The sequence below is a fragment of the Carcharodon carcharias genome, chromosome 5 (assembly GCF_017639515.1).
Source record: "Carcharodon carcharias isolate sCarCar2 chromosome 5, sCarCar2.pri, whole genome shotgun sequence".
Taxonomy (NCBI): domain Eukaryota; kingdom Metazoa; phylum Chordata; class Chondrichthyes; order Lamniformes; family Lamnidae; genus Carcharodon; species Carcharodon carcharias.
In genome coordinates this window covers 20782898-21071255 of record NC_054471.1, presented here as the reverse complement: position 1 = coordinate 21071255, position 288358 = coordinate 20782898, and the positions used below count along the sequence as shown (strand labels likewise).

Sequence of the window (288358 nt, the reverse complement as noted above, 5' to 3'; positions counted from 1 at the left end):
ACCCCAGTGCTGTTAGGGAGTTCCAGGATTTTGACTTGTGATTTGAGAACTTACTTTCCTACCTATCTTGGTGTCAGCAGCAAATTTTAGCTTCCATAAATTAGGTTTCCTTCCTTATCTGTCCCTGCCATTACTCTTTCCATTGTACATCAGTTGAATGGAAATTTCCTCCAGTTACTTATCCCTAAGACTGAAGTCTTTGTCTTAGGACCCACCCACAAACTCCATTCCCTAGCTACTGACTCTCTGGCCATCTAAACTGCATTTTGCTAGACAGTGCAGTGACTAATTTTCAAGTTAGTTTTTAAGAAGCTGCTACTGATTATTGTTTGCCATCAACATGGCATAAATAAACTAGTTGGGACTGAATGTTTTGTTTATGCTTCATACAAGCAAGTCACATTTGCCTTGTTACCATTCCTTCATCTACCTATCCAACTAATCTTTTACACATTGAGAGTATATGCCTGAACTAAGTAAATCTACAATTAGATTATGTAATATCTATGGACCTCTATTTTCATCTATCAACTGTCAGATACAGTTTGTTTCTGTCTACATCCTGCCTATTTTGAACTTTATCCTCTTAACATTTAGGTAGTCTTTAGTCTGTAATTTTTAACGGCAATACTCTAGTCAAATGGGGGTGGGGGCAAAGAAAGGCTGGAAATACTCAGGTCAGATGGAATCTGTGGAGAGAGGCTGTAAATGTTTCAAGTCTTTCATTAGACTGCTGTTGAATCTGCACTATTTTCTAATTTCCCTGACTTGGTGAGGTATGCAACGCTCATTAACTCTCCAAATCTCCCTTGTGTGAATCCCCCTGTCCCAGCTATTCAGTATCTTTGGTGTTCTTTATAGTTTAGTGCCTAGCTGCTCATAATCATTTGGAGATATGGAGAATATAAAAGCTTACAACACAGGAGGCTATTTGGCCATTTTGCCTGTGCCAGCACTTTGAAAAAGCTATCAAGTTATTCCCACCAATAATAGTTTTCCCCATGGTACTGTAATCATAGTTATACAGTGCAGAAACAGGCCTTTCGGCCCACTGTGTCTATGCAGGCTATCTATTCTAATCCTGTTTTCCGGCACTTGGCCTGTCGCCCTGTATGCTATGGTGTTTCAAGTGCTCAGCTAAATATTAGTAAATGTTAAGACGTTTGCTGCTTAAGTATGTAGCCAAATTTATTTCAAAATTACTATTAAACTGCTGTCACTATCCTTTTTAGTCTATTGTGGACCATCAGTCAGTGTTTGAAAAAAATCTCAAACCATAATTGCCAGTCTCTGCCCTGGTTATTGGCCCTCCTGCCAAGTGGATTTTCTTTCTATGTAGCAAAAGCCGTTGAATTCAAACACTTCTTGAATCTCCTCATAATGTTTTTTCTTTCCATATGGGTACCCCTCAAACCCCCAAGGGACCTATTTTTGGACCTCTTATTTCTGTTCTGCACAGTGCCTCACGGTGTCTTCAAAAATATGTACAGTTTCTCATGCATTCTGCTGACACTCAACTCACCACCTCCATTGCCTGTGATCTGGAGTTCTTTATTGTCTGAGTGGAGATGTTCTCCAGCTAAGATATTGGAAAGACTGAAGCTATTGTCTTAACACCTCATGACAAACTTAACATTACTGCTTGCAACTGTGGTGTCTTATTTAACCCTGAGCATTGGACCTCATTCTCTCCATTGCCTACTTTCATCCTCAATGTTGAATGTGTCTCCAGTCCATCTTCAGTCCATTAGCTGTTGAAACCTTTGTCCATGCAGTCACTACAGCTGGGCACAACTATTCTAAAGCTCTAAGATAAAAGCAAAACACTGCATGCTGGGAACCCAAAACAAATATCTGGTAAAACTCAGCAGGTCTGACAGCATCTGCGGAGAGGAACACAGTTAACGTTTCGAATCTGAATGACATTTCTTCAGAACTAAGGAAAATAGAAAAGAGGTAAAATATAAGCTGGTTTAAGGGGGTGGAGGTAGAGCTGGATAGAGGGCTAGTGAAAGGTGGAGATTGTCTAAGACATCTTTTGGCAAAAGGACAAAGGTGTTGATGGTGATATTAGCTAAGATATGTGCTAATGATGACATTAAGGGTAGAAAGCAGGATGAGCAAGGTACAGATAGCCCTAGTGGGGTTGGGGTAGGGGAAGGGATTGAAATAGGCCCCCCACCCCACCCCCACTAGGGCTATCTGTACCTTGCTCGGCCTGCTTTCTACCCTTAATTAGCACGTTCCTTAGATAATATCACCACCTTCAACACCTCTTTGCCAAAAGATGTCAGAGAGACAATCTCCACCTATCACTGGCTCTCTATCCAGCACTACCTGTCTCTTTCTCCCACACCCCCCCCCCCCCCCCCCCCCCCCCCCCCCAAAACCAGCTTATATTTTACCTCTTTTCTATTTTTCCTTAGTTCTGATGAAGAGTCATTCGGACTCGAAATGTTAACTGTGTTCCTCTCCATAGATGCTGTCAGACCTGCTGATTTTTTGTTTTTATTCTAAAGCTGTTGTTGGCTGGCCTCCCAAATTACACTGAATAAACTTGGGCTAATCAAATTATTTCAGAATTGTTGCAGTACAAGAGGGTGTCTGCACCAGTACCCTGATTGAGCAGCTCACTTAGTACCATACCCTGTAACCCTGGACATACTTCCTTTTCAGATAAGTAATTCCATTTTGCTTCAATTGAACCTGCCTCTGCCATGTTCTCGAGCAGTGCATTCCAAACCCTAACCACCTGTGTTGTTTAAAAAAAAGTTTATACTAATTACTTAAAATTTATGCCCTCTTGTTCTCTATCCTTTCATGAGTAGGAACAATTTCTCCCTATCTACTGTGTCCAGACCCTCATGGTTTTGAATACCATCAAATCTCTTCTTGGCCTCCTTTTCTCAAAGTAAAATAATCCTAACTTCTCCAATTTATCTTCATAACTGAAATTCCTTGTCCCTGGAACCATTTTTTGTGAATCTTTTCTGCACCCTCTAATTTCCCATCCTAAAGTGTCCAGAACTGGATGCAGTACTCAAGTAGAGGTCAAATCAGTGACTTATACAAATTCAACATGACCACCTTGTTCTTGTACTCTCTGCCCTTATTCATCAAGCCTAATACGCTATGCCTTAACTGCTCTCTTAACCTGTCCTGTGACCTTCAATGATTTTATACACATATATGTTCCTCTGCTCCTACACCCCCTTTAGAGTGTACCCTTTATTTCTATTGTGTCTCCATGTTCTTATCAAAATGAATCACTTCACATTTCTTGGCATTGAATTTCATTTGCCACCCATTCCAAGGGTTCCAACATTTGACTCCTGGGGAACTCCACTACAAACCTTCCTCCAGTATAAAAAACATCTGTTACTGTTGCTCAGCCAATTTTGTATTGCCTGTTTCATTCTGTGCATTGCAACTTTGATCAAGTCTGTGTAGCACTCAATCACCATTGGAAGTCCATGTAGATCACAACAGCATTGTTGTCATCAACCCTGTTACCTCTTAATCATTTTCCCTTGATCATGATTTTCCCTTAAGTAATTCATGCTGGCTTTCCTTAACTAATTTGCATTTGTCCATGTGACAATTTTGTCCTGAATTATGTTTCTAAAAGTTTCCCCACCAAGTTGAACCGGCCTGTAGTTGCTAGGCTTATCTTTACACCCTTGTTCAAAACGAAGGGTATAATGTTAGCAGTCCTCAGGCACCACCCTTGAGTCTAAGGAAGAGAGAAATTATTACAAGTGCATCTGCAATTTCCACTCATTTCTCTCAGTCTCCTTGGATGCATCTTTTTTCATTCATGGGATGTGGGCTTTGCTGGCTGGGCCAGCATTTATTTGCCTATCCCTGGTTGCCCTTGAGAAGGTGGTGGTGAGCTGCCTTCCCTAACAGCACTGGGTGTACCTACACCATATGGACTGCAGTGGTTCAAGATAGTTCTGGGATTTTGACGCAGTGACAGTGAAGGAACTGACATATTTCCAAGTCAGGATGGTGAGTTTCTTGGAGGGTAACATCCAGGTGGTGTTCCCATCTATTTGCTGCCCTTGTCCTTCAAGATGGTGGTGGTTGTGGGTTTGGGAGGTGCTCTCTGAAGAGCCTGGTGAATTCCTGCAGTACATCTTATAGATGGTTCACATTGCTGTCACTGTCGGTGGTGGAGGGAGTGAATGTGGATTTGGTGCCAGTCAAGGAGGCTGCTTTGTCCTGGACAGTGTCAAGCTGCTTGTGTTGTGGGAGCTGCACTCATCCAGGCAAGTGGAGTAATCTATCACACTTGATTTGTACCTTGTAAATGGCAGGCAGGCTTTGGAGAGTTGGGAGGTGTTACTTGCCACAGGATTCCTAGTCTCTTACTGGCTCTTGTAGACACAGTATTTATATGGCTAGTTCAGTTTCTGGTTGGTGGTAACCCCCAGGATGTTAGTGGAGGATTCAGTGATGGTATAATGCCATTGAACATAAAGGGGTAGTGGTTGGATTCACTTGTTGAAGATGGTCATTGCCTGACACACTTGTGTGGTGTGAATGTTACTAGCCACGTGTCAGCCTGGATATTGTCCAGGTCTTGCTACATTTGGACAGACTGCTTCAGCATCTGAGTCGTCATGAATGGTGTTGAACATTGTGCAATCATCAGTGAACGCTCCCACTTCTGACCTTGACAAAGGAAGGTGATTGAAGCAGCTGAAGATGGTTGGGCCTAGGACAGTACCCTGAGGAACCCTTGTGGTGATGTCCTGGAGCTGAGATTACTGACCTCCAACAACCACAATCATAATCTTTTGTGCTAGGTATGACTCCAACCAGCAGAGTGATACCCATTGACTGATTTTGCTTGATGCCACAGTCAAATGCTACCTTGATGTAATCACACTCACCTTACCTTGGGAGTTCAACTCTTTTGGACCAAGGATGTAATGAGGTCAGGAGCTGCGTGGCTCTGGTGGAACCCAAACTGTCAGTGAATAGGTTATTGCTAAGCAAGTGCCACTTGATAGCATTGATGACCCCTTCATCACTTTACTGATTTAAGAATAGACTGATGGGGTGGTAATGGGCCAGGTTGGATTTGACCTGCATTGTGTACAGGACATACCTGAGCAATTTTCCACTTAGCTGGCAGTAGATGCCAGTGTTGTACCTGTACTGGGACAGCTTGGCTAGGGGTTCAGCAAGTTCTGTAGCACCTGCCTTCAGTACTATTTCTGGAATATTGTTGGGGCCTATAGTCTTGCAGTATCCAGTGCATTTGGCTGTTTCTTGATATCACTGAATTAAATTGGCTGAAGTCTGGCATTTGATACTGGGGACCTCCTGGAGGAGGCTGAGATGGATCATCATCCTGGCACATCTGGTTGAAGATTGTAGTAAATGCTTCAGTCTTTTGCACTGATGTGCTGGGCTCCATTATTGAGGATGGGGATATTTGTGTAGTTGCCTCCAGTAAGTTTAATTGTCCACCACCATTCACAGCTGGAATTGGTGGGACTGCAGAGCTTAGATCTGATCTGTTGGTTGTGGTTACCAATCTTTTCCCTACCCCCTCTGCTCCTATTTGCTGCTTCATCTCTCCTCTGAGCCTTGTATATTTGGTTTTTAATTACATTTGTTACCAGACACCTTTATTGTAATTTCTATCTCATCCAGGGTACTCAAAATTTGTTTACCCTACCTTTCCCTTTGAAGGTAGCCCACTGATTGGCTACTGTTTTTCTGCCAACCTTTGACTTCAGTTTATTCAACCCAGATCTGTTGTTATCCTGTTGAAGTTGGCTTTTCCCTGGTTAATGTTTCTTCCTCTGGACTGTTCTTTGCCTTTTCTATAGTCAGCCTAAAACATATACAATCATCACCCCCCTATAAAATGTTTGCCTGCTGGCATTTGGATCTACTTGGCCCACCTCATTTCCCAGAAGCAGGTCCAGCAGTGCCCCTTTCTTCATTGGACTGGAAACAAACTGCTGTAGAAAATTTTCTTCAACACTCTAGGAGCTCTTGCCCCACTCTGCCCTTTTACACTACTATCCCAGTCACTATTCAGATAATTGGAGTCTGCCATTATTACTATATAACATTTTGCACCTCTTGTCCTTTCTTTGGCAATTTGTTCCTCGACATCCTTCCACCAGTTGGTGGCCTATAGACTACACTGTGATGTAATTGAGCCCATTTTTTTTGATCTGGAGCTCTAGTCAAATAGATTCTGTTCTTGATCCCTCTGGGACATCCTCCTCCTCCTCCAGCATTGTAAAGCGCTCCTTTATTAATACCACCACCCCTCCCCTTTGCTCTTGTTTCTTTCCTGGAAACATTATATTCAGTATATTGAACACCCAGTCCTTTTTGTTGAGCCAGGCCCCTGTTATGGCCACATCATATTTCCATGTGGCAGTCTGCACCTGTAACTCATGAATCATCTTTACCACAGAGTATCCACATTCTTGTGCAGTGGCCCTCATTTTAGACTTCATTCACCTTTACTCTGGCCCGAACTATTAACTTATTTCCTACTCTGCTTTCTATCTCCCAGTATTCTGTGTACCTTGGTACTCAATGTTATCTCCTGGTTCTCCCATCCCTGTCGAGTTAGTTTAAAATCTCCCCAACTGCACTAGCAAATAACCCCACAAAGAGCTGTTTGGGTGCACCCTGTCCAGCTATACAAGTCCCATCTTTCCCACTGCCAGCCCGAGTTCCAAGAATCAAAAGCCCTCCCTCAACCATCTTTCCAGCCACAGTCATCTGTCTCAACCTTCTATTTCTCTACTCACTTGCGTGTGGCAGATTACTAATTTTGGGGTCCTGCTTGCTAATTTCTACCCAGTTCTAAATTCAGATTGCAGGACCGCATCACTCTTTCTACTTATGTCCTTGGTACCACTGTGGACCACAACTGCTGGCTGTAACTTACTAAGCCCCATCACCTTATTCATTTATCTCCATGAACTCCCAGTACAGCAATACCTCAGTTTTAAAATTCTCATTCTTATTTTCAAATCCCTCTGACTTTCCTTTGACACTGCTGTAACCTTTCTAGCCCTTTGTGCATCCTTGATTTCTTTTACTCCACCATTGACAGCCTTGACATCCTTATTAAATTGAGGTCCCCTGTATTACTCAATATGAGGTCCAACCCATAGCAAACTGACCACCTCACTGGTGAGGGGGGAAATAATTAAAAGGAAGGTAGTTGTAATAGGAGACAGTATAATTACAGGAATAGATAGAGTTCTCTGCAGCTGTGAGTGTGACTCCCAAAGGCAGTGTTGCCTCTGGTGTCAGGGTTAAGGATATTTCTGGGCTTGAACGACTTTAGTATGAAAGGATCCAGTTGTGGTCCATGTTGGTATCAATGACACATGTCGGACCAAGTTTCTGCTGAAATGAGCAGCTGGGAGCTAAATTTAAAGTGCACCACAAAGGTAATGACCTCTGGATTACTACCTGAGCCATGAGAAAACTGACAGTATTGGATTTCTAGCATGTGCAGTTTTTTGCTTTTATCTTAGACAGTAAGATTAGTGTTGAATGTGTGGCTGACAGTGATATGGAAGAAATGGGTTTCAATTCATGGGGCCAGTCTTGTGAATTGTAGAACTAGGTCTGTAGTGAGGGCTTTAAAATAGTGGAGGTTGAGCATTCATGTGAGAGGACAGGCAGTAGTACACAGTAATAACCAGAGTGGCAGGAAGGAACAGAGTATCACTGGCAAATAAGGTTAGGGGATGCAAATGGTAAGAAGACAGAACTAAATACTTTATTTTAATGGATCCTCTGAGCATTCATATGAGTGAACTGTTAGCATAAATAGAAATGAAATGCTAGCCATTAGAGATATGGTTGCAATGTGCCCAAGGCTGGGACCTGAAAATTGCAAGGTTTTTTCCATTTTGGGGAAGAAAGTGGAAGGAGATGGGGGCAGCTCTTAATAAAGGATGATCAGTACAACAGTGAAATGATCTTTGCTCAGAAGATCAAGATGTCGAGTCAATTTGGGTAGAAATGAAAAATAGCAAATGGAAGAGGTCATAGAGCATTTTCAACAGAATCCCTTAACAGTAGCTACACAGTAGGATAGTATATAACAATGAGTAATGGGGGCTTGCAGGAAAGATGCTGTAATAATCATGGGTCATTTTAATCTTCACATCGATTGGACAAATCAAATTGACAAAGGTGGTCTGGAGGATAAGTTCATGGTGTTTTCAGAATGTTTTCTTCAAACCATAAGCTTGGAACCTACTGGGGAACAGATTATTTTGGACCTATTAATGTGTAATGAGACTGGATTAATTAAGGATCCTCTAAGCAAGCATTGATCCTAACACAAATTTGCTTTCAGTTTCAAACTGAGTCATATGGGTCCAGATCTAGTGTCTTAACCCTTGTAAGTTACTTATTTAAGTTTATGAAGACATTTGGATAAAGTGGACTAGGTAAATAGGTTAAAAGGGAAGATGGTGAAGTAGTGCAGACATTTATGGTGATATTGCATAACTTGTCAAAAATATATTCCATAGAGACTCTACCAGAAGGATGTAGCATCTGTGGCTGACTGAGGAAGCTACTGATGGTGTCAAATTGAAAGTAAAGATATGCTACAAGATTATTGGTAGGTCAGAAGATTGGGAAAGATTTTAAGGCATCTTTTGGTTTCTAAAAAAATAAATTGGAATACATGTATTCAAGATACATCCAAGATAAAGATTCTACAAGTATTAAGGAGGAAAAGAGTACTTAGTGGGTGTTGGTCCCTTAGAGGGTGAGGCTGGGGAATTAATGGAAATGAGGAAATGGCAGAGACTTTGAACAAGTGTTTGTATCTGTCTTCACAGCAGAAGAGACAAAGCATCCCAAGAATGGCAGAAAACCATGGCAAAAGGAGGGAGGAATTTGAAATTCACTCGTGGGGAAAAGTACTAGGCAAGCTGGTGCCTAAGGCTAACAAGTCCCCTGCATCCTAAAGTTTTGAAAGAAATGGCTGCAGTGATAGATGCAGTGGTTGTAATCTCCTGAAACTAGATTCTGGAAAAGTCCAAGCAGATTGAGAAAACTGCAAATGTAACACCTATTAAAGGAGGGAGACAAAGCAGAAAACTAGGCCAGTTAGTCTAATGTCTTATTGAGAAAATGTTAGAATCCATTGTTAAGGAGGTTGTAGCAGGATTGTTGTGCAGGAGCTGGCATGGACTTTTGATGAGCTGAATGGCCTCCAGTGCTGGAAAAAACGGACATTTGGAAAATCATAATGCAATTGGGCTGAGTTAGCATAGTTTTGTGAAGTAGTGTTTGTCAAATTTGAGAATGTAATGAGCAGGGTGGATAAAGGGGTATAAGTAGTGTTTTTGGGTTTTCATAGGTGATAAGGTGCCTCCTAAAAGATTACTATTAAGTTTTTAATTATTGGGGGTGGCTTTAGGTAACTAGCTAACAGGAAACTGAGTTGGGATAAATGGGTCGTTTTCAGCATGGCAGACGAGCTGAGTGCCACAGGGATCCATCCATGCTGGGGCCTTGATGTTTTTGCAATTTATATTAATAACTTGGATGAAGGGACTGACTGAATTGTAGCCAAATTTTCTGAAACAAAAACGGGTTGAAAAGCAAGTTGATACAAAGGGTCTGTAAAGGGAGATAGGTTGAGGGGCAAAAATTTGGCAACTGGAGTATATTGTGGTAAAATGTGAAGTCTATTTTGGCAGGAAGAATAGAAAAGCAGGCTTATTTAAATAGAAGACTTAAAGTTGGTAAGTCATGCTGCAACTGTGCAGGGCATTGGTGAGACCACCTGGAGTATTGTGTATACTTTGCCCAGATGGGACATACTTGCATCAGAAGCAGTTCAGAGAAGGTTCACTTGGCTGATTCCTGAGGTGAAGCAGTTGTTTATGAGCACAGGTTGGGCCTATACTTGTGGAGTTTAGAAAAATGCGATCTTATAGAAACATAAGATTCTGAGGGGACTTGACAGAGTAGATGCTGAGAGCATGTTGCCCCTTGTGGGAAAATTTAGAACTGGGGCAGGGCATAGTTTAAAAATGAGCCTCCCATTTAAGTAGGGAATGAGGAATTTCTTCAGTCAGAGGGTCATTGATCTTGGGAATTCTTTTCCCCAGCGAGCAGTGAGGCTGAGTCATTGAATTTATTGTCAGGAAGATATAATTTTCATAATGTTATTGGAATTTATTGTAGAGTAATAGTGGGATCTGTGTGTGGGGGTCTTAGTTGAATTAAAGGCAGCTGGTCTGAAGGCTTTGCATCAGAAGATAAACTAGGTTGGAAAACTCCAGAATCAAAAGACATAACAAAATCCTGGACCGCTTACAGCAGTTTATCGCCAAATACGGCTGGACCTCGCACCTGGAACCGAGGCTCTTCGGAAAGGACGGGACCCTTTGGAAGCCCGATCTGGCCCTCGTCAAGGACGGAGTAGTAGCGGTGGTAACAGTACGTTTCGAGGATAATAAGTCTCTGGAGAACGCTTGGGCCGAAAAAGAACACAAATACCAACACCTGGAGGATGAGATACTGCAACTGACTGGCGGCAAGTCAGTAAAATACTTTGGATTCGTCATGGGAGCTAGAGGGAAGTGGTTCAACAAGAATAACAGCTTCATGCGTTTCCTGAAGATCGATAAATAGAAATCCTTTGCCCAGCTAACTTCAAGACTGATGATCTCTCTGACATTGGAACTTTTACAGATCTTCGGAGACCAGTAGTCAGAGAATCGTCTGAGACCACCCGTAGAGATGTCACAAGACCCAAGATAAAGAACGGAGAGGCTGCACGAGATGGGTCTTGTATATCTCCAGGGTGGTCCCCAGTCCCGTCTTTTGGCAGAAGTCCTGTACAATTGCCAAGTTCTTAGTCATGCCGGCATAGGAGTCGCTGAGCAGAGCAATGTCGTCAGCGAACGGCAGAGTTGAACAACACATCTTTGTTCCCCGAAAGGGCAAGTGGACGCCCAACTGTGCCTCTTGTAGGGTACAGATAAGAGGATCCATAGCGATATTAAATAGTATTGGTGATAGCGGGTCTCCCTGTTTGACCCCTCATGTTAATGGGTTGTTTTTCCGTCTTTGCTCTCTATGTATATGTCTGTGTACAGATCTGTTATCATGTTTATGAAAGATTTGGGCAGCCCCACTCTTTACAGTGCTTCTATGAGCATTTTATGCCCTATGGAGTCAAAAGCCTTCGCCAGGTCTACAAAGACAACGGCCAGCTCTCTCCTGTTGCGTTTCGCCCCTTTCATGATATTACTGAGAATCATTATATTCTTGTTGCAACCAAATGTTAAGTAGGTAAACATGGGTGTAAAGGAATATTTGCATTTTTAAATAAACCAGACTAGCTTGAATTCAAAAGAGGGGGTGAAATGTTGCACCTAGCCAGGTCAAGTTAGGAAGATTACTGGTAAAATTGGTACTTTAATCGATTTTGAGGTCAAGTCTAAAGACATAGTGAAACAATGGGAATTTGCATTCAAAGGGGAAAATGTATAAAGGAGAGGAGATTGTGTAAGGGCTGGCATTCTAAGGTCTAACACAAGTATGAGAAACCTCCATTTAAGCCTCAAACTGCTGGTTACAAGGAACTGAAGCTGAGAAAAACTCACTTTGAATTCAACTGTTCAGGATATTGTGCTATTTCACCTGGGTCTTTTAAAATGTGTCACTGTTGCCTTAACGGACGTGTAGCTGGGGCTTAGATTGATTAGGGGATTTAGAAGTTATCATAGTAGTAACTTGTAGATCTGTGCTTAAAATATTTTCTTCTATTCAGAAAAGGTTTAATTTGGTTTTGTAAGGAACCTATAAGACTTGCCTTCATTTTATTGAATTCGAAGCCTGCATCTCGAAATAAGTACAAATTGCAATTAGTTGTGGCAGTTGCTTCAAGTTTCCCCCTGAGATTTGGGCAGCTTGGTATTTACCATCTGCCTGCCATAACAAATCAAGGCTGAGTTGAGACAGATTTTTGATTGACAAGGGAGTCTATCCAGGGTCATAGGTGACAGGCAGGCAGAAGGCCACAATCCAATCAGCCATGATAATCTTGAATGGTGGAGCAGGCTTGAGAGGCCGAATGGCCGTCTTTCTTATGCTTCAGAGTTTTATTATAAATACACTCCTGTTTATAATTCAAGTGATTTTATAAACTTTTGCAAACTAATGTATGTGATAACCTTAGATTAAAACCTATAATTTTATAAAAGTTACTCAACCTGTGACCTTGTACTCCTAAAATCTCAGGGCAAAATTTCACATCATGGGGCTTTCCCATTGGGTTCCTGCCATTTTATACTGGGTTAGCTGGCCTGGCTACCCTCAATTGAATCCTTAAGTGGCCAATTGTTGACCACTTAAGGCAGTTTCCCACAACAGTGGGAGGCAGTGGTTTTGTCATTGGATTGGTAATCTAGAGACGCAGGGTAACGACCTGGGTTTGGATCCCACCACAGCAGATGGTGGAATTTGAATTAAATAAAAATCCGGAATTAAAAGCTTGATGATGACCATGAAACCATTGCTGTAAAAACTCATCTGGTTCATGAATGCCTTTTAGGGAAGGAAATCTGCCGTCCTTGCCTGGCCTACATGTGACTCCAGACCCACAGCAATGTGGGTGACTCTTAAATGCCCTCTGAACAAGGGCATTTATGGATGGGCAATAAATGCTGGCCTAGCCAGTGACACCCACATCCCATGAATGAATATAATTTATAGGCTGGGTGTGAGCAGTTCAGCGGCAGGGGGAAGACCAAAAATTAACCCTGTTCAGGCCTTGGGCAGGGAGTTGGGGAGGGGTAGGGGGAAGGAGAAAGAGTGTATCCATCAGCAGCCTTGTTTTAACATGGGTGTCCCCTCAAAAGTCTGACTCCTGTAGGGGGTGGCTGTCTCTCCTCCCTGACACCCCAAACCCCCCTTTGCCCAACCCCCTGGGCCTCACCTATCTTCCCTGCCCTGAGACCCCCAAAACTTACCTGCCCCTGGGCTCCTGAGACTTCAGGCTGTAGGACTGCTTGCAGTCTCAATCCTGTTCAGTGCAACTTCTGGCACTGCAGGGGCTATAGAGTTACCAGCCAATCTGAATGGCCAGCAGCTTTGAGGTTGGAATTTCCTTAATGAGGGGTGGAAGTCCTGTTTCCAGTCAATTAACATTCATAGGTGGGTGAAATGGCTGTGGGGCTGGGATGTATTTGCTACTGATTCCTTGGATGGCAGAAGGGAACACATGAATTTGGAGCAGGCAGATCACTTGGACCCTTGCCTGCTCTGCCATTCAATAAGGTCATGGCTGATTTGATTGTAACTTTGATTTCACATTCCTACCTACCCCTGATAACCTTAAACACCGTTGCTTATCAATAATCTATCTCTGCCTTTAAAACATTCAGACTTTGCTTCTACTGCCTTTTGAGGAAGGATTCCAAAAACACTCAACCCTCTGAGGAAGTTTGTCATCTCTATCTTAATGGGGAAACTCCTTATTTTTACACAGTGACCCCCTAGTTCTGGATTTTCCCACAAGAGGAAACTTCTCCATGTCTGCCCTGTCAAGATCCCTCTGTTTCAATCAAGTTGCCTCTTACTCTTAAATTCTGGTGGATACAAGCCTAGCTTGTCCAATCTTTCCTTATAAGACAACCCATCGTTCCAGGTATTAATCTAGTAAATTTTCTTTGAACTGCCTCCAATGCATTTCCAACACAATGAAACTCTACCATCTGAAATACCCTGGCTATAGAGCACTAGGCGTCCTTCCATTCAGAATACAATTACTGCAGCATAGTATTGACATTTGTTCCACCTTTCACTTTTTTTGGCTAATTCCTCTATATTATCAATATCCATCTTTGAAGCTTCCTTTGGCCTTCTAATTAATTGGATTCTTTCTCCTGTTTTGGTATCTGCTGAAAAATTTGACGTTGGCCCCTTCCAGAAGTAGCCTCAGAACAGAATCTTGCAGCATTCAACTACCCATTCCCAACCACTGAATTTTCACTGTATAGCACAACTTTGGTCACCCTTATGTTTCACACTAGGAAATATCTTTAAAAAGTGACCTTTTGTAATGGAGGGAAAGACATCACTTGGCTGAAATGCTATTGTGAATGCCTTCCCAGTATATTGACTCTGGAACAGCAGGGGGCTTGGATAACCCATTTCCCATTGAACAATGTAACTTACTCTGACTTTGGAATTGACTTGTGTTTGTCTAATTGTGCTAAATTCTAGATTTGGTGAATACAATTTCCAGTCCAGTAACATTGCTATACTGTAAGTTGATAAGTTGCTGTTGAAATTTTGACTGCTACAAGGATTAAATTGGCGGCTTCTTTTGAGATCCCAACAAAAACTTGTATTTAAACAGTGCTTTTAATGTTGTAAAACATTCCAAGTATCTTCATGGCATTATAAAGCAAGATAGTAGGACAAATGACTAAAAGCTTGATCAGAAGTTTTAGGGAGAAGGGAGATGGAGAGGTTGAGGGAGGGAATTCCAGAACTTATGGCCTTTGCAGATGAAGGCATCACCACCAGTGCTGGAGTGATTTTAAACTAGTTTGTTTCTGCTGAGTTACCATGTTAATATTCCAGGTGTTCTACTGTTGGGATCCTTTCTGGAAGTTTTTTCTTCTCTGATGAGTAATTCTTTTATGCCCAGGCTTGACTATTCCAACACATTCCTGCCTGGTGTCTCATTCTAACCCCACCCCTAAAACTTGAGGACTTCACTCTTAGCAAATCCTGTTCATTTATCACTGCTGTGCTCACTAACCTACATTGGCTCCCAGTCAAGCAATGCCATGGTGTTAAAATTCTTGGACTCATTTTCTAATCCCTCCATTGCCTGACCCCTCTCCAGCTTGTGTTTCTGCCCATCTAATTCTGTCCTCTTGAGCATCCTTGATTTTAATTGTTCCACCATTGATGGTGATGCTTTCAGTTACCTCAGCTCTATAATTCCTTCCCTCAACTTCTGTGCCTCTACCCCTCTTCTCTCCTTTTAAGATGCTCCTTTAAAACATGACTGACTAAGCTTTTTACGATCTGTCCAAATATTGCCATGTGGTCGTCTAATTTTGCTTTATAGTGCTCTTGTAAAGCACCTTGTGTGTTATGTTAAAGATGCCAAATCAATATTTATATAACCTGTATTGGGACATTGAAGCAATTACACTTGAGCACACTACCCAGTTGTACATGGTGTTTGAAAAATTGTAACAATAAAGGCTTGCCAGCAAATTTGAAGCCCATGGAATAAAGGGTTAGTGGCAGCATACATATGAAGTTTCCTGACTGGCAGGAAACAGTAGTGGTGATTGGTTGCTGGAGGGAGGTTTTCAGTGCAGCCTGTACTAGGACTACTTTTCTTGATCTATATTAATGACTTGGACTTGTGTATGCAAGGCACAATTTTGACATTTGCAGACAGTTTGCAGATAAAACTTGGAAGCATTGTGAACTGTTGAGGACAACAGATGGACATAAAGAAGTCCATGAATGGGTAGACACGTTTCTCTGCATTAAATTTCATGTCAAGTGATTGAATTTGGTAGGAAGAATGAGGGGAAATATTAATGGATTCATCTCTAAAGTAGGTTTAGGAGCAGACACTGGTATATGTGCAAATTGTTGAAGGTGGCAGGACAGGTCAAGGAAGTGAATATGGAATTTATAAACACAGCACAAAGCTGGCTCAGCTTCAACAGACATTTTTGGAAAGGATGTGAAAACTAAATGGGGATTTTTTAAAATCATGGGATGTGGGCATCATTGGCTAGGCCAGCATTTATTGCCTTTGTTCAGAGGCTACATTATGGGTCTGGAGTCACACGTAGGACATTAATGAACCAGATGGGTTTTGACGACATTGGTTTCATGACTATCATTAGACTTTTAATCCCAGATTTTTTTTAAATTGATGGGATTTAAACTCAAGCCCCCAGAGCATTACAAGTTTAGCAACAATATCGCTACACCACTGCCCCCCTGGGCAAGCATGAGGGGCTTCAGATGTGATGAGATTGGAGATGCTTAGCTTGTTCTTGCAGAGAAGGTTGAGATTTTTTGGAGGCGTTCAAAATCTAGATAGTTGATAGTCCCATAGGCAGAAGTGTCAAGATACAGGACAGATTTAAGGCAATTGGCAAAGGAGCCAATGGCAACGTGAGGAAAACCTTTTTTTTATGTCATGAGTGGTTATGATTTGGGGATTTACTGCCTGAGTAAGGGAATTGGATAAGCACATGAGAAAACTAGCAGGGCTACAGAGAGAGAAAAGGTGCAGGGAGTGAGAGTAGCTAAATTAAATAGAACACTGGCGTATTCTTTGGCCCCTTGAACTTGCTCTGCCATTTAATAAGTTCATGGCTGATTTGTTATAGCCTCCACTTCACTTTCCTGCCAGCCCCCATAAGCTTTATATATAAAAATCCATTGAACTCAGCCGTGAGTATTTACATTACCCAGGAGAGCAGCAGAAGTTGGGTCGAGAATTCCAAAGGTTTACAACCCTGATCTTCATCTCAAATGGGAGACACCTTTATTTAAAATTGTTCCTCCTAGTTCTAGGCTCCCCCATGAAAGGATGAATTTTCTCAGCATCTACCCTGTCAGATCCCCCTCAATCTTGTATGTTTCAATAAGATCAAATATCTTCTGAACTCCAATAAGTATAGGCCCGTCCTGCTTAAATTTCTCTCAAGATGATCCCTTCAACCCAGGATCCAAGTGAACTTCCTCTGAACTGCCTCCATAAGTATCCCTCTAAGTAAAGAGACCAAAATGCTATGCAGTACTCTAGGTGTGGTTTCACCAGTGCCCTGTACAGTTGTCACAAGACCTTCCTGCTTTTATTCTCCATTCCATTTGTTTTCCTAATTACTCATTGTACCTGCATGCTGACTGATTCATGTATAGGGACACCAAGAATTCCCCTCCCTTATTGTTTTTTGGATGTGGGCATTACTGGCTAGGTCAGCATTTATCGCATATCCCTAATTGACCTGCAGAAGGTGGTGGTGAGCTGCCATCTTGAACTGGTGCTTTCCATGTGGTGTAGGTACACCCATAATGCTGTTAAGGACGGAGTTCCAGGATTTTGACCCAATGACAGAAATGCTGATATATTTCTAAGTCAAATGGTGTGTAGCTTGGAGGGGAACTAGCAGGTGGTGTTCCCATACATCTGCTCTTGTCCTTCTAAGTGATAGAGGTTGTGGGTTTGGAAGATGCAGTCTAAGGAGCCGTGGTGAGTTGCTGCAGTGTTTCTGGTAGATAGATGATGCACACTTGCCACTTTCAATAGTGGAGAGAGTGAATATTTAAGGTGGTGGGTGAGGTACCAATCAAGCAGGCTGCTTTGTCCTGGATGTTGTTGAGCTTCTTGAGTATTGTTAAAGCTCCATTCATCCAGAGAGTATTCCATCACACTCCTGACTTATGCCTTGTAGATGGTGGACTGGCTTTTGGGAGTCAGGAGGGGAGTTACTTTCTGCAGAATTCCCAGCCTCTGACCAGCTCTTGTAGCTATAGTATTTACATGGCTGGTTCAGTTCAGTTTCTGGTCAATGGTAGCCCCTAGGATGTTAGTGGAGGGGGTGGGATTCAGCAATGATAATGCCACTGTGTGTCAATGGGAGATGATTAGATTCTTGTTAGAGGTGGGCATTGGCCTGGCACTTGTGTGGCGTGAATGTTACTTGCCACTTGTCAGCCCAAGCCTGGATATTGTCCAGGTCTTGCTGCATTTGGACATGGGCTACTTCAGTATCTGAGGAGTCTTGAATGGCGCTGAACACTGCAATTGCCAGCAAACATCCCCACTTCTGACCTAATGATGGAAGGAAGGTCATTGAAGCAGCTGAAAATGCTAGGGCCTAGGACACTACCCTGAGGAATTCCTGCAGTGATGTCCCAGGGCTGAGATTTCTTAACAACCACAACCACCTTCCTTTGTGCTAAATATGACTCCAACCAGTGGCGAGTTTTCCCCTGATTCCAGTTGACTCGTTTTGTTGGGGGCCCTTTCAGGCCACACTTGGTCAAATGCTGCTTTGATGTCAAGGGCAGTCACTCATGTCTCACCTTTGAAGTTTAGCTCTTTTGTCCATGTTTGGACCAAGGTCAGGAGCCGAGTGGCCCTGGTAGAACCCCAACTGAGTATTAGTGACCAGGTTATTGCTGTAAGTGCTGTTTGATAGACCTGTCGACAATACTTTCCATCAATTTGATCGAGAATAGACTGAGGCCAAATCCAACTTGGCCAGCTTTTTATGGAACTCATTATAGTCTCCATTTAAAGAATTTTTTTTTTTAAGATAACCTTCCATTTTTCCACATTATACTCCATCTGCCAATGTTTTTGCCCACTCACTTAACCTATCTATAATCCCTTTACAGACTTAGGGTCCTCCTCATACTTACTTTCCTACTCATCGTCCTGCTAGCAAATTTGGCTGCTGTCCCTTCACCCTGTCATTAATGTAGATTGTAAATAGTTCAGACCCTAGCACTGATCCCAGTAGCGCTCCACTAGTTTGCCATGCTGAAAATGACCCATTTATGGTGACTGTTAGTCATTACTCTCTTTATGTTAATAAAATGCCCCTCAATGCCATGAGCTCTTAGCTTGTAACATTTTGAGGCACTTTATTGAATGCCTTTGGTTTGGAAATTCAAATGCACTACACCTGCTTGTTACATTCTTAAGAGGTCTAAGACATTTATCAAGCACTTTGATAAAACCATGTAGACCATTGCACTTGCAGGGCTCTGGCATGGACGAACAGCCTCCGATTATTCAGTCAGCTTTAACACAGTACTGGCAGGTTTCACTTGCTAGGAGTGGAGGTGCACAGAGACCAGTTTAAATTGCTTCAACAGGGGCAGGCTGTGGCCAGTTATTGTATCCCCTTAGTATTGCTGTACTGTAGCTGAGATTAGCTTAATATAAATCAATTATGAATCCAGGCAGCTACTCTGCCTGAGAGCTGTCTAATGGAGTGCTTTCTGTGGAATATTTAGGACCAGAAATTACAAAACAAGTCACAGCACAGGAGGCCCCTCGTGTCTGCAAGGTCAGAAGGCAATCCAGCCAAATCTTATTTTGTAGCCCTGTAAGATATGGCATTCCAGGTATTTTTAAAATGTGTTTTTGCCTTCCACTTTTCAGGCAGAGTTCCAGGCCCCCAATGCCCTTTGGATGAAACCATTTCTTCTAAATGCTCTTCTAATCTCTACCAATTACTTCAACTCATGCACCTCAGCTAGGAGAAATAGCTCCTTCCCATCCACTCAGTATAGGTACTTCAATTCTGCACATCTCTCCCCAGCTCTTCTATTCCATAGAGAACAAATACAATTTTCTCCCTCATAGCTGGAACTCTATTCCTGGCATCATTGTCTCTGCTGTACCCTTGAGTGACCACAATCTCCCTGTGATGCAGTGAATAGAACTGTATGCAGCACTCTAGCTGTGGCTCAGCTATTGTTTTGTACAGCTCTTGCATAAGCTCTGCTTGGCTAATAAAGGAAATTACATCAGTGCTGCACTTCCCACCCTATCGTACCTCCCCTGCTATTTTCTGAGATTGTGGACTTACACTCCAAGACCCCTTAATCCTCAGCTTCTCAGAATCCTGCCACTTATTGTATATTCCCTTGCCTCTCCCAAATGTGTTATGTCACACTTCTCAGATTGAATTCCATTTTTCCACCATTGATACCTCCCTGCATCTAGTCTTAAGTGCAAATGGGCCATTTGGCCCATCAGGTCTAACCTGGCATTTATGCTTCATAGAATATTCCTCCCACCATCTTCACTTAACTCAGTCAGCTTTCTCTTCTATTCTTCTTTCCCTTTAAGTACATCTATACTATTCGCCTGAACTACTCATTGTAGTGAGTTTCACTTTCTCATCACTGTTTAGGCAAAGAATCTTTTCCTCAATTTCCTATTGGATTCATTGGTGAAGATTCATAAGCTTAAACATAAACTTATGTTTATGGCCCTTAGTTTTGGTCTCATAAATAGAAATATTTTTCTCCTACCTTATCAGGGCTCTTTGTAATTTTAACTCCCTCTATTGCTTAGAAAAAAAATAGAAGAAAAATCTGGAATTTCAGCAAGTCAAATCCTTAGTTTTAGTTTCTTATTCAGAGTGGAAATCAATCTACCAAGAACTTGGCTGGGGCATGAGCAGCTTGTCTTTGGAGTGGTCTATATGCTAAAAGACTTAATCAAATAATTTCTTTTTAAGTCTTAACTTTACCCCACTGGTTGCAGTCATACAGTCACACCTAGCACAGAAGATGGTTGTGTTTGTTGGATGCCTAACATCTCAGCTGCAGGAGTCCCTCAGGGCCTATGACCTTCTGATCATCATAAGGTTAGGAGTGGGAATGATTGCTCCATATTCGGTGCACTATAAGTGACTCTTCAGGTACTGATCTGTGTTGTTATGCAAAAAGACCTGGACAACATTCAGTTCAGCTGATGTGGCAAGTAACATTGATTGGTACTTATGTGACATGAATGGTCATCTTTGAGAATCTAACCATATCCACTTAGCTTTCAATGGCATTACCACAAAATCATAGAAAAGTTACATTGCAGAAAGAGGCCTTTCAGCCCATGTCTGCTGGCCATAAAAAGATGAAAAAGAAATTAGCTGCTCATTTTAACCCCACTTTCCAGCACCTGGTCCATAGCCTTGCTGGTTACAGCATTTCAGATACAGATCCAATACCTTTTTTAAATGAGTTGTATTTCAGTCTTAACCACTGATTTAGGCAGTGAATTTGAGATGCTTACCACCCGCTGGGTGAAAGTTTTTCCTCGTCCCCTCTAATCCTTTTACCAATTGCCTTAAATCCATGCCCCCTGGTAATTGACCTTTCAGCTAGGGGAAACAAGTATTTACTGTCTACCCTATCTAGGCCCCTCCATAATTTTGTACAATTAGGTCACCCCTCAGCCACCTCTTTTCTTAGAAAAACAACAATAGCCTATGCAATCTCTCATTGCTACAATTTTCAAGCCCTGGGAACATTCTTGTAAATCTTCTCTACACACTCCAGAGGAATTATGTCCTCCCTGTAATGTGACCAGAACTCTACACAAAATTCTGCCGTGAGTAACTCACCTCCTGACTCCCCAAAGCCTGCTCACCATCTACAAGGCACATCAGGAATCTGATGGAATACTCCACTTGCTTGGATGAGTGCAGCTCTAATAACACTCGGAGCTCGATACCATCCAGGACAAAGCAGCCCGCTTGGTCACCCATCTATCACCTTAAATATCACTCCTTCCACCATTGATGCAGTGGCAGCAGTGTGTACTACCTACAAGATGCACTGCAGCAGCTCACTAAGGCTCCTTTGACAGCACCTTCCAAACCCATGACCGTTTCCACCCAGAAGGACAAGGGCAGCAGATGAATGGGCACACCACCTCCAAGTTCCCCTCCGAGCCACTCTACTTTCTCGGAAGGAGATCGCTGTTCCTTCACTGTTGCTGAGTCAAAATCCTGGAACTCCCTCCCTACACCATGTGGACTGCAGCGGTTCAAGAAGGTGGCTCAACATCACCTCTAAGGGCAATTAGGGTTGGGCAACAAATGCTGACCTTGCCAGTGCCACCTACATCCATGAAATAATTATATATTTTTTAAAAACAGAAACCCCTCTGACTGGTCTCTTGTGCGTCCCCACCACTTACCCCAACATTGATGGCAACTCTCTGGCCTCCTTCCCAAAGCCCTTTTGCCTTTCTACCTTCCCTGCCTTTTTTATTCTTTCATGGGATGGATGTGGGTGTCATGAACTTATTTTAAAACCTTTTGAAAGCTCCTGCATTTTGTTACCTATTCTTTTTCTCCACATCTTAGTGTGGTGCTTTATCTTTACACACTTGTAAAGTGACTTGAAATATTTGTTTTTATTAAAAGTGCAAGTTCTTGGCTCGTAACTTCTGTTCCCAAAGATTGGCTGGGGTGCCCTCTGGAAGTCACTGGCAAGGACTGCATGGCAATTGCCTGGGAAGTTCAAAGCTCATTTGGACAATTGCCCTGTGCTGGAAACCATCTGATACTCTGATTCAAGTTGCGAACTTCGGATGGCTCTGACTGTCTTACAGCAATAATTGCCCAATAGAATTATTTATAACTCCTGGGTAATGATAGTACTGACCCACCTAACACCCCAATGGACTGCCCAACCACCCTCCACAGCTCCCCCCACACTGACCAATATCCCATCCCACCATGGACCCTCTCCCTGACCTATCCTACCTCCCCACTGCCCCCCACCCTTCCGGACGATCCTCCTTACTTACCTTCTCCCTGGCTTCCCAAAGTGGCTGGATGTTTAAACATGCCTGCTTTATAGCAGCTAATACTATGTGTATATGTATATACATTTTTTTAATGGGTGTGTCTTCCTTTCTCTTAATTCTCCTACACTCTAACCTGCTGAATTGCACTTTTCTCACCCAGCTCAAGTTGGAAGGTTGGGCAAGAAAGAAGCAGCTGCTTTTCAGGGTAAGTAACTAGGAGCAGAGTAATAACCTGACTGTGATTGCCACTCTGGATGTTATGGCCCTTTGAGTCAGCTTAACAGCAACATTAAGCAGCTCTGGTTCAGCCAGGAACACCTGTAGGGGAGTTTATATTAGTTTGATGATTGCTATGGAATCTTGCATGTTATGTGAAGTTTAAATCAAGGTTCCTATTTATTTGTCTCTATCCCTAGGGACTAGTGATAACTGCTTTTAATTGTCTAGTTTGGAAACAGTGCTACATGTAACAGTTAATATATTTATAGGCCTGCAAATTTTAAACAGGGCAACTGATCAATGCAAACGAGTCGGGAACTGTCAATTAGACAACTCTAGTAACTCGGATTGATGAAGAATATAAGAAATGGGAGCTGGAGTACCCCAGGTTCAGCCCTTTGAACCTCCTCTGCCATTGAATAAGATCGTGACTGAACTTCAGCTCCACTTTCTGCGCTATCTCCATGTCCCTTGATTCCATTAGTGCCCAAAAATCTCAGCCTTGAATGTAATCAAAAACTGAGCACCCACAACCTGCCAGGATGGAGAATTCCAAAGAGTCAAATAGAGTGAAGAAATTTCTCTTGATCAGTTTTGAATGGCTAATTCCTTATCCTGAGACTGTGTCCCATAGTTCTAGACCAGCAGTATTGTGTGTGGCACCTGTCTCCTGCTTGCTGCTTTCCTCCCTGACCCTCCCATTCACAGTCCTTCTCACTCCCTCCTGAAAGCACTGTTGGTGTACTTGTACCAGACGGGCTAAGGCAGTTTATGATTCACCACCACCTAGCTCGCTCTTGCTGATCTCTCGAGTGCTTGCTTTCAGCTCTGGACACCAAAATTTAATAGGTTTGCACCATTTAAAAATATTTGTTTATTCTTACTATGGATAACTTCACATTTCCCCATGCACTTGCCATCCTTATGCCCACTTATCTAATTTATCCATATCTCTTGACTGACGTGTCCATCTTGTAGCTTAATTTCCACTTGGCTTAGTTTTGTATTTGGTGAATGGATACATTGTATTTGTCCCATCATCTAATTGATTGATACGTAGATTGTAGATAGTTGAGGCTCCAGCATTGATTTCTGTGACACTCCCCTAGTGACAGCCTGCCAACTTGAAAATGAGCTGTATATTCCTACCGTTTGTCCTTGAACAAATCCTCTGTCCATGCTGATAAATTATTACCAACCCCATGAACTCTGAGCTTGTGAAGCAATTTTCATGTGTCACCATATTGAATGTGTTCTGGAAATCCAGATATACATCCACTAGTACCTTAGTGAGGCTACAGCTGGAGTACTGTGTGCAGTTCTGGTCACCACAATATAGGAAGGATGTGATTGCACTGGAGGGGGTGCAGAGGAGATTCACCAGGGTGTTGCCTGGGATGAAACATTTAAGTTATGAAGAGAGGTTGGATAGACTTGGGTTGTTTTTGTTGGAGCAGAGAAGACTGAGGGGGTGACCTGATCGAGGTGAACAAGATTGAGGGGCATGGACAGGGTGTATAGGGAGCTGCTGTTCCCCTTAGCTAAAGGGTCAGTCACGAGGGGACATAACCTCAAGGTGAGGGGCAAGGGGTTTAGCGGTATGTGAGGAAAACCTTTTTTACCCAGAGGGTGGGAAGGGTCTAGAATGCACTGCCTGGGAGGGTGGTGGAGGTGGGTTGCCTCATATCCTTTTAAAAGTACCTGGATGGGTACTTGACCCATAATCTTGAATGTTATGACATGCCAAGTGCTGGTAAATGGGATTAAGTAGGTAGGTCAGGTGTTTCTCATGTATTGGTGCAGACTCAATGGGCCTCTTCTGCACTGATTCTGAGTTTCCCTTTACTTACCTTGATAATTATACCCTTAACACAAAAACTGGAAATATCTTTGTAAATGTTCTGTGAAATGAGTTTGGCCAATCTGATTCCTAGTAAGCATAGGCCTAATTCAACACTAATTGGTAATGTTAAATGCAGAGGAGAGAATAACCCAAACGGCTGGCATACATGGAGGAAGTACTGAATGAAGTTGGGGGGGGTGGGTGGCCTCTTGCTTTTGTAGCCACCATATATATATGACTGGTCCAGTACAATTTCTGGCCAATTGAGACCCCCCCCCCCCCCCCCCCCCCCCCCCCAACCCGGATGCTGTTGGTTGGGGATTCAGCGATGGTAATGTCATTGAATGTCAAGGGCCGATGGTCTTGTTGCATAGGGACAGGGGCTCCTTTAGTTGTCTGAGGAGTCCAGAATATTGGTGCACATCCCCACTCCCGACTATGATGGAGAGAAGGTCACTGATGAAGCAGCTAAAGATCGTTGGGCCGAAGACACTACCGTGAGGAACTCCTGCAGTCATGTCCCAGGACTGACTCAAACACTATTTACCTTTTAACAGATCTGTGTTGGCTATTGTTTATTAACCAATGTTTTTCTGAATGAAAATTAATTTTACATACATCCCTGTTATTTTCTTCATGATGTGGGTGTGCTCTAGACTGCAGTCTTTTTGAGGTGCTGTCACTTGTTTCAGCAGCACAAAACGGGTTTGTGAATGCCACCAATTCCATATGTATTGAAGTGCACAAACCTCTTGTTCAAACAACTAGAGGCACTTTATATAGAATGTACAGCACAAATGCAGGCCATTTAGCCTTCTCGGATCATAGCAGAGGTGGCCATTTGGCCCTATCATGCCTGCACTGGCAATTTCAAAAGCAGTCCAGTTGGTCCCACTCCTTTTCCCATATCTCTGCAAAATGTTCTCCTTTTTCCTTTTGAAAGCTAAGATTGGATTACCCCTCAGGCAGTGTTTATCACATCCTATAAAAACTAATCACATAAAGAAGTTTTTCCTTGTGTTGCTTCTAGCTCTTTCAATTGTCTTAAAAGTGTACCCTCTGGTTAAAAGCCCTTTAACCATTGGAAACAGTTTGTCTATTTCCTCTATTTAAACCCTTCATGATTTTAAACAACTCTTATCAAATCTTCTCTACTGTACAGAGTGCTCGATTGGCCTTGAATGGCCTCCTACAGTGGCTAAGGAGAACACCCGAACTTCTCCAGTCAGTTGCATAACTCTAAACCCCCTCCCAACTCTCAATCCATTCCAGTAAATCTCTGTTCCCTCCCCAAAACTCCCTTCTTTCTAAAGTGTTGTGCTGTGAATTGGGCACAGTTTCCAATCAGGGCCAAACTAGTATTTTAGAAAGATTCTACACATCTATTTGTAAAGCCCAATATCCCATCTGTGGTCCTACAACCTTAAAGGATTTGTGCACAAGCATCCCCAGGTCGGGTTCTCACACTCCTTTAAAATGGAACCATTTAGTATGTATTGTGTCGCCTCTTTCTCCCTACCGAAGTATATCACCTCACATTTCATCTGCCGTTTGCCCACTTTTTCTACCAGTCAGTCCTTTTAATTTTTAAAAAAATCATTATCTGGATGTTGGACCTTTTGGTCTTTGTCCTTGTGAAGCCTATTACTAGCCACCTTGCTGTTCACACCTCCAAATTTCATTTTCTCTACAAATTTTGAAATTCTGCCATTAACCCCCAAGTCATTAATATATCTAAAACAACAGTTATCCTATTACTGAACCTGGGGGAGCTCCACATTCTCTCTCCCCACCCAGCCTTGAAGACAGCCATTCACCACCTTTTTCTATCCCTTATCCAATTTTCTCTCCATGCTGTTACTGTCCCTTTTATCCCATGGGCTTCAATTCTGTTAACTAACCTAATATTTACAAGCCAAAACTTTATCAAACTCCTTGAAATTTAAAAAGGCCCATTGAGCCGATCAAACAAGTACCGAACTATTCTAATCCCATTTTCAGCACTAGGCCCATGGCCTTGTATGCCATGGCATTGTAAGTGCACATCTAAATACTACTAAAATGTTGAGGGTTTCTGCCTCTACCACCCTGTCAGGCAGTGAGTTCCAGATTCCCACCACCCTCTGGGTGAAAAAATTCTTCCTTGCATCCCCTCTAAACCTCCTACCCCTTAGCTTAAATCTATGCCTGCTGGTTATTGATCCCTCCACCAAAGGGAAAATTCTTCTGTCTACCCTATCTATGCCCCTCATAATTTTATACACCTCAAACCTATCTCTCCCCCACCCCCCACCACCCTCAATCTCCTCTGCTGCAGGGAAAATAACCCCAGTCTATCCAATCTCTCCTCTTTATTAAAATTCTCCAGCCCAGGCAACATCCTAGTAAATCTCCTCTGCACCCTTTCTAGTGCAATCACATCCTTCCTATAATGCGGATTTACGAACTGCATGCAATACTCTAACTGTGGCCTAACCAGCATTTTATACAGTTCCAGCATAACCTCCCTGCTCTTATATTCTATGCCTCAGCTAATAAAGGCAATTTCCCATATGCCTACTTAACCACCTTATCTACCTGTCTTGCCACCTTAACAGTGTACGTGCACACCAAGGTCCCTCTGATCCTTGGCACTTCCCAGGGTCCTACCATTCATCGTGTATTCCTGTGCCTTTTTTGTCCTGCCCAAGTGCATCACCACATACTTATCCGGATTAAATTCCATTTGCCACTGATCAGTCCATCTGACTAGCCTGTCTATATCTTCCTGTAATCTAAGGCTATCCTCCTCACTATTTACCACCCCACCAATTTTCATGTCATCCGCGAACTTACTGATCAACCCTCCTACATTCAAATCTAAAGTATATACCTATATCAAAGGACCCAACACCAATCCTTGTGGAACCCCACTGGACACAAGCATCCAGTCACAAAAAAACCCTTGACCATCACCTGCTGCTTCCTGCCACTCAGCCAATTCTGGATCCATGGGATCTTACCTTCGATGTCAGTCTCCCATGCAGGACCTTATCAAAAGCCTTGCTGAAGTCCAAGTAGACTACGTCAAATGCATTGCCCTCAGCTGCACTCTTGGTCACCTTTGAAAAATTCAATCAATTGGTCAGACATGCCTCTCCTTAACTAAACTGTGCTGACTGTCCTTGATTAATCCCTGCCTCTTCAAGTGTAGGTTAATTCTGTCCTTCAGAATTGCTTCCAATAATATCCACACCACTGAGGTTAGACTGACTGGTCTGTAGTTCCTTGGTTTATCCCTTCCTCCCTTGAATAATGGTACCACATTGGCTGTCCTCCAGTCCCTAGCACCTCTCCTGTGGCCAGAAAGGTATTGAAAATTGCCAGTGACCCTGCTATCTCCTCTCATGCCTCACTCAACAGCCTGGGATACATTTCATCCAGGCCTGGAGATTTATCTACTTTTAAGCCTTATGTTATAAAGGATGTAATAGCAGGGCATTTAGAATTACATAATCTAATCAAGCAGAGTCATGAAGGGAAAATCATGCCTGACAAATTTATTAGAATTGTTTGAAGAGGTAACTAGCAGGATAAGGAGGAACCAGCAGATGTAGTTTATTTGGATTTCCAAAAGGTGTTTGACAAGGTACTGCACACAGCTACTTAGATAAGGATCTATGGTGTTGGGGATAGTATATTAGCATAGTTAGAGAATTGGCTAACTAATAGATGACAGGAATGGAAACAAAAATACCTGGAAAAACTCAGCAGGTCTGACAGCATCTGCGGAGAGGGATACAGTTGACATTTCAAGTCTGTATAACCCTTCAGAACTAAAAAAAATATAGAAATGAGATTAAATATAAGCTGGTAGAGGGGGTGGGACAGGAGGAGCTCGATAGGAGGCCAGTGATAGGTGGAGGCCAATAAGAGACTGCCAAACATGTCATAGATAAAAGGACAAAGGGGTGTTGACAGTGGTGATATTATCTAAAGGATATGCTAATGGGGACATTAAGGGTAACAAGCAGGACAAGCTATTGGCAGATGGCACTAGGGGTGGGATGGGGGAAGGGATCGAAATGGGCTAAAAGGTGGAGATGAAACAATAGATCGAAATAAATATTCAAAAAATAGGTGGGAAAAGAAAAATTTATTAGTAAAAAAAATTATAAATTATTGGAAAAAGGGATCTTTTCCCACCTATTTAAATTTATTTTGGTCCATTGTTTCATCTCCACATTTTAGCCCATTTCGATCCCTTTCCCCCATCCCACCCCACTAGGGCCATCTGCCACTAGCTTGTCCTGCTTGCTACCCTTAATGTCCCCATTAGCACATCCTTTAGATAATATCACCACCGTCAACACCTTTTTGTCTGTGACATCTTTGGCAGTCTCTTCTTGGCCTCCACCTAACACTGACCCCCTACTGAGCTCCTCCTGTCCCATCCCCCTCTACCAGTTTATATTTCATCTCATTTCTGTATTTTTTTAGTTCTGATGAAGAGTCATACAGACTCGAAACGTTAACTGTATCCCTCTCCACAGATGCTGTCAGACCTACTGAGTTTTTCCAGGTACTTATGTTTTTGTTCTAGATTTCCAACATCTGCAGTATTTTGCTTTTATAATATATGACAGGGTTTGGATAAGGGGGTCATTTTCAGGATGGCAATCTAACTAGTGGAGTGCCACGGATCAATGCTGGGGCCTCAATTATGAACAATGTATAGGAATAATTTGAGGGAAGTGAATGTACCATTGCCGGATTTGCAGATGATACAAAAATAGGTGGGAAGGCAAGTGATGAGGATGACACGAGTCTACAGAGGGATATAGACAGGTTAAGTGAGTGGCCAAAAAAAGTGACAGATGGAAATAATGTGGGAAAATGTGAGGTTATGCACCTTGGCAGGAACTGAATATTATTTAAATGGAGAAAGACTGCAGCACAGAGGGATTTGGGAGTCATTGTGCACAAATCCCAAATAGCTAACATACAAGTTCACCAGGTAATAGGGAAGGCAAATGGAATGTTGGCCTTTATTTCAAAGGGAATGGAGTATAAAAATAGAGAAGTCTTGCTAAAACTATACAAGGCACTAGTTAGGCCACACCTAGAATACTGTGAACAGTGTGGTCCTCTTATCTAAGGAAAGACATACTGGCATTGGAGGCAGTCCAGAGAAGATTTACTAAGTTGATCCTGGGTATGGAGGGATTTTCTTATGAGGAAAGGCTGAGTAAGTTGGGCCTGTACTCATTGGAGTTTAGAAGATTGAGAGACAGCCTTGTTGAAACATGTAAGATTCTTAGGAGGCTGAGAGGTTGTTTCCCCTTGTAGAAGAGTATGCCCCAGAGGGCATAATCTGAGTAAGGGATCGCCCATTTAAAAAAAAGATGAGGAATTTCTTTTGAGGGTAGTTAATCTGTGGAATTCTTTACTGTAGAGACTGGGTCATTAAGTATATTCAAGGCTAAGATAGACAGATTTTTAATCAGTAAGGTAGTCAAGGATTATGTGGAAAAGGCAGGAAAGTTGAGTTGAGAATTATCAGATCAGCCATGATCTCTTTGAATGGTGGAGCAGACTCGATGGGCCGAATGGCCTACTTCTATGTCTTATGGATATGAAATTGGCTAAGTGACAGGAAACAGTACTGGTTAATGAAATAAAAACAAAATGCTGGAAAAACTCAGGTTAGCAGCATCACTGGAGAGAGAAACAGAATTAACGTTTTAAGTCTGGTATTACTCTTCTTCGGAACTGAAGTGGTTAATGGACGTTTTTGGACGGGAGGAAGGTTTGTAGTAGTGTTCTGTAGTCGTCGGTATGGTGAGCTGAAGGGTCAGGGAATGAGAGGGAGGGTCAGGGAGCGGGATGTGTGGCGAGCCAGAGGGTCAGGGAGTGGGTTGCCCGGTGAGGGGGCCGGACCGTCAGGGAGCTGAAGAGACAAAGAGGAAGGGGCGAGGAGCGTGATGTGCGGTAAGCCCCTGCATGTAAAATTGTAGTTGCGTTCCTGAGAAGAACAACTTAAAGCGAAGCAAATTTTCACAATCAATGTAAAAGCTGCGGTAAGGTTCTGTCGGAGCTTTCTCATCAAGAAAAAAACATGAAAACATTATACCTTGTAAGTCAAAATTCTTTATATTGCTAAATTCCTACATTGGTAAATGAAATAACTTTTAAAATAAAATAAATTAAAAATATAAAAGAAATATTCTAACTCTTTCTACTTAGCTGTTGCTCACAGCTGATCCTGCTTGTTACCCTCCGGCTTGTTGCCTCTCCCGCTCCCTGACCCTTCCAATCCCTCCTACTCCTGCTGGCTGACCCTCCTGAGTTGCTCTACATCCTGCTCCGTCGCACTAACTCTCCCACTCTTTGACCCTCCAACTTGTCTTACGTTCTGTTCCCCGATCTTCCCTCTTGCCAACCCTCCCACTCTGACTTGTCACACATTTGTAAATGACTATGAAATCTTGCTCCTGATCCGCTTGCCAGCCCTCCCTCCCTGTTGTCAAGCCACACACTTCCCACCTCTCTCGCTGGGCTGTGAGCTAATGCTCTGGAGATGAGCAGCAAGAGTGACTTTGACTTGCAGGTGTAAGCCACAAGCTGGACAGGTGGCGAGAGGGAGGGTCAACGACTGGGAACATCAGGGAGCTGGAGAGGCTGCGAGTCAGCAAGTTGGCAGTGACCCAGAAGTTTGACATGAGGGAGGGTCAGGGGACAAGAGAGACCATGAACTGGAATGTTAGTAAAAGGAAAGGTCTTGGAGGCCATCACCTAGAGGGTTTGGCAGTGACCGGGTCAGGGTGCAGGATAGGCCATGAGCCAAAGTGTTGGCAATAACCCAGAGGGTCAGCGAGAGGGCGGGACAGGTAGTGGGAGAGTCCATTCCAAATGGTGCCAATCAGGTCTCACGACCCTATGTCAGATCTAGCATAAAATGATTTTAAACCAAAACTGATGGTAAATGTGAATATAGGCCCCATTAATTGATTGCTGTTAAAGTGGAATGACTTAAAACAACAGGGACTCACTGTCTGTATAAAGTTTACACAACAGCTCATGTTTCTCATTCCATCCTACACTGCTCCATGGTTTTGCTAATGGGGTAGCCTTATGGGTATCCTGGAGCAGCTCCTTTGAAACTGTTGCGATTATCTAGTTCATGGTTCATGTTAATATTTTGGAGGTAATGTTTAGTTCTGGAAATTTTATTGTTGTACAGCTAAAGTAATTAAAATGCTGGGCTCTAGTGATTGCCAAAACACCCAAAGAAATGGCAGTTCAGAAGGTTACCCATGTTTGTTTAGTAGAGTAAGAATAGAAGAGATAGAGCTATAAAACTTAGGTGGAGAAATTGAAAATTGGGGATAATTTGCTTAAAGGACAGTTTGAGGATAGCCCAGAGCAGGCTATGTCATCATGGAGATGGGTGGATCGTAGGAAGGCTCTTTGATTTCAATTTTACCTTGGTTTTTGATGGGAGATATTTTTGTTGCAGTTTGGACCTTGTGTGGCTTGCACCTCACTGAGAGAAGATAACCAAAATAAATGATTCAGATGGACCTGCCATCGGAAGCAGAGTAAAACCTATTTTTATCCCTGACCGTGTGGAATAGTGATGTGACTTAATCTCAGTTTGAATTTTGTGATGGAACGGAAACTGGAAGATTGTCTACTTCGAAGCTAGTGGAAGAATATACAGTGGGCCTCAGTGTCTTATTGCAAAAGAAAGGAACCAGCTGAATTGTTTGTAAGTATTGAACAAGTATCCAGAGCAAGGGACTGAGGCTTCCTGGAGCTGACGAATATTCTCCAGAGGACTGTGGCACACTTATGGGTGGTCCCTACAAAATTAAGTAACTAAGATTGGTGTGTCTTATAAGAATTTTGGGGGGGAAGTAGGAAATAAACCTGAGTGCATAACATATATAGTTATAAACCATATTGTTAAGTCAGTAGTGCTTGTTTTAACTCCTTTATATATAATAAAGTTTGTTTTGCTTAAAATGTGAAATCTTGTGGCGTAGTTCTATTGGTTAAAATGAGGTACACAATTCAGATTTCTTTTTAAATGTTAACAGTCCCTAACTGATCATAACAAAAGCAATAGGGGACTGTGAATTCACACTGGTTTCAGAGGTAATCTAGAGCATCTTTCCTCTGGAAAATTCTCTATTGGTCGCAAATGATAACACTTGCCAACTATTCCAGCTAAACTTGCCCATTCCTTGAAAGAAGTGGTGAAAGGATACAAGTGCAGGCTCAAGGACTACATTTTAGAATAGTGTACATGAGTTGAGAGTTCATAACTTGACTTGAACTCCATAATTCAGGTCACTGATTCCTATATGAAAGAAGCAATGCCTTACTGTGAGATCTATAGACCCTCTTATCAGAATTGTGTTGCTCAGGTGTGGAGTGGAACTTGCATTTTCAGAATATTTTCTCCATACAAGTAATCACAGCAAAGTGTTTTCTTTTTCCAAGAGATTTTGTACATCCTGTTGTGTATGTTCAGCATTTGCGGTTTGTTCATTTTCACCGTGGTTTCATTTGGATTTTGGTGTTGGGCTTGTAGTTGAAATCTAAGAAGAAATAATTTAGAATAAACTTTGTTATTGATCATATCCTGAGGCATTCCAGAATGCTTCACAACTAAATAATTCCTTCTTGGAGAAGGGATTCTACAAGGTAAGAAAAAGGCAATGACTTGGGGTTGAGACAATCGTCCTCCAACAATTGCAACCATCTTCCTTTTGGGCTAGGTATTATTCCCCATAATTCTTGTTGACTTTTGCTAGGACTTCTTGATGCCACACTAGGTCAAATGCTGCCTTGATGTAGAAGAGCAGTCACTCTCACCTCACCTCTGGAACTCAGCACTTTTGTCTGTTTTTTGACTAAAACTGCATTGCGGTCTGGAGCCAAGTGGCCTTGGCAAAACCCAAAATGAGCATCAGTGACTTGCTGAGTAAGTGCTGTTACCGTACTGTCAGTGACACCTTCCATCATTTTGTTGTTGATTGAGAGTAGACTGATGGAGCAGTAATTGACTGCATTGGATTTGTCCTGATTTTTGTGGGCAGGACATACATACTTGGGCAATTTTCCACATTGCCAGGTAGATACCAGTATTGAAGCTGCACTGGAACAGCTTGGCTGGGGTTGTGGCTAGTCCTCGATCACGCCTTCAGAACAATAGCTGGGATGTTATCAAGGCCCAAGCCTTTGCTAAATCCAGTTATTTTGGCCTTAAATCATGTGGAGTGAATTCATTTGGTTGAAGCCTGGCATCTGTGATGCTGTGGACCTGAGGATGGATCATCCACTCTGCCTGAAGATTGTTGCAAATGCTTCAGCCTTGACTTTTGCAGACACAGCGGGCTCCTCCATCATTTAGGAGCCTTCTGGAGCCTCCTCCTCCACTTTCTATGCATGCTGTTTCCGCTGTGTAGCATGTATGTAAAGTCCTATGTTGTAGCTTCACCAGGTTGGCATTTCATTTTTAGGTATGCCCAGTGCTGCTCTCTGCACTCCTATTGAAATAGGATTAGTCCATGGCTTTAGGTTAAGTGAGGCATATACTGGGCCATGAAATTAGATTGTGGTTGGATACAAGTCTGCTGCTGCTAATGATCCACAGCACCTCATGGATCCCACTTGAGTTGCTAGGTCTGTTCTGAATCTATCCCATTTAGCACAGTGGTAGTGCTTCACAACATAATGGAGGGTATACTCAGTGTGAAGACCAAGACTTTGTCTCCACAAGGACTGTATGGTAGTCACTCCTATCAATGCTGTCATGGACATACATCTGTGAGTTGGATTAATGAGGGTGAGTAGATTTTTCACTTGTTGGTTCCCTCACCACTTGCCATAACCCTAGTCTGGCAGATATGTCCTTCAGGACTCAGCCAGCAGTGATGTTACTGAGCCACTCTTGGTGATGGGCATTGAACCCAGAGTCCATTCTGAATTTAGAAATCTAAAGAGAAAACATCAAGGTAGTAGAGCAGTGCAGCAAATTGTTAAAATCCTGAGATAAGAAGGGACTAAATTTAAGAGTAAGTGTATCAGTGAATAAGGTCAAAGCAGAGGAATAATAGTAAGAAATTAAAATTATCTGAATACACAAAGCATCTGTTGCCCAGATAGACAAACCAGTAGCACAAAATGAGAGAATGGGGTTGTTAGGCCATTAAATTGGTTATTACAATCCAGTAGTTTCATGATTATTATTCAGACTAGCACTTTATTTGATATTTAAATGTAAATTCCTCTGTTGGAATTTGAACTTACATTTCAACTTTAATGAATGGAAAAGGAGATGGGGAGGGGGCAGTTCTGATTATTGCACATAAGGGGTCATGGGGGTAAGAGATTGTTACTATCACAACTTTTAGTGAGGCAAATAAACGTACTGGGGTGTGGTGTGTCGTGTCCCCTTACCTGTAGCCCACACATTGCTTTCATCTGCCCATTTGTAGTTAGTAACATCTGTCAAGACTGAATTTTAAACCTAGCATCAAAATGTGTGATGTATCCAAGTGGGACCAAACCAACAACCTAGGACTGCATTATCTTTAGGATGATAGTATCAATTTATAAAAGTCAACAGTGCATATACTGGAAATCAAAGAAAGATAGAAAATGCTGGAAAGGCAGTATCTGTTTTGTTTCTCTGAATAGTTGCTGAGTATTTCCAATACTTTGTAAAAAAAAAAAATTGGAACTGTTAAGCTTAACAAACTATATAAAATGCTGATGAATCACTCCCAATTTTGGATCGTGAATCAGTGCAATAGGGTACTCAGATGTAAAGAGAAGTCAATTATGTTTTTATCGAGCTTCCCAAAAAAGGTACATATCATGGGATTTGGATTCCAAAACTGAAAACCTGCCCTTACAATATAGCAGAAACCGACTGTCATAAATTTGGGCATCAATGTAAAACGTGAAATACTTTTAAGCCTGCAAGACCTAATTTTAAAGATTTCGTGGCATTAAAAGGCAAATACTGCAGTGCCACACCGCTTCACTCCAGGCCTAGCACTCGGAAGTCATACGTTGGCAATCTTATGGCAAAAGATTGTAAGCCGTCCCATCGCTGAATATGCTAATTTTATTTTTACTCAAAACCGATCAGCCACGATCGTACCAAGTCAGGCATTCTAGTGAATACGGGTTTATGTTACACACAGGCACTCAGTATCAAGTAAAAAAAAAACCCCACTGCATTATGATTTATAAACGATCGTTATCTAGATTAGGATGTGACTAAAATGAAAAACATTTAATCTAATATTGCGTACCTATCTCTAGCAAGCCGACGGAACAAAGGAATGTAATTTGATCCATGTTGCCAAATATTGTACTAGTGGTAAGGGCAGCCGATCGAACCAGGCTCTGCAAAGTGTCATCTGCCGTTGAGCGTGTTTTTTGGCGGTAGGGCAGAAGCGCGAATCATTACAATGACGTAGGAAATGAAGTTAACCCCTTTGTCATACCAGTCGGGTTTTAAAGATATTCACAATATACCGTGAATCCAAACTTTGGGGGGCTACGAGAAAATGGCGGGGACTAAGATGAACTCCAAGTGTCCATCGACTTTGTAAGCCGGGGGTGGTGGTAGAGAGCCTCACCCACGAGGGGAGCGCGCCTCAGCCACGAGGGGAGGGGGCGGGTGGGGAAGGAAGCCTGGGGGAGGGAGGGGGGGGAGAAAAGTAAAGAGCCGCTGGTCCGACACCCGCTCCACGTGGCGACCAACGTGGGACTGAAAGCATCAAGTCTCCGCCCAACGCGTTCCTTCCGCCGCTGTAAAAAAAAATTCTCTGGTCTTTGTGGAAGATCCTCACCTTGTGTGTGCGCAGCAACCTATTGAGAAACGGGAATGAGAGACCGCAGTGCCGGAATTTGCCGCCATGTTCATTCCCGCTTCAGCGAAACCGGCTCCTGACTCATCTTTTTAAAACAAAACCATTTTCCAGACATTTCCGTTTGTAATTTTTAATGTTTCGTACAAAAAACGTGTTATTAACTTCCCATCAATACAGCTTTTCACAAAAATAAAATGAATTCTCCGCGCCTGAGGGGCGGGATTTTTAAGTTTGCTTACATAAAGGTCCATTTTTATTTCGAAAAAACCAACGAAAAGCGACTCTGCACTGTGATTATTGGAATGGTGGACGCTTAATGACCACCCAGCTAATATACATTCCTACACCATTTCCTTCAAATTGATACGAAGAAAATAAGTCTTAAAAAAAATACAATCTAAGTGATTTGGTTTTATTAGTCACAATAGATTAAACTCTGGGCCGAACAATAGCGGTGGGGTTTCTGGCGGGGGAGGGGAGGGAAGCCGCCGCCGCCGCCGGGTATAACGGGGCCTGGGACAAGCGGAGATGGATCAGCAGCCACCAGCCTCTCACTCCGGAACATGGACGGGGGAAAATTGGCCAACAATTATATTCTAGCTGGGAAAACACGAGGCTGGGAAATTAACGGATCTCCATCTCTTCCCTAAACAAAAAAAGGAAAGCAACCGAACGGGAGGAGGTTGGACCTCGGAACAAGACTCATGTCACTGGTTGTACGAGCTGCGTCCTCCGTAGCTGCTGCCTCCTCGGCCCCGGGAATAGCCGTCTCCCCGGTAGTAGCCATCGCCCCGAGAATCGTACTGCCGAGAGCCGTAGCCGCCGCCGCCGCCGCCTCGCCCGCGTCCGTAGCCACCGCCTCGGCCTCCACCATAGCCGCCGCCACCTCCCGACTTTTTCTCGGCGTGGTCCACTCGGATCTGCCGCCCGTCGATGGATTTTCCGTTCATCGCCTGCAGCGCGTCCCTGGCGTCCTCCGGGTTCTCGAAAGTGATGAAGCCGAAACCGCGGGACGTCATGGTGTCTCTGTCCTTAATCACTCTCACCTCAGAGATCTGCCCGTACTTGGAGAAAACCTCTTCCAGGGACTGCTCGTCTGTCTCGAAGTTGAGGCCGCCGACGAACAACTTTCCTTCTTCAGACATGGTGTTTGGCTGTAGTTTCTCCGCTCCTGTTAACCGCTCAGCTCCTTCTTAAAGGTCTCTCTCTTCTTCCACACGCTGTCTGCCGCATCCCGCCTGTCGTCTCTTTAAATACTATCTCCGCACCCACTCTTCCTCAACAAGCCACACCATTGGTCGGACGTTAACTTTTGACGTTAACCAATAGGGTGGTTGCAGGGTCGGCCATTCTATTCCTCTAGCTTGCGCCGCCATTTTAGGAGCTGCAGTCTGATTGGAACCTCATTATTTCAATGCTAGAAGCCTTACACATTTCAGTTCATCAAAGCCTTTACAGCGAGAGAATTACACATTTCCACCAACCTTTGTGCTCCCAGATTTCACTCCTATACGACTCGACTTAAATTCTAGGATTTTCCTTATTCTGGATCATGCTAAGTCTTTTTTCCGTACCTACAATATTAAGTCAAGTTTATACAATCTCAGAATTTGTGGTACAGTGTCAGTACTTAAAATTCCCATGCTTATGTCAGGCAACCCACAGCATTGGGCAATTAACAAAGCTCTTTCCGTCACTGCAGAATTGTGTTATTATGGTACAAAAGCAAAATAATGCAAATGCTGGAATCTGAAATAAAAACAAAATGCTGGAAATACTCAGCAGGTCAGGCAACATCTGTGGAGAGAAACAAAGTTAAGATTTCAGATCTATGACCTTTCATCAAAACATTAATATGTGATTTGCTTAATTGTTCTTCTGTACTCAATGTTTAATAGTTCTGTGTCTTCAGTGCACTTTACAGTGTTGATAGCTGGACAACATACGTTAAGCAGGAGAAAAAGCTGAACAGTTTGCATCTTCGCTGTCACAGACGTATCCTCAGGATCTCTTGCTTGTCAAGACAAGGTCATCAGCTCAGAGGTCCTGGAGCGTGCAAATTCCATCAGCATACAATCATTGCTAAGCCAACGAATTTTGCGCTGGCTTGGCCACATTCACCAGATGGATGACAGCCATGTACTTAAAGACCTTCTGTATGGTGAACTGACCAGTGGGTCACGAGGTCCTGGATGTCCATATCTCCATTACGTGGACACCTGGAAGCAAGACATGAAGATGGTGGATGGACATTAACATTGACAACTGAAAGACAGTTGCTGATGGCCGTGACCTCTAAAACACAGAATTGTTACAGAAAGATGTCATTCAGCTCATTGTGTCTGCACCGGCTCTCTGAATGTTCTATTCACCTAGTGCCATTCCCCCGCCTTCTCCCCATAACTCTGCATTTCTTCCTTTTCAGATAAATGCCTTCATTGAACCTGCCTCCACCACACTCTCAGGCAGTGCATTCAAGACCTTAAGCACTCGCTGCATGAAAAAGTTTTTCTACATGTCACATTTGCTTCTTTTGCCACTTACTTTAAATTTCGTTTTCGTTTTCTATCCTTTCACAAGTAGGAAGTTTTTCCCTATCTGCTCATGATAGGAGTAGGAGTAGGCCATTCAGTCCTTCAGGCCTGCTCCACCATTCAATAAGATCATGGCTGGTCTGGTTGTAGTCTCAACTCCACTTTGCTGTCTGCACCCCCATAACCCTTGATTCCCTTGTCTATCAAAAATCTGTCAAACTCTGCCTTGAATAAATTCAATGACCCAGCCTCCAATGCTTTCTGGGAAGAGAATTTAACTTACTAATGACCCTTTGAGAGAAAAAACTTCTCATAATCGCCATCTTAAACAGTAGACCTCTTATACTTAAACTATGTCCCCTGGTTCTAGTCTCTCCCACAAGTCGCTCCTAATATCCATCCTATCAAATCCCCTCAGGATCTTATATGTTTCAGTAAGATCACTTTTCATTTTTCTAAACTCCAGTGGATACAGGCCCAACTTGTTCAACCTTTTTGCATTAGATAAGCCCCTAAACCTAGTCAAGTAAACCTTTTATGAACGGCTTCTAAAACAATTATATCTTTTTTTCAAATGAGGAAACCAAACTGTATACAGTATTCCACATATGCTCATCAAGGCCCTGTACAGCTGCATTAAAACTTCCCTACTTTTATATTCCATTTCCCTTGCAATAAATGCCAACATTCTATTTGCCTTCCTGATCAATTGCTGTACCTGCATACTAACTTTTGGTGATTCATGTACCAGGACACCCAAGTCCCTCTGTATCAGAGTTCTGCTGTCTCTACATTTAAATAGTATACTGATTTTCTATTCTTCTTATCAAAGTGGACAAGTTCACACTTTGCCACATTATGCTCCATCTACCAAATTTTTTCCCACTCACTTACGACCCCATCCCTTTACTGTCTACCTCCTCTTGACAACTTCCTACCCATCTTGGTGTCATCGGCAAATTTAGCTCCCATACATTCAGTCCCTTCATCAAAAACATTGATGTACGTTGTAAATAGTTGAAGCCCCAGCACTGATCTCTGTGGCACTCCACTTGTTGCAGCTTACCAACTGGAAAAAGACCCATTCATCCCTACTCTCTGCTTCCTGCTAGCTAACCAAACCGAGCTAATATGTTACCCGCTACACCATGTAATCTTATCTTGTGGCATGTTATCAAATGCCTCCTGGAAATCCAAGTACACCACATCTACAGGTTCCCTTTTATCCACCTTGTTTGTTACTTCTTCAAAAATCTTTAATAAATTAGTTAAGCATGATTTCCCTTTCACAAACCTATGCTGACTCTGATCAAATTATGATTTTCTCAGTATCCCACTATAATCTCCTTAATAATGGATTCTAGCAATTTTCCTATGACAAATGTTAGGCTAACTGACCTGTAGTTTCCTGCTTTCTGCGTACGAGTAGGGGAGAGACCTCATCATGAGTGATACACAGCCAGAGTGAGTGTGGGTATTGGCAATTTGGTGCACAGCGGGAATTCTGTGCATAGGTGCATTTTTCTTTGCTATCCAACTTCTTAAATCTTCAGAGAGTGGTCTTGCCCTGTTGCAGCAGTGTGGGTACAAGTGAAAGGAATCACTGCTAAGTATTGGGTAAAGTCGGGTAATTATTTACTGCTTTTATCGCTTATAGTTTCAGGTGTTTTTGTAGTTTATAGTTTGTATATTCTGTAGTAACGAGGATCAGGAAAGAAGGGCCCTAGAGTAATTGATTTAAAAGGTTTAATTTAAAGGGATAAGTCATGGCAGGAGAGCTCAAAGCCGTGGTGTGTGCCTCCTGCTCCGTGTGGGAAGCTGGGAACATTTCCAGTGCCCGGGACCAGCATGTGTGCAGGAAGTGTGTCCAGCTGCAGCTCCTGGAAGCTCAGGTTTCAGAGCTGGAACAGCGGCTGGGGACACTGTGGATCATCCACAAGTCTGAAAGCATAGTGGATAGCACATTTAGAGAGGTGGTCACACTGCAGCTGAAGAGATTTGAGGAAGGAAGGGAATGGGTGACCATCAGGCAGTCCAAGAGAAACAGGAAGGTAGTTCAGGAGTCCTCTGGGGTCCCGCTCACAAATCGGTATTCCATTTTGGAGGCTGATGAGGGCGCTGGTTCCTCCAGGGAGTGCAGACAGAGCCAAGCTTCTGCCACCATAAGCAGCCTGTCTGCACAGGAGGGGAGGAAGAACAATAGTAATAAGGGATTCTATAGCCAGGGGAACAGATAGGTGCTACTGTAGCCATCAACATGACTCTAGGATGGTGTTTTGCCTCCCTGGTGCCAGGGTCTGGGATGTCACTGAATGGCTGCAGGGCATCCTGAAGGGGGAGGGTGATAAGGCACAGGTCATGGTACATGTTGTTACCAATGACATAGGTAGAAAGAGGGATGAGGTCTTGCATCAAGAGTTCAGGGAGTTAGGCAAGAGACTAAAAGGGAAGACCTCTCGGGTTGTAATCTCTGGATTACTCCCAGTGCTATGTGCTAGTGAGCTCAGAAATAGGAGAATACACAGATGAATACGTGGCTTAAGAGTTGGTGCAGGAGGGAGGGTTTTAGATTCCTGGATCATTGGGACTGTTTCTGGGGAAGGTAGGACCTGTACAAGCGGGATGGTCTACATCTGAACCAGAGTGGGACTAACATCCTTGCGGGTGGGTTTGTTAATACTGTTGGGAGGAGTTTAAACTAATTCAGCATGGGGAGGGTACACAGAATGTTAGCAGAAAAGGGACACATCATAATACAGTAAAGCAATCAAGTCAGAGGGAGTACAGCTGTGTTAAGTTTCGAGGGAGTAAGGCAAGGCTAGATGGCCTCTACTTTAATGCCAGGAGTATTACAGGCAAAATGGATGAGTTAAGGGTGAGGATTGACGTGTGGAATTGTGATATTGTAGCTATCACAGAGACGTGGTTGAGGGAGGAACAGAATTGGCAGCTCAACATTCCGGGATATAGAATCTTCAGGTGAGACAGGGGAGGGGGTAAAAGAGGAGGAGGCATTGCATTATTAGTTAAGGAGTCAGTTACTGCAGTAAGGAGAGATGGTATCAGGGAGGGGGCATTGAATGAATCTTTGCAGGGAGAGCATAGGAATAAAAAAGGGGCAGCCACATTGTTAGGTGTTTATTATAGACCCCCAGATAGTCAGCAGGAAATTGAGGAGCAAATATGTGCACAATTTGTGGAAGTGTGTAAAAACAGTAACAATAGGGTAAGTATATTAGGTGATTTCAACTTTCCCAACATTATTTGGGAGAGACATAGGGCAGAATTTTGCCGTCGGCGAGCAGGGGGTGGGGCCCGCTCACTGACGCGTAAAATGACATCGGGCGGAACCCCTGATGTCATCCCGCTTCATTTAAATTTTCAGGAAGGCGGGGGCGCAGCAAAATCAGCGGCTTCAATTGGCCATTGACAGGATCATTTAACCAATTGAAGGACCTGCCCATCCAACTTTAAGGTTGGTGGGCAGGCCAGGAGCCCCGGCGGCAAATAGAGAAAACATGAAACCTCGTCCAGTGGTGGGATGAGGTTTCATGCAGGGTTTTAAACATTTTAATGAAGTTATTCTGTAAATTTTGAACTTGTTCCAACTCATGTGACATTATCACATGAGGGGGACATGTGATGGATTTTTTTTTTCTAATTTTAATATTTTTCAAAGTCCAGGCGATCTCCCTGAGGCTGTACTTAGCCTTAGGGAGATGTGCGCTCTTTCGTGTGCATGCGGGAAAGAGCGCACTCTCGCTTTTAGGGAATCCCCCCCATCCACATAGGGAGCGCATAGTGCTTCCTGCCACACTGGGCGGGCCTTAATTGGACTGCCCACATAAAACGGCAGTGCGGCCCGCTTGCTGGCGGGGATTAGCTCCGCACCCGCCGGAGATTGGGTTGGGGCCGCTCGCCTGACAGGCAGAAAATTCTGCTCATAGTGTTAAGGGCTTGGATGGAGTGGATTTCTTGAAATGTGTGCTGGAGAACTTTTTAGGTCAATATGTAGAGGGTCCAACAAGGGACGGCGCATTGCTGAACCTAATTCTGGGGAATGAAGCCGGATAGGTCGCTGAGGTGGTGGTGGGGAAGTATTTTAGTGATAGCGACCACAACATGGTACTATTTAAGCTTGTTATGGACAAAGGAATAGACAAATTGCAAAAAAATGTTTTGGATTGGGGGGAAGAGCAGATTTTAGTAAAACAAGGCAGGATCTGGCCAAGGTAGACTGGGAACAGCTATTTGTGGGGAAATCTACAAATGAGCAGTGGGGGGTGTTCAAAAAGGAAATGGGGAGGGTACAGACTCAACATGTTCCCTCTAGGGTAACAGGAAGGAGTAACAAGCCCAGAGAACCATGGCTGACCAGGGATATTCAAGATAAGATGAGAAAGAAAAGAGAGGCTTTTAGCAGGTACAATGGAAGCAAATCAGGGGAAGCATTAGTGGAGTACAGAAAGTGCAGGCTGGAGCTTAAGAAAGCAATTAAGAGAGCAAAGAGGGGATATGAGAAAGCTCTGGCTGGTAAAAGTAGGGAAAATCCCAAGATATTCTATAAGTATATCAATGGGAAGAGGATAACCAGGGAAAGAGTAGGGCCCATTAGGGACCAAGGGGGCAATCTATGGGTGGAGCCAGAGGACATCGGTAGAGTGTTGAACGAATACGTCTCATCCGTCTTCACCAAAGGGAATGAGGATGAAAGTATTGAACTCGGGGAGAGAGACAGCGAGGTTCTTGAGCAAATTGATATAGGGAGTGACAAGGTATTGGAGGTGTTGGCAGGCTTAAAAGTGGACAAATCTCCAGGTCCAGATGATTTGTGTTCCAGACTGCTGAGGGAGGCAAGGGAGGAGATCGCAGGGGCTCTGACCCAAATTTTTAATTCCTCTATGGCCACTGAGGAGGTGCCAGAGGACTGGAGAACAGCTAATGTGGTTCCGCTATTTAAGAAGGGTTGTAGAGATAAGCCAGGGAACTACAGACCAGAGTCTCATGTCAATGGTAGGGAAACTATTGGAGAAAATTCTAAAGGAGAGAATCTATCTCCACTGGGAGAGGCAAGGTTTGATCAGAGATAGTCAGCATGGCTTTGTCAGAGGGAGGTCATGCCTAACAAATTTGGTGGAATTTTTTGAGGAGATGACCAGGTGTGTAGATGAGGGTAGTGCAGTTGATGTAGTTTATATGGATTTCAGCAAAGCCTTTGACAAGGTCCCACATGGGAGACTTACAAAGAAGGCAAATGCACATGGGATACGGGGTAATTTGATAAGGTGGATTCAAAATTGGCTTAGTTGTAGGAGACAGAGTGTGATGACAGAAGGATGCTTTAGTGACTGGAAGCCCGTGTCCAGTGGTGTACCACAGGGATCTGTGCTGGGTCCCCTATTATTCGTCATTTATATAAATGACATAGATGACTATGTGGGGGGCAGGATTAGTAAGTTTGCGGATGACACAAAGATTGGCCAGGTGGTTAACTGTGAGGCTGAGTGTCTTGGGCTACAGGAAGATGGTCAAATGGGTAGATAAGTGGCAGATGGAATTTAACCCTGAAAAGTGTGAGGTGATACACTTTGGAAGAAGCAATTTGACAAGGAAGTATTCAATGAATGGCATGACACTAGGAAGTTCTGAGGAACAAACGGACCTTGGCGTGTGTCCATAGATCTCTGAAGGCGGAGGGGCATGTTAGTGGGGTGGTGAAAAAGGCATATGGGATACTTGCCTTTGTCAATTGAGACATAGATTACAAAAGAAGCGAGGTCATGTTGGAGTTGTATAGAACCTTGGTGAGGCCACAGCTGGATTACTGTGTGCAGTTCTGGTCGCCACATCATAGGAAGGATGTGATTGCACTGCAGGGGTTGCAGAGGAGATTCACCAGGATATTGCCTGGGATGAAACATTTAAGTTATGAAGAGAGGTTGGATAGAGTTGGGTTGTTTTCACTGGAGCAGAGAAAACTGAGGGGTGACCTGATCGAGGTGTACAAGATTATGAGGGGCACGGACAGGCTGGATAGGGAGCAGCTGTTCCCCTTAGTTGAAGGGTCAGTCACGAGGAGACACAGGTTTAAGGTGAGGGGAAGGAGGTTTAGGGGGGACGTGAGGAAAAACTTTTTTACCCAGAGAGTGGTTACGGTCTGGAATGCGCTGCCTGGGAGGGTGGTGGAGGTAGATTGCCTCACATCCTTTAAAAAGTACCTGGATGAGCACTTGGCATGTCATAACATTCAAGGCTATGGGCCAACTGTTGGTAAATGGGGTTAGGTAGGTAGGTCAGGTGTTTCTCGTGTCAGTGCAGAATCGATAGTCCGAAGGGCCTCTTCTGCACTGTGTGATTCTGTGATTTCTGTCTCCCTCCTTTCATGAACAAATTAGCAATTTTCCAATCTGCTGGGACCCTTCCAGAATTTAAGGGATTTTGGAAGATTATAACTGTTGCATCTATTATCTCTGCAGCCATTTCTTTTAAGACACTAGAATGCAAGCCATAAAAACAAAAAACTGCGGATGCTGGAAATCCAAAACAAAAACAGAATTACCTGGAAAAACTCAACTGAGGACTCGAAACATCAACACATTTCTTCTCCGCCAATGCTGCCAGAATGCAAGTTATCTGGTCATGGGGACTTGTCAGCCTTTAGATTTAATAGTTTTCCCAGCATCTTTTGCTTAGTGATGGTGATTGTTTTAAGTTCCTTCGTCCTGTTCATGTCTTGATTTTCAAATATCTTTGGGAAGTTTTCTTAGTCTTCTACAGTGAAGACAGACACAAAATACCTGTTCATTGCCCCTACCATTTCTTTGTTTTCCATTATCAATTCCCCAGTCTCACTCTCTAGTGGACCAACGTTAGCTTTAGTTACTCTTTTCCTATTTAAATACTTGTAGAAATAATTATTGTTCTTAATTTACTGGCTAGCTTATTCTCATTCTATTCTTTCTCCCTCTTTGGGCTGAATTTTATGGCTGATGCGTGGGTGGCGGAACCTGCACATCAGCGTTTAAAATGCCACACACTGACATCGCGTGAGTGTCCCGACGTCAGCGCGGGGCATCGTGATATTTAGGTGGGTGGGCGCACCATGCAGCGCAATGCGTGCCCGCTATTAATTAAAGGCCTTGTTAAGGCCCTTAACTCGGCAATTGAAGCCGATTTTGAGGAACCCATGTGAACTTCGGCTCGGCAGGGTTGTTCATGTTTTTTCTGAAGTATTTAATGCAGAAAGTGTTTTAAACTTGCCTGTGTGATTGTTAGCAGTTCAGATCAATTTCCAATAGCTTACTCTGTACTTTGAAACTTCAGCTCACCAGTCTGCAGATAGGAAGCTTAATCAGGCCTGCAGCTTTCCGGAGGCCTCCATTTAGCCTGGGTATGGGTTCTGACATCTCCACTGGAGGCAGCTCCTCTGAGAAAGGAAGGGATAGAATAAGGAGGAGGCCAGGACTGGACAATCAGCCTCCAGGGGAGCCACTTTTGGGAGGCCAGGTGCAGGCACAAGGGGCGCAGGGCCAAGAGGTTGTCCAAGGTGGAAGGGGCCGCAGAAGACACCAAATATCCTGCTGCCAGGGTATACAGGCGGCGAAGCAGCTACCTCAATATAACTGAGGTGCAGTGTGAAGGAGGCTCCATCTTTGAAGGGAGATAGTCAACTATATCTGTCAGATGATTGGCCCTAAGACCTCCCCTGACTGTGTGGGTGGACACCCCATGCCAGCGACTCTGAAGGTCACAGTTGCCCTCCTTTTCTATGCCTCAGGCTCCTTCCAGGGCTTGGTGGGTGATCTTTGTGGTGTCTCCCAATCAGCTGTCCACATTTGTACCAAGCAGGTTACAGATGCTCTGCTCAGACGGGCATTGACCTTCATCCACTTCCGCTGCGAACAGGCAAATCAGGCACAGCGAGCCCGAGGCTTCGCAGCCATTGCTGGCTTCCCCCGTGTCCAGGGTGCAATAGACTGTACACAAGTGGCCATCTGGGTTCCAGCAGGTGAGCCCAGTGCATTTGTCAACAGGAAGGGCTTCCACTCCATGAACGTGCGGATAGTGTGTGATCACAGGATGCTGATTCTACAAGTCTGTGCTAGGTACCCATGCAGTTCCCACGATGCCTACATCCTCAGACACTCCCAGGTGCCGGCGCTCTTCAGTACTCCGGCTCGGCTGGATGGTTGGCTGCTGGGTGAGAAGGGCTATTCTGTCAGAAGGTGGCTCGTGACGCCTCTCCGCCATCCAAGAACAGAAGCTGAGGAGCACTTCTATAGGAGCCACGGCACCACAAGTGCTGTGGTGGAGGGAGCCATCGGTCTTCTCAAGATGTGCTTCCGTTGCCTGGACCGCTCAGTGGGTGCACTCCAGTACCCCCCAGATCGCATCGCTGTGATAATGGTAGCGTGCTGTGCTCTGCACAATCTTGTGCTGGAAAGGTGGGATGCAGTTGACGATGAAGACCTTGACGCACTGGATGAGGATGCACATGATGAATCCAGCAATGGCTCAGAGGATGAGAAAGCACAGGGCAATGATAAGGGGCAGCACGCTGACCCGCTACTACACCAACGTGGCAGGGACACCCGGGACACTTTAATCCAATGAACCTTCAGCTAGCTCCACACATATGGTTCAGCAGCAGCAGCATTGCCTGGCACTTCAGTGCTACAACTTCCACCTCATCAGCTGCAACTAAGGGCTTAGTACAGAAACATCAATGTTCACTCAAACACTCATGAGATGTCTGTGAAACATACAAATGCAGCACAAAGGAAACACCCTCAGCCATGGTCAAAAAAATGGACTTTATTCGGTCCAAAATAAAACACAAACGTCACTCTGACATACATAAGTATTTTTTCCCTAATCTAGGGCCAACACAAAATCACCAGTGACATACCCATGGAGTGCCTTAAGCTTTCATTTGCGGGTGCTACGTCTAGGTGCCGTGCCATCGCTCAGAGTGGCTTGTGAAACAGCCTGCTGACTCTGCTGTCCTGTTGGCATTGATGACCTTGGCGGGCGTCCTCTGGCCCGTGAAGCCTGTGATGGCCCCGCCTGGGAGGGAGTGGCCAGTTCCAGAACTGGGACCTCCCCAGTTGTCGCAGCCTCAACGGATGCAACGGTCACTAGCAGAGGGGCGGAGGAGCTGCTGCCCTCATCCAGAGTGCCCTGAGAGGAGCTCGCAGTGACGACAGGCAGCTGCTGCACCAACGTGAGGTCACATTGGACCTCGCTGCTCACTGCAGATGGATGGGCACCGAGAGGCGATACTTGGTGCCCAGAACATCTCCCACTTTGCCAATGACCATCTGTGGCCATTATGGCTGTGAGGGCTTGCAGGTCAGAGTGTAACCCAATCAGAAGAGCCTCAATCCGATCGAAGCCCCTCTCCATGAGAGTCGCCAATCTCTCAGTGGAGGAAGCCTGAAGCTGTGTCCTGAGGTTCAAGCCTTCACTGACACTCTGCCTGGACTCCTCCACCACAGAGACCAACTGAAGCACACCCTCAAGCAACCCTGCCAGATGCTCCCGCGCATCCTGCTGCTTGTCCTGTAGCTGCTGCATTGGTGACATTTCCAGAGGCACATCATCACTGCTGGACTCAGCTTGTGCCTGGTCCCCTACAGTCCTCCTGGCGCCATCGGCACTCTCTGTCCGTGCCATCTCCTCCAGCGATTGTGAACTGCCCTCTCCACTGTGCCCCGGGACACTAGCCAATGTTAGATTCCCCACCGATTCCCCACGTTTGTCGCTGCGCTGGTGCCTGGCTGGCTGAAATGATGTGCCACAAGTTGCAAGTCTTGGCCCTCAGGTGTGGAGGGGGTGCTCTGGACGTGTTGGGGTGGCCATACAGTGGGGATGCTGAAATTGACAACAAGGACAGTGCATCAGTTAGCATTCAGTCAGTAAGTAACACCTTTCATCCTTTTCCCCCCCAGCCTCATAACTCGCTCACCCTTCAAGAACCTAAGGAGAAGAACATTGGTGGGGTGGTAAATAGTCAAGAGGAGACCCAAACATTACACGCGCATACAGACAGTCTGGTCAGATGGCCTAAGGAATGCCACATGGAATGTTATGTGGATAAGTGTGAGGTTAAGCACTTGGGCAAGACAAGCAAGGTATGGGAATATATGAGTAATGGTAGGACCTTGGGAAGTCATGACGATTACAGGGACCTTGCTGGGCAGACCCGTTAGGGTAGCAGAACGGGAACATAAGGCTGTTAACAAGGTCAAAGCCAGACTTGCCTTTATTAGCTGAAAAATAGAATTTGGAAAAGGGAGGTCATGTTGCAAGTGCAGAAAACGCTGTCAAGGCCATATCTACACTTCTGCGTCCAGTTGTGACCTGCACTTCATGGGAGGGATGCCATTGGAGTGGGGAGAGTGCAGAGGTTCCTGACCAGGATGCATACTGGCCTGGAGAGTTGCAGTGATGAGGAAACATTGCATACTTGCGACATTTGCTGTGGAGCACAGGAGATTGACAGGTCACATTATTGACCTTCATACCGTCATGAGGGGCATAGAACGGGTGGACACAAGACAACATTTCTCCTTGGTGCAGGGATGACTAACGTGGTGCCATTCATTTAAATTGAGTGCCATGAGGTTGACAGGTGAGGTGCTGAGGACCTTTTGGACAGAGTAATGTGGGACGCACTGGCTGAAAGGGTAGTGGAGGTACAAACCCTCCTAAGATGCAATAAGTCTTTGGATGTGCAGCAGCGATGCCATGGCATGTTAGGCCATGGGGATAGTGGTCACAAATGGGATAAGGCGACTTTGGAATGTGCTAGAGATGCACATCCTCAAGGGGCCGAGGGACCTTTGTGTATGACTGACAAGTCTGACTGTATCAGTCTGTGAATGAGCAGTGTTGCAGTATTAACGATTGCAGCAACCATCAGTGCTTTGAGTGATGGGGAGACAGAGTGGATGGGACTGTGGCCCTCAAGTACCTGGCTGCTGCACCCCAGCCTCGCCAACACCTGCCGCCCTGGCTACCTGCCTCCTTCCCAGCTCCATGACCTGCTCCTCATAGGCGGTGAGGCGCTACAACACGGCGTGCCCACCACCAGTCCACTGCCGCTCCCTCATATTGTTCTCTGTTTTTGTCTGCAGGACAGAAAAGAGCATTTATTGGGGCTGATCGCTCATGTACTCTGCACGTGCATGCTGCACCCCAACCACAGTGGCCCATCTGAGGCCTCCAGCGGTTCCTGTCCACACTACTGGTGTTCAGTCCCCAGAAGATAGTACAGCTGGTTCCAACCCCCTCCCCCAATGGATACGTTGGACACATGTGGCGTCCATCACTTTGAATAACACATGGGTCTTAGCGCCCATGGCAAGGAGGCACAACTAGGTGCAGAGCCGAGGCCAGCAGATGGCTCTTGGCCATGACACCTTGAGGCTCCCCTTCTACCATCTCATCACCATCAATAAGTCATGTGTTGGAGTTCTGAGTATGTGTCTAGCTGCCTTTCCTGCAGGTTGCCCCCAGACTATTTAAATGCGACAAACACCAACATATGCTGTGGGGAGAACCCATCTTCTCCTCAACCACTAAGGCTGATGTAAGCATGGTCACTATCTGTTTGCCCACCCAGCGTGCGCCAAATTGGGCATGCAGTAACGGCACTAAGACGTGGCGGGGGGGGGGGGGGGGCCTCAAAGGTTAAGGCTATCTGCTGGGTCAAATGGCCAAGGCTGACATGGTACTCAACCTTCCAGAGCGCAACAAATCATTGAAGCGCTTGTGGCACTGTGTTCCGGTGCGCCGCACATCATCATGGGAGCTTACAGCCACCACCACCTCCTGCCACACCTGCCTAGTGATGTGGGAGGCCCTCCTCCTCCTCCCATCCTCTGGAAACAAAACATCTCGATGGTTGGACACCTCCTGGAGGAGGACAGCAAGGCAGGCATCTGAGAACCGAGGGGCACAGTGGCCCCCCCGCTGGCCTATCTGCAGCCTGTTCCCCTCCTCCTCCTCTGCCCTCAAACCATGTCCTTCCATATGAGTGGCCATGGTGAACTGCCTCAAGGAGGCTGCCTGGCCTCTCTTTATACAGACTGCCACTTCCCCATTGGAACTGGCAGTCTGAACATGCCCGCCACCGATTCAATTTTCCCATTGTCCACGGGAGTCGCAAACCCGCTGGGCGGGCCTTAATTGGCCCGCCCGCGCAAAATGGTGGCGCGGCCTGTTTCGGCGGCGGTGATCGGCTGCCCACCCGCCGCCGAGTTGGTTGGGCCTGCCTGTCTATCAAGGGCAAAATTCAGCCCTTTGTTTTAGTCATTCTTTGCTAGTTCTGAAAATTTGACCAATCTTCTGTCCGACCATGAATCTTTGCACATTTGTGCAGTGTTTCTTTCAATTTGATACAATCCTTGATCTTGAATACCTCTATCAAATCTCTTCTCAACCTTCTCTTCTCCGAGGTAAACAGTCCCAACTTCTACAATCAATCTTCATAACTGAAGTTCCTCATCCCTTGAACAAATTTCATGAATCTTTTCTGCACTCCCTCCATTGCTTCACACCTTTCCTAAAGTGCAGTGCCCAGAACTGGATACAATACTCCAGCTAAGGCCGAACTAGTGTCTTATACAAGTTCAACATAATCTCCTTGTTCTTGTACTCTATGCCTCTATTAATAAAGCCTAGAATACTGCATGCTTTATTAACCACTCTCTCAATCTGCCCTGCCATTTTCAATGCCTTATGCACATAAACACCCGGGTCCCTCTTTTCCTGCACCCCCTTTAGAGTTGTACCTTTTATTTTATATTGTCTTGCTGTGTTCTTCCTACTAAAATGAATCACTTCATGCTTTTCTGCATCAAACATCATACCACTTGTCTACCAATTCCAGCAACTTGTCTATGTCTGCAGGCTGACTGAAGGGGCATTGAAAGAGATGAGCAGAAACAAAAAGCTCAGCTGACGGAGAAGAGGACCCAGAGGTAACAGAGGCAAGCAAATCCTGCACCTTTTCAGTCCACTGTCTGCCTCTGTAGCAAATGCAGCAGAGACCTGCCATGCCAGCCCTGAGGCTCCTGAGCCACACCAGACGATGTTGAACAGAGTTGACCATCACAGTGCAAACCCTCGTCTTATAAAACAGAAGGCTGTTTTAAGTTCTGCATTTATCTATTATAATGGTGCTGCTCACAATGTATTTAAAGCTTTTTGCGTTACGTTAATGTGTGATTACCTTTATTATTCTTCTGTACCCAATGTTTAAGGGTTCTGAATGTTAAAGTTGTAGATTTAAAGGAATAAATTAACTTTGAATAGAAAATGCTGGAAAACTCAGCAGGTCTGACAGCACCTGTGGGGAGAGAAACAGAGTTAATGTTTCGAGTCCGTATGACCCTTCTTCAGATGCACTGCAGGAATTCACCAAGGCTCCTTAGACAGCACCTTCCAAACCCATGACCACTACCATCCAGAAGGACAAGGGCAGCAGATAAGTGGGAACACCACCACCTGGAAGTTTCCCTCCAAGTCATTCTGACTTGGAAATATATCACTGTTCCTTCACTGTCGCTGGGTCAAAATCCCTAACACCACATGGACTGCAGTGGTTCAAGAAGCCAGCTCACCACCGCCTTCTCAAGGGCAACTAGGGATGGACAATAAGTGCTGGCCCAGCCAGCGAAGCCCACATCCTGTGAATGAAAAAAAGATGCTGTCAGACCTGCTGAATTTTTCCAGCCTTTTCTGTTTTTGTTTCAGATTTCCAGCATCTGCATTTAGAATAACTTTGAAGACATGTTTGCTAGTCATTTGAAAGAGGTTGACACTGCATGTGTCACAGAATGTTGCTCTTTTGAATTGTGAACTGGTCAACATCTGTTGCCACTGTAACTTTAAACATAATAGTTATGTTATTCCAATTTGATGATCAGAAAATAGGGTCATTATTCAAATGAATAACTGTTGCCTGCGGGGACAGAATACTTGCAGGGTGGTTGGTAATTTTACCATCCAGTGCTTATGGTACATAAGAACATAAGAACTAGGAGCAGGAGTAGGCAATTCAGCCCCTTGAGCCTGCCCCGCCATTCAATACGATCATGGCTGATCTAATTTTGGCCTCAACTCCAATTTCCCGCCCTCTCCCCATAACCTTTTAAAAATCTGTCTATCTCCTCCTTAAATTTATTCAGCATCCCAGCATCCACTGTACTGAGGTAGTGAATTCCACAGATTCATGATCCTTTGAAAAAAGTAATTCTTCCTCATCCCTGATTTAAATCTACCACCCCTATGACCTCTCTTTCTAGAATGCCCCACAAGGGGAAACATCCGCTCCACGTCTACTTTGTCTATCCCCTTTAGCATCTCATATACCTCAATTAGATCTCCTCTCATCCTTCTAAACTCTAATGAGTATAGGTCTAAACTGCTCAATCTCACCTCATAAGACAAGCCCCGCATCTCTGGAATCAATCTAGTGAACCTCTTCTGAACTGCCTCCAATGCAACTACATCCTTCCTCAAGTAAGGGGACCAAAACTGTGCACAGGCTCCAGGTGCAGTCTCACCAATACCTTGTAGAGTTGCAACAACACATCCCTATTTTTATACTCTATTCCTTTTGCAATAAATGCCAAAATTCCATTTGCTTTCCTTATTACCTGCTGTACCCGTATACTAGCTTTCAGTGATTCATGCTCAAGGACACCCAGATCCCTCTGCACTGAAGCATTCTGAAGTTTCTCTCCATTTAAATAATAAATCGCCTTTTTATTCTTCAGACCAAAATGGATAACCTCACACTTATCCATGTTAAACTCCATCTACCAAATTTTGGCCCATTCACCTAACCTGTCCAAATCCATTTGTAAATTTCTTATTTCTTCATTACAATTTACTGCCACCTATTTTGGTGTCATCTGCAAATTTAGCTATAGTACCTTCTATCCCCGAATCCAAGTCACTAATATAGATTGTAAATAGTTGGGACCCAAGGACTGAACCCTGTGGCACCCTACTAGTTACAGCTTGCCATCCAGCAAAAGACCCATTTATCCTGACTCTCTGCTTTTTGTTGGTTAGCCAATCCTCTATCCAAGCTAATATATTACCTTTAACTCCGTATGATCTTATCTTGTGTATTAATCTTTTGTGCGGCACCTTATCAAAGGCCTTCTGGAAGTCTAGATAGATACTACATCTACAGGATCCCCATTACCACTTTGCTTGTCACATCTTCAAAGAACTCTAGCAAATTGGTCAAACATGATTTATTCTTCATAAAACCATGCTGACTCTGATGGATTGCATTTTGACTTTCCAAATGCCCCATTACTACTTCCTTGATAATGGATTTCAACAATTTCCCAACAACAGACATTAAACTAACTGGTCTATAGCTTCTTACTTTCTGCCTCCCCCCAACCTTTTTGAATAAGGGCGTTATATTAGCATTTTTCCAATCCACTGGAACCTTTCTAGAATCCAGGGAATTTTGGAATATTATAGCCACTATCTCCACTGCCACTTCCTTTAAGACCCTGTGTGAATTGCATTGACACCAATGTGCTGTAACTGTGCAGACTAATTCTGGTGAATCTATGATGCTCAAATCCAAGGCAAATATATAATTCTTGAAGTTCAATGCCTAAAACTAAATTAAGTACTCCAAATTGCAGAACAAAAACAGAATTACCTGGAAAAACTCAGCAGGTCTGGCAGCATCGGTGGAGAAGAAAAGAGTTGACGTTTCGAGTCCTCATGACCCTTCAAAATTGCAGAGTCTGGCCAAGTTCTGTACAACTGCAGCATCTAAACAGAGAGGCTGAGGCCCCCGTAAGACTTGACCTCATAACTCAGTTTACCAGGCCAGCTCTAACCTAGGGTCATAAATATAAAATAGTCACAAATAGATTCATAATAATAAAATGCAGCATGTTCTGATCAGAGAACTTCTGTATGCTGGTGATGCTGCACTAGTTGCCCAAACAGACCAACTCCAAAGACTCACAGATTCTCTATTCTATGCCTCTATCATGTTCTCCCTCACCATCAATGTCAATAAAACTGTAGTTATGGTACGAGGTGTTGTGTCTCTGCCTCTGATGAGACTCAACAATACATCACTGGAAGCAATCAGCAAATTCCGCCATCTTGGATCTACAGTGACAGGCAATCTGCCCCTTGATGAGGAGCTCAGCACACACATTGGAAAGGCAGCCATCAACTGCCAACTAACAAGCATGCAAAAACAACTGACCCACAGGACCAAAAGGCCTGTATACAGGGCCTGTAACCTCAACAAACTGGCGTATTGCAGCGAAGCTCAGACAACTTACACCAAGAAAAAATGCTCAATAACTTTCAACTCCAGTGTCTAGGAAGCATCTTCAGCATCACATGCAAAGACAAAGTCACCAGTGAAGCAATCCTTTTTAAAGCAAACATGCCAAGATGTTAGCGCTAACCAACCAAAGAAGGTTTCACTGGCTTGGACATGTGCACACGATTGAAAATGCTCTTATCTCCAAGGATATGCTATATGGTGAGGTAGCCCATGCCAAGAGAACAGCAGGATGCCTAAAGCTCCAATTTAAGGATGAAATCCCTCAATATCAAACAAGTGGGAAACTCTAATTGATGATTGATGCAAATGGTGACACCAGCTCTGGGGAGGAATTCACCACCATGATGACATGTGATTTCAGAAGCTCCAAAGCAGATGCCAACCCTGCAAACAAGGCATCAGCAGAGATCATCCCACACCAAGGGACAACCTGATGTGTGGCACTTGTGGCAGATTTTGCCTTTCCAGAATTGGCTTGTTCAGCCATCAAAAAAAGTGCAGCAGATGATCTCATCTCACTTCACCAATGTTCTGAGGCTGCATTTCCATCATCTCTCACAGATGGAAGGCTGTCAATCACTCATAAATCCAATAGGGAATTCAGAAAAAAACCTCTTTACCCAGAGAGTGGTGAGAATTTGGAATTTGCCAGCATAAGAGGTAACTGAGGTGAATAGCATAAATGCATTTAAGGGGAAGCTGGATAAACACATGAAAAAGAAAGGAATAGAGGATATGCTGATGGGATGAGATACAATTGAGTTGAAGGAGGTTTGTGAGCAGCATAATCACCAGCATGGATTGGTTGGGCTGAATGGCCTGTTTCTATGCTGTAAATGATGTTATTCTATATAACCTTTGTGCTGTGAAGCCTGTGAACTACAAATGATCTCTTCAATAGGAGGACCATTAAGGCAGCACCAAGATTAACCCAATGTTTTCAACAAAATCAAATGCTCTGCAAGCATGCATTCTACATGTGGCCTTCCTGAAAGAAAGGCATCACTAATACGATGGCCTAAACAGAGTAAAATCAGAAGGTGGAATTTTCTGCTCCCACCAACAGCGGGAATCATGGCAGTTTGGGGCACTTAATTTGGAGGGAGGCAAAAAATCTGTTTCCTGACAGCAGGATAAACTGTTAGAATTTTGTTCCCCTGACTTTCAAGGCAGGTTGAGCTTCCAACAAACTTCGTTGGGAACCCCATTTGTATGCATTAGCATCACATGCATATTAATTGAAAGGCCACTTTACCGGAATTAAGCTCCTCCTCCAAATTAAGTTCCCCACCAGAAAGAATTCAGAACGTACAGTTTTATGACTGTATATAAGTGGTGAACTTCACTTCTTCCATGATTTTCAGATCCATAGATGTTGCTTTCTCCTTCTTCATGTAACTTCACTCATATTGAGTGTCGTTAGCAATCGCTGCGCCAAGGCTGTACAAGGGAGGCAGGTGAAGGCTGGAGGTAGGGATAGTAATGGAAGGGTGAAGCAAAGGCTGGATAGGGGAGGCAAGCTTATGGGGGAAGGGTGGGGAGAGTGCCCGGGGAACTGGTGGGAGGCAATGTCAGGGGAAGCGGGGGGAGAATGTCTGGGGAAGGGGGCTTGGGAATGTCTTAGACAGTGGGGTTAGTGGTGTCGACGGTGGGGTCCTGGGGGAAAAACTCAGGGTACTGGTGAACAGTCACAGTCAAAGGGGGGAGTGGGATGGGGTTGAGTGGCAGGTCCAGGGTAAGAATCTGGTAGGTGAAAGTCTCATCGGGTGGGTCACAGAGAGAGACAAGACAAATGGCTTGGTTAATGGGAGGGGGCAGGTTCAGGGTGGGCATGGGGATGGCTCTGAAGGGGGAAAAGGCATGTGGAGGTGGATTGTGATAGGATCCAATGTAGCGGGGGGGAGGTTCAAGGATGACAGGGTGAAGGAGGAATGGTGATATTGGGTGGGTCTATGGTGATGGGAGGAAGTGGCGATAGGGGGAGGGTAGAAGGTGCTGGAGTGAGTTTGAACCATTTTTCCAAACTGACCTTGACCATGCAGTTAATCAGTCAGTGAGATCCCTCGAGGTGGGAGGAGGGTCTTTTTTGCAAGGGTGGAGGTCAAGGGCAGCATATGTGGCTGACTAAAGGAACACCCTAATAATTGAGGCAACTAGATGTCAAAGATAAAAGCAAAAAACTGCAGATGCTGGAAATGCAAAACAAAAACAAAAATAAAAATAACTGGAAAAACTCAGCAGGTCTGGCAGCATCTGCGGAGAGGAATACAGTTAATGTTTTGAGTCCGTATGACTCTTCAACAGAAGAGTCTGTTGAAGAGTCATACGGACTCGAAACATTAACTGTATTCCTCTCCGCAGATACTGCCAGACCTGCTGAGTTTTTCCATGTATTTTTATATTTGTTTTTGTTTTAGATGTCAAAGATGCTCAGTTGTGTTTTCCTCTCAATGGTGAAGCCCCCATTGCTGCAGGTTTGTTCCTGACTCATGGGTCTCTTAACATTGAAATCCCAGCGAGGTGTGGAGCTGCTGTTCATTCTGTGCCATTTGCCATTAGCTGCAGTCAGAGGCAGGGATGAAGGGAGGAGGATGCCTCCAAAGGGCATGGCTGGTGGAGGGCAGCCAACTCGTGACTCCAAACCTCTATCTTCCTGCGTGAATGGTCATGGCTGAGAAGGGATCATGAAGTTAGTCTTTCTATGCTGCTCAGGCAATGGTCTCTCTACAGAGATTTGAGGGTGGTGGAGACAAGTGGGAAAGTGTCTGCATGAGGGCTCTTGCACATTGCTCTCATCATTCTAGTCAAAGAGTAATGTCTCCATATGTATTCATGTATGAATGGGAGGAAAACCCATCTCTGGTCCTCCAGGATGTCCTTTACCTGGAAGGAGTGGGGTGGGATGCCATGTCTAGACAGAGGTCAGATGAAGGGTTTAGCACTTGCCTGCTGGTTTTGAGATGGAGGGAAACCAGTAAAGGAACAGACTCATTGGGCAGAATTTTCTGCCTGTTGGGAACAGGCGGGGGTGGATGCGGAGCCTATCGTCGCCCACGATTGGGTCTGTGCTGCCATTTTACGCAGGTGGGCCAATGGTTCTCTCTACCACAGCCCTGTGGAGGCATGGCTTCTGTTGTACCGCTGCTCAGCCTCTGTTCTCAGATGGCGGAGGGATGTCATGAGCCACTTTTTGAAGGGATAGCCCTTGTCACCCAGCAGCCATCTATCCAGCCGGGCTGGAGCACTGAACAGCCTCGGCATCTGGGAGTGTCTGAGGATGTATGCGCCATGGGTGCTTCCTGGGTACCTTGCACAGACTTGCAGAATCTGCATCCTGTGGTCACACACTATCTGGACGTTCATGGAGTGGAATCCCTTCCTGTTGATGAAGGCACCCGGCTCACTCACTGGTGCCTTGATGGCCACAGGTGTGTAATCGATTGCACCTGGACGCAGGGGAAGCCAGCAATTGCTGCGAAGCCTCTGGCTTGCCTCGTCCCAGTGGTAGTGAATGAAAGTTAATACACGCCTGAACAGAGCATCTGTCACCTGCTTGACACAACTATGGACAGCTGACTGGGAGACTCTGCAAAGATCACCCACCGGCCCCTGGATAGAGCTGGAGGCATAGAAGTTGAGGGCAGCCGTGACCATCAACACCACTCGCATGGGGTGTCCACCCAAACAGTTGGTGCTGATCTCAGGGCCTATCATCTGACAAATGGAGGTCACTGTCTCCCTTGAGAGACGGGGCCTCTTTTGGCACTGCACCTCAGACATATTGAGGTAGCTGCTTCGCTGTCTGTAAACCAAGGCAGCAGGATAGTGGTGTCTTCTGCAGTCCCTTCTGCCTTGCACTTCCTGTTGGTCCTGTGCCCCATGTGCCTGCGCCTGTCCTCCCAAAGGTGGCTTCCCTGGAGGCTGAATATGGACTCCTGGCCTCCTCCCCCTTCTGGCCCTCTCTTCTTCCTCAGAGGAGGTGCCTCCAGTGGAGAGCCCAACTCCCATTCCCAGGGTAAGGGAAAGCTGCCTGAAACCAGCAAGGCCCCAAGAATGATGTTTACTCCAGAGTCCTGACTTGAAGCCTGTTATTCCTGTGCAAGCCGCTGTGAAGAGATTTGAAGTTCTCCTGTTCACACAAACAAGTAGGAGTAAGTTTAAAAATTAAATGTCTACTAAATACCACTTGTGAGCCCATTCACCTCTCATATCCTGCCCGTGGATGAGGTTTTTAAAAATGTAGCCTACCGGCCTGCTCGTTGCACCCGTGCAACGCTCTGAAGATTGAATGGGCTCTGAAAAATCGCCATTTATTAATGCCTCAAGGGCCTTAAGTGGTCTGTTAATTAACAGTGGGCATGCATCAGAGCTCAGAGCAATCCCGCCCACTAAAATATCCGCAATGGCGCACGGTGACATTGGGACGCATGCCCAACGACACCACACGTCATTTTACGTTTCGGGCCCGCCCCCGCACGTTGACGTCAAAATTCTGGCCATTAAATTTATCACTTCAATTTATTCACACATCCACTGAAGCACTGATGATGCAGGCTACAGGCAACCCTGTCTTGGTAATGGCTCTCATCCAAATGAGGAGAAGGAATGCCCATCACATGTTGGCACAGGGCCAGCAAGAGCAAGAGCTTAAGCAGCAAGAAGCAGCGGGGCCTTGATAAAGTCAAGGAGCTGGTAAACATAGAACACTGCAACAGTGAGCATTGGCCTGACCGTGGGTGTGTTGCCGGTGGTGCTCTTACCTAGAGATGAGCAAAAGCAATGCCAGAGATATCCTTGTATGTCCCAGGATGCATAATAGTCGAACTGATGCCCAACCTGTACTTCATAATTAAGGGTCAGTATAACATTTTTGCTTTTGTATTCTATGCCTCTATTAATACAGCCAAGGATCTTATATGCTTTTTTAGCAGCCTTCTTAACTTGTCCTACCACCTTCATACGCCCCTAGCTCTTCACTGTTCCTGCACCCCATTTAAAATCATACCATCTAGTTTATATTGCCTCTCTTCATTCTTCCTACCAAAATGTATCACTTCACTAAATTTCATCTGCCATTTTTCTGCCTATTTTACTAGTCTGTCTGTGTCCTCCTGAAGTTTGTTACTGTCCTCATTATCGACTAGATTATTATTTTGTCCATTCGTCCATACACCCATATTCAGCAGCACCAAAAATTGGCAAGCAGGAAAAATTGAAACCCCTAAGAATAAAATTTTAAAATGCTACAGGAATGGGTTTGAAATAGCTGAATACAAAGTTAATGAGATCTACAAGCTGATTGAAAAGAGTTAGATTTTTTTGTCTGAAGCTGAGGCTTACTTAATTTCAAAGCAGAGGAGTGTCCATTCAGGCCATTGCAATTCAAATGTTTCAATCATAGAGCAGTTGAGTTCATGCACATGACCTCACCCCTTCCTGTCTCTGTAACCTACTCCAACCATACAACACTATCTGACTCTCTGCTCCTCTAACTCAGGCTCTTATGTATTTATTCTCCAAGCTACAACTTTTTGTCTCACCATTGGCTGCTGTGTCCTCAGCTACCTAAACCTCAACCTCTGGGACTCCATTTGTAAACCACACAGCTTCTCCATCACTTAATTTTTGGAAAAATTCTCCTTAAAAACAAACTCTTCAACCAAGCTTTTGGTCACCACTCCTAATATTTTCTTCTTTGGCTTTTTCCTTATGGCCTGAATTTTTCAGTTGGCGTGTGGGGGCGGGCCTGACATGCCAGTGTGTAAAATGATGTGCGATGACGGTGGGCGTGCGTCCCAATGTCATCGCTTTGTCTCGCGATGTTTCGTTTGGCGGGCACGCACTGGAATCGGCTGCGCACCTGCCGAAAACTGATAGGCCTATTAAGGCCATTAACAAATTAATTAGTGTAATTGTTAATGCTGCCTGTCCAACATTAAGGCAGGCGAAAAGGCCAAGTGCCTTTTCGTTTTTTAGGAAACCTCATCCATGAGCGAGATGAGGTTTCCTAAAGCTTTTATGAATCAAATAAAAAAGTTTTGTGAAATATAAGAACATGTCCCATCTCATGTGACACAGTTACATGAGGGGACATGTTTAATTAAATCTTTTCCCCATTTATTTAATTATTTCAATGGCGATTCAATCTCCTTGAGGCAGCTCTGTACCTCAGGGAGATTAAAGCACTCTTCTGTGTGCATGCGTGAAAGAGCACTGGCCCTGACTCCCTCCTCCCCCCACCTGCACAGGTCGTGCTGAGCGTTACAGCTTGCATCTTACGCTGGATGGGCCTTAATTGGCACGCCCACGCAAAATGGCGATGCGGAGCCGATCGCGGGCGGCAGGCGGCTCCGCGACCGCCCCTGCCGAGCCCACCTGCCAACTGAAAAATTCAGGCCTATGTCTCCCTGAAGCACCTTGGAACATTTTTTCTATATCTAATGCAAATTGTTGTTGAACTTCACAAAACGTGTGGTCACGTGGCATCGTAAGTTCAGCTAAGCTCAGAGAGCAGTGGCAGCAGAGTCATTGAATATACTCAAGGTTGAGTTGAAAAGATTCTTGTTAAGCAAGGGAGTCAAGTGTTATGGAGGGCAGACAGGAAAATGGAGATCAGCCATGATCTTATCAAATGGCAGAGCAAGCTTGAGGGGTTGAATGGCATACTCCTGCTCCTAATTTGTATGTTCGTATGTAAAGCATGATGCCACCTATGGAGGATCCCACACAAATCTGCCTTCATTTTGAGTAAGTCACAAACATCCAGAGGGGAAGCCTATCCAAATGTGCTAAAATTCTTCCAGCCCTACAATCTTGCAAGTTATCTGTGTTTTTCCAATTCTAGCCTCTTAGAATCATACAATGGTTGCAGCACAGAAGGATGCCATTCAGCCTATTAAGCCTATGAAGCTCTCTGCATGAGCAACTTAACTAGTCCCACTTCCCTGTCCCTCCTCTGCAGCAATCCTCTTGTATCCCCCATTTTAATCACTCCACCAAAGGCAGTTGTCCCTTCAGGTGCCAAGGCTCTAAAACTCTGGAATTTCCTCCCTAAACATGTCTGTCTCTCTGGTTCTCTTTCTTAATTCTTCCAGCCCTACAATCTTGCAAGTTATCTGTGTTTTTCCAATTCTAGCCTCTTAGAATCATACAATGGTTGCAGCACAGAAGGATGCCATTCAGCCTATTAAGCCTATGAAGCTCTCTGCATGAGCAACTTAACTAGTCCCACTTCCCTGTCCCTCCTCTGCAGCAATCCTCTTGTATCCCCCATTTTAATCACTCCACCAAAGGCAGTTGTCCCTTCAGGTGCCAAGGCTCTAAAGCTCTGGAATTTCCTCCCTAAACATGTCTGTCTCTCTGGTTCTCTTTCTTTCTTTATAGTGCCCCTTAATACCTACTTCATCTGCCCCAATATCACCTTTGTGGCTCGGTAATGTAACTATGAAGCACCTTGGGTCATTTTACTATGTTAAAGGTGTTGTATAAATACAAGTAGTAGTTGTTCAAAGGAGCATTATCAGTTACAATATGACACTGAGTTACAGAAGGAGATGTTATGACAGATCAAAGAGGTAGATTTAACAAGCACCTTAAATGAGGAAAGGGCAGAGAAAAGGTTTAGGCAGAGAATTCCAGAGTTAAGGCTTCAGCAGTTGAAGGTACGGCTTCCAATGGCAGAGTAACAAATATCAGGGATGTGCAGATATCTCAGATTGAATAAGAGGTCGCTTTGGTGATTTTAAACAAGTGAATTGGTCCACAGTGTTGATGGTAATACAAAGGAAAAACTGTTTCTACCCAATAATATCTAATAATTCAACCCATTTGAAATGATTTAGAAACATTTGCATTCACTACAGATCATTAAAAAGTGCAGGAATTACATGATTCCTTGTCACAAAAGAATTTCAGACCTTTTTGTCTTCGGCCACTCTCATCCCTGAAATAGTCAAACCTAGAAGAAGCAAAAGGCATTGTTGAAGGCTTCAGAGGCAGATAAGCTGAAGCAGGGGCAGAGACATGCGATGCAATAGTGGAAGTACAGACTCTGTATCTGCTTAAAGCCTGTTATATAGCTAATCTGGTATTTCTTTTCTAATGTCTCTTTATGTGGCCAGGTGGCAAGTTTTATTTGATAAAGCTTTTGTGAAGTGCCTCAAGACATATTGCTATGTTAAAGGTGCTAGGGACACAAAAGTCCTTGTTATTCTCATCAGTGCCCTAAACATATTTCTCCAACAAAGAATGTTTCAACCTATTACAATTTGTTAGACAGGAATAATCCTCCTCATGAAACAGCCTGGACTACGACAAAATCTGTGCTGCTACCTGTGAGATAGAATGTGTAGCTTCCAAAGTTTACCTGCAATGACAGGTCTGTTTACTGACAACAGTGACAATACCTCAAGAAGTTCTTCTTCCCAAATGAGAACAGTGACTACACTTCTAAAGTATTTCATTGGCTGTAAAGGTCATGATCAGTGATATATCAGTGCAAATGATATCCTTACTATTTTCTAGTGACTTGTTTTGCACTGATCTATTCAGGAGATCTCCACTCTTAAAACATACTGATCCTAGGGAATTCAATGCAAAACACATTGCCTTGGGCGATCAGTGTGTTAACACTGCATGCAAAGTGCTACTGGATATAACAGATGATTTGGGTTACATCATTTTGAAATTTCCTGAGTCTGCCTCCTGTTGATACTGCATTTATATTTTCTTTATTTGTTCATGGGTTGTGAGCATTGCTGGCAAAGCCAGCATTAGTTGCCCATCCCTAGTTGCTCTTGAGAAGGTTGTGGAGAGCTGCTTTCTTGAACCACTGCAGTCCATGTGGTGTAGTTACATAAACAGTGCTGTTAGGGAGGGAGTTACAGGATTTTGATCCTGCGACAGTGAAGGAACGATGATATAGTTCCAAATCAGGATGGTACTTGTGTGGCCTGAACGGAAACTTGCAGACAGACTGGTATTCCCATACATCTGTTGCCCTTCCGGAGAGGTCATGGGTTTGAAAGGTGCTGTCGAAGGAGACATGGCAAGTTGCTGCATGCATTTTGTGGATAGTAAACACTGCTGCCACTATGTTTTGGTGGTGGATAGGGTGCCAATCAATCGTGCTGTTTTGTCCTGGATCACTTCCAATGGCTTCTATTCCTGCTCCTGTATGGTTACCTCTGGTGTTATCCAAAGATTTATCCTTAGCCCCCTCTATTTCTCATCTAAATGGAATGGAAACATACTGATATAAAAAAAAATCTTGAACACACTAGAGAAACTTATCTAAGGAAAGATCCCCTTATCTAAGGGAAGATATATTGGTATTGGTGGCAGTCCAGAGAACGTTCACTAGGTCCCTTAAGTCTTCACTAGATTCACTAGGTCTTATGGAAACTCATGTCCCTCTATCCTATATTAGGATAATTAAAGTTCCCCATTATAACTACTCAATAATTTGAGTATTGCTGAAAAGAGACATGCTATTAAAGATTTTTGTCTTGCACTCATCAGGATAGCTCACAAGAAATTACCAACATTAACGGGGGAGCAACAATTTATACTGCATGAGAAGAGAGTGCTGATATGTTGGCAAGTGGACTCTGATTGGTGCAGGCTTTGCCATGGAGAGTGTAGCATGGAACAGTTAACTGCCCAACTTTGTTCAAATTCAAACTGGGCAGGTCAACTCTGATTATCAAGGCATTGCCCTGGGGAAAGAACCAGGGAATGACTGTCCCCTAAGCTTTTGTTTAGTTGAAAAATTCGTAAAGTGTGGACATGTTCTTTCTGTCTGCAGGGCCCTCTGTGTGAATATATGTGGTTTCTAGCATGTGTAAATGAGCCACACTGTGAGCCCAACTAACTATCTTAAATTGGTTTTCAGTGTAATTCTTAGCACAATCAAGACCGTTTAGCAAATGCTGTCCAACTGTGAAACCACATTTAATGATGGACTCTATATGTTTTGAGTTTTGCAAGCACAGGCTGGTTGGGTATGGTCAGTAGTTTGCCTGTTGTGAACAGCCAGAGGAGTGAGCTGTTTGATATGATCCATATCGTTGGGATGTACAACCTATTTAAGAGCATAAGAATTAGGAGTTGGAGTAGGCAATTCAGCCCCTCGAGCCTGCACCGCCAATACGATCATGGCTAATCTCATTTCGGCCTCAACTCCAATTTACCGCCCTCTCACCATAACCTTTCAACCTGTTACTAATTAAAAATCTGTCTATCTCCTTAAATTTATTTAGCGTCCCGGCATCCACTGCACTGAGGTAGTGAATTCTCAGATTCACGACCCTTTGAGAAAAGTAATTTCTCCTCATCTCTGATTTAAATCTACCACCCCTTAGCCTAAAACTATGGCCTCTCTTTCTAGAATGCCCCACAAGGGGAAATATCCACTCCACATCTACGTTGTCTATCCCCTTTAGCATCTTATATACCTCAATTAAATCTCCTCTCATCCTTCTAAACTTTAGTGAGTATAGGCCTAAACTGCTCAACCTGTCATGAGAAGCCCCGCATCTCTGGAATCAATCTAGTGAACCTCCTCTGAACCGCTTCCAATCCAACTACATCCTTTCTCAAGTAAGGGGACCAAAAGTACTCCAGGTGCGGTCTCACGAATGCCTTGTAGAGTTGCAACAATACTTCCCTACTTTTATTTGGCAGTAAATGCCAAAATTCTATTTGTCTTCCTTATTACCTGCTGTACCTGCATACTAGCTTTCAGCGATTCATACACAAGGATACCCAGATCCCTCTGCACTGAAGCATTCTGAAGTTTCTCTCCATTTAAATAATAAGTCGCCTTTTTATTCTTCAGACCAAAATGGATAACCTCACACTTATCCACATTAAACTCCATCTGTCAAATATTGGCCCATTCATCTAACCTGTCCATATCCATTTGTAAATTTCTTATTTCTTCATTGCAACTTAATTTCCCACCTATTTTGGTGTCATCTGCAAATTTAGCTATAGTACCTTCTATCCCTGAATCCAAGTCATTAATATAGATTGTAAATAGTTGGGGCCCAAGGACCGAACCCTGTGGCACCTACTTGTTACAGCTTGCCATCCAGAAAAAGACCCATTTATCCCTACTCTGCTTTTTGTTGGTTAGCCAATCCTCTATCCAAGTTAATATATTATCCCTAACTCCGTGTGATCTTACCTTGTGTATTAATCTTCTGTGTGGCAACTTATCAAAAGCCTTCTGGAAGTCCAGATAGATACTACATCTATAGGATCTCCATTATCCACTTTGCTTGTCACATCTTCAAAGAACTCTAGCAAATTAGTCAAACATGATTTACTCTTCATAAAACGATGCTGACTCTGATGGATTACATTTTGACTTTCCAATTGCCCCATTACTACTTCCTTAATAATGGATTCCAACAATTTCCCAGCGACAGACGTTAAACTAACTGGTCTATAGTTTCTTACTTTCTGCCTCCCCCCCCTTTTTGAATAAGGGCTTTATATTAGAATTTTTCCAATCCACTGGAAGCTTTCCAGAATCCAGGGAATTTTGGAATATTATAGCCAATGCATCCACTATTTCCACTGCCACTTCCTTTAAGACCCTGGGATGTAGGCCATCAGGTCCTGGGGACTTGTCACCCTTTAATCCCAACAGTTTGCTCAGTACTTTTTCTCTAAGTTCTAAGTTCCTCCCTCTGCACTACCTGTAACTATTGGGGTGGTACTAGTGTCCCCCACTGTGAAAACTGAGGCAAAATATTGATTAAGTGTCTCTGCCATTTCTGCATTCCCCACTATTAACTCCCCAGTCTCATACTCCAAGAGACTAACATTCACTTTAGCTGCTCTCTTTCCTTTTATGTACTTATAGCTTTTGCTATCAGTTTTTACATTTTGCGCTAGTTTTCTTTCATAATTTACCTTTGCTCTTTTTATTATTTTTTTTAGTAACCCTTTGTTGATCTTTAAAAGTTCCCCAATCTTCCAGCCTGCCACTGACTTTTGCAATTTGGCATGCCTTAGTTTTAGCCTTTAAATTATCTTTAACTTCCTTGCTTAGCCCTGGATGCTTTTTCCCCCTCTTACCATCTTTCTTCCTCTTTGGAATATATTTTACTTGGGAGGAACTGAGTATCTCCTTAAATATCTGCCACTGTTCATCAACTATCCTACTTTGTAGTCTTTCTGCCCAGTCCACTCAGGCCAAATCTGCCCTCATACCTATGTAGTTACCTTTGTTTAACTCTAGAACACTAGCTTGGGACTCGTTTCTTGCTCTCAAACTGAACTTGAAATTCTAGCATGCTATGATCACTCTTCCCTAGAGGATCTTTTACTATGAGATCATTAATTAATCCCATCTCATTACACAAAACCAAATCCAGAATAGCCTGCTCCCTGGTTGGTTCCACAACATATTGCTCCAAGAAACAATCTCTAATACACTCTATGAACTCTCCCTCAAGGATACCCTTGCCAATTTGATTAGTCCAGTTTATATGCATATTAAAATCATCCATGATTATTGCCATGCCTTTCTTACATGCTCCCAGTACTTCCTGGTTTATACTGTGTCCTACTGCTGAACTACCGTTTGGAGACCAATAGATTACGCCCTTCAGGGACTTCTTTCCCTTGCTATTTCTTATTTCTACCCAGACTGACACTACATCTTGCTCTCCAGTGCCTATATCATTCCTCACTATAGTACTGATCTCTTCCTTTACTAACAAAGCTACACCACCTCCTTTTCCTTCCTGCCTATCCTTCTGAAACACTGCGTACCCTTGGATATTTAACTCCCAAACCTTTTATCCCTATAACCATGTCTCAGTAATTGCCACCAAATCATACCTATTTATCTCTACTTGCGCTGTTAACTCATTAGTTTTATTCCGAATGCTATGCGCATTCAGATACAAAGTTTGCCCTATTGTCAATTTTCCTTACTCTTATATGATTCTTTGCAATATGGTGTTCAATCACTCTGTCCCTTCCTTTTACTTTTTGGTAACAACCAGCCTCATCACTAACCTGCACTCTTACCCTTTCCTTAAACTTTGATTTTTTATATTTCCATGCAACTGAACCCTCCCCCCGACTATTTAGTTTAAAGCCCTATCTACGACCCTAGTTATGCGATTCGCCAGAACACTGGTCTCAGCATGATTCAAGTGGAGTCCGTCCGAACAGAACAGCTCCCTCTTTCCTCAGTAGTGGTGTCAATGTCCCATGAATTCGAATGCATATCTCCCACACCAATCTTTGAGCCACCCATTTACCTCTTTAGTCTTATTGACCCTGTGCCAATTAGCTCGTGGCTCAGGTAGTAATCTGGAGATTATTACCTTTTTGGTTCTGCTTTTTAATTTAGCCCCTAGCTGTTCGTATTCCCTCAGCAGAACCTCTTTCTACCTATATCGTTGGTACCTACATGGACCATGATAACTGGATCTTTCCCCTCCAACTCCAAGTTCCTCTGCAGCCCAGATGAGATATCCTTAACCCTGGCACCAGGTAGGCAACACAGCCTTCAGGACTCTCGATTCTGGCTACACAGAACAGTATCTATTCCCCTAACCATATTATCCCTGATTACAACTACATTTCTCTTTTCTCCTCCCACTTGAATGGCTCCCTGTACCACGGTGCTATGGTCAGTTTGCTCATCTTCCCTACAGTCCCCGCTCTTGTCCACACAGGGAGCAAGAATCTTGAACCTGTCGGATAAGGGCAAGGGCTGAGGCTCCTGCTGTGCTACTTCCTGGATCCCTCTACCTGCCTCACTCATAGCCATACCCTCCTGTCCCTGACCACTGGCCGAATTTAAGGTGGTTAATCTAAAGGGTGTGACTGTCTCCTGAAACACAACGTCCAGGTAACTCTCCCCCTCCCTGATGTGTCGCAGTGGCCGAAGCTCAGACTCCAGCTCATCAACTCTGAGCCAGAGTTCCTCGAGCAACCAACATTTGTTACAGATGTGGTCACTGGGAACCACAATGGGGTCCACCAGCTCCCACATCATGCAGCTACAACACATCGCCTGGCCTTGCATCTCTATTTTATTTAATTAGTTTTTCAATTTGTTTTTAAATTTCCTACTGGTCTTTAGTTTATCAATCTGTAAAATATTTCTCCTATTTATCTTTAACCTGAAAGCAAGTTAGAATAGAGAATCAAAATACACTTTTTAAAATCAACTGGAACTCGCTCTCTCTGCTGAGTTGAATCTGAAGCGTTAGACCTCCGATCCTGCGGCCCAGTAGTCACCTTTAATCTGAAATCAACTTTGAATAAGTAGTTCAAACTAGCAGTTACTCACCAACCAATGTACTTACGGTTTTCCTCTGTTTTATTTCACTTGGTGACGGTGACTGCAGAGGACACTCTTCCCAGACTGCTTCCCGGCAACAGTGAATGCAGAGGACACTTTTCCCAGACTGCTTCCCAGCGACAGTGATTGCAGCGGACACTCTTCCCAGACTGCTTCCTGGAGACAGTGACTGCAGAGGACACCCTTCCCAGTTATACCTGGTATCACACCGGCAGTGAAATTCATGTATCACATTGCTCATTTGTGTGATTGGCAGAACGTCTTTTTGGTTTGACAGTAGCATCCTGTTGATGGAGAATACTACTCGTGTTGCTACGACATAGTAACAGCGTGCAATGACTAGCTTTACCTGTTGCTCAAATTTTTGAGACACCTTACCGTTCCAGGCTAATCTGAGGTAGACTAAATAGGGCCCAAGCCATTTGCTCACCATACAAGCTTGATGCTGAAACAGGGTGCATCAAAACCATCCTGCGAGATACTGGCTAACCTGATCAGATCATCACTCGCTGTATATCGTACAAACTCATGAATGGGCCTAACGCTGCCATTTTCAGTCCTGAAAAATGGCCAGTCTGATTAATAATCAACCTATCTCAGCCTCGAATATACGTAGTGACCCAGTTTCTACGGTCCTCTGCGGTAAAGAATTCCACAGATTGACTACTCTCGGAGAGAAGAAATTCCTCCTCATCTTTGTTTACAATGGGTGACTCTTACTCTGAGATTATGCCCCCTGGTCCTAGATTCTCTCACAAGGCGAAACAACTTCTCAGCATCCACCATGTCAAGCCCCCTAAGAATCTTATATGTTTCAATAAGGTTGCCTCTCATTCTTTTAAACTCCAGTGAGTACATGCCCAACCTATTCAACCTCTCCTCATAAGAAAATCCCTCCATACCCGGAATTAACCTAGCGAACCTTCTCTGGACTGCCTCCAATGCCAGTATATCTTTCCTTAGATAAGGGGACCAAAACTGTTCACAGTATTCTAGGTGTGGTCTAACTGGTGCCTTGTATAGTTTTAGCAAGACTTCCCTATTTTTATACTCTATTCCTTTGAAATAAAGGCAAACATTCTATTTCTATTTGCCTTCCCTATTACCTGTTGAACTTGTATGTTAGGTTTTTGGGATTCAAGCACAAGACTCCCAAATCCCTATGTGCTGCAGCTTTCTGCAGTCTTTCTCCATTTAAATAATATTCAGCTCCTCGATTCTTCCTGCCAAAGTGCATAACCTCACATTTTCCCACATCATACTCCATCTGCCACTTTTTTGTCCACTCACTTAACCTGTCTATATCCCTCTGTAGACTCCTTGTGTCATCTTCACCGCGTGCCTTCCCATCTATTTTTGTATGATCTGCAAATTTGGTGATAGTGCATTCGCTTCCCTCATCTAAGTCATTTATATATATATTGTAAATAATTGAGGTCGCAGCACTGATCCCTATGGCACTCCACTAGTTACAGGTTGCCATCTTGAAAATGGTCCCCTTATCCCAACGCTCTGTCCTCTATTAGTTAGTCAATCCTCTATCCATGCTAACATATTACCCCCAACACCATGGGTTCTTTTCTTATTAAGTAGCCTTACGTGTGGTACCTTATCGAATGCCTTTTGGAAATCCCAATATAATACATCTACTGGTTCCCCTTTATCTATTCTGCTAGTTACTTCCTCAAAGAACTCTAATAAATTTGTCAGGCATGATTTCCCCCTCATGAAGCCATGCTGACTCTGATTGATTAGACTATGTAATTATAAATGCTCTGCTATTACATCTTTTATAATACTCTAACATTTGCTCATTGACAGATGTTAAGCTAACTGGTCTATAGTTACCTGTATTTTGTCTCCGTCCAATTTTCAGTAAGGGTGTTACATTGGCAGTTTTCCAATCCTCTTGGACTTTTCCAGGATCTAAGGATTCTAGGGAGATTACTACCAGTGCATCTACTATCTCTATAAATACTTCCTTTAATATCCTAGGATGCAACCCATAAGGTCCAGGGGACTTATCGGCCTTTAGCCCCATTAGTTTCCCTAGTACTTTTTCTCTAGTAACAGTTATTGTATTTAGTTTCTGCCCCTCTTTTGCCCATTGATTATTTAGTCTTGGAGTGCTATTAGTGTTTTCTACTGTGAAGACTAAAGCAAAGTATTTCTCCTACTTTTCTGCCATTTCCTGGTTCCCCATTATTATTTCCCCAGCCTCATTCTATAAGGGGCCTATGTTCACTTTGGTCTCTCTCTTCCTTTTTATATATTTAAAGAAGCTCTTACTGTCCATTTTTATATTATTTGCTAGTTTACCCTCAAAGTTTATTTTCTCCTTCTATTATTTTTTAGTCATCATTTGTTGGTTTTTGAAACTTTCCCAATCCTCTGGTTTACCAACAATCTTTGCCATGTTGTATGTCTTTTCTCTTAATTTGATACTATCCTTAACTTCCTTGGTTAATTATGGTTGGTCTATCCCCTTCCTTGAATCCTTCTTCCTTATTGTCTTCCTCACTTTGTTATTGAGAGTCATGAACTATTTTCTTAAATGTCTGCCATTGTTTATCAATCACCTTTTCTGCTAAACTGCTTTTCCAGTCCACTCCAGCCAACCATGCCCTCTTTCCATTGTAATTACCCATACTTATGTTTAACGTAGCTGTTTCTGTCCCAAGTTTCTCACTCTTAGACTGAATGCCAAATTCTACCATATTATGAACTGTTTCCTCGGGTATCTTTTACTCTGCGATCATTTATTAAACTTTTCTCATTACACATTACCAGATCCCTGGTTGGATCCACAACATATTGTTCTAGGAAACTGTCCCAAATATGCTCCATGAACTCTTGCTCATGGCTACCTCTGCCAATTTGATTTTCCTAATTTACATGAAGATTAAAGTCACCCATGATTAATGTACTGCCTTCTTTACTTGCCCTCATTATCTCCAGATTTATTCTCTATCCTACAGTATAGCTACTGTAGCAAAGCATCCCTACATTTATATTCAATTCCTTCTGCAATAAATTACAACTTTCCATTTGCCTTCCTAATCACTTGCTGTACCAACATACTAACCTTTTGAGATTCATGTACCAGGAGACCCAGATCCTTCTATACTTTGGAGTTCTGCAACCTCCCTCCATTTAAATAATATACTTCTATTCTCCCTGCCAAAGTGGAAAGGTTCACATTTTCCCACATTATACTCTATTTCTCAAATTTTTGCCCACTCACTTAACCTATCTATAATCCCTTTGCAGACCCTTTATGTTCTCTTCACAACTTACTTTCCTATCTATTTTTTGTATCATCAGCAAATTTATAAACTATACATATAACTTTATAAATAATACATGCAGATGATACAAAGATAGGTGGAGGGACAGGTAGTATTGAGGAGGCGGGGCGGCTGCAGAAGGATTTGGACAGGTTAGGAGAATGGGCAAAGAAGTGGCAGATGGAATACAACGTGGGGAAGTGTGAGGTCATGCACTTTGGTAGGAAGACTAGAGGCATAGACTATTTTCTAAATGGGGAGAGAATTCAGAAATCTGGAGTGCAAAGGGACTTGGCAGTCCTAGTCCAGGATTCCCTTAAGGTTAACTTACAGGCTGAGTCGATAGTTTGGAAGGCAAATGCAATGTTGCCATTTATTTCGATAGGACAAGAATATAAAAGCTGGGATGTGCTGCTGAGACTTTATAAGGCTCTGGTCAGACCACATTTAGAATATTGTGAGCAATTTTGGGCCCCGTATCTCAGGAAGGATGTGCTGGCCCTGCAGATGGTCCAGAGGAGGTTCATGAGAACGATCCCAGGAATGAAAGGCTTAACTTATGAGGAATGTTTGAGGACTCTGGGTCTATACTTCATGGAGTTTAGAAGGATGAGGGGGATCTGATTGAAACGTACAGAATACTGAAAGGCCTGGATAGAGTGGACGTGGGGAAGATGTTTCCATTAGTAGGAGAGACTAGGACCTGAGGGCACAGCCTCAGAGTAAAGGGAAGACCTTTTAGAACAGCGATGAAGAGAAACTTCTTTAGCCAGAGAGTGGTGAATCTATGGAATTCATTGCCACAGAAGGCTGTGAAGGCCAGGTCATTGAGTGTATTTAAGACTGAGATAGATAGGTTCTTGATTGGTAAGGGGATCAAAGGTTATGGGGAGAAGGCGGGAGAATGGGGTTGAGAAACTTATCAGCCATGATTGAATGGTGGAGCATACTCGATGGGCCGAATGGCCTAATTTCTGCTCCTATGTCTTATGGTCTTATTTGGTCCCCCTCATCCAAATCATTGATATCAATTATAAATAATTGAAGCCCCAGCATTGATCCCTGTGGCACACCACTTTTTGCATCTTACCAACCTGAAAATTACCCACTTTTGCAACTCTTTATTTCCTGTTAGCTAACCAATCTTCAATCCATGCTAATATGTTACCCCCCCTATATCCTGAACTCTTATTTTGTGCAGTAATCTTTGATATGGCGTCTTGTCAAATGCCTTCTGGAAATCTAAGTACACCACATCCACATGTTCCCCTTTATTAATGTTGGTTTGCTACTTCTTCAAAGAACTCTTAATAAATTAGTCAAACACAGTTTCCTTTTCACTAAACTGTGTTGACACTGCCTGATTGCATTGAGGTTTTCTAAGTGCCCAAATATAACCTCCTTAATAATAGACTCCAGCATTTTCCTTTAGACTGATGTTAAACTAAATGGCCTGTAGTTTCTTGCTTTCTGTCTCTCTCCTTTCTTGAATAGAGGAGTTACATTCACTATTTTCCAATCTGATAGGGTCTTTCCAGAATCTAGGGAATTTTGAAAATCAAAACCAAGGCATCTACCATCAGCAGCCACTTCTTTTAAGACCAGGGAATGAAGTCCATCAGCACCTGGGGACTTGTCAGCTTTTAATTCTGATAATTTTCTGAATACCCTTTACCTGGTGGTTGTAACTGTTTTAAGTTCCTCCATCCCTTCCAACACTTGAGTTACAATTAGCTCTGGGATGTTATTGCTATCTGCTACATTGAAGTCAGACACAAAATATCTGTTCAGTTCATCTGCTATTTCCTTATTTTCCATTATTAATTCTCTGACTCTCTCTAGAGAACAAGTGCTCACTGTACTTACTCTTTTTGCTGTTTAAGTGCCTGTAGAAACTTTTACTATCTATTTTTATATTTCTAGCTAGCTTCCTCTCATTACTCTAATTTCTCCTTCCTTATTAATCTTTTAGTCATTCTTTGCCATTCTTTATATTCTGTCCAATCTCTTGACCTTTCACTAATCTTTGTGGGATTATATGCTTTTTCCGTCAATTTGGTGCTATATTTAACTTCCATAGCCACCATTGGTGTGCCTTCCCCTAGAGTCTTTCTTTCTCACTGGAATTTATCTTTGCTGAATGTTATGAAATATCTCATTAAATTCTGCCACTGCATCTCTACTGACCAATTCCTGAGCCCAATTTCCCAGTTCACTTTAGCCAGCTCTGTCTTCATACTCATAGTTGCCCTTATTTAAGTTTAAAATGCTAGTCTTAGACCCACTTTGCTCTCCCTCAAACTGAATGCAAAGTTCAATCATGCTATGATTGCTGCTACCCAGTGGCGCCTTCACTCATTAATTAATCCTGTCTTGTTGCACATTACCAGATCTAGAATAGCCTGCTCTCTGGTTGGCTCTAGCACATGCTGCTCTGAGAAACCATTCTGAAAACACTCCATGAGCTCATCTGCCAAGCTACCCATGCTAACCTGATTCATCCAATCTATATATAGATTAAAGTCACCCACGATTATCACCATACCTTTGTCACAAGCCCCATTATTTCTTCCTGTCTATCCCATCCTACAATGTGGTTACTGTTAGGGGCTCTATAAACAACTCCCACGAGTGACTTCCTACCTTTACTATTTCTTATTTCAATCCAAGCTGATTCTACATCTTGATTTTTAGAACTAAGGGCACGCCTCTCTAATGTACTAATACCATTCTTAATTAACAGAGCTATCCCTCCACCTTTTCCTAGCTTCCTGTCCTTCCAAAAGGTCATGTATCCTTGAATATTCAGGTCCCAGCCATCATCATCTTGTCGCTACGGCCCTGTAATGGCTATCAGATCAAACATATTTATTTGCATTTGAGCTCTCAGTTCATCAGTTTTGTTATGAATGCTATGTGAACTTAGATACAGAGCCTTAACTTCTGTCCTTTTACTATTTTCGCTATCGCTAGCCTTATCGGCTGGCTCACTCTTAAGTTTGTACGCTCTGTCCCTTCCTGCAACGCTTGGATTGTCATTTCCCTTATTACTGCCTTGCTCTCTTGCCTCGACTTTTCTCTTTAATTTATCACATCTTCCCACTTAAGAACATAAGAACAGAGAGTTCCAAAGTTGCACGAGAGAAAAAATTTCTCCTCATCTCTGTCCTAAAAGGGCGACCCCTAATTTTAAAACAGTGCCCCCTAGTTCTGGACTCACTCACAAGAGATAACATCCTTTTGACGTCCACCTTGTCAAGGCCATTCAGGATCTTGTACATTTCAATCAAATCACCCTTCACTCTTGTAAACTCCAGTGGAAACAAGCCCAGTCTGTCCAACCTTTCCTCATAAGACAACCCACTCACTCATTCCAGGTATCAATCTAGTAAACCTCCTTTGAACCACCTTCAATGCATTCACATCCTTCCTTAAATAAGGAGACCAAAGCTGCACACACAGTACTCAAGGTGCGGTCTCACCAATACCCTGTATAGTTGAAGCATATCATCTTTACTTTTATGTTAAAAAGATAGCATTCCATTAGCCTTCTTAATTACTTGCTGTACATGCATACTAACTTTTTCTGACTCATGTACCAGAACATCTAGATCCCTCTGCACCTCAGAATTATGTAGCCATTCTACATTTAAGTAATATTCTGCTTTTTTGTTCTTCCTGCCAAAGTGAACAACTTCACATTTTCCCACATTAAACTCCATTTGCCAGATCTTTGCCCCTTCACTCAACCTATTTATATCCATGTCCCCTTCACAACATAATTTCCTACTTATCTTTGTGTCATCTGCAAATTTAGCTACCATGTATTCACTCCCCTCATCTAAGTCATTGATGTAAATCTAAAAAGTTGAGCCCCAGTACAGACCCATGTGGGAGTCCACAAGTCACATCCTGCCAATCAGAAAAAGACCCATTTATGCACACTCTCTGTTTTCTGCCAGCCAGCCAATCTTCTATTCATGCTAATATGTTACCCGATACACCATGTGCTTTTATTTTCCATAATAATCTTTGATGTGGCACTTTGTCAAATGCCTTCTGGAAATCCAAGTATAGTACGTCTACAGACTCCCTTTTATCCAATGCGCATAATACTCCTTCAAAAAGCTCCAGTAAATTGGTTGGTTAACATGATTTTCCTTTCACAAAACGATGCTGACTCTTCCCTATTGCCTTGAGCTCTTCTAAGTGCCCAGCTATAACCTCTTTAATAATCAATTCTAATAACTTCCCCACGACAGACGTCAAGCTAACTGGCCTATAGTTTCCTGTTTTCTGCCTCCCTCCCTTCTTGAATATTTGCTCCTTTCCAATCTGATGGAACCTTTCCAGAATCGAGCAGATTTTGGAAAATTAACACCAGCGCATCAACTACCTCATTAGCCACCTCTTTTAAGACTCTAGGATGTAGTCCATCAGGACCCGGAGACTTTCCAGCTTGCAGTTATACCAATTTACTCAGTACCGTTTCCCTAGTGATTTCAATTGCACCAAGTTCCTTTCTCCCGTTCACCTACTGATTTGCAGCTACTACTGGAATGTTTATTGTATCCTCTATAGTGAACACAGAAGCAAAATATTTGTTCATTTCTTCCTCCATTTCCTTATTATCTACTATTAGTCCCCACTGTCACTCTCTAGAGGACCAACACTCACTTTACTTACTCTTTTCCTTTCTAAATACCTGTAGAAACTCTTGCTATCCGTTTTTACATGTCTAGCTAGCTTCCTCTTATACTCCAATTTCTTTCTCCTGATTAGCCATTTAGTCATTCTCTGCTGTTCTTTATATTCTCCCCAATCAGCTGTCCTGCCACTCATCTTTGCGGAGTTGTATTCTTTTTCCTCAAGTCTGATGCTTTCCTTAATGCCTTTAGTTAACCAGGGATGGTGGGTTCTCCCCTTAGAATTTTTCTTTATTGTAGGAATGTACTTATTCTGAACACTCTGAAATATCTCCTTAAATGTCTGCCACTGCTTCTCTATTAATCTATCCTCTAGCTTAGTTTCCCAGTTCACTTCAGCTAGCTCAGCTTTTATCCCCGCATAGTTGTCCTTATTTAAGTTTAAGATACTAGTCCTAGACCTGCTCTTCTCTCTTTCAAATTGGATGTAAAATTCAATCATATTGTGGTCGCTGCTGCCTTTACTCTGAGGTCATTAATTAATCCTGACACATTAACAATATCAAGTCTAATATAATCTGCTCTCTGGTTGGTTCCAGAACATGCTGCTCTAAGAAATTAACTCCTTATCCAGGCTACTAATATCAAACTGATTTTTCCAGTTTATGTGTAGATTAAAATCACCCATGATTATTGCCATCCATTTATCACAAGCACACAATATTTTCTCTTAAATACTTTGTCCTACACTGTGGCTACTGTTAGGGGGCCTGTAGACCACTCCCACTAATGACTTTTTCCCCTACTGTTCCTCATCTCCACCCAAAATGATTCTACATCCTGATCTCCTGAACCAAGGTCATCTCTAACCATTGCACCAATGCCCTCTTTGATTAACAGTGCTACCCCACCATTTTTACCTAGCTTCTTATTCTTCTTGAATGTCATGTACCCTTCAACATTAAGGACCCAATCTTTGTCGTTCTGCAGCCATGTCTCCATAATTGTGATCAGATCATATTTATTTACTTCAATGAGGGCCATCAATTAATTTGCTATGTGCATTTAGATAGAGAGCCTTCAGTTTTGTATTTTTGTTACCTTTGTAACATCTAGTCTTGGCTGTTGATGTATTCTTAGGTTTTTTCTCTCTGTCTCTTCCTGCCATTCTCTGACCCTCATTTCTCATATTACTATTTTTCTCTCCTGTCTTGACTCCACACCTTCAATTGCTACCTCTACCCAAACTTGATCCCTCACCCCTCTTGTTTAGTTTAAAGCCCTCTCCACTACCCATGTTATGTGATTTGCGAGGACACTGGTCCCAGCATGGTTCAGGTGTAAACCGTCCCAATGGTACAGCCTGCACTTACCCTCGCTCTCACTATTTAGTTTAAAGATTGGATAGTCAGCAGGTCTTTGGTCCCAGCAGCGCCATCAGGGCCAGTGCCATTGCTGGGACTGCATCCAATCCCCAACAATGACTAACGCTGGAGTGGGATGCAACCTCAGTGGAGGGTGGGGGTGGGGGGGGGCTGTTGCTCAGCTGCCAGGCTTGGGCAAGTGGATGAAGAGAAATGCAGGGGTGCCTAGAGTGAGGCTACCAATCAAAACAGGGGGCCCATGGAGGAATCCCCCCACCAACCTCGCCTTAAGGCCTAGCAGTGTTACCTGTTGCCTGCCTCAGACCGCAATATGTGAAATAGTGGCAGAGGTTGGAACTGGCCATTAATTGCCTGCTTAAGGGCCTCTTTTGGCACAAGGGGCTCTATCCGCTTTTCATAAAATTGCAGTGGGGCAGAGAAAGGCAGGTAGGCACCCGAGGCATTTTACCCAGGCCCTCCGCCTGCAAACCTGCCCACAGAGGAGCATACAATTCTGCTCATATGGCACAGAAGGCCCAATGAGTCCATGCCAACTCTCTGTAATGAAATCCAGTCAGTCTCATTCCTCCATTCCAAACCCACAGCCCTGCAAGTTTATTTCCCTCAAATGCCTATTCAATTCCCTTTTGAGATATTTGACCATCTCCACTTCCACCACGCTCATAGGCAACAAGTTCCAGGTGATTACCACTTGCTGTATAAAAAAAAAATTCCTCTTATTACATCCTCGCCAAGTCTCACATTTCTTGCACAAAAGCACAAAATCTCAAATATGTGTCACCTAGACCTTATACCATCAGCTAATGGGAAAAACTTTTCTTTTTCTACCTTGTATATCACAGAAACCCAAATTGTTACAGAAAAGAGGCCATTTGGCCCGTTATGTCTGCATTGGAGCAATTTACCTCATATCATTCCCCACCTTCTCCCGAGAACCATGTATTCTTCCTTTTCAAAGGACAATGCAGTTCCCTCTTTAATGTTTCAATTGAACCTGCTTAGTTGGATTAAAGCCAGCTCAACTGGGTACTTTGATGTGTATTAGTTTTGATATGTAAGACAGATAGAGTATATTTGCATTTTTTGAATAGAGCATTCAAGCAGTGAAGTGAAAACTACCTGCTACCTAGCAGACACCAAGCAATATGTTTATATTACTAATAAAATCGGTACTATGAAAGGAGTTTTATTGTTAAAAGGTGGAGTTCAAAGAGGCTGGTGATACAATGAGAATTTACACTTAATGAGCGGTGCTAGGTATAACTTCAGCAGTTTTCGTGTGTACAGTGAGAGACAATGTAAGATCAAAGCCTGTAAGCCTATCACTGTGTCAGCAAGGAACCAAAGTGGGAGGAACCTCATTTTGAAGTTGTAAGGTGAAAATGCTTTGCCTGCTGTCCGGTTAAGTCTATGGGTTGCTGTTGTCTTATTGCAGATTAGTTTGGGAATTTGTTAAAAGTTATGGTAGTAGTAATTTGTAGCCATGTGTATATATTTAACTTGTGTAAATTAATAAAATGTTGCATTTAGCTTAATTTAACACCGCTCGAGAACTAGCGGTCTGATTCTTGAATTTAGAGTTGCAACTCAAACATAACACTTAAAATTATAGGTTATGACTGTTGTTTAAAGTTTCCCTCTGGGATCTTTTTAAATAGGTCAGCTTTACCAACTGCTTGGTCATAACAATGTTCAAATGTGGCGACAACTTGTGCTCTCTCAGTCCACCTTCTTACTGACCACTTGAGGCCCTGAGGACACTTTAGCCTTTGAACAACTGCAGTTAGCACTGATTTCCCTCAACCGTGGCAGACAGACTTCTTGCTGGACTGCTCGATGAGTCTGGCTGGAAGAGACGACTATGCAGGTGAATTGTATGGGTGGGCATGAGCCCCACACTGAGACACAAGCCCACAATTATCATCTGAGTTGACATTTTTTACTGATAAAAGATCCATCCATGATAATGCACCAACAGACCCAGCTCCTCCAGCAAACATCAAAAGCTACTTAAGTTCCCAACATCTAGCTAACGTTTTTTGCTGGCCCTTGCCCAGGGAAGCCAACTGACCTAGCTCCCTAAATATTCAACCAGTGCTGCAAACTACATCAAACTGCTCCAAGGCAACAGACTGACTGAAGCTGATCTCACGTTTTAAGAAGACAAAGCACTGCAGGCTGACAGAGCACTTCAAAATGCCATTCACTACATTCCAAAGAATTAGAACTTTCTCTTCAGCACCACTCTCAACTAACTGGTCCCACAAAACTGAGAGCCAATTCCAAAGCAACAAGACTGATAACAGTAACAGAGTTCAGGGGGAGGCAATGGTGTTGTGGTATTGTTGCTGGACTAGTAATCCAGAGACCCAGGGTAATGCTCTGGGGGACCTGGGTTCATAATCCCACTACGAGTTTGGAATTTGAATCCAATAAAAATCTGGAATTTAAAAGTCTAATGATGACCATGAATCAATTGTTGCAAAAACCTATCTGGTTCACTAATGCCCTTCAGGAAATCTGTTGACCTTACTTGGTCCGGCCTCCATGTGACTCAATTAAATGGCCTAGCAAGCCATTCAGTTGTAACAAACTGCTACAAAGTCACAAAAAAGAATGAAATAGGATGGACCACCTGGCATTGACCTAGGCACTGGAAATGACAATGGTGGACCTTGCAAAGGCCTTCTTACCAACGTCTGGGGGCTAGTGCTGAAATTGGGAGAGCTGTCACAGACTAGTCAAGCAACAACATGACATAGTCATCCTCACAGAATCATATCTGACAGATAATGTCCCAGGCACCACCATCACCATCCCTGGGTATGTCCTGTCCCACTGGCAACACAGACCCAGCAGAAGTGGTGGCACAGTGGTATACAGTCAGGAGAGAGTTGCCCTGGGAGTCCTCAACATTGACTCTGGACCCCATGAAGTCTCATGGGGATTACTACGTATCACCCTCCCTCGGCTGATGAATCAGTACTCCTCCAGTTGAATACCACTTGGAGGAAGCACTGAGGGTGGCAAGGGTGCAGAACGTACTCTGAGCGGGGACTTTAAAGTCCATGAGCGAGGTGGCCGAGTCCTAAATGACATAGCTGGTAGACTGGGTCTGTGGCAGGTGGTGAGGGAGCCAACAAGAAGGAAAAACAAAACAAAAATACCTGGAAAATCTCAGCAGGTCTGGCAGCATCTGCGGAGAGGAACACAGTTAACGTTTTGAGTCCGTATGACTCTTCAGCAGAACTGAGTGAAAAGAGGTCAAATATAATCTGGTTTAAGGGGGGGTGTGGGACGGGTAGAACTGGATAGAGGGTCAGTGATAAGTGGAGATAGCCAAAAGATGTCAAAAACAAAATCTTTTGGCTATCTCCACCTATCACTGGCCCTCTATCCAACTCTACCTGTCCCACTCCACCCCTTAAACCAGCTTATATTTCACCTCTTTTCTATTTTTACTTAGTTCTGTTGAAGAGTCATATGGACTCGAAACGTTAACTGTGTTCCTCTCCGCAGATGCTGCCAGACCTGCTGAGTTTTTCCAGGTATTCTTGTTTTTGTTTTGGATTTCCAGCATCCGTAGTTTTTTGTTTTTATCCAAGAAGGAAAAACATACTTGACCTCATCCTCACCAACCTGCCTGCCGCAGATGCATCTGTCCATGGCAGGTGTGACCACTGCACAGTCATTGTGGAGACGAAGTCCTGCCTTCATATTGAGGATACCCTCCATCATGTTGTGTGGCACTACCACCGTGCTAAATGGGATAGATTTTGAACAGATCTAGCAACTCAAGACTGGGCATCCATGAGACGCTGTGGGTCACAGCAGCAGAACTGTACTCGAACACAATCTGTAACCTCATGGCTCAGCATATCCCCCACTCTACCATCACCATCGAGCCAAGGTATCAACCTTGGTTCAATGAAGAGTGCAGGAAGACATGCCAGGAGCAACACCAGGCATACCTAAAAATGAGCTGTCAACCTGGTGAAGCTATAACATAGGACTACTTGTGTGCCAAACAGCATAAGCAGCAAGTGATAGACAGAGCTAACCAACGGATCAGATCTAAGCTCTGCCGTCCTGCCACATCCAGTCGTGAATGGTAGTGACAATTAAACAACTCACTGGAGGAGGAGGATCCATAAATATCCCCATCCTCAATGATGGATGAGCCCAGCACATCAATGCAAAAGATAAGGCATTTGCCATCTCAGCCTCCTCCGGAGGTCCCCTGCATCACAGATGCTAGTCTTCAGCCAATTCGATTCATTCCAAGTGATATCAAGAAACGGCTGAAGGCACTAGATACTGCAAAGGCCCTGACAACATCCCAGCAACAGTATTGAAGACTTGTGCTCTAGAACTTGCTGCGCCCCCTAGTCAAGCTGTTCCAGTACAGTTACAACACTGCCATCTATCCGGCTATGTGGAAAATTGCCCAGGTATGTCCTGTGCACAATAATCAGTACAAATCCAACCTGGCCAATTACCAACCCATCAGTCTACTCTCGATCATCAGTAAAGTAATGGAAGGGGTCATCAACAGCACTATCAAGTGGCACTTGCTTAGCAATAACCTTGCTCGCTGACGCCCAGTTTGGGTTCCGCGAGGACCACTCAGTTCCTGACCTCCTTACAGCCTTGATTCAAACATGAACAAAAGAACTGAACTCCCGAGGTGAGGTGAGTGACTGCCCTTGACATCAAGGCAGCATTTGACCGAGTGTGGCATCAAGGAGCCCTAGCAAAACTGGAGTCAATGGGAATCAATCGAAAAAGACTACATTGGTTGGAGCCATACCTAGCACAAAGGAAGATGGTTGTGGTTGTTGGAAGTCAGTCATCTCAGCTCCAGGACATCACTGCAGCAGACCCTCAGGGTGTGTCCTCAGCCCAACTATCTTCAGGTGCTTCATCAAGGACCTTCCTTCCATCATAAGGTCAGAAGTGGGGGTGTTTGCTGATGATTGCACAATGTTCAGCACCATTCACAACTCCTCAGATATTGATGCAGTCCAAATGCAGCAAGATATGGACAATATCCAGGCTTGGGCTGACAAGTGGCAAGTAACATTTGTGCCAGACAAAGATCATCTCCAACAAGAGAGTATCTAACCATCGCCACTTGATGTTCGAGACATTACCATCACTGAATCCCCCACAATCAACATCCTGGGGGTTATCATTGACTAGAAACTGAACTGGACTAGCTATATAAATACTGTGGCTACAAGGGCAGGTCAGAGGCTAGGAATCATGCTACAAGTAACTCATCTCCTGACTCACCAAATCCTGTCCACCATCTATAAGGCACAAGTCAGGAGTGTGATGAAATACTCCCCGCTTGCCTGGATGACTGCAACTCCAACAACACTCAAGAAGCTTGACATCGTCCAGGACAAAGCAGCCCAATTGATTGGCAGCACATCCACAAACTCCCTCCACCACCAACGTACAGTAGCAGCAGTGTGTACCATCTACAAGTTGCATAGCAGGAATTCATCTAGGCACCTTCAACAGCATCTTCCAAACCCATAACCACTACCATCTAGAAGGACAAGGGCAGCAGATAGATGGGAACACCATCGCCTCGAAGTCACTCACCATCTTGACTTGGAAATATATCGACGTTCCTTCACTGTCGCTGGGTCAAAATCCCTTCCTAACAGCACTGTTGGTGGACTGCAGTGATTCAAGAAGGTAGCTCACTGCCACCTTCTCAAGGGCAACTAGGGATGGGCAATGAATGCTGGCCTGGCCAGCAAAGCCCACATCTCGTGAATGAATAAAAAAGTGGCCCATCAGGAAAAGTGACATGAGTACATCAAACCTCTAAGGTCAGACAGAGTGCTCCATGACAAAACACAATATGCTTCATCAGAGGGCTGATACCATGGCTTTAATGATGCCAACTTCAATAGCAGCAATCAAAGCAGTTCACAACAACCTCCTCAAGCACATTTAGGATGGGGCAGCAATGCCCACTTCCCATGTATGAATTAAAAGAAAATTGAACTTCTTCTTCTTCAACTCCATTTACTTCTTTCAAAGAAATGATATTGTTGCAGCTACCCAGATTGTTGTGCCTGCCTTTATGTGGAATGCGTGGAATATACTTGAGCATCTTCCCGTCTTTCCTCATCTAACTCTATCGGTATAACTCTTTATCCCCTTCTCCCTCATATGTTTATCTAACCATCCCTTAAATGTATCTAGACTATTTACCTCAGTCTCCCCCTATGGTATCAAATTTCACATTCTTACACTCACTGGGTAAAGAAGTTTCCCCTGAATTCCCAACATGATTCCTTGGTGATTATTTTATGATGGTCTCTAGTTTTGCTCTTCCTGAAGTGGAAACACCCTTTCTGATGAAAGGTTAGAGATCTGAAATGTTAACACTATTTCTCTCCACAGATGTTTCCAGACATGCTGAGTATTTCCAGCATTTTCTTTTATTTCAGATTTCCAGCATCTGCAGTACTTTGGATTTTTACCATTCTTTACTGATGCAATCAGAGTTTTTCATAATTTTGAAGACATCTATTAGGTCATCCCTCCACCTCTTTTCAGGACACAGCCTGTTCACCCTCTCGATAGGTATACTACGCATTTCTGCTATCATCCTTGTAAATCTTTTCTCACCTTTTTCAATGCCTCCTTATCTTTTTTTTTAAAATTGCAACCAGAACTGTACATTGTACTTCAGGTGTGGTTTAACCAAGGTTTTATACAAGCTTAGCATAACTTCATTAGTTTCAATCTATCCCCTAGGAATACACCACAAGGCTTGGTTTGCTTCTTTATGGCCTTATTAGCCTGTGTCTTTACTTTTAGTGACTTCTGTATTTGTACTCCCAGATCATCTTTGCTCTTAGACCATAAGACATAGGAGCAGAAATTAGGCCATTCGGCCCATCGAGTCTGCTCCGCCATTCAATCATGGCTGGTAAGTTTCTCAACCCCATTCTCCCGCCTTCTACTCCATTTAGATTATTTTGAAACAATATTCAATGTCCTTATTTTTCTTGTCAAAATGTAATATCTCAAATTTATCTAGGTGGAAAATAATTTTCCAATTATACACACATTCTGCAAATTTGTTAACATCCACATGTAATTTGGTGCAGTCCTTCTCAGTTTGACTTTATATGTCATCTGAAATTGTCTTTTTGAATCCAAAGTCTGAATTGTTAATATAAATTGTGAACATTGGTCCAAGCACTGATCCTTGTGGAGCACTTTTGACTTTGTGCCACACTCTAAATACCTAATCTTTACCCATACTCTTTGCTTTGTCTTGCAGCCAGCAGCTACCCATTTATCTACTTGTTCCCTGACCCTACATTCTGGTGTTATTCATTAACCTATTATATCAATGGCTTTTTTGAAGATCTAGACAAGTTACATCTACTACTACCACTCTGTTACCTCTTCAAAAAATTCAATAAGGTTGGCCAAGCAAGATTTTCCCTTTAGAAATCCAAGCTGGTCATTATTATATTTTTGCTTTCTAAAGTTTCTATGCCTCCTTCAGTAGGGATCCCATTATTTTTCCTACCACTACAGTTCCTTGGACATGTTCTATATTTTTAAAAACTCATTCCTGGGATGTGTGTGTCACTAACAAAGCCAGCATCTGTGGCCCATCTTTAATTTATAGAATCATAGAAGGCCATTTGGTCTGTCATGTCTGTGCTGGCTCTCTAAAGGAGCAATTCACCCAGAGCCACTACTCTCCTTCTTCCCATGGCTCTGAACATTCACCCTTTTCACAAAACAATCCAATTCCCTTTCGAATGCCTCGATTGAACCTGCCACCAGCACACTCAGGTTGGACATTCCAAATCCTAACCACTTGCTTTGTGAAAGTTTTTCATGTCACCATCGTTTCTTTTGCCAATCACCTTAAATTGACGTCCACTAGTTCTCAATCCTTCCACCAATGGAAAGTTTATCCATATCTGATCTGTCTAGACACCTCATGATTTTGAATACCCCCATCAAGTCTCCTCTTACCCTTTTCTCCAAGGATAACAGTCCAAACTTCTCCAATCTTTCTACATAACTGAAGTTTGTCAACCCTGGCAACATTCTAGTTAATCTTCTTTGGACTCTCTAATGCCTTCATGTCCTTCCTAACTTGTGGTGCCCAGAACTGGATTCAGTACTCTAGTCGAGGCCGACCCAGTGTTTTACACAGGTTTATCGTTACTTCCTTGCTTTCGTACCCTATGCCCCTTTTGATAAGCCCAGGATGCAGTTTGCTTTGAGGTGGTGGAGGTAAACGAGTTTATCTGATGTAGGTACACCCACAGCAAGTTCCAGGATTTCGACCTTCCTTACATTGTCTGGCCTACATGTGACTCCAGATCTGCAGCAATGTGGTTGACTTAACAGCCCTCTGAAATGGCCTAGCAAGCCCCTTAGAAGGGAAGTTAGGGATGGGCAGCATATGCTGGCCTTGCCAGCGATGTCCAGATCTCATGAAAAGAATAAATGAAAGAAAACATTTTTAATTTGTTGGAGAAAGGTGTGCCACGACAATCGTGGTAGATATTATAGCTATAGTTAAGAAGGCACAAGTCAGGAGTGTGATAGATTACTCTCCATTTGCTTGGATGAGTGCATCTCCAATTACGCTCAAAGCAGCCTGTTTGATCAGTACTCCATCCACCACACAATAGCGTGTGCCCTGTACAAGATGCACCACAGTAATCACTAAAGCTCCTTCAACAGCACTTTCCAAAACCACCACCTTTATTACCTAGAAGGACAAAGGCAGCAAATACATGGAAACACCATCACATACAATTTCCACTCTGAGTTCCTGACTTAGAATTGTATTGCCATTCCTTCAAGTTCTGTTGAAGGGTAATGAGGACTCGAAACGTCAACTCTCTTCTTCTCCGCCAATGCTGCCAGACCTGCTGAGTTTTTCCAGGTAATTCTGTTTTTGTTTTGGATTTCCAGCATCCGCAGTTTTTTGTTTTTATATAATGTAAGGAAGGAAATCTGCCATCCTTAAAAGGACATTAATGAATCAGATTGCTGTAAAAGCCTATCAATAATAGTTTCATGGTCACCATTAGAGGCTAGCTTTCAACTCCAGATGTTAAATTAACTGAATTCAAATTCCACAAGCTGCCACTGTAGGATTTGAACCCATGTTCCCAGAAACCAGAGTGTAGCAATGCCTCTGCTAATCACTTCCCTAGATTCTATAAAATGCAGATATAATCTATCTAGACCAAGGGTTTTGATTGAGTTAATATTTCACTTATTTTAGATGCAGTTATCTCATCATTCTTTTTAAAGATAAAATTATTGATAGATCAAATGAATGGGCAAAACTGTGGCAAATGGGTATGTAAGCATACGTGAGATCACACAATTTGGACCTACTGGTTACTTTCTAAGTGGGAAAGACTCAGAGCCTTGGGGGTCCAGGTACATGGATTAAAATGTTACAAACAGGCATGGAAAATAACCAAAATAGCTGATTAAATGAATGGTGGCCTTTATATCCAAAGGACTAGAATACAAGGGGTCAGCTGCAAACATAAAAGGCCCGGGTCAGGGGTACTGTGGAGGTTTCTGGAGATATATATTCACCTTGGAGGGGGTAGGAGCATTGATTTACCAGAATGAAACTTGGACTCCAAGAGTTAATTTACAAGGAGTAATTACACAAACTACAATCCCTAGAATTTAGGTTAAGGAGTGATTTGATCAAAATGTCAGTCATGGCTCAGTTGGTAGCACTCTCACCTGAGTCAGAAGGTTCCTGGTTCAAGTCCCACTCCAAAGCCTGAGATTTAATTGACATTCCAGTGCAGTCCTGAGGGACTGCTATGCCATTGGAGGTGCCGTCTTTCAGATCAGACATTAAACAGGCTCCATCTGCTTGCTCAGATGGCTATAAAAGGTGTCATTGCACTATTTTGAAGAGCAGCAAGGGAGTTATCCCTGATGTGCTGACTTTAATATTTATTCCTCAATCAACATCATAGAAAAAAAATTCTGCTTTTCAAAACATTAAAGGGAATTGGTGGGGTAGTGTGGAACTATTTTTGCTGGCTGGCAAAGGAATCAGAGACATGGCCAAGAAACAAAGGCAGAGCCAGGCATTGAGAAGTAAAATTGGTTAACACTTCTACACACAATGGCGCTAGGTGTTAGCGACTCTTCTGCAGACAGGTGGGTAAAATGTAAATTTTAATTCTCAGATTGATCAACTCTTATTAACCAAAGGCATTAAGGGACATGAAGGCAGTCATTTAAAGCACCGGAGACAGCTGTTCAGCCCATCAAGTTCATGCTGGATCCCTATAGAGCAACCCAGTCAGTCCTACTCCCCCGCTCGATCCCAGAGCCCTGCGAGTTTAATTCCTTTAAGTGTCCATCCAATTCCCTCTTGAAATAATTGTTTCCGCTTCCAGTGGGCACTCAGTTAGGGAAAGGACAGGACTGGAAGTCAAAGATCAGCCATAATCTCAATGAATGGTAGATCACGCTTAAAGGGCTAAATGACCTACTCTTGATTATATGTTCCATCCACAAACAAATGAATTAACTATGCCAAGACCAAAATTGCATTATAAGCAGCAGTCCAGTTTGATTTCTACATAAAAAGGAGACCAATTACTAGAAAGATAGATCTGTTCTTCGGTTAACCATATTTACTTATCTTGTTTCTCGCTGGTAGGTGTAGTACAATGAGGTAGGATAACGCCTACAATAAAAAAGATTGCAGACATACCATCTAGGCTCATATAAATCAAAGCCACTTATGGAGGTACTGGGAGAAACCCTTAAACACCTCAACAAGGAGGCAATACATTTGAGCAATCAGGGACAAAAAAGTTTAATAAAAGATTATCTCAAACTAAACATCCAATATTTTACCTGGGCCCTTGCAGTTTCCTTGAGTACTGCCTTCAAATACAGCATTTACATAATTTAAGAGAAATCAAACAATGATAGGAAGCAAGTTTAGAATAAAAGGGCATCTCCAGATTCATCTCTTTGGAAGGTATTTGAATGATTTATAACAAAGACAAGTCACCAGTGTTCCTGAAGCTGCATTTTATTCAGATTAATCCACTGGCAAAGATTTGTCTCCCAAGTGGTAAAATTTGTCCAAAGAGCTGCGCCAGCTGATGGAAGTACAACAAATGACAATTGATTTTTTAATTACAGTTTTCAATAAATCAGTTTTAAAACAAAAGACTACGATCATTTTGCTCGAGTCTTCTAACAAGCTAGATGAAAAAGTTGTTGTGCAGGTGGATCCCTCATTACTTTTCAGTGGCAAGGAAAATAGCTCACACCACTTGAACACACATGGCTGGCAAGTCAGAAGGTTTCCCCCCCCCCCAAAAAAACGGTCTTTACAGGGCACTTGTCCAAGTGAAGATGTTTAAATTCATTAAAAGCCACCGAGCATATTTGATTGTTTAAAAAAAGTTCAATCCTCAATGAGTTGATAGAGTCAACAAGTGGATACAACGAAAATCAATCGATTCAAAGAAAAATAACTCGAGTGATCGTATTCTCGGAGACCAGTCATCTTAAGAATGGCAGTCCGGGTTCCCAAAGATAAGATGGTGCCGAAGGACGGGCCAGACAGTGGGAGTGAAGTGCTTTTCCGCGCTCTTTCATTCTTTGCACCGCATGGAATTGTGGAAAAATCTCACCAGAAAGCAAAACGATTTCGACAAATTCTAAAAGGAGCTGACGAAAGGAAACTCAGTGGCGATTTAAGTCGCCAATATAATGTCCAAATGAACATCGGTCTTATTTTAAAATAATATAGAAAACGACATGGTATTTGGAGGTTCAGAGTCGAAAGCCCCGACAAAAGGCAGTACTCCAGGCTAAACAACAGGTAACAAGATTAAATCATGACAATGGTGAAAATGGGTTTCTAGCATTTTAACATAACAGGCAAATCAAATTCATCAGATACTGCTTTCTGCGGTTCCAAGAGCCATTTAATTAACAAGGTGGGAGGTTGATCCTGAATCTGGCAGAAATGCTTCTCTAGATTTGATCAGTCATAGTCCCTGTATGAGCGGCCTCCATAACCACCACCACCACCACCACCGTAGTAGTATCCACCTTGGCTCTTGTACCCACCCGAATAGTTGTCCCGGTCTCCCGTATCGTACCGGCCTCCACCGCTATAGCCGCTGCTCCTGTCACTATCCCAGTAGCCGCCGCCTCCTCTCCTGCGGCTACCGTAGCCGCCACCGCCTCGGCCTCCACCATACCCGCGGCCACCTCCCGACTTTTTCTCGGCGTGACCCACTCGGATCTGCCGCCCGTCGATGGATTTTCCGTTCATCGCCTGCAGCGCGTCCCTGGCGTCCTCCGGGTTCTCGAAAGTGATGAAGCCGAAACCGCGGGACGTCATGGTGTCTCTGTCCTTAATCACTCTCACCTCAGAGATCTGCCCGTACTTGGAGAAAACCTCTTCCAGGGACTGCTCGTCTGTCTCGAAGTTGAGGCCGCCGACGAACAACTTTCCTTCTTCAGACATGGTGGCGGTGGCGGGGTTGCTGCGCACTTGAGTGGGTGAAGCTGCAGGAGTTGAAAATGGCGCCGGTCACTCCACACAAACAGACAAAGAGGAAGCGGAGAGCGGAAATTGCCTCATTTGAATGGCTCCTTGGCCGTTTCTCTCTTTTGTCTCTCTCGCCCCCTTTCGTTCTGTGTCGGGACAAGTTTTCCTCTCGGAGCGGCTGCAAAAGAATGAAAGCAGCGGCCAATGCAGGTAAAAGAACAAAAGGCATAAGGAGGAAATTAATTCATTTGTGACCCCAATACAGCAAGTTATGAGCTGGGAAAAGTGAAATCATTTGCAGGTGTTTGATAAGACACGCAGCATCATAATATACTGGTTGAATAGAATTACATCTAATTTAAAACACAAACTGCTTTGTGCTCGTGTGCATGCTCTGCACCATTTACCCAACCTTCCCAAACTGCTTCAATATCATTATCAACAACAGCAATTTAAGCTTATATGACACCGTTAACAGAGTAAAACGTTCCAAGGTGGTTAAGATGTTGGAAGAGATAATCAAAGCTTGGTCAAAGAGGAAGATTTTAAGAACCATTTTAGAGAGGAGCAAAGGATTAGGGGTGGTGGAATACAGAGCTTCGGGCATTTGCAGCCAAAGGCATAGCTGACTTTGGTGCAGTGAAAAAAATTGGAGATGGACAAGCCAAAATTGGAGGAGCCCAGAGATTTTAAAGGTTGTACGAGGTTACTCATAAGACATAGAAACAGAAATTAGGCCATTTGGCCCATCGAGTATGCTCCGCCATTCAATCATGGCTGATAAGTTTCTCAACCTCATTCTCCCCTAACACCATGGGCTCTTATCTTACTGAGCAGCCTCCTGTGCGGCACCTTGTCAAAGGCCTTCTGGAAGTCCAAGTAGATTGGGAAAGGCAAGGACAACGAAAGACTTGAGAATGTTTAAATTAAGGTAATCTAGGTCAGCAAGCACAGAGGTGATGTGTGAATGGGATTTGCTCGCAGCATAATTTTGGATGAGCTAATTTATGGAGTTTGCTGGGAGAGCTGCTCCGTCAAATCAAACACCCATAAGAAAAAATGGGTCATTAGATCAGAAGCATAATAAGACTGCGTGTACAAAATCAGAAACCTTTAACTAGTGATAATTTCTTGCTTTAGAAGATTTCCTATTGTATAAACATTCTCTGGGGCTGTCAATACCAGAAAAAGGCTAGGTGTGGCATATTACGAGTTGCAAGATTAACACAGATCATAAACTGCTTTAAGTATTTGGAGTTCACGTTTACAATTAACCTAAGTGTTAAACCATTATGAGTGACATTTTCTTTTAAACTGATCAGGTGAAGTGACGAGGGCCCTGATGCAGAACCACCACTGCAGTTAAACAGAATAGGAGTTTAGGTCTTAAAGGGCTATAAATTGTAGGGTGGTAAGGAATTGCACAGTATTGAGATTCTGGAAAAGAATGTGGAGACTGAGCAGTGAGGATCGAATATTCTCAACATTGACGTCAGTAGCAGTGAGGTGAAAGCGACTTCCCTTGACATCAAGGCAGAATTTGACCAAGAGTGGCATCAATGGGAATCGGGGGAAAACTCTCTCCACTGGTTGGAGTCATTCCTAGTATAAAAGAAGATGGTTGTTGGACGTCAATCATCTCCGTTCCAGGACATCACTGCAAGAGTTCCTAGGGTAGTGTCCTGGGCCCAGCCTTCAGCTGCTTCAACAATGACCTTCACTCCATCATAAGGTCAAAAGTGGGGACGTTTGCTGATGATTACACAATCTTCACCATTCGCAACTCCTCAGAAACTGAAGCAGTCCATGTCCATGTTCAGCAAGACCTGGATAACATTCAGATTTGGGCCAATAAGTGGCAAGTAACATTCAAGCTACACAAATGCCAGGAAATGATCATCTCTTGACTAGAGAGAATCTAACCATCTCCCCTTCACATTCAATGGCATTACCATTGCTAAAATTCCCTCTATCAACATCCTGGGGGGTTACCATTGATCAGGAACTGAACTGGACCAGCTATATAAAAACTGTGGCTACAAGAGCAGGTCAGAGGCTGGAAATTCTGTGGAGAGTAACTCACCTGATTCCCCAAAGTCTGTTCACCAGCTACACAGCATAAGTCAGGAGTGTGATGGAACACTCCCCACTTGCCAGGATGAATGCAACTCCAACAACACTCAAGAAGCTTGACACCAAGACAAAGCAGCCTGCTTGATTGGCATCCCAGCTGCCACTTTAAACATCCACTCCTCACCACTGATGCACAGTGGCATCAATGAGTACCATCTACAAGATGCACTGCAGCAACTCACCAAGGCCTCTTCTAAAGCACCTTCCAAACCCACGATCTCTACTACCTAGAAGGACTAGGGAACACATGGGAACATCACCACTTGCAAGTCCCCCTCCAAGCCATTCACTATCCTGACTTGGAACTATATTTCACTATCACTGGGTCAAAATCCTGGAACTCCCTCCCTAACAGCACTACACCACAGGGACTGCAACAGTACAAGAAGGCAGCTCACCCCCACCGACTCAAAGGCAATTAGGGATGTGCAATAAAAATGCTGGCTTAGCCAGTGATGCCCACGTCCCATGAAAAGAATGGCTTAAAAAAAAGAATGTTTTTCTTCCTGGAGGAGATAGAAAGTTTGAAGTGTAGAAGTGAGAAAGGGATCATCTATCTGATGACATTTTTTTTGTGTTCTGTTCAGAAGTGAAAGAGCAGCAAGGAAAGTGTCTCACAGGCTAAGTTTTTTGAGTAAACAAAGAACGAGGAATCATTTCTGGGTTGGTCATTATGATGTATGGTTATTTATGAAAACCATCATGTGTGGTGCTCAGAATTGTCCACAATACACTAGCTGAAGCCTAACTAATGATTTCTAAAGTTCCATTATAATTGTTAGACATATTACTGTCATTAGCTTTTGAGATTTGTTATTTAAAAAGGTCAAGGACTACCCAACAGGCTAGATTCTACTTCATATAAACAATGATAGTAGTCAGTAGGGTTACTGCTAGATCTGGTCTGTTCTTTGCCTATAGCTTGAAATATCTTTGGCCACCACTCTCCCTGTATAGTAATTCCTCACTTAAAGCTGTGGTTGCGTTCCTAAAAATCACGGCTTTAAGTTTAATGACTTTAAATGAATCATCAGTTCCCAGAGGAATCAGTTTTAAAACTGCAGTTAGTTTCTGTAGGAACTTCCTTATCCAAAAAATACAAATATCAAAACAATATACCCTCTAAGTTGCAATATTCTACATTGATAAATTAAATAACTTATATATTTTTCAAGTTATTTTAAACGAAAAATGTAACTTTCTAATTACAGCACCTCTTGTCTGCCACCAATCCTGCTCCCTGATCCTCCTGGTCATTGCAGGTCCTCCTCCTCCCTAACCCTCAGCATTGTGGTCTCTCCCCCTCTCTGACCCACCCTGTCGCAGAAGCTCCCACTCCCTGACTCAGCCTCTCGCTGCTTCCCTCTCCTGCACTTGCATTCCAGTTCAAGATCCAGATCCGATCCAAAGCCAGAGCTCCAATGTTGTGGAAATGTGAATGCTGATGGTGCCGAAGTACTGAGCTGGGGCTGCTATAATCCATAAGACCATAAGACATAGGAGCAGAAATTAGGCCTTTCGGCCCATCGAGTATGCTCCACCATTCAATCATGGCTGATAAGTTTCTCAATCCCATTCTCCTGCCTTCTCCCCGTAACCTTTGATCGCCTTACTAATCAAGAATCTATCTCCGTCTTAAATATATTCAATGACCTGGCCTCCACAACCTTCTGTGGCAATGAATTCCATAGATTCACCACTCTCTGGCTAAAGAAGTTTCTCCTCATCTCTGTTCTAAAAGGTCTTCCCTTTACTCTGAGGCTGTGCCCTCGGGTCCTAGTCTTTCCTACTAATGGAAACACCTTCCCCACGTTCACTCTATCCAGGCCTTTCAGTATTCTGTAAGTTTCAATCAGATCCCTCCAAATCTTTCTAAACTCCATCGAGTATAGACCCAGAGTCCTCAAACGTTCCTCATATGTTAAGCCTTTCATTCCTGGGATCGTTCTCGTGAACCTCCTCTGGACCCTCTCCAGGGCCAGCACATCCTTCCTGAGATACGGGGCCCAAAATTGCTCACAATATTCTAAATGTGGTCTGACCAGAGCCTTATAAAGCCCCAGCAGCACATCCCTGCTTTTATATTCTAGTCCTCTCGAAATAAATGCCAACATTGCATTTGCCTTCCTAATTACTGATTCAACCTGCAAGTTAACCTTGAGAGAATCCTGGACTAGGACTCCCAAGTCCCTTTGCACTCCAGATTTCTGAATTCTCTCCCCATTTAGAAAATATTCTATGCCTCTATTCTTCCTACCAAAGTGCATGACCTCACACTTGACCATGTTGTATTCCATCTGCCACTTCTTTGCCCATTCTCCTAACGGGTCCAAATCCTTCTGCAGCCTCCCCGCCTCCTCAATACTACCTGTCCCTCCACCTACCTTTGTATCATCTGCAAAGTTAGCCAGGATGCCCTCAGTTCCTTCATCTAGATCATTAATGTATAAAGTGAAAAGTTGTGGTCCCAACACTGACCCCTGCGGAACTCCAATAGTCACCGGCCGCCATCCTGAGAAGGACCCCCTTGTCCTCATTCTCTGCCTCCTGCCAGACAGCCAATCTTCTATCCATGCTAGTAACTTGCCTTTAACACCATGGGCTCTTATCTTACTGAGCAGCCTCCTGTGTGGCACCTTGTCAAAGGCCTTCTGGAAGTCCAAGTAGATAACATCCATTGGCTCTCCTTTGTCTAAGTTACTCATTACCTCCTCAAAAAATTCTAAAAGATTTGTCAGACATGACCTCCCCTTGATGAAACCATGCTGACTTTGCCCGATTTTACCATGCGCTTCCAAGTATTCTGAAATCTCATCCTTAATAATGGACTCTAAAATCTTACCAACGACCGAGGTCAGGCTAATCGGCCTGTAATTTCCCGTCTTTTGCCTGACTCCCTTCTTAAAAGGTTACATTAGAGATTTTCCAGTCCTCTGGGACCCTCCCTGACTCCAGTGATTCCTGAAAGATCACCATTAACGCCTCCACTATCTCTTCAGCTATCTCCTTCAGAACTCTGGGGTGTAATCCATCTGGTCGAGGTGATTTATCCACCTTCAGCCCTTTCAGTTTTCCTAGCACCTTCTCCTTGGTAATGGCCACCATACTCACCTCTGCCCACCGCCTCCCCCCACTCTCTTGAACTTTGGGGATGTCACTCGTGTCTTCCACCGTGAAGACTGACGCAAAGTACCTATTCAGTTCCTCCGCCATTTCTTTGTTCCCCACTACTACTTCTCCAGCGTCATTTTCCAGCGGCCCAATGTCCACTTTTGCCTTCTCTTACCCTTTATATATCTAAAAAAACCTCTTGCAATCTTCTTTTATATTACTGGCTAGTTTATCCTCATATTTAATCTTCTCCCTCCTTATTTCTTTTTCAGTTGTCCTCTGTTGGTCTTTGTAGGCTTCCCAATCCCCTGGTTTCCCACTGCTCTCTGCTGCATTGTATGCTTTCTCTTTAGCTTTTATGCTGTCCCTTACTTCCCTTGTCAGCCATGGTTGCCTCGTCCTCCCTTTAGTATGCTTCTTCTTCCTAGGGATGAATTTTTGCTGTGTCTTCCAAATTACTCCCAGAAACTCCTGCCATTGCTGTTCCACTGTCTTTCCTGCTAGGCTCATCTCCCAGTCAATTCTGGCCAGCTCCTCCCTCATGCCTCTGTAGTTGCCTTTATTCAACTGTAATACCGTTACATTGGATTCCAGCTTTTTCCTCTCAAATTGCAGGGTAAATTCTATCATATTATGGTCACTTCCTCCTAAGGGTTCCTTCACCTTAACTCCCTTATAAAATCTGCCTCATTACACATCACTAAATCTAGAGTTGCCTGTTCCCTAGTGCGCTCCACCACAAGCTGCTCCAAAAAGCCATCTTGTAGACATTCCACAAATTCCTTTCCTTGGGATCCACTACCAACCTGATTTTCCCAGTCTACTTGCATATTGAAATCCCCCATGATCACTGTAACCTTGCCTTTGTTACACACCTTTTCTATCTCCTGGTGTATCTTGTGCCCCACATCCTGACTACTGTTCGGAGGCCTGTACATAACTCTCATTATGGTTTTTTTACCTTTGTGGTTCCTCAACTCTACCCACATAGATTCTACATCATTTCTTGCTATTGATTTAATTTCATTTCTTACTAACAAAGCAACCCCACCCCCTCTGCCAACCTGCCTATCTTTTCGATAGGATGTATATCCTTGGATATTTAGCTCCCAGTCCTGATCCCCTTGCAGCCATGTCTCCGTGATGTCCACCACATCATACCTGCCAATTTCAATCTGCGCCACAAGCTCATTTACCTTATTTCGTATACTGCGTGCATTCAGATACAACATCTTAGGTCCTGTATTTCCCGTCCCCTTTCTCATTGTCATCCCTTTATCTAATGTGCTTGAAGTTAGATTCCTAGCCCTTTCCAAACACTCTGTCCTATTTTGTGCTTTTTTTTAAATGCTCCCATTCGCTGCTTCCCTCTCCCGAAGCCTTGCTGTGAGGCAGGAGCAGCTTTGACAGTAATTTTAAAAAAGACATGGATTATAGCAGCCCCAGCTCGGTGCTTCTGTACCATCGGAACTCGTACTTCCACAACATTGGAGTTCTGGCTTCAGATGGGATCTGGATCTTGAATGGGAACACAGGTTCAGGAAAGGGAAGTGGCAAGAGGGTAAGTCAGGAAGCGGGAAGTTTGGGGAGAGGGCGGGTCCGGGAATGGGAAGAGGTCATAACTCAGAGGTTGGGGCGCAGTGAAAGGCTGCTCCAAAGTGGCACCAGTCACACAGGAAACGATGTTAAACAAATCTCATGACACTCAACGAGATTACAGGCCTCATTAATGTACCAACGTTAAAGCAGAACAACGTTAAATGGGGCAACGTTAAACGAATACTTACCATAGTTACAGTCTGTGCATCTTATGATTTGAATGCACATCTATTAGCTCTTTCATAGGTTGCTGCACCAGCGAATAAGGCTCCTATATTTCACCCCTTCCTTGGATTCACCTATTTCTGTCAAAGGGTCATGAGGACTCGAAACGTCAACTCTTTTCTTCTCCGCCGATGCTGCCAGACCTGCTGAGTTTTTCCAGGTAATTCTGTTTTTGTTTTGTCCTAAATCCCTTTGTTCATCCACCCTCATGCGCAGCTGCTTTTAGATCCCACTTGCCATTCTTACACCTCTCATTGTTAAACTGAACCTGCCATTGTTTGCTTCATATCTTTCTATTTCATTTTGTAAATTTTCTCCTCTCTTCACTATATGTTCTTCTTTAACATAAGTAGACTTGATAGCCTAGTTCTGAGAATATTTTAATCCAGAACACCCAACACCAATCTTTTTTATAGTGTAGAATGATTTGGTTATGATACAATCTGAAATTAAAGGGCTAGCAGCTGTGCTGTTGCGTCTCTTGCTATGAGTATGGAGCTCACAACTCAGGAGTCAAAAGACTCCTGGCAAATGCTCTTATTGGAGGTAGAATTGATATGGAAAATCCCAGTCAGCTCTCAGAGAGACACAACGACCACTACAGATTATTAGAAGAGAGAAATTAGGAACACAGAAACAGGAGAAGGCCATTTAGCCACATGAGTTTGTGTCACCATTCAACCAGATCATGGCTTATTCAAACCTCAACTCCACAGCCTTAGCTCCATACCCCTTGATATCCTAATCTAGAAAAAGTATATTGTTGTCAGTCTTAAAAACTCAGATTGTCTCAGTAACCATAGCCTTTTGGGGAGAAGAGAATTACAGATTTCTACTACATTTTGATTACATTATTTCTGATTTCCCTCCTTAATGGCCTGGCTTTAATTTTAAGATTGTCACCTTATTTTTGATTCTCCCACAAAAGGAAATAGTTTCTCTATAATCTATGTTATCAAATCCTTTTATCCATTAGACACTTCAATCAGATCACCTTTCAACCTTCTATACTCAAGGCAATACAAGATTAAGGAACCTGCCCTCATAGTTTAAACATTCTGGTGAATCTACACTTCCCCTTTTGCAAGGAATATATCCTTCTGAGTTCTGGTGCCTAATACTCCAGATGGGGTCTGACCATGGCTCCGTACTGAAACATAACTTCCTCTCATTTGTAACTTCTACTGTTGAACATATATATCTTATTAAAAATAAGATGGTTGCATGCATTTTCTACCTATCTTAGCATATAGTTGGCATATATTTTTCTCTCATTTTTGTGTCAGTTTATTTTCAACTACTAAGTCCAGCATCTAAATTTGTAGTGGAAGAGCTATATAAACTGACTCCCACCACAGTGTGCCTGCAGACTCTTTCCAATAATGTGTTTCTGTAGTATCTTTTCTGCAGAAATTGATGAAAACAGTTTCTGAAAACTTGCAGATGAAATATTCTCTCAACAACTGAAATTTATAAGGCAGACTTTGACAAAAATTTAAAGAATTACATACTTTACAATATGTCCATGTAAAGCCTAGGAGCACTTTAAAAAAAATATATACTTATCATTGCAAGATTCCCAATGTTAAGTAGCACTTGTGTATTCAAACTATGTATGCCAGTTCAATCCACAGCCAGCTGTAATTTCTTTGAAAAAGCTACAAAAACTTTTTGAAAAAACCTTCCCTCAGACATGTAATAAGTTTTTTAAAAAATCACTTAGAAACATAGAAACTAGGAGCAGGAGTAGGCCATTTGGCCCTTCGAGCCTGCTCCGCCATTCATTATGATCATGGCTGATCATCCAACTCAATAGCCTGCTCCCGCTTTCTCCCCATATCCTTTGATCCCTTTCGCCCCAAGAGCTATATCTAACTCCTTCTTGAAAACATACACTGTTTTGGCCTCAACTACTTTGTGATAACAAATTCCACAGGCTCATCACTCTGGATGAAGAAATTTCTCCTCATCTCAGTCCTAAATGGTCTACCCCATATCCTCAGACTGTGACTGTTCTGGACTCCCCCCACCATCGGGAAAATCCTTCCTGCATCTACCCTCTCTAGTCCTGTTAGAATTTTATAGGTTCCTATGAGATCCCCCCTCATTCTTCTGAACTCCAGCGAATATAATCCTAACCAACTCAATCTCTCCTCATATATCAGTCCTGCCATCCCAGGAATCAGTCAGGTAAACCTTCGATGCGCTCCCTCCTTCCTCAGATTAGGAGACCAAAACTGCACACAATATTCCAGATGTGGTCTCACCAAGGCCCTGTATAATTGCAGCAAGATATCCCCGTCCCTGTACTCGAATCCTCTGGCTATGAAGGCCAACATACCATTTGCCTTCCTTCCCGCCTGCTGCACCTGCATGCTTACATTCAGTGACTGGTGTACGAGGACACCCAGGTTTCATTGCACATTCCCCTCTCTCAATTTATAGCCTTTCAGATAATAATCTGCCTTCCGGTTTTTGCCACCAAAGTGGATAACCTCACAGTTATCCACATTATACTGCATCTGCCATGCATTTGCCCACTCACTCAGCTTGTCCAAGTAGACAGTTGTCCAGTTGTTTTTAGAAAGATCATTCAAAGGCTGTTTTTGCTGCCTCTCTAACTGCCTTGAAGATATGTTCTGCTCATTGTTCTGCTACCCATTCCATGTCACCATCTAATCTCTCACAGACCATTGCCTCGATCTTGCCATCAGAGCCCATATTTTTCTTCACCCATCCTCAGTAACCAGGAGGGGTTTGGACAGAGTTGGTAGAGAGAAACTGTTCCCACAGGTGAGTTGCTCATTCGGAGAGCTGGTGCAAACACAATGGGCCAAATGGCTTCCTCCTGCGCCATAACAATTCTGCGATTCTGTGAACCATGCTTACTAGCCTCAGCCTTCTCTTTCCTATTCTATTTTCATTCATTTCCCATTCCTCTCTGCCTCAGCCTCATCTGTGGCATTACTGCCTGGTCCCATTCACTTGCCTGGTGTTATGATATGGCAGGTGGCATTTGCCAGGCTGGTCAAATCCCAGAGGGAAAGTTGGCCAGGCTATCACAACGTTTTTTTGCAATGTGTATTTATTACAAGGTCTGTGCACTGAAGTCAGAAGTAGAGTCCACTACCACCTTTAGAGATTTTAAAGATTAAATTAAAATACTTATTAACAAAAGAAAAGAAAACTTAAACACACAAGACTACAGTTACACAGTTACATTTAGTTTTATAACAGTTCTCACAGGATTTCTACTTAACTAAACTCCCAACTACACATCCCTTTCAGGCAACACTCCAAATAGATTCTTAACCTATAAAACATCCAGCAATATTACCACAAGCACCCACTGTTGCTGTAAGGGAGTTATTTCACAGCTTTCTCCGCCTCACTCGGCAATGGGATTCCAAAGCTTTTAACAAAATGTTGCTTTCTAGAACAGCAAATTTCTCCAGGGTGGCTAGAGGCTTTCCCCATAAGTTTGTTTCACACAGTGCACTTTTCAAGATCTCATGCAGCCACTCCCCACACAGCTTTCCATCTTTTAAAAAATATATTTCTCCCTTTTGATCTGTAAATGCCATTGCTTTAAGCTTTCTTTGGAAGTTATTTTTCCCAGAATATAAAAATATTTAATGTCATTACGGCCAGCACTTTCAGGAAAAATAAATGTAATAACTTTGCCTTATTTATCTTGCCAGTTGTAAACATCTTATCACATCCCTTTGAAAATCAAACAACATCTCAACTTCTCTAAAAATGCAAATTCCATTCACAATGTATCTACTGAGACTTCATCCAGTTTACCCATCTCCACTTCAAATGCCTGTTTTACACCTAACCCCTTTTGATAATTCAACCTTGTAGTCTGACTGTCTGCAGTTTAATTAAACTAGGCGCACACATACCACAAACATACATGCACTCAGACCCATAAGTCTGCTTCAGTATCATACAGTTATATACATTAGGCGAAAAATGATACTTCCTGGACACTGGACTTAGCACTTCCTCCTGACTGATGATTTTCCTGGCCCTTTGCTGCATCCAAAAAAAAAACAGGGCCTTGAAATGGAAACGTTATGAAGGCAGGTGATCACAGCTCTATCATCTATTTATAGTATAAGCACTTTTAAAACAAACTGCAAGTTTCAGTTTTAGTGCCAGGAACTAGCTTTACTGACTGTATTGCAGAGTTGAAATGCAGAGGTAGAATGGGGTATAAGGAGGTAGTTAAGGAATGTGACTTGACACAATGTTTTCTACAAAGTGGATCAAATAAACACTTGATGAGCTGAAAATTTATACGAATGATTATGCCTCTTTTTCGTAACAAATAAAAAACAAAACTGAGACAATATGCACTTGCAAAACAAAGTAAAGAACATACCACATTTTCCACTTACACAAATGACATTCAACTAAAAAAAATTGCAGGGTTGCGGGAAAGGGCAGGGGAGTGGGACTAGCTGAGTTGCTCTTGTGGAGAGCAGCTACAGTCATGACAAGTTGAATGGCCTTTGTAAGAAATATGGGTTTTTATATATTTTTCCTTGTACTATGAATTTTACATACTGTACTTTGTAACTGTTTGCTTTGATTAGGTTAGGCATTAGAGATAGCATGAATCTGGTCATTTATAGAAACAAAGGGTATTATGTCAGAACAATTCAATAAGACTGGATGGAAATGAAAACAGACTTGAGTCAGTCTGCAGAATGTATAGCATAACATTAAGAGGCAGAAAGACAGTTATTCTGTCTTCTGACTGCAACTGTTACCAAAGGTGTTAGTAAAGAACAATTTAGAATGCAAATCAGCTGGGTGGCCTTAGACTTTGTTAATTGTAGTCCAGGATGTAGCTATTGATTGTGTATCGATGGTCCATTAATGTAATTGTGAATGGAGCATCAATGGTTCATTGATGTAATCGTGAATGGAGTATCGGTGGTCCATTGATGTAAGTGTGTTCTTTAGGGAAGGAAATCTGCTGGTCTTACTCTGGTCTGGCCTATATGTGAAGTCAGGGGCTAGGAATCCTGTGACAAGAAACTCGCCTCCTGACTCCCCAAAGCCATCTACAAGGCATAAGTCAGGAATGTGATGGAATACTCCCCACTTGCCTGGATGAGTGCAGCTCCCACAACACACAAGAAACTTGACACCGTCCAGGTCAAAGCAGCCCACTTGATTGGCACCACATCTACAAACATTCACTCCCTCTACCATCCACGCGCAATAACAGCAGTGTGTACCATCTGCAAGATGCACAGCAGGAATTCACTAAGGCTCCTTAGACAGCATATTCCAAACCCATGACCACTACCATCTAGAAGGACAAGGGCAGCAGATAGATGGGAACACCACCGCCTGGAAGTTCTCCTCCAAGTCACTCACCATCCTGATTTGGAAATATATTGCCATTCCTTCACTGTTGCTGGGTCAAAATCCTGGAACTCCCTTCCTAATGGCACTGTGGGTGTACCTACACCACATGGCCTGCAGCGGTTCAAGAAGGCAGCTCACCACCACCTTCTCAAGGGCAACTAGGGATGGGTAATAAATGCTGGCTGGCCAGCGAAGCCCACAATCCGTGAATGGATTTAAAAAATCCCAGACCCACAGCAATGTGATTGTCTCTTAAATGTCCTCTGAGATGGCCTAGCAAGCCACTCAATGTATCAAACTGCTATGAAGTCAATGAAACTGGATGGACCAGTCGGCATCGACCTTGGCACCGGAAACAACAATGGCAAACTCGGCCTTGTCGACTCTGCAAAATCTCCTTTTTTTAGACCCACCAAAATTGGGAGAGCTGTCCCACAGATTAGTAAAGCAACAGCCTGACTTAGTCATACTCATGGAATAGTACCTGACAGATAATGTCCCAGACATCACCATCCCTGGGTATGTCCTTTCCAACCGGCAGGACAGAGCCAGCAGAGGTGGCGGCACAGTGGTATACAGTCAGGAGGGTGTTGCCCCGGGAGTCCTCAACATTGACTCCAGGCCCCGTTAAGTCTCATGGCATCAGGTCAAACACAGGCAAGGAAACCTCCTGCTGATTACCACGTACTGCTCCCCCTTCAGCTGATGAATCAGTACTCCTCCATGTTGAACACAACTTGGAGGAAGCACTGAGGATCAGTAGCAACACTGCAGACTAAGGTGGCCGAGGCCGAAAGGATGTCGTTGCTACACTGGTTCTGTGACAGATGGTAAGGGAACCAACGAGAGGGAAAAACCTACTTGACTTCATCCTCACCAATTTACCTGTTCCAAGTGCATCTGTCCATGACAGTATTGGTGGAAGTGACCAGCGCACAATCCTTGTGAAGACAAGTCCCGTCTTCACATTGAGGATGCCCTCCATTGTGTTGTGTGGTACTACCATCGTGCTAAATGGGATAGATTTCTAACAGATCTAGCAACTCAAGACTGGGCAACCATGAAGAGATGTAGGCCATCAGCAACAGCAGAACTGTACTTGATCATAATCTGTAACCTCAAGGCCCAGCTATCCCCCAACCTACTATTAACACCAAGCCAGGGGATGCAAGAGGGCATGCCAGGAGCAGCACCAGGCAGATGTAAAAAGGGGGTGGCAACGTGGTGAAGCTACAACTTATGCTGTTTGGCATGCAGGTAGTCCTAAACAGCATGTGATAGACACAACTAAGCACAACCAACGGTTTAGATCTAAGCTCTGCAGTCCTGCCACATCCAGTCATGAATGGTGGTGGACATTAAACAACTCGCTGGAGGAGGAGGAGGCACAAATATCCCCATCCTCAATGGATGGGGGAGCACATCAGTGCAAAAAATAAGGCTGAAGCATTATGGATGATCCACCTCGGCCTCCCCCGGAGGTACCCAGCATCACAGATGACTGTCTTCAGCCAATTTGATTTACTCCACGTGATATCAAGAAATGGCTGAAGGCACTGGGTACTGCAAAGTGTATGGGCCCTGACAATATTCCAGCAATGAAAATGTGTGCTCCAGAACTTGCCGTGCCCCTACCCAAGCTGTTCTAGTGCAGCTACAACACTGGCATCTACCCAGCTATGTGAAAATTGCCCAGGTATATCCTGTACACAAAAAGCAGGACAAATCCAACCCGGCCAATTAACGCCTCATCAGTCTACTCTCGATCATCGTAAAGTAATGGAAGGGGGTCATCAACAGTGCTATCAAGCGGCACTTGCTTACCAATAACCTGCTCACTGACGCCCAGTTTGATTCCGCCTGGGCCACACAGCTTCTGACCTGATTATAGCCTTAGTTCAAACATGGACAAAAGAGCTGAACTCCAGAGGTGAGGTGAGAGTGACTGCCCTTGAAATCAAGGCCGCATTTGATCAAATGTGGCATCAATGAGCCCTAGCAAAACTAGAGTCAGTGGGAATCAGGGGAAAAACACTCCACTGGTTGGAGTCATACCTAGCACAAAGCAAGATGGTTGTGGTTGTTGGAGGTCGGTCATCTCAGCTCCAGGACATCTGCAGGAGTTCCTCAGGGTAGTGTCCTCCACCTAACCATCTTCAGCTGCTTCATCAATGACCTTCCTCCCATCATAAGGTCAGAAGTGGGGATGCTCGCTGATGATTGCACAACGTTCAGCACCACTGGCAACTCCTCAAATACTGAAGCAGTCCATGTCCAAATGCAGCAAGTCCTGGACAATATCCAGACTTGGGCTGACAAGTGGCAAGTAACAGTGCCAGGCAATGACCATGTCCAACAAGAGAATTTAACCATCGCCCCATGACGTTCAATGGCATTACCATCACTTAATCCCCCACTATCAACATCCTGGGCGTTACCATTGACCAGAAACTGGTCTGGACTAGCTATATAAATACTGTGGCTACAAGAGAAGGTCAGAGGCTAGGAATCCTGCGACAAGTAACTCATCTCCTGACTCCCCAAAGCCTGTCCACCATCTACAAGGCACAAGTCAGGAGTGTGATGGAATACTCCCCACTTGCCTGGATGAGTGCAGCTCCCACAACACTCAAGAAGCTTGACACCGTCCAGGAAAAAGCAGCCCGCCTGTTTGGCACCAAATCTACTCCCTCCACCACTGATGCACAGTAGCAGCACTGTGTACCAACTACAAGATGCACTGTAGGAACTCACCAAAGCTCCTTCAACAGCACCTTCCAAACCCATGACCACTACCATCTAGAAGGACAAGGGTAGCAGATAGATGGGAACACCATCTTGAAGTTCCCCTCCAAGTCACTCATCATCCTGACTTGGAAATATATCGCCGTTCCTTCACTGTCGCTGAGTCAAAACCCTGGAACTCCCTTTCTAACAGCACTGTGGGTGTACCTACACCACATGGACTGTAGTGGTTCAAGAAAGCAGCTCGCCACCAACTTCTCACAGACAGTTAGGGATGGGCAATAAATGCTGGCCCAGCCAGCAATGTCACATCCCATGAGTGAATTAAAAAAAACACCCAGGTCCCTTTGTACATCTACACTTTCTAATCTCTTACCATTTAAAATAAAATTCTGCGTATCTATTCCTCTTACCGAAGTGGATAACCTCGTATTTTTCCACATTATATTCCATCTGCCATGTTCTTGCCCACTCAATAAGTCTATCCAATTCCTTTTGAAACCACTTTGCATCTTTCTTACAGCATATTCCCACCTAGTTTTGTATCATCCATGAACTTGGAAATATTACATTTGGTCCCCACATCCCAATCATTGATATATATTGTGAACAGCTGGGGCCCGAGAACTGTTCACAAATGCATGTAACATAAGTAATAAATCAACTAAGTTGAGAGTGTAATGGATAGGATAGGATGCAACACATGGTGTAAATTTTCAATGCCCTGAGTAGTGATGTAGGAGAAAGAGAATGTATGAAGTATTTGCAGTATAGAAACAAGCCATTTAGTCCAACAAATCCATGCTGCACAGTAGTCTCCCTATCTCTCTCTCTCTCTATTGTCTAATCCATCAATATATCCTCCATTCCTTCTTTATTTAGATTGCCATTAAATGCATTTGTGCTGGTCACCTGAACTATTCTTTGCAGTAGCCAGTTCCACATTCTAATCACTAGGTTTTGGATTTATTATTAAGGATCACATATTTATGGCCTCTGGTTCTGGTCTCTCCTGCTAGTCAATATATTCCATTCAGGAAGAAAGACTCTACCAGAAAGATGCACCATGGATGGCTAACTGAAGAAGATATCAAACTGAAAGCAAACGCATACAATGTTTTGAAAATTCGAGGTAGGCCAGATGATTGAGAAAGTTTTAGAAACCAGCAAAGAATGACTAAAAAATAATACGGGGAGAAATTGGACTATGAGAGAAAACTAGCAAGAAATATAAAAACGGAAAGTAAAAGTTTCTGGAAGTATATAAAAAGAGAAGCGAAAATGAGTATTGGTCAATTAGAAAGTGAGGTTGGGGAATTAATAATGGGATCAAGGTAATTGTTATGATCCCCAGCTGAGATTACCCCTGGACAAGTCTGATCCCAAGGTGGAATCCAGCCTGATAGATTCTAACTTTTGTTTGTTCAAATACGTGGAAACTGGCTGCTGAACAGAGTCATGGGAGTCAGCTGATAAACCACCAGGAGTCAGGCAGTAAGTTCCAGACTCCTAATCACCCTCTGGGTGAGGAAATTTCTCCTCAACTCCCCTCTTAGCCTTCTATCTCTTACCTTAAATCCAAGCCCTCTATTAATGGAAAAAGTGCCTTCCTATGCACCCTATCTATGTCCCTAATAATTTTATACATCTCTATCAGGTCCCCTCTCAATCTTTGCTGCACCAAGAAAATCAACCCCAGTTTATCCAATCTTTCCTCATAGCTCAGACACTCCTGCCCAGGCAGCATCCTGGTAATCTCCACTGCAACTCTCTCCAGTGCAATCACATCTTTCCTATAATGTGGTGATCAGAACTGCACGCAGTACTCCAGTTGTGGCCTACAGTTCCAGCATAAGCTCCCTGCTCTTGTAATCTTAACCACTTTACCTGCCTTGCTATCTTCAGGGATCTGTGGATATGCACACCAAGGTCCCTCTGATCGTCAGTACCTTCCAGAGTCCTACCATTCATAGTATAATCCCTTGATTTGTTAGCCCTCCCCAAGTGCAATACCTCTCACTTTTCCAGATTGAATTCCATTTGCCACTACTCTGTCCACCTGACCAGTCCACTGATATCCTCCTGCAGTTTACAGCTATCCTCCTCATTATTTACCACCCTACCAATTTTTGTGTCATCTATGAACTTCTTGATCATACCCTACATTTAAGTCCAAATTATTTATATTCACCACAAACAGCAAGGGACCCAGCAGCAAACCCTGCGGAAGCCCACTGGAAACAGACTTCCAATCACAGAAACATCCCTCTACCATCACCCTCTATTTCCTACCTCTCAGCCAATTTTGGATCCAACATGCCACTTTGCCTTGGATCCCATGGGCTCTTACTTTCTTGACCAGTCTGCCATGAGGGACCTTATCAAAGCCTTGCTAAAGTCTGTGTAGACCACATCAAATGCATTACCCTCATCGACATTCCTGGTTACCTCCTCAAAACATTCGATCAAATTTGTCAAACACAATCTTCCCTTAACAAATCCATGCTGACTATCCCTGATTAATCCGTGTCTCTCCAAGAGCAGATATATTCTGTTCCTCAGAATTAATTCCAGTAACTTTCCCGCCACTGAGGTTAGACTGACTGGCCTGTAATTTCCTGGTCTATCCCTTCCTCCCTTTTTTAATAATGGGATGTTAGCAGTCCTCTGGCACCTCACCTGTGGCCAGAGAGGATTTGAAAATTACTGCCAGGGCCCTGATATCTCTTCCCTTGCCTCCCTCAACAGCCTGGGATACATCTCATCCGGGCCAGCGGATTTATCCACTTTTAAGGCCGCTAAACCCACTAGTACCTCCTCTCTCTCTCTATGTTAATTTCCTCAAATATTTCACAGTATTCTACCCTGATGTCTATAACTGCATCATCCTTTTCCATTGTGAAGACCGATGCAAAGTATTCAATGAGGACCAAACCCATGTCTTCTGGGTTCACACACACATTACTTCTGTGGTCCCTAATCGGCCCTATTCTTTCCCTAGTTATTCTCTTGTTCTTTATATATTTTTAAAAAACCCTTTGGGTTTTCCTTTATTCTACCCACCAATGCTTTCTCATGCACTCTCTTAGCTTTCCTAATTTCCTTTTTAAAAGTTCCCCCTGGCACTTTTTATACTCCTCCACGGACTCTGTTTCTTTTTTCCTTAACCTTAACCTTTATGTCCCTTGATGTCCAGGGTTCTCAGGACTTGGTACCCTCCTTTGTCTTTACGCGAACATATTTGCCCTGTACTCTCGCTATTTCCTCCTTGAATGCTTCCCACTACTCTGACACAGTTTTATCTGCAAGTAACTTCTCCCAGTCCACTTGGGCCAAATTGTATCTCATCTTAGTGAAATTATCCTTTTCCATAAATATCCCAAATCTGAGTTATGATCACAATCTACAAAATGCTCCCCTACTGATATGCCTTGCACCCGCCCAAGCTCATTTCTGAATATTAGGTCCAGAACTACCCCCTCCCTTGTTGGGGTTTCTACATGCTGGCTAAAAAAGTTCTCATGGATGCAACTTAAGAACTTTGCTCCCTCCTTACCTTGCACACTAAAACTATCCCAGTTAATATTTGGATAGTTAAAATCCCCTACTATTACTGTCCTATTATTCTTACACTTCTCTGAAATTTGATTACAAATTTGATCCTCTATCTCTCCCTGACTGTCTGGGAACCTATAGTACACCCAACAGCATGTTTGCCCCTTTTGTGTTTTTTACTTCTACCCATTTGGCCTCATTTGATGATCATTCCAGGATATCATCCTTCCTCAATGCTGTAATTGACTCCTTGATCAATATTGCGACCCCCCCAAACTCTTCTATCCTCCTATCTCGTCTGAAAACCCAATAACCAGGAATGTTGTATTGCCAATCCTGCCCTTCTATTAGCCAAGTCTCGGTTATAGCTATGATATCATACTCCCACGTGCCAATCTGTGCCCTCAGCTCCTCTGTCTTATTCCTCAAGCTCCTGGCATTAAAATATATTCCATTTAGCTTTGCTGAACTCACATCTTTCTTATCTAGCCTATGTTTCCTCTGCCTTCCAGACTCACTTACTAGCATTTTAACTTCTAATTCCATCACGGCTTTGCTCCCCTCTGAACTACTTTTCAGGATCCCACTCCCATGCCAATTTAGTTTAAAAACGCCCCAACAGCAGAGCAGACCTTCTGAGAGGATGTTGGTCCCGTTCCTGTTCAGATGTAACCCGTCCAACTTGTACAGGAACCACATCCCCCAGAAATGCTCCCAATACCGCAGGAACCTAAAGCAACACATTTATCTGCTCTATCCTTCTGTTCCTATACTCACTACTGCGTGGCACCGGGAGTAATCTGGAGATTACTATATTTGAAGTCCTGCTTTTCAATTTCCCACCTAACTCCCTAAAGTCTGTTTGCAGGACCTCATTTCTCTTTCATCCTATGTCATTGGCCCCAACATGGACCACAACCGCTGGCTGTTCACCTTCCCCCTTCAGAATGCAGGCGTTCTGTGACATCCTTGACAATGGCATCCTGGAGGCAACATACCGTCCTGGAGTCACGTCTACAGCCATAGAAGCGCCAGTCTACTCCTCTCTCGTAACATTCAAGAAGTATTTAGATATTCACTTGCGTTGCCATAGCCTCCAGGGCTATGGGCCAAGTGCTGGAACATGGGATTAGTGTAGTCAGATCTTTGTTGACCAGCGCAGACACCTTGGACCGAATGGCCTCCTTCTGTGCTGTAAACATCTGAGTCTAGAGTCTAACTTTTTACAAAAGAATAAAACATTTATTCAACAAGAAAAGATGAGCTGTAGTCCAAAAGTCCTTCACCCACAACTATACCTTTACAGATATATACAGATCTGTAAGGATAACACAAGTCACAAAAGTTATTTTATACGTTAATGTACACCGTAAGTACCCAGTCCATGTAAACCTATGACACCCTGTGGTCAGACACACCACGTTCTGAGCTCAAGTGACAGATGCCACCTGAACCAGATGCAATGGATCTCTCCTCAACTCCCCCCAGACGCTTGTCACACCTTGAGCCAACCAGTCTCACTAAATTCTGTCCTTTCACACGAGGGTTTCCAATCTCCACTCTCCAAGATCTCATCTTGGAATCTTCTCTCAAACCGACACTTTCTCTTGAACGTCTTCCACAAGGCTTAGCCTCCAGGGTTTTGAACTCTACTTCTGATGTTTCTCTTCCCTGGGTCACCACATGCATTCAAGCTGTTTTCCATGCAGTCAATCTCCCTGTTTCATCTGCCAACAGTGCACCAACTGCTTCACATGCCCATAGCAGAGTTACAGACCTTCAGCCATCTCTCTGGACTTTCTGGACCTTCTTGCATCATACAAGCTGTTCTCATTTTAAATCTGCTTTCTGCAGCTTTTGTCTCTTTAAATCTGAAGCCTGCAGCCTTTCTCTCTGCCCCTCACTCTTAACTTTACTTAAAAGGACCTTTTCCCAGGTTCCTGTCCTTCCTTTGGCTACAAGGTCTTCTTTGGACTTTCTGCTCTTCCACTCCCTTGGATTTTTGGGGTTTTTCTTTAGCTTGGGACTTCTATCTGTCCCCTTTGCTCCAGTTTCTCCTGGCACCAATTCCTAAACCAGCTGAACTCCAACAGCTTCCAAATCAAACAGCTGTCTTTCTTCTTTTGTGTGTAAATCTTTGGGAGGAACCTGCCTATCTGGCCCCCTGTTGCTAGGTAACAGCACTGTTTTTCTACACTTGTGTGTTTACCTTGATCTTATAGCAGTCGTAAACTCATTAGAAATGCAAGCAGCCTTTTAAAGTGAAACTAAAACTCCATTTGACCTCTCAACACACAGATAGAGAAATACAAATCAAACTTAAACTTTAAAGCTAAAACTCATTCCTAACACCCACAAATACAAATATAACATTCTTAAACTACCTCTCTTTCCTAACAGTAATGGCAGAGGCTTTGAACAAGTATTTTGTATCTGGCTTCACAAAAGATGATACAGAAAGCTTACAAAGAATAGTAGAAAATCAAGAGGCAAAATGAAGGGAGGAAATTAAAACAATCACTCATTAGAGAAAAAGTAATTGGAATACTAATGAGATTTAATGTTGACAAGACCTAATGGCTTCTATCCTAGGTTCTTTAAAAAAAAGTGGCTGCAGAGATAGTGGATGCATCTTCTAAAATTCCCTTGGTTCTGGACAGGCCCCAGTGGATTACATTGCACAAATGTAATACTTCTGTTCAAGAAAGGAGTGAGACATAAAGCAGGAAACTTATAGGTGTTAGCTTAATGCCTGTCATTAAGGAAAATGCTAGAATCCATTATTAAGGAGGTAGTAGAAGGACATTTAGAAAATCAGAAAGCAATCAGGCAGAATCAACATTGTTTTTTGAAAGGAAAGCTGTATTTGAAAATTTATTAGAGGTCTTTAAGGATGTAACAAGCAGTGGATAAAGGGGAACCAGTAGTATATTTGGATTTCCAAAAAGCATTCATAAAGGTGCCACATAAAAAGTAACTATGCAAGATAAGGGGTGCGGGTAATATATTAGCATGGATAGAGGATTAGCTAACTAATAGGAAACAGAATCAGGCTAAAGGGTCATTTTTGGCATGGCAAACTGTGACGAGTTAATTGCCACAGGGATCAGCACTGGGGCCCCAACTATTTCTCTCTCTCTCTTCAGATACCATGCCCGAAGAGGGCATTGGCAACTATGGACTTCCATGGTTATGCCAGTGAGGTACTGCAGTGGTTTACCTTTGCCTTCTGCAGGATCTGGCAGGAGAGTCTCACTCTTACCACCTGCTGTCGCACATTGGAAGGATTTTCAGGTTGATAATCAACCTATTTGGCCATGTAATAAATGCACCTTCCATGGCCATCAAGTCCCGGAGCGAGCCTCGAACCCAGAAGTTGTGGCTCAGAGGTAAGGATGCTAACACTGCACCACAAGACAACTCCCTTAACTATTTATGATTTATATTAATGAACTAGTTGAAGAAGCCAAATATATTACAGCCAAATGATACAAAGATAGGTAGGAAAGCAAGTCGTAAAGAGGATACAAAGAGCCTAAAAAGGGATATAGATAGGTTCAGTGAGTGTGCAAATATTTGGCAGATGGAGTATAAGGCAGGAAAATGTGAGCTTCTCCACTTTGGCAGGAAGAATAGAAAAACAGAATATTATTTAAATGGAGAGAGACTGAAGAAATCTAGAGCGCAGAGAGATCTGGGTGTCGTGGTAGATGAGTCACAAAAAGCTAGCATGCAGGTACAGCAAGTAATGGCAAATGGAATGTTGGCCTTCATTGCAAGAGGGATGGAGTATAAAAGTAGGAATGTATTGCTACAACTGAACAAGGCATTAGTGAGACTGATAGAAGAATGAGAGGTGATCTTATTTAAACATAAGATTCTGAGGGGGCTTCATAGGGTAGACACTGAGAGGATGTTTCCCCTTGTGCGGGCATCTAGAACTAGGGGGCACTGTTTAAAAATAAGGGGTCTCCTGTTAAAGGAGATGAGGATGAATTTCTTCTCTGAGGGTTATTAATGTTTGGAATTCACTTCCCCAGAGCAGTGGAGGCTGGGTCACTGAATTTATTCAAGGTTGAGTTAGGCAGGTTCTCAATTCACAAGAGAGTCAAGGGTTATGGGGAGCAGACAGGAAAATGAAGTTAAGGCCTTAATCAGATGACCCATAATTTTATTCAATGGGATCAGGCTTGATGGGCTAAATGGCCCACTCCTATATCCTGTGATCTTATCATTATGATAATTAAAGGGAAGGTTAGAAAAAAAAAGTAATTACTCAGAGGCTGATTAGAATCAGGGATTTGCTATCATAGTCTAATGTTTATGTATGCTACATAAATTCTTTGAAAAAGAAACTTATCTGTTGTTTGAAAGAAGAATATTAAAGTTTTGGGCAGCAATAATGAGAGTGAAGTTAGATGAGCTCACTTGGAGAAATACTGTGAAGGAGGGGCTGTATGGTCTGTTTCTGTGCTGTAACTTTCTATGATCTTTTAGTATCTGTTGAGTTAGCTGAACGTAGCTGGGGTAGTGAGCAATTGGGAGTTAAATTTGGTCTCGCCATCATTGGTTCTGGTGTTCCCCATCCTCCACCAACAGATTTAATAATTCCAATGCGTAGGATTGATTTAGAACACTGTCTTCTTGTGACTTTTTAAAGTTCTTATAGTTGTTTCTGATGTCATCCAATTGCCTGGTAATCACTTTTGATTATCCATTATTTTGTTAGTGGATTGTATAAATCATTGCTCATGTAGAAACTTACTGATTAGGCTAAATACATAGCACACTCTATTCAAGTGAATAGAATACAAAAAATGAACTGACAACTCATTCACAATTATAGAATTGTTACAATGCAGAAGACGGCCATTTGGCTCATCATGTCTTCGCCGGCTCTGCAACTGAACAACCCACCTAGTTTTGTTTCATACCTTCTCACTGTAACCTTGCACGTTCTTCCCTTTCAGTTAACAGTCCAATTCCCCTTTGAATGTTTCAACTGAACCTGTCTCCACCACACTCTCAGTTCATTCCAGGCCCTAACTACCCACTGCGTGAAAAGTTTTTCCTCATATCACTTTTGCTTCTTTTACAAATTACTTTAAATCTGTGCCCTATCTTTCCTGATCCTTTCATGAGTGGGAACAGTTTCTCCCTATCTACTCTGTCCAGACCCCTCATGATTTTGAATACCTCTATCAGATCTCCTCTCAGCCTTCTTTTCCCCAAGGAAAACAGTCCTAACTTCTCCAACCTATCTTCATAACTGAAGCTCCTCATTCCTGGAACTATTCTTGTGAATCTTTTCCACGCCCAAAGAGAGCAGCACGGTTTTAGAAGTGACGCATGACACAGAGAATTTGGAAGTTGAAGATGATGATAATGATCACTCTTAGGGAATTGTAGTTTGGTAATGACCATAATAGTCGCAGATTCATTTAATTGTGCCATGTTAGATAGTGGTTGCACCTCAAAAGTGTTAACAGACTGGTTAAAATGTTATTTAGATTCACTTGATACTGACGATTGAAGTAAGGTCAGGAAGTCTGAAAGTTCTACTTGTTTCAGGTTCGGGGATGACAACGCATTGAGGTCACAGAAGAGTGGTGATTCCATGCAAAGTAGCTGCAGGAAGCCACTTCATTTATATAGATGTAGTCTCTAGTGAGAGACCCTTGCTGTTGAACAAGCCTTTGATGATAAAAGCACTAATGAAACTGGACATGGAACATGATAAAGCAATTCTTTTTGGAAAGTCAGTAGATCTGCAGTTTATCCAATCAGGGCATTACTGCATCCCTTTAACAAAATCTAATATTTCTAATCAGGATGTTAAAGAAGTTCTAATTGTATTAAATTATATGTATTTGGAAGGAAGATTGGTGAGGATGAGGTCAAGTATGTTTTTTCTCTTGTTGATTCCCTCACTACCTGCCAGGCTCAGTCTAGCAGCTATGTCCTTTAGGCCTTGGCCAGCTCAGTCAGTAGTTGTGCTGCTGAGCCACTCTTGGTGATAGGCATTGAAGTCTCCCACCCAGGGAACATTCTGCATCCTTGCCACCCATAGTGCTTCCTTCAAGTGCTGTTCAACATGGAGGAATACTGATTCGTCAACTCGAGGGTGGGGTGGTTTACCTGGTCCTCGTCAATAAGTTGCTGAAGGCTAACATGCAGGTGCAGCAGGTTACTAGGAAGGCTAATAGTATGTTAGCCTTTATTGCAATAGGGTTTAAGTACAGATGTCGTGAAATCAGTCTAGGTGAACAGTGAAGCTATATTTTTTGCAAGGATTAAGTATTTTTTGAAAATGAACCTTGGTCAGACTGCACCTGGAGTACGATGTGCAGTTTTGATCCCCGTACTTTAGGAAGGATGTTATCACCATAAAGGGAGTGCAATGAAGTTTCAGCAGACTTGTTCCCAGGATGGCGGGACTGTCCCAGAGAGATTGGGGAAGCTGGGCTTCTCTAGAGCTTTGAAGAATGAGAGGTGATCTCTTTGAAACCTACAAAATACTTAAAGGGATAGACAGGCTAAATGCAGGTAAGATTTTTCCCACTTAGGATTGAGATGAGGAGAATTTTTTTTTGTTCAGAGGGTTGTGAATCTTTGAAATTCCCTACCCCAGAGGGCTGTGGAAGCTCAGTCATTGAGCATGTTTAAAGTAGATTTCTAAATGTCAATGACATAAAGGGGTATGGGGACAGTATGGGAAAAAGGCATTGAACTGGATAATCAGCTATGATCTTATTGAATGGTGGAACTGGCTTGATGGGCTGAATGGCCTACTCTGGCTTATGTTCCTACTCCCATTTGTGAGTCTGTCCCCGCACTGCCTGTATGCAGTTATATATTTTCAGTCTGAGAAAAAAAATTGGATTTTCTTCTTCTCACCCATGATAATGAACAACATACTAAATTTCCTGGGATTAATCCTAATTTATCTATATACAGAACAACCTACTACATGTCTCCCTCAGAAATGTAATAATATAACTAGGGCAGGTGAGAGTGATTTAAACTAAATAATAGAGGGAAAGGGATCATGTGAGAGGATATATAGTAAAGGGGAACAAGAAAATAATGGAGCAGGGCTGCAATTTGGATAATGAGTTCCAGAGTGTGACAGGAAGGGTCAGAACATACAATCCTAAGAGTGCACCAGCAAATGAAGCCAAAAATTGTAAAAAAACGATCAGAGTTTAAGGCCCTGTATCTGAATGCACATAGCATTTCTAACAGAAGTGATGAATTGTTAGCACAGATGGAGATAAAATATGGATGATCTGCTAGGCATTAGAGACATGGTTGAAAGGTAACCAAAGTGACTGAGTGTGCAGCCTCAACAGAGTGAGAGTTTGGTGAGCTGAGGGAGTTTGCTTTTTCTAACTTTTTCACCTTGTTGTACTACAGGGAAGATGCTAGTTGCTTGTTCTATTAGTATCTAGTCCATTCTATTCCTAAGGTTCAAAATAGTACAGGAATTTGTGATAAGATTAATAAATACATAAAAGAAAATACGTAATTATTTTATTCAATCATTTAATTAAAGCACATAAGTATGGCTGGACAGGTGAGGTGTCAAGGCTGCAGCATGTAGAGCTTCTGGAACCAGTGTTATCCAAGGCTAGCACATCTGCAGTGTCTGTGGTTTTAGGAGTTTTGACTATATCATTGAATTAGAGGCTGAGCTGCGGACACTGCGGCACATCAGTTACCATGACGCTTTGTACCAGGAGGTACACTCCTTAGGATAGGGTCTTCTGATTTGGAAGGTGGTAAGGGACAGGAGGGTGTGACTGCAGCTGAGGCAGGTAAGGGGACGCATAGGGCAGGAGTGTCAGCCTCTGCAATTGTCCAACAGGTTTTAGGTTCTTTCACCTTGTTTGAATGAGAATGAGGGCTGCAGGGTGGATAAGCTGACTGAACATGGCACCATGGTACAGGACGCCATTCAAGTCGGGGGAGACAAAGGAATGGAGTGGTAGTAGGGGACAGTATTGTAAGGGGGATTGAGACTGTTCTCTGTAGCAAGGAGCAAGCGTCCAGATGGCTATGTTGCCTACCTGGTACCAGGGTTGGAGAGTATCTAATCAAAACTTCAAGGTACTGAAGGATATTTGATGTTGGAAAAATAGGCAAAAAGGAAGAGGTGGGGTAGCTTTGTTAATAAATGAGGGGATCAGTGCGGTGGTGAGTAATGATATAGGTACAATAGATAGTGATGTGTAATCAGTTTGGGTGGAAATAAGGAATAGCAAGGGAAAGAAGTCACAGGTGGGAGTCGTCTATAGGCCCCCTAAGAGTTGCCTCACTGTAGGACAAAGTATAAATCAAGAAATTATGGAGGTGTGTAAGAACGGCACTCCAATTGTCATGGGTGATTTTAATCTGCATATTGACTAAACAAATCAGATTGACAGGAGTAACATGGAAGATGAATTTGTAGAGTGCATCAGGGATAGTTTCTTAGAGCAATACGTTGCAGAACCTACCCAGGAACAGTCTATTTTAGATCTAGTAATGTGTAATGAGGTAGTGTTAATAAGAGATCTCATAGTTAAGGATTTTCTAGGGAGTAATGATCACAACATGGTAGAATTTCAAATTCAGTTTGAGGGCGAGCAACTCAGGTTTCAAACCAGGGTCGTCAACTTAAATAAGGGCAATTACAGAGGTATGAAGAAAGAGTTGTCAGGGAAAGCAGGCTGGGAAAATAGACTAGGTCAGTGGATGAGCAGTGGCAGACATTTAAGCAGATATTTCATAAAGCTCAGCAAAAATTTATCAGAGTGAAAAAGGACTCAATGAGAAGTATGAACCACCCGTGGTTAACAAAGGCGGTCAAGGAGAGCATCCAATCAAAAACTAAGGCTTACAAAGCGGCAAAAACTAGTGGTAGGGTAGAGGATTGGGAATTTTTTTGGAACCAGCAGCGGATGACTGAAAAGCTAATAAAGAGGGAGAAAGTTGATGAAAATAAATTGGCAACAAATATAAATACAAACAGAAAGAGCACACTGTAAGCATTCCAAAGATATCAGATAACCAGGGAGCAAAGTATTTGACAAACTAATGGGACTAAAGGCAGTCAAGTTGCCAGATCCTGATGGCCTGCATCCAAGGAAGTGGCTGCAGAGATAGTGGGGGAATTAGTCAAAATATTCCAGAACTCAATAGATGGAAGGTCCCAGTGGATTGGATAACCGCTAATGTTACATCCCTGTTCAAGAAGGGAGGGAGACAAAAAGCAGGAAACTATAGACCAGTCAGCCTAACATCTGTTGTTGGGAAAATGTTGGAGTCCATTATTAAGGAAGAAATAGGATATTTAGAAAAGCTTAACGCAATCAAACAGAGTCAACATGGTTTTGTGAAAGGGGATCATGTTTGACAAATTTGCTAGAGTTCTTTGAGGAATTAACAAGCAGAGTTGATAAAGGGGAACCAGTAGATGTAGTGTATTTGGATTTCCAGAAGGCATTCGATAAGGTGCCACACAAGGTTATTGCACAAGATAGGATCTCATAGGTATGGATTGAGGATTGGTTAACACACAGAAGACAGAGTCAGAATTAATGGGTCTTTTTCAGGTTGGAAAGACATAACTAGTGGAGTGCCACAAGAATCAGTCCTAGGGCCTCAATTATCTACTATCTATATTAATGACTTGGAGGAGGGGGCAGAGTGGAATGTATCCAAATTTGCTGATGGTACAAAAAATGGTGGCAAGGCATGTTGTGATGAGGACACAAGGAATCTACAAGGGGATATAGATAGGTTGAGTGAGTGGGCAAAAACTTGGCAGATGGAGTTTAATGTAGGAAAATTTGCACTTTGGTAGGAAGAATCAAAAGGCAGACTATTATTTAAATGCAGAGAGACTCCAAAAAATTGCAGCACAGAGGGATCTGGGTGTTCTTGTGCACAAAACACAAAAGGTTAGCATGTCGGTATAGCAAGTAATTAAGAAGGCAAATGGAATTTTGCCCTGTATTGCTAGGGGGTTAAGTTTAAAAATAGGGAAGTCTTGTTACAACTGTAAAGGTTGTGGGGGAGGCTGCACCTGGAGTTCTGTGTACAGTTTTGGTCCCCATACTTAGGCAATGATATACTGGTATTGGAGGGAGTTCAAAAGAGGCTCATTAGGCTAATTGCTGGGATGAAGGGGTTGACTTATCAAGAACAGCTAAACAGGTTAGGCCTTTATTCATTAGAGTTTAGAAGAATGAAGGGTGATCTTATTGAAACATACAAGATTCTGAGGGGGGGATTGACAGGAAAGATGTTGAGAGGTTTTCACCAGTGGGGGAATCTCGAATTTGGGGACATAATTACAGAATAAGGGGACACTCATTTAAAACTGAGATGCGAAGGAATTTCTTCTCTGAGGGTAGTGAATGTCTGGAATTCTCTATCCCAGGGTGGTGGAGGCGAGATCAAAGTATTTAGAGGAGGGAGATAGATTTTTGAAATATCAGGGAGTTGAGGGCTATGAGGAGCTGGCATGAAAGAGGAGTTGAGGCCTGGGGCAGATCAGGCATGATCTTATTGAATGGCCTAATTCTGCTCCTATTTCTTATGTTCTTATTTGCTCAGGGCTGGAGAGGAACTTACAGTGGGAGGGGGAGGATCCAGTGAGCGTGAGCCAGGCAGGTATCAACAACATAGACAGGACAAAGAGTTTCTGCATAGTTAGTATGAGGAGCTAGGCACCAAATTAAGAAGAACCTCAAAAGGTAATAATTTTTGGATTATTACCTGAGCCATGTGCAAATTGGCATAGGACAAATAAGATTAGAGAAATGAATGCATGGCTCAAAGACTGGTGTGGAAGAAATGGATTCTGGTTCATGGGGCACTGGCACCAGTATTGGGGAAAGTGGGATCTGTAAAGTTGGTAGTCTACACCTGAACCGTGCTGGGCTGGTGCCGTCGTGAGCCACATAAATAGGGAAATACAGAGGGTTTTAAATTGAATTGCGGGGGCAAGGGATCAAGTTTGGAAAGATATGGTAAACTAAAGAGTGAAGACAAGGCAAGAGAGAAGGGTACTAATATGGGAAATGATAACCGTGACAAGGAGGGACAAAGTACAAATGTAAGAGTAAATCAGCAAATAAGGCTAGTCTACAAAATAATAAGAGGACAAAACTAAAGGCTCTGTATTTAAACACATGTAGCATTCAAAACAGATGGAACCGATAGCCTAAATAGCAATAAATAATTACAATCTGATAGCCGTTACAGAGACATGGCTACAGGATGACAGATTGGGACCTGAATATTGGCGGGTATATGATATTCAGAAAGGACAGGAAGTTAGGAAAAGCTGGAGTGTGGCTCTGTTAATTAATGGTGGTATTAGCACATTGGAGAGGGATGACCTAAGTTCAGGAAAGCAGGATGCAGAAACGGTTTGGGTTGAAATGAGGAATGTTGAAGGCAAGATATTATTTGTGGGAGTGGTGTACAGGCCCCCTAATTGTAACTACACGGTAGGACACAGTATATAAGACAAAATGGGAGCTTGTCAGAAAGGCATGGCAATAATCATTGGGGATTTTAATCCATATAGACTGGAAAAATTAGATGGGCATAGAATCACAGAATCTCACAGTGCAGGAGACCCTTCGGCCCATCAAAACACTGACCTACCTATCTAATCCCATTTACCAGCACTTGGCCCATAGCCTTGAATGTTATGACGTGCCAAGTGCTCATCCAAGTACTTTTTAAAGGATGTGAGGCAACCCGCCTCCACCACCCTCCCAGGCAGTGCATTCCAGACCATCACCACCCTCTGGGTAAAAAGGTTTTTCCTCACTCCCCCTAAATCTCCTGCCCCTCACCTTGAATTTGTCCCCTCGTAACTGACTCTTCAAACTAGGGGGAACAACTGCTCCCTATCCACCCTGTCCGTGCCCCTCATAATCTTGTACACCTCGATCAGGTTGCCCCTCAGTCCTCTCTGCTCCAACAAAAACAACCCAAGTCTATCCAACCTCTCTTCATAACTTAAATGTTTCATCCCAGGCAACGTTTTGGTGAATCTCCTCTGCACCCTCTCCAGTGTAATCACATCCTTCCTATAGTAATGTGGTGACCAGAACTGCACACAGTACTCCAGCTGTGGCCTCACCAAGGCTCTATACAACTCCAACATGACCTCCCTACTTTTGTAATCTATGCCTCGATTGATAAAGGCAAGAGTCCCATATGCTTTTTACCACCCCACTAACATGCCCCTCCACCTTCAGAGATCTATGGACACACACACCAAGGTCCCTTTGTTCCTCAGAACTTCCTAGTGTCATGCCATTCATTGAATACTTCCTTGTCAAATTACTCCTTCCAAAGTGTATCACCTTACACTTTTCAGGGTTAAATTCTACCTGCCACTGATCTGCCCATTTGACCAACTCGGTCTATATCTTCCTGTAGCTCAAGACACTCAACCTCACTGTTAACCACCCAGCCAATCTTTGTGTCATCCGCAAACTTACTAATCTTACCCCCCATATAGTCATCTATGTTGTTTATATAAATGACAAATAATAGGGGACCCAGCACAGATCCCTGTGCTACGCCACTGGACATTGGCTTCCAGTCACGAAAACATCCTTCAGTCATCAATCTCTGTCTCCTACAACTAAGCCAATTTTGAATCCACCTTATCAAATTACCCTGTATCCCATGTGCCTTTGCCTTCTTTATAAGTCTCCCATGTGGGACCTTGTCAAAGGCTTTGCTGAAATCCATATAGACGACTGCACTACCCTTATCTACACACCTGGTCACCTCCTCAAAAAATTCAATCAAATTTGTTAGACATGACCTCCCTCTGACAAAGCTATGCTGACTATCCCTGATCAAACCTTGCCTCTCCAAGTGGAGATAGATACTCTCCTTCAGAATTTTCTCCATTAGTTTCCCTACCACTGACCTGAGACGCACTGGTCTGTAGTTCCCTGGCTTATCTCTACAACCCTTCTTAAATAGCAGAACCACATTAGCTGTTCTCCAGTCCTCTGGCACCTCCCCCATGGCCAGAGAAGAATTCATAATTTGGGCCAAAACCCCTGCGATCTCCTCCCTTGCCTACCTCAGCAGTTTGGGACACAAATCATCTGGACCTAGAGATTTGTCCATTTTTAAGCCTGCCAACACCTCCAATACCTTGTCACTCCCTACATCAATTTGCTTAAGAACATCGCAGTCTCTCTCCCCGAGTTCCATACCTTCATCCTCATTCTCTTGGGTGAAGACGGATGTGATTCAACACTCTAGCAATGTCCTTTGGCTCCACCCATAGATTGCCCCTTGGTTCCTACTCTTTCCCTAGTTATCCTCCTCCCATTGATAAACTTATAGAATATCTTGGGATTTTCCCTACTTTTACCAGCCAGATCTTTCTCATATCCCCTCTTTGCTCTCTTAATTGCTTTCTGAAGCTCCACCCTGCACTGTCTGTATTCCACTAATGCCTCCGCTGATTTGCTTCTCTTGTACCTGCTAAAAGCCCCTCTCTTCCTTCTCATCACAACCTGAATATTTCCGATTATCCATGGTTTTCTGGGCTTGTTACTCCTTCTTATCACCCTAGAGGGAACATGTTCAGCCTGTACCCGCCCCCCGCCACCCCCACCCCACCCCCCAACTGCTCCTTTGTGGATTTCCCCACAAGTAGCTGTTCCCAGTCTACCTTGGCCAGATCCTGCCTTATTTTACTAAAATCCACTCTCCCCCAATCCAAAACATTTTTTTGCAACTTGTCTATTTCTTTGTCCATAACAAACTTAACTGTACCATGTCGTGGTCACTATCACTAAAACTTTCGCCCACCACCACCTTAGCCACCTGTCCGGCTTCATTCATTAGGTTCAGCAATGCACCATCCCTTGTTGGATCCTCTACGTATTGAGCTAAAAAGTTCTTTACATATTTCAAGAAATCCACTCCATCCAAGCCCTTAACACTATGTCTATCCCAACTAATGTTGGGAAAGTTGAAATCACCTAATATGATTACCCTATTGTTATCGTTTGCATAGGTAGTGTAGAAGTTCATATAAATGTTTTTGGGATAATTTCTGAGAACAGCACGTTTTGGAGCTGATCAGAGAGCAGGCTATACTAGACCTGGTATCTTAGACAGGTCCCTGGGTCCGGGTGGACTTCACCCTAAGGTCTTGACAGGAGTGGCTAGAGATATAGTTGATGCACAGGTTTTAATTTTCCAAAATTCCTTAGATTCAGGGAAGGTTCCATTAGATTGAAAAATGGCAAATCTAACTCCTTTATTCAAAAGGGAAGACAGAAAGCAGGAACCTACAGGTCCGTTAGCCTAACATCTGTCAGAAGGAAAATGTTCCAAGTTATGATTAAAGATGTTATAGCAGGGCACTTACAGCAGACACTAAATCTAGGGGACATAGTTTAAAATTAAGAAGTTTCCCATAAAAGACAAAGATGTGCAGAAACTTTTTCTCCTAAAGGGTCATTGGTGTGTGGAATTTTCTTCCCCAGGAAATGGTGGAGGCTGGTTCTTTGTCTTTATTCAAGGCGGAGTTAGACAAATTCTTGTCAGGCAAGAGAGTCAAGGGTTATTGGGGGGGTGCAGACAGATAAGTGGAGCTGAGATAACAACCGGATCAGCCATGATCTTGCTGAATGGTGGAATAGGCTTGAAGGGCCAAATGGCCTACTCCTAATCCTATGTTCCTTCCTAAATTAATGGATATTCCAACAAGAATTTTACCCTCCTAATCTCAATATTCCTTCATGAAAGTAAATTAACATTCAGAATGAGCTGCCATTTCAGGTCTCCTTTGCAGATTTTGCCAATGTTGCAGATTTATCCAGGTGCACCTCAGCCACATATTTGATATAATTTGCTGTTAACAGATTTCAGCTGGGATGTATGCAAGTGTAACTCTTTCGAGTACAAACACGTTTCCATCTGTTCCTATTCAGATGAAGTTACATTGTTTCATAGTTTGCCATTGTGAGATTTGAACTCTTGATAATGTTTCTTCAAGATAGTGCAAGGGTGAATGGATAACAAAGATAAGTTCTGTCAGTACCATGGGTTTAATGTTGCATTCTAAGTTATTTGTAACTCTTTTGAATACAAACACGTTTCCATCTGTTTCAGATGAAGTTACATTATTTCATAGTTTGCCATTGTGAGATTTGAACTCGAGCTTGGGGTTACAAGCCCAGTACCATAACCACTTGGCTATTTAAGCCAAGCCTGTATGCAAGTGTACTACAGCTAATCAGGATTCTCACCCAATTAGTACCCAGCAACGTTAAGTGTGCAAGTGAACATTTAGGTTGGATTGGGAGCAGTAGCCTACAGTTTAATAGCTTGTCAACACACACGCTGTTCAGAAATGAGTAACGGTCACTTATGAGTTACTGTAAGTCACCAATGACCATCACCACAGCAAGCAGCCACTACCTCATGAAGTAACATGGGACAAAAAGGCAAAAAAAAAAAATGCCATAAGGCTGGATTACAACAGTTCTTGCAAACTGCAAAGCTATCACCTGTTTCATATTGTGTTAGGTAAGAAATACCCAGTTTGTTTCAAACAAGAATTAAACGTGTCTACCAAAACTACGCATCCAACGTTTTACCTCAGTCCTTGCAGGTTTCTTGAGCACTACCATCAAATACAGCATTTACATAATTTGAGAAATCAAATAAGGATAGGAAGCAAGTTTGGAATAAAAGGACTAATCTAAATTCATCTCTTTGGAAGGAATTTGAATGATTTATAACAAAGACAAGTCACTAATGTTCCTGAAGCTGCATTTTATTCATTGATCCACTGGCAAAGATTTGTCTCCCAAGTGGCAACATTTTTCCAAACAGCTGCGCCAGCTGATGGAAGTACAACAAATGACAATTGACTTTTTAATTACAGTTTTCAATAAATCAGTTTTAAAACAAAAGACTACGATCATTTTGCTCGAGTCTTCTAACAAGCTACATAAAAAAGTTGTTGTGCAGGTGGATCCCTCATTACTTTTCAGTGGCAAGGAAAATGGCTCACACCACTTGAACACACATGGCTGGCAAGTCAGAAGGTTCCCACCCCCACCAAAAAAAAACGGTCTTTACAGGGCACTTGTCCAAGTGAAGATGTTTAAATTCATTAAAAGCCACCGAGCATATTTGATTGTTTAAAAAAAGTTCAATCCTCAATGAGTTGATAGAGTCAACAAGTGGATACAACGAAAATCAATCGATTCAAAGAAAAATAACTCGAGTGATCGTATTCTCGGAGACCAGTCATCTTAAGAATGGCAGTCCGGGTTCCCAAAGATAAGATGGTGCCGAAGGACGGGCCAGACAGTGGGAGTGAAGTGCTTTTCCGCGCTCTTTCATTCTTTGCACCGCATGGAATTGTGGAAAAATCTCACCAGAAAGCAAAACGATTTCGACAAATTCCAAAAGGAGCTGACGAAAGGAAACTCAGTGGCGATTTAAGTCGCCAATATAATGTCGAAATGAACATCGGTCTTATTTTAAAATAATATAGAAAACGACATGGTATTTGGAGGTTCAGAGTCGAAAGCCCCGACAAAAGGCAGTACTCCAGGCTAAACAACAGGTAACAAGATTAAATCATGACAATGGTGAAAATGGGTTTCTAGCATTTTAACATAACAGGCAAATCAAATTCATCAGATACTGCTTTCTGCGGTTCCAAGAGCCATTGAATTAACAAGGTGGGAGGTTGATCCTGAATCTGGCAGAAATGCTTCTCTAGATTTGATCAGTCATAGTCCCTGTATGAGCGGCCTCCATAACCACCACCTTGGCTCTTGTACCCACCCGAATAGTTGTCCCGGTCTCCCGTATCGTACCGGCCTCCACCGCTATAGCCGCTGCTCCTGTCACTATCCCAGTAGCCGCCGCCTCCTCTCCTGCGGCTACCGTAGCCGCCACCGCCTCGGCCTCCACCATACCCGCGGCCACCTCCCGACTTTTTCTCGGCGTGACCCACTCGGATCTGCCGCCCGTCGATGGATTTTCCGTTCATCGCCTGCAGCGCGTCCCTGGCGTCCTCCGGGTTCTCGAAAGTGATGAAGCCGAAACCGCGGGACGTCATGGTGTCTCTGTCCTTAATCACTCTCACCTCAGAGATCTGCCCGTACTTGGAGAAAACCTCTTCCAGGGACTGCTCGTCTGTCTCGAAGTTGAGGCCGCCGACGAACAACTTTCCTTCTTCAGACATGGTGGCGGTGGCGGGGTTGCTGCGCACTTGAGTGGGTGAAGCTGCAGGAGTTGAAAATGGCGCCGGTCACTCCACACAAACAGACAAAGAGGAAGCGGAGAGCGGAAATTGCCTCATTTGAATGGCTCCTTGGCCGTTTCTCTCTTTTGTCTCTCTCGCCCCCTTTCGTTCTGTGTCGGGACAAGTTTTCCTCTCGGAGCGGCTGCAAAAGAATGAAAGCAGCGGCCAATGCAGGTAAAAGAACAAAAGGCATAAGGAGGAAATTAATTCATTTGTGACCCCAATACAGCAAGTTATGAGCTGGGAAAAGTGAAATCATTTGGACAAAAGAGCTGAACTCCTGAGGGGAGAATGACTGCCATTGACATCAAGGCAGCATTTGACCAAGTGTGGCATCAAAGCTGGAGTCAATGGGAATCAGTGGGAAAACTGCTGGTTAGAGTGATATCTAGCATAAAGGAAGGTTGTTGTTGGAGGTCAGTCATCTCAGCTCCAGGACATCACTGCAGGAGTTCCTCAATCCAACCATGTTCAGTTGCTTCATCAATTACTTTCCTTCCATCATATGGCCCCAAAGTTTTTTTTTACTAATTCATGGGATGTGGGCTTCACTGGCGGGGCCAGCATTTATTGCCCAGCCCTAGTTGCCCTTCAGAAGGTGGTGCTAAGTTGCCGCCTTGAACCACTGCAGTCCATCATCCTGACTTGGAAATATATTGCCGTTCCTTCACTGTCACTGGAACAAAATCCTGGAACACCTCCCCCCTAACAGCAATGTGGTTGTACCCACACCACAAGGACTGCAGCGGTTCAAGAAGGCAGCTTACCACCAGCTTCTCAACAGCAATAAATGCCAACCTTGCCAGCAAGACCCACATCCCATACATGAATTAAAAAAAGATGTTTGATAAGACACACAGCATCATATTATACAGTATTTGAACAGAATTACAGAAACTGCTCTGTGGTCATGTTTATGTTCCGCACCAGCCTTTTCCTCTCTTGTTCTTCGAAGTGAAGATGTCCTTGTCCAGCAACTGAGGTGTTTGGTAGGGTTCTGGTGCGTACATAGGTAACCGCTGTGGCTGATCTGCACTGGAAGGTTCTGCTGCAAATGGGACAGGTACTGCAGATGACTGTGGGTTGGAGGAGTTCGTTGTTTGGAATTTCCTGTATTTGCTTTCTCTCTGTGCTTCTGATATGAGCTTGCTTTCGAAGGTTGTGCCAGGTGCAGCGATTCTGGGCATGCTTCTCCAGGATGCAAAGTCAATATCAAAACTTCGTAGTGAAGCCTTTATAATGTCCTTGAAGAGCTTCCTGTGACCATTATGAAAGCACTCCCCAGACTTAAGCTCTCCATAGAAGGTTCACTTTGATAAGCTAGTGTCAGGCATTCTTGCTCCATGAGCAGCCCAACTTAGTGGCAACTGGCTCCATACAATGTGTCTGATATTTTGTCCTGCCACCTGGTCTTCAGTACAGATCAAATAAAAAGGTTGAATTTTTTGTCATGACGCTGGTACACAGTCCAAGTCTTACATGCATGGAGCAGACTGGGAGTTCTATTGTTGTATAGACTTACTTCCCTCCAATTTCCAGATTGATGTTCGAAGTCTGTCAAGGGCTACACTTGCTTTGTCAATTCTTGCACGTGTCTCGTCATCAATAGTGTCCCGCTGATATGAACTTATTCACTGCTGACAGGCTCTGGTCATGGACTGAAACCATGGGCTCGAGATGGGGCCTTGCTGGAGTAAGCTGGTACGCTACTTCAGTTTTCTTCATGCTGATGCTAAGGCTCAAGTTGTTGCATACATGAGAGAACAATCAATGCTACATATCATGTCTATCTATGAAGCAGCAACTGGTGCAGTCATTGGCAAACAGGAAGTTACAAATTTTGTCCTTGGTCTTTGCCTGGAGTCATCTCAGATTGAGCAGCTTCTGTCCATGCGATATCTAATTTCAATGCCAGGATCACCATCATGGAAGGCATTGGAGAGCAGTTTTTTTTTATTATTTGGGATGTGGGCGTCACTGGCTAGGCCAACATTTATTTCCCATCCCTAATTGTTCTTGACGGTGGTGGTGAGCTGCCTTCTTGAACCACTGTAGTCCCTGTGATGTAGGTATATCAACAGTGCTATTAGGGAGAAAGTTCCAGCACTTTGACCCAGCAACAGTGAAGGAATGGCGATATATTTCCAAGTCAAGATGGTAATGGCTTGGAGGGGAACTTCCAGGTGTTGGTGTTCCCATGTATCTGCTGCCCTTGTCCTTCTAGATGGTGGTGGTCATGCATTTAGAAGGTGCTGCTTAAGGAGCCTTGGTGAATTCCTGCAGTGCATCTTGTAGATGATGCACACTGCTGCCACTGTACATCGGTGGTGGAGGGTGTGAATGTTTGTCGAAAGGGTGCCAACCAAGCAGGCTGCTTTGCCCTGGATGTTGTCAAAATTCTTGAGTGTTGTTGCAGCTGCACTCATCCCAGTTAGTGGAGAATATTCTATCACACTCCTGACTTGTGTCTTGCAGATAATGAACAGGCTTTGGGGAGTCAGGTGGTGAGTTACTCGCCACAGGATTCCTAGCCTCTGACCTGCTCCTGTAGCCACAGTATTTATACGGCTAGTTGAGTTCACATTGCCCCTTTTCTTTCTGTGTCCTCAGCTCGTCTGCTTTATTTGCTATACCCTTTGCATTGAAGTATATACACCCTTGAGCACTGCCAAACTCTCTTATTTTCTATCTTTTGTTTCCTCTGCTTTCCAAACTCACTCTCTGATTTTCTGCCTTCCATTACTATTTCTGATTTTTCCCCATCTGAGTCTACCATCAGGTTCCTATCCCCCTGCCAAATTAGTTTAAATCCTCCCTACACTCGCAAACCTCCCTGCAAGGATATTGGTCCCATCCCTGTTGAGATGCAAACCGCCTGGCTTGTACAAGTCCTACCTTGCCCAGAACCGGCCCCAATACCCCAGGAATTGAATCCCTCCCCCTATACCATCTATCAAGCCATGCATTCATTAGCTCTAACCTCCTACTTCTATGCTCACTAGCATGTGGCACCGGTTGTAATCTGGAGATTACGATCTCTGAGGTCCTGCTTTTTCATTTATTTCCTCACTCCCTATATTCTGCTTTCAGGACCCCATCCCTCTTTCTACCTATGTCGTTGTTACCAATTTGAACCACGAGCTCTGGCTCTTCACCTTCCCCCTTAAGAATGTCCTGCAGCTGCTCTACAATATCCTTGGCCCTGGCACCAGGGAGGCAACACCATCCTGGAGTCACGTCTAAGGCCACAGAAATGCCTGTCTGTTCCCCAAAATATCGAATCCCCTACCACTATTCCTCTTCCGTTCTTCTTCCTTCCTGCTCGTGCAGCTGAGCCACTTGTGGTGCCCCAAACTTGGCTTTTTCTGCGCTCCACCAAGGAACCATTGCCTTCACTCACAGGACTGCTGCACTATCTGCCTCGTCCTACTAGGCTTTCTGGTGGTCACCCATTCCCTCTCTGGCTGCACGCTTCTAACCTGTGGTTTGACCACCTCCCTAAATATGCTGTGACGTAGTCCTCAGCATCGCAGATGCGCCACAGTGACTCTCGCCGCCACTCGAATTCCGAAACCCAAAGCTCAAGTTTTTGTGGCTGGTGGTACTTCCTGCACGTAATCATCTGGGCCACATGAAGTGTCCATGACCCCATAAATGCCACAGGATCAATGTCATACCTTAAGTGTACTTTTGGACCAAATACTATAAACAAGAGACTAGAAAGTAAGGTAGATTTACTCACCAACCAGCTCCTTCTCCTGTGCCTACAAGTTAGTTGCAAACTTTTAATGTTTTTCTATAATGCAGCTATTTACACACCTTTCCTAAAAGTAGTGAATTAATCTGGCTATTTGCATACAGACCCTTCACGCAAATACTCACCAACTGAAGTTGTTCTTTGCTGTGATGTCACTTTTTTCCTCACTCCTCTTTCAAACTCAACACGGGCTGATTCCCAGTGGCTGACTGGTGTGCCTCTCAGACTCCTAGAGACTGAGAAACTGGGAGATTGGAACGGAGTCCTTAGTGGAAGCAGGATGTGAGGAAGTCTAGTTGAATTAGCTTAGAGAGTCAGTAGATATATAATGAATATTCAATGATAACCTAATCTCAGAAATGGAGACAGAACAGTTGAGAAACAGAAGGGAAGAGTCGACAATGGATCATGTGAAGGCAGGAGAAGGATGGAATTGGAAGGGAAGTCGACAAAATCTTCAAGTTCAGGGTAAGGGCAGGAAACATCGCTAATGAAGTCATCAGTGTCCTGGAAAAAAGAATTGAGGTAGCCCTCCTGCCCCCTCCCCCAAGAAAGATTGTAACAAGGAATGTTCCACATATCTTACAAAAAGGTCGGCATTGTTAGGACCCATCTGGATATGTGCAGCAATACCTTTCAAATGGAGCAAGTGAGTTCAATTAAAATAGAAATTTTCAATGTGAGAGCAAGTTCAGCTGGGCTGCGAAGGGTGGTGGTGTATGTAAATTGGTTGGGCCTCCTTTCAAGGTGCATGGAGGTCATCCATGGCAAAGAGATGATGGTTCAGACCAGGAAAATGGAAACTGTTAAAGTGATGGAGGGCATCAGAAGAGTCACAGATGTAGGTGGGGAGAGACTGGACAAGGGGAGAAAAAATAGAATCTAGGTAGGAAGAAATCAGTTCAGAGGGATAGGAATGGGCTGAAACAATAGGTCTATCAAGGCAGTCGTTTTTGTAGATCTTGGGAAGGAGGTAGAAGTGGGTGGGTTTGGGGTTGGAGGATTGAGGTTAGAAGCCATGAAGGGTAGATCTCCAGGGGAGATGAGGTCAATGACCATCCTGAAAACAATGGCTTGATGTTCAGTGATACTGTTGTATTCTGGGGGAGTTTGGAGAGATGGCGTTTGGCCTCAGCAAGGTAAGAGGTCAGTTCGTCAACAACAGCACCTTGACTACACTTCCTCACGTTCTGCTTTCTGTAAGGATGCCATTCAGTTCTCCTAGTTTCTCCATCTCCTTTTCTCATGATGTAACCTTCTACACCAGCGTATCTGATATGTCTTCCTTTTCCTCAACTGAGGATTCCTCCTAACATGGTTCACGGGGTCTTTACCGTAACTGGTCATTTCCCACCCTTTAACTCCCAGAATGTTGAAGTTCCCCTTGTCTTCACCTGCCTCCCCACCAGCTTTGGTATTCACTGCATCATACTTTTCCATCTCCAGCTGATGCTACCACCAAGCACATCATTTTCTCCCCCTCTCTCCTTTCAGCATTCCGAAGGGATTGTTCCCTCTGTGATACCCTGGCCATCAATCACTCCAACACCCAGTTCCCTTCACACACTACCTTTTATGCAAATGCAGATGTAACACCTGCCATTTTACCTTCTCTCTCCTCACTGTCAAGGCCCCAAACACGCCTTTCAAGTAAAACAGTGATTTATATGTACTTCTCTGAATTTAGTACACAGTATTTGCTGTTCACAATGCAGTCTGCTCTACACTGGGGAGACCAAATGGACATTGGGCGACCGCTTTGTGGAACATCTGTTTAGTCCGTAAGCATGACCCCAAGCTTCCTGTTCCTGTAGTAGCCTGTCATTTTTATTCCCCACCTTGCTCTCATGCTGACATTACTGTCTTTGGCCTAATGCAGTGTTCCAATAAAGCTCAACACAAGCTCAAGGAACATCACCTATCTTTCGGTTAGACACTTTGTAACCTTCTGGACTCAACACTAAGTTCAACAATTTCAGACTAAGCTCTGGCCCCATTTTGTTTCCTTTGCTTTGCATTTTTTCAGTCTTACCCTTATTTTTCTCGTTTCTGCTTTTGAGCAGCAGCTATTCATTACTTTGCCCTGCACACCTCCTCAGGACACATCTTTTGTTTCTTGTACCATTATCATTCTTTTTGTCTCGGCAAAACAATTTATTTTGTCATTTAATAACATCCTTCTTCCAGCTTATCACAGAACTGCCCTTTCCATCCACTTAAAATTTATTGCATTTCTAACTTTTCCCAGCTCTAATGCAAAGTCATTGACCTGAAACATCAACCCTATTTTTTTCTCCACAGATGCTACCCAACCTTGTATTTCCAGCGTTTTGTTTTTTCGCCAAATTCCCAGCATTCACAGGATTTTGCTTTTGTATAAATATTTCCGCTTTACTGATTACCAGGCAATTAGATATCAAAAACAACTGTTTGAGATTGTTACAAGTTGACAGTGTTCTAAATCAATCCTAAATTATAAACTACACAGTAGAATTGTTTAATTTGTTGGTGATGGATAGGGGACACCAGAACCCAAGCTGGCGAGGCCAGTTGTTGCTGCCAATTGCTGTGCCGGCTGAGTTCAACTAACTCAGCAGATATGGGGTCATAGATGGTTCCAGCACAGAAACAAACCATAAAATCCTTGTGTCAGTGCTTCCAAGTTAGCCCCTGGTTGTAAAAATCCTGACAGCCAGTTGGTGAAGGAGACCAGAAGCCAAACTTCACTCTGAATAAATCTAAAACTGAGTGAAACTTTATAATTGGAAAGCTCCTAACTCTACTCCCACCCCAGTGTCAGTCTCTTCATATGTGCTTAAGGAATCACCCAATCAATACCCTTCAGCTGCATGTGCTTAACCTTAATTTATACCATTGACACTAATGTCTAATTGCACTCTCAGCTCGCAAACCATAAATTCTAATATTCCAATTTTCAATAATAATGGACTGTGCTTAAACAATTTGTGGTAGCAAATGCCCGATTCTAAATCGCCCTCTGGATAAAGATTTTCCCCATAAATTCCCTTTGATTCCCAAGGTTGTCTCCCCCTAGTTACCATCTCACTGACCAGAGGAAACAAAAGCCCCAATTTTAACCTGAGCACCAACCCAAATGGGGTGTGTGTCAGGGGCAATATTAAAAAATCAACCTTCCAGCTCCAATTTGCTGCCTTCCCAACAGTTTAAATTTTTACTACCCAAATCAGGCCATCAACATGACTCTCGCAAAGGGAGAGAGGGCTTAGTAAACAGCAAGCCTTGAATCTTTTCAATGACCCAGCCTGCACTGCTCTCTGGAGTAGAGAGTTCCTCCCTCTATTGTGTCCATTGATTTTCTACTATTGGTGGGACGCTTTTAGTACACTGTAACCTCACTAATCCAGAAATTTTGTGACCAAGGCATTTCTGGATTTTGGAATAATGTTAGAATACCTGACCACAAGAATGTGAGCCAGGTATAAATATGTACCGAAGACAAAACAGTTGTAAAGCGGTAATAACATTTGTTTTATTTATCCAACTACTGTATTTTCCATGTTTCCAAAATATTGCACTCTTTAACATTAGAAAATACATTTATCAGCGAGTGCGAAGCAGGTCCACGATATTTCTGTGACAACTTGGCACTGTCTGCAGTGACTGAGGAAAAACCAGGTGGTCATGCGGCTGAGCCAGGAAGATGACTGACAGCTTCAAACTTTGCCGTGTTTCTGTTGCCATCTGCCTGTTGTACCCTGGCTCTGCATTAGTGATTGCGTGACTAATCAGAGGTTGGTTCTGCTCTTTATCCTGGGTTAGCCACTGTGAATCACAGGCACTGGCAACTGGACCAAAAGGTGGGAGACAGCGGCTGAATACTCTATGTATGTGTGTGTGTGTGTGTTTGGTGAGAAAGGGGCAGGGGCTGATCACATCGTATGTATGTATGTGATGATCTTCTCAGTCTGGCAGCTGCAAGAGAAATGCCATGAACAAAGGAGACCACTATGCATTGCTTCATTGATCTCACCAAGGCATTCGACCATGGTGGGGTGAAGGTTAGGGGCTCTCTTTTAACTGCTGGAGAAAGTTGGTTGCATGCCAAAGCTACTCAATGTGATTTTCTCTTTCTATGATAGGCAACATTGGAACCCTTTGAGATTCGGAGTGGGGTCAAACAGGGATGTGTTCTGGCGCCAACATTCTTTGGCATATTCTCTTTACTGCTGCCATATGGCTTCAGGTCATCTACAGAGGGTGTCTTTTTACAAACCAGAGCTGACAGAAAGCTGGTCAGCCTTGTTTGCCCGAGATCCAAGACAAAGATGCACCAATTCCTCATCAGAGAGTTGGTCTACATTGCCGATACTGTACTAACATTCCATACTGAACAACACCTTCAGCAGCAAATGGGCAGACTCTCTCATGCCTGCAAAGAGTTTGGTTTAACCATCAGCATCAGAAACACAAATGTCATGGTCCAGGATGTTGCCATACTGCCATCTATCAGTATTGACAATGTGATGCTGGAAGTTGATAGCTTCACATATCTAAGCTCCCCATAATCACTAGCAATTGTCACTTGATGCTGAAATCAACACATTGCAAAAGCTGCTGCTGTTACGTCCAAACTGAGAGAGAGAATGGAGCATCAATAACTTAACTGAGAACACCAATCTGCGAGTCTACTAAGCTTATACCTTCAGTGCACTCCTCTACAGTGGTGAGACCTGGACAACATATGCTAGGCAGGAAAAAGGCTGAACAGTTTCCACCTTTTCTGTCTCAGACATACCCTTGGCAGGACAAGGTCACTAACTCAGAGGTCCTGAAGCATGCTAATTCCATCAGTTCACAATCATTACTAAGCTACATTCGTCGGATGGCTGATGGCCGTATACCTAAAGACCTTCTGTATGTTGAACAAGTCACTAGGGCACCACCTCCTGGGCTTCCATATCTCCATACAAGGTGAGAAATGAAGATGGCGGATATTGATATGGACAGCTGTTAGAGAGTCGCTGGTGGCCATGACCTCTGGAGGCTGACTGTTTGCAAGGGCATTGGAAGATGGGAGCAGAAACAAAGCTTAGATGGCCAAGTCAAGGGCCCAGAGAAAACAGAGGCCACCACATCCTGCATCTTCTCAGGCCACTGTCTTCCTCTACAGCAAATGTAGCAAAGACTGCCATGCCAGTGTGGGGCACCTGAGCTACAGCAGGCGACGTTTACCAGAGCTGACCACCATGGTGCCAACCCTCATCTTACGAGACGGATGGCTGACACATTGCGTGAGAGTAGGCAAAGGCTGATTACTGTGTGTGTGTGGTGGGAAAGGGACAGAGAACGATTGTGTACGTGCATGGGGGAGGGAAGGAGACAGGAACTGATTAGTGTGTGCATGTGGGGGGGAAAGAGATAGGAGCTGATTTGTGTGTGTGAGAGCAGAGGTGCTGATTACTGTGTTAAAAAATATCTCTGCCCATCGTCAAAAACGTCCTTGAATCATACCTCTGTGATTGCATCCTCTTCTATCTCCACTCTTCCTCCTGCCTGGTTCCTCTTCAATCCCCAATTCTCCACCTGCGTGGATATATTGGAGACATTTGTATTTGACAAAGGTAATGAAGTAGTGCCTGGAAAAGTGCTGGAAACTTACTGTTAACAACAGTCAGGTCATAATGTTAACTCTGTTGCAGCACCAGAAGTGGCCTGTCCTGGAGTTGCACGTGCATTCAAAAAAAAGATTCCAAACAAATTTCCGGATTTCAGAGTTCTGTATTTGAGAGGTTACAGTGCCTCTTCTACCATCTTTCCCATTATTAATGCCCCAGTCTCAACCTCTAAGGGACCAATTTTTACATTTTATTCTCCTCTTTAAGTACTTGTAGAAGCTCTTACTTTGTTTTTATATTTCTTGCTAGTTTACTCATATTCTAATTCCTCTCTTTTTAAGTCACCCTTTGCCGATTTTTAAAATGTTCCCAATCTTCTGACCTACCACCAATCTTCACAGCTTGATATGCCTTTTCTTTCAATGATACCATCCTTAACTTCCTCAGTTAGCCATGGATTGATCATCCTTATTTCTTTCTCAATGAAACATATATTTGTTTAAATGTCTGGCACAAATCAAAGAGTTTCACAGGGTTAAGGCAGTGGATAGTTTACTTGGATCTCAGTAAGGTTTTCAATACAGTGCCTCTGGAAAAGCTGGTCATGAAAATGAAGAAAATTTGGAAATAATGATACAAAGCAAATGAAGATGGTACACCCCAAAGCTGACCAGAATAAGCTACAGAAGGATTGATTTTTTGTTTTATTTATATATTCTTTTTCACCGGACATGAGTGTTGCTGGCTAGGCCAGCATTTATTGCCCATTCCTAATTGCCCTTGAGATGGTGATGGTGGTGAGCTGCCTTCTTGAACCACTGCAGTCCATGTGGTGTTACATTCGCAGTGCCGTTAGGGAGGGGGTTCCAGGATTTTGACCCAGTGACGGTGAAGGTAGGGTGATATATTTCCAAGTCAGGATGGTGTGTGGCTTGGAGGAGAACTTGCAGGTAATGGTGTTCCCGTGCATCTCATGCATAGGTGGCTGAGGTCACGGGTTTGGAGGATGTTGTTGAGGAGCCTTGGTGAATTGCTGCAGTGCTTCTTTTAGAAGGCACACACTGCTGCCACTGTGCATCGGTGATGGAGGGAGTGGATGTTCAAAGTGGTTGGTAGGGTGCCAATCTAGTTGGATGCTTTGTGCTGGATGGTGTTGAGCTGAGTGTTGAAGCTGCACTCATCCAGGCAAGGAGAGTATTCCACCACACTGCTGACTTGTGCCTGGTGATGGTGGACAGGCTTTGGGAAGTCAGGAGGTGAGTTACTCTGTGCAAAATTCCCAGGCTCTCACCTACTCCTGTAGCCACAGTATTTATTTGGCTGGTTCAGTTCAGTTTCTGATCAATAGTAACCTCCCTAGGATGTTGATTTGAATATACTTCAGTACTGGGCAGAAAAGTGGCAGACAAAACTCAATGCTGAGAAACAAAAAATGTATCGCACGGGGACAAAATAATTCACTAAAAGAAATAAGACCATAAGACGTAGGAGCAGAAGTTGCCCATTTGGACCATCGAGTCTGCTCCGCCATTCAATGAGACCATGGCTTATCAGATAATCCTCAAATTAGACAAATTCTTCTCAAAACTATTTTGGAATACATGAGTAACTTGACACCTGACATGTAGTAAGTGTAGCATGGTTGGGAGCAACAGGTGACTGACTGGGTTTCCTCACCTCATGTCTGGGTCTCTTGTAGACTAATTGATATAGATTTATTGCCATGATTATTATGTCCCCATGTTCTATTGCATCATGGCTGCTCTGTTCCTGAACTCCATTTATCTATGGTCTTGAAAATTTAAACTGAGCTAACATTTTTGGTGAGAGAATTCCAGATTTCCACTACCCTTCGTGTGAAAAAGTCCTTTCTAATTTCATTCTGAAATAACCTAGCTAAGATTATTCTAATTTTTTCTGGATTTCCCCCACCAAAAGTAGTTGTTATTCTGTACCTGTGCTATTGAAACATTTTTTCATTCCAAACATCTTGATTCAATTATCCCTCAACCTTCTAAACAAGGAAAGGAAATATCTTTTATGCAACTTGTTCTCAAATGTTATCTTAAAGCCCTGGTATCATTCAGGTGAATTAGCACTGTACCCTCTCCAATGCCAATATGTTTCCTGATTAAAAACAGAAACAGAAATACCTGGAAAAACTCAGCAGGTCTGGCAGCATCGGTGGAGAGGAACACAGTTGATGTTTCGAGTCCTCATAACCCTTCAACAGAACTAAGTAAAAATAGGAAGGGGGTGAAATATAAGCTGCTTGAAGGGAAGGGGGGGGGTTCTTGCAACAAGAAGCCAGTGATAGGTGGAGATAACCAAAAGATGTCAGACAAAAGGACAAAGAGGTGTTGAAGGTGGTGATATTATCTAAAGCAATGTGCTAATTAAGGGTAGAAAGCAGGACAAATAAGGTACAGATAGCCCTAGCGGGGGTGGGGTGAAGGAATACTAAAAAGGCTAAAAGGTAGCGATAAAACAATGGATGGAAATACATTTAGAAATAATGGAAATAGGTGGGAAAAGAAAAATCTATATAAATTATTGGAAAAAACAAAAAGGAGGGGGAAGAAACGGAAAGGGGATGGGGATGGAGGGGAGAGTTCATGATGTAAAATTGTGGAACTCAATATTCAGTCCGGAAGGCTGTAAAGTGCCTAGTTGGAAGATGAGCTGCTGTTCCTCCTGTTTATGTTGAGCTTCACTGGAACAATGCAGCAGGCCAAGGTCAGAAATGTGGGCATGAGAGCAGGGTGGAGTGTTGAAATGGCAAGTGACAGGGAAGTCTGGGTCATGCTTGCAGACACGAAGGTGTTCTGCAAAGCGGTCACCCAGTCTGCGTTTGGTCTCTCCAATGTGGAGAAAACCCGCTTTGGGAGCAACGAATGCAGTAGACTAAATTGAGGGAAGTGCAAGTGAAATGCTGATTCACTTGTAAGGAATGTTTGGGCCCTTGGATGGTAAGGAGAGGGGAAGTAAAGGGGCAGGTGTTGCACCTTCTGCAGTTGCATAGGAAAGTGCTGTGGGAGGGGGTTGAGGTGTAGGGGGTGATGGAGGAGTGAACCAGGGTGTCCCGGAGGGAACGATCCCTGCAGAATGCCACCGGGTGGAGTGAAGGGAAGATGTGTTTGGTGGTGGCATCATGCTGGAGTTTGCAGAAATGGCGAAGGATGATCCTTTGAATGCAGAGGCTGGTGGGGTGATAAGTGAGCACAAGGGGGACCCTATCATTGTTCTGGGAGGGAGAGGAAGATGTGAGGGCGGATGCGCGGGAGATGGGCCGGACACGGTTGAGGGCCCTGTCAACCACCGTGGGTGGAAAACCTCGGTTAAGGAAGGAGGAGGACATGTCAGAGGAACTGTTTTTGAAAGTGGCATCATCAGAACAGATGCAACAGAGACGAAGGAACTGAGAGAATGGGATGGGGCCCTTACAGGAAGCGGGGTGTGAGGAGCAGTAGTCGAGGTAGCTGTGGGAGTCGGTAGGCTTGTAATGGATATTGGTGGACAGTCTATCACCAGAAATTGAGACAGAGAGGTCAAGGAAGGGAAGGGAAGTGTCAGAGATGGACCATGTGAAAATGATGGAGGGATGGAAATTGGAAGCAAAATTAATACATTTTTCCAGGTCCCGACAAGAGCATGAAGCAGCACCGAAGTAATCTAAAATGTACCGAAGAGTGTGGGAGTGGGCCGGAGTAGGATTGGAACAAGGAATGTTTCGCATTCCCCATAAAGAAACAGGCATAGCCGGGGCCCATGCAGGTACCCATAGCCACACCTTTTATTTGGAGGAAGTGAGAGGAGTTAAAGGAGAAATTGTTCAGTGTGAGAACAAGTTCAGTCAGTCAGAGGAGAGTAGTGGTGGATGGGGATTGTTCGGACCTCTATTCAAGGAAGAAGCGGAGAGCCACCAGACCATCCCCATGGGGGATGGAGGTGTAGAGGGATTGGACGTCCATGGTGAAGAGGAAACGGTTGGGGCCAGGGAACTGGAAATTGTTGATGTGACGTAAGGTGTCAGAGGAATCACGGATGTAGTTGGGAAGGGACTGGACAAGGGGAGAGAAAAGGGAGTCAAGATAGTGAGAAATGAGTTCCATGGGGCAGGAACAGGCTGACACGATCAGTCTGCCGGGACAGTCCTGTTTGTGGATTTGGGGTAGGAGGTAGAAGCGGGCCGTCCGAGGTTGGGCGGCTATCAGGTTGGAAGCTGTGGAAGGAAGATCTCCAGAGGAGATGAGGTCAGTGACAGTCCTGGAAACAATGGCTTGATGTTGTGGTGGGGTCATGGTCCAGAGAGAGGTAGGAAGAAGTGTCTGCGAGTTGACGCTCAGACTCCGCGAGGTAGAGGTCAGCGCGCCAGACAACAACAGCACCACCTTTGTCAGTGGGTTTGATGACAATGTCAGGGTTGGACCTGAGAGAGCGGAGTGCAGCAAGTTCAGAGAGAGACAGGTTAGAGTGGGTGAGAGGAGCAGAGAAATTGAGATGACTGATGTCACGCTAACAGTGTTTTCTACCCTTAATTAACACATTCTTTTAGATAATATCACCACCTTCAACACCTCTTTGTCCTTTTGTCTGTGACATCTTTTGGTTATCTCTACCTGTCACTAGCTTCTTGTCCCAATACCCGCCTCCCCCTTAAACCAACTTATATTTCACCCCTTTCCTATTTTTACTTAGTTCTGTTGAAGGGTCATGAGGACTTGAAACGTCAACTGTGCTCTTCTCCACCAATGCTGCCAGACCTGCTGAGTTTTTCCAGGTATTTCTGTTCCTGTTTTTGTTTTGGATTTCCAGGATCCGCAGTTATTTGCTTTTATATCTTTCCTGATGTTCAGTGCCCAAATTTGAATGCGTAACTCAAGACAAAACTGTGTGTACAATGGAAATGTAATCACCTCCCTTTCCATTTCAGCCTCTCTTAGAAAAAGGCAAATATAGCATTTGTCTTCTGAATGCTCTTTGTATTTGTACACCAGCTCACAGACACAGAATCACATACTAGCTTGTAATCATGAATCATTAGGTGTACTGTGCATGTGTCAGCTCTTTGAAAAGACTATCCAATTAATCCCACTTCCCTACATAGCCCTGTGTATTTTGCCTTTTCAAATTCATATCTAAATCTCTTCTGAAAGTTACTTTCAAATCTGTTTTCACAACCTTTTCAGCCACTGCCATTATGACGACAACTCGCCTTGCAAAATACATAAGTCATGTTTCCGAGTCTGTTTTTTTTTGCCAATTTAAATTTTATCTCAAATCTGTCCCCGCTGGTTGCTGATCTTCCTGCCAATGGAAACAGTTTCTCCATTTCTATTCTGACAAAAATCCTATAATTTTCTGCATTTCTCTCCCTTGTCAAAAAAAGGGAATGACATTTACAACTTTCTAATCCAAAAGCACAATTTCTGGGTCAAGAGAGCTTTGTATAATTATTACGTAATGCATCAGCAATTTACTCACCTATTTCTAGTAGTCAGGAATGGAAACCATCAGGTCCTGAAGGCTCTCTTACACTACTGGTGTTTTGTTCTCCTCTTCCACTGTGAAAACAAAGTGGTCATTTAACAAGTCCTCCACTTCTTTATGCTCATTAGGCTCACATGCCTCTATTTTTAATTAGACCCTGTTCCATTTAATAATGTTTATAAAAACATTGCTGTGAACTTAAATATCCCTTAAAGCTTTTTGTTTCATATTTGCTTTGCCAAGCCCAGTACAGGCACAAAGATATTCCAAATTTTAAAGCTATATTTTAAAAACATGAACATAAAAACTGTTAAGATGGCTGCAGCATCCCATGTAGCTTTTGGCACGTATGGTTGACAGTCTGTGGCCAAAAGATGATTACAAAGAGGACCTGTGTGAAGGAACATCACAGCCACTTGTGAAATTCACATCCATCTCATTGTTTTAAGGATGGATCAAGACCTGCGGACAACTCATCAACCTCATTTCACCAGGGACAAAAAGAAACACAGAAACTCAATTTTTTAATATTCGTTCATGGGATATGGACATCACTGGCCAGGCCAGCATTTATTGTCCATCCATAATTGCCCTCATTCAGAGGGCATTTAAGAGTCAACCACATTCCTGTGGGTCTGGAGTCACATGCACGCCAGACCAGAAAGGACAGGTTTCCTTCCCTAAAAGGGCATTAGTGAACCAGATGGGTTTTTATGACAACAACAATGATTTCGTGGTCATCAGACTTTTAACTCGATTTTTATTGATTCAATTTTCACCATCTGTCAGTTGTTATTTGAACCCGGGCCCCAGAGCATTACATTGGGTCGCTGGAACACGAGTCCAGTGACAATGCCATTATGCCACCACCTTGCCCGAATGGGTGTTATACAAATGCAAAATGGATCCCACTGACTTTTCACTGTGTTTGGATGAGAGACCATCACAATGCAAAGACTGCCTCAAGTTCTCAGTGTGAAAACCAAAGTGCAGGATAGTTATTGGCCTAACACACCACCTTTTTGGAAAAGGTAACAAGTCAGATGGGTGAGACAGCCATGTTTGTTGCCAGCTGTTAAAACAGCAATAATCAGCTCTGCAGAGACATAAGAGACCAGCAGGAAGCCACTGAACCAGCAGCAGTCAACCAAGCAGCCAAGATAATACGCAGCCAAAACTTCAAAATGGGAGGACTCTCTCCAACTTCCTGGAAGTTCACTTGAGAACCAACATCTTAGCAATACAACTGCAAGAAGCCTCACAGCTTACTGAGAATTCTATGCCTTAAGACCTTTGCACCAGCCAAAGCATAAACTCATCTAAGAACCTTAGAGGGCCTACTACAAAAGAGACTGAAACAACCCCTAATTGTAATGATTTTTTTTTGAGTGTGACAGCGTGAGACATTGCATTTTTAAATCTCCAGGGCAAGTGTGGGATAATAAATAACCACCTTCATTTTAACTCACAAAACAACTTGCTGCTGGGATTATTTAAATTGAGGCAACCATTCTGAGGGTAACAAATACACACACCAGACATACAAAACACTTTGATAAAAACAAAAAAACTGCGGATGCTGGAAATCCAAAACAAAAACAGAATTACCTGGAAAAACTCAGCAGGTCTGGCAGCATTGGCGGAGATGAAAAGAGTTGACGTTTTGAGTCCTCATGACCCTTCGACAGAACAGTTCTGTCGAAGGGTCATGAGGACTCAAAACGTCAACTCTTTTCATCTCCGCCGATGCTGCCAGACCTGCTGAGTTTTTCCAGGTAATTCTGTTTTTGTTATACAAAACACTTTGATCACCATCAGTAAGAAAACACAGTCTGACATCTTTTTATGCAACTCGACTCTTTTTGTATCACTTAGCTAATTATTTTTTATAGTTCTCCCAGTCTGCTGGATTTTCACTTATTATAGCATTTGTACAAGCCTTCTCCTTCAGCTTGGTACTGTCGCTTCATTTGGCAAACATGATTAGTTAACTACATGACAATCTTTTGCTTTTTAGTGACATTTTACTGGTTTTGCACCATACCAAATATTTCTTTTAATACTTCTTCCTGTTTGCCTCTAGTCTTACCCATGAACAATTCAACCCAATTTACTGTGGTCAATTCATTTTTCATCTCTTGCCTTAGTCTGAGACTCCATTCTCCCTCTCAAACTCAATCATGTTGTGGCCAGAACAAGAACAGAAAATGATGGACAAACTCAGCAGGTCTAACAGCATCTGTGGAAAGAAAGACAAAGACATATTGTGGCCAGAATTGATTAAATGTTCTCTTGCTGTTAAGATTGTTAACAAAATGTTATGTTACTGATCTCAAAATCTAGCTTGGCTTGTGTCCATATGGCTCAGAAAAACCATCTCAAAGATTTCTAGAAAATCATTGGGGGGGGGGGGGCGTTCTATGGCGAGGATATTTAATTATTCTTTGTTGATTGTGCTGTTCTACATCTCGTCAGTGAAGATTAAAATCTCCCATTTTTGCCAAATTCTTTTTGCTGCATGCTTCCCTGATCTCTGTATTTCTATTTTCCTTCCCACTCTCACTCATACAACCTGGAGTTCTGCAGACAACTCCCAGTCTTGCAATCTTTGTTATTCCTTTCTCACTGCTCTTACCAGATTGAAATCCCCTCTTTCAACAGCAGTACTTATATTGCTAATCTCTCTCCTTTCCCTGATCCTAAAGGCTGGAATATTCAGCTCCCAATCATGCCCAAGTTGTAGTCAGGTGTCCAATGGGCTACTAGATCATATCCTTTAAGCACATTTGGGCTTCTCATTTATTTAATTCATAATGTTAGGTGCATTTGTGTACAGAGTCTTTAGGGCAACTGACCATGTACCCTACTAATTTTTTCCACACTTTTTAAAAGCTTAAGATGTGGATTTTCCCCTTCCACCCTCTAATTAATTTAAATCTTTCCCTACTATCTACATTTCACACAGCAACATGGGTGGCTGTCTGATTTAGGTGATAGCTATCCTGTCTGCACAGCTCCACCTAGTCTCGAAGGTGGCCCGTGCCTGAAACATCAGAAACTCAGTTCATACACTTTTGCCTCTGGTTTCAAGTCACACTTAAGGACTCACAGCACCACAATCAGTATTGAGAGAGTGCTGCACCACAGTTGCCGTCCTTCAGATGAGACCTTATGCAGAGGCCTCTTCTGTCCACTCAGGTGGATGTAAAAGATCCAAAGGTGCTATTTCAAAGAAGTGCGGGGCAAGTTATCCTGTGTTCTTCAGTCAACATCTCACAAAAAAAGTGGTTATTTTCATGTTGCTGTTTGTGGGAGCATTCTGTTTGCAAATTGGCTGTCAGATTTCTTACACTGCAAAATACTTTCCATTTCAAAATTACTTCACTGGGTGTAAAGTGCTTTGAAATGTGCGGTAAAAATAAAAAAAACTGCGGATGCTGGAAATCCAAAACAAAAACAGAATTACCTGGAAAAACTCAGCAGGTCTGGCAGCATTGGCGGAGAAGAAAAGAGTTGATGTTTCGAGTCCTCATGACCCTTCGACAGAACAGTTCTGCATGAGGACTCGAAACGTCAACTCTTTTCTTCTCCGCCGCTGCTGCCAGACCTGCTGAGTTTTTCCAGGTAATTCTGTTTTTGTTTTGAAATGTGCAGTGGTGGTGAAAGGTGCCATATAAATGCATGTTTTTCTTCAAGAATCAGTGAGTGACTGGCAGAATGTCAATCTTTCTATCTCTGCAGCATGTGGTTGGGAGTAATCCAGACTTTACTAACCTGGAGGATCTGCTCTCTAACCTACAGTTTTTAAAGCTCCATAATCTTTTTAGAGAACCTTGAACCTATTTCTATCCATGCCATTGGTTCTCATCTGTGTAACTTCTGGCTGCTCACTCTTACATTCTTGAACTTTTTGTGTCTGTGTGATGTTCTGAAAGACAATTACAAAGCAACATATTTTGGGACTTTGAATCTTATCCTCCCCAACTCGAGAATACCCCACAATAACAACTCACGTGTACAATTTACCATGGCCCTCAGCACCCAACATTCACTATTAGCATTTTTGTTCATATCACCAGTGCCTAAACAGGTATACTTCTCAGCCCATTCCAGCTCCATCGATGATCAACATTCTACCCTCACCTGTTGCTTCCTGCCCTGATGGTGGTTATAGTCTTCACTTACAGCTGCTCCATTCCTAGCAACGTAATCACCCTCTGGAACAAATGCTTCAGAAAATTTTTCCTTCCTGAACATTCCGGACCACATCCAGATGCTTTTGAAGTTTTGCAATTTTCAACTGAAGAAGTGCATTCTGTGTAAACTTCATGTAGCAAAGTCTGTGGGCCCTGGCAACATTACAGCTGTAGTGCTAAAGAATTCTTGTGCTCTAGAACTAGCCATGAATTAGCAATTCAGAAAACTGTTCACACAAAGCGAAGCAAATACAATCTGGCCCATTATCATCCCATTCATTAGCTAACTGATGGAAGGTGTCATCTAGTGTTATCAAGTGGCACTTACTCAGCCATAACCTGTTCACTAATGCTCAGTTTGTGTTCCACCTTAACCGCTCAGCTCCAGACCTCAACACAGCCTTAGTCCAACTATGGACAAAAAGAGCTGAATTCCATTGGTGAGACAAGGGTGACTACCTTTGACAAAATATGTAATTAAGGGGCCTCAGTAAAATCAGATTAATGGCAATGTGGACAATTTCTACACTCTAAGGAGCAATGGTTGTGATTGCTGGAGGAAATCATCTCAGGCCCAGGACATCGCTGAAGACTTCCTCAGGGCAGTGTCTGAGACCCAACCATCTTCAGCTGCTTCAGTAATGACTTCTTCCCCATGCATAAGATCTAAAGTGCTGATGATTGCTAAGTGTCCAGTTTCATTTGTAACTCCTCATAAATAACGAAGCAATCCATGGCTGCACATGGCAAAATCTGGACACCATTCAGACTTTGGCTTCGACAGCAGCTTCCAAACCTGTGACATTTCTTACCCAGAGGAACAAGGGCACTGGGCACATGAGAACCCTGTCATCAAAGTTTCTCCTCCAAATCACAAAACAGCCATTGCATTATCCTTACACACTTTTTGTTTCTTATGCATAAACCCACAAAGTGAACGTCAGCCAGCTGTACCACGAAACACACATCACTTTGATACTTGTGTGCTAACACAGAGACGTTGGTCAAAATCTGGTTTGTGGAGGGGGCGGGGTGGGGGGGGGGGGGGAAGAGGTGCCTTTTTATCAATTTGGTTTACCGCTGCTACTGCTCCGTGCTCAGCTAAGGTACATTGTACACCTGTACTTTCGCAAACAGCCATTCATCTCATTAGATGAGCAAATCCTGGTCTACTGTGAATGAGTTAGCACATTAATTCCAATATATCTAAGAAACTGTACATTCGGGTAGGAAAACTTAGACGATGTATTCCTTAGAAAAAGGAGTGTCCAAATGGGGTGGAGGTACAATAGGATCTAGGGCCACAAATACACTATTACAATAGCAACGCACGTTAAAGAAGGCACAGAATATACAAATCGTTTCCAAAGAGATAGAAATCAAAGTGGAGAAGGCAGGTTAAACCTTTACAAAGCTTTAGTTAGACCAGACTTACACATGCCTGCATGTTGCAAGACCTGGAGACTATTCAGATGTGCACAGTTCAAGTAGTCCTATTATAAAGAGGATACAGCATTGGAGAAAGTGCAGTTTTGCAAATATGAATACAGAACTGAGGAGGTTATTATTACAGAAGACTGATCCGACAGATACTCTTTTCTCTGGAAAAAGTTGACCCGATAAGAGGTCTTTAAAGTTACAAATGGGTTCAATAAGGTCGAGATGTTTTGAATTGTAAGGTGTCCAAAACTAGAGACCATAAATATAAGATGGTTATAAATAAGTCCACTAAGAATTCAGGAGAAACTTCTTTATCCAGAGAGTGGTGAGAAAGTGAAACTTGCTATCATGTTGATCATTTGAAGGAAGTAACATATATACATTTCAAGCAGAAGTTAGTCTGGTTTCATTAAAATAGTTATGTGAACATTATTTTTCAGGTCAATCATAGACCTTGAATATAAATAATGTACAGCATTGTCAATGGGGCATTTCTCCAGGGAAAATCATGCTGCAAGGAGAGATTCTATACAATCTATCATGGTTTTCTACACTTTGTACAATATTATATTCATGAGGCTGTAGAAATATCTGACCCACAAGATTACACCTATTCGGCATTACCACGTATTTCTGTAGCACCAAGCAAAGGAGAAATTAGAAAAAGGTTTGACCAAAAAGCTCGGTCAAAGAAGTAGGTTTTAAGGCATGTTTTAAATGAGAAGTTTAGGGATGAAATTCCAAAGCATGGGGCTTATATGGCTGATGACGCAGCCGTCGATGGCAAGTGATGGTAGTAGACAGAAGCCAAAGTTGGAGACTTCTCGCAGTTGGAATGCTAGGAAACTACAGAGGGGAGAGGCGATGAAGTGATTTGAACATGAGGATGACAACTTTAATATTGAGAGGTTGGTGGACTGGGGAGCCAATGTAGAACATCAAGCATAAAGGTAATAGGTAAACAGAACTCGATATATTAGGAACAAAACAAAATTACCTGGAAAAACTCAACAGGTCTGGCAGCATCGGTGGAGAAGAAAAGAGTTGATGTTTCGAGTCCTCATGACCCTTCAACAGAACTAGGTGAATCCAAGGAAAGGGGTAAAATATAAGCTGGTTTAAGGTGTGTGTGTGTGTGGGGGGGGAGAAGTGGAGGGGGGTGGTGTGGTTGCAAGGACAAGCAAGCAGTGATAGAAGCAGATCATCAAAAGATGTCACAGACAAAAGAACACAGAGGTGTTTAAGTTGGTGATTTTATCTAAACGAATGTGCTAATTAAGAATGGCTGGTAGGGCACTCAAGATATAGCTCCAGTGGGGGTGGGGGGAGCGTAAAAGATTTAAAAATAATGAAAATAGGTGGGAAAAGAAAAATCTATATAATTTATTGGAAAAAAAACAAAAGGAAGGGGGAAGAAACAGAAAAGGGGTGGGGATAGAGGAGGGAGTTCAAGACCTAAAGTTGTTGAATTCAACATTCAGTCCGGAAGGCTGTAAAGTGCCTAGTCGGAAGATGAGGTGCTGTTCCTCCAGTTTGCGGTGGGCTTCACTGAAACAATGCAGCAAGCCAAGGACAGACATGTGGGCAAGAGAGCAGGGTGGAGTGTTAAAATGGCAAGCGACAGGGAGGTTTGGGTCATTCTTGCGGACAGACCGCAGGTTGACAGTGGAGTTTTGGATGAGCTGCTTTACCAAGGGTGGAAAATGGCTCGTCAGAGTTCTCACCTGATTTGAATTTAGTTACAACTGCTTTTGTTATCACATTGGCTGAAATCACCACTACTGTCAAATATATTGCCAATAGAGTGGTTTAAGCTCACTCACACATGGACAAGGTCACTCAAATGATGTCATGGCAGCCACCCAATGGACAGCATAATAAAAAACATCTTTGGAAAGGACACAGGACATAAGTTTAAACGGCTGGAGTTCTAATAACTAAATGTTATTAGTTTCACAATTGCAATTGATATGGATCTTGTTAAATAATTTCAAAATAAGAACTAATAATGCAGCGTTATTGTGCCTGCAAAGCAAATTTGAGATTGCTTTAAACAAGTATATGAAATAAGTCTACCCAATGATTTACCTTATTCCTTGCAGTTTTCTCGAGTAACACCACAAAATCTTCAGCATTTAAGAAAGAGAAATCAAATAATGGGAGGAGGCAAGTTTGGAATAAAAGGATCATCTTCAGGTTAATTTCCTTGGAAGGAATTTGAATGATTTATAACAAAGACAAGTCACTAGTATTCCTGAAGCTGCATTTTATTCAGATAAATCCACTGGCAAAGATTTGTCTCCCAAGTGGCAATGTTCTGTTCAAAGGATTATGCCAGTTGATGAAAGTACAACAAAAGACAATTGATTTTTTAAAATCAGTATACAGTTTTCAATAAATGAGTTTAAAACAAAAGACCAGTTTTCTTTCAAAGAGTCTTGAAATAAGTTACATGAATACGTTGCTGCGAAGGGGGAATCTTTCATTACTTTTCAGTGGCAAGGAAAATGACTCAAAAGGAATCGGGCACATTGCTGGCAACATTCAAATTAAGGTCTCCCCCACAAAAAAAAGTTCCTAGAAGTCCCATGCCAATTTTCCAAGTGAAGTTGTTTAAATTCATACAAAGCCACAAGGCATAATTGTTTTTTTTTTTAGAAATGTTCAATCCTCATAAGGAGTTGGTTGAATCAACAAGTGGATACAACGGATTCAATGAAAATCAGTCGATTAAAAGAAAAATAACTCGAGTGATTCTCGGAGACCAGTCATCTTAAGAATGGCAGTCCGGGTTCCCAAAGATAAGATGGTGCCGAAGGACGGGCCAGACAGTGGGAGTGAAGTGCTTTTCCGCGCTCTTTCATTCTTTGCACCGCATGGAATTGTGGAAAAATCTCACCAGAAAGCAAAACGATTTCGACAAATTCCAAAAGGAGCTGACGAAAGGAAACTCAGTGGCGATTTAAGTCGCCAATATAATGTCGAAATGAACATCGGTCTTATTTTAAAATAATATAGAAAACGACATGGTATTTGGAGGTTCAGAGTCGAAAGCCCCGACAAAAGGCAGTACTCCAGGCTAAACAACAGGTAACAAGATTAAATCATGACAATGGTGAAAATGGGTTTCTAGCATTTTAACATAACAGGCAAATCAAATTCATCAGATACTGCTTTCTGCGGTTCCAAGAGCCATTGAATTAACAAGGTGGGAGGTTGATCCTGAATCTGGCAGAAATGCTTCTCTAGATTTGATCAGTCATAGTCCCTGTATGAGCGGCCTCCATAACCACCACCTTGGCTCTTGTACCCACCCGAATAGTTGTCCCGGTCTCCCGTATCGTACCGGCCTCCACCGCTATAGCCGCTGCTCCTGTCACTATCCCAGTAGCCGCCGCCTCCTCTCCTGCGGCTACCGTAGCCGCCACCGCCTCGGCCTCCACCATACCCGCGGCCACCTCCCGACTTTTTCTCGGCGTGACCCACTCGGATCTGCCGCCCGTCGATGGATTTTCCGTTCATCGCCTGCAGCGCGTCCCTGGCGTCCTCCGGGTTCTCGAAAGTGATGAAGCCGAAACCGCGGGACGTCATGGTGTCTCTGTCCTTAATCACTCTCACCTCAGAGATCTGCCCGTACTTGGAGAAAACCTCTTCCAGGGACTGCTCGTCTGTCTCGAAGTTGAGGCCGCCGACGAACAACTTTCCTTCTTCAGACATGGTGGCGGTGGCGGGGTTGCTGCGCACTTGAGTGGGTGAAGCTGCAGGAGTTGAAAATGGCGCCGGTCACTCCACACAAACAGACAAAGAGGAAGCGGAGAGCGGAAATTGCCTCATTTGAATGGCTCCTTGGCCGTTTCTCTCTTTTGTCTCTCTCGCCCCCTTTCGTTCTGTGTCGGGACAAGTTTTCCTCTCGGAGCGGCTGCAAAAGAATGAAAGCAGCGGCCAATGCAGGTAAAAGAACAAAAGGCATAAGGAGGAAATTAATTCATTTGTGACCCCAATACAGCAAGTTATGAGCTGGGAAAAGTGAAATCATTTGGACAAAAGAGCTGAACTCCTGAGGGGAGAATGACTGCCATTGACATCAAGGCAGCATTTGACCAAGTGTGGCATCAAAGCTGGAGTCAATGGGAATCAGTGGGAAAACTGCTGGTTAGAGTGATATCTAGCATAAAGGAAGGTTGTTGTTGGAGGTCAGTCATCTCAGCTCCAGGACATCACTGCAGGAGTTCCTCAATCCAACCATGTTCAGTTGCTTCATCAATTACTTTCCTTCCATCATATGGCCCCAAAGTTTTTTTTTCATTCATGAGATGTGGGCTGCACTGGCTGGATATTGCTCATCCCTAGTTGCCCTTCAGAAGGTGGTGCTAAGCTGCCATCTTGAACCATTGCAGTCCATCATCCTGACTTGGAAATATCCATTCCTTCACCATCACTGGGTCAAAATCCTGGAACTCCCTCCCTAACAGCAATGTGGCTGTACCCACACCACAAGGACTGCAGCAGTTCAAGAAGGCAGCTCACCACAATCTTATCACCAGCAATTAGGGATGGGCAATAAATGCCGACCTAGCCAGCGATACCCACATCCCATCCATGAATTTTTTAAAATGTTTGATAAGACACACAGCATCATATTATACAGTATTTGAACAGAATTACAGAAACTGCTCTGTGGTCGTGTTTATGTTCCGCACCAGCCTCTTCCTCTCTTGTTTGCCCTTCGAAGTGAAGATGTCCTTGTTCAGCAACTGAGGTGTTTGGTAGGGTTCTGGTGCGTACATAGGTAACCGCTGAGGCTGATCTGCACTGGAAGGTTCTGCTGCTAGTGGGACAAGATACTGCAGATGATTGTGGGTTGGATGAGCTCATTGTTTGCTTTTTCTCTTGTGCTCTGTGATATGAGCTTGCTTTCGAAGGAGGCGGCACCATTTTTTAATTGGTTGCATCAGGTGCTGCGATTCTGGGCAAGCTTCTCCCAGGATGCGAAGTCAATATCAAAACTTCGAAGTGAAGCCTTCATAATGTCCTTGAAGAGCTTCGGGTGACCATTATGAAAGCACGCCCCAGAATCAAACTCGCCATTGAAGATTCACTTTGATAAGCTAGTGTCAGGTGTTCTTGTTCCATGAGCAGCCCAACTTAATGGCAATTGGCTCCATACAATATGTCTGATATATTACCCTGCCATCTGGTCTTCAGTATAGATCAAATAAAATGGTTGAGTTTTTTGTCATGACGCTGGTACACAGTCCAAGTCTTACATGCGTGGAGCAAACTGGGAGTTCTATTGTTGTATAGACTTTGTTTTGTAGGCAGACTTACTTCTCTCCAATTCCCAGATGATGTTCGAAATCTGCCGAGGGCTACATTTGCTTTGTCAATTCTTGCATGTGTCTCGTCATCAACATAGGCAGCTCAACAGGATCCTACTGAGGTATGAACTTATTCATTGCTGACAGGCTCTGGTCATGGAATGAAACCATGGGCTCGAGATGGGGCTTTCCTGGAGCAGGCTGGTACACTATTTCAGTTTTCTTCATGCTGACAATAAGGCTCAAGTTGTTGTATAAGAGAGAACAAGTCCATGCTACATATCATGTCCACCGATGAACCAGCAACTGGTGCACAGTCACTGCCAAACAGGAAGTTACAAATTATCTCCTTGGAGACCTTGGTCTTTGCCTGGAGTCATCTCAGACTGAGTAGTTTCTGTCCACGCGATATCTAATTTCAATGCCATCATGGAAGGCATTGGACGTCTCAGTTTTTTTATTATTCATTTGGGACGTGGGCGTCGCTGGTTAAGCCAACATTTATTTCCCATCCCTAATGGTCCTTGACGGTGGTGGTGAGCTGCCTTCCTGAACCACTGTAGTCCCTGTGGTGTAGGTATACCAACAGTGTTGTTAGGGAGAAAGTTCCAGCGCTTTGACCCAGCAACAGTGAAGGAATGGCGATATATTCCCAAGTCAAGATGGTGAATGGCTTGGAGGGGAACTTCCAGATGGTGGTGGTCATGCATTTAAAAGGTGCTCCTTAAGGAGCCTTGGTGAGTCCCTGCAGTGCATCCTGTAGATGGTGCACACTGCTGCCACTGTGCGTCGGGCGTGGAGGGTGTGAATTTTTGTCGAAAGGGTGCCTATCAAGCAGGCTGCTTTGACCTGGATGTTGTCAAGCTTCCTGATTGTTGTTGCAGCTAGGCAATATGAAGTGTCCATGACCCCACAAATGCCACAATATCAATATCATACCTTAGGTGTACTTTTGAACTATTTACTATAAACAAGAGACTAGAAAGTAAGGTAGACTTATTCACCAACCAGCTCCTTCTCCTGTGCCTTCAAGTTAGTTGCAAACTTTTAATGTTTTTCTATAATGCAGCTATTTACGCACCTTTCCTAAAAGTAGTTAATTAATCTGGCTATTTGCATAAAGACCCTTAATGCAGATACTCACCATCCAAAGTACTTCTTTACTGTGATGTCACTGTATTTTTTCCTCACTTCTCTTTCAAACTCAACACAATTCCCAGTAGCTGAACTTGTGGGCCAGTTTTGGTATTCATTGGATCATCCTCCAGCAGCTCCAGCTGATGCTACCACCAAGCACATCATCTCTCCCACACCCCTGCTTTCAGCATTCCAAAGGGATTGTTCCCTCCGTGATATCCTGGTCATCCATCACCCCAACATCCTGTTCCCTTCACACACCACCTTTCATGCAAATGTAGATGTAACACCTGCCATTTTACCATCTCTCTCCTCACTGTCAAGGCCCCAAACATGCCTTTCAAGTAAAACAGTGATTTATATGCATTTTTCTGCATTTAGTATACTGTATTTGCTGTTCATAATGCAGTCTGCTCTACACTGGGGAGACTAAATGGAGATTGGGTGACCACTTTGCGGAACATCGCTATTCAGCCTGTAAGCATGACCCCCAGCTTCCTGTTCCTGTAGTAGCCTGTCATTTTTATTCCCCACCTTGCTCTCATGCTGACATTACTGTCTTTGGCCTAATGCAGTGTTCCAATAAAGCTCAACACAAGCTCAAGGAACATCACCTCATCTTTCGGTTAGACACTTTGTAACCTTCTGGACTCAACACTGAGTTCAACAATTTCAGACTAAGCTCTGGCCCCATTTTGTTTCCTTCGCTTTGCATTTTTCAGTCTTACCCTTATTTTTCTCGTTTCTGCTTTTGAACAGCAGCTATTCATTACTTTGCCCTGCACACCTCCTCAGGACACATCTTTTGTTTCTTGTACCATTATCACTCTCTTCGTCTCGGCAAAACAATTTATTTTGTCATTTAATGACACCCTTATTCCAGCTATCACAGAACTGCTCTTTTCACCTACTTAAAATTTATTGCATTTCTAACTTTTCCCAGCTCTAATGCAAAGTCATTGACCTGAAACATCAACCCTATTTTTTTCTCCACAGATGCTACCCAACCTTGTATTTCCAGCATTTTGTTTTTTCGCCAAATTCCCAGCATTCACAGGATTTTGCTTTTGTATACATATTTCTGCTTTACTGATTACCAGGCAATTAGATATCAAAAACAACTGTTTGAGATTGTCACAAGTTGACAGTGTTCTAAATCAATCCTAAATTATAAACTACACAGTAGAATTGTTTAATTTGTTGGTGATGGATAGGGGACACCAGAATCCAAGCTGGCGAGGCCAATTGTTGCTGCCAATTGCTGTGCCAGCTGAGTTCAACTAACTCGGCAGATATGGGGTCATAGATGGTTACAGCACAGAAACAAATCATAAAATCCTTGTGTCAGTGCTTCCAAGTTAGCCCCTAGTTGTAAAACTCCTGACAGCCAGTTGGTGAAGGAGATCAGAAGCCAAACTTCACTCTGAATAAATCTAAAACTGAGTGAAACTTTAAAAAGTGTATAGCTGCTAACTCTACTCCCACCCCAGTGTCAATTTATATGTGCTGAAGTAATCATCCAATCAATACCCTTCAGCTGCATGTGCTTAACCTTAATTTATACCATTGACACTAATGTCTAATTGCACTCTCAGCTCGCAAACCATAAATTCTAATATTCCAATTTTGAAGAACAATGGACTGTGCTTGATGAAGGTCCTGGAAGGTGGGGGGTGCAGAGTGGATGGAGAGACAGCCAATGGCAGCATAACTCAGTGAGCGGGCTCTGTCTGCGGCCGGATGGTGAGAAGCTCCGTCGAACAGATACTCAACAGCCACTACTTCGGAAATAAAGAGACAAGAGCCTAACTTCTGCCATGATAAATACCCAGAAGAGTAGTATTCCTTCCTTGAGTGGTGCATCTTAGCAACAGCACTGCAGGCACCTCAGTCCAGGGCCTCTGTGGTGCTCCTGATGCCCCTCACCCACCAGTGAAGATCCCGGGTGGGCGAGGGAATGGAAGGGATTACACTCTTACCGCGCTCTTACACACAGATGAGAAGTTAACTGTAACGCAAGAGCTACCAGCAAATGGAAAGCAGAACGTTCTCCATTTTCAGTACAAGCGAACAGCTCAAAGGTCTCCAAACGGGATGCAGTTTTCTCCAATAAGAAACTCTTTGTGGAAATTCCTAATGGTGTTTTGGCAGAAGGAAGCAAAGAAGAGTTAACTGTGCTGTTAGAATTTGCTGAGGAGAAAACGAAGATGGAATATATATTTGTCTGCTTCTATAAAAACAGAGAGGATCAAGCCTTGCTCCTGAGAACATTCAGCTTCATGGGCTTTGAGATTGAGACACCAGGCCATCCCTCGGTCCTAGCTCAGTCTGATGTCCTGTTTTTGGTGTACTCCATTGATCATCATTGTCAGAGGAAGAGTAGCCGCATCAAGGAACACTTTACTGTTTCCCACTTTTTATTGTAGCTCTTGTGGGAGAGGGTAGTCCTTAGTATAAATGCTGTGTAATACCCATAGAGCTATGGCCTGTAAAAGGTGCAGATTTTCATTGTCTTTTGTGTAAGCAAAATTTGATCATCTTCCCTAGATGCTCTTTAGACAGTCTGGGCTGAATTCAGCTTCCTGGGCTGATACTGAGCAGGAATAGTTTATCTCGAATTACAAATTTGTCAAGTTTTTTTTGTCATTTGTTTCTTCAACTGTGTGACTTTGTCACTGCTGTTTACAGAAAATGTTGAAAGCCTGTGAATTCCTTTCACATACTGTGTTTTTATATACCTTCTAGAAAGCCATTTACCTTTTTAAAAAAAAACAATTTGTGGTAGCAAATCCCCGATTCTAATCGCCCTCTGGGTGCAGATTTTCCCCATAAATTCCCTTCGATTCTCAAGGTTGTCTCCCCGTAGTTACTGTCTCACTGACCAGAGGAAACAAAAGCCCCAATTTTAACCTGAGCACCAACCGTAATGGGGTGTGTGTCAGGGGTAATATTTAAAAAAAATCAACCTTCCAGCTCCAATTTGTTGCCTTCCCAACGGTTTAAAATTTTCTACCCAAATCAGGCCATCAATATGACTTTGCAAAGGGAGAGAGGGCTTAGTAAACAACAAGGTCTAATTCAGCCTTGAATCTTTTCAATGACCCAGCCTGCACTGCTCTCTGGAATAGAGAGTTCCTCCCTCTATTGTGTCCATTGATTTTCTACTATTGGTGGGACGCTTTTAGTACACTGAACCTCACTAATCCAGAAATTTTGTGACCAAGGCATTTCTGGATTTTGGAATAATGTTAGAATACCTGACCACAAGAATGTGAGCCAGGTATAAATATGTACCGAAGACAAAACAGTTGTAAAGCGGTAATAACATTTGTTTTATTTATCCAACTACTGTATTTTCCAAAATATTGCACTCTTTAACATTAGAAAACACATTTATCAGCGAGTGCAAAGCAGGTCCACGATATTTCTGTGACAACTTGGCACAGACTGGGGCTGGCAAGTATTAACTCAGTAAATGCGGAAAAACCAGGTGGTCATGCGGCTGAGCCGGGAAGATGACTGACTGCTTCAAACTTTGCCGTGTTTCTGCTCCTGTCTGCCTGTTGTACCCTGGCTCTACATTAGAGATTGGGTGACCAGAGGTTGGCTCTGTTCCTTACCCTGGTTTAGCCACTGTGAATCATAGGCACTGACAACTGGACCAAAAGGTGGGAGAGAGCAGGGCTGAATACTCTATGTATGTGGTGGGAAGGGGAGAGAAGTTTATTACTGTGTATTTATGTGATGATCATCTCAGTCTGGCAGCTACAAGAGAAATGCCATGTACAAAGGAGACCACTATACATTCCTTCATTGATCTCACCAAGGCATTCAACCATTTTGGGAGGAGGTGGAAGGGGGAGAGAAGGGATCTGATGGGCGAAGGTGGGGGGATTCTATTTTAGCTTCTGGAGAAAATTTGCTGCATGCCAAAGCTACTCAATGCAATTTTCTCTTTCCATTATTGGCAACATTAGAACCCTTTGAGATTTGGAGTAGGGTCAAACAGGGATGCGTTCTGGCACCAACATTCTTTGGCATATTCTCTTTGCTGCTGCCATATGGCTTCAGGTCATCTACAGAGGGTGTCTTCTTACAAACCAGAGCTGGCAGAAAGCTGGTCAGCCTTGTTTGCTTGAGATTCAAGACAAGGTCTCGCCAATTCCTCATCAGAGAGTTGCTCTACATTGACGATACTGTACTAACATTCCATACTGAGGAACACCTTTAGCAGCAAATGGACGGACTCTCTCATGCCTGCAAAGAGTTTGGTTTGACCATAAGCATTAGAAAGACAAATGTCATGGTCCAGGATGTTGCCATACTGCCATCTACACAAGTGTCACTGGCTAGGCTAGCATTTATTACCCATCCCTAATTGCCCTTGAAGTGGTGGTGGTGAGCTGCCTTCTTGAACCACTGCACTCCATGTGGTGTAGTTACATTCACTGTTAGGGATGGAGTTCCAGGATTTTGACCCAGTGACAGTGAAGGAATGGTGATATATTTCCACGTAGGATGGTGCGTGGCTTGGAGGTAATGGTGTTCCCATGCATCTCATGCATAGGTGGCAGAGGTCATGGGTTTCGAAGATGTTGTTGAAGGAGTCTTGGTGAATTGCTGCAGTGCTTCTTTTAGATGGCACACACTGCTGCCACTGTGCATCGGTGATGGAGGGAGTGGATGTTCATGGTGGTCGACAGGGTGCCAATCTAGTTGGATGCTGGGTGTTGGATGGTATTGAGCTTAGAGTGTTGTTGAAGCTGCACTCATCCAGGCAAGGAGAGTATTCCACCACACTGCTGACTTGTGCCTGGTGATGGTGGACAGGCTTTGGGAAGTCAGGTGGTGAGTTACTCTCTGCAAAGTTCCCAGCCTCGCACCTGCTCTCGTAACTGCAGTATTTATTCCGCTGGCCCCATTCAGTTGCTGATCAATAACAACACCCCAGGATGTTGATTTGAATATACTTGGGTACTGGGCAGAAAAGTGGCAGACAAAACTCAATGCCGAGAAATGCAAAATGCACGGGGACAAAAAATTCACGAGAAGAAATTAGACCATAAGACATGGGCCAAATGGCCTACTTCTACTCCTATCAAGTTTTCTCTGCCATTCAATGAGGGAATGGCTGATCTAACAATCCTCAAATTTGACACATTTTTCTGAAAACTACTTTGGAGTACAATATATGAGTAATTTGACACCTGACATGCAGTAAGTGTAGCATGGTTGGGGTGTATCATGGTTGGGAGCAACAGATGACTTTGGGCCACTGGTTCCCCAGGCTTCCACAACTGGGTTTCCTCACACCATGTCTGAGTCTCTTGTAGATTGATTGCCATAATTATTGTTATGTCCTCATGTTCTAATGCATCATGGCTGCTATGTTCCTGAACTCCATTTATCTATGGTCTTGAAAATGTCAATTGAGCTAACATTTTTGAGGAGAGCATGGTTTTGTGAAAGGAAAATCATGTTTAGCCAATTCATTGGAGTTTTTTGAAGGAGTAACATGCGCGCAGTGGATAAAGGGGTGCCTGTAGACGTACTGTACTTGGATTTCCAGAAGGCATTTGATAAGGTGCCACATCAAAAATTATTACAGAAAATAAAAGCGCAGGGCACAGGGGTGGGGGGGGTAAGGTATTAGCATGGAAAGAAGATTGACTGGCTGGCAGAAAGCAGAGTATGCATAAATGGGTCTCCTGATTAGCAGGATGTGATGTGTGGAGTCCCAGAGGGGTCTGTACTGGGGCCTCAACTTATTACGATTTACATCAATTATTTAGAAGAGGGGAGTGAAGACATGGTAGCTAAATTTGTAGATGACACAAAGATAGGTAGGAAAGTGTGTTGTGAAGAGGACATGATGAGGTTGCAGATGGATATAGATAGGTTGTGAGTGGGCAAAGATCTGGCAATTGGAGTTTAATGTGGGAAAATGTGAAGTTTTTTGCTTTGACAGGAAGAACAAAAAAGCAGAGTATTACTTAAATGTAGAATGGCTGCATAATTGAGGTGCAGAGGGATCTAAGTATTCTAGTACGAGTCACAAAAAGTTATTATGCACGTGCAGCAAGTAACTAAGGCAGCCAATGGAATGCTATCCTTTATCACGAGGGGGATTGAACATAAAAGTAAGGACGTTATGCTCCAGTTATATAGGACAATGGTGAGACCACACCTTGAGTAGTGCGCGCAGTTTTGGTCTCCTTATTTAAGGAAGGATGTAAATGCACTGGAAACGATTCAAAGGAGGCTTACTAGATTGATACCTGGAATGAGTGGGTTGTCTTATGAGGAAAGGTTGGACAGGGTGGGCTTGTTTCCACTGGAATTGAGAAGAGTATGGGGTGATTTGATTGAAGTATACAAGATCCTGAACGGCCTTGACAAGGTAGATATCGAAAGGATGTTTCCTCTTGTAGGTGAGTCCAGAACTAGGGGGCACTATTTTAAAATTAGAGGTCACCCTTTTAGGACAGAGATGAGGAGAATTTTTTTCTCAGAAGGTTCTGCGACTTTGGAACTCTCTGCCTCAGAAGGTGGTGGAAGAGGGGGCATTGAATATTTTTAAGGCAGAGGTGGATTGATTCCCTTGCTTAACAAGAATCTAAAGTTATTGGGGTTAGATGGGAATGTGGAAATCGAAACACAAGGAGATCAGCCATGATGTTATTGAATGGCAGAGCAGGCTCGACAGGCCAAATGGTCTACTACAGTTCCCATTTCTTGTGTTCTTATGCTCTAATTCCAGATTTCCACTATCCTTTGTGTGAAAAAGTCCTTTCTAATTTCATTCTGAAATATGCTTGTTGTTAAAATTATTATTTTTTTCTGGATTTCCCCCACCAAAAATAGTTCTTGTACATCTGCGTTATTGAACCCCTTTATCATTTCAAACATCTTGATTCAATTACCCCTCAACTTTCTAATCCAAAAGCACAATTTCTGGATCGAGAGCTTTGTATAATTATTACTTAATGCATCAGCAATTTGCTCACCTATTTCTAGTAGTCTGGAATGGAAACCATCAGGTCCTGAAGGCTCTCTTACACTACTGGTGTTTTGTTCTCCTCTTCCACTGTGAAAACAAAGTGGTCATTTAACAAGTCCTCCAATTCTTTATGCTTATTAGGCTCACATGTCTCTATTTTTAATTAGACCCTGTTCCATTTAATAATGTTTAGAAAAACGTTGCAGTTATTTTCAATATCAGGTAAGCTTTTTTTTTTCATATTTGCTTTGCCAAACCCCAGCACAGCTCAAATGTTAAAGCTATATTTTAAAAACGTGAACATAAAAGCTGTTAAGATGGCTGCAGTATACCATGTAACTTTTGGCATTTGAACTGTTGACAGTCTAAGGCCAAAAGATGATTAAACATGAAGACCTGTGTGAAGGAACATCACAGCCACTTGTGAAATTCACATCCATCTCTTTGTTTTAAGGATGGATCAAAACCTGCGGACAGTGAGGTTTGTAGACAACTCATCTACCTCGCTTCACCAGGCTCAAAAAGAAACAAACTCAATCTTTTAATATTTATTCATGAGATGTGGGTGTCGCTAGCTAGGCCAATAATTATTGCCCTCATTCAGAGGGCATGTAAGAGTCAACTACATTGCTGTGGGTCTGGGGTCACATGTAGGCCAGACCTGGTGCGGACGGGTTTCCTTCCCAAAAGGGAATTAGTGAACCCGGGTCCCCAGAGTATTACCCTGGGTCGGCGGAACACTAGTCCAGTGATAATGCCATTATGCCACCACCTCGCCAAATAGGTGTTATACAAATGCAAAATGGATCCCTCTGACTTTCACTGTGTTTGGATGAGGGGCCATCACAATGCAAAGACCTTGGCTGCATCACGTTCTCAATGGGAAAACCACAGTGCAGGATAGTTATTGGCCTAACACACCTTTTTTGGAAAAGGACTTCGAACTTGTAACAAATCAGATGGGTGAGACAGCCATGTTTGTTGCCAGCTTTTAAAACAGCAAGAATCAGCTCTGCAGAGACATAAGAGACCAGCAGAAAGCCACTGAACCAGCAGCAATCAACTAAGCAGCCAAGATAATACGCAGCCAAAACTTCAAAATGGGAGGACTCTCTCCAACCTCCTGCAACTTGAAGTTCATCTGAGAATCAACATCTTAGCAATACAACTGCAAGAAGCCTCACAGCTTACTGAGAATTTTATGCTTTAAGACCTTTGCGCCAGCCAAAGCATCAACTCATCTAAGAACCTTAGAGGGCCTACTACAAAAGAGACTGAAACAATCCCTAACTGTAACTTTTTTTTGAGAGTGACAGCGTGAGAGACATTTTTAAATCTCCAGGGTAAGTGTGGGATAATAAATAACCTCTCTTATTTTAAAACTCACAAAACAGCTTGCTGCTGGGATTATTTAAATTAGGGCTACCATTCCAAGGGTAAAAAATACACACACCTGACATACAAAACACTTTGATCACCATCAGTAAGAAAACAAAGTCTGACATTTATCTTTGCAACTTTACTCTCGTGTCACAATTTTTTTTTAATATAGCTCTCTCGGTCTGCTGGATTTTCACTTATTATTGCATCTGTACAAGCCTTTCCTTCAGCTTGGTACTATCCCTTCATTTGGCAAACATGATTAGTTAACTACATGACAAGCTTTTGCTTTTTAGTGACATTTTACTGGTTTTACACTATACCAAGTACTTCCTTTAATACTTCCTACTGTTTGCCTGTAAGCTTACCCATTAACAATTCAACTCAATTTACTGTGATCAATTCATTTTTCATCTCTTGCCTTAGTCTGAGACTCCATTCTCCCTCTCAAACTCAATCATGTTGTGGCCAGAACAAGAACAGAAAATGCTGGAAAATCTCAGCAGATCTAACAGACTCTGTGGAGTGTAAACAAAAACAAAGACAAAGACATATTGTGGCCAGAATTGACTAAATGTTCTCTTGCTGTTAAGATTGTTAACAAAGTGTTATGTTACTGATCTCTATATCTAGTTTGGCTTGTGCCCATATGGCTCTGGAAAACCATCTCAAAAGATTTCTAGAAAATCATTGCAGTGTGTGTGTGGGGGGGGCGGGGGTTCTATGGCGAGGATATTTAATTATTCTTTGTTGATTGTGCTGTTCTACATCTCGTCAGTGAAGATTAAAATCTCCCATTTTTGCCAAATTCTTTTTCCTGCATGCTTCCCTGATCTCTGTATTTCTATTTTCCTTCCCACTCTCACTCATACAACCTGGAGTTCTGCAGACAACTCCCAGTCTTGCAATCTTTGTTATTCCTTTCTCACTGCTCTTACCAGATTGAAATCCCCTCTTTCAACAGCAGTACTTATATTGCTAATCTCTCTCCTTTCCCTGATCCTAAAGGCTGGAATATTCAGCTCCCAATCATGCCTAAGTTGTCGTCAGGTGTCCAATGGGCTACTAGATCATATCCTTTAAGCACATTTGGGCTTCTCATTTATTTAATTCATAATGTTAGGTGCATTTGTGTACAGAGCTCTTTAGGGCAACTGCCCATCCACCTTACTGAAGTTTTCCACACTTTTTAAAAGCTGAAGATGTGGATTTTCCCCTTCTACCCCATAATTAATTTAAATCTTTCCCTACTATCTACATTTCACACAGCATCACGAGTGGCTGTCTGATTTAGGTGATAGCTATCCTGTCTGTACGCTCCACCTAGTCTCGAAGGTGGCCTCAGTGCCTGAGACATCAGAAACTCAGTTCATACACTTTTGCCTCTGGTTTCAAGTCACACCAAAGGACTCGCAGCACAACAATCAGTATTGAGGGAGTGCTGCACCCAGTTGCCGTCCTTCATATGAGACCTTACGCAGAGGCCTCTTCTGCCCACTCAGGTGGATGTAAAAGATCCCATGGTGCTATTTCAAAGAAGAGCAGGTGAAGTTATCCTGTGTTCCTCAATCAGCATCTCACAAAAAAATGGTTATTTTCACATTGCTGTTTGCAAATTGGCTGTCAGATATTACAAAATACTTTTCATTTCAAAATTACCTCACAGTGTAAATGCTTTGAAATGTGCGGTGGTGGTAAAAGGTGCCATATAAATGCATGTTTTTCTTCAAGAATTAGTGAGTGACTGGCAGAATGTCAATCTTTCTATCTCTGCGGCATGTGGTTGGGAGTAATCCAGACTTTGCTGCCCTGGAGGATCTGCTCTCTAACCTACAGTTTTTAGAGCTCCATAATCTTTTTAGAGAACCTTGAATCTATTCCCATCCATGCCATTGGTTCTCACCTGTGTAACTTCTGGCTGCTCACTCTTACATTCTTGAACTTTTTGTATCTGCTGTGTGATATTCTGAAAGTCACTTACAAAGCAACATACTTAGGGACTCTGAATCACATCTTTCCTTACTCAAGAATATCCCACGTAACCACTCACCTGTAGTTTCCCTTGGCCCTCAGCACCCAACAATCACTATTAACATTTTTGTTCATATCACCAGTGCCTAAACAGGTATACTGCTCAGCCCATTCCAGCTCCATCGATGATCAACATTCTACCCTCACCTGTTGCTTCCTGCCCTGATGGTGGTCATAGTCTTCATTTACAGCTGTTCCATTCCTAGCAATGTAAGGTGATCACCCTGTGGAACAAATGCTCCCAAAAACTTTTTCCCTCTCGATGCTTTTGAAGTTTTGCAATTTTCAACTGAAGAAGTGCATTCTGTGTAAACTTCATGTAGCAAAGTCTGTGGGCCCTGACAACATTCCAGCTGTAGTGCTAAAGAATTCTTGTGCTCTCGAACTAGCCATGAATTAGCAATTTGGAAAATTGTTCACAAGAAGCAAGGCAAATACAATCTGGCCCATTATCATCCCATTCATTAGCTAACTGATGGAAGGTGTCATCTACAGTACTATTAAGTGGCACTTACTCAGCCATAACCTGTTCACTAATACTCAGTTTGTGTTCCACCTTGACCGCTCAGCTCCAGACCTCAACACAGCCTTAGGCCCAGAACATCGCTGAAGACTTCCTCAGGGCAGTGTCCGAGACCCAACCATCTTCAGCTGCTTCAGTAATGAGCTCTTCCCCACGCATAAGATCTAAAGTGCTGAAGATTGCTAAGTGTTCAGTTCCATTTGCAACTCCTCATAAATAACGAAGCAATCCATGGCTGCACGTGGCAAAATCTGGACACCATTCAGACTTTGGCTTCGACAGCACCTTCCAAACCTGTGACATTTCTTATCCAGAGGAACAAGGGCATCAGGCACATGAGAAACCCAGCACCAAAGTTTCTCCTCCAAATCACAAAATAGCCATTGCATTATCCTTACACACTTTTTGTTTCTTATGTATAAACCCAAAGTGAATGTCAGCCAGCTGTACCACGAAACGCACATCACTTTGATACTTGGGTGCTTACACAGAGACATTGGTTAACATCTAGTTTGTTGGGGGCGAAAAAGAGGAGCCATTTTATCAGTTAGGTTTAGTGCTGCTGCTGCTCCTTGTGCTCAGCTAAGGTACATTGTACAACTGTACTTTCTCAATCAGCCATTCATCTCATTAGACGAGCAAATCCTGGTCTACTGTGAATGAGTTAGCACATTAATTCCAATATATCTCAGAAATTGTACATTCGGGTAGGAAAACTTAGACGATGTATTCCTTAGAAAAAGGACTGTCTAAAGGGGGTGGAGGTACAATAGGATCTAGGGCCACAAATACACTATTTCAATAGGAATGCACATTAATGAAGCCATAGAATAGACAAATCATTTCAAAGAGATAGAAATCAAAAGTGGAGAAGGCAGGTTAAATCTTTACAAAGCTTTAGTTAGACCAGACTTATGAGTGCCGTGCACAGTTCAGGTGGCCCTATTATAAGGATACAGCATTGGACAAAGTGCAGTTTTGCAAGTATGAATACAGAACCGAGCTTATTATCAGAAAAGACTGAACCAACAGGTGCTCTTTAAAGTTACAAATGGGTTCAATAAGGTAGATAGAGATGTTTTGAATTAAACGGTGTCCAAAACTAGAGACCATAAATATAAGATTGTTACAAATACGTCCACTAAGAATTCAGGAGAAACTTCTTTATCCAGAGAGTGGTGAGAAAGTGAAACTTGCTATCATGTTGATCATTTGAAGCAAGTAACAAATATCTAACTTCTGCTTGAAGTGTATAAGTAACATGTGAGAAAGCAACAGAAGGATATATTGATAGGGCAAAATGAGGTTTATATGGAGCTTCAATTTGTTGGGCCCAATGACCCATTTCAGTTCTACAAATTCTACATAAGTCTGGTTTCATTAACATAGGATTTCAGGTTACGTGAACATTATTTTTCAGGTCAATCATGCTGCAAGAAGATCTTCCACACAATCTATCATGGTTTTCTACACTTTGTACAATATTATATTCATGAGGCACTACAAATATCTGACCCCACAAGATTTCACCTATTCAGCATTACCACATGTTTCTGTAGCACCAAGCAAAGGAGTAATTAGAAAAAGGTTTGACTAAAACGCTCGGGCAAAGAGGTAGGTTTTAAGGCATGTTTTAAATGAGATTAGGGATGAGATTCCAAAGCATGGGGCTTATATGGCTGATGACGCAGCCACCGATGGCAAATGATGGTAGCAGACGGAGGCCAAAATTGGAAACTTCTCAGAGTTGAAAGGCTGCAGGAAGCTACAGAGGGGAGAGGCAATGGAACGATTTGAACATGAGGATGACAACTTTAATATCAAGAGGTTGGTGGACTGGGGAGCCAATGTGGAACATCAAGCATAAAGGTAATGGGTAAACACAGCTTAATGTATTAGGACAAAAACAAAAATACCTGGAAAAACTCAGCAGGTCTGACAGCATCTGCGGAGAGGGATACAGTTGACGTTTCGAGTCAGCATGACCCTTCATCAGAACTAAGACATATAGAATTGAGATGAAATATAAGCTGGTAGAAGGGGCTGGGACAGGAGAGCTTGATAGGGGGCCAGTGATAGGTGGAGGCCAAGAATACACTGCCAAAGATGATGTCATAGAAAAAGAGTTGTTGACGGTGGTGATATTATCTAAAGGGTGTGCTAATGGGGACATTAAGGGAAGGAAGCTAGTGACAGATGGCCCTAGTGCGGGTTGGGTAGGGGGAAGGGATCGAAATGGGCTTAAAAAAGGTGGAGATGAAACAATAGATTGAAATAAATTTAAAAATAGGAGAGAAAAGAAAAAATATAATTGTAAAAAAATTATTGGAAAAGGGGAGGATCGGAAAGGGGTTGGGGACGGAAGAGAGAGTTCATGATCCGAAATTGTTTAACAGGGAGGTTTGGGTCATGCTTGCGGACAGATCAAAGGTGTTCCGCAAAGTGGTCATCCACCGTTTGGTCTCTCCAATGCAGAGCAGACCGCATTGGGAGCAGCGAATGCAGTAGATTAAACTGAGGGAAGAGCAAGTGAAGCGCTGCCACTAGCTTCCTGCCCTTAATGTCCTCATTAGCACATCCTTCACATATCACCACCGTCAACACCCCTTTGTTCTTTTGTCTATGACATCTTTGGCAGTGTCTTCTTGGCCTCCACTTATCCTTGGCCCCCTACTGAGCTCTCCTGTCCCACCACCTTATATTTCATCTCACTTATATATGCCTTAGTTCTGATGAAGGGTCATACGGACTTGAAACATCAACTGTATCCCTCTCCACAGATGCTGTCAGACCTGCAGAGATTTTCCAGGTATTTTTGTTTTTGTTCTAGATTTCCAGCATCCGCAGTATTTTGCTTTTATCTTCATATATTAGGATATGGACAGTGGAGTTTTGGATGAGCTGCTTTACCAAGGGTGGAAATAGTAGGCTTGTCAGAGTTCTCACCTGATTTGTATTTAGCTACAACTGCTTTTGTTATCACATTGGCTGAAATCACCGCTACTGTCAAATATATTGCCAACAGAGTGCTTTAAGCTCACTCACACATGGACAAGGTCACTCAAATGATGTAATGGCAGCCACCCAATGGGCAGCATAATAAAAAGCATCTTTGGAAAGGACACAGGACATAAGTTTAAACAGCTGGAGTTCTGATACCTAAATGTTATTCAATTGTTTCACAATTGCAATTAATGTGGATCTTAAATAATTTCACAATCAGAACTAATAATGCAGTGTTTTTGCGTCTGCAAAGTAGATTTGAGATCATTTTAAACAAGTATATGAAATAAGTCTATCCAATGATTTACCTTAGTCCTTGCAGTTTTCTTGAGTAGCACCATAAAATCTTCAGCATTTAAGAAAGAGAAATCAAATAATGGGAGGAGGCAAGTTTGGAATAAAAGGATCATCTTCAGGTTAATTTCCTTGGAAGGAATTTGAAAGATTTATAACAAAGACAAGTCACTAGTATTCCTGAAGCTGCATTTTATTCAGATAAATCCACTGGCAAAGATTTGTCTCCCAAGTGGCAATGTTCTGTTCAAAGGATCATGCCAGTTGATGAAAGTACAACAAAAGACAATTGATTTTTTTTAAATCAGTATACAGTTTTCAATAAATGAGTTTAAAACAAAAGACCAGTTTTCTTTCAAAGAGTCTTGAAATAAATTACATGAAAACGTTGCTGCGAAGGGGGAATCTTTCATTACTTTTCAGTGGCAAGGAAAATGACTCAAAAGGAATCGGGCACATTGCTGGCAACATTCAAATTAAGGTCTCCCCCACAAAAAAAAGTTCCTAGAAGTCCCATGCCAATTTTCCAAGTGAAGTTGTTTAAATTCATTCAAAGCCACAAGGGTTAATTATTATTTTTTTTAGAAATGTTCAATTCTCATAAGGAGTTGATTGAGTCAACAAGTGGATACAACGGATTCAATGAAAATCAGTCGATTAAAAGAAAAATATTCTCGGAGACCAGTCATCTTAAGAATGGCAGTCCGGGTTCCCAAAGATAAGATGGTGCCGAAGGACGGGCCAGACAGTGGGAGTGAAGTGCTTTTCCGCGCTCTTTCATTCTTTGCACCGCATGGAATTGTGGAAAAATCTCACCAGAAAGCAAAACGATTTCGACAAATTCCAAAAGGAGCTGACGAAAGGAAACTCAGTGGCGATTTAAGTCGCCAATATAATGTCGAAATGAACATCGGTCTTATTTTAAAATAATATAGAAAACGACATGGTATTTGGAGGTTCAGAGTCGAAAGCCCCGACAAAAGGCAGTACTCCAGGCTAAACAACAGGTAACAAGATTAAATCATGACAATGGTGAAAATGGGTTTCTAGCATTTTAACATAACAGGCAAATCAAATTCATCAGATACTGCTTTCTGCGGTTCCAAGAGCCATTGAATTAACAAGGTGGGAGGTTGATCCTGAATCTGGCAGAAATGCTTCTCTAGATTTGATCAGTCATAGTCCCTGTATGAGCGGCCTCCATAACCACCACCTTGGCTCTTGTACCCACCCGAATAGTTGTCCCGGTCTCCCGTATCGTACCGGCCTCCACCGCTATAGCCGCTGCTCCTGTCACTATCCCAGTAGCCGCCGCCTCCTCTCCTGCGGCTACCGTAGCCGCCACCGCCTCGGCCTCCACCATACCCGCGGCCACCTCCCGACTTTTTCTCGGCGTGACCCACTCGGATCTGCCGCCCGTCGATGGATTTTCCGTTCATCGCCTGCAGCGCGTCCCTGGCGTCCTCCGGGTTCTCGAAAGTGATGAAGCCGAAACCGCGGGACGTCATGGTGTCTCTGTCCTTAATCACTCTCACCTCAGAGATCTGCCCGTACTTGGAGAAAACCTCTTCCAGGGACTGCTCGTCTGTCTCGAAGTTGAGGCCGCCGACGAACAACTTTCCTTCTTCAGACATGGTGGCGGTGGCGGGGTTGCTGCGCACTTGAGTGGGTGAAGCTGCAGGAGTTGAAAATGGCGCCGGTCACTCCACACAAACAGACAAAGAGGAAGCGGAGAGCGGAAATTGCCTCATTTGAATGGCTCCTTGGCCGTTTCTCTCTTTTGTCTCTCTCGCCCCCTTTCGTTCTGTGTCGGGACAAGTTTTCCTCTCGGAGCGGCTGCAAAAGAATGAAAGCAGCGGCCAATGCAGGTAAAAGAACAAAAGGCATAAGGAGGAAATTAATTCATTTGTGACCCCAATACAGCAAGTTATGAGCTGGGAAAAGTGAAATCATTTGGACAAAAGAGCTGAACTCCTGAGGGGAGAATGACTGCCATTGACATCAAGGCAGCATTTGACCAAGTGTGGCATCAAAGCTGGAGTCAATGGGAATCAGTGGGAAAACTGCTGGTTAGAGTGATATCTAGCATAAAGGAAGGTTGTTGTTGGAGGTCAGTCATCTCAGCTCCAGGACATCACTGCAGGAGTTCCTCAATCCAACCATGTTCAGTTGCTTCATCAATTACTTTCCTTCCATCATATGGCCCCAAAGTTTTTTTTTCATTCATGAGATGTGGGCTGCACTGGCTGGATATTGCTCATCCCTAGTTGCCCTTCAGAAGGTGGTGCTAAGCTGCCATCTTGAACCATTGCAGTCCATCATCCTGACTTGGAAATATCCATTCCTTCACCATCACTGGGTCAAAATCCTGGAACTCCCTCCCTAACAGCAATGTGGCTGTACCCACACCACAAGGACTGCAGCAGTTCAAGAAGGCAGCTCACCACAATCTTATCACCAGCAATTAGGGATGGGCAATAAATGCCGACCTAGCCAGCGATACCCACATCCCATCCATGAATTTTTTAAAATGTTTGATAAGACACACAGCATCATATTATACAGTATTTGAACAGAATTACAGAAACTGCTCTGTGGTCGTGTTTATGTTCCGCACCAGCCTCTTCCTCTCTTGTTTGCCCTTCGAAGTGAAGATGTCCTTGTTCAGCAACTGAGGTGTTTGGTAGGGTTCTGGTGCGTACATAGGTAACCGCTGAGGCTGATCTGCACTGGAAGGTTCTGCTGCTAGTGGGACAAGATACTGCAGATGATTGTGGGTTGGATGAGCTCATTGTTTGCTTTTTCTCTTGTGCTCTGTGATATGAGCTTGCTTTCGAAGGAGGCGGCACCATTTTTTAATTGGTTGCATCAGGTGCTGCGATTCTGGGCAAGCTTCTCCCAGGATGCGAAGTCAATATCAAAACTTCGAAGTGAAGCCTTCATAATGTCCTTGAAGAGCTTCGGGTGACCATTATGAAAGCACGCCCCAGAATCAAACTCGCCATTGAAGATTCACTTTGATAAGCTAGTGTCAGGTGTTCTTGTTCCATGAGCAGCCCAACTTAATGGCAATTGGCTCCATACAATATGTCTGATATATTACCCTGCCATCTGGTCTTCAGTATAGATCAAATAAAATGGTTGAGTTTTTTGTCATGACGCTGGTACACAGTCCAAGTCTTACATGCGTGGAGCAAACTGGGAGTTCTATTGTTGTATAGACTTTGTTTTGTAGGCAGACTTACTTCTCTCCAATTCCCAGATGATGTTCGAAATCTGCCGAGGGCTACATTTGCTTTGTCAATTCTTGCATGTGTCTCGTCATCAACATAGGCAGCTCAACAGGATCCTACTGAGGTATGAACTTATTCATTGCTGACAGGCTCTGGTCATGGAATGAAACCATGGGCTCGAGATGGGGCTTTCCTGGAGCAGGCTGGTACACTATTTCAGTTTTCTTCATGCTGACAATAAGGCTCAAGTTGTTGTATAAGAGAGAACAAGTCCATGCTACATATCATGTCCACCGATGAACCAGCAACTGGTGCACAGTCACTGCCAAACAGGAAGTTACAAATTATCTCCTTGGAGACCTTGGTCTTTGCCTGGAGTCATCTCAGACTGAGTAGTTTCTGTCCACGCGATATCTAATTTCAATGCCATCATGGAAGGCATTGGACGTCTCAGTTTTTTTATTATTCATTTGGGACGTGGGCGTCGCTGGTTAAGCCAACATTTATTTCCCATCCCTAATGGTCCTTGACGGTGGTGGTGAGCTGCCTTCCTGAACCACTGTAGTCCCTGTGGTGTAGGTATACCAACAGTGTTGTTAGGGAGAAAGTTCCAGCGCTTTGACCCAGCAACAGTGAAGGAATGGCGATATATTCCCAAGTCAAGATGGTGAATGGCTTGGAGGGGAACTTCCAGATGGTGGTGGTCATGCATTTAAAAGGTGCTCCTTAAGGAGCCTTGGTGAGTCCCTGCAGTGCATCCTGTAGATGGTGCACACTGCTGCCACTGTGCGTCGGGCGTGGAGGGTGTGAATTTTTGTCGAAAGGGTGCCTATCAAGCAGGCTGCTTTGACCTGGATGTTGTCAAGCTTCCTGATTGTTGTTGCAGCTAGGCAATATGAAGTGTCCATGACCCCACAAATGCCACAATATCAATATCATACCTTAGGTGTACTTTTGAACTATTTACTATAAACAAGAGACTAGAAAGTAAGGTAGACTTATTCACCAACCAGCTCCTTCTCCTGTGCCTTCAAGTTAGTTGCAAACTTTTAATGTTTTTCTATAATGCAGCTATTTACGCACCTTTCCTAAAAGTAGTTAATTAATCTGGCTATTTGCATAAAGACCCTTAATGCAGATACTCACCATCCAAAGTACTTCTTTACTGTGATGTCACTGTATTTTTTCCTCACTTCTCTTTCAAACTCAACACAATTCCCAGTAGCTGAACTTGTGGGCCAGTTTTGGTATTCATTGGATCATCCTCCAGCAGCTCCAGCTGATGCTACCACCAAGCACATCATCTCTCCCACACCCCTGCTTTCAGCATTCCAAAGGGATTGTTCCCTCCGTGATATCCTGGTCATCCATCACCCCAACATCCTGTTCCCTTCACACACCACCTTTCATGCAAATGTAGATGTAACACCTGCCATTTTACCATCTCTCTCCTCACTGTCAAGGCCCCAAACATGCCTTTCAAGTAAAACAGTGATTTATATGCATTTTTCTGCATTTAGTATACTGTATTTGCTGTTCATAATGCAGTCTGCTCTACACTGGGGAGACTAAATGGAGATTGGGTGACCACTTTGCGGAACATCGCTATTCAGCCTGTAAGCATGACCCCCAGCTTCCTGTTCCTGTAGTAGCCTGTCATTTTTATTCCCCACCTTGCTCTCATGCTGACATTACTGTCTTTGGCCTAATGCAGTGTTCCAATAAAGCTCAACACAAGCTCAAGGAACATCACCTCATCTTTCGGTTAGACACTTTGTAACCTTCTGGACTCAACACTGAGTTCAACAATTTCAGACTAAGCTCTGGCCCCATTTTGTTTCCTTCGCTTTGCATTTTTCAGTCTTACCCTTATTTTTCTCGTTTCTGCTTTTGAACAGCAGCTATTCATTACTTTGCCCTGCACACCTCCTCAGGACACATCTTTTGTTTCTTGTACCATTATCACTCTCTTCGTCTCGGCAAAACAATTTATTTTGTCATTTAATGACACCCTTATTCCAGCTATCACAGAACTGCTCTTTTCACCTACTTAAAATTTATTGCATTTCTAACTTTTCCCAGCTCTAATGCAAAGTCATTGACCTGAAACATCAACCCTATTTTTTTCTCCACAGATGCTACCCAACCTTGTATTTCCAGCATTTTGTTTTTTCGCCAAATTCCCAGCATTCACAGGATTTTGCTTTTGTATACATATTTCTGCTTTACTGATTACCAGGCAATTAGATATCAAAAACAACTGTTTGAGATTGTCACAAGTTGACAGTGTTCTAAATCAATCCTAAATTATAAACTACACAGTAGAATTGTTTAATTTGTTGGTGATGGATAGGGGACACCAGAATCCAAGCTGGCGAGGCCAATTGTTGCTGCCAATTGCTGTGCCAGCTGAGTTCAACTAACTCGGCAGATATGGGGTCATAGATGGTTACAGCACAGAAACAAATCATAAAATCCTTGTGTCAGTGCTTCCAAGTTAGCCCCTAGTTGTAAAACTCCTGACAGCCAGTTGGTGAAGGAGATCAGAAGCCAAACTTCACTCTGAATAAATCTAAAACTGAGTGAAACTTTAAAAAGTGTATAGCTGCTAACTCTACTCCCACCCCAGTGTCAATTTATATGTGCTGAAGTAATCATCCAATCAATACCCTTCAGCTGCATGTGCTTAACCTTAATTTATACCATTGACACTAATGTCTAATTGCACTCTCAGCTCGCAAACCATAAATTCTAATATTCCAATTTTGAAGAACAATGGACTGTGCTTGATGAAGGTCCTGGAAGGTGGGGGGTGCAGAGTGGATGGAGAGACAGCCAATGGCAGCATAACTCAGTGAGCGGGCTCTGTCTGCGGCCGGATGGTGAGAAGCTCCGTCGAACAGATACTCAACAGCCACTACTTCGGAAATAAAGAGACAAGAGCCTAACTTCTGCCATGATAAATACCCAGAAGAGTAGTATTCCTTCCTTGAGTGGTGCATCTTAGCAACAGCACTGCAGGCACCTCAGTCCAGGGCCTCTGTGGTGCTCCTGATGCCCCTCACCCACCAGTGAAGATCCCGGGTGGGCGAGGGAATGGAAGGGATTACACTCTTACCGCGCTCTTACACACAGATGAGAAGTTAACTGTAACGCAAGAGCTACCAGCAAATGGAAAGCAGAACGTTCTCCATTTTCAGTACAAGCGAACAGCTCAAAGGTCTCCAAACGGGATGCAGTTTTCTCCAATAAGAAACTCTTTGTGGAAATTCCTAATGGTGTTTTGGCAGAAGGAAGCAAAGAAGAGTTAACTGTGCTGTTAGAATTTGCTGAGGAGAAAATGAAGATGGAATATGTATTTGTCTGCTTCTACAAAAACAGAGAGGATCAAGCCTTGCTCCTGAGAACATTCAGCTTCATGGGCTTTGGGATTGAAACACCAGGCCATTTTCCATGTTTCCAAAATATTGCACTCTTTAACATTAGAAAATACAGTTATCAGCGAGTGCGAAGCAGGTCCGCGATATTTCTGTGACAACTTGGCACAGACTGGGGCTGGCAAGTATTAACTCAGTAAATGCGGAAAAACCAGGTGGTCATGCGGCTGAGCCAGGAAGATGACTGACAGCTTCAAACTTTGCCGTGTTTCTGCTACTGTCTGCCTGTTGTACCCAGGCTCTGCATTAGAGATTGGTGACCAGAGGTTGGTTCTGCTCCTTAACCCGGGTTAGCCACTGTGAATCATATGCACTGGCAACTAGACCAAAAGGTGGGAGAGAGCAGGGCTGAATATGTATGTGTATATGTTGGGAAGGGGACAGGGGCTGATTACTGTGTATTTATGTGATGATCATCTCATCATGGCAGCTACAAGAGAAATGCCATGTACAAAGGAGACCACAAGGGCATTCAACCATGGGGAGGGGTGGCAGTAATGGGTGAAGGTGGGGGCTTCTATTTTAGCTTCTGGAGAAAATTGGCTGCATGCCAAAGCTACTCAATGCCTGAGATCCAAGACAAGGTCTCGCCAATTCCTCATCAGAGTTGCTCTACATTGACGATACTGTACTAACATTCCATACTGAGGAACACCTTTAGCAGCAAATGGACGGACTCTCTCATGCCTGCAAAGAGTTTGGTTTGACCATAAGCATTAGAAAGACAAATGTCATGGTCCAGGATGTTGCCATACTGCCATCTACACACGTGTCACTGGCTAGGCTAGCATTTATTACCCATCCCTAATTGCCCTTGAAGTGGTGGTGGTGAGCTGCCTTCTTGAACCACTGCACTCCATGTGATGTAGTTACCCAGTGACCCAGTGATTTTGACCCAGTGACAATGAAGGAACGGTGATATATTTTCAAGTAGGCTGGTGCGTGGCTTGGAGGGGAACTTGCAGGTAATGGTGTTCCCATGCACAGGTGGCAGTGGTCATGGGATTGGAAGACGTTGTTGAAGGCACCTTGGTGAGTTTCCAAGTAGGATGGTGCATGGCTTAGAGGTAATGGTGTTCTCATGCATAGGTGGCAGAGATCATGGGTTTCGAAGATGTTGTTGAAGGAGTCTTGGTGAATTGCTGCAGTGCTTCTTTTAAATGGCACACATTGCTGCCACTGTGCATCGGTGATAGAGGGAGTGGATGTTCAAGGTGGTTGATAGGGTCCCAATCTAGTTGTTCTGGTTGGTGTTGAGCTGAGTGTTGAAGCTGCACTCATCCAGGCAAGGAGAGTATTCCACCACACTGCTGACTTGTGCCTGATGATGGTGGACAGGCTTTGGGAAGTCAGGAGGTGAGTTACTCTGTGCAAAATTCTCAGGCTCTCACCTACTCCTGTAGCCACAGTATTTATTTGGCTGATCCAGTTCAGTTTCTGATCAATAGTAACCCCCCCAGGATGTTGATTTGAATATACTTCAGTACTGGGCAGAAAAGTGGCAGACAAAACTCAATGCTGAGAAACAAAAAATGTATCGCACGGGGACAAAAAAATTCACTAAAAGAAATAAGACCATAAGACGTAGGAGCAGAAGTTGCCCATTTGGACCATCGAGTCTGCTCCGCCATTCAATGAGACCATGGCTTATCTGATAATCCTCAAATTAGGCAAATTCTTCTCAAAACTATTTTGGAATACATGAGTAATTTGACACCTGACCTGTCGTAAGTGTAGCATGGTTGGGAGCAACAGGTGATTGGGTTTCCTCACCTCATGTCTGGGTCTCTTGTAGACTAATTGATATAGATTTATTGCCATGATTATTATGTCCCCATGTTCTATTGCATCATGGCTGCTCTGTTCCTGAACTCCATTTATCTATGGTCTTGAAAATTTAAACTGAGCTAACATTTTTGGTGAGAGAATTCCAGATTTCCACTACCCTTCGTGTGAAAAAGTCCTTCCTAATTTCATTCTGAAATAACCTAGCTAAGATTATTCTAATTTTTTCTGGATTTCCCCCACCAAAAGTAGTTGTTATTCTGTACCTGTGCTATTGAAACATTTTTTCATTCCAAACATCTTAATTCAATTATCCCTCAACCTTCTAAACAAGGAAAGGAAATGTCTTTTATGCAACTTGTTCTCAAATGTTATTTTAAAGCACTGGTATTATTCAGGTGAATTAGCTCTGTACCCTCTCCAATGCCAATATATCTTTCCTGATGTTCAGTGCCCAAATTTGAATGCATAACTCGAGACAAGACTGTGTGTACGATGGAAGTGTAATCACCTCCCTTTTGCATTTCAGCCTCTCTTAGAAAAAGGCAAATATACCATGTGTTCTGAATGCTTTTTGTATTTGTACACCAGCTCACAGACATAGAATCACATACTAGCTTATAATCATGAATCATTAGGTGTACTGTGTATGTGTCAGCTCTTTGAAAAGACTATCCAATTAATCTCACTTCCCTACATAGCCCTGTGTATTTTGCCTTTTCAAATTCATATCTAAATCTCTTCTGAAAGTTACTTTCAAATCTGTTTTCACAACCTTTTCAGCCACTGCCATTATGACGACAACTCACCTTGCAAAATACATAAGTCATGTTTCCAAGTCTGGTATTTTTGCCAATTTAAATTTTATCTCAAATCTGTCCCCGCTGGTTGCTGATCTTCCTGCCTTTGGAAACAGTTTCTCCCTTTCTATTCTGACAAAAATCCTATAATTTTCTGTATTTCTCTCCCTTGTCAAAAAAAGGTTATGACATTTACAACTTTCTAATCCAAAAGCACAATTTCTGGGTCAAGAGAGCTTTGTATAATTATTACGTAATGCATCAGCAATTTACTCACCTATTTCTAGTAGTCAGGAATGGAAACCATCAGGTCCTGAAGGCTCTCTTACACTACTGGTGTTTTGTTCTCCTCTTCCACTGTGAAAACAAAGTGGTCATTTAACAAGTCCTCCACTTCTTTATGCTCATTAGGCTCACATGCCTGTTTTTAATTAGACCCTGTTCCATTTAATAATGTTTATAAAAACATTGCTGTGAACTTAAATATCCCTTAAAGCTTTTTGTTTCATATTTGCTTTGCCAAGCCCAGAACAGGCACAAAGATATTCCAAATTTTAAAGCTATATTTTAAAAACATGAACATAAAAACTGTTAAGATGGCTGCAGCATACCATGTAGCTTTTGGCATGTATGGTTGACAGTCTGTGGCCAAAAGATGATTACAAAGAGGACCTGTGTGAAGGAACATCACAGCCACTTGTGAAATTCACATCCATCTCATTGTTTTAAGGATGGATCAAGACCTGCGGACAGTGAGGTTTGTAGACAACTCATCAACCTCATTTCACCAGGGACAAAAAGAAACACAAACTCAATTTTTTAATATTCGTTCATGGGATATGGACATCACTGGCCAGGCCAGCATTTATTGTCCATCCATAATTGCCCTCATTCAGAGGGCATTTAAGAGTCAACCACATTCCTGTGGGTCTGGAGTCACATGCACGCCAGACCAGTAAGGACAGGTTTCCTTCCCTAAAAGGGCATTAGTAAACCAGATGGGTTTTTATGACAACAACAATGATTTCGTGGTCATCAGACTTTTAACTCGATTTTTATTGATTCAATTTTCACCATCTGTCAGTTGTTATTTGAACCCGGGCCCCAGAGCATTACATTGGGTCGCTGGAACACGAGTCCAGGGACAATGCCATTATGCCACCACCTCACCCAAATGGGTGTTAAACAAATGCAAAATGGATCCCACTGACCTTTCACTGTGTTTGGATGAGGGGCCATCACAACGCAAAGACCTTGGCTGCCTCAAGTTCTCAGTGTGAAAACCAAAGTGCAGGATAGTTATTGGCCTAACACATCACCTTTTTGGAAAAGGTAACAAGTCAGATGGGTGAGACAGCCATGTTTGTTGCCAGCTTTTAAAACAGCAAGAATCAGCTCTGCAGAGACATAAGAGACCAGCAGGAAGCCATTGAACCAGCAGCAGTCAATCAAGCAGCCATGGTAATATGCAGCCAAAACTTCAAAATGGGAGGACTTTCTCCAACCTCCTGGAAGTTCACTTGAGAACCAACATCTTAGCAATACAACTGTAAGAAGCCTCACAGCTTACTGAGAATTCTATGCTTTAAGACCTTTGCACCAGCCAAAGCATAAACTCATCTAAGAACCTTAGAGGGCCTACTACAAAAGAGACTGAAACAATCCCTAATTGTAACGATTCTTTTTTTTTTGAGTGCGACAGCGTGAGACATTGCATTTTTAAATCTCCAGGCCAAGTGTGGGATAATAAATAACCGCCTTCATTTTAAAACTCACAAAGCAGTGCTGGGACTATTTAAATTGGGACAACCATTTTGAGGGGAAATACAAAACACTTTGATCACCATCAGTAAGAAAACACAAAGTCAGACATTTATTTTTGCAACTCTCTTTTTGTACCACTTAGCTAATTATTTTTATAGCTCTATTATTTGTTAAAGCAAAATGTATCGCACAGGGACAAAAAATTTACAAGAAGAAATTAGACCATAAGACAAAGGAGAAGTAGGTTATTTGGCCCATCAAGTTTTCTCTGCCATTCAATGAGATCATGGTTGATCTAACAATCCTCAAATTAGAAACATTTTTCTGAAAACTATTTTGGAATACAATATATGAGTAATTTGACACCTGACATGCAGTAAGTGTAAATAAAAACAAAAAAACTGTGGATGCTGGAAATCCAAAACAAAAACAATTACCTGGAAAAACTCAGCAGGTCTGGCAGCATCAGCGGAGAAGAAAAGAGTTGACGTTTCAAGTCCTCATGACCCTTCAACAGTTCTGTTGAAGGGTCATGAGAACTCGAAACGTCAATTCTTTTCTTCTCCGCCGATGCTGCCAGACCTGCTGAGTTTTTCCAGGTAATTCTGTTTTTGTTATGCAGTAAGTGTAGCATGGTTGGGGTGTATCATGGTTGGGAGCAACAGGTGACTTTGGGCCACTGGTTCTCCAGGCATCCACAACTGAGTTTCCTCACACCATGTCTGGGTCTCTTGTAGACTAATTGATATAGATTGATTGCCATGATTATTGTTATATCCCCATGTTCTACTCATCATGGCTGCTCTGTTCCTGAACTCCATTTATCTATGGCCTTGAAAATTTCAATTGAGCTAATATTTTTGAGGAGAGCATGGTTTTGTGAAAGGAAAATCATGTTTCACTAATTTATTGGAGTTTTTTGAAGGAGTAACATGTTACTCACAATAAGAGGTTGTGGTGGAAGAATTAATCCAGGCTGGTCTCTTGGTTAATGCTGATTTATTTCCAAGACAACTCAGTGCTACTAACTGCCCTGTAGCTTCCACCCAAAGTGTTGCAGTTGTACCATTTTATTCTATTTAGGTGGGATAATTAATGCCCATCACCTGTTTAACTAACAATTGGTTTTAACAAGATGATTGCCATATTAACAGATACCCCTCAAAAAACTTGAACACTTTTTTTTAAAACAGAAGGAAATAATGTCATGTATTTCCACGTATATTATTCTTGAATTTCTTTTACCACACACACATATTATATATATATATATATATATATATATATATATATATATATACACACACACACAATTATAAAACAAAAGCAATTTTTCATTGCATCGTTATACGACACCTCTCTTCCAACACATTTAATAATTTCCGAGAGCAGGCACTTCTTTTCGTAAAACAGTCTGATAGTTGGTGACTTTTGTCAACCCATTTTATCTTAGAGATGTCTGTTCTCTCTAAGATCTCCTTGGCTCAGTCTATTAGTAGCCTTTTTTCCGCGACACTTTTCGTGGAATGAACGTTGTCCCAAAGAAACCGGTTATCAACATAATGTTCTATGGGCAAACTTTTCCCACATGGCCCCTTAAATAATATTTCTGTCAATATATTGGATAAGTAGACCCCCATATCTTCTGCTTCGACTAAGGCTAATGTTTCATCAGCTAAGGTGCTTTTCACTACCCTTTTTATTTTCTTGGCCTCCCAAGCCCGTGGGCAACATTTATCATTTTTTCCCACCAAGAATATGATGAACCCTGTTGTGCTGGAGTACCCATCTGGAAGATTGGCATATAAAGCATCATTAAAAATGACCAACCTCATTTCTTCTGGATCACCCAAGGCTGAGAACTTGAGCACACATCTCAGAATTTAATTTTTTAACTGTTTTATTTGCTCTCCGTGCTTACTCACCTGTAACATGTTTCATCATGGTACTCAGCTCCAACACATCATAACTAGCATCAGGCCTAATCTGAGTGCACAACCAGCTCAACTGCCCAATCAAACTTCTCAACTGTTCTATTTCTTTCTTGGTAGCAGGATCCTTTTTTTTGTGAGGATCTACAATGAGTTACTGTAATATAATTAACATTTTCTAGATAAGATTGTTGATTCAATGTCACTCCTAACTTGCTCTGCTTAATGTCTAAACCTATGTATTTAAAGGCCCTAGAAGCCTGACTTCTGACCTGGAATTCCTTCTTTATCTTCTCGATTACCCATTGTTCAAATTCTACAGATCCTCCCCACAGGAAATCATCAATATGCATGATAAAAATCCCAGCTAGTTTCTCAAACAAAAACAAAAATACCTGGAAAAACTCAGCAGGTCTGACAGCATCTGTGGAGAGGAACACTATGTTTCGAGTCTGTATGACTCTTCTCCTTGTGGTACCAGTACAACATCGCGTGGTCTGTCTTTAACTGAATGCAACCTATTTTCAACAATACAGACCTCAGAATAATATCACACTCTTGATAAATCATTTAACCCATAAACACACTTATTCAATTTCCATAGCTTTCCTTCTACATCCCTGGCTTCTTTGGGTGGTTTCAAAAAAACTTCCATTTGAAACTTCTCCCCCTGTAAAAACACAGCCTTTTATATCAATCGATTTGCACTCCCAGGAATAGGATGCCAAAATAGCTAAAAATATCTTCAAACTCACTTTCCCCGCAGTAAACGAGTCCACTCTGACATCTTGATCTCCTAGTCTCTTCAAAGCCTCGGGCTACTAATCTCGCTTTGGCCTTATATGTACCGTCTGAGAGTACCTATTCTGTACAGATCCATCTGTGAGACAAAGCTGGCTGTCCTCTGTCAAATATTTCAGAATATACCCCAAATTCCTTCCAACTTTCTCTTTCCATCTGGCTTCCTTTGTCAGCTTACTTTCCAATTTATTAGCAGCTACTAGAGTCGCTCTGTCATAAGTACTACTTCTGTTGAGATTGCTAGCTTGCTCTTTAGTCCTCCTTGTTAAGCTATGGCCTCTACTCACATTCCTCTCCCTTTCTGGACCGATACTATATGATCGTCACCCACGCGAACAGAACTCCGTTTGCAAGTCCTGGATTTTTTCCTAGGGTCACGACCACTTTCTGGTCCACTGTTAGAACTCATACTGCGCTTTCTGGGTTTCCACATCTTTACCTCGGTTTGCCAGTCGATAAGTCTTGTCTCCTGTCCTTCATCCTGCACATTTAGCCAAAGTTTGTATTTACCAGTGGCCTTTCCTGCTCTCCCTATGATAGTGGCATCCCTCCACACACTGGTTCCTTCTGGCACGTATGTTACCTTTGTTCCTACTTTGGGTAATTGCCCTTTTGGACGAATAGCGTTGTCCTGTACCTCAGTATTACTTTGTTCACAGTCAGTCAACCCTGTATCTGCTGTTGTCTGCTCCTCATAACTACCCAGTGTATGTGTACGTGAAGTGCAAAGTGCCTCTTTGCATTCTATGTCCTGTTCAGAACCTGCAAAAGGTATAGTCAGTACCAATTAAACGTGAAGAATATACCCTAACAGTTTGATTACCGTGTTGCACAATTACTACTTTCTCATCACTCCCTATAACCTAGCCAGGTCCTTTCCACTCTTTCTGGCCTTCCCTTTTATAATATACCATGCCTCCTTGTCTAAACTGTATTCCCGATGGTCTTATGTGGTGCCGTAGAGCCTGCCAAATTTTCTCTGAAATCTCAGCTTTATGAAAGCTTTTCTACCCGCATACAAAGCGTTCAGATGAGCAGAAAAAGTGGAGCTAAATACGAGTCCCTTCTAGAGCAAGGGGAGCATCTGACAACACCGAAGGTAACTTTGGATTTCTTCCATACACCAACTGATATGGACTGTACCCCCCAACCATTTGCAGAGAGTTCTTTGTGTGCACCACCTATGCTAGCACCATTTGCAGTTTACAACCTGGTGGCTCAGCTAATATTTTATATAACGTCATCTATTACTGCATGGTTTCTTTCACAAAGACCATTATTAAATGGGCTCTCGGCTGCAGTGCGCATAACTACAATGTTTAAATTTTCACACATATCTCCAAATTCCTCATTGGCGAATTCCCCACCATTATCTGTTAGGAACTTCGTTGGAGTTCCTAATCCTGTTCCTACCCATTTTTCCATAACCTTATCGACAATGGTCCTTTTGTCTTTACTATGTATCACAGTGGATAGACTAAATCAGGTTGTCGTATCTATGAAGTTTGGTAAAAAACCCTATCCTTGTCCCAAACTTTCAAGTCCATTGTCACTGCATCGTTAAACTCCCTGGCTAGTGGCAAGCTCACAACAGGACGCAGTGGTGTCTTGCGATATTTACGCCAAATTTCACACTGAGCAGTGATTTATTCAATAAGATCATCATATCCTTTATTGACCATTCCCACATCTCGAAGCAGAATCTTCAGTTTTTGTGGCACCAGATGTGCAAACTATGTAATTTCCAAATGATCTTTTTGTCCACCAAATTCTCATTCTCAGCAGTTAAAAAAAACTTAACGAACTTTTTGATGAGAAATCTCTGGCTTCCTTAGTGGCAAGTAAAATGTAGATCCACATTTTTCCCCAAACATGACTGCTCTATCATTCTTCATAGCTAGCATCATCTGAGCCTTCTTCATCGCAGATCAACTCAACAATAGCAGTATCTCATTAGAAACCACATCAGTACTGATAAACAAATTGATCCCTGCTATCTTACAAGGGAGGATCACCCGTTTGGAGGATGTTAATGTATTGTCATCTCTGAATCTGAAGCAGGTAGAGCTTTCGTACTCCTCGACCTTCCACCGGTCTGCCTCATCAAGACACTCCAGATAGCAGGCAAGCCAATCTATGCTGCACACTGTAGAAATGCAACCACTGTCCAGAGCTGCACAGTTGAAGGAATCTACCATCAAGATACTCAGAGCCGGATTCAAACTCTGTAATCATTGTGATTCCATCATGGCAGTCACCATCATAATTTTCAGTTTCAGATGAATCCGTCTCGTGGGTTACTTAAAAAACATGATTCCTTCACTGTGGGCAGTTCATCGTGTAATGGTACTGGGATTCACGCCGAAAACACCGACTAGCCGTTCCCCATGCATTTTTTGGGTTTAAACATCTACGGTCACCATCCCAGACACGCTTTTTGTCCCGACTCTAAAATTGGCTAGGGTCATGACCATTTTCAGACCTCTTGTCACTAACTCCATCTTTGTATTGGAATCTTTGTCTAATACTTGGTCAACCGCAAAATTCAGTCACTATTGAATCCTCTATCCTTTGTTTTATAGCATTGTTGTTCGCATTTGCTAAAAAAGTGGCAGGGAATGACTGTTTCCCCAGAAATTTTTTTTAGGGCAGCAGCCATTTGATTTAAGAGAGGTTCTTTCCCCCAGAACTGAACCCCTGTTAGTACTAAAACACTATCGACATGGGAAATGCAAACAGTAATAATTTAACTGCCAATACCAATTCTGGAATTTCAAGTTCAAATTGCTGTTGTCTCCTGTACTATTTATCAAAGTCCATGATATATTATTCCATGGACTGATCATCTGATTTCTTAAACCTATCAAAGATCGCCAAGCTTCATACGCTTCCAATAACTCATCCTTTCTGTAGAACTTATCCAAAAATTGTATAAGATGGTTTAATCCCTTTTCATGATCCAAATCATCCATTTTCCACTCTGAAAATAATTTACTCCTTATCTTACTTTTGATAATGCCAAAGCTATACCTTGCTTCTTCTAGGGTATAGCAGTAACCCAGATCCACATTTCAACTTCAGCCTTCCATTGCTGGTAAGGTTCAGAGTCAGAAAAAATTGGTGGATATTCAAAGCTTGCGATTTTGCACTGTCGTCCTGCCATTCTGTAACTTAAATTGTTAGCAACAGTATACTTCTTTGCTATCGGGACTGAGACAGAAAGCTTCATATACAGCAATCAATCAGCAAAGCTTAAAGTTCATCCTCTGCTACCATGTTACTCACAGTAAGAGGTTGTGGTGGAAGAATTAATCCAGGCTGGTTTCTTGGTGAAAGCTGGTTTATTTCCAAGACAACTCCTCAGTGCTAAGAACTTCCTTGTAGCTTCCACCCAAAGTGTTCCAGCTGTACCTTTTTATTCTATTTAGGTGGGATGATTAATGCACATCACCTGTTTAACCAGTAATTGGTTTTAACAAGATGATTGCCATATTAACATAACATGCGCAGTGGATAGAGGAGCCTGTAGACGTCCCGTACTTGGAATTCCAGAAGGTGCCACATCAAAAATTATTGCGGAAAATAAAAGTGCATGGTGCAGGAGGGTAAGATATTAGTATGGATAGAAGATTGGCTGGCTGGCTGGCAGAAAGCAGAGTATGCATAAATGGGTCTCTTTCTGATTGGTAGGATGTGATGAGTGGAGTCCCAGAGGGGTCTGTATTGGGACCTCAACTTATTACGATTTACATCAATTACTTAGATGAGGGGACTGAAGACATGGTAGCTAAATTTGCAAATGGCAGAAGGATAGGTAGGAAAGTGTGTTGGGGAGAGGACATGAGGAGGTTGCAGATGGATATAGATAGTTGAGTGAGTGGGCAGAGACCTGGCAGATGGAGTTTAATGTGGGAAAATGTGAAGTTTTTCGCTTTGGCAGTAAGAACAAAAAGGCAGAGTATTACTTAAATGTAGAATGGCTGCATAATTCTGAGGTACAGAGGGATCAAGGTGTTCCAGTACATGAATCACAAAAAGTTAGTATGCAGGTACAGCAAGTAATTAAGAAGGCTAATGGAATGCTATCCTTTATTATGAGAGGGATTGAACATAAAAGTAAGGACGTTATGCTTCAGTTATACAGGGCACTGGTGAGACCAGACCTTGAATAGTGCGCGCAGTTTTGGTCTCCTTATTTAAGGATGGATGTAAATGCACTGGAGGCGATTCAAAGAAGGTTTACTAGATTGATACCTGGAATGAGTGGGTTGTCTTATGAGGAAAGGTTGTTGGACAAAGTGGGCTTGTTTCCACTGGAATTTAGAAGAGTGAGGGGTGATTTGGTTGAAGTATACAAGATCCTGAACGGCCTTGACAAGGTAGATATCGAAAGGATGTTTCCTCTTGTGGGTGAGTCCAGAACTAGGGGGCACTGTTTTAAAATTAGGGGTCACCCTTTTAGGACAGAGATGAGGAGAATTTTTTTCTCAGAAGGTTTTGCGACTTTGGAACTCTGCCTCAGAAGCTGGTGGAAGAGGGGGCATTGAATATTTTTAAGGCAGTGTTGGATAGATTCTTATTAAGCCAGGGAATCAAAGGTTATCAGGGTCAGATAACAGGACAGGCCAAAGATATTCCAAATTTTAAAGCTATACTTTAAAAACGTGAACATAAAAGCTGTTAAGATTGCTGCAGCATACCATGTAACTTTTGGCATTTGAATTGTTGACAGTCTGTGGCCAAAAGATGATTAAACATGAGGCCCTGTGTGAAGGAACATCACAGCCACTTGTGAAATTCACATCTCTTTGTTTTAAGAATGGATCAAAACCTGTGGACAGTGAGTTGTTTGTAGACAACTCATCTACCTCGCTTCACCAGGCTCAAAAAGAAACAAACTCAATTTTTTAATATTCATTCCTGGGATGTGGGTGTTGTTAGCTCGGCCAGTAATTATTGCCCTCATTCAGAGGGCATGTAAGAGTCAACTACATTGCTGTGGGTCTGGGGTCACATGTAGGCCAGACCAGGTGAGGACAGGTTTCCTTCCCTAAAGGGCATTAGTGAACTGGATGGGTTTTTATGACAATTGGCAATAGTTTCGTGGTCATCATCATTGCTTCAACTCTAGATATCTATTGTTTCAATTTTCACCATCTGCTAGGTGAGTTTTGAACTGGGGACCCCAAAGCATTACCCTGGGTCGGTGGAACACTAGTCCAGTGATAATGCCACTATGCCACCATCTCGCCAGAATGGGTGTTATACAAATGCAAAATGGATCCCTCTGACTTTCACTGTGATTGGATGAGGGGCCATCACAATGCAAAGAGCTTTCCTGCCTCAAGTTCTCAGTGTGAAAACCACAATGCAGATAGTTATTGGCCAAACACCATCATTTTTGGAAAAGGACTTCGAACTTGTAACAAATCAGATGGGTGAGACAGCCATGTTTGTTGCCAGCTTTTAAAACAGCAAGAATCAGCTCTGCAGAGACATAAGAGACCAGCAGAAAGCCACTGAACCAGCAACAATCAACTAAGCAGCCAAGATAATACACAGCCAAAACTTCAAAATGGGAGGACTCTCTCCAACCTCCTGCAACTTGAAGTTCATCTGAGAATCAACATCTTAGCAATACAACTGCAAGAAGCCTCACAGCTTACTGAGAATTCTATGCTTTAAGACCTTTGCGCCAGCCAAAGCATCAACTCATCTAAGAACCTTAGAGGGCCTACTACAAAAGAGACTGAAACAATCCCAAATTGTAACTTTTTTTTTGAGAGTGACAGCGTGAGAGACATTTTTAAATCTCCAGGGTAAGTGTGGGATAATAAATAACCTCTCTTATTTTAAAACTCACAAAGTAGCTTGCTGCTGGGATTATTTAAATTAGGGCTATCATTCCAAGGGTAAAATATACACACATCTGACATACAAAACAGTTTGATCACCATCAGTAAGAAAACAAAGTCTGACATTTATTTTTGCAACTTTACTCTTTTTGTGTCACTTAGTTAATTTTTTTTTTATATAGCTCTCAGTCTGCTGGATTTTCACTTATTATTGCATTTGTGCAAGCCTTTTCCTTCAGCTTGGTACTGTCCCTTCATTTGTCACGCATGATTAGTTAACTACATGACAAGCTTTTCCTTTTTAGTGACATTTCACTGGTTTTGCACCATACCAAATATTTCTTTTAATACTTCCTACTGTTGCCTGTAGACATACCCATTAACAATTCAATCCAATTTACTGTGGTCAACTCATTTTTCATCTCTTGCCTTGGTCTGAGACTCCATTCTCCCTCTCAAACTCAATCATGTTGTGGCCAGAACAAAAACAGAAAATGCTGGAAAAACTCAGCCGATCTAACAGCATCTGTGAAAAGACAAAGACATATTGTGGCCAGAATTGCTGTTAAGATTGTTAACAAAATGTTATGTTACTGATCTCTATATCTAGTTTGGCTTGTGTCCATATGGCTCAGAAAAACCATCTCGAAGATTTCTAGAAAATCATTGGGGGGGGGGGGGCGTTCTATGGCGAGGATATTTAATTATTCTTTGTTGATTGTGCTGTTCTACATCTCCTAGTCAGTGAAAATTAAAATCTCCCATTTTTGCCTAATTCCTTTTACTACATGCTTCCCTGATCTCTGTATTTCTATGTTCCTTCCCTCTCTCAAGCAGACAATCTGGAGTTCTGTAGACAACTTCCAGTTTTGCATCGTTTGCTATTCCTTTCTCACTGCTCTTACCAGACTGAAATCCCCTCTTTCAACAGCAGTACTTGGGTCTTTATCAATATTGCTAATCTCTCCTCTTTCCCTGATCCTAAAGGCTGGAATATTCAGCTCCCAATCATGCCCAATTTGTAGTCAGGAATCCAATGGGCTACTAGATCATATTCCTTAAGCACATTTGGGCTTCTCATTTATTTAATCCATGTTAGGTGCATTTGTGTACAGGAGTCTTTAGGGCAACTGACCATGTACCCTACTAATTTTTTCCAGTTTTTAAAAGTTTAGATGTGGATTTTCCCCTTCCACCCATAATTAATTTAAATCTTTCCCTATCTACTTTTCACACAGCAACACGGGCGGCTGTCTGATTTACTTGATAGCTATCCTGTCTGTATGCTCCACCTAGTCTCGAAGGTGGCCTCGGTGCCTGAGACATCAGAAACTCAGTTCATAGCCTCTGGTTTCAAGTCACACTTAAGGACTCGCAGCACAACAATCAGTATTGAGGGAGTGCTGCACCACAGTGGCCGTCCATCAGATGTGACCTTACGCAGAGGCCTCTTCTGTCCACTTAGGTGGATGTAAAAGATCCCATGGTGCTATTTCAAAGAAGAGCAGGTGAAGTTATCCTGTGTTCCTCAGTCAGCATCTCTCAAAAAATGGTTATTTTCACTTTGCTGTTTGCAAATTGGCTGTCAGATATTACAAAATACTTTTCATTTCAAAATTACTTCACTGGGTGTAAAATACTTTGAAATGTGCAGTGGTGGTGAAAGGCATCATATAAATGCATGTTTTTCTTCAAGAATCAGTGAGTGAGTGGCAGAATGTCAATCTTTCTATCTCTGCAGCATGTAGTTGGGAGTAATCCAGACTTTACTGCCCTGGAGGATCTGCTCTCTAACCTACAGTTTTTAAAGCTCCATAATCTTTTTAGAGAACCTTGAACCTATTCCAATCCATGCCATTGGTTCTCACCTGTGTAACTTCTGGCTGCTCACTCTTACATTCTTGAACTTTGTGTCTCCTGTGATATTCTGAAAGACACTTACAGAGCAACATACTTTGGGACCTTGAATCTCAACCTCCCCAACTTGAGAATACCCCACAATAACAACTCACCTGTACAGTTTATCATGACCCTCAGCACCCAACAATCACTTAACATTTTTGTTCATATCACCAGTGCCTAAACAGGTATACTTCTCAGCCAAATCCAGCTCCATCGATGAACAACATTCTACTCTCACCTGTTGCTTCCTGCCCTGATGGTCATAGTCTTCATTTACAGCTGCTCCATTCCTAGCAATGTAAGGTGATCACCCTCTGGAACAAATGTTTCAGAAAGCTTTTTCCCTCCTGAACATTCTGGACCAAGTCCAGATGCTTTTGAAGTTTTGTAACTTTCAACTGAAGAAGTGCATTCTGTGTAAACTTCATGTAGCGAAGTCTGTGGGCCCTGACAACATTCCAGCTGTAGTGCTAAAGAATTCTTGTGCTCTAGAACTAGCCATGAATTAGCAATTTGGAAAATTGTTCACAAGAAGCAAGGCAAATACAATCTGGCCCATTATCATCCCATTCATTAGCTGATGGAAGGTGTCATCTACAGTGTTATCAAATGGCACTTACTCAGCCATAACCTGTTCACTAATGCTCAGTTTGTGTTCCACCTTAACCGCTTAGCTCCAGACCTCAACACAGTCCAACTATGGACAAAAAGAGCTGAATTCCATTGGTGAGACAAGGGTGACTACCTTTGACAAAATATGTAATTAAGGGGCCTCAGATTAATGGCAATGTGGAAAATTTCTACGCTCTAAGGAGCAATGGTTGTGATTGCTGGAGGAAATCATCTCAGGCCCAGCACATTGCTGAAGACTTTCTCTTCCCTCAGCATAAGATGTAAAGTACTGATGATTGCTAAGTATTCAGTTCCATTTGCAACTCCTCATAAATAACGAAGCAATCCATGGCTGCACGTGGCAAGATCAGGACACCATTCCGACTTCGGCTTCAACAGCACCTTCCAAACCTGTGACATTTCTTACCCAGAGGAACAAGGGCACCAGGAACATGAGAACCCTGTCACCGAAGTTTCTCCTCCAAATCACAGAACACCCGTTGCATTATCTTTACTCACTTTTTGTTTCTTATGCATAAACCCACAAAGTGAATGTCAGCCAGCTGTACCACGAAACGCACATCATCTTGATACTTGGGTGCTAATAGAGACATTGGTCAAAATCTATTTTTTGCGGGGGGGTGGTGGAAGGAGGAGTCATTTTATCAGTTAGGTTTACTGCTGCTGCTCTCTGTACTCAGCTAAGGTATATTGAGAAAGTACAGGTGTACAATCAGCCATTCATCTCATTAGATGAGCAAATCCTGCTTTACTGTGAATGAGTTAGCACATATCTAAGAAATTGTACATTTGGGTAGGAAAAATTAGACCACGTATTCCTTAGAAAAAGGAGTATCTAAAGGGGGTGAATGCATGTTAATCAAGCCATTGAATATACAAACACAATAGAATATACATTTCTAAGGAGACAGAAATCAAAAGTGGAGAAGGCAGGTTAAATCTTTACAAAGCTTTAGTTAGACAAGACTTATGAGTGCTGTGCACAGTTCAGGTGGCCCTATTATAAAGAGGATACAGCTCTGAACAAAGTGCAGTTTTGCAAATATGAATACAGAACTGAGCAGTTATTATTAAAGACTGAATCCGACAGATGCTCTTTTCTCTGGAAAAGTTGACCCGATAAGAGGTCTTTAAAGTTACAAATGGGTTCAATAAGGTCGAGATGTTTTGAATTGTAAGGTGTCCAAAACTAGAGACCATAAATATAAGATGGTTATAAATAAGTCCACTAAGAATTCAGAAGAAACTTCTTTATCCAGAGAGTGGTGAGAAAGTGAAACTTGCTATCATGTTGATCATTTGAAGCAAGTAACATATATACATTTCAAGCAGAAGTTAGATAGGTAACATGTGAGAAAGGAACAAAAGGATATATTGATAGGACAAGATGAGGTTTATATGGAGCATCAATTTGTTGGACCCAATGACCCACTTCAGTTCTATAAATTCTACGTACAAGTCTGGTTTCATTAACATAGGATTCCAGGTTGTGAACATTATTTTTCAGGTCAATCATGGACCTTGAATGTACATAATGTACAGCATTGTCAATGGGATATTTCTCCAGGGAAAAATCATGCTGCAAGGAGAGATGCTACACGATCTATCATGGTTTTCTACACTTTGTACATTATTATATCCATAAGGCAGTAGAAATATCTGACCCACAAGATTTCACCTATTCAGCATTACCACGTAATTCTGTAGCACCAAGCAAAGGAGAAATTAGAAAAAGGTTTGACTAAAAAGCTCGGTCAAAGAGGTAGGTTTTAAGGCATGTTTTAAATGAGAAGTTTAGGGATGAAATTCCAAAGCATGGGGCTTATACGGCTGATGACGCAGCCGCCGACAGTAAGTGATGGTAGTAGACAGAAGCCAAAATTGGAGACTTCTCAGAGTTGAAAGGCTGTAGGAAACTACAGAGGGGAGAGGTGATGGAGTGATTTGGACATGAGGATGATAACTTTAATATCAAGAGGTTGGTGGACTGGGGAGCCAATGTAGAACATCAAGCATAAAGGTAATAAGTAAACAGAACTTGATATATTAGGATATGGACAGTGGAGTTTTGGATGAGCTGGTTTACCAAGGGTGGAAAATGGGAGGCTCGTCAGAGTTCTCACCTGATTTGTATTTACCTACAACTACTTTTGTTATCACATTGGCTGAAATCACCACTATCAAATATATTGCCAACACAGTATTCAAGCTCACTCAAATGATGGTAATGGCAGCCACCCAATGGATAGCATAATAAAAAGCATCTTTGGAAAGGACATAAGTTTAAACGGCTGGAGTTCTGATACCTAAATGTTACTCAATCGTTTCACAACTGCAATTAATGTGGATCTTGTTAAATAATTTCACAATAAGAACTAATAATGCAGTGTTTTTGCATCTGCAAAGCAAATTTGAGATTGTTTTAAACAAGTATATGAAATAAGTCTACCAATGATTTACCTTAGTCTTTGCAGTTTTCTTGATTTTGCACCACAAAATCTTCAGCATTTAATTAAGAAAAATCAAATAATGGGAGGAGGCAAGTTTGGAATAAAAGGATCATCTTCAGGTTAATTTCCTTGGAAGGAATTTGAAAGATTTATAACAAAGACAAGTCACTAGTGTTCCTGAAGCTGCATTTTATTCAGATAAATCCACTGGCAAAGATTTGTCTCCCAAGTGGCAATGTTCTGTTCAAAGGATCATGCCAGTTGATGAAAGTACAACAAAAGACAATTGATTTTTTTAAAATCAGTATACAGTTTTCAATAAATGAGTTTAAAACAAAAGACCAGTTTTCTTTCAAAGAGTCTTGAAATAAATTACATGAAAACGTTGCTGCGAAGGGGGAATCTTTCATTACTTTTCAGTGGCAAGGAAAATGACTCAAAAGGAATCGGGCACATTGCTGGCAACATTCAAATTAAGGTCTCCCCCACAAAAAAAAGTTCCTAGAAGTCCCATGCCAATTTTCCAAGTGAAGTTGTTTAAATTCATTCAAAGCCACAAGGCTTAATTGTTTTTTTTTAGAAATGTTCAATCCTCATAAGGAGTTGGTTGAGTCAACAGGTGGATACAACGGATTCAATGAAAATCAGTCGATTAAAAGAAAAATATTCTCGGAGACCAGTCATCTTAAGAATGGCAGTCCGGGTTCCCAAAGATAAGATGGTGCCGAAGGACGGGCCAGACAGTGGGAGTGAAGTGCTTTTCCGCGCTCTTTCATTCTTTGCACCGCATGGAATTGTGGAAAAATCTCACCAGAAAGCAAAACGATTTCGACAAATTCCAAAAGGAGCTGACGAAAGGAAACTCAGTGGCGATTTAAGTCGCCAATATAATGTCGAAATGAACATCGGTCTTATTTTAAAATAATATAGAAAACGACATGGTATTTGGAGGTTCAGAGTCGAAAGCCCCGACAAAAGGCAGTACTCCAGGCTAAACAACAGGTAACAAGATTAAATCATGACAATGGTGAAAATGGGTTTCTAGCATTTTAACATAACAGGCAAATCAAATTCATCAGATACTGCTTTCTGCGGTTCCAAGAGCCATTGAATTAACAAGGTGGGAGGTTGATCCTGAATCTGGCAGAAATGCTTCTCTAGATTTGATCAGTCATAGTCCCTGTATGAGCGGCCTCCATAACCACCACCTTGGCTCTTGTACCCACCCGAATAGTTGTCCCGGTCTCCCGTATCGTACCGGCCTCCACCGCTATAGCCGCTGCTCCTGTCACTATCCCAGTAGCCGCCGCCTCCTCTCCTGCGGCTACCGTAGCCGCCACCGCCTCGGCCTCCACCATACCCGCGGCCACCTCCCGACTTTTTCTCGGCGTGACCCACTCGGATCTGCCGCCCGTCGATGGATTTTCCGTTCATCGCCTGCAGCGCGTCCCTGGCGTCCTCCGGGTTCTCGAAAGTGATGAAGCCGAAACCGCGGGACGTCATGGTGTCTCTGTCCTTAATCACTCTCACCTCAGAGATCTGCCCGTACTTGGAGAAAACCTCTTCCAGGGACTGCTCGTCTGTCTCGAAGTTGAGGCCGCCGACGAACAACTTTCCTTCTTCAGACATGGTGGCGGTGGCGGGGTTGCTGCGCACTTGAGTGGGTGAAGCTGCAGGAGTTGAAAATGGCGCCGGTCACTCCACACAAACAGACAAAGAGGAAGCGGAGAGCGGAAATTGCCTCATTTGAATGGCTCCTTGGCCGTTTCTCTCTTTTGTCTCTCTCGCCCCCTTTCGTTCTGTGTCGGGACAAGTTTTCCTCTCGGAGCGGCTGCAAAAGAATGAAAGCAGCGGCCAATGCAGGTAAAAGAACAAAAGGCATAAGGAGGAAATTAATTCATTTGTGACCCCAATACAGCAAGTTATGAGCTGGGAAAAGTGAAATCATTTGCAGCATCATATTATAGTGGTTGAATAGAATTACCTCCAATTGAAAACACAAATTAGCCATTCGGTCTAACTCGTCTGTTTCCGTGTTTCTTCTGCTCCACAGGCGTTTTCTCCCTCAACTTCAACATTGTCATCAGCAGCAACTTTTATTTATAGTACACCTTTAATGGAGTAAAACTTCCTAAAGGTCAACTGAGAGCTTGTGTAGGCCAACGAGCACAGATACAAATGTGAATGGGACTTGGTGCGCGATCGGATGCCAGTCTAAAGAGTTTGTAATGAACTCAAGTTTACAAACAGTGTAAGATGGGAGGCTGGTTCGGAGAAATCTAACAGAAACACATGTAAGAAAAAATAGGCCCTTCGACCAGAAGTATTTCATTGTGTTATTGTGTCTATCAGGAACTACTAACTGAAGTTAATTTGCTTTGATCATTTTTTGTTCGGCAGTTTATATTGTGGTTTTGATGGTATTAATATCAGGGCTATCAATATCAGGCAAATGTTACAAACAGATTATTATGAGCTGCAAGAAGGACAAGTAGGATTGATGACCAAAAGTCTTTTATTGTTAGGCAGTCCCTTGGAATGACTTGCTTCCACTCTGATTGGATGTGTTCTAAAATGGTTGATAAGTCCAAATGTGCAATCTGCAGATTCTGCTACATGTGGCAGGTGATGCTTGAAGGATTGGATATATGGATTGTTTGGAGGTTTGTGTGCTGTCTCTGATGCCTCAACTTCACTTCTTTGTGTTCCTGATGAAGTCGCTCGATGAGCTTGTTCCATTTTGGTTGGTCACAAGCTCGGGACGCTCATGAGTCAGCGGGTAAATTTGACCTTTAGGGATGCTTTTGAGGGTAAAGCATTTCTCTTGTCCACCTGAGAGTCTTCCGCTGCGACTGGGTTCTGAGTAGGGCATTTGATTTGGGAGTCTGGTGTCAGGCATTTGAACGACATGTCCCACCCAGTGGAGCTGGTATTGAGTGATTAGCACCTCAATGCTGGGCAAGTTCACTTGGGAGAGGAGGCTGTTATCAGACAGTCTTTCACATCACTGGATTTGGAGAATCTTGCACTGGTGGTACTTCTCCAGTATTTTGAGGTGCCTACTGTAGGTCATCCAAGTCTTCAAAGCATGCAGGAGTACGAGGATCACTGCTGCTCAGTAAACCACAGGAATGAGTTTATCTTGCTCTCCAGGAATGAGTAATTTCTGCCAAATGGCGGATTTCTAATTTTTTGATTGTGGAATTCTGCCATTTGGAATTTTCTCTGACTGCCACCGCCCCCTTTCCACAGTCCATTACTTCAATTCTCATATACATCATCGAGCACAGGTTTTGCTCTGCTTCTGCCTGGTTCATTGCATCCACTGACTGGCTGCTTTGGACACTACCAGAACAACAGCAATTATTGGCCGAGTAGGACACACCAGATTTCCCCTCCCCGTTCTGCCTTTCTTGCTTGCCTCATGTGAGGAGAGTTCTGTTTGTTGGGAGTTAGTAACAAGTTTTGTTGCTATACAAGCAGAGGACTTGGCGACTGCTTTCTTTAGACCTGGAGAGCAAGATAAACTAGGTAAAATGCCTGCCTTTGTGTTAAATTACTGACCGGAGAAATTGACTATTCCAAATAATGTCCAGGTCAGAAAATCACAACCACAACCTTTAAAAAGCTGCAGGGGTAAAATACTGTGATTGCACTGAGATATCATATAGCCATGACATGAAAGCGAACCAGTGGAGCTAGGCTGGGGGACATCACAATCCACTGGGATCCTGCGTTCACAGGTTCACATCATCTTTCCAGCAGTGGGTAAACAGGTCACTAAACGATTGCTGATTTTGCCCACTGTCCTGAGACCGAGCATAAAGGACTAACATATCAGCCTTCGCATGTCAATAAGCTTCTGTGCAAATGGGCAGTTAAAAATTAGTCTTAAGCCAATGGCTCAGTTATGTGTTGTCTTTACCAGCTAAGCCATCTGGAGAGGTTGAGTTGTGCTGCGCTACAGACCCCGAGTGTTGAATCATTGCCCCACACCCTCCCTGTTGGACATGCAAGCACAAAATGTTACTTAGTGTTGATTCAGTTCGGAGGCTGCAAGAGCTGGGGAGTTCAGTTGTTGAGCTGTTAGCAGGTGGTAGTTTGCACTGTGATTTGTTCATTTGTCTGCTCTTTTTAACAATGAAACAAGGTGCTGGTTTGAATTACCATACTGTGTCGTGACACTTTTAATTGATTGTTGAAGGTCAGGCCTGTGAGAATCCATGTGAGGAGAAGTCAATTAAAGTGTCGATCAGCTCCTATTATGTGCAGCCTGCCCTCACCATTTTTTTGCCTGGTTACAAATTCAAGGGGCTTGGCCTAAATAGCCAAGTGGTTATGGTACTGGGTTTGTAACCCCAAGAACAAGAGTTCAAATCTCACAATGGCAAACTATGAAACAATGTAACTTCATCTGAAGCAGATGGAAACAGGTTTACTCAAAAGAGTATCAGGAGTTCAAATCTCACAATGGCAAACTATGAAACAATGTAACTTCGTCTGTATAAACAGATAGAAATGTGTTTGTACTCAAAAGAGTTACCTCATGTCATGTCTCAATTTAGGGAGGGTGGTCAGGCGCTAGTGTGCCTACGCACACAGGTGGCGACTTTCCGCCTTCAGACCCTGCAGCGATACCTCTACGTCGAGCCTCCTCCTAGATGGTGTGCCCTGATGACGTATTTCTTCCGTCAGGTGCACGGCCTGAATTATGACGTGCAGCTCCTGTTTATAGAACAGCTGGGCCTCAGTGGCTCCTTGCAGGCGTTGCCCGTCTTTTACCAGGACCTGATCAAAGTCTGGAAAGTGGTCGCCTCGCGACGCAGCTCTCCCCCGTCAGGAGTAGCGGCTATTGTCAGAGAGCCGCTGCTCAGGAATCCGCCCCTCCGTCCTTTTCAGTGGTTGGCGGAGAGGAGGGCTGTGGCCGCAGGGGTGACCAGGATCGGGGACGTGCTGGGTGGCGGAGGACTGGGCTGGATGCTCCCGCAGGAGTTGGCGCGACGCGCGTCTGTGAGTGTCCAGGTCGCAGCCGATGCCATCCAAGACCTGAGAACGGTCGTGCTCGGACCCGACGTTATTTTGGGTCTTGAGGCGGCCCAGGTGCGCGGTGGTCTTCCGTCTGAGCGTTCCCCTGTTCGGATGGAATTCCACATTGGCCCCAAGCCCCGAACCCTCCCTCGGGTGCTGGTGCCCCGCAATATGAACCGCCTCAGGGACATGCCCTCTGTGCCTTTTGGCACGGCAAAGAGGGGTTTTTTGTACGGGCTGCTGCTGCACACCTTCCATTTTCTCGCCCTTGTCCGTCGCCCGGACACGCCTTGGCGTGCCTTGTTGCCGTCAGGCGGCGGAGGCCCCCGATGGGAGGCCCTCTACGGAGGTGTCCTCCCCCTTTCTATCGGGGACCTGGGTTGGAGGGTGTTGCATGCAGCAGTCCCTTATAATAAGAGGATGCATAGGTTCACGGACTCTCAGGACACGTGCCCTGTTTGCGGTCTTGTGGAGTCCGTGGACCATGTATACATAGGGTGTTGTAGGCTGCACTCCCTTTTTAGTTATTTGAAAAACCTTTTATTGATGTTTTGTTTGCACTTCAGCCCCACGCTCCTGATCTATGGGCACCCGGTGCGGAAGGGGGTCGGGAAGGAGGAGGACCTCCTCGTGAACCTGCTCCTGGGCCTGGCCAAGTTGGCCATTAACAGGTCCAGGCAGCGGGCGATCGACGGGGGAGTCCCGCCCGATTGTTTGTCCCTCTTCCGTGGCTACGTTCGCTGCCGGATGTCCCTGGAGAAGGAGCACGCGGTGTCTGCTGGCACTCTCGAGGCCTTCCGTGCTCGGTGGGCACCGCGGGGACTGGGGTGTTTTGTTGACCCCTTTAATCACATTTTGATTTAAAGTTTGTAAGTTTCCTTTAAACTTTGTTCTTGGTTTTACAGCTGACCTGAATTAGGGGCTGTGCCTGATTTATCCCAATTTTGTTGATTTGGTTTTCATTTAAAAGATTATCAGGAGTTCAAATCTCACAATGGCAAACTATGAAACAATGTAACTTCGTCTGTATAAACAGATAGAAATGTGTTTGTACTCAAAAGAGTTACCTCATGTCATGTCTCAATTTAGGGAGGGTGGTCAGGCACTAGTGTGCCTACGCACACAGGTGGCGACTTTCCGCCATCAGACCCTGCAGCGATACCTCTACGTCGAGCCTCCTCCTAGATGGTGTGCCCTGATGACGTATTTCTTCTGTCAGGTGCATGGCCTGAATTATGACGTGCAGCTCCTGTTTATAGAACAGCTGGGCCTCGGTGGCTCCTTGCAGGCTTTGCCCGTCTTTTACCAGGACCTGATCAAAGTCTGGAAAGTGGTCGCCTCGCGACGCAGCTCTCCCCCGTCAGGAGTAGCGGCTATCGTCACAGAGCCGCTGCTCAGGAATCCGCCCCTCCGTCCTTTTCAGTGGTTGGCGGAGAGGAGAGCTGTGGCCGCAGGGGTGACCAGGATCGGGGACGTGCTGGGTGGCGGAGGACTGGGCTGGATGCTCCCGCAGGAGTTGGCGCGACGCGCGTCTGTGAGTGTCCAGGTCGCAGCCGATGCCATCCAAGACCTGAGAACGGTCGTGCTCGGACCCGACGTTATTTTGGGTCTTGAGGCGGCCCAGGTGCGCGGTGGTCTTCCGTCTGAGCGTTCCCCTGTTCGGACAGAATTCTACATTGGCCCCAAGCCCCGAACCCTCCCTCGGGTGCTGGTGCCCCGCAATATGAGCCGCCTCGGGGACATGCCCTCTGTGCCTTTTGGCACGGCAAAGAGGGGCTTTTTGTACGAACTGCTGCTGCACACCTTCCATTTTCTCGCCCTTGTCCGTCGACCGGACACGCCCTGGCGTGCTTTTTGCCGTCCGGCGGCGGAGGCCCCCGATGGGAGGCCCTCTACGGAGGTGTCCTCCCCCTTTCTATCGGGGACCTGGGTTGGAGGGTGTTGCATGCAGCAGTCCCTTATAATAAGAGGATGCATAGGTTCACGGACTCTCAGGACACATGCCCTTTTTGCGGTCTTGTGGAGTCCGTGGACCATGTATACATAGGGTGTTGTAGGCTGCACTCCCTTTTTAGTTATTTGAAAAACCTTTTATTGATGTTTTGTTTGCACTTCAGCCCCACGCTCCTGATCTATGGGCACCCGGTGCGGAAGGGGGTCGGGAAGGAGGAGGACCTCCTCGTGAACCTGCTCCTGGGCCTGGCCAAGTTGGCCATTAACAGGTCCAGGCAGCGGGCGATCGACGGGGGAGTCCCGCCCGATTGTTTGTCCCTCTTCCGTGGCTACGTTCGCTGCCGGATGTTCCTGGAGAAGGAGCACGCGGTGTCTGCTGGCACTCTCGAGGCCTTCCGTGCTCGGTGGGCACCGCGGGGACTGGGGTGTTTTGTTGACCCCTTTAATCACATTTTGATTTAAAGTTTGTAAGTTTCCTTTAAACTTTGTTCTTGGTTTTACAGCTGACCTGAATTAGGGGCTGTGCCTGATTTATCCCAATTTTGTTGATTTGGTTTTCATTTAAAACATTATCAAGAGTTCAAATCTCACAATGGCAAACTATGAAACAATGTAACTTCATCTGAAACAGATGGAAACAGGTTTACTCAAAAGAGTATCAAGAGTTCATTTTCTTAACGATCTCGTGGAGGTAATTGTGGATTCAGTTGGTTCCCTGATACTGAGGAGAGAAGGTGTATGGTGTTGGTGTTGCTGCTCCTCAGTGTTTCAACTGTTTCTGCTGCTGCCTTTGGGGTTGTTGCTTCTGCTGTGTGCTGCTGCTGCTTCTGCTGCTGCTCCTCCAGTGCTGCTAAAGGAGAGAGAGGGAGAGAAGAGAACAGTTGCTACTGTTGCTACAGGACAGGAAGGCCAGGAGGCCAGGACTGAGTTGAAAAACAACATCCTAGGTGGGTGTCTGAACTGTGTATTTTTGTTTAAGGTGGGGGCAATTAAGGACTGTGTTTTGTAGGGGGAGGCAAGAAGACTGCCAGAGGAGTTGGGGAAGGAAGAGAGTGAGGGTGTGTGTGTGTGCTGAAACCATCTTTCTGCCACCCCTCCCCCCCAACCCAGCCCTTTTCCCGGTAAGGCCAGCAATAGCTGGTGAAGACATCGCCTCCCCCTGCCTGAAGAACATCAGGCCCCCACCCACCGTCCATCCACCATCGAGGACACCCACCTGGACATTTACCTCTTTCCCTCCTGTGCCTCCCTGTCTTTTACTCCTCTCCCTCCTCTCCTCTCCTGCCTAAAAGAGGGGAGGTTGTTTCTACCTCTCTCCCCCACCCCCTTTCCTCCCTATATATATATAAAAAAAAAAGGAAAAAAAACAAAATGGCCAATCCTTCCCGGGGTGGGCGTGGCTCTGGCCCTAAGGCCAATTCACCATCGCCTGTGGCCGGGCCCTCGAGGGCTAATGTGGAGGCGGTTTGTCACCGGTGGCAGGGCCTCAAAAAAAGAAAACTTATGCGGGGGTGGTTGCTTCTGCGGCTCCAGCTGCTCCCGCTGCCCTGTCACCTTTCCACCTCCTGACCAGGGCCCTTGGGGTAAAGAGCTATGCTCACCCTGAAATGACAATAGAGGCCTGCGTAAAGGCTATGGCTGGGGTCGTCGGCCCCTCAGCCATTGTCGCGGCCTCTAAAATGTATGGGAAGGCCATATTCTTCTTGAGGTCCGAGCGGGCGGTGCACCTCGCCCTGCAAAAAGGACTCACTGTGGGCGGGACTTTTCTGGCGGTGGACCCCCTTGAGGCCACCGCCCAGAGAATTATTATTTCGAACGTCCCGCCTATTCTATCCAGTGAGCTCCTCCTCCCCCACCTTAATAAATTGGGGGAGGTCAGGTCGGGGGTTGCACCAATCCCGCTCGGCCTCAAAGACTCGGCCCTCCGCCATGTGTACTCCTTCCGGCGCCAGGTATTTGTCCGCTTGACCCGGGAGGAGTGCCTGGAGGGGGCCTTCGTTATCAAATTTGAGGGGACCGCCTATCGGGTCTTCTGGACCGTGGAGGGCGTGCGGTGCCATGCTTGTAAGGAGGCGGGGCACGTGAGGAAGAACTGCCCCGCCTCCAAGGCCACGAGCCCCACCCAAGCGGCCACGGCTGGCACCGCCCCTCCTCCCCCCGCCACCACTCCATCTCCCTCCCCGCAAGGGGAAGCGACGCCGGCGGCCACTGCCATCTCGGCTGACGCTGAGGCGGGGGGAGAGCGCCCGCGCCGTAAGAAGGCGCGGAGGAAGACCCGCAACCTGGAAGCGGCCCCTGAAACGCCCCAAAACCCCCAAACACCTGCAAGCACCGGCTCGGGGGAAAAGACATCATCCGGCCCCGGCGTCGTGTCCGCGTGTGCTCCCGGGCCCGTGGGTGCTAAGGCGCCGAGTGCTGGGCCCGGCGTCGTTTCTGCGCGTGCTCCCGGGGCCGGCGGGGAAAAGACGCGGGACCCCGAGCCGGGTTATCTAACACCCAAAACCCAGAGGGTGGAGTGTCCGGGAGGGCTGGACAAGGAGGAGGGGGCCTCGGAAGTGGAGGTCTCCCTAGCCCCCAGCCTGACCCGGAAGAGACGTCATGCTTCGGAGGAGGAGGTGGGTGATGCCCAAATTGAAGAAGTTGGGTGTGTCCCTTCCCCCGATGAAGAGGTGGTGGCGTCTCCGCCAAGTAAAATCTCACCCTGTCCTCTGGGGGAACTGAAAACCCCTGCACCGACTCCCACCACTGTTACCCCTGTCAACCTGCTGCAGTCCCCTGAACAGGGCCCCTCGGGGGTCACTGAAGGCACCTCCCTTGAGGTGGTGCCCGACTCAGAGACCCTCGATACCCCCGAGGTACCTTCTGGCTCGTCGGGGGACTGTAACTCTCAAAATTTAAAAAATGTTAACGGGTCATTGGGTTGCGGCGAAAAGGAAGGCCTTCCCGCTCCCTCCCAAACCTTAGCACTGGGCGTCCTAGTTTTGGGTCAGGAGCTTGTCCTGAGCTCCCCGGACGACCCGGTGCCGGGAGGAGAGCGGGCATCAGAACTGCCGCTGCCCTCTGACCCAAAACGTTTAGAGGAGACCAGAGAGGACCCCTCTGGCCTTGATCCTGGGGGTGGGATCGAGGTACAGGTGGGGCCAGCTGGCAGCTCTGAATCAGCCCCCGTACTCAATGCGGGGGAGGGGTCGGAAGCTGGAGGCGACGACCTGGAGGAGGACGGGGTGTCCGTGGTGAGCGCTGGAGATTACGCTGAGTCGCTCTCAAGTGAGGCGGTGGATCCCCTGGTGCCCTCCACTGACTCCCCCCTCATCCCCCCAAGGGAACTCCGGGACTTTTTGGCGAGTCATCGCGGTCGCCGAGACAGGGTTCAGTTGGCCTTGAACCGGTGGCATTCTTTTCCGCTGGTGTTCTGGTCCACTCGCGAGGCTCTCAAGTCTCCTGAGTTGGATAGGAACGCGCGGCGGAGGGTCCAAACGTTTCTCGCTGGGCTCCTGAAGGAGAGGAAGGACTAAAAAGTCCTCTTCTTTTTAATGACTTAAGGTGAAGGTTTGATGTACCTTTGACAATGAAGACGACTATAGCCAGCCTCAACATCCGCGGCAGCAGGGTCGCACAGCGCAGGTTCCAGAACTTCTCGGTCCTCAGGGACGGGAAGTATGCGTTGTGCTTCCTGCAAGAAACCCATACCGTTCCGGGAGACGAAGCCACGTGGCTCCTGGAGTGGCGAGGGGGGGTCTACATGAGTCACCTAGCCTCCAATTCGGGCGGGGTGGCTATCTTGTTGGCCCCGCATTTTCAGCCGGAGATCTTGGGGGTCAAGGAGCCGGTGCCAGCCCGGTTGCTGCACCTGACTGTGCGTCTGGGGGGGGGGTGGTGCTTCACTTTGTGAATCTGTACGCTCCCCTGGGCACGCAGCAGCAAGCGAGCTTCTTTGAAGAAGTGTCCACTCATCTCGGCTCCATTGACGCTGGCGAGTGCATCGTCCTCGGGGGGGATTTCAATTGCACCCTCGGGGTCCGGGACCGTCACATAACCCCGCACTGCACACGAGGTGTGAGTAAGTTGCGGGACCTGGTCAGGTCCTTCGACTTAGTGGACGTCTGGCGAAATCTCCATCCTGACTCCAGCGTGTTCACCTTTGTGTCACCTGGAGTCGGAGCGTCCAGACTCGACCGCCTTTACTTTTCGAAGGCGTACGTGTCCTGCGTTCCAGCTGCTTCTATACAGCAGGTTCCGTGCACGGACCACCGTCTGGTGTGGGCGGAGCTCACTTCGTTCTGCGCTCGGACGGGGTCCGCGTACTGGCATTTTAATAACCTGTTGTTGGAAGACCAGCGGTTCCTGGACTCGTTCCGTCGCTTCTGGGCCGGCTGGAGAAGGAAGCGGGGAGGCTTCCCCTCCTTGAGGCTATGGTGGGACGTGGGCAAGACTCACGTCCGAGTTTTCTGTCAAGAGTACGCGAAGGGGTCGACAAAGAGACACAAATCCAGGGTCGAGGAGTTGGAGAAGGAGGTGCTCGACCTGGAGGCACGTCTCCGTCAGCCCGACGCGGACCCGGCCCTGCGGTCGGTGTACGATGAGAAGAAGGGCGCGCTGCGGGACCTGCAACTGGTCGGGTCTCGGGGCGCGTTCGTGAGGTCGCGGATCCGGTTCCTCAAGGAGATGGACCGCAGCTCCCCCTTCTTCTACTCGCTGGAAAAAAGGCACGGGGTCCGTAAGCAGCTCTTTACGCTTCTGGCCGACGACGGATCCCTTGTCTCGGATCCGGAGGGCATCAGGGCCATTGCCCGAGATTACTACACTGCCCTGTTCTCTCCGGATCCGTCCAGTGAGGAAGCTTGCAGAGTTTTGTGGGAGGACCTGCCGCAGGTCGGCCCGGAGTGCGCCGGAAAGCTCGACTCCCCTATAAGTCTGGGGGAGCTGACCGGCGCACTCGACGGTCTTTCTAGGGGCAAAACCCCGGGACTAGACGGGCTGACCGTGGAGTTCTTCAGGGCGTTCTGGGACGTCTTGGGGAGCGACTTCGCGGGGGTCCTGGGGGAGAGCATTGCTACCGGGGAGATGCCCCTTTCGTGGCGCAGGGCCGTGATTGCCCTGCTGCCGAAGAAGGGGGATCTCTGCCTTCTTAAAAACTGCCGTCCGGTCTCCCTCCTCAGCACGGACTACAAAATCTTCGCCCGAGCCATGTCTTCTCGGCTCGGCACCGTGCTGGACCACACGATCCACCCTGACCAGTCCTACACCATCCCGGACCGAACCATTTATGATAACATCCATCTGGTCCGGGACATCATCCACCATTCCCAGAGGGCTGGTCTGTCGAGCGCCTTCCTGTCTCTCGATCAGGAGAAGGCGTTCGACAGGGTGGATCACGAATACTTACTCGGAACTCTGCGAGCTTTCGGGTTCGGGACGCATTTTGTCGCCCAGATCCGACTTCTGTACACCGCCGCGGAGTGTCTAGTGAAGGTTAACGGGTCCCTGACGGCGCCCCTTCGCTTTGGGAGAGGGGTACGTCAGGGCTGCCCCCTGTCTGGCCAGTTGTATTCTATTTGCGTGGAGCCTTTCCTGCGCCTCTTGCGGAGGAGGTTGTCGGGATTGGTTCTGCGCGGGCCGGGCATCGGGGTGGTCCTTTCGGCTTATGCCGATGACGTGCTCCTTATGTTTAGTGACCCGGCTGACCTGCGGAGGATGCGCGAGTGCCAGGAGGTCTACTCTGCCGCTTCTTCTGCCAGGATCAACTGGGGTAAATGTTCTGGACTCCTGGTCGGTCAGTGGCAGATGGATCCCCTACCCGAGGAGCTCAGGCCTTTCACCTGGAGCAGGACCAGCCTCCTCTACCTGGGGGTCCATCTCTGCCCCGCTGAGGAATCCTGGCCGGCAAACTGGCAGGAACTGGAGACGAAAGTCACCGCTCGCCTGCGGCGCTGGACAGGACTGCTCCGAGTGCTATCCTACCGAGGTCGAGTTCTGGTCATAAACCAGCTGATCGCCGCCATGTTGTGGTATCGGCTGGTCACTTTGACCCCTCCCCCGGACTTTGTCACAAGAATCCAGAGATTGTTAGTCGACTTCTTCTGGGACAAAAGATTGCACTGGGTCGCTGCCGAGGTTCTGAGTCTCCCGCTTAGGGAGGGTGGTCAGGCACTAGTGTGCCTACGCACACAGGTGGCGACTTTCCGCCTTCAGACCCTGCAGCGATACCTCTACGTCGAGCCTCCTCCTAGATGGTGTGCCCTGATGACGTATTTCTTCCGTCAGGTGCACGGCCTGAATTATGACGTGCAGCTCCTGTTTATAGAACAGCTGGGCCTCGGTGGCTCCTTGCAGGCGTTGCCCGTCTTTTACCAGGACCTGATCAAAGTCTGGAAAGTGGTCGCCTCGCGACGCAGCTCTCCCCCGTCAGGAGTAGCGGCTATCGTCAGCGAGCCGCTGCTCAGGAATCCGCCCCTCCGTCCTTTTCAGTGGTTGGCGGAGAGGAGGGCTGTGGCCGCAGGGGTGACCAGGATCGGGGACGTGCTGGGTGGCGGAGGACTGGGCTGGATGCTCCCGCAGGAGTTGGCGTGACGCGCGTCTGTGAGTGTCCAGGTCGCAGCCGATGCCATCCAAGACCTGAGAACGGTCGTGCTCGGACCCGACGTTATTTTGGGTCTTGAGGTGGCCCAGGTGCGCGGTGGTCTTCCGTCTGAGCGTTCCCCTGTTCGGACGGAATTCCACATTGGCCCCAAGCCCCGAACCCTCCCTCGGGTGCTGGTGCCCCGCAATATGAGCCGCCTCGGGGACATGCCCTCTGTGCCTTTTGGCACAGCAAAGAGGGGCTTTTTGTACGGACTGCTGCTGCACACCTTCCATTTTCTCGCCCTTGTCCGTCGACCGGACACGCCCTGGCGTGCCTTGTTGCCGTCCGGCGGCGGAGGCCCCCGATGGGAGGCCCTCTACGGAGGTGTCCTCCCCCTTTCTATCGGGGACCTGGGTTGGAGGGTGTTGCATGCAGCAGTCCCTTATAATAAGAGGATGCATAGGTTCACGGACTCTCAGGACACATGCCCTTTTTGTGGTCTTGTGGAGTCCGTGGACCATGTATACATAGGGTGTTGTAGGCTGCACTCCCTTTTTAGTTATTTGAAAAACCTTTTATTGATGTTTTGTTTGCACTTCAGCCCCACGCTCCTGATCTATGGGCACCCGGTGCGGAAGGGGGTCGGGAAGGAGGAGGACCGCCTCGTGAACCTGCTCCTGGGCTTGGCCAAGTTGGCCATTAACAGGTCCAGGCAGCGGGCGATCGACGGGGGAGTCCCGCCCGATTGTTTGTCCCTCTTCCGTGGCTACGTTCGCTGCCGGATGTCCCTGGAGAAGGAGCACGCGGTGTCTGCTGGCACTCTCAAGGCCTTCCGTGCTCGGTGGGCACCGCGGGGACTGGGGTGTTTTGTTGACCCCTTTAATCACATTTTGATTTAAAGTTTGTAAGTTTCCTTTAAACTTTGTTCTTGGTTTTACAGCTGACCTGAATTAGGGGCTGTGCCTGATTTATCCCAATTTTGTTGATTTGGTTTTCATTTAAAACATTATCAAGAGTTCATTTTCTTAACGATCTCGTGGAGGTAATTGTGGATTCAGTTGGTTTCCTGATACTGAGGAGAGAAGGTGTGTGGTGTTGCTGCTTCTCAGTGTTTCAACTGTTTCTGCTGCTGCCTTTGGGGTTGTTGCTTCTGCTGTGTGCTGCTGCTGGACCTGCACTCGAGGGTGTTTGCTGCTGCTGCTGCCTTGCCCCTGTGGTGCCAAAGGAGAGAGAGGGAGAGAAGAGAACAGTTGCTGCTGTTGTTACAGGACAGGAAGGCCAGGAGGCCAGGACTGAGTTGAAAAACAACATCCTAGGTGGGTGTCTGAACTGTGTATTTTTGTTTAAGGTGGGGGCAATTAAGGACTGTGTTTTGTAGGGGGAGGCAAGAAGACTGCCAGAGGAGTTGGGGAAGGAAGATAGGGAGGGTGTGTGTGTGTGTGCTGAAACCATTTTTCTGCCACCCCTCCCCCCAACCCAGCCCTTTTCCCAGTAAGGCCAGCAATAGCTGGTGAAGACATCGCCTCCCCCTGCCTGAAGAACATCAGGCCCCCACCCACCGTCCATCCACCATCGAGGACACCCACCTGGACATTTACCTCTTTCCCTCCTGTGCCTCCCTGTCTTTTACTCCTCTCCCTCCTCTCCTCTCCTGCCTAAAAGAGGGGAGGTTGTTTCTACCTCTCTCCCCCACCCCCTTTCCTCAAACAAAATGGCCAATCCTTCCCAGGGTGGGCGTGGCTCTGGCCCTAAGGCCAATTCACCATCGCCTGTGGCCGGGCCCTCGAGGGCTAATATGGAGGCGGTTTTGTCACCGGTGGCAGGGCCTCAAAAAAAGAAAACCTATGCGGGGGTGGTTGCTTCTGCGGCTCCAGCTGCTCCCGCTGCCCTGTCACCATTCCGCCTCCTGACCAGGGCCCTTGGGGTAAAGAGCTATGCTCACCCTGAAATGACAATAGAGGCCTGCGTAAAGGCTATGGCTGGGGTCGTCGGCCCCTCAGCCATTGTCGCGGCCTCTAAAATGTATGGGAAGGCCATATTCTTCTTGAGGTCCGAGCGGGCGGTGCACCTCGCCCTGCAAAAAGGACTCACTGTGGGCGGGACTTTTCTGGCGGTGGACCCCCTTGAGGCCACCGCCCAGAGAATTATTATTTCGAACGTCCCGCCTATTCTATCCAGTGAGCTCCTCCTCCCCCACCTTAATAAATTGGGGGAGGTCAGGTCGGGGGTTGCACCAATCCCGCTCGGCCTCAAAGACTCGGCCCTCCGCCATGTGTACTCCTTCCGGCGCCAGGTATTTGTCCGCTTGACCCGGGAGGAGTGCCTGGAGGGGGCCTTCATTATCAAATTTGAGGGGACCGCCTATCGGGTCTTCTGGACCGTGGAGGGCGTGCGGTGCCATGCTTGTAAGGAGGTGGGGCACGTGAGGAAGAACTGCCCCGCCTCCAAGGCCACGAGCCCCACCCAAGCGGCCACGGCTGGCACCGCCCCTCCTCCCCCCGCCACCACTCCATCTCCCTCCCCGCAAGGGGAAGCGACGCCGGCGGCCACTGCCATCTCGGCTGCCGGTGAGGCGGAGGGAGAGCCCCCGCGCCGTAAGTAGGCGCGGAGGAAGACCCGCAACCTGGAGGCGGCCCCTGAAACGCCTCAAAACCCTCAAACACCTGCAAGCACCGGCTCGGGGGAAAAGGCATCATCCGGCCCCGGCGTTGTGTCTGCGTGTGCTCCCGGGCCCGTGGGTGCTAAGGCGCCGAGTGCTGGGCCCGCCGTCGTCGCTGCGCGTGCTCCCGGGGCCGGCGGGGAAAAGACGCGGTAACCCGAGCTGGGGAATCTAACGCCCAAAACCCAGAGGGTGGAGTGTCCGGGAGGGCTGGACAAGGAGGAGGGGGCCTCGGAAATGGAGGTCTCCCTAGCCCCCAGCCTGACCCGGAAGAGACGTCACGCTTCGGAGGAGGAGGTGGCTGATGCCCAAACTGAAGAAGTTGGGTGTGTCCCTTCCCCCGATGAAGAGGTGGTGGCGTCTCCACCAAGTAAAATCTCGCCCTGTCCTCTGGGGGAACCCAAAACCCCTGCACCTACTCCCACCACTGTTAACCCCGTCAACCTGCTGCAGTCCCCTGAACAGGGCCCCTCGGGGGTCACTGAAGGCACCTCCCTTGAGGTGGTGCCCGACTCAGGAACCCTCGATACCCCCGAGGTACCTTCTGGCTCGTCGGGGGACTGTAGCTTTCAAAATTTAAAAAATGTTAACGGGTCATTGGGTGGCGGCGAAAAGGAAGGCCTTCCCACTCGCTCCCAAACCTTAGCACCGGGCGTCCTAGGTTTGGGTCAGGAGCTTGTCCTGAGCTCCCCGGACGACCCGGTGCCGGGAGGAGAGCGGGCATCAGAACTGCCGCTGCCCTCTGACCCAAAACGTTTAGAGGAGACCATAGAGGACCCCTCTGGCCTTGATCCTGGGGGTGGGATCGAGGTACAGGTGGGGCCAGCTGGCAGCTCCGAATCAGCCCCCGTACTCAATGCGGGGGAGGGGTCGGAAGCTGGAGGCGACGACCTGGAGGAGGACGGGGTGTCCGTGGTGAGCGCTGGAGATTACGCTGAGTCGCTCTCAAGCGAGGCGGTGGATCCCCTGGTGCCCTCCACTGACTCCCCCCTCATCCCCCCAAGGGAACTCCGGGACTTTTTGGCGAGTCATCGCGGTCGCCGAGACAGGGTTCAGTTGGCCTTGGACCGGTGGCATTCTTTTCCGCTGGTGTTCTGGTCCACTCGCAAGGCTCTCAAGTCTCCCGAGTTGGATAGGAACGCGCGGCGGAGGGTCCAAACGTTTCTCGCTGGGCTCCTGAAGGAGAGGTAGGACTAAAAAGTCCTCTTCTTTTTAATGACTTAGGTGAAGGTTTGATGTACCTTTGACAATGAAGACGACTATAGCCAGCCTCAACATCCGCGGCAGCAGAGGCGCACAGCACAGGTTCCAGAACTTCTCGGTCCTCAGGGACGGGAAGTACGCGTTGTGCTTCCTGCAAGAAACCCATACCATTCCGGGAGACGAAGCCACGTGGCTCCTGGAGTGGCGAGGGGGGTCTACATGAGTCACCTAGCCTCCAATTCGGGCGGGGTGGCTATCTTGTTGGCCCCGCATTTTCAGCCGGAGATCTTGGGGGTCAAGGAGCCGGTGCCAGGCCGGTTGCTGCACCTGACTGTGCGTCTGGGGGGGGCGGTGCTTCACTTTGTGAATGTGTACGCTCCCCTGGGCACGCAGCAGCAAGCGAGCTTCTTTGAAGAAGTGTCCACTCATCTCGGCTCCATCGACGCTGGCGAGTGCATCGTCCTCGGGGGGGATTTCAATTGCACCCTCGGGGTCCGGGACCGTCACGGTACCCCGCACTGCACGCGAGGTGTGAGTAAGTTGCGGGACCTGGTCAGGTCCTTCGAATTAGTGGACGTCTGGCGAAATCTCCATCCTGACTCCAGCGTGTTCACCTTTGTGTCACCTGGAGTCGGAGCGTCCATACTCGACCGCCTTTACGTTTCGAAGGCGTACGTGTCTTGCGTTCCGGCTGCTTCTATACAGCAGGTTCCGTGCACGGACCACCGTCTGGTGTGGGCGGAGCTCACTTCGTTCTGCGCTCGGACGGGGTCCGCGTACTGGCATTTTAATAACCTGTTGTTGGAAGACCAGCGGTTCCTGGACTCGTTCCGTCGCTTCTGGGCCGGCTGGAGAAGGAAGCGGGGAGGCTTCCCCTCCTTGAGGCTATGGTGGGACGTGGGCAAGACTCACGTCCGAGTTTTCTGTCAAGAGTACGCGAAGGGGTCGACAAAGAGACGCAAATCCAGGGTCGAGGAGTTGGAGAAGGAGGTGCTCGACCTGGAGGCACATTTCCGTCAGCCCGATGCGGACCCGGCCCTGCGGTTGGTGTACGATGAGAAGAAGGGCGCGCTGCGGGACCTGCAACTGGTCGGGTCTCGGGGCGCGTTCGTGAGGTTGCGGATCCGGTTCCTCAAGGAGATGGACCGCGGCTTCCCCTTCTACTCGCTGGAAAAAAGGCACGGGGTCCGTAAGCAGCTCTTTACGCTTCTGGCCGACGACGGATCCCTTGTCTCGGATCCGGAGGGCATCAGGGCCATCGCCCGAGATTACTACACTGCCCTGTTCTCTCCGGATCCGTCCAGTGAGGATGCTTAGAGTTTTGTGGGAGGACCTGCCGCAGGTCGGCCCGGAGTGCGCCGGAAAGCTCGACTCCCCTATAAGTCTGGGGGAGCTGACCGGCGCACTCGACGGTCTTTCTAGGGGCAAAACCCCGGGACTAGACGGGCTGACCGTGGAGTTCTTCAGGGCGTTCTGGGACGTCTTGGGGAGCGACTTCGCGGGGGTCCTGGGGGAGAGCATTGCTACCGGGGAGATGCCCCTTTCGTGGCGCAGGGCCCTGATTGCCCTGCTGCAGAAGAAGGGGGATCTCCGCCTTCTTAAAAACTGGCGCCCGGTCTCCCTCCTCAGCACGGACTACAAAATCTTCGCCCGAGCCATGTCGTCTCGGCTTGGCACCGTGCTGGACCACATGATCCACCCTGACCAGTCCTACACCGTCCCGGACCGAACCATTTATGATAACATCCATCTGGTCCGGGACATCATCCACCATTCCCAGAGGGCTGGTCTGTCGAGCGCCTTCCTGTCTCTTGATCAGGAGAAGGCGTTCGACAGGGTGGATCACGAATACTTATTCGGAACTCTGCTAGTTTTCGGGTTCGGGACGCATTTTGTCGCCCGGATCCGACTTCTGTACACCGCCGCGGAGTGTCTAGTGAAGGTTAACGGGTCCCTGACGGCGCCCCTTCGCTTTGGGAGAGGGGTACATCAGGGCTGCCCCCTGTCTGGCCAGTTGTATTCTATTTGCGTGGAGCCTTTCCTGCGCCTCTTGCGGAGGAGGTTGTCAGGATTGATTCTGCGCCAGCTGGGCATCGGGGTGGTCCTTTCGGCTTACGCTGATGACGTGCTCCTTATGTTTAGTGACCTGGCTGACCTGCGGAGGATGCGCGAGTGCCAGGAGGTCTACTCTGCCGCTTCTTCTGCCAGGATCAACTGGGGTAAATGTTCTGGACTCCTGGTCGGTCAGTGGCAGATGGATCCCCTACCCGAGGAGCTCAGGCCTTTCACCTGGAGCAGGACCAGCCTCCTCTACCTGGGGGTCCATCTCTGCCCCGCTGAGGAATCCTGGCCGGCAAACTGGCAGGAACTGGAGACGAACATCACCGCTCGCCTGCGGCGCTGGACAGGACTGCTCCGAGTGTTATCTTACCGAGGTCAAGTTCTGGTCATAAACCAGCTGATCGCCGCCATGTTGTGGTATCGGCTGGTCACTTTGACCCCTCTCCCAGACTTTGTCACAAGAATCCAGAGATTTAGTCGACTTCTTCTGGGACAAAAGATTGCACTGGGTCGCTGCCGAGGTTCTGAGTCTCCCGCTTAGGGAGGGTGGTCAGGCGCTAGTGTGCCTACGCACACAGGTGGTGACTTTCCGCCTTCAGACCCTGCAGCGATACCTCTACGTCGAGCCTCCTCCTAGATGGTGTGCCCTGACGACGTATTTCTTCCGTCAGATGCACGGCCTGAATTATGACGTGCAGCTCCTGTTTATAGAACAGCTGGGCCTCGGTGGCTCCTTGCAGGCGTTGCCCGTCTTTTACCAGGTCCTGATCAAAGTCTGGAAAGTGGTCGCCTCGCGACGCAGCTCTCCCCCGTCAGGAGTAGCGGCTATCGTCAGCGAGCCGCTGCTCAGGAGTCTGCCCCTCCGTCCTTTTCAGTGGTTGGCCGAGAGGAGGGCTGTGGCCGCAGGGGTGACCAGGATCGGGGACGTGCTGGGTGGCGGAGGACTGGGCTGGATGCTCCCGCAGGAGTTGGCGCGACGCGCGTTTGTGAGTGTCCAGGTCGCAGCCGATGCCATCCAAGACCTGAGAACGGTCGTGCTCGGATCCGACGTTATTTTGGGTCTTGAGGTGGCCCAGGTGCGCGGTGGTCTTCCGTCTGAACGTTCCCCTGTTCGGACAGAATTCCACATTGGCCCCAAGCCCCGAACCCTCCCTCGGGTGCTGGTGCCCCGCAATATGAGCCGCCTCGGGGATATGCCCTCCGTGCCTTTTGGCACGGCAAAGAGGGGCTTTTTGTACGGACTGCTGCTGCACACCTTCCATTTTCTCGCCCTTGTCCGTCGACCGGACACGCCCTGGCGTGCCTTGTTGCCGTCCGGCGGCGGAGGCCCCCGATGGGAGGCCCTCTACGGAGGTGTCCTCCCCCTTTCTATCGGGGACCTGGGTTGGAGGGTGTTGCATGCAGCAGTCCCCTATAATAAGAGGATGCATAGGTTCACGGACTCTCAGGACACGTGCCCTTTTTGCGGTCTTGTGGAGTCCGTGGACCATGTATACATAGGGTGTTGTAGGCTGCACTCCCTTTTTAGTTATTTGAAAAACCTTTTATTGATGTTTTGTTTGCACTTCAGCCCCACGCTCCTGACCTGTGGGCACCCGGTGCGGAAGGGGGTCGGGAAGGAGGAGGACCTCCTCGTGAACCTGCTCCTGGGCCTGGCCAAGTTGGCCATTAACAGGTCCAGGCAGCGGGCGATCGACGGGGGAGTCCCGCCCGAATGTTTGTCCCTCTTCCGCGGCTACGTTCGCTGCCGGATGTCCCTGGAAAGGGAGCACGCGGTGTCTGCTGGCACTCTCGAGGCCTTCCGTGCTCGGTGGGCACCGCGGGGACTGGAGTGTTTTGTTGACCCCTTTAATCACATTTTGATATAAAGTTTGTAAGGTTCCTTTAAATTTTTGTCCTTGGTTTTACAGCTGACCTGAATTAGGGGCTGTGCCTGATTTATCCCAATTTTGTTGATTTGGTTTTCATTTTCTCAAGAGTTCAAATCTCACAGTGGCAAACTATGAAACAATGTAACTTCATCTGAACCAGATGGAAAATGGTTTGTAATCGAAAGAGTTACAAATTCAAGGGACTGAAATTGAATGAAGGGTTTCAGCCCACCCTGAATACTAAACCACTGAACTGGTTAAAAAAAAAACTCCAGCAGTGACGGTGTTCGATAATCCTGAGATACCTGCTGACCCGACATGAGCATCTGTTAATATTGGCTGTCAAGTGAAGAGGCACAACCCGCTCTCATCACTCGAGTATTGCAGATATTTTAATTTGGTTCATATTCTGTTCCTTTATAATGACGTGACTGGAAAGTCAGCATCTTGGCCAGATCAGGTGATTGTTAGATTTAGAGTCCAAAAATGAGCCCAACTGTATTCATCTCATGGTACTTTTGCAATTCCTGTTCTGTCAGATGATGTTAAAAGGTTTGTTGGTCCAAAGATACCAGTTTACAGTAGTTAATAGGTGAACAAATCCAGTAATTAAATCACTAGCACTTGCAGTCGTTGTTAAATGGTTGCTACCAGTGTTTAGAGCAGATTGCCCTGTTATTCTTGTGTGGAACATGGTCATTACAAATATTTCCCATGATTTTGCTGATTTCTCTTTTGACTTAAAGTTCTTAGTAAAATACTTGATAGTGTATAGGACAATGTGTACATGTATTGAAATGCTGAGATCACTTTGGTGATTTGATACAAATGCATTGGTCCACAGTCTTGACAGTAACAGAAGGTAAACAAAGGAAAAACACATTTTTACACACTTGAAATCTAATAATTCCACCCATTTGAAGTGGTCTAGCATCATTTACACTCACTATAGATCATAAAAAATGTTATAATTATATGATTCCTTGTCACAAAAATTTCAGACTCTTTTGTCTTTGCCCACTCTTGTCCCTGAGATCATGACCTTAGTCTCAGGTTTGAGATCCTGGCCTTTGAAACATCCTTTTCCTCAATCACAAGAAATAGGAACAGGGGTAGACTGTATGGCCCATCGAACCTGCTCAACCATTCAATTTGATCATGGCTGATCTTGGGTTTCAACTCCATTTTCGTGCCCGTTCCCCATGAGCTTTAATTCCCTGAGAGACCAAAACTCTATCTGTCCTGGCCTTAAATGTATTCAACAATGGAGCATCTGCAACCCTCTGGGTAGAGAATTCCAAATATTAACGAGCCTTTGAGTAAAGTAATTTATCCTCATCTCAGTCCTAAATGATTGGCCCCTTATCCTGAGACTGTGCCCCATGTTTTAGACTCCTGACACTAGCAGAAACAACCTCTCAGCATCTATCCTATCCCGCCCCCTCAGAATTTTGTAGGTTTCAATGAGATCGCCTCTCATTCTTCTAAATTCCAGAGAATATAAATTCAATTTACTTGGCCTCTCATCATAGGACATCTCCTCATCCCAGGGACCAATTTAGTGAACCTTCTCTGTACTGCCTCAAATGCAAGTATATTCTTAAATGTGGAGATCGAAACTGCACACAGTCCTCCAGATATGATCCCAACAAAACCTACAACTGTAGTAATACTTCTTCATCCTTGTCCTCCAAACCCCTTGCAATAAAGGCCAACATGCCATTTACTTTCTAAATTGCTTGCAGTTAACTTTCTGCGTTCTTTGTAAAAGTACACCCAGGTCTCTTTGATTCTCAATGCTTACAAGCTTCACACCTTTTAAAAAATATTTTGCTTTTCTATTCTTACGATCATAGTGAATAACTTCACACTTCCCTAAATTATACTCCATCTGCCATCTTGTTGCACACTCACTTAACCTGTCTATATCTATTTGCAGCCTCTGTGTCCTCTCCACAGCTTACCTTCCCACCTAGCTTGGTATTATCAGCAAACCTTGATATATTACTCTATCTTTTCATCAAAATCATAAGAGCTGGGCCGAAGGCTGATCCTGCACATTGGAGGTGATGATGGATTTTGCCATCTACGTATGCCTCCCATAGGAGCCTCCCAAAATACGAAAAATGGTCCACGTTTTATAAGATCTCACTGTTGATCTTAATCATATGATCATGCACAGAATGAACCAGACATCATGGCAAAGTGGTATGCGGTCAGGAGGGAATGACCCTGACAGACCTCAGTGTTAATTCCAAACCCCATGAGGTCTCATGACATCAGGTCAACTATGGGTAACGAACTCTGCTGATTTCCATCTACTGCTTCCTTCAACTGATGAATCAGTACTTTTCCATGTTGAACACCACTTGGAAGAAGCACTGAGGGTAGCAATGCTACAGAATACAGAAGCACTTCCATGTCCATCATCAAGAGTGGCTTGGAAGCACCACTACTGACTTAAGTTGGCTGAGTCCTGAAGGACAAGTTCGCTTGACCAGTTCAGCAACAGATGGTGAGAGAATCAACAAAAGGTAAAAATCTGCTTGACCTCATCCTCACCAATCTACTTGTCAAAGATGCATTTGTCAATGGCAACATTGATAGGAGTGACCACCATACAATCGATATGGAGACAAATTCCCATCTTCACACTGAAGACACCCTCCATCGTGTTGTGTGGCATTACGACAGTGCTCAAAATTGGGGATCTATGAATTGCTGTGGGATATCAGCAGCTGCAAAATAATATTCAACAAGTACCTGTAATCTTAGCCTGCCATATCCTTGGATCTACCATTACCAATAAGCAGGGGACCACCACTGGCTCAATGAGGAGCAGCATTAGGCATATCTATACATGAGGTACCAATATGATTGTTGGCTCTCCTAGATTTGAGGATGATGTCAGTTCTGGGTCGCAAATTTCTTCTATGGTTCTTCATGGAGTCATATGATAAGAAATAGAAGCAGGAGTAGGTCATTTGGCCCATCCAGTCTGCTCCACCATCCGATAAGATCATGGATGATCTAATTGTGGCCTTAACTCCACTTTCCTGCCTGCCCCCATAACCTTTAACTCCTCTGTCTCACTCAGCCTTGAACATATTTAATGAATCAGCCTCCACTGCTCTCTGTCGAAGAGAATTCCAAAGAATAACAACCCTCTGAGAAAAGAAATTCCTCCTCATCTCCATCCTAAATTGGAGACCCCTAATTTTTAAACTAGTTCATAGTCCTAGATTTCCCCACAAGAGGAAATATCCTCCCAGCATCTACCCTGTCAAGTCCTTCAGAATGTTATGTTTCAATAGGATCATCTCTCATTCTTTTTAACTCCAATGAGTGTAGGCCCAACCTTTCCTCATAAGACAAAACCTTCATCCCACGAATCAGCTGAGGGAACCTTCTCTGAACTGCTTCTAAAGCAAGCTTATCTTCCCCCCCCCCTTAAATAAGACCACCAAAACTGTGCACAGCTCTCCAGGTGCAGTCTCACCAATGTCCTGTTCATTTGTGGCAAGACTTCCCTACTTTTATATTCCAACCCCCTTGCAACAAATCGTGTGATTCCATTTGCCTTCCTAATCACTTGCTGTACCTGCACACTAACGTCCTGTGATTCATGTACAAGGAAACCCAGATCCCTGTACTGCAGCATTCTGTAGTTTTTCCATTGAAATAAGATTCTGCTTTTCTATCCTTCCTGCCAAAGTGGACAACCTTATGTTTTACTTATCTGCAAGTTTTTTGCCCACTCATTGAACCTATCTATATCTCTTTGCAGACTCTTTGTGGTCACAACTTGTTTTCCTATCTATCTTTGTATCATCAGCAAGTTTGGTTAGAATACAGTCTGTCCCTCAGCTAAATCGTTAATATAGATGGTAAATAGTTGAGGTCTCAGAACTGATCTCTGTGGCATTCCACTAGTTACAGTTTTCAAACTGAAAATGACCCATTTATCCATAGTCTGTGCTTCCTGATAGTTAGCCAATCCTCTATCCATATTAGTATATCACACCCAATCCCATGAGCTCTGACATTGTGTAATAACCTTTTATGCAGCACCTTAACAAATGCCTTTTGAAAATCCAAATAAATTACATCTTTATCCACTTTTCCCTTTATCCACCCTGTTTATTATATTCTCAAATAATTCTAATAAATTTGTCAAACACAATTTCCCTTTCACAAAATCATGTTGACTCTGCCTGATTGTATTTCAATTTTCTAAGTGTCCTGCTATTACCACCTCAATAATGGATTCTAGCCTTTTCCCTAAGACAGATGTTAGACTAACTGGCCTATAGATTCCTGCTTTCTACCTCCCTTCTTTCTTGAATAGTGGTGATATAGTTGCATTTTTCCAAACTGCTGGGACCTTTACAGAATCCAGGGAATTATTGGAAGATTTCAACCAATGAATCCACTATTTCTGCATTCACTTCCGTTAAGACCCTAGGGTGCAGGCCATCATGTCCAGGGGGCTTATTAGCTTTTAGTTCCTTTAGTTTTCCTAGCACTTTTTCTCTAGTGTTAGTGATTGTTTTAAGTTCTTTGTTTTGAGAGTCATAGAATGGTTGTAGCTCAAGAGGAGACCATTTGGCTCATTGTTTCTGTGCTGGCTCTCTGCAAGAGCTATTCACCAAGTGCCACTCCCCTGCCTTCCACACCCCCTCCCCCACATATTTTTCCTTTTCAGATAATGATCCAATTCCCTTTTGAATGTTGCAATTAAATCTGCCTCCACCACTCTCTCAAACAGTGCTTTCCAGTTCATATCCATTTGCTGTGTAATAAAGGTTTTCATGTTGCCATTGTTTCTTTTGCCAATTACCTTAAATCTGTGCTCTCTGGTTCTTGATCCTTACACCAATGGGAACAGTTTCTTTCTTTCTACTGTGAGCAATCCCTACATAATTTTGAACACCTCAAAAAATCTTCCCTCAGCCTTCTTCTCAAAGGAGAACAGTCCTGGCTTCTCCAATCTATCTCTTTAACTGAAGTTCCGCATCTCTGGAACCATCTTCGTGAATATTTTCTGCACTCTCTCTAATGCCTTCACATCTTTCCTAAAGTGTGGTGCCCAGCACCAAATGCAATACTCCAGCTGAGGCTGAACCAGTGTTTTATACAGGTTTATCATAGCTTTCTTGCTTTTGACTCTATTTATAAAGCCCAGGATCCTGTACACTTTTTAACTGCTCTTTCAATCTGTCCTGCCACCATCAATGATTTGTGTGCATATACCCCCAGGTTCCTCTGCTCCTGCTGACCCTTTAGAATTATACTTTTTAGTTTATATTGTCTCTCCATCTTTTTCTACCAAAATGTATCAATTCATACTTTCTGTATTAAGTTTCATCTGCTATTGTCTGCTCATTCCACCAATTTGTCCATGTCTTTTGAAGTTTAACACTAGCCTCCTCACATTTCACAATACTTTCAAGTTTCGTGTTGACCACAAATTTTGAAATTGTGCCCTGTATACCAAAGTCTAGGTCATTAATATATATCAGGAGGAGCAGGGGTCCTAACAGCCACACATGGGGAATTTCACTATAAACCTTTCTCCAGTCTGAAAAACATTAATTAACCACTACTCTCTTTTTCCTGTCACTCAGCCAATTTCATATCCATGTTGCTACTGTTCCTTTTATTCCATGAGTTCTAACTTTGCTCATGAGTCTGTTATGCGGCACTTCTTCAAATGCCTTTTGGAATTCCATGTATACAACAACTGCATTACCCACATCCACCCTCTTTGTGATCTATCAAAAAACTCAAGCAAGTTAGTTAAACATGATTTGCCCTTAACAAATCCATGCTGGTTTTCCATAATTAACCCACATTTGCCCAACTGACTATTAATTTTGTCCCAAATCATTGTTTCTAAAAGCTTCCCCACCACTGAAGTTAAACTGACTGCCCTGTATTTGTTGGATTTATCCTTGCACCCTTTTTTGAACAAGGATCCCTTTGCAATTCTCCAATCCTCTGGCACTCTGAGTTGAAGGAAGATTGGAAAATTATGACCAGTGTTTCCAACAGTTTCCATTCTCACTTTCCTTTGTATACTTGGATGCATCTTTATCATATTCTGGTTCTTTATCAAATTTAAGTACAGTCAGTCTGTCCAATACCACCACCGTATCAATTTTAAAGCAATCATAGGCAGCATTTTCTTCCTTCGTAACAACCAAAGCATTTAGTCTCTTTCTCTTAGGCAGTCCCTTGCGATTGAAAAGGACTTGCTTTCACTCTGGTTTGATGGGTTTTGGGATGGCTGATGAGCCACCTCTTTCCCCAAAACCTTAAATCTGTATCTAATCCTTATAGGATCAGGTAATATCAGCTGGAAACAGCTTTTCTTTGTCTACCTGTCATAATCTTGTACACCGCGATCAAATCTCCCCTCAATCTCCTGCGCTGCAAGGGAAGTGCAGCTTTTCCAAACTAGCCTGGTACTGTGTAGCTAAAACCCCTAATCCCAGGAAATGTTCTGGTAAATCTTCTCTGCACCCTCTCAAAGACCTTCACATCTACCCTAAAGTGTGGTGACCAGAACTGGATATGATACTCCAGTTGTGGCCCAACAAGAACTTTATAAAGATTCAGCATTAATTCCCTACTTTTGTTCTGAAAATCTCGTTATGAATCCCAAGATCCCATATGCTTTGCAAATTACTCTCAATATGTCATGTCACTTTCAATGATCTATGTACATGAACCCTGGGTTCCAATATCCCTGCACACTCTTTAGAGCTATGTCATGAAATGTATGTTGCCTCTCCGTTGCACTACTGCCAAAATGCATCACCTCACTGTATTAAATTCCATCTGCGATATATACATATGCATATACACACACATATATATATTTGTGTGTATATATGTATAGTGGACGTAGCACTGACCCCTGGGGAACATTGCTGTCTACCTCCTCCAGTCTAAAAAACAACCATTTACCACCACTCGCTGTTTTCTGTCCTTAAGCCATTTTTGAATCCAACCTGACACTAATCCTGCAATTCCATGAGCCAGAATTTTGTTAACCGGCCATTTTTGTACCAGATATATACCATTGCCTTGCCTTCGTCCACCTTCTGATACAGGCACATCACACTTTGAAACCAAGTGACAGATGCTACCCCAGACGGATGCTATGGATCTCTCTTCAACTCCCCCCAGACACTTGTCATACCAGTCTCACCGAATTCTGTCTTTCACACAAGGGTTTCTAATCTCCACTCTCCAAGAACTCTCCCTGGACAGATACGTTCAAGACAAACTGAACACAAACAACTTCCAAATCAAACTGCTGCTTCCAGCTTCATTGTGTGTGTCTGTGGGAGGTCCTGCGTCTGTGGAGCTTTGTTGCCTGGCAACAGCCCAGCTTCTCTACTTATGTTTGTTTAACAGAACTGCAACATTTGTACAACTCATTAGAAATGCAGGCACCCTTCAAAGCGAAACAAAACTCAACCTGACCCCCCCCCCCCCAACAAATGATACAGAAACACAAATCAAACTAAAACTCATTCCCAACACCCACAAACACCAAAGACAACCCACTCAAACCACCTCTCTTTCCCAACATAATATTGAGTTACCTTCCAGACAAGTGTCAAAGCGATTTGGAGAAACTATTGCAGTCACACAAAGCTATTTGTGGGAATAAGCTCGGGAGAACAAATTTAGCTACACATGATGTAAATGTGAAGATTCAGTTTTCCTTATGGATTAAATCCAGCAAAATTATCACAACAGAAAGAAATCGAATTCATGCTTCAAATTGACATCATTGAGTCTAGTTGCAGTAACTGGAGTTCGCCTATTAAGCTGGTGCCAAAACCAGATGGAACACAAAGACTGTGTGTAGATTATTGAAAAGTAAATGTAGTGACAAAAGTGGATTCATGTCCTATTCCACGGTTGGTTGGTTGCATTGAGAAAGTGGGACAATCAAAGTTTATTACAAAAATTGACTTGGCAAGTACCGTTATCAGAGAAAGCAAAGGAGATATTGGCTTTTGTGATACTAGATGGACTAAATCAATTTAAAGTTGTGACATTTAGTTTGAAAAATGCACCAGCAACATGTCAAAGAGTGACAAACAAAGTGATTGCAGGGCTCAGCAATTGTGCTGTTTATATTGACGACTTGATAGTTTTCAGTCAAACGTAGGTGGAGCATTTACAACATCTGAAAGAACTGTTTGACTGCAAGAAGCTAATTTGGTGGTGAAGTTGGTTAAGAGTGAGTTTGCAAAAGCGCAAGTTACATATCTAGGCCATACCATTGAACATGGTAAGGTGGCTCTAAGATATGTGAAAGTAAAAGCCATCATGAGTTTCCCCAACAAAATGAGAAGTTTTGAGATTTCTGGGCATGAGTGGATTTTACCAAAAGTTTGTACCAAATTTTAGCAGCATGGTTTCTCCATTGACTGAACTATTAAAAAAGAACAAGAAGTTTCAATAGACAGGGGAGTGTCAGAATGCATTGGACAGTTTAAAAATTGTATTGACTAGGATGCCAGTTTTGGCAGTACCTAATTACACCAAGCAATTTAAGTTGGCAGTTGACGCAAGTGATGTCGACATTAGTGTTGTATTGTCGCAAGAAAATGAAACTGGAATTGAGAAACCGGATAGGTATATTTCACGAAAGCTGCATGTACATCAGAGAAGATATTCAACCATTGAAAAGAAGACTCTGGGTCTGGTGTTAGCACTGCAGCATTTCGAGGTTTATGTTGCAAGCAATTCTTCAGAAACAATTGTTCATAGAGACCACAATCCTTTAAAATTTCTGGACAAATTTCGAGACCGAATTGCAAAGCTGTTCAGATGGAGTCTATTACTGCAACCATTTAATTTACAGAATATACATGTGGCTGGATGAGAAAATCTAATTGCAAGATTTGTATATACTATGTTAATACATGCACTTGGTAATATAATAGCTTGTGTATAGATAAGTATAGTAAGTAGTGTAAGATGGGTTGAGCAAATGAAGCCATCTTTTAAAATTATGATGGTTCATTTTTCCATAAGGATGGAGGTGTTACGAAACTATAATATTTTTCATAATATTATTATCGTTTATTGTAAAGTAGGTTAATGGTTGTGAGTGTAGGTATCTGTGTGTGATTTAATTTAATTGGAGTCAGCTAGATTGCAAGCTTGAAATTATTAAAAGGAGTTAGGTGTGAAATGCTAATGAGTAAACATGGATGAGGCCTTTGCATATAAGATGTGAAGGAAATTTGCATTTTTGGTTAAGTGAAGGAGTTGTTTGGATTTCAAAGGGATGGTAGGATGTTTACAATTGGTAAGATAAGCAAGGTCAAGAAGTGTGTTTATTTTTCCCCGAAAGGAAAGAGGTCACGTTGGCAACATGAAAGATTTTTATATTATGGGAAAAGTAAATTTGCAAGGGCATACGGAACAATGGAATTCACAGATTAAAGAGAGGGAAACATATATAAAGAGGAACGAAAGGTCACGCTGTGGGCGGGGGGTGGGTGGTTGGCGGGGGGGTTGGGGGGGGAGGTGGCGTGCGTGTGTAAGTGGAGTATGTGACACAGCCTTGAAGAAGCCTCTGGCCATTTTTGTAAAAAGTTGCTGAACAAAGAGCTTGTGGAATTCCACTGTTGAGTGGATGCCATGGTAATTTGCTGGCTTGCTTTTTAAATTTAAAATCTATTTCGGACAGTTGCTTTAAAGGGGGTGTGTAGTTGGGAGTTAGCTTAATTAAGAATTTTAGGATTTGTCATAGCATTAAATAGCTGTAATCTTATGTATGTGCTTGAAATCTTTTTTGTTAATAAATGTTTTCATTTAATTTTTAAAACCTCTGAAGGGATTTGTTAGTGAATTTGTTACTTCTGCCCCAGCAACACTTAAGCTTGACACCATCCAGGGCAAAGCAGCCCACTTGATTGGCACCCCTTCCAAAAACGTTCACTCCCTCCACCGCCGATGAACAGTGGCAGCAGTGTGTACCATCTACAAGATGCACTGCAGAAACTCACCAAGGCTCCTTAGGCAGCACCTTTCAAACCCATGGCTGCTACCATCTAGAAGGACAAGGGCAGCAGACATCGCCACCTGGAAGTTCCCTTCCAAGCTGCACACCATCCTGACTTGGAAACATGTCGCCGTTCCTTTACTGTTACTGGGTCAAAATCCTGGAACTCCCTCCCGAACAACACTGTGGGTGAGCCTACACCACATGGACTGCAGCGGTTCAAGAAGGCAGCTCATCACGACCTTCTCGGGCAATTAAGGATGGGCAATAAATACTGGCCTAGCCAGTGATGCCCACATCCCATAAATGAATACTAAAAAAAATTCTAATCTCATATGCTCTGTTTGGCACTCTTATTTTCCTCTTCACTTATCCTCTCAACATATTGGCCCAAATCTTCTGATCAGAGTTGGTACGCTGATCAAATTGAAAACAACCCACTCACCAGGATACATTTAAAAAGGGGACTTCCAATCCACAGTGCAGAAGTCCCTCAATGCAGAAATCTACACAGAGAGCAGTGAAGAGAATCAAAGTCTTTAAGCAATTGTATAGAAGGTTGATGAAATTCAACTTGGGAATCCCTGGATCAGTACTAGCATTTCAATTGCTGGATTGTGCTAAGGTCTCTCATATGAACATATGTTCCATTTTTGGAGATGGAGACCCAATTGGATAAGATGTCTGCTGCGCTGAAAGAATTCTTAGAAAAACAGACATTTTCTCAGCCTTCAGGGAACAAATGGTGACTCAAGGACTAGAGGGCTCAATGATTGCCAGATTTTGAAATGGTCCATATACTGATGCAGGTGTCAATACAACGAAAAGATTAGAGCCAAACAGAATTAGGATGAAAGCGTCTTTAGTAGATTTGGCTATTACATCAAAAGACTGAATTGGAACAGCAATAACAGGCAAATTAATACCAGGAATGCCCAAGGAAGTTATTGGGTTCAGGGTGACCCTTGGGTGACAAGGGAGATAGAGAGGTGATGTGGTCTACATGGACTTTAGCAAGGATTTTGATAATGTCCCTCATGGCAGACTGGTCAAGAAAGTAAGAGCCCATGGGGTCCAAGGCAAAGTGGCACGTTGGATCCAAAATTGGCTGAGAGGCAGGAAGCAGAGAGTCTTGTTAGAGGGATTTTTCTGTAACTGGAAGTCTGTTTCCAGTAGGGTTCTGCAGGGCTCGGTGCTGGGGCCCTTGCTGTTTGTGGTGTACATGAATGATTTGGACTTAAATGTATAGGGTATGATCCAGAAGTTTGCGGATGACATGAAAATTGAGAGGGTGGTAAATAGTGAGGAGGATAGCTGTAAACTCGTCCGGTGGGCAAGCAATGGCAAATGGAATTCAACCCGGAAAAGTGTGAGGTAATGCACTTGGGGCGGGGGGTGGTGTGCTAAGAAGGCAAGAGATTACAGTATGAATGGTAGGACCCTGGAAAGTACTGACAATCAGAAGGACCTTGGTGTGCATATCCACAGATCCCTGAAGGTAGCAGGGTAGGTAGATCAGGTGGTTAAGAAGGCATATGGGATACTTGCCTTTATTAGCCAAGGCATACAATACAAGAACAGGTAGGTTATGCTGGAACTGTATAAAACGCTGGTTAGGCCACAACTGGAGGTACTGTGTGCATTTCTGGTCTTCACATTATAGGAAGGATGTGATTGCACTAGAGAGGGTGCAGAGGAGATTTACCAGGATGCTGCCTGAGCTAGAGGGTCTGAGCTTTGAGGGAAGATTGGGTAGGATGGAGTTGTTTTCCTTGGAGCAACAAAGGTTGAGAGGGGACCTGATAGAGGTGTATAAGATTATGAGTGACATAGGGTGGAGAGCAAGGTACTTTTTCCATTTGTAGAGGGGTCAATAACTAGGGGCACAGATTTAAGGTAAGAGGTAGAAGGCTAAGAGGGGAGTTGAGGATAAACTTTTCACCCGGAGGGTGGTGGGAGTCTGGAACTCACTGCCTGAAAGGATGGTTTAGTCCAAAACTTTCATAAAAATTTAAGAAGTATTTAGATATTCATTTCTGTCGCCATAGTTTCTAGGGCAATGGGCGAAGCACTGGAAAATGGGATTAGTGTAGTCAGATCTTTGCTGACCAGCACAGATCCAATGGACTGAATGGTTCCTTTTGTGTTGTAAATGTCTGAGAGTCTATGAGATAACATGAAGAAAGAAAAGCAAAGAGGGTGTATGATGCACGTAAGGCAGATTCTTTAAGCAAGGACCAGGCTAAATACTACGACCCAGATCTTCCAGTCTCTGGATCATCAGAGAGCAGACGTACAACCAGAAATGTATGTTGGGACCCTCCAAGAGTCCTGACGCGCTGACTGCATGGGAACTGTCCAGGAAATGTGAACTTCCGATGGGCAATTCCCTTGCTCCCCAGGCCCTTTGTCAGGAAGATATAATAATGTTTATAATGTGATTGGAATTTATTGTAGCATAGAGTGATAGTGGGGTCTGTGTCTGTGTGTGTGTGTTGGGGGACTTAATTGAATTAAATGCAGCTGGTCCGAAGGCTTTGATGTATCGGAAGATTAGCTTGGTTTGAAATGTTAAGTAGGTAATCATGGGGGATGTTTTAGAATGTAAGGTGTAAAGGGAACATTTGCATTTTTAAATAAACCAGACAAGCTTGAATTCAAAAGAGGATGTGAAATGTTACACCTAGCCAGAAGTTAAGAAACAGTGTGTTTATTTTTCCCAAAGATTACTGGTAAAATTGGTACTATGATAGATTTTATTATTAGAGAGGTAAAGTCCAAAGACATAGTGAAACAATGGGAATTTGTATTCAGAGGGGAAAATATGTATAAAGGAGCGAAGGTTGTGTGTAAGGGCAGGCATTCTAAGATCTAACACTAGTCTGAAAAGCCTCCAGCATCTGAGCCTCAAGCTGCTGTCTACAAGGAACTGAAACTGAGAAAAACTCACTTTGAATTCAACTGGGGTATTGTGTGTTACTTTGCCTGGGTCTTTTAAAATTTGTGTGTCTCACTGTTGCTTTAACGGAGGTGTAACAGGGGTTTAGATTAATTAGGGGATATAGAAGTTATCATAATAGTAATTTGTAGATCTATGTATGCTTAAAATAATTTTTTATATTAATAAAAGGTTTAATTTAGTTTTGTAAGAAATCTATAAGACTTGCTGGGCTTCCTTTTACTGAATTCAAAGCCCACATCTCAAAATAAGTACAAATTGGAAATAGTTGTGGTAGCTGCTTCAAGTTTCCCTCTGATATTTGGGCAGCTTGGCATTTAGCATCCGCCTGCCATAACACTTTCGAAAAAGGCTGACTCTGAGCAGGATTTGGAGACTTCAGACAGTTACTCAGGAAATGGTAGACAGAAAAATCCTAGTCTAACTCCTGGGTAACTATACAACCAACCCAACCCCAATCACTGACCACCCCCAACCCCCCTAAACTCTCCCTGACCAACTGACTACACCCAACTCCTCCCCGAACCGACTAGTCCACACTATCTGACTAACTCCACACCTGAAAACCCATCCCAACCTGACCTGACAACCCTGCCAACACCTACTAATCCACCTGCTACTCTACCACCCTACCCACCTGCCACCCTACCCACCTGACTACCCACCCACCTGCCACCCTACCCACTCAAGCACTTAGCTCACTCACCCTACCCACTTACCTCACCCACTTAGCCAACCCACCAGCCTACCTATTCACTCATTCATCCATTCACACATTAACTAACATTCACACTGGACATTTAAACTTGCCTTACAGCAGCTAGTGCTGTAAAAAGGGGGCATGGTTTCTGCCATCACTTAAAGACTCTGATATATGCATCCATTAAATGACAATCTGTTTTTCGAAATATATCAAAGTCTGACCATGCAGAAGTCTGATTGCAGAACTCTGAGATGCAGAGGGATCTGGGTGTCATAGTGCATGAATCACAAAACGTTTTTATGCAGGTACAACAAGCAATTAGGGAAGCTAATAAAATGTTATCGTTTATTGCGAGGGAATTTAAATACAAAAGTAGAGAGGTTATGCTTCAGTTATACAGGGCATTGGTGAGACCACATATGGAGTATTGGTCTCCTTATTTCAGGAAGAATGTAAATGATTGGAAACAGCTCAGAGAAGGTTTACTAGATTAATACCTGGAATGAGAAGATTGTCGTTTAAGGAGACATTGGACAGGCTAGGCTTGTATCTGCTGGAGTTTAGAAGAGTAAGAGGCGACTTGATTGAAAATATAAGATTCCGAGGAGTCTTGACAGGGTGGATGTGGAGAGGATGTTTTCTCTTGTGGGAGAATCTAGAACTAGGGGTCACTGCTTAAAAATAAAGGGTCACCTGTTGAAGACAGAGATGAGAAGAAATCTTTTCTCTGAGGTTTGAGTCTTTGGATCTCTTCCTCAAAAGGCAGTGGAAGTAGGGTCTTTGAATATTTTTAAGGCAGAGGTGGATACATTCCTGATAAGCAAGAGAGTGAAAGATTATTGGGGTAGGTGGGAATGTTGAGTTGAGGCCACAGTAAGATCAGCCATGATCTTATTGAATGATGGAGCAGGCTCGAGGAGCTGAGTGGCCTACTCCCGCTCCTAATTTGTATGTTCGTATGTATGCCTGATAAGCATTTTAAGAGATCATCTTATTGTAGGGTTTGATCCAAGAAATCTAAACGAAGCCCCAAAACCCTAATCAATATTCAACTGTCAGGCAGTCTTCTCACAAGATACTTTACTTCTGATTTTACTTCTTCATGGAAGTGACAACACCAAGGCCATACCTTGTTTCCTTCTGGTTAGGGACATAAATGTATCAACATATCCACTTAATTCTTCCACTGGTCATATGGTTCAGAATCTGAGAATATTGGTGGGTATTCAGTCCATAACAATTTACACTTGCTTTCTGCCATTTTCCACAATGGTCCCTAGGATTGTAGTTTTTTGTCTGAAATTTATTTTCTTAGGTTCCCAATTTCACCATGAGGCAACCAACTTCTGCTATCATGTTCTATAACAGAAAGCAAGTTGGTCAAGAATAGAGCTTGGGACCTTTACACACTTTTATAAGTGTTTATAACACATTATAAGCACACATCTTCTAACTCAACAACTACAGTTTCGATCTGTGTCTATAGGGTTACAAGTGAATCTCTAGTCAATGCCCACCACCTTGCATAGCATCACAGAATGGTTATAGCACTGAAGGAGACCATTCAGCTTGTCATACCTGTGCTGGATCCCTACAAGAGCAACTGAGCTAGTTCCACTCAAAATCACTGAATTGTTACAGAACAGGAAGCTATTTGGCCCATTGTGCAATCAGCAGTGAACATGCCCACTTCTGACCTTATGATGGAGGGTAGGTTATTGATGAAGCAGCTGAAAATGGTTGAGCCTAGGACACTACCCTGTTCTTCTCACTCACTCACCAACACTCTGGAGGAGAGGCGATAGCATAGTGGTATTGTCACTGTACTAGTAATCCAGTGACCCAGGGTAATGCTCCAGGGACCCAGATTCCATTCCCACCATGGCAGATGGTGGAATTTGAATTCAATAAAAATCTGGAATTAAAAGTCTAATAATGACCATGAAACCATTGTCGATTGTTGTAAAAACCCATATGGTTCACTAATGACCGACATGACCCACAGCAAATGACTCTTAAATGCCTTGCAAAAGGCCACTCAGTTGTATCAAACTGCTACAAAGTCACAAAAAAAAGAATTAAACTGGACAGACCTAGACACTGGAAACAATGGACATAGCTGCTAGACTGGGTCTGTGGCAGGTGGTGAGGGAACCAACAAGTGGGAAAAACATACTTGATCTCATCCTCACCAACCTGCCTGCCACAGGTGCATCTGTCCATGACAGTATTGGTAGGAGTGACCACCGCACAGTCGTCGTGGAGACAAAGTCCTGCTTTCATATTGAGGGTACCCCCCATCATGTTGTGTAGCACTACCGATGGGATAGATTAAATGGGATAGATTTTGAACAGATCTAGCAACTTAAGACTGGGCATCCATGAGGCACTGTGGGCCATCAGCAGCAGCAGAATTGTACTCAAACACAATCTGTAACCTCATGGCCCAGCATATCCCACACTCTACCATTACCTTTAAGCCAGGGAATCAACCCTGGTTCAATGAAGAGTGCAGGAGGGCAGGCCAGGAGCAGCATCAGGCATATCTTAAAATGAGGTGTCAACCTGGTGAAGGTAAAACACAGGATTACTTGCATGCCAACCAGCATAAGCAGCAAGTGATAGACAGAGTTAAGCGACCCCACAATCAATGGATCAGATCTAAGCTCTGCAGTCCTGCCACATTGAATCATGAATGGTAGTAAACAACTCACTGGAGGAAGAGGCTCCACAAATACCCCCAATGATGAGGGAGCCCAGTGCAAAAGATAAGGCTGAAGCATTTTCTACAATCTTCAGCTTGAAGTGCTGAGTCGATGATCCATCTCGGCCTCCTCCGGAGGTTCTCAGCATCAAGATGCCAGCCCTCAGCCAATTCAATTCACTCCATGTGACATCAAAAAAACGACTGAAGGCACTTGATAGTGCAAAGGCTACGGGCCCTGACAACATCCCAGCAATAGTACTGAAGACTTGTGCTTCAGAACTTGCCGCGCCCTAGCCAAACTGTTTCAGTACAGCTACAACACTGGCATTGATCCTGCTATGTGGAAAATTGCCCAGATATGTCCTTTTACACAAAACGCAGGACAAATCCAACCCGGCCAATTACCTCCCCATCAGTCTACTCTCCATCATCAGTAAAGTAATGGAAGGGGTCATCAACACTGCTATGAAGCGGCACTTGCTTAGCAATAACTTGCCCACTTAGGCCCAGTTTGGGTTCCACTCAGCTCCTGACCTCATGATAGTCTTGGTTCAAGCATAGACAAAAGAGCTGAACTCCCAAGGTGAGGTGAGAGTCACTGCCCTTGACATCAAGGCAGCATTTGACCGAGTGTGGCATCAAGGAGCCCGAGCAAAACTGGAGTCAATGGGAATCAGGGTAAACTCTTCCCTGGTTGGAGTCATACCCAGCACAAAGGAAAATGGTTGTGGTTGTTGGGAGGTCAGTCATCTCAGCTCCAGGACATCACTGCAGGGGTTCCTCAGAGTTGTGTCCTCAGCCCAACCACCTTGTTGCTTCATCAATGACCTTCCTCCATCATAAGGTCAGAAGTGGGGATGTTGCTGATGATTGCACAATGTTCAGCACCATTCACGACTCCTCAGATACTGAAGCAGTCCATGTTCAAATGCAGCAAGACCTGGAAAATACCCAGGCTTGGACTGACAAGTGGCAGGTAACATTCGCGCCACACAATTGCCAGGCATTGACCATCTCCAACAAGAGAGAATCTAACCATCGCCCCTTGACGTTCAAGGGCATTATCATCACTGAATCCCCCACTATCAACATTCTGGGGTTTACTATTGACCAGAAACTGAACTGGACTAAACATATAAATACTGTGGCTACAAGAGCAGGTCAGAGACTAGGAATCCTGTGATAAGTAACTCACCTCCTGACTCCCCAAAGCCTGTCCACCATCTACAAGGCAAAAGTCAGGAATGTGATGTAATACTCCTCACTTGCCTGGATGAGTGCAGCATCCACAATACTCAAGAAGCTTGGCACCGTCCAGGACAAAGCAGCCAGCTTGATTGGCAATACATCCACAAACGTTCACTCCCTCCACCACCGACGCACAGTAGCAGCAGTGTGTTCCATCTACAAGATGCACTGCGGGAATTCACCAAGGCTTCTTAGACAGCACCTTCCAAACCCATGACCACTACCATCCAGAAGAACAAGGGCAGCAAATCGATTGGAACACCACCACCTAGAAGTTCTCCCCCCCAAGCCACTCACCATCCTGACTTGGAAATATGTCACTGTTCCTTCACTGTCGCTGGGTCAAAATCCTGGAATGCCCTTCCTAAAAGCACTGTGGGTGTGCCCACACCACATGGACTACAGTGGCTCAAGAAGGCAGCTCATCACCACCTTTTCAAGGGTAACTAGGGATGGGCAATAAATGCTGGCCCAGCCAGTGAAGTCCACATCCCATGAATGAGTAAAAAAAAAACATGAGCGGTCTGGACAGCCTAGATGGAGAGAAATTGTTTCCATTGGCGGAATGGCTGCAAACCAGAAAACACCTCTTTAAAATAAATTGGCAAAAAAACTAACAGTGACATGAGCAAAAACGTTTTCATGCAGCAAATGATTAGGATCTGGAATGCAAAGTCTGAGAGTGTGGTGTAGGAATTGTGGCTTTCAAAAAGGGATTGGATAAGTACAGAAAGAGAAAAAAATTGCAGAACTAGTGGGAAAGGGAGCGGTTTATGGGGAGAAGGTGGGACAATGGCACCAAATGAAATGCTCACTAGGAGGGTCAGTGCAGACACGATGGGCTGAATGGGAGAATTGATAAGCAAAGGGACTTAGGTGCCATGATAGACCTTTAAAGGCCATTGGACTGCAAAATATGATCAAGGCTAATGGGAAGCTGTCTGGTCACATAGGCAAACACCATGGCAGGAGAGAGGCACTAACCAGTTCCTGTGGAGCTATACCCAATTAACAGGCAGCGCCCTTTGAAGAGGCTTAGGATAAAGCCTGGTGAAAAGATGGTGTTTCTGTAAAAATGAACAAGATGAAATTGGAATAAAACTGAAAATGTTGTTAATACTGAGCAACAATAGCACCTGGGGAGAGAGAAATATTTCAGGTTGATGACCTTTTGTCAGAACTGGATTTGATTTCCTTTTTGTGCTGTTCATGATATTCATCATGTTATTGTTGATATTCATAGGGTGATCTGAACACAGACTTAATTCAGAAGAACTCATACTGTTCTGTACATTTAACAACCCAACACTCCGTTTCCTAACAGTGCAATGTCTCGCATCACACTGGAGGATCTAAATGCATTGGAAGATGATGTTGCTGAGGACATCCCTGAACACATGGAGGAAGACAATGACGAGGAGGAGCAACTTTTTGCTCATTGGCAAAGCATTGCCAATGCACATCAAGTGGAGCTTCCACGGGGTAAGTGGTTAAACAGAACAAAGGGAATGTAGAACTGTATTCTCAGTTTGAGAGTAGTAATTTAAATCTTGTGGATTGATTACATTCAACGGCCAAACCATCTTCAGCTGCTTCATCAATGACCTTCCTTCTACCATAAGTTCGGAAGTGGGGATGTTCGCTGATGATTGCACAATGTTCAGCACCATTCGTGACTCTTCAGATACTGAAGCAGTCCATGTCCAAATGCAGCAAGACCTGGACAGTGTTCAGGCTTGGGCTGAGAAGTGGCAAGTAACATCCGTGCCACAAAAGAGTAAGGCAATGACCATCTCCAACAAAGGTGACATGCTCCAGGCCTTTGTGTGAAAGAACAAGCTAGGGTAACTTTCTTTCTGTGTCTCCCTCCCAGTGATGTTGTGTCTGGCTTTTCCTCTGTGGCCTCTCTGTACAACCTTCGCCTCTTGACATTCAATGGCATTACCATCACTGAATCTCCCACTATCAACATTTTGGGGGTTACCATTAACCAGAAATTGAACTGGACTAGCCATATAAACACTGTGGCTACAGGTGCTGGCCAGAGGCTAGGAATCCTGCAACGAGTAACTTACCTCCTGACTCCCCAAAGCCTGTCCACCATTGACAAGACACAAGTCAGGAGTGTGACGGAATACTCTCCACTTGTTTGGATGAGTGCAGCTCTCACAACGCTCGAGAAGCTTGACACCGTCCAGGACAAAGCAGTCCGCTTGATTGGCATCACATCCACAAACATTCACTCCCTCCACAATCGATGCACAGTAGCAGCAGTGTGTACCATCTACAAGATGCACTGCAAAAACTCACCAAGGCTATTAGACAGCACCTTCCAAACCCACGACCACCATCCAGGAGGATAGAGCAGCAAATAGATGGGAACACCACCATCTGGAAGTTCCCCTCCAAGTCACTCACCATCCTGACTTGGAAATATATTGCTGTTCCTTCACTGTTGCTGGGTCAAAATCCTGGAACTCCCTTCCTAACAGCACTGTGGGTGTACCTACACTACATGGACTGCAGCAGTTCAAGAAGGCAGCTCACCACCACCTTTTCAAGGCAAATTAGGGATGGGCAATAAATGCTGGCCCAGCCAGCGAAGCCCACATTCTGTGAATGAATTAAAAAAAAGCTTTTGTTTCTGCTGTCCCTGAATTCTGAGTCACCATGCTAACTTTTCTCCTTGTTTTTATCTTTTTCCTTTTATTAACCTCTTATCTGAAGATGATCATTCTTGCTGGGGTAGAGATGCTAATTGGCCCTCAAGTACCTTGCCCAAATTGCCAGTCTTCATGTATAAGCATAGACAGGTTCACAATTACAGTTTGTAGCACCTGTCACTGGCTGGCGATCTGGGAGGGACGTTGGTGGGAAGGCAGAATCCTGCTGTGTTTTCCTTCCTTCTTTAAGCCAAGAGTGGTGAGATCAGTGTTAACATTCATATTATCACTCCATTTGAGATTTATATATATATATTAAAATATATTCTAGACATCAATCCCACAGTAACTTTAAAATGTTTCATATTGGATCACTGCATTGGTGCAATTTCGTGACTTGCCATTGCTTCTTGCTGTGGAATGTATGATCTAATTTGTGCCTTGATTTCTGGTTCTTGGCTCTGCTGTAATGGAAAGCCACAGACCAGAAGCCAGACACAACGTCACTGGGAGGGAGACACAGAAAGTTACCCTAGTTTGTTCTTTCACACAAAGGCCTGGAGCATGTCACCTTTGTCAGGCAATGGTAATGACCTAGAACGATCTAAGAAGATGAGAGAGTTCAGAAAGAGAAAAGGCTATTTGGCAAATCAGGTTTATCAGGGGCATGAACATTTCAGCATTAACCCGTCCCACCAACCTCATGCCCACTGTCACACTAAGGACTGAAAAGTCTCACATTTGGTCTCTTATTGATCTCTACTGGAGAATTGGTGGGAGTGCTATAATTGGTCTCAATAACACTATTTTAGAGAAGGGTGAAATCAACAACTGCTTGAATTTATATATAGCACTTTTAAAATAGTAACAGATTCCAAGGCACTTCACAGGAGCATAATAAGTCAAAAGTTGACCTAGTGCCAAAGATAAAGACAAGTGACTGAAAGCTTGATCAAATACTTTGAAATCAATATCTTAAAGAAGAATTGAAGCAGGGAAGGAATTTATAGCTTAAAGCCCAGATGACTGAAGGCATTCTGCAATGATGGGGCAGAGGAAGTGAGGGGGGAGAAAAGAGCTGGAGGAGCCAAGTTCTTAGAGGGTTGTAGGAGATTACAGAAGTAGGGGTGGACAATGCTATGGAGGGAATTCAACATGAGGATGAGAATAGTCAATCGAGGCATTACTGGACCAGTTGCTGAATATGGGTCATGAGTACAGGGATGGATGAGTTAGGGTACAGACAACATAGTTTTAGATGTTTGGAAGTTTGGGCAGAGTAGGAGTTGGGAAGCTGGCCATAAGATAATTGGAAATAGAGTCTGAATGTAATAAATGCATGGATGAGAGTTTGAGCAGCATGTAGGCTGAGGATGGGGCAGTGTTACACCAGTGAAAATATGAGGACTTTGTGATAGAGAGGATATGGCGTCAGAAGTTCAGCTCAGGGTCAAATAGAATGCCGAGATTGGAAACAGACTTGTTTGCCTGCAACGGTGTCTAGGGGGAAGATGAAATTGGTGATGAGAGCTGAAGACAATGGCTTTGGTCTTCCCAAATTGCTGAAAGACTGAATGCCAAACAAGTAGTCTGAGAACACAGAGACGCAGTGAAGTGGTTGGGAGGCTATGGTCAGGTGAAGCTAGTTATTGTCAGTGTACATGTGGAGCCTGATTGGTTTTCAGATGATACTGAGTGGCAGCATTGAGATGAGAAATAGGAGGGAGCCAAAGAGAAGCCTTGGGAGATTAGAGGCAACAGTGTGGCAAGAAGCTATTGCAGGAGATTCTCTGGCTATGACAGGATAAGTAAGAGGGACCAGACAAAGGAAGTCTTACTCAACCGGATAACGGAAGTGAGGACTTGGAGAATGGTGTAGTCAACCATATCAACGGCTGCAGAGGGATGACGAGAAAGTGCACCAGGGTCACAGAAGAAATCGTTTGTGACTTTGATAAGGACCCTTTCGGTGATGTAATAAAGAGGGAGAAAATAAACTTTTGAGGGTAAACTAGCAAGTAATATAAAAATGGACAATAAGAACTTTTCTAAATATATAAATAGGAAGTGAGAGGCCAAAGTGAACATAGGACCCTTAGAGAATGAGGCTGGGGAAATAATAATGGGGAACCAGGAAATGGCAGAGGAGTTGAATAAATACTTTGCATCAGTCTTCATGGTAGAAGACACAAATAGCATTCCAAAAATACTAAATAATCAAGGGGTAAAATGGGGGGAGGAAATAAATACAATAACTATCACTAGAGAAAAAGTACTAGGGAAACTAATGGGGCTAAAGGCCGATAAGTCCCCTGGACCTTATGGGTTGCATCCTAGGATATTAAAGGAAGTAGCTACAGAGATAGTAGATGCACTGGTAGTAATCTTCAAAGAGTCATTAGATTCTGGAAAAGTCCAAGAGGATTGTGAAACTGCCAATGTAACACCCTATTTCAAGAAGGGAGAGAGACAAAAAAACAGGTAACTATAGGCCAGTTAGCTTAACATCTGTTATTGGGAAAATGTTGGACTCTATTATAAAGGATGTAACAGCAAAGCATTTAGAGATGCATACTCTAATCAAGCAAAGTCATCATGGCTTCATGAAGGGGAAATCATACCTGACGAATTTAGTAGAATTCTTTGAGGAGGTGCCAAGCAGGATAGATGAAGGGGAACCAGCAAATGGAATATATTTGGATTTCCAAAAGGTGTTTGATAAGGTACCGCACGTGAGGCTACTTAATAAGAGCCCAGGGTTTTGGGGGTAGTATATTAGCATTGATAGAGGATTTGGCTAACTAATAGGATACAGAAAGTTGGGAAAGAGGGGCATTTTCAGGATGGCAACCTGTAACTAGTGGAGTGCCACAGGGATCAGTGCTGGGTACACAATTATTTACAATATATATTAATGACTTGGATGGGGTAAGTGAATGTACTATCGCAAAGTTTGTAGATGACACAAAAATAAGGAAAGCAAGTGGTGAGGATAACACAAAGAGTCTGCAGAGGGATATAGACAGGTTAAGTGAATGGGCAAAAATGTGTCAAATGGAATTTAATGTGGGAAAATGTGAGGTTATGCACTTTGGCAGGAAGAATAGAGGAACTGAATATTATTTAAATGGAGAAAGACTGCAGAAAGCTGCAGCACAGAGGGATTTGGGCGTCCTCGTGCATGAACCCCAAAAAGCTAGCATACAAGTTCAGCAGGTAACAGGTAAGGCAAATGGAATGTTGGCCTTCAAATCAAAGGGAATGGAGTATAAAAATCGGGAAGTCTTGCTAAAACTATACAAGGCATGAGTTAGACCACACCTAGAATACTATGAACAATTTTGGTCCCCTTAGCTAAGGAAAGATATACTGGCATTGGAGGCAGTCTAGAGATGGTTCAGTAGGTTGATCCCGGGTATGGAGAGGTTTTTTATGAGGAGACATTGAGTAGGTTGGGCCTGTACTTATTGGAGTTTAGAAGAATGAGAGGCGACCTTATTGAAATTTATAAGATTCTTACGGGGCTTGACAGGTAGATGCTGATAGGCTGTTTCACCTTATGGGAGAATAGGACCAGGGGGCATAATCTCAGAGGAAGGGGTCGCTCATTCAAGACAGAGATGAGGAGGAATTTCTTCTCTCAGTAGGTAATGAATGTACGGAATTCTTTACCTAAGAGGGCTGTAGAGACTGGGTTGGAGATAGACAGATTTTTAATCAATAAGGGAATCAAAGGTATGGGGAAGAGGCAGGAAAGTGGAGTTGAGGATTATCAGATCAGCCATGATCTCATTGAATGGCGGAGGAGACTCGAAGATCCGAATGGCCTACTTCTGCTCCTATGTCGTATGGTCTTATGTGGCAGGAGCAGAAACTAGATTGGAGGTTTAACCACGGAGTTGTGGGAAATTGGATTTTGGTGACAACAAGAACAGGTTCAAGGAAAGGGAGGTTGAAGATATGGTAGTTTGTAAAGTCTGGGATCAAGGGTATTTTTGGCGGAGGTACAGTTATGATGAAGATTTCAAAGGGACAAGGACAGTATCTGAGTAAGGGGAACCATGTACAATATTTGTTAGCATAAGGGCTTGGTTGAGGACGGAAAATAAGAAGGGAACAATAAATCAGAGGGGCATGGTACAATGAAGTTGATTTGTAGAGTGGGTGGAATCAACTTGAAGCACCTGTGAACTGATGTGGAGGGTGAGTGAATCCAAGAGCTCTTTGAGGGGTAAGTGGGAACACTGCTCAAGATATGCCTGTGGAAAGTAGAGAGCCAAGGAAGTATGGAGAATCATGCATGTTCTAGGAGGTTCAGCAGAGGAAAGTAGTGGCCTCTGATTAGCAGACGCACAACTGTCAGCCAGAATTTACTGTCTGATTACTCTCCAGTGCCACCTGCGGGTAAGTGTGTGTGCCTCAGTGAAAAGGAAAAGAAAAACTTGCGTTTATAGAACACCTTCCACAATCACAGGATTTCCCAAAGCACTTTACAGCCAATGAAGTACTGATGAAAAGTCATCACTGTTGTAATGTAGGAAATGCAACAGCCAATTTGTGCGCAACAAGCTGCCATAAATATTATCAATAGATAATCTGTTTTTGTGATCTTTATTGAGGGTTCCGAGAGGACAGGATCAGGTTTGCCCTATTGCTCTCTGTATTTGACTATTGCTGATAATAGGGTTAGTTATCAGAAGATTCCTGACATCTATAGAAACAAATCCCAACATGAGCCATTGGCTACATGAGAAGAAGAGGAAATTATGGGAGAATAATGTTTCCATTGGGTAAGTAATAGTTAACGTCTATCTGCTTCACATTGCGGTTAAACTTTTACAAGGATTCTGCTGATATCTTGCTCAGTAGTCCTCTAGCTACCAAAAACAGATTATCAGAGGTGAGGTGAGAGTGACTGCCCTTGGCATCAAGGCAGCATTTGTCCGAGTGTGTGTGTGTGTGTGTGTGTGTGTGTGTGTGTGTGTGTGTGTGTGTGTGTGTGTGTCACATGAGGAGACACGGACTCTCCGTTGTTTGGAGTCATACCTAGCACAAAGTAAGATGGTTCTGGTTGTTGGAGATCAGTCATCTCGGCTCCAGGACATCACTGCAGAAGTTCCTCAGGGTAGTGTCTAAGGCCTAACCATCTTCAGCTGCTTCATCAATGACCTTCATTCCATCATACAGTCAGAAGTGATGTTCACTGATGATTATACAATGTTCAGCATTGATTGCGACTCCTCAGGTACTGAAGCAGTCCATGCCCAAATGCAGCAAGACCTGGACAATGTCTAGGCTTGGGCTGATATGTGGCAAGTAACATTCATGCCACACAAGTATCAGGCAATGACCATCCCCAACAAGAGAGAATCCAATCATCATCCCTTAACATCCAATGGCATTACTATCACTGAATCCCCCACTATCAACATCCTGAGGGTTACCATTGACCAGGAACTGAACTAGATGAGCCATAAATATACTGTGGCTATAAGAGCAGATCAGAGGCTAGGAATCCTGCGGCGAATGACTCACCTCCTGACTCCCCAGAGCCTGTCCAACATCTACAAGTCAGGAGTGTGATGGAATACTCAACACTTGCCTGGATGAGTGCAGCTCCTACAACACTCAAGAAGCTTGACACCATCGATGACAAAGCAGTCTGCTTGATTGGCACCACATCCACAAACATTCACTTCCTCCAGCACCGACACAAAGTGGCAGCAACGTGTACCACCGACAAGATGCACTGCAGAAACTCACCAAGGCTCCTTTGACAGCTCCTTCCAAACCAAAGACCACTACCGTCTAGAGGGTCAAGGGCAGCAGACACATGGGAACACCACCATCTGGAAGTTACCCTTCAAGCCACACACCATCCTGACTTGGAAATATATTGCCGTTCCTTCACTGTCGCTGGTTCAAAATCATGGAACTCCCTTTCTAACAGCACTGTGGGTGCACTTACATCACATGGACTGCAGCAGTTCAAGAAGGCAGCTCACCACCACCTTCACATGAGCAATTAGGGATGGGCAATAAATGTTGGCTTAACCAGTGACGCCCACATCCCATGAACGAACAGAAAAAAAGGTCATTCATTCATTTTCTATTTTGGAACCCTGCTGTGTTGGCCTACAAAACAAGTGACTGCACTTAACTCATAATTCATTAGCTGTGAAATGTTTTAGGATATTCTGGTGACATTATACAGGTCTATGTAAATGTTATCTCTTCCTCTCACAGTTATTGCATTACTTTCCCTGTGAATGTGACTTATAGAGTTGACAGGCCCAATTCAGCAATTATCAAGAAACAATCAAGCACGGGAGAATGTGCCCTATCAACCCATCACATGCCATGAGCAGGTAAGGGATTGAAGTTCACACTTGGATGCTGGGTTTGGGTGATTGTTTTGCTGTGTTGAGCATGTATGTAAAGAATTACCTAATCTAATTAATGTAATGTACGTTAGATACTGATTGTATAAGGAGAAGCACAATAGGACCTCAAAAGGGTGAGGTTTCAGCACAATTTTTGCTGCTAAAGGTATATTAAAAAATCACTGTGGCTTTTAAATGGGTAACTCCAAATCTTTCTTAAAGATTACAGGGGAGGCAATGGCATAGTGGGCTATTACTGGACTAGCAATCCAGAGGCCAAGGCTAATGCTCAGGGGGCACAGTTCAAATTCCACCATGGCAGCTGATAGAATATAACTTCAATAAATTGATCTGGTTTTAATTAAAAACTAGCCCTTTAGGGAAGGAAATCTGCCATTAAATGGCCTCTGAAATGGTGAGGGAAAAGCTAACTTGACCTCATCCTCACCAGTCTATTTGTCAGAGATGAATCTGTCTTTGACAGTACTGGTAGGAGTGACTACCCATCTTCATATTGAGGATACCCTCTATTGTGTTGTGTGGCATTACTGCTGTGCTAAATGGGATAGATTCCAAACAGATCTAAAACTGGCCATCAGCAGCAGCAGAATGGTACTCGAACACAATCTGTAACCTCATGGCCCGGCATATCCCCCACTCTACCATTACCATCAAACCCCAGTTCAATGAAGAGGGCATTCCGGGAGCAGCAACTGGCATATAAAAATTACATGTCAACCTGGTGAAGTAACAACACAGGACTATTTGCATGGCAAACAGTGGAAGCAGTGTGCAATAGACAGAGCTAAGCAATCTCACAACCAATGATGTAAGCACTGCAGTCCTGCCACATCCAATTGTGAATGGTGGTCGACAATTAAACAACTAACTGGAGGAGGAGGTTCCACAAATATTCCCATCCTCAATATTTAGACAAGCTGAGTAAGTGGGCAAATGCATGGCAGATGCAGTATAATGTGGATAAATGTGAGGTTATCCATTTTGGTAGCAAAAACAGGAAGGCAGATTATTATCTGAATGGCTATAAATTGAGAGAGGAGAATGTGCAATGAGACCTGGGTGTCCTTGTACACCAATCGCTGAAGGTAAGCATGCAGATGCAGCAGGTAGTAAAGAAGGCAAAAGGTATGTTGGCTTTCATAGCCAAAGGATTCGAGTACAGGAACAGGGATGTCTTGTTGCAATTGTACAGGACCTTGGTGAGACCATACTTGGAATATTGTGTGCAATTTTGGTCTCCTCATCTGAGGAAGGATGTTCTTGCTATAGAGGGAGTGCAGCGAAGGTTTACCCAACTGATTCCTGGGATGGTGGGACTGACATATGAGGAGAGATTGAGTCGATTAGGATTATATTCGCTGGAGTTCAGAAGAATGAGGGGGGATCTCATAGAAACCTATAAAATTCTAACAGGACTAGACAGGGTAGATGCAGGATGTTCCCGATGGTGGGGGAGTCCAGAACCAGGCGTCACAGTCTGAGGATACGGGATAGACCATTTAGGACTGAGATGAGGAGAAATTTCTTCACCCAGAGAGTGGTGAGCCTATGGAATTTGTTACCACAGAAAGTAGTTGAGACCAAAACATTGTATGTTTTCAAGAAGGAGTTAGATATAGCTCTTGGGGCGAAAGGGATCAAAGGGTATGGGGAGAAAGCGGAAGCAGACTATTGAGTTGGATGATCAGCCATGATCATAATGAATGGCGGAGCAGGCTCAAAAGGCCGAATGGTCTACTCCTGCTCCTATTTTCTAGGTTTCTATGATGTGGGAGCCCAGCACATTAATGTATAAGACAGGAAGCATTTGCAGCCATCCTCAGCCAGAAGTTCTGAGTGGATGATCCATTTTGGCCTCCTCTGGAGGTCCCAACTTCACAGATGCCAGTCACAGCTTCACAGATGCTGGGTGTCGCTGGCTAGGCCAGCATTTATTGCCTATCCCTAATTGCCCTTGAGAACATGATGGTGAGCTGCCTTCTTGAACCACTGTGGTCCATGTGATATAGGTATATCCACAAGTGCTGTTAGGGAGGGAGTTCCAGGATTTTGACCCAGCGACGATGAAGGAATATCAATATATTTCAAAGCCAGGATGGTGGGTGGCTTGGAGGGAAACTTGACATCAAGTCAGCATTTGACTACGTGTGTCACCAAGGAGCCTTAGCAAAACTGAAGTCAATGAGAATTGGGGGGAAAACTTTCCACTGGTTGAAGTCATTCCTAGTATGAAGGAAGATGGTTGTGGTTGTTGGAGATTAATCATCTCAGATCCAGGAAATCAGTGCAAGAGCTCCTCAGGGTAGTGTCCTGGACCAAAACTTCAGTTGCTTCATCAATTACCTTCACTCCATCATAAGATCAAAATCTTCTGTACCATTTGTGACTCCTCAGACACTGAAGGAGTCTGTGTCCATGTTTAGCAAGACCTGAACAATATTCAGGCTTGGGCCAATAAGTGGCAAGTAACATTCAAGCCTCACAAGTGCCAGAAATTGACCATCTCCAACAAGAGAGAATCTAACCATCTCCACTTGACATTCAATGGCATTACCATTGCTGAAACCCATTCTATCAACATCCTGGGGGTTATCATTGACCAGAAACTGCACTGGACTAGCCATATAAATACTATAGCTACAAAAGCAAGTCAGAGGCTAGGAATTCTGCAGCGAGTAACTCACCTCCTGACTCCCCAAAACCTGTCCACCATCTACAAGACACAATTCAGGAGTGTGATGGAATACTCTCCACTTGCCTGGAGGAGCGCAGCTCCAATAACACTGAAGAAGTTCAACACCATCCAGGACAAAGCAGCCTGCTTGATTGGCACCCCATCTAGCACCTTCAACATTCACTCCCACTGCCACCGATGCACAGTGGCAGCAGTGCGTACCATCTACAAGATGCACTGCAGCAACTCATAAAGGCTCCTTTAACAGCCCGCAACCTCTACTACCCAGAAGGACGAGGACTGCAGATGCAGGGAACATCACCGCCTCCAAGTTCCCCTCCAAGCCACTCACCATCCTGACTTGGAACCATATTGCCGTTCCTTCACTGTTGCTGGGTCAAAATCCTAGGACTCCCTCCCTAACAGCACTGTTGGTGTACCTACAGCATATGGACTGCAACGGTTCAAGAAGGTAGTTCATCACCACCTTCTCAAGGGAAATTATGATTAGCAATAAATGCTGGCCTAGCCAGTGATGCCCACATCCCACAACTGAATAAAAAAAAAATTAGGCCTGTTTGTCTGCACTCTGTTGATGTCTTTGAAGTGGAGGGGCTCCATTTATTCATATTGTAGCTTCACACTTGACAGGTCGCCAATCCATTGCATTGATTCCCAGTAGCAATGTGCTATTAGTGAGGACATTGTGTTCTGAAGCAGCTTTGATTTTTCCCAGCATTAGATGGCTCTGTATCCTGCCCCACGACTGCCTACCCTTTTATTTTAACAATCGTCAGGTGTTGTTGGCAATCAAAGAGGATAGTAAATGCCCCCCTCTTAAAGAAACACCACGAATAAACTGTAACAAAGGAAAACAAACCAAGGGGACAATTTCTCAAGAGATGGTTCTACCTCTTGTCGTTTCACGATTGACAGCACTGATTATAATCGCAACCTCTTTCTTCACCACACCACCAAGGATGAGTGTAGATGACTCAGAGGTGCACAGCTACAGAAGGAAGGAGACTCAACATAGAGCTGTAGATTTAAATTATTTTCCCCTATAGTAAATATTCTCAACTACAATATTCATACACGTTGGGAATGTTTTTCCTTCAAGGGAGATTCTAATTAATATTTCATCAAAATAATTGAAGAAAAAGTAGAGAGATCTACAAGGCTGTAACATGTGAATTTCATAGACAATATATGGACACAGGGTTAATCTATGTTGAGGTATTTTCTTATTGAAAATGCAGTATGAGCTTGATCCAGTAGATTTTCCTTCATAACATTTGTTCTCATTGTGAGCATCTTGAATAAGAATGCCCTCTACTGGCCAGTTACATTTACCCATCAATTTTTAAATTTCAATTTGCATTTTTCTATTCATTCCTGAAACAGTTGTATTTTGCCACTACTTTATTCAGGCTGTTGCTTCTCAGATTTTGAAACAAATAAGTTGGGAGCACTCCTCTGGTTGGAGTCATACTTAGCACAAAGGAAGGTAGTTGTGGTTTTTGAAGGTCAGTCATCACGGTCCCAAGATAACGTTGCAGGTGGAGAATTTTCTCCCCGTCAAGTGGGCTGGGTGGGAGCGGGTGCTGGCAGGCACGCAGCCGATTGCCAGCCGCGATCGGCTGCATGTCATCATTTAACATGGGCAGGCCAGTTAAAGCCCGCCCAGTGTAATGTGCACCAGGAAGCGCTCAGCGCTACCTGTGCAGGAGGGGGGGTGAGGGGGGTGAGGAGGGAGAGTCGGGGCTTGTACTCTTGCACGCACGTGCGCGAAAGAACGCAGAAATCTCCCTGAGGTATGGAGCTGCCTCGGAGATTAAGAATGGTCATAAAGATTTGAAAAATAAAAGAAAAATTATTCAGACATGTCCCCTCATGTGACATTGTCACATGAGCTAGGACATGTTTATGAATTTACATGAAACATTTTATTAAATTAATAAACCCTTCATGAAACCTTATCCTGCCCATGGATGAGGTTCCATGAAAAATGCGAAGGCTGTCTGGGCTCTTTAAGGTTGGACAGGCAGCGCTGACAAGTACTTTAATTAGTTGATTAATGGCCTTAACAGGCCTTTGACAGTTGGCAGGCGCGCAGCTGACTCCAGTGCACACCCACCAAACTGAAGATCAGAATGACGCATGCCCGACATCACCGTGTGTCATTTTATGCATCGGCATGCAGGCCCCCCCCTCTGCACACCGACCAGAAGATTCTGCCCCAGGAGTTCCTCCAGGTGGTGTCCTAGCCCTAACCATCTTTAGTTAATTCTTCAATGACCTTTCGTCCACCATAAAGTCAGAAGTGAGATGTTTGCTGATGATTGCAGAATGTTTAATGTTATTCACAACTCCTCAGATACTGAAACATTCCGTGTCAATAAGCACCAAAACATGCACAACTTTCAGGCTTGGGCTGATGAGTGGCAAGTAGCATTTGCATCACATATATACCAGGTAATGATCATCTGCAAAGAGAGAATCTAACCATCTCTGCTTGACATTCAATGACATAACCGTTGCTGAAACCCTACCTATCAACATCCTTGGGGTTACCATTGACCAGAAGCTTAACTGGATCAGCCTTTTAATACAGTGGCTACAAGAACAGGTCAGAGGCTGGAAATTATGTGGCGAGTAACTCATCTCCTGACTCTGCAAACCTGTCCACCATCTCCTTTTCTTCTTAGGATGTCCCTTGGAATTGAGGATAATCCACTACTCTGGTTTGATGGGTTCTGAGATGGCTGATAAGTTCAAATGCACAATCTAGTTTCTGCTACATTGCAGAGCAGATGGTACTTGAAGGGTTGGGTAGATGAGGTGTTTGGAGGTTTGTGTGTTTCTTCCAATGCCTTGACTTCACCTCTGCACATTCTGGATGAAGTCTCCCAATGTATTTGGTGCCTTCTGAGCTGAGCCTTCTCCATTTTAGTTACTCACAAGCCAGGGACTCCCATGAGTCTACAGAGATGTTTGACTTCTTTAGGGATGCTTTGAGGTTATCTTTAAAGCAATTCCACTGTCCTCCTGGGCATCTCTTGCCACGGCCAAGTTTTGAGTAGACTAATTGCTTTGGGAGTTTGGTGTCAGGTCTATGAATGACGTCCTGCCCAGTGGAGCTGGTTTTAAGTGATTAGAGCCTCAATGCTGGTCAAGTTGGCTTGGGAGAGGATGCTGTTGTTGGACTGTCTGTCTTGTCATCGGATTTGAAGGATTTTGCAAAGGCACCTTTGGTGGTATTTCTCCAGTGCTTTTCCTTAATCGGCGGAAGGCTGAGTTGGCATGTTGGAGGCAATTTTTTTTTTAGCGAATCTTCACACGCTTTTTTTCCCTTGGGAAATAATGGGGAGGTGGTGATGGGATCCCTGGGCTAATTTTCAGGCCATTGAGCAGCGTCATGAAAGTTCCTTCCATGACCAACAAGTCTTGGCATGGGACTTGAACCAGAGCTTCTGGCACAGAGGCAGGGAAGCTACTACTGTGTCACAAGATCTTCTATTGGAGGCAATGATGGATTTCATCATGTATATTTGCCATCGTCAGGAGGAGGCTACCAAAATATGGAAAATGGTCCACATTTTCCAAGATCTCGCTGTTGACTTAATGTTGGGTGGGGGTTGTGTAGAAGGTGCAGGTGTTCTGCTGTGGGAGCTGGTTGGAAGAGAACCTTAGTTTTCCGGTGTTTAGTGAAAGGCCCATTTTCCCATATGCTTCAGAGAACAGTTGACAATTACCTGGAGCTCAGCGCCATCTACATACTGAAGCTCTATGTTTGAGGTTGGTGTGCCTTTGGTTGTAGATTGAAAGTGGCGTAGGTGAATCGGTTTCCCCTCTGTCCTGAAGATTATCTCCATGCCTGCAGGTAATTTTCTGGAGGTGAGGTGCAGTATTACAGCCAAGAAAATGGAGAGGAGAGTTGGTGCAATGAAACAGCCTTGTTTGACCCCAGTTTTCACTGACATTGGGTTTGTGGTGGTTCCGTTGATGAGCATAAGACATAGGAGCAGAAGTAGGCTATTCGGCTGGTCGAGTCTGCTCTGCCATTCAATGGGACCGTGGCTGATCTGATAATCCTCAACTCCACTTTCCTGCCTCTTCCCCATTACCCTTGATTCCCTTACTGATTAAAAATCTGTCTATCTCTTGAATATACTTAACGACCCAGCCTCTAGAGCCCTCTGTAGTGAAGAATTCCACAGATTGACTACCCTCTGAGAGAAGAAATTCCTCCTCAGCTCTGTTTTAAATGGGCACCCCCTCACTCTTCAGATTTTGCCCTCTGGTCCTAGACTCTCCCACAGGGGGAAACATCTCAGCAACTACCCTGTCAAGCCCCCTAAGAATCTTATGTTTCATAGAAACTAGGAGCAGGAGTAGGCCATTTGGCCCTATGAGCCTGCCCCGCCATCCATTATAATCAAGGCTGATCATCCAACTCAGTAGCCTGCTCCCGCTTTCTCCCCATATCCTTTGATCCCTTTTGCCCCAAGAGTTACAACTAACTCCTTCTTGAAAACATACAATGTTTTGGTCTCAACTACTTTCTGTGGTAGCGAAATCTACAGGCTCACCACTCTGGGTGAAGAAATTTCTCCTCATCTCAGTCCTAAATGGTCTACCCTGTATCCTCAGACTGTGACCCCTGGTTCTGGACTCCCCCACCATCGGGAACATCCTTCCTGCATCTATCCTGTCTAGTCCTGTTAGAGTTTTATAGGTTTCTATGAGATCCCCCCTCATTCTTCTGAACTCCAGTGAATATAATTCTAACCAACTCAATCTCTCCTCATATGTCAGTCCCGCCATCCCAGGAATCAGTCGGGTAAACCTTCGCTGCACTCCCTTTATAGCAAGAACACCCTTCCTCAGATAAGGAGACCAAAACTACGCACAATATTCTACGTGTGGTCTCACCAAGGCCCTGTATTCTTACAGCAAGTCATCCCTGCTCCTGTACTCAAATCCTCTAGCTATGAAGGCCAACATACAATTTGCCTTCTTTACCGCCTGCTGCTCTCCAGCTTGCAGAGCTTCAGCGACTGGTGTACGAGGATACCCACATCTCGTTGTACATTCTCCTCTCCCAATTTATAGCCCTTCAGATAATAATCTGCCTTCCTGTTTTTGCTACCAAAGTGATTAACCTCACATTTATCCACATTATACTGCATCTGCCATGCATTTGCCCACTCACTCAGCTTGTCTAAATCACACAGAAGCATCTCTGCATCCTCCTCACAGCTCACCCTCCCGCCCAGCTTTGTGTCATCTGCAAATTTGGAGATATTATATTTAGTTCCCTCATTTACATCATTAATGTATATTGTGAATAACTGGGGTCCCAGCACCGTTCCCTGTGGTACCCCACTAGTCACCACCTGCCATTAGGCAAAAGACCTGTTTATTCCTACTCTTTGTTTCCTGTCTGCCAACCAATTGTCTATCCATCTCAATACACTACCCCAATCCCATGTGCTTTAATTTTACATGCTAATCTCTTGTGTGGGACTTTGTCGAAAGCCTTCTAAAAGTCCAAATAAACCATGTTTACTTGCTCCTCCTCATCAACTCTACTAGTTACATCCTCGAAAAATTCCAATAGATTTGCCAAGCATGATTTCCCTTTCGTAAATCCATGCTGACTCTGTCCAATTCTACCACTGTTTTCCAAGTGCTCAGCTATGAAATCTTTTATAGTGGATTCTAGAATTTTCCCCACTACCAACGTCAGGCTGACTGGTCTATAATTCCCTGTTTTCTCTCTACCTCCCTTTTTAAATAGAAGGGTTACATTAGTTACCCTCCAATCTGTAGGAACTGTAAGAGAGAGGTAAAAGTGGACATTGGGCCGCTGGAAAATGACGCTGGAGAAGTAGTAGTGGGGAACAAAGAAATGGCAGAGGAACTGAATAGGTACTTTGCATCAGTCTTCATGGTGGAAGACATGAGTAACATCCCCAAAGTTCAAGAGAGTCGGGGGGCAAAGGTGAGTATGGTGGCCATTACCAAGGAGAAGGTGCTAGGAAAACTGAAAGGTCTGAAGGTGGATAAATCACCTGGGCCAGTTGGATTACACCCCAGAGTTCTGAAGGAGATAGCTAAAGAGATAGTGGAGGCACTAACACCTCTTTCAGGAATCACTGGAGTCAGGGAGGGTCCCAGATGACTGGAAAATTGCTAATGTAGCCCCCCGTTTAAGAAGGGAGTGAGGCAAAAGACGGGAAATTACAGGCCGATTAGCCTGACCTCGGTCGCTGGTAAGATTTTAGAGTCCATTATTAAGGATTAGATTTCAGAATACTTGGAAGTGCATGGTAAAATCAAGCAAAGTCAGCATGGTTTCATCAAGGTGAGGTCATGCCTGACAAATCTGTTAGAATTCTTTGAGGAGGTAACGAGTAGGTTAGACAAAGGAGAGCCAATGGATGTTATCTACTTGGACTTCAAGAAGGCCTTTGACAAGGTGCCGCACAGGAGGCTGCTCAGTAAGATAAGAGCCCATGGTGTTAGAGGCAAGGTGCTAGCATGGATAGAAGATTGGTTGTCTGGCAGGAGGCAGAGAGTGGGGATAAGGGGGTGATGGTGGGGGGCGGGGGGGGGGGGGGGTGTTGCGGGGTCCTTCTCAGGATGGCAGCTGGTGACTAGTGGACTTCCACAGGGGTCAGTGTTGGGACCACAACTTTTCACTTTATACATTAATGATCTAGGTGAAGAAACTGAGGGCATCCTGGCTAAGTTTACAGATGGAGGGGCAGGCAGTATTGAGGAGGCAGGGACTATGCAGAAGGAGTTAGACAGGTTAGGAGAATGGGCAAAGAAGTGGCAGATGGAATACAACATGGGGAAGTGTGAGGTCATGCACTTTAGTAGGAAGAATAGAGGCATAGACTATTTTCTAAATGGGGAGAGAATTCAGAAATCTGGAGTGCAAAGGGACTTGAGAGTCCTAAATCAGGATTCTCTTAAGGTTAACTTGCAGGTTGAGTCAGTAGTTAGGAAGGCAAATGCAAAGTTGGCATTTATTTCGAGAGGACTAGAATATAAAAGCAGGGATGTCCTGCTGAGGCTTTATAAGGCTGTGGTCAGACCACATTTAGAATATTGTAAGCAATTTTGGGCCCGTATCTCAGGAAGGATGTGCTGGCCCTGGAGAGGGTCCAGAGGAGGTTCACGAGAACGATCCCAGGAATTAACATATGAGGAACATTTGAGGACTCTGGGTCTATACTCAGTTGAGGTTAGAAGGATGGGGGGGATCTGATTGAAACTTACAGAATACTGAAAGGCCTGGATATAGAGTGGACGTGGGGAAGAAGTTTTCATTAGTAGGAGAGACTAGGACCCGAGGGCACAGCCTCGGAGTAAAGGGAAGACTTTTTAGAACAGAGATGAGGAGAAACTGCTTTAGCTAGCGAGTGGTGAATCTATGGAATTCATTGCCACAGAAGGCTGTGGAGGCCAGGTCACTAAATGTATTTAAGACGGAGATAGATAGGTTCTTGATTGGTAAGGGGATCAAAGGTTATGGGGAGAATGGGGTTGAGAAACGTATCAGCTATGATTGAATGGCGGAGCATACTCGATGGGCCGAATGGCCTAATTTCTGCTCCTATGTCTTATGGTCTTATGGTTCCAGAGTCTATAGAATCTCGGAAACAGGCCCAGGTGATTTATCGGCCATCATCCCATCAATTTCCCCAACACCATTTCCCTACTCACAGAATCACGCAGTGCAGAAGAGGCCCTTCGGCCCATCGAGTCTGCACCAACACGTGAGAAACACCTGACCTACCTACCTAATCCCATTTACCAGCACTTGGCCCATAGCCTTGAATGTTATGACGTGCCAAGTCCTTTTTAAAGAATGTGAGGTAACCCGCCTCCACCACCCTTCTGGGCAGCGTATTCCAGACCGTCACCACCCTCTGGATAAAAAAAGTTTTTCCTCACATCCCCCTTAAACCTCCTGCCCTTCACGGTGAACTTATGTCCCCTCATTACTGACCCTTCAACTAAGGGGAACAGCTGCTCCCTATCCACCCTGTCCATGCCCTTCATAATCCTGTACACCTCGATTGCCCCTCAGTCTTCTCTGCTGCAACGAAAGCAACCCAAGTCTATCCAACCTCTCTTCATAACTTAAATATTTCATCCCAGGCAACATCCTGGTGAACCTCCTCTGCACCCCCTCCAGTGTAATCACATCCTTCCTATAATGCAGCCACCAGAAGTGCACACAGTACTCCAGCTGTGGCCTCACCAAGGTTCTATGCAACTCCAACATGGCCTCCCTACTTTTGTAATCTATGCCTCGATTGATAAAGGCAAGTGTCCCATATGCCTTTTTCACCACCCCACTAACATGCCCCTCCGCCTTCAGAGATCTATGGATACACACGGCAAGGTCCCTTTGTTCCTCAGAACTTCCTGGTGTCATGCTGTTCATTGAATACTTCCTTGTCAAATTACTCCTTCCAAAGTGTATCACCTTACACTTTTCAGGGTTAAATTCCATCTGCCTCTAATCTGTCCATTTGACCATCCCGTCTATATCTTCCTGCAGCCCAAGACACTCAACCTCACTGTTCACCACCCGGCCAATCTTTGTGTCATCCACAAACTTACTGATCCTACCCCCCTACTAATACTGATTTCTTTCAGTTCCTCCCTCTCACTAAACCCTGTGGTCCCCAACATTTCTGGTTTGTTATTTGTGTCCTCCTTTGTGAAGACTGAACCAAAGTATGTATTTAGTTGGTCAGCCATTTCTTTGTTCCCCATTATAAATTCCCCTGTTTCTGACTGTAAGGGACCTACATTTGTCTTCACCAATCTTTTTCTCTTCAAATACCTATAGAAACTTGTGCAGTCAGTTTTTATGTTCCCCGCAAGCTTACCCTGGTACTCTATTTTTCCCTTCTTAATCAATCCCTTGGTCCTCCTTTGCTGAATTCTAAACTGCTCCCAATCCTCAGGTTTGTTGTTTTTTCTGGCCAATTTGTATGCCTCTTCCTTGGATCTAATACTATCTCTAATTTCCCTTGTAAGCCATGGTTTTGCCACCTTTCCTGTTTTACTTTTGCACTAGACAGGAATAAACAATTGTTGCAGCTCACCCATGCGCTCTTTGAATGTTTGCCATTGCCTAAGCACTGCCATCCCTTTAAGTAATGTTTCCCAATCCATCATAGCCAACTTGCGCTTCATACCTTCGTAGTTTCATTTATTCAGATTCAGGACCCTAGTCTCAGAATCAACTATGTCACTCTCTATCTTGATGAAGAATTCTATCATATTATGGTCGCTCATCCCCAAGGAGCCTCACACAACTATGCCAATTATTCCTTTCTCATTACACAATACCCAGTCTAGGATGGTCTGTTCTGTAGTTGGTTCCTCAACGTATTGGTCCAGAAAACCATCCCATATACACTCCAGGAATTCCTCCTCTACGGTATTGTTACTAATTTGATTTGCCCAATCTATATGCAGATTAAAGTCACCCATAATTACAGATGTTCCTTTATTGCATGCATCTCTAATTTCCTGTTTAATGCCATTCCCAACATCACTACAGTTTGGGGGTCTATACACAGTCCCCACTAATGTTTTTTGCCCCTTAGTGTTTCTCGGCTCTACCCATACAAATTCCACATCATCAGAGCTAATATCTTTCCTCCCTATTGCGTTATTTCAATTTGGTCATCTCTCATTCTTCTAAACTCCAATGAGTACAGGCCCAACCTACTCAATCTCTCCTCGTAAGAAAATACCTCCATACCCGGGATCAACCTAGTGAACCTTCTCTGGACTGCCTCCAATGCCAGTATATCTAACTAGTGCCTTGTATAGTTTTAGCAAGACTTCCCTATTTTTATACTCTATTCCCTTTGAAATAAAGGCCAACATTCCATTTGCCTTACCTATCACTTGCTGAACTTGTACGCTAGCTTTTTGTGATTCATGCACGAGGACCCCCAAATCCCTCTGTGTTGCAGCTTTGCTCAGTCTTTCTCCATTTAAGTAATATTCACCTCTTCTCTTCTTCCTGCCAAAGTGCATAACCTCACATTTTCCCATATTTTATTCCATCTGCCACATTTTTGCATACTCACTTAACCTGTCTGTGTCCCTCTGTAGACTCTTTGTGACATCCTCACCACTTGCATTCCCACCTATTTTTGTGTCATCTGCAAACTTATCGATATTATATTAATTTCCCTCATCGAAGTCATTAATATATATTGTAAATAATTATGTCCCCAGCGCTGATGCCAGTGGCACTCCATGTTGCCAGCCTAAAAATGCCTCCCGTGTCCCAACTCTCTGTCTTCTATTAGTTCACCAGTCCTCTATCTATTTTAGTGTTCTACCCCCATGGGCTCTTATTAAGTAGCCTTATGTGTGGTACCTTATTGAACACCTTTTGGAAATCCAAATATATTACATCTACTGGGGATCACAGCTTGCATGTCATCATGGAATAGGTGCAGGATGGTGACAAATTTCTGGGGGCAGCAAAATTTGAGACACATCTACAAAGCACAATTTAAGAGTGTGATGGAATATTCTCTGTATGTCTAAATGTACGGGACTCCCAACAACACTCGACACCATCCAGGACAAAGCAGCCTGCTGGATTGGCACCCCATCCAACACTGAAGTACAGTGGCAGAAATGTGTACCAGACAAAAGATGCACTGCAGCAAGTCGCCAGGCACCCTTCCAGCCCAGGAATCAATTTAGTGAACCTTCACTGTACCCACTGTACTGCAAGTAATCCTTACTTAAATATGGAGAGCAAAACTACACACAGTATTCCAGATGTGAGTTCACCAAAGCCCTGTACAATTGTAGCAAGACTTCTTTATTCCTGTTCTCCAGTCAAGGCCAATGTGCCATTTGCCTTCCTAATTGCTTGCTGTTCCTTCATTCTTTCTGCATTCCTTGTACAAGTACTCCAAATCTCTTTGAACATCAACATTTACAAGGTTTGCACCTTTTTTTAAAAAAAATTCTGTTTTTCTATTCTAACGACCAAAGTAAATAACTTCACATTTGCCCACATTATACTTCATCTGCCATCTTGTTGCCCACTCACTTAACTTGTCTATATCTCTTTGCAGGCTCTCTACGTTCTTAGCACAGCTTATCTTCCCACCTAGCTTTGTATCGTCAGCAGCTGGGCTGATAAGTGGCAAGTAACATTTGTGCCACACAAGTACCAGTGAATGACCATCTCCAACAAGAGAGAAATCTAACCATCTCCCCTCGACATTCAATTGCTGAATCCCCCATTGACCAGATACTGAACTGGACCAACTATATTAATACTGTAGCTACAAAAGCAAGTCTGGGACTGGGAATTCTCCAAGATGTCCACCATCTGCAAGGCACAAGTCAGGAGTGTGATGAAATATTCTCCACTTGCCTCGATGAGTGCAGCTCCAACAACACTCAAGAAGCTTGACACCATCCAGGGTGCCTGCTTGACTGGCACCCCATCCACAAGCATCCACTCCATCTACTACTGACGCAGAATGGCAGCTGTGTATACTAGCTACAAGATGCACTGCAGGAACTTATCAAGACTCCTTAGACAACACCTTTCAAACTCGCAACCTCTGCCATCTAGACGGACAAAAGCAGCAGACACATGGGAACGCCACCACCTGGAAGCTCCAAGACACTCATCATCCTGACTTGGAAATATATCGCTGTTCCTTCACTGTCACTGGGTCAAAATCCTGGAACTCCCTTCCTCAGCACTGGGGTGGTTCAAGAAGAGGTCTCACCACCGCCTTTTCAAGGGCAATTAGGGATGGGCAATAAATGCTTGCTTAGCCAGTGACACCCACATCCTGTGAAAAGAATAAATAGAAAAACTTAGATTACCCTCTGTTTATTCATGTAGGTCAATAATATAGATTCTAAATAGCTGAAGCTCCAGCAGTCCGATAGTCACAGCCTGCCATCTTGAAAGTGCCCTGTTTATGCTCAATCTCTGCTTTCTGTCCGTTAACCAATTCTCTATCCATGCCAATATATTATCCCAACTGCAAGAGTCCTTATCCTGCCTATTAATCTTTTGCGCAGTACCTTATCGAATGCCTTTTGGAAATCCAGGTATGCTACATCTTCTGGTTTCCTTTTATCTACCTTACTAGTTACATCCTCAAAAAACTCTAATAAGTTTGTCAAACATGATTTCCCTTTTGTAAACTCATGTTAACTTGTTCTAATGATACTATACTTTTCGAAGTGCATTGTTAAAACTTACTTAATAATAGATTCCAGCATTTTCCCAACAACTGATGTTAGACTAACTGGCCTGTAGTTCGCTGTTTTCTCTCTCGTTCTTGAAAAGTGGTGTTACATATGTCAACTTCCAATCTGATGGGACCATTCCCAAATCTGAGGAATTTTGGAAAATTATAACGAGCACATCCAGTATCCCTGCAATCATCTCTTTTTGAACTCGGGTGTAGGCCATCAGGTCCTAAGGTTTTTGTTGGATGTGAGTCCGTTAAGTTTCTCCAATACTTTTCCTCTGTTGATATTAATCACATTAACTACCTCACTCTTTTTAAGACCCTAGGTTACCCTATTCCTGGTATTTCTAGATCTGGACAGACATTTGGTGAGAGAATCAGTTGAATGTTGCAGACAGTGTACTGCGTGTTCTCTGAATTCTGAGGACCATGGACCAAAATTAACTTCTGTGGTCTTGTACTTGTGCCAAGTTCTTTTGAGTAACCAGTTTATTTGTTTTGCTGGATGGTTGAGGAAGCATGTTCACCAGGACACCAGCAGAACTCCCTGCTCTTTGAATAATGCCATTGGATCTTAACAACATAGAATGACAACGAATATACAGCAGAAACAGGCCAGTCTGCCCAATCAGTCCACGCATTTATGCTCCATTCAAAGCTCCTCCCATCTCTCCTCATTAAAGGGTTGCAGGAGCAGAGGACCAGGGGTGGAGTGGTGGGGGGAGGGTGGGTACATGTGCATAAATCATTGGGCAGGGCGGTTTCAGAATATGGTTAATAAGTCATATTGGATCCTGAGATTTATAAATAGAGGCAGCGTACAAAAGCGAGGATGTTATGATGAACTTTTGTAAAACTCTGGTTCAGCCTCAACCAGAGTAGTGTGTTCAATTCTGGGCACCACATTTTATGAAGGATCTGAAGGCACTGGAGAGGGTGCAGCGGAGATTTACAAGAATAGTTCTGGGGGTGAGAGACTCAGTTAAATGAACAGATTGGTGAAGCTGGGACTGTTCTCCTTAGTGAAGAGAAGGTGGCAGGAGATTTAATAGAGTTGTTCAAAATCAAGAGGGGTCTGGACAAAGTAGATAGGGAGAAACTGTTCCCATTTGCGGAAGGATAGAGAAACAGAGGGCACTGATTTAAGGTGATTGGTAAAAGAACCAGAGCCAGATGAGGAAAACTTTTTTTTTTTTACACAGAAGTGGTTTGGATTTGGAATGCACTGCCTGAATTGTGGTGCAGGCAGATTCAGTCATGACTTTAGATAGTACTACAGTTCTGATCTAACCACAGTTTGATACAAGTTTAGCATAACTTCTCAATTCGATCCCTCTAGAAATAAACCGTAGTGCTTGGTTTGTTTTTGTTAGGGCCTGATTCACCAGTGTCACAACTTTGTGATTCATTACATAAATTATAGAATGCGCAGCATGAACCAAGTCTTTTGGCCTTACGAATTCATTCCGATGTTTATACTGCATGTGAGCTTCCTCACTTCAGTAGATAGCATCCCTGCCTCTGCGCCACAATTTCTGGGTTCAAGTCCTACTCTAGGACTTGTTGGCCACAGAAAAAGGGTTAATGACAGCCAAATATGTTGATAATCAACCTGCTAATCATTCCAACAGACTCATAGAGGTGGTAAGAGTGGGAGAGATTCCTGGTCAGCTTCACTTGATGCAGAGTAGTGTCCCTCAAGCAATAACCATTTGTCTCTCTATAAAAGAAAAAGATGCCTACGGTCCATCATGAACTATGGCTAATTATGGACTGAAGGAGCTTCCTTACCTATTTGCACATCCTACTATCACTTTCTCCCTCTTGTGTTTATCTAGCTTACCCCTACTGTATTGATTTACCATCTCAAGGGAACAGGGAGAGCAATGCACCACTTTGTTTGAACTACATGGTAGTGCCACCTTGATTATGTTCTTGGTATGGTATGAACTCAACTTTCTGACTCAGAGCTACGAGTGTAACTAACTGAGCCAAGCCAATAATTAAATTTTGTACAAAGATATTCCAGTTCACAGAATTATAGTCATAGAAATTCTACTCATACAACAAAGTGTATAAAATACATTCCTTGTTTAAATGGCAAGAGATATAAACAAATGTATGATTTCAATTTTTTGTCATAGTGCAATGAAATCATTTATGAGGAATGCTTCTACCCTTCTGGGAAATGGGCTCATGTAATCAAAGGGGAAAAATTATATGAACAAAGCGTATCACTGGCATTCATGAAACTGATGCATTATATCTGTGGCGAAAATTCAGCAGGTAGGAGGACCGAAGACTTGTAAAATATGTGCAAGAAGATTTGCAGAAACATTTATACCTATTTGTACTATGCATACTGGTACTGTTTTTCTCAATAAACTAAAATCCTTTTATTAATTGTTATATTTTCTATTTTCCTGCTCATTTGCCCTCTCTCCCTGAAGGTATGCTGGCAAATTATTCAATGGACGGCTGCAGCCCTTTGATATGCTACCCAAGTAGCCAACCTTTGTAACTTATATTTGACAAAGTGCTAACAGACAACTCTATCTTGGAGAGCCTTGACAGCCTAATGTGATCCAGTTCTGCCCTCGTCTGATAATCTTACTCATGTACTTTCTCAAAGGAGTTACTGGTTAGCAATCAAAAGTTTACCGGATTTGTTCAAGTGATCGCAAGCCTCCTAAGATAAAAGTAAAGTACTGTGGATGCTGGAAATCTGAAATAAAAACAGAAAACGCTGGAAAAACATAGGTCTGGCAGCACCTGTGGAGAGAGAAACAGAGTTAACCTTTTGAGTCTGTATGACTTTTTCAGAGCTAAAGAGAAGTAGAAATGTGATGGATTTTATACTGTTTAAAAGAGAAGGTGGAACAAAATAGAAGCTCTGGGATAGGTGGGAGCTCAGGAGAGATTGACATGGGCACAAGACAAAGAGAGTGTCACTGGTAGGTTTTTTTTATTTGTCCATGGGATGTGGGCATTGCTAGCTAGGCCAGCATTTATTGAACCTTACCCTAAATTTAAAAGTCAACCACATTGCTGTGGGCCTGGAGTCAGACCAGGTAACGACAGCAGATTTCCTTCCCTAAAGGACATTAGTGAACCAGATGAGTTTTTGCAACAAAACACAATGTCATGGTCATCATTAGACTTTTTATTGAATTCAGATTTCACCTGTCTTGTTGGGATTTGAATCCCGGTCCCCAGAGCATTACCCTAGGTCTCTGGAATACCAGGCCGGTGAAAATACCACTATGCCACAGCCTCCCCCAGTATTGGAGACTGAAGAAGGTGCTTATAGTGGCATGAAGGTAAGATAGCAGAACAAAGGTCAGTGCTCTATTAGAGCACAACATAGAAATAAGTGGCAATGATGGGTTGGGGGAAAAAGGATTAAAATTTTTTTAATTAAAATAAAAAAAAGATAGAAAAAAATGAATAAATAAAAACAAATGAACAATTTAAAAAAGTAAAAATTTAAAAATTGGCTTTAAAAAGGGTTAAAGATGGAGGAGAGTGTTTATGGTCTGAATTTGTTGAACTCAGTGTTAAATCCGGAAGGCTGTAAAGTGCCTAGTCAGAAGATGAGGTGCTGTTCCTCCAGTTTGCGTTGGTCTTCACTGGAACATTGCAGCAGGCCAAGGACAGACATGTGGGCATGAAAGCAAGATGGTCTGCTGAAATGGCAAGCGACAGGAAGGTCTGGGTCATGCTTGTAGACTGAGCGAAGGTGTTCCGCAAAGCAGCCACCCACTCTCCGTTATCTCCCCAATGTTGAGAAGACCGCATTGGGGTCAGCGAATACAGTAGACCAAATTGAAGGAGGTGCAAGTGAAGCTCTGCTTCACTTGAAAGGAGTGTTTGGGGCCATGGATGGTGAGGAGGGAGGAGGTAAAGGGGCAGGTGTTGCACCATTTACGATTGCATGGAAAGGATGTGTGAGAAGGGCATGGAGTTGAGGGTGATGGAGGAGTGAACCGGGGTGTCACAGAGGGAATGGTGCCTACGGAATGCTGGCAAAGGGGTGAGGGGAAGATGTGTTTGGTAATGGCATCATGCTGGAGTTGGTTGAAATGGTGGAGGGTAATCCTTTGGATGCGGAGGCTGGTTGGGGTGAAAAGTGAGGACAAGATGGACCCTATCATGGTTCTGGGAGGGACGGGAAGGGGTTAGGGCAGAGGTGTGGGAGATGGATTGGACATGGTTGAAGGCCCTGTCAACCACAGTGGCGGGGAGGGACCCTCAGTTAAGGAAGAAGGAAGACATATCAGAAGCGCCATTTTCGAAGGTGGCATCATCAGAACAGATGCAGTGGAGGTGGAGGAAATGGAAGAATGGGATGGAGTCCTTTAGAGGAAGCAGGGTTTGAGACGCTGTAGTAGAGGCAGCTGTGGGAGTTGGTGGGCTTGTAATGAATATTGGTAGCGTTAGGAAATAGAGATAGTTTAAGTAGGTTATATTAGTATTTGTGAGTGTTAGGAATGAGTTTTAGCTTTAAACTTTAAGTTTGATATGTATTTCTGTATTTGTGTGTTAAGAAAAGGTCATGTTGAGTTTTAGTTTTACTTTAAAAGGTGCCTGCATTTCTGTTGAGAGTTTTACGACTGTTGCAGCAAATTTAAACATGCAAGAGTAGAAAAACTGGGCTGTTGCCTAGCAACAGGGGTCCAGAGAGGCAGGCCCCTCACACGGACACACACACACACACACACACACACACACACACACACAAGAAACTAGAAACAACAGTTTGATTTGGAAGCTGTTTGAGTTCATTTGGTTTTGAAGACAGCTGCCAAGCAGAAACAACCTAGAAGGGGAAGATAGTCAGTTCCACGCTAAAGTTGGTTGAAAGTAGCTGCCAGAGAGAGACTGGAGCAAAGGACACAGATAGCAAGTCCCAAACTAAAGAAGAAAGTCTCCAAATCCAGGGGAGTGGAACAGGAGAAAGTCCCAAGAAGACCTTCCAGTCAAAAGAAGGATAGAAACCTGGGAAAGGTCCTGTTCTATGGAAGTGAAAGTAAGGAGCTGAGAGGAAGGCTCCAAGTTTCATCCGTAAAGGAAGCAGATTTTAAGCGAGAGGCCAGAAAGACTAAAGAGACAGCTGAAGGTCTGGAACTCTTTTCTATGGGCATATGAAGCAATGGTGTACTGTTGACAGCTGAGTCAGTGAGAGAGAGTGCATGGAAGAAAGCTTGAATGCACGTGGTGATTTGGGGAGAGAAACATTGGAAGGAGAGTTTGAAGGGATGTGTACCCTTGCGGAAGGCATCTGAGAGAAAGCATCGGTTTGGGTGAAGATTCAAAAGCGAGTTCTTGGAGACCAGAAATTGGAAACCCTTGTGTGAAAGACATAGTTCAGTGAGACTGATGGGTTCACGGTGTGACAAGCATCCAGGGGGAGTTGAGGAGAGATTATAGCATCTATTTGGGGTGGCATCTGTCACTTGGTTTCAGAGTGTGGTGTGCCTGACCATAGGTTGCCAACAGGTTTATATGGACTGCATGCTTACTGTGAACATTAAAGCACAAGATAGCTTTTGTAACTTGTGTTATCCTTACAAATCTGTATATATCTGTAGTTGTGGATGAAGGAGTATTGTAATATAGTTAATCTTTTCTTATTTAATCAATGTTGTTTTCTTCTGTTAAAAGTTCATTAGCTGACTCCAGTGACTCTGTTCAGTACCCTCTCCACGAATCTAAACAAACAAACGAAAGTTAGGATCTATCAAGCTGGGTTCCACCCTGGGAATCAGGCTTATCCAGTGATAACCTCAGCTGGGGATCATAACAGTAAACATTCTGTCACCAGAAATGGAGTCAGAGAAGTCAAGGAAGGGAAGGGAAGTGTCGGAGATGGACCATGTAAAGGTGACAGAGGGGTGGAAATTGGAAGCAAAATCGATAAAATTTTTCCAGGTCCAGATGAGAGCATGTAGTGGTACCAATACAGTCATCGATATACCTAGAGAAGAGTTGTGGGTGGGTCTGAGTAAGACTGGAATAAGGAATGTTCCACATAGCCCACAAAAAGACAGGCATAACTGAGGCCCATGCGAGTACCCATAGCCGCAGCTTTTATTTGGAGGAAGTGAGTGAGACAAGTTAAAGGTGAAATTGTTCAGTGATAGAACAAGTTCAGCCAGGTGGAGAAGCGTGGTGGTGGATGGGGATTGTTCAGGCCTCTGTTCAGGGAAGATGCAGAGAGTCCGAAGACCATCCTGATATGGGATGGAGGTGTAGAGGGATTGGATGTCCGTAGTGAAGAGGAGATGGTTAGGGCCAGGAAACCTATCCCAGAAAAGTTATGGGTACCCACATGGGTCCTGGTTATGCTTGTCTTTTTGTGGGCTATGTGGAACATTCCTTGTTCCAGTCCTACTCAGGCCCCCTCTCACAACTCTTTTTCTCGGTATATCGATGCTGTATTGGTGCCATTTTAAGCTCTCGTCTTGGACCTGGAAAAATGTATCGATTTTTCTTCCAATTTCCAGAACCAGATCCTCACTTTTCACCCCACCAGCCACCGCATTCATAGGATCATCCTCCGTCATTTCCTCCAACTCCAGCATGATACCACCACTAAACACATCTTTCCACACCTGCCACATCCCCACCCCCCCCCCCCCCCCCCCCCCAACCCACCGTCAATATTCTGTAGCAACAGTTCCCTCTGTGACCTCTGGTCCACTCCCTCATCATCACCAACTCCTCATCCTCTTCCAATGGCATCTTCCCTTGCCATTGCAGAAGATGCAACACCTCCTTTACCTCCTCCATCCTCATTGTCCAAGGCTCCAAACACTCCTTTTAGGTGAAGCAGTGCTTTACATGCACCTCCTTCAATTTGGTCTACTGTATTCACTGCTCCCAATATGGTCTCTTCTACACTGGGGAGCCTAAATGCAGACAGGGTGACCACTTTGCAGAACACCTTCGCTCAGTCTGTGAGCATGACCCAGACCTTCCTGTCACTTGTCATTTCAACACACCTTCCTGCTCTCATTCCCACATGCCTGTCCTTGGCCTGCTGCAATGTTCCAGAGAAAACCAACGCAAACTGCAAGAACAGCACCTCAGCTTCCAATTAGGCACTTCACAGCCTTTTGGACTGAATATTGAGTTCAACAACTTCAGACCATAAACTCTGTCCTCCATCTTTAACCCTTTTTAATGCAATTTTAAAAATTTTTAATTATTTTTATTTATTATATTTTTAAAATCTTTTAAAATCCTTTTTCCTCAACACCCCCTCCCCTCCCACCTCCCCACCTCCTGGTTATCTGTTTCTTGTTTCTATATTGTACTTTCACAGAGCGCTGACCCTTGTTCTGCTTTTTAACATATTCTGTTATCGTACCTTTATGCCACTATCTGCACCTTCTTTAGTCTTCAGCACTACCAATAACACACCCTTTTTCCGGTGTGCATGACATCTTTGTCAATCTCTCCTGAGCTCCCACCTATCCTTGACCTTCTATTTTGCGCCACCTGTTCCACCCCCACTTAAACAGTATAAATTCCATCACATTTCAACTTCTCTTTAGCTCTGAAAAAGAGTTATCCGGACTCAAAACATTAACTCTGTTTCTCTCTCCACAGATGCTGCCAGACCTGCTGAGTTTTGCCAGCATTTTCTGTTCTTATTTTAGTAAGCCTCCTACCCTTGTTAAGATCAGTTAACTTACCTTGTTTACATGTTGGTCCTTGTTATCTTTTGATCTGTATGGTTTACTGCTATGTAATGGATGATGCCTTTAACCATTAAGCCATTGGAGACCTGGAATGGAATATTCAATTTATTAACTATCATGCGCCCATACTTCCTCATTATTTTTCTCCAGTGCAACTTCCCTCCTGTTATTTTACCCATTTCTTCTCCTATTGTCTAGGTCATTATCTTGGAATGACCATTCCCATCATAAATGATTTACAAATGACAGAAGAAAGGAACAGTTTTGTCCAAAACATTATCACTGGGTATTATCTGCCAGAACAGTTTCAAGACCATCCACCTCAGCCTGTGGACCCAGACGTTATAATTGTAGACCGTCAGGACATGAGTATCATTAGCAGGTGAGCAGATTGGCTATTGTGGAATTATCTACTTCAGTTATTTAACCCTGTTCTACTTAAACTAACTGATGATAGTGGATAAATATTGAAAGAGAAAAAAATTGCAGGGATATGGGGAAAGAGCAGGGAACGGGACTAAATGGAATGCTCTTTGAAAGAGCCAAATGGCTCTTGAATTGGCCAAATGGCCGCCTCCTGTGCAATTCGATTATACTATTCTGAAGCTAAATTATGATTCCAGAATTATTGGCAAACAAGGGGAGTGGGTCCCTATTGGTGGTTGAGCCATTGGGCAGTTTACTATATGAACTCCATTGATTTCAGTTTTGCTCCTTTGTGCAATACTGTTTTAATGATGAGGGCAATTACTTTTTATCTTTGGTCTGGTATTCAGTTCTTGCATTGAAGCCTGGATTAAGACATACGATTATTAGTCAAGTGGTTCTGGTAAAAACTGAACTAAACATCAGAGTAGCTATTGACTATTTTGTTTATTTATGATACTATTGATCACTCCTTCCATCATTTTACTGATGATTGGAAAGAGGCAGGTAGGGTAATAATTAGCTGGGTTAGGTTTATACTGTTTATTTTTGTGTCCAGGACATATTTGGATAGTCTTTCACATTTTTGTATTGTGTCAGTGTCATATTTGTACTGGAAATGTTTAGGGAGCAGTTTGTTCTGGTGCACATTTCTATAGCACTATAACAGGGATGTTGTCTTGGTTCACTGCCTTTGCTGTGTCCAGTGCCCTTCGCTGTTTCATGGTGTTACGTGGAGTGAACCCAATTGAACAATACACAGGTGCAGGAGTAGGCAATTTGACCCTTTGAGTCTGCTTCACTATTCAGTAAGATCATGGCTGATCTGGTTGTGGTTTCAGCTCGACTTGCCTGTCTGCACCCCATAACCCTTGACTCCCTTGCCCGACAAAAATCTGTCTAACTCTGACTTGAACAAATTCAAAGACCCAGCCTCCCCTATTTTCTGGGGAAGAGAATTCTACACATCAAGGACCCTTTGAGACAAAAAGTTTCTCTTCATCTCTGTCTTAAAAGGGAGACTTCTTATTTTTAAACTATGTCCCCTAGTTTTAATTTCCCACACAACTGGAAGTATCCTCCTGGTGTCTACCCTATTAAGTCCTCTCAGGATCTTGTATGTTTTAACAATTGTTCAAGAGAGTCGGGGTGGGGGGGGGGGTGCGCAGAGCTGAGTATGGTGGCCATTACCAAGGAGAAGGTGCTAGGAAAACTGAAAAGTCTAAAGAAGTGGCAGATGGAATACAACGTGGGCAAGTGTGAGGTCATGCACTTTGGTAGGAAGAATAGAGGCATAGACCATTTTTCTAAATGGGGAGGGAATTCAGAAATCTGGAGTGCAAAGGGACTTGGGAGTCCTAGTCCAAGATTTTCTTAAGGTTAACTTGCAGCTTGAGTTGGTAGTTAGGAAGGCAAATGCAATGTTGGCATTTATTTCAAGAGGACTAGAATATAAAAGCAGGGATGTGCTGCTGAGGCTTTATAAGGCTGTGGTCAGACCACATTTAGAATATTGTGAGCAATTTTGGGCCCCGTATCTCAGGAAAGATGTGCTGGCCCTGGAGAGGGTCCAGAGGAGGTTCACAAGAACGATCCCAGGAATGAAAGACTTAACATATGAGGAACGTTTGAGGACTCTGTGTCTATACTCGATGGAGTTTAGAAGGATGAGAGGGGATCTGATTGAAACTTACAGAATACTGAAAGGCCTGGATAGAGTGGACATGGGGAAGATGTTTCCATTAGTAGGAGAGACTAGGACCCAAGGGCACAGCCTCAGAGTAAAGGGAAGACCTTTTAGAATAGAGATGAAGAGAAACTTCTTTTCAGAGAGTGGTGAATCTATGGAATTCATTGCCACAGAAGGCTGTGGAGGCCAGGTCATTGAATGTATTTAAGACGGAGATAGATAGGTTCTTGATTGGTAAGGGGATCAAAGGTTACGGGGAGAAGGTGGAAGAATGGGGTTGAGAAAGTTATCAGCCATGATTGAATGGCGGAGCAGACTCGATGGGCCGAATGGCCTAATTTCCGCTCCTATGTCTTATGGTCTAAGATCACCTCTCAATCTTCTAACCTGTTCAACCTTCCTTCATAAGACAACCCTTCATCGAGGAATGAGTTCAGTGAATCTTCTCTGAACTGTATCTAAAGCAATGATACATTTTTTTAAAATAAGGAGACCGAACCTGTACACAGTACTCCAGATGTGGTCTCACCAAGGCCCTGTACAGCTGCAGTAAAACTTCTCTACTTTTATATTCCATTCCTCTTGCATAAATGCCAACATTCCATTTGCTTTCATAATCACTTGCTGTTCTTGCATACTAACTTTATGATTCATATACCAGGACACTAAGATCCCTATGTACCACTGAGTTCTGCAATTTTTCTCCATTTATATTCTCCCCGTCAAAGTGGACAAATTCACATTTATTATGCTCCATCTGCCAAATTTTTGCTCACTCACTTAACCTGTCTATGTCCCTTCATGGACTCAGACTCCTCTTCATAACTTACTTTCCTACTTATTTTGGTGTCAACGGCAAACTTAGCTACCATACATATGCTTCCTTTATCCAAATCATTCATATAGATTGTAAATAGTTAAGGACCCAGCACTGATCCCTGTGGCACTTCACTAGTAGCAGCTTGCCAACCTGAAAAAGACCCAATTATCCCTAATCTCTGCTTCTGTTAGCTGTTACTACCTACACCATGTGCTTATATCTTATACCACACCTTTGATGTGGTATCTTATCAAATGTCTTTTGGAAATCCAAGTACACCAAACCTATCAGTTCCACTTTATCCAGCTTGAATGTTATTTTATCAATGAACTCTTGACAGATTAGTTGAACACAATTTCCCTTTCACAAAGCCGTGTTGGCTCTGTCTGATCAAATCGTGATTATCTAAGTATCCTTCTGTAACAGGCTTGCGTAACCTTTTCTTGCCGGGAGGGCACATTTCAATTTTTCTCTCACTTTTTTGGGGGGTGGGGGGCCGATGAACAAATTTCAGAAAGATGAGGTTTGGCGCAACACTAAACGTGAATTTCCAAAAAAGCTGACATACGGTTGGAAACAACTTGCTGAGCAAAAAAAAATCACAACAATAAATTGATAATTAAAAAATGAGTAATAAAGATGACTAATCGAGTGTGAAAGGGCGAGAGTGTTTGTGTCCAGCTAACTCTGAGTCTCAATGTGCTCACTCACCCACTGTGAGTGTGCCTGTTGATGTGTGGGGGTAAGGGTCAATGAGAACCCTACAACTGGGAGTGAGCCAGACACACACGCACTCCTCCCTATCACTCCACCTCTCTCTCTCTCTCACACACACGCGCACACAGGCGCACATGCTCACACTCTCTGCCACACATACATGTGCTCACTCTCTCGGACACACTCACCCTCTCTCGGGAACCCTCATCCTCTCTGTCATGCACGCACACTCACCCACCCTAACACTCACCCACTCGCCCATCTTCACCCACTCGCCCACCCTCACACGCACCCACTCGCCCACCCTCATACTCACCCACCTTCACACTCACCCGTCCTCACACTCTCTCCCTCACCCTCACCCTCAATCACTCACTCTCATTCATTCACCCTCACACACCCTCACCTTCACACTCACCAGCCCTCACACTCCCTCACCAACATTCTGGAGGAGAGGCGATGGCATAGTGGCATTATTGTCAGAAGAGTAATCCAGAGTAATGCTCAAATCCCGCCATGGCAGATGGTGGAATTTGAATTTAATAAAAATATGAAATTAAAAGTTTAATCAAACCATTGTTGTACAAACCTATCTGGTTCACTAATGCCCTTTAGGAAAGGAAATCTTCCCACCTACATGTGACCTCCAGACCAACAGCAATGTGGTTGACTCTTAATGTAGTCTGAAATGGCCTAGCAAGCCATTCAGTTATATCAAAGTGCTACAAAGCCTCACAAAAGGAATGAAACTGGACGGACCACCCAGCATCAACCAACAACTTTCAACCCTGCAAAGTCCTCCTTACGAACTCCTCTGGGGGCTAGTGCCAAAATTGGGAGAGCTGTCTTACTGACTTGTCAAGCAACAGCCTCACAGAATCAAACATTACAGATAACGTCCCAGACATCACCATCACTGGCAGGACAGACCTAGCAGAGGTGGCGGGACAGTGATATATAGTCAGGAGGGAACTGTCCTGGGAGTCCTCAACATTGACCATTAAATCACAGGTCAAACATGGGCAAGGAAACCTGCTGATTACCATGTACCACCCTCCCTCAGCTGATGAATCAGTACTCCTCCATGTTGAACACCACTTGAAACACTGAGGGTGGCAAGGGTGCAGAATGTACCCTGGGTGGGTGACTTCAATGTCCATCACCAAGAGTGGCTCGGTAGCACCACTACTGACTGAGCTGGCTGAGTCCTAAAAGACATAGCTGCTAGATTGGGTCTGCAACAGGTGATGAAGGAACCAACAAGAGGGAAAACATACTTGCCCCCATCCTCACCAATGCATCTGTCCATGAAAGTATCGGTAGGAATGACCACTGCAAGTTGTTGTGAAGACGAAGTCCTGCCTTCACATTGATGATACCCTCCATTGTATTGTGTGGCATTACCACAGTGCTAAATGGGATAGATTTCGAACAGATCTAGCAACTCAAGACTGGGCACCCATGAGGCGCTGTGGGCCATCAGCAGCAGCAGAATTGTACTCAAACACAATCTGTAATCTCATGGCCCAGCATATCCCCCAATCTACCATTACCATCAAGCCAGAGGATCAATCCTGGCTCAATGAAGAGTGCAGGAGGGCATGCCAGGAGCAGCACCAGGCATACCTAAAAATGAGGTGTCAACCTGGTGAAGCTATGACACAAGACTTTGCATGCCAACCAGCATAAGCAGCAAGTGATAGACAGAGCTAAATGATCCCACAACCAATGGATCAGATCTAAGCTCTGCAGTCCTGCCCCATCTAGTTGTGAATGGTGGTGGACAATTAAACAACTCACTGAAGGAGGCGGTTCCTCAGATATCTCCACCCCATTGATGGAGGAGCCCAGCACATCAGTGCAAAAGATAAGTCTGAAGCATTTGCTACAATCTTCAATCAGAAGTACCAGGAGGATGATCCATCTTGGCCTGCTCTGGAGGTCCCCAGCATCACAGATGCCAGTCTTCAGCCAATTCAATTCACTCTACGTGATATCAAGAAATGACTGAAGGCACTGTTTGCTGCAAAGGCTATGGTGCCTGACAATATTCCGGCAACAGCAGTGAAGACTTGTGCTCTAGAATGTGCCGCACCCCTAGCCAAACTGTCCCAGTACAACTACAACACTGGTATCTACCTGGCTATGTGGAAAAGTGCCCAGGTATGTCCTGTACACAAAAACCAGGACAAATCCAACCTGGCCAATTACCGCCCCATCAGTCTACTCTCCATCTGGGTTCTGCCAGATCTACTCAGCTCCTGACCTCATTACAGCCTTGGTTCAAACATGGACAAAAGAGCTGAACTCCAGAGGTTAGGTGAGGGTGACTGCCCTCGACATCAAGGCCGCATATGACCAAGTGTGGCATCAAGGAATCCTAGCCAAACTGGAGTCAATGGGAATCAGGGGAAAACTCTCCACTGGTTGGAGTCATACCTAGCACAAAGGAATATGGTTGTGGTTGTTGGAGGTCAGTCATCTCAGCTTCAGGACACTGCAGGAGTTCCTTAGAGTAATGTCCTGAGCCCAACCATCTTCATCTGCTTCAACAATGACCTTCCTTCCATCATAAGGTCAGAAGTGGGGATGTTCGCTGATGATTGCACAATGTTCAGCATCATTCATGACTCCTCAGATACTGAAGCAGTCCATGTCCAAATGCAGCAATACCTGGACAATATCCATACTTGGGCTGACAAGTGGCAAGTAACATTCATGCCACACTAGTGCCAGGCAATGACCATCTCCAACAGGAGAGAATCTAACCATCATCCTTGACGTTCAATGGCATTACCATCACTAAATCCCCAACTATCAACATTCTGGGGATTACCATTGACCAGAAACTGAACTGGACTAGCACTGTGGCTACAAGAGTAGGTCAGAGGCTAGGTATCCTGCAACAAGTAACTCACCCCCTGATTCCCCAAAGCCTGTCCACCATCTACAAGGTACATGTCAGGAGTGTGATGAAATTCTCCCCACTTGCCTAGATGAGTGCAGCTCTCACAACACTTAAGAAGCTTGACACCGTCCAGGACAAAGCAGCCTGGTCTATGTGGCTCCACATCCACAAACATTCACTCCTTCCACCACCAACAAACAGTGGTAGCAGTGTGTACCATCTACAAGATGCACAACAGGAATTCACCAAGGCTCCTTAGACAGCACCTTCCAAACCCACAACCACTACCATCTAGAAGGACAAAGGCAGCAGATAGATGGGAACACCACCATCTGGACGTTCCCCTCCAAGTCACTCACTATCCTGACTTGGAAATATATCGCTGTTCCTTCACTGTCGCTGAGTCAAAATCCTGGAACCCCCTTCCTATCAGTTCTGTGGGTGTACCTACACCAGATAGACTCCAGTGGTTCAAGAAGGCAGCTCACCACCACCTTCTCAAGGGCAACTAGGAAGGGGCAATAAATGCTGGCCCAGCCAGCGAAGCCCACATCCCATGAATGAACTTTTAAAAAACCCTCTCACTCATTCATTCACCAACACTTGCACTCACTCACCAACCCTCACTCACTTACCAACCCTCACACTCACCATCACCCTCACTTGCCAGCCCTCACACTCACTCACCATCACTCACAAAATTGGCTTCGGGTGCAGGTAGGTGCAATGAGAGCTGGAGCAAGGTAAAGTGGCACCTCAACCTGGGTGCCCACCAAGGGGAGAGCTGAGAGCCGGGGTACATGGTTTGGGGTGGGGGGGAGACACTGGTGGAACATGGGGAAAGCAGTCAGGAGAAAGCAGCTGCAGCCGGGGGAAAGCAGTTGCAGCCGGGGAAAATAGTGAGCCTATCAGCAGTAAACAAGAAAAACAGGCTGTGATTGGAGGAACAGGCCCCTGAAGATATCTTCAAAAGCACTGAGCCTCTTACTGTTTTTCAACAATCGTTCCAGGGGCCACATGGAGGCGGTTGAACAAGATTGTTCTGTAACCTCCTTAACAATGGATTCTAGCACTTTCCCTGTGACAGATGTTAGGCTAACTAGCCTGTAGTTTCCTGCTTTCTGCCTCCTTTTTTTTAAAATGGCTGTTAAATTAGTTATTTTCCAATCCGCTGGAACCTTTCCTGAATCTAAAGAATTTTGGAAGATTTTAACCAATGCATCTTCTATCTGTGCCCCCACTTCTTTTAAGACCCGAGGATGCAGGCCATTCGGTCCTGCGGACTTGTCAGCCTTTAGGTCGAATAGTTTTCTGACCACCCTTTCCCTGGTGATGGGGATTGTATTAAGTCCATCCATCCCTATCACCTGTTGATTTTCAAGAACCTTTGAGAAGTTTTCCAAGTTCTCTACCATGAAGATAGACACAAAATACCTGTTCAACGCCTCTGCCATTTCTTTGTTTTCCGTTATCAATCCCCCAGACACTCTTTCTAGAGGACCAACACTAGCTTTAGTTACTCTTTGTATTCAAACACTTGTAGAAACTTTTGCTATTTGATTTTATTTTCCCAGATAGCTTTCTCTAGTTTCCTGCTTTCTCCTTCTTATTATGTTTCTAGTCATTCTTTATTGGTTCTTAAATTTGGTTTTTAAAATTGGTTCTTAAAATCTGTTCAATCCTCTGACCTACCACTAATCTTTGCAGATTTGTACAATGTTTCTTTCAATTTAATACTATTCTTAATTTCTTTACTTAGCCACAGGTGTGCATATCCTTCTCACAGTCTTTCTTTCTCGCTGGGATAAATCTTTTCTGAGTGTTATTAAATATCTCCTTAAAAGTTTGCCACTGCAACTCTGTGCTACCTATTGACCAATTTCCCAGTTCACCTAAGCCAACTCTGCCTTCATACTCTCATAGTTACCTTTATTTAGGTTTAAAACAGTAGTCATGGACCCACGCTTCTCTATTTCAAACTGAACATGAAATTCTACCATGTTGTGATTGTGCCTCATCTAGAGTCTCCTTTACCATGAGGTTATTGCTTAATCCTGTCTCATTGCACACCACCACTAGGATAGCCTGCTCCCTGGTTAGCTCCACAACATACTGCTCTAAGAAATTGTCCCAAAAACACTGTATGAACTCATTTTCCAGATTACCTTTGCCAATCTGATTTTCCCAATATATATGTAAAGTCACCCATGATTATTGCGATACCTTTCTTACACGCCCCATTTATTTCTTCCCGTATGCTCTGTCCTACAAGTGTGACTACTGTTAGGGGGCCTATAAACTACTCCCACAAGTGACCTCTCACCTTTACTATTTCTTATCTCTACCCAAACTGATTCTATATCTTGCTCTTTTAAGCTAAGGTCTTCTCTCAGTATTGAACTAATGCCATCCTTAATTAACAGGGCTACCCACTACCTTTTCCTAGGTTCCTGTCATTCTGATATGTTAAATACTCTTCAACATTCAGGTCCCAGTCTCTCAACCATGTCTCTATCAGATCATACATTTTTATCTCTATCTGCGCTAACAGATAGCGTTTTGTAACCCTTTTGTTACAAATGCTATGTGCATACAGATATAGGGCCTCAAGCTCTTTTTTATACCATTTTAAGCTTTACCTGCTGGTGCACTCTATGACTGTATGTTCCGTCCCTTCCTGTCACACTCTGGTACTCATTACCCAAATTGCTGCTCTGTTGTATTACTTTGTTGCTACCCTTTACTATATCTCCTCTCACACTATTTAATTGAAAGTTCTCTCTACCGCTTTAGTCATACAATTCACCGTAACACTGGTCCCAGCACAGTTCAGATGTAGGTCGTCCCAATGGTACAGTTCCCACTTTCACCAGTGCTGGTGCCAGTGCCCCATGAATCAAAACACATTTCTCCCACACCAATCTTTGAGCTACGCATTCATCTAATGCTATTTACTCTACACCAATTTGTTGATGGCTCAGGTAATAATCCACAGATTATTATCTTGAAAGTTCTGCTTTTTAATTTAACCCCAAGCTGCTCATACTCCCTAAGCAGAACCATCACTAAATCCCCAACTATCAACATTCTGGGGATTACCATTGACCAGAAACTGAACTGGACTAGCACTGTGGCTACAAGAGTAGGTCAGAGGCTAGGTATCCTGCAACAAGTAACTCACCCCCTGATTCCCCAAAGCCTGTCCACCATCTACAAGGTACATGTCAGGAGTGTGATGAAATTCTCCCCACTTGCCTAGATGAGTGCAGCTCTCACAACACTTAAGAAGCTTGACACCGTCCAGGACAAAGCAGCCTGGTCTATGTGGCTCCACATCCACAAACATTCACTCCTTCCACCACCAACAAACAGTGGTAGCAGTGTGTACCATCTACAAGATGCACAACAGGAATTCACCAAGGCTCCTTAGACAGCACCTTCCAAACCCACAACCACTACCATCTAGAAGGACAAAGGCAGCAGATAGATGGGAACACCACCATCTGGACGTTCCCCTCCAAGTCACTCACTATCCTGACTTGGAAATATATCGCTGTTCCTTCACTGTCGCTGAGTCAAAATCCTGGAACCCCCTTCCTATCAGTTCTGTGGGTGTACCTACACCAGATAGACTCCAGTGGTTCAAGAAGGCAGCTCACCACCACCTTCTCAAGGGCAACTAGGAAGGGGCAATAAATGCTGGCCCAGCCAGCGAAGCCCACATCCCATGAATGAACTTTTAAAAAACCCTCTCACTCATTCATTCACCAACACTTGCACTCACTCACCAACCCTCACTCACTTACCAACCCTCACACTCACCATCACCCTCACTTGCCAGCCCTCACACTCACTCACCATCACTCACAAAATTGGCTTCGGGTGCAGGTAGGTGCAATGAGAGCTGGAGCAAGGTAAAGTGGCACCTCAACCTGGGTGCCCACCAAGGGGAGAGCTGAGAGCCGGGGTACATGGTTTGGGGTGGGGGGGAGACACTGGTGGAACATGGGGAATGCAGTCAGGAGAAAGCAGCTGCAGCCGGGGGAAAGCAGTTGCAGCCGGGGAAAATAGTGAGCCTATCAGCAGTAAACAAGAAAAACAGGCTGTGATTGGAGGAACAGGCCCCTGAAGATATCTTCAAAAGCACTGAGCCTCTTACTGTTTTTCAACAATCGTTCCAGGGGCCACATGGAGGCGGTTGAACAAGATTGTTCTGTAACCTCCTTAACAATGGATTCTAGCACTTTCCCTGTGACAGATGTTAGGCTAACTAGCCTGTAGTTTCCTGCTTTCTGCCTCCTTTTTTTTAAAATGGCTGTTAAATTAGTTATTTTCCAATCCGCTGGAACCTTTCCTGAATCTAAAGAATTTTGGAAGATTTTAACCAATGCATCTTCTATCTGTGCCCCCACTTCTTTTAAGACCCGAGGATGCAGGCCATTCGGTCCTGCGGACTTGTCAGCCTTTAGGTCGAATAGTTTTCTGACCACCCTTTCCCTGGTGATGGGGATTGTATTAAGTCCATCCATCCCTATCACCTGTTGATTTTCAAGAACCTTTGAGAAGTTTTCCAAGTTCTCTACCATGAAGATAGACACAAAATACCTGTTCAACGCCTCTGCCATTTCTTTGTTTTCCGTTATCAATCCCCCAGACACTCTTTCTAGAGGACCAACACTAGCTTTAGTTACTCTTTGTATTCAAACACTTGTAGAAACTTTTGCTATTTGATTTTATTTTCCCAGATAGCTTTCTCTAGTTTCCTGCTTTCTCCTTCTTATTATGTTTCTAGTCATTCTTTATTGGTTCTTAAATTTGGTTTTTAAAATTGGTTCTTAAAATCTGTTCAATCCTCTGACCTACCACTAATCTTTGCAGATTTGTACAATGTTTCTTTCAATTTAATACTATTCTTAATTTCTTTACTTAGCCACAGGTGTGCATATCCTTCTCACAGTCTTTCTTTCTCGCTGGGATAAATCTTTTCTGAGTGTTATTAAATATCTCCTTAAAAGTTTGCCACTGCAACTCTGTGCTACCTATTGACCAATTTCCCAGTTCACCTAAGCCAACTCTGCCTTCATACTCTCATAGTTACCTTTATTTAGGTTTAAAACAGTAGTCATGGACCCACGCTTCTCTATTTCAAACTGAACATGAAATTCTACCATGTTGTGATTGTGCCTCATCTAGAGTCTCCTTTACCATGAGGTTATTGCTTAATCCTGTCTCATTGCACACCACCACTAGGATAGCCTGCTCCCTGGTTAGCTCCACAACATACTGCTCTAAGAAATTGTCCCAAAAACACTGTATGAACTCATTTTCCAGATTACCTTTGCCAATCTGATTTTCCCAATATATATGTAAAGTCACCCATGATTATTGCGATACCTTTCTTACACGCCCCATTTATTTCTTCCCGTATGCTCTGTCCTACAAGTGTGACTACTGTTAGGGGGCCTATAAACTACTCCCACAAGTGACCTCTCACCTTTACTATTTCTTATCTCTACCCAAACTGATTCTATATCTTGCTCTTTTAAGCTAAGGTCTTCTCTCAGTATTGAACTAATGCCATCCTTAATTAACAGGGCTACCCACTACCTTTTCCTAGGTTCCTGTCATTCTGATATGTTAAATACTCTTCAACATTCAGGTCCCAGTCTCTCAACCATGTCTCTATCAGATCATACATTTTTATCTCTATCTGCGCTAACAGATAGCGTTTTGTAACCCTTTTGTTACAAATGCTATGTGCATACAGATATAGGGCCTCAAGCTCTTTTTTATACCATTTTAAGCTTTACCTGCTGGTGCACTCTATGACTGTATGTTCCGTCCCTTCCTGTCACACTCTGGTACTCATTACCCAAATTGCTGCTCTGTTGTATTACTTTGTTGCTACCCTTTACTATATCTCCTCTCACACTATTTAATTGAAAGTTCTCTCTACCGCTTTAGTCATACAATTCACCGTAACACTGGTCCCAGCACAGTTCAGATGTAGGTCGTCCCAATGGTACAGTTCCCACTTTCACCAGTGCTGGTGCCAGTGCCCCATGAATCAAAACACATTTCTCCCACACCAATCTTTGAGCTACGCATTCATCTAATGCTATTTACTCTACACCAATTTGTTGATGGCTCAGGTAATAATCCACAGATTATTATCTTGAAAGTTCTGCTTTTTAATTTAACCCCAAGCTGCTCATACTCCCTAAGCAGAACCTCTCTCCTAATTCTACCTGTGTTGTTGGTACCAGCATGACAACTGGATCCTCCCCCTCCCAATACAAGTTTCTCTCCAGCCCTGAGCATACATCCAGAACCCTGGCACTGGGCAAACAAAATAGCTGTCTGGACTCTTGCTCTCAGCTGCAGAGAACTACACCTATCTCCCTTACTATGCTGTTCCATACTACCACTACTTTCGTATTAAGTCCCCCCACTTGAATGGCTTCCTGTACCATGGTCAGTTTGCTCATCCACCCTGCAGCCTCTGCCCTCATCCAAAAAAGCTGTCAGAAGCTCAAACCTGTTGGACAATTGCAAAGGCTGGGACTCCTGCCTTTTGGATCCCCTTACCTGCCTCACTTGCAGTCACATTCTTGTCCTTGACCGCTGACCCAATCAGAAGATCCTATCCTAAGGGGTGTGACTGCCTCCTGGAATACCGTGTCCAGGTAACATTCCCCCTCCCTGCTGTGTCTGCAGCTCAGCCTCCAGTTCAATGACCCTGAGCCTAATCTCCTCTAGCCGCAGACACTTACTGCAGATGTGTTTGACCTGTGTTAGGAAATAGAGATAGTTTAAGTAAAATATGTGTGTGTGTTAGGAATAAGTATATCTTTAAGTTTAAATTTAATTTGTATTTTTTTCAATTTGTGGGTTAAAAGTGAAACCTGGGATCTAGTTTTATTTTTGAGTGGAGACAACAGGTCTAAAGCTCTGTTTCTATCCTTCCATTTCCAATGAGTTTTATGACTCCTGAAGAGAAGTTAAAGCAAACACAAGAGTAGAAAAAACTGCGCTGTTGCCGAGGAACAGGGGTCCAAAGAGGGAGACTCACCACCGCCCCACACACACATACACACACAGAGTGAAAACAGCAGTTTGAGTGCAGTTGAAAGAAAGTATCAGGACAGGCAGGGCATGAAAAGGAACAGATAGGTTCCAAACTAAGGAAGAAAGTGCCCAAATCCCCAAAATAACAAAGGAGTGGAATAGGAGAAGGTCTGAAGCAGACTTTCTAGTCAAGTCCTGTTAAGTGAAGTTGAGTGAGGAGCAGGGGAAGGCTCCAAGCTTCAGATTTAAAGAGTCAAAAGCTGCAGGAAGCAGATTTAAAGTGAGAACAGCTTGTAAGAAGTCAAAAGGTCCAAAGAGACAGCTGAAGATCTGTAACTTTTTGCCATGGGCATGTGAAGCAGTGGTGTACTGTTGACGGCTGAGTCAGTGAGAGAGAGAGTGCGTGAAAGAAAGCTTGAATGCACATGGTGAGCCAAGGGAGAGGACATCGTAAGAAGAGTTTGAAACCCTAGTGGTCTTTTGGAAGCTATCTGAGAGAAAACGTCGGTTTAGAAGATGATTCCAGAGCAAGTTCTTGGAGAATGGAGATTGGAAACTCTCGTTTGAAAGACGGAGTTCAGTGTGACTCATTGGCTCACTGTGTGGCAGGCGTCAAGGAGAGATCGATCCACAGCCTCTGTTTGGGGCGGCATCTGTCACTTGGGACAGAATTTTGTCCTGGTTGGGTAGGCTCGTCGGGGGTGGTCGGGGAGCCAACCGATGCCTGCATTCGGGGCCGGGCCATGATTTCACGCTGGCGGGCCAATTAAGGGCCATTCTCACTAAGGCAAAAGCAAAGTACTGTGGATGCTGGAAATCTGAAACAAAAACAGATGGCCCTGTGGTGGGGGGTGTGGAGGAGGAGGTTGTTGGGGAAAAAGGATTTTAAAAAAATGAATATAAATAAATAAATTTGAAAAAAGGATTAAAAAGGAAGTAACAGTAGAGAGAGTTCATGGTCTGTAGTTGTTGGACTCAATGTTAAGTCCGGAAAGCTGTAAAGTGCCTAGTCGGAAGATGAGGTGCTGTTCCTCCAGTTTGCATTGGGCTTCACTGGAACATTGCAGCAGGCCAAGAATGAACGTGTGGGCATGAGAGCAGGATGGTATGTTGAAATTACAAGCAACAGGAAGGTCTGGGTCATGCTTGGTGACTGTGTGAAGGTGTTCCATAAGTCTGCATTTGGTCTCCCCAATATGAATGAGGCTGCACTGGGAGCAGCGAATGCAGTAAACCAAATTGAAGGAGGTGCAAGTGAAGCACTGCTTCACCTGAAAGGAGTGTTTGGGCTGCTGGACTGTGAGCAGGGAGAAGGTAAAGGAGCAGGTGTTGCACCTTCTGCAATTGCATGGTAAGGTGCTGTGGGAAGGGGTTAAGGTGATGGAGGAGGGAATGGTCCCTATGGAATGCCGACAGGGGGTTGAGGGGAAGATGTGTTTGGAGGTGGCATCATGCTTGAGTTGGCAGAAATGGCAGAGGATAATCCTTTGAATGCAGAGGCTGGTGGGGTGAAAAGTGAAGACAAGGGGGCTCTGTCTCCCTAACCTCTGCCCTTGTCCTACCTTTGCAGAACAACTTCGATCTGTCCCCAACCATCACCCAGACCTTCCTGTCGCTTGCCATTTCAATACACCACCCTGCTCTCATGCCCACATTTCCATCCTTGCAATGTTCCAGTAAAAACCAACGCAAACTGGAGGAATAGCACCTCATTGAGTTCATCAACTTCAGACCATGAACTCCCTCCTCTATCTTTACCCCTTTCTAAATCCTTTCTTAAATTTTTCAGCTCACCACCACTTTCTCAAAGGGGATGGGCAATAAATGTTGGTCCAGCCAGTGAAGCCCACATCCTGTGAATGAATAAAAAAAATATATTTTTACTTTTTATTTTTTTAAATCTTTTTTCCCCAAACACCTCCCCACCTCTCCATCCTCAACCACCACAAGGCCATCTGTCACTTATTTCTATGTTGTTCTTTCACAGAGTGCTGACCCTTGTTCTGCCATTAAAACATTCTGCCTTCTTACCTTTATGCCACTATCAGCACCTTCTTTAGTCTTCACCACTACCATGAACACTCCCTTTCTCTTATGTCCATTACATCTTCGTCAGTCTCACCTTAGCTCCCATCTATTGCTGACCTATCTTGTTTCACATGTTCCATCCCCCTTGAACAGTATAAATTCCTTCACGTTTCTACTTCTCTTTAGCTCTGAAAAAAAGTCACATGGACTCAATGTTAACTTTGTTTCCTTCTCCACAGATGCTTCCTGACCTGCTGAGTTTTTCCAGCATTTTCTGTTTTTGTTCCATTGTTCTCACACCTCTTTGAAACTCAAACCCTTCCAAATAAAAAATCTTTAATGGCCAGGATTTTCCCCTCGGTGATTTGGGGGTGGGGCCCGCTCGCCGAGGGGAAAATGACATGGGATGACGTCAGGAGGAACCCCAGATATCATTCCGGTCCCTTTAAATATTCATAAAGGCAGGCGGACAGCGAAATCAGCTGTCCGCCCGCTGACATGTTAATGGCCAATTAAGGCCATTGACAGGCTAATTAATCTTATTAAACACCCTGCCCGGCCAACCTTAAGGCTGGCGGGCAGGCCAGGAGCCCCAGCGGGCTGCAGATTATTAATAAAACTTCATCCACTGGCAGGATAAAATTTCATGTCTGTTTTTTAAAAATTTAATAAATTTTATGTGTTTATTATTAACATGTCCCATCTCATGTGACGTTGTCACACGAGGGGGACATGTTAATTTTAATACTTATCTATTTTTAGAGTTTACTTGCCTCTCACGAATCTCTCTGAGACAGGACTTTGCCTCAAGGAGCAGTGCGCTCTTTTGCGCACATGCGTGAAAGAGCACACTTTGACAGATGGGGATTCCCTCCCCCTTCTATTTATTTCTGAAACTCTTGCAAGATGCAAACATATATCTTGTAACCTCATGACTCCCCTTGATATTCAAACAAACTCTCAACTTATCAAAAAATGCAAATGTTAGATCTAACCTATTTTCTTGTACCTCAAAGTTAACAACTCTATCCTTTTCATGTTTAAACCTCCACAGACAATGTGCCTCCTATTAATTTCTGCCCAGCTTAAGTAAATCATCCACATGCAGAGACACACACAGACACACACCACATTTTCCACAGAATAACACAATATTCCCCAAAAATATTTTTAAAACATCCATTTCTCACAAAGTATATATGCAATTTCCTTTTTTTTGAAGTTATTACTGAATCTGCTTCCACCAGCATTCAGGCAGATCATAACAACCCCACTATGTTTAAAAACAATTCTCATCTTCTGTCTGGTTCTTTTGCTAATTATCTTAAACAGTGTGCTCTGGTTACTGTCCCACCTGCCAGTGAAAACAGTTTCCCCCTGTATCTTCTTTCTCTATTTTCTATCAGTACAACCAGTACTTCAGTTATCCTTATATAAAAGCAAAATGCTGCGGATGCTGGAAATTTGAAACAAAAACAGAAAATGCTAGAAAAACTTAGCAGGTCTGACAGCATCTGTGGAGAGAGAAAAACAAAGTTAACATTTCGAGTCCATATGACCCTTCAGAGCTGAAGAGAAGTGGAAATGTGATGAAATTTATACTGTTTAAGGGGGTTTGGGCAGGTGGAGTTGGATAGAAGGCCAGCGATAGGTGGAGACAAAGGAGGGATTGACAAAGATGTCATGAAGTAAAGGACAAAGGGATTGTTAATGGTAGTGGTTAGTGCTAAAGAAGGTGCTAATAGTGGCAAAGGTAAGAAAGCAGAATGTGATTATAGCAGAACAAGGGTAGCATTGTGTGAAAGAACAACATGGAACAAGTGAAAGATGGCCCTGTAGGGGATGGGGTGAGGGGAGGGGGTGGTGGTGGGGAGAAAAGAGGATAAAAAGGGATATGAAGAAAGACTCTAGGAGGAGTTTGCACCATCTGCGTCTAAATAAAGAAGTTAAAGATAGTATCAAATTGAAAGAAAAAGTGCACAATTCTGTGAAGATTATTGGTAGATCAGAAAATAGCTTGCTAGGCCATTTTAGAGGGTAGTTGTGAGTCAACCACATTGCTGTGGACCTGGAGTCACATTTCGGCCAAACCAGGTAAGCTCAGATTTCCTCCACCGTCTCCCACTACAGCAAGTGATTAGAAAGTGATTCTGGGGGTATAGATTTAAAGTGATTCGTAGAAATATTAGAGGAGAGATTATGAAAAAGCCTTTCACCTAGAGGGTAGTGGGGATCTGGAACTCAGTACCTGAAAGGGTAGTAAAGGTTGAAACCCTCAACCCATTTAAAAGGTTTCTGGATATGGATCTCAAGTGCCGTAACCTGCAGGGCTATGGCCTAAATACTGGAAAGTGGGATTAGGCTAGATGGCTCGTTTTGCAACTGGTGCAGACACGATAGGCCAAGTGGCTTCCTTCTGTGCCGTAAACTTTCTAAATGATTAGGAAATGTTAGGATATGGCAGGTGGTATTTGCCAGGCTGACCAAATCCACAAGGGAAACTTGGCCATGCTATCACAATGATTTAGCAATTTATTATGAGCAGGCTTGTGCACCAAAGTCAGAAGCAATGATTAAAGATCAGATTAAAACATTTGTTAACAAAAGGAGAAAAAAACATACATGCACAAGATTATAGTTATAGCAGTTCCCAAAATTTCTACCTAACCAGATTCCCAACCACACAACCACTTTAAGGCAACAGCCCAAATAGATTCCAAATTTATAAAGTCATCCAGCAATATTACCACAAGCACTCACTGAGCAATGGACTTCCAAAGGCTTTTAACGCAACTTTGGTTACTGGAACAGCAAACTTCTACAGGGAGGCTAGAAGCTTCTTTCCCAAGTCTGTTTCACAAACTCACCTTTCAAGATCTCACACAGCCACCCCTCACACGGCCTTCCATCCTTCTTTAAATATATTTCTCCCTTTTTGAGCTGTAAATCCCATTGTTTCAACTTTAAAAGTTACTTTTCCCAGAATATAAATAAATCTTTCATGTTATCATTATGGCCAGCATTTTTGGGAAAAATCAACATAATAACCTTGCCTTATTTATCTTGCCAGTTGTAAACATTTTCCATGTCCCTTTGAAAATCTAACACCTCCACTTACCAAAAAATGCAAATTTAATTCACACCGTCTCTGTTGAGAGCTCACCCTAGTTTACTCATCTCCATTTCAAATGCCTGTTTTGCACCTCACTTCTTTGATAATTTAAACCTTGCAGTCTAACCATCTGTAGTTTAATTAAATTAGCCACACACACACAGACACAAGCTTACTTTAAAGTATCCCACAGTAATATTAGGATAAATTTAATAGTTCCTTGACAGAAGGCAAATGGAGTATTGTCATTTACTGATGGGGGAATAGAATATTAAAAATAGGGAAGTGTTGCTACAACTGGTGCTGTGTACAGTTTTGGTCTCCTTACCTAAGAAAGGATAAAATTGCATTAGAAGCAATTCAGAAAAGGTTCACTTGACTGATTCCTGGGCTGAAGAGCTTATCTTATGAGGAAAGGTTAAACAGGTTGGGCTTATACCTGGCTTATACCTATTGGAATTTAGAAGAAAGACGTGAACTTATTTGAAACATATAAGATTCTAAGGGATCTTGACAGGGTGGATCCTGGGTGGATGTTTCCATTTATGGGTGAGACTAAAAGTAGGAGATACAGTTTAAAAATAAGAGATCGTGCATTTAAGATGGAGAGGAGAAACTTTTTTTCTCTCAGAGTCATTAGCCTGTGGAATTCACTTCCTCAGAGAGCAGTAGAGACTGAGTCATTGAATATATTCAAGATTGAGTTAGATTCTTGATAGGCAAGGTAGTTGAGCATTATGAGGGAAATATAGGAAAATGGAGTTGAGGCCACATTCAAATCAGTCATGATTTTATCAAAAGGCGGAGCAGGTTCGAGGGGCTGAATGGCCTAGTCCTGCTCCTAATTCGTAAGTTCGTATGTTGCTGCTCTTAACTCATTGTCTCCCAGGACCATAAAACTGTGAACATTGTCTCCTTGAATGTTTCTTTCTTGCTTTAATCTGGGAAGAAAACCTAACTTTATAGTGGCCTAATCATGAGTTCCTGATTTACCTAAATTTTCTTTATTTTTAATCCAACAATTCTGCATTGTGGGTCTTAGTCCATCATCTTCATGTTTCAATTAAAACATAACAAAGGAGGTAGAATGGGAAGAGCTGCAACTGTGACTTGAAAAGAATAGCTGAAGAAAAATGTTGTGGGTTTCATAAATTACAGATTCATTGCTGCTGCCACTTACAGATTGCACCATCACAAGACATTAGTGGATTAGGAAAAATGTAATTTTCTCTTGAAAAATGTTGTGGTTTGAAAATGGTACCATGAACATAATTGCTACAAATTTACATAAATGAAAATGAATGAACCTTGCATTAAAAGCTACTTTTAGTGTCTGATTTATATTTAAATATTCTCTCAAAAGTTTACGTAAAAACTAACAGACATGTGGCAACCCTAAAGCTAATACCTTCACCATCCAATGCCTTGTGGGATACCATTCAGTAGATCTTAATGAAGTCTTTGTCTTTATTGCTTAACTGTATGTATATATTAACCTCAAGAACTATGACAGTAAAGGGTTCAAGCTAGGAGCTGTCTCCATGTTTGCATGTGCACACAGCTCTACTGGCTAGACTGGCCCCTAGATGTGGGTCATGTGTTCACTGTCTAAGACCTTTCTGCCATAGTGCACCGGGGGCTGTACGGCTCACAATAAATGTATTGAATACTAATTGTATTATAATTGTATTGAAGCACCTCAGAGTGCACCATGATGTATGTTGATAACTCTAATACCATTGCACTGACTGTAATGCCATATTGAAATGACTGTAATTTTCATTGATTGTGTTGAAGCACCTCGTGATCCATGTGTAAAAGTTAAATCTCATTGCACTTTTTGTGATGGCGATTTAGAAATGTGTTGTAATGTTTTTTCAGATATTCTATGAATAAAATATAGTTTTCGGAAAAAAACGTTCTCTTACATCACTGTGTGGGCGATACTGTACTTAGTACCACATTAACCCAAATGTGCCAGACCCTTATACTACACCTTCCCTCAAGTCTTCCTCCAATGTATTTCAAGTTATTCTAGTTTACCCCATGTACTTATTGTTATTACTACCCATCTCCCCCTTTCAAGTCTCTGAGTTCATAGGTTCAGGCAGTCTGAAGGCCTTATGACTCTTACATATCTTGTTTGCACTACTGTCAGAGGAATGATAGGCTCTGTCATTGCTAGTAAACTCTTGTTGATTTGGAGGTTGTTCTGGCATCTGAGTTTTTTTATCCTCTTTTTCCATTCTTTGTAAATGAACTGTGCTTTGTCAATATAGCAGTTGTGCAGATAGGTGGTTGTTGTACTCAGTCCCATGTTAACCCTACATGTGCCAGACCCTTATATACTACAGAAAGAACCCTGCAATGATATGTCCATGTGTAATTTGTAAATTTGAATTGAATTAAAGGTTTGGAAGGGGCTGGAGAAGTCTTAGGGAGTGCCGCAGTGCTTCTTGGAGATGGTACATACTGTAGCCAATGTGCATTGGTAGTGGAGAGAGTGAATGTTTAAGTTGGTGGATGAGGTGTCAATCAAGCAGGCTGTTTTGTCCTTGGTGGTGTTGAGCTTCTTGAGTGTTGGAGCTTCACTCATCCAGGCAAGTGGAGAGTATTCCATCACACTCCTGCCTTGTAGATGGCGGACAGGCTTTGTAGAGTCAGGAAGTGAAATATTCGCCACAGAATTCCTAACCTCTGGCCTGCTCTTGTGGCTGGACCAGTTCAGTTTATGGGTCAATGGTGAACCCCCAGGATATTGTTGGTGGGGAATTCAGTGATGGTAATGCCAATGAATGTCAAAGGAAAATGGTTAAATTCTAGCTTGCTGGTGATAGTCATTGTCTGGCAGTTGTGTAATGTGAATGTTACTTACCACTTATCAGCCCACAATAAATGTTGTCCAAGTCTTGTTGCATGCAGGCATATGGGCAGCTTTGTCATCTAAGAAGTTGTGAATGAAGCTAAATACTGTGTAATCATCAGTGAACATCCCCACTTCTGAAGGAAGGAAAGTCACTGATGAAGCAGTTGAAGATGGTTGGGCCTTGTAGCTCCTGCAGCAATGTTCTGGGGCTGAGATGATTGGCCTTCAACAATCACAACCATTTTCCTTTGTGCTAAGCATGATTACACCCAGTCGAGAGTTTTTTCCCTTATTCCCACTGACTTCAATTTTATTAAGGCTCCTTGATGCTGCTTTGATGTTAAAGGCAGTCACTTTTACTTTACCTTGGAGTTCTGCTCTTTGGTCCATGTATTGAGGGGTCTGGAGCCGGACGGTCCTGGCAGAACCCAAACTGAGCTTCGTTATTGGTGAGCAAATTTTGCTAGATAACACATTGATACCTTATATTACTTTGTTAATGATTGAGAATAGGCTGATGAGATGGCTGGATCGGATTTGTCTTGTTCACTGTCACTGGGTCAAAATCCTGGAACTCCCTCCCTAACAGCACTGTGGGGGTACCTACACCACATGGGCTGCAGTGGTTCAAAAGGCAGCTCACCGCCACCTTCTCAAAGGCAAATAGGGATGGGCAACAAATGCTGGCCTAGCCAGTGACGGCCGCATCCTGTGAAAGAGTATAAGAAAGATGTTAAAGGTATAATATAAATACAAGTTGTTGGTATTGTTGTACAAGAGGGGAAATGACAATGTATGACCCACTGTACCACCCAATCTGCAAGAGGAAACAACATTTTGTAATCAAAATTAAAAACAGAAAATACGAGAAATACTCAGTAGGTCAGGCAGCATCTGTATAGGGTGAAACAGAGTTAACATTTCAGGTTGATGACCTTTCATCAGAACTTATTTTGATATTTTGTAACTATCTGGTTCCAGAGATTAAAGGACATGGTGTAACTCAATTTTGATTCCTTTTAAGAAAAAATCCTAAGGAAAGAAGTTGTTTTATTAATACCCTCCACCTCGCTGATGCCTGGCTTGCAGTTAGCTGCCTCTTCTGTGAGCTAAGCCAAGATGAGTAATCCACTATTTATGTATGAAAAGCTGTGTTCTACCACTTCATGATACTGTCTACTGGATACGTGCCACCATAGTTCTGTTTAAATAAAACATTTTATAAATGCTCCTCCAAAGGCTATTTTGATTCAAATTATATTTTCTGTTTTAGGGGTTTCCGAGGATCAACCACTGAGCAGATCATAATGCGGGAGATTGAGACACTGTCAGAGTTACTGGGTTCCACACATGCCTACTTGAGGGATACTTATATTGTGGCCACATATGAAAATCCTTCTGTCTCTCATCGAAGGAATGAAATTTGGTTCATTCGTCATTCTCAATGATGTTGTTTGGTCTCAATCAATGCAAAGATAAACACAAGTCATTTATATTTGAAACAATCATAAGATTTATAGCAGTCTGTACAAAGCTTAGCTGTTACTTGTGTCTTTTGATACTTTGCTTCTTGGTTTTCTGCATTTTTATCTTTGTAAATTAAGGGACCCCTTTTTCTTCCCTTTTCCTTTTAGTAACTTATTGGTCTCCCTTATATTTTAGATTTTTTTTTTGCTAATGGGCTGACTTGGAGAGAGTTGGCAATCCAGGTTTACCTCCATTTCACCTAATGAGGGCAAATCACCTAAAGTGACTCACAACTAATTGAACTGTGGCCAGCTACAAAAGGAAAAGATCAGTTTTTATTTCTTTGCAATTCAACCAATAGGGGTTTTATTGCCTATTTGATGTCAGCAATGCATGTGGTATTCCTTCTACTGGTACTTTATAACAACAACTTACTTTTATATAATACCTTTAATGTATTAAAACATCTCAAGATGCTTCACAGGAGTGCAATCTAACAACATTTTACACAGGGGACCAAAAGCTTAGTCAAAGAGATAGAAAAGAGATAGAAGCATCTTAAAGAAGGAGAAACAGAAATGTTTAGGGGAAAAAAAACAGAGATTAGGGTTTATACAGCTGAAGGCATGGAAGGAAATTGGGAATGCACAGGAGGCCAGAAGATAGGTAGGAAAGTAAGTTGTCAAGAGGAGGTAAAGTGTTTACAAAGGGATACAGATAGGTTAAGTGAGTGGACAAAAATTTGGTAGAAGTGTAATATGGGAAAATACAAATTTGTCTACTTTGGCAGGAAGAATAGAAAAGCAGTATTCTATTTAAATGGAGAGAGATAGGAAAACTCGGTGGTACAGAGGGATTTGGGTGCCCTGGTACTTTTTAAAAATTCTTTCACGGAATGTGAGCATCGCTGGCTAGGCCAGCATTTATTGCTGATCCCTAATAGCCCTCGAGAAGGTGGTGGTGAGTTGACTTCTTGAACCGCTGCAGTCCATGTGTGTAAGTTTACCCTCAGTGCTATTAGGGAGGGAGTTCCAGGATTTTGACCCAATGACATCAAAACAAAATAGTATGCAAGTACAGCAAGTAATTAGGGAAGTAAATGGAATGTTGTAGTTTATTGCAAGGGGAATGGAATATATAAGTAGGCAAGTTTTAGTGCAGGGCCACATTTAGGTGAGACCACATCTGGAGTACTGTGTACGGTTTTGATCTCCTTATTTGAAAAGGGTATTATTGCATTTGAAACAGTTCAGAAAGGGTTCACTTGACTCATT

The 288358-nt window shown here is 43.9% G+C and overlaps 5 protein-coding genes and 1 pseudogene across 6 annotated transcripts; 2 read left to right on the top strand and 4 right to left on the bottom strand.

The window, feature by feature from the left end:
- Positions 1–36421: 36421 nt before the first annotated feature.
- LOC121278122 (29 kDa ribonucleoprotein, chloroplastic-like) lies at positions 36422–91502 on the bottom strand. Its single transcript, XM_041188210.1, has 2 exons — positions 90912–91502; positions 36422–37493 (listed from the first exon to the last, which is right to left on the bottom strand). The coding sequence occupies exons 1-2, from the start codon at positions 91396–91398 to the stop codon at positions 37015–37017; spliced, it is 966 nt and encodes a 321-aa protein (XP_041044144.1). The 5' UTR covers positions 91399–91502; the 3' UTR covers positions 36422–37014.
- Positions 91503–125983: 34481 nt separating this feature from the next.
- On the bottom strand, positions 125984–127533 carry LOC121278185 (cold-inducible RNA-binding protein B-like). The gene has a single exon (XM_041188343.1). The coding sequence runs from the start codon at positions 127430–127432 to the stop codon at positions 126971–126973; it is 462 nt and encodes a 153-aa protein (XP_041044277.1). The 5' UTR covers positions 127433–127533; the 3' UTR covers positions 125984–126970.
- A 22690-nt stretch (positions 127534–150223) lies between these two features.
- On the bottom strand, positions 150224–151790 carry LOC121278186 (cold-inducible RNA-binding protein B-like). Its single transcript, XM_041188344.1, has one exon. The coding sequence runs from the start codon at positions 151687–151689 to the stop codon at positions 151228–151230; it is 462 nt and encodes a 153-aa protein (XP_041044278.1). The 5' UTR covers positions 151690–151790; the 3' UTR covers positions 150224–151227.
- A 3724-nt stretch (positions 151791–155514) lies between these two features.
- LOC121278184 lies at positions 155515–156903 on the top strand (annotated as a pseudogene).
- An 11932-nt stretch (positions 156904–168835) lies between these two features.
- Positions 168836–194981, bottom strand: LOC121278121 (nuclear localization sequence-binding protein-like). Its single transcript, XM_041188209.1, has 6 exons — positions 194419–194981; positions 182993–183171; positions 182741–182890; positions 181603–181735; positions 171241–171403; positions 168836–170359 (listed from the first exon to the last, which is right to left on the bottom strand). The coding sequence occupies exons 1-6, from the start codon at positions 194876–194878 to the stop codon at positions 169831–169833; spliced, it is 1614 nt and encodes a 537-aa protein (XP_041044143.1). The 5' UTR covers positions 194879–194981; the 3' UTR covers positions 168836–169830.
- A 5-nt stretch (positions 194982–194986) lies between these two features.
- soul4 (heme-binding protein soul4) lies at positions 194987–287122 on the top strand. 2 transcript variants are annotated; one of them, XM_041188341.1, is made up of 6 exons: positions 194987–195112; positions 233567–233724; positions 241188–241273; positions 258421–258562; positions 264181–264364; positions 286891–287122. In XM_041188341.1, the coding sequence occupies exons 1-6, from the start codon at positions 195000–195002 to the stop codon at positions 287063–287065; spliced, it is 858 nt and encodes a 285-aa protein (XP_041044275.1). In that variant the 5' UTR covers positions 194987–194999; the 3' UTR covers positions 287066–287122. The 2 variants fall into 2 exon arrangements, with proteins under 2 accessions (XP_041044275.1, XP_041044276.1); XM_041188342.1 differs by lacking the exon at positions 194987–195112 and adding an exon at positions 195324–195543.
- Positions 287123–288358: the final 1236 nt, after the last annotated feature.

Excerpts from the sequence above, each read along its gene's own strand:
- LOC121278122 (XM_041188210.1), bottom strand. The coding sequence starts at position 91,398 with ATGTCTGAAGAAGGAAAGTTGTTCGTCGGCGGCCTCAACTTCGAGACA. Across the intron at positions 37,494-90,911 it reads CTCATACAGGGACTATGACT|CTGAGCGGTTAACAGGAGCG; the intron begins GATCAAATCTAG and ends TTTAAGAAGGAG.
- LOC121278121 (XM_041188209.1), bottom strand. The coding sequence starts at position 194,878 with ATGTCTGAAGAAGGAAAGTTGTTCGTCGGCGGCCTCAACTTCGAGACA. Across the intron at positions 183,172-194,418 it reads CTCATACAGGGACTATGACT|GTTCTGAACAGGACATAGAA; the intron begins GATCAAATCTAG and ends TACCTTTTGCAG. Across the intron at positions 170,360-171,240 it reads ACGACCACAGAGCAGTTTCT|ACCGGCGCCATTTTCAACTC; the intron begins GTAATTCTGTTC and ends TTGTGTGGAGTG.
- LOC121278185 (XM_041188343.1), bottom strand. The coding sequence starts at position 127,432 with ATGTCTGAAGAAGGAAAGTTGTTCGTCGGCGGCCTCAACTTCGAGACA.
- soul4 (XM_041188341.1), top strand. The coding sequence starts at position 195,000 with ATGGCTCCTTGGCCGTTTCTCTCTTTTGTCTCTCTCGCCCCCTTTCGT. Across the intron at positions 233,725-241,187 it reads TCAAGTGGAGCTTCCACGGG|AGTTGACAGGCCCAATTCAG; the intron begins GTAAGTGGTTAA and ends TGTGACTTATAG. Across the intron at positions 258,563-264,180 it reads CTGTGGCGAAAATTCAGCAG|GTCATTATCTTGGAATGACC; the intron begins GTAGGAGGACCG and ends CCTATTGTCTAG.
- LOC121278186 (XM_041188344.1), bottom strand. The coding sequence starts at position 151,689 with ATGTCTGAAGAAGGAAAGTTGTTCGTCGGCGGCCTCAACTTCGAGACA.